At 45.0% G+C, this 278,250-nt stretch overlaps 12 protein-coding genes across 22 annotated transcripts; 4 read left to right on the forward strand and 8 right to left on the reverse strand.

Annotated features, from left to right (window-relative positions):
• The first annotated feature begins 1,123 nt into the window (after positions 1-1,123).
• PEX6 (peroxisomal biogenesis factor 6) lies at positions 1,124-15,061 on the forward strand. Its single transcript, XM_048936696.1, has 17 exons — positions 1,124-2,041; positions 2,115-2,278; positions 2,661-2,744; positions 3,331-3,433; positions 3,618-3,754; positions 3,873-3,984; positions 7,568-7,776; positions 8,133-8,328; positions 8,718-8,794; positions 8,902-9,034; positions 11,339-11,544; positions 11,637-11,698; positions 12,079-12,187; positions 12,807-12,923; positions 13,308-13,385; positions 14,048-14,187; positions 14,495-15,061. The coding sequence occupies exons 1-17, from the start codon at positions 1,133-1,135 to the stop codon at positions 14,629-14,631; spliced, it is 2,973 nt and encodes a 990-aa protein (XP_048792653.1). The 5' UTR covers positions 1,124-1,132; the 3' UTR covers positions 14,632-15,061.
• Positions 15,062-16,033: 972 nt separating this feature from the next.
• Positions 16,034-17,898, reverse strand: GNMT (glycine N-methyltransferase). The gene is made up of 6 exons (XM_048936705.1): positions 17,649-17,898; positions 17,445-17,572; positions 17,213-17,326; positions 16,666-16,808; positions 16,440-16,561; positions 16,034-16,359 (listed from the first exon to the last, which is right to left on the reverse strand). Exons 1-6 carry the CDS (start codon positions 17,852-17,854, stop codon positions 16,188-16,190), a joined length of 885 nt encoding a protein of 294 aa, XP_048792662.1. The 5' UTR covers positions 17,855-17,898; the 3' UTR covers positions 16,034-16,187.
• A 73-nt stretch (positions 17,899-17,971) lies between these two features.
• On the reverse strand, positions 17,972-20,826 carry CNPY3 (canopy FGF signaling regulator 3; the record flags this gene model as incomplete). The annotated part of the gene is made up of 6 exons (XM_048935733.1): positions 17,972-18,421; positions 18,533-18,650; positions 18,770-18,892; positions 19,161-19,257; positions 19,387-19,510; positions 20,424-20,826. Coding segments are annotated over 6 exons (1,062 nt in total), but the record flags the coding sequence as incomplete, so codon positions are not given.
• On the reverse strand, positions 20,717-22,025 carry PTCRA (pre T cell antigen receptor alpha). Of its 2 annotated transcripts, XM_048936709.1 has the most exons (4): positions 21,598-22,025; positions 21,181-21,498; positions 21,016-21,057; positions 20,717-20,937 (listed from the first exon to the last, which is right to left on the reverse strand). In XM_048936709.1, the coding sequence occupies exons 1-4, from the start codon at positions 21,641-21,643 to the stop codon at positions 20,828-20,830; spliced, it is 516 nt and encodes a 171-aa protein (XP_048792666.1). In that variant the 5' UTR covers positions 21,644-22,025; the 3' UTR covers positions 20,717-20,827. The 2 variants fall into 2 exon arrangements, with proteins under 2 accessions (XP_048792666.1, XP_048792665.1); XM_048936708.1 differs by having other exon boundaries at positions 20,717-21,057.
• A 623-nt stretch (positions 22,026-22,648) lies between these two features.
• POLR1B (RNA polymerase I subunit B) lies at positions 22,649-38,214 on the reverse strand. Its single transcript, XM_048936695.1, has 15 exons — positions 38,044-38,214; positions 37,794-37,961; positions 36,272-36,418; positions 35,354-35,486; positions 34,192-34,328; positions 32,480-32,703; positions 30,989-31,160; positions 29,828-29,999; positions 29,244-29,525; positions 28,789-28,922; positions 28,179-28,349; positions 27,425-27,581; positions 26,158-26,354; positions 25,502-25,755; positions 22,649-23,764 (listed from the first exon to the last, which is right to left on the reverse strand). The coding sequence occupies exons 1-15, from the start codon at positions 38,194-38,196 to the stop codon at positions 22,882-22,884; spliced, it is 3,384 nt and encodes a 1,127-aa protein (XP_048792652.1). The 5' UTR covers positions 38,197-38,214; the 3' UTR covers positions 22,649-22,881.
• A 3,378-nt stretch (positions 38,215-41,592) lies between these two features.
• TTL (tubulin tyrosine ligase) lies at positions 41,593-55,215 on the reverse strand. 2 transcript variants are annotated; one of them, XM_048936704.1, is made up of 7 exons: positions 54,913-55,215; positions 51,516-51,594; positions 49,546-49,778; positions 46,756-46,891; positions 46,394-46,663; positions 45,444-45,587; positions 41,593-43,538 (listed from the first exon to the last, which is right to left on the reverse strand). In XM_048936704.1, the coding sequence occupies exons 1-7, from the start codon at positions 55,067-55,069 to the stop codon at positions 43,421-43,423; spliced, it is 1,137 nt and encodes a 378-aa protein (XP_048792661.1). In that variant the 5' UTR covers positions 55,070-55,215; the 3' UTR covers positions 41,593-43,420. The 2 variants fall into 2 exon arrangements, with proteins under 2 accessions (XP_048792661.1, XP_048792660.1); XM_048936703.1 differs by lacking the exon at positions 41,593-43,538 and adding an exon at positions 43,556-45,106.
• Positions 55,216-56,441: 1,226 nt separating this feature from the next.
• On the reverse strand, positions 56,442-70,726 carry SLC22A7 (solute carrier family 22 member 7). Of its 2 annotated transcripts, none has more exons than XM_048936700.1 (10): positions 70,203-70,726; positions 68,294-68,397; positions 64,091-64,245; positions 62,592-62,760; positions 60,256-60,373; positions 59,513-59,622; positions 59,212-59,426; positions 58,633-58,741; positions 57,513-57,719; positions 56,442-57,110 (listed from the first exon to the last, which is right to left on the reverse strand). In XM_048936700.1, the coding sequence occupies exons 1-10, from the start codon at positions 70,578-70,580 to the stop codon at positions 57,047-57,049; spliced, it is 1,629 nt and encodes a 542-aa protein (XP_048792657.1). In that variant the 5' UTR covers positions 70,581-70,726; the 3' UTR covers positions 56,442-57,046. The 2 variants fall into 2 exon arrangements, with proteins under 2 accessions (XP_048792657.1, XP_048792656.1); XM_048936699.1 differs by having other exon boundaries at positions 56,445-57,110; positions 60,256-60,376.
• An 8,320-nt stretch (positions 70,727-79,046) lies between these two features.
• TTBK1 (tau tubulin kinase 1) lies at positions 79,047-173,774 on the reverse strand. 8 transcript variants are annotated; one of them, XM_048936689.1, is made up of 16 exons: positions 173,241-173,302; positions 161,342-161,444; positions 156,934-157,092; positions 149,387-149,534; positions 139,745-139,818; positions 137,040-137,180; positions 136,168-136,272; positions 123,425-123,490; positions 120,855-120,947; positions 120,074-120,199; positions 112,398-112,552; positions 111,360-111,579; positions 108,395-108,570; positions 104,937-105,495; positions 81,797-83,379; positions 79,047-80,883 (listed from the first exon to the last, which is right to left on the reverse strand). In XM_048936689.1, exons 2-16 carry the CDS (start codon positions 161,342-161,344, stop codon positions 80,457-80,459), a joined length of 4,035 nt encoding a protein of 1,344 aa, XP_048792646.1. In that variant the 5' UTR covers positions 161,345-161,444; positions 173,241-173,302; the 3' UTR covers positions 79,047-80,456. The 8 variants fall into 8 exon arrangements, with proteins under 8 accessions (XP_048792646.1, XP_048792644.1, XP_048792647.1 ...); XM_048936687.1 differs by lacking the exon at positions 173,241-173,302 and adding an exon at positions 173,149-173,220; XM_048936690.1 differs by lacking the exons at positions 161,342-161,444; positions 173,241-173,302 and adding an exon at positions 173,652-173,774.
• A 2,772-nt stretch (positions 173,775-176,546) lies between these two features.
• ACSS1 (acyl-CoA synthetase short chain family member 1) lies at positions 176,547-212,256 on the forward strand. The gene is made up of 14 exons (XM_048936698.1): positions 176,547-176,876; positions 180,179-180,275; positions 191,240-191,439; positions 192,903-193,078; positions 196,129-196,281; positions 198,012-198,159; positions 198,450-198,587; positions 199,144-199,236; positions 203,048-203,160; positions 204,022-204,148; positions 205,676-205,803; positions 207,381-207,444; positions 207,998-208,116; positions 209,007-212,256. The coding sequence occupies exons 1-14, from the start codon at positions 176,612-176,614 to the stop codon at positions 209,181-209,183; spliced, it is 1,998 nt and encodes a 665-aa protein (XP_048792655.1). The 5' UTR covers positions 176,547-176,611; the 3' UTR covers positions 209,184-212,256.
• Positions 212,257-212,587: 331 nt separating this feature from the next.
• On the forward strand, positions 212,588-225,581 carry LOC125689494 (adipocyte plasma membrane associated protein). Its single transcript, XM_048936701.1, has 9 exons — positions 212,588-212,750; positions 215,467-215,583; positions 218,676-218,791; positions 219,286-219,378; positions 221,113-221,229; positions 222,467-222,641; positions 223,098-223,232; positions 223,550-223,742; positions 224,743-225,581. Exons 1-9 carry the CDS (start codon positions 212,659-212,661, stop codon positions 224,950-224,952), a joined length of 1,248 nt encoding a protein of 415 aa, XP_048792658.1. The 5' UTR covers positions 212,588-212,658; the 3' UTR covers positions 224,953-225,581.
• Positions 225,582-230,388: 4,807 nt separating this feature from the next.
• Positions 230,389-237,124, reverse strand: CST7 (cystatin F). The gene is made up of 4 exons (XM_048936710.1): positions 235,468-237,124; positions 232,248-232,420; positions 231,833-231,949; positions 230,389-231,409 (listed from the first exon to the last, which is right to left on the reverse strand). Exons 1-4 carry the CDS (start codon positions 235,541-235,543, stop codon positions 231,332-231,334), a joined length of 444 nt encoding a protein of 147 aa, XP_048792667.1. The 5' UTR covers positions 235,544-237,124; the 3' UTR covers positions 230,389-231,331.
• A 14,578-nt stretch (positions 237,125-251,702) lies between these two features.
• On the forward strand, positions 251,703-267,606 carry LOC125689007 (uncharacterized). Its single transcript, XM_048935734.1, has 6 exons — positions 251,703-251,887; positions 252,709-252,856; positions 256,524-256,668; positions 260,027-260,149; positions 263,973-264,085; positions 267,396-267,606. Exons 2-6 carry the CDS (start codon positions 252,762-252,764, stop codon positions 267,604-267,606), a joined length of 687 nt encoding a protein of 228 aa, XP_048791691.1. The 5' UTR covers positions 251,703-251,887; positions 252,709-252,761.
• Positions 267,607-278,250: the final 10,644 nt, after the last annotated feature.

Genomic DNA, 278,250 nt, shown 5'->3' on the forward strand with positions numbered 1-278,250 from the left:
GGGCCAAGGGTACATGGGTACATGGGGGAACGGCTGGCTGGGAAGAGCAGAGAAATAATGGTCTTTAAGGTCCTTTCCAACTCAAGCCATGATTCTAATAGAAATGGCATCTGCAGATTTCCTGTTTTTCCCTCCCTCCACTCGGTCAGGTCCTGCTGAGGGGTGGGAGGGAACATATGCATGGCAAATACAAGCTTTGCAGAAAAACAAAACAAAACAAACAAAAAAAAACCCCACACATATGATGGAGTGGGGGAGATCAGTTCATGAAAGGACCAGCAGCAGGGCTTATTGCAGCAGCAATTAGGCTCTGCGAGAGCCGAGACTTAGCACATTGGAGGCCTAATCCTGCCTGAGCAGCATCTGCAAACCCTTTATTTGGGCCGTGCCACGCTGGCACTAGATGCTTGCGATGCTTTTTTTTTCCTGCCTTGCCTGCGTGCAGATGGCCTGGCTCTCTGCCTCACACTGGACACAGTGCTGTGAGCCGTGAGCAACCCACTACTGCAATGGGGAAACACCATGGCCCTGTCCCCCTGTGGGATGCAGAGCCCTGCTGGAAGGGCTCCCAGTTCTCTGTGCTGTGAGGGGTGGTTCATAGGGAGGGGTGCTGGCCCGAGGCACATTTCATAGAGGCACACAATGGTTTGGGCTGGAAGGGACCTCAAAGCCCATCCAGTTCCAACCCCAGCCGTGGGCTGGGCTGCCCCCCCCAGCTCAGGCTGCACAGGGCTCCATGTAACCTGAAGGAACACCTCCAGGGATGGGGCACCCACAGCTTCTACGGGCAGCTGTGCCAGAGCCTCACTGCCTCACGTGGAGGAATTTCTTCCTTATATCTAACTTAAATCTCTTCTTTTTTAGTCTAAAACCACTCCCATTGTCCTGTCACTATCAGACCACATAGAAAGTCAGTCCCTCTCCTGTTTATAAGCGCTCCTGAAGTACTGCAAGGTTTCAATGAGGTCTCCTTGCGCGGCTGCCCGGGACGAGCGACTCCCGACCACGGGACCTCCAGGCCGCAAGGCGGCGTGGCGGCCTCTCTCCGTTACCCAGCGGCGCTAGTCTACGGCCCGCGAGGGAGCCCTCCGCGCCTGCGCGCCGCCCTCTCGATGGTGTCGGGGCGGCCTCCATGGCGGTGGCGGTGCTGCGGCCGCTGGACGCGCCGCCGGCGGAGCTGGTGCCGGTGACGGCGCTGCTGCTGGCTCCGCCGCCGCTCTGCGCGGCTCTGAGGGGCCGCGGCGGCGGGCTGGTGCTGGCGGTGCGGCCGGCGGGGCGCGTCGGGGCGCAGGCCGTGCTGCTAAGCGCCGTGGCGCTGGAGGCGGGCGGGCGGAGGGGCGCCGAGCTGTGGCTGCGCGGGGCGCTGCTGCGCCGCCTGGGGCTGGCGGCGGGCCGCCGGGTGGCCGTGTGGCCGGTGCGCCGCCCGCCGCCGCTGGCCTGGGTGCTGCTGGGGGCGGCGGCGGCGGTGGGGCGGGCGGGGAGGCCGGCGGGCAGCGCGGTGCTGGCGCGGCGCGGCGAGGCCTTGCCGGGGCCGGGCCCGGGCCCGGGCCCTCTGGTGCTGGAAGCGCGGCCGGCGCTGCAGGGGTTGCTAGGCAACGGTACGCGCGTCGCGCTCGCCGCCCCGCCGCCGCGCGAGGCCGAGGCCGGGCCCGCTCCCGCTCCTGCTCCCGGAGGCGGCGCCCCCTGCCGGCGCCCCGCCGCGCCGCCCGTCGTCTCTCGTTTCGCCGCCGGGCGCGGGCGGGCGGAGGGGCCGCGGCTTCGGGCGGCGCCCCCTTGCGGCGGGGCGGGAAGCGGAGTGGCCGAGGTGTGGGTTAGCCGGCGCGGGCTGCTGGCGCTGGGGCTCTTCCAGGGAGAGTGGGTGCGGGTGAGCGCCGAGGGGGCGGCCCGGCCGCACCTGGCCGCGGTGTTCGCCCGCCCGCTCGCCTGGGACTACCCGCGGGCCGCCCGCCGCAGGCCCCCGGACGGCGCCGCCCTGCTGGCGCCCGCCCTCGCCTTCAACCTGGGCTGCGAGCCCGGCGGCGGGACGCACGTCTGCCTACAGGTGAGCTCCGGCCAGGGGTGTGGGGCGATGGGCGTGGGACAGGCGGCTCACGGCATGCTTCGTCCCCCCGCAGAGGTACGACGGGGTGCCCGGGGCTGCGGAAGGGAAGGGTAGCCGCTCCTTGCTCCCCGTGCCGCCCTTCGCCGCGGAGCTGCACGTCGAGATGATCTGCTCGCCTGCCTACTGCGCCCGAGCCGTGTACGACCGCCTTCTCTACCGGCACTTCCAGACGCCCCGGTGAGCCGCGGCTGGACGGTTTGTAGATGTCTGCTCACGCCATCGTGGGTGGTGCGGTGTGGAGACGGGAGTCGGACGCTGTGGTCGTCGTGGGGCCCTTCCGTCGGGATGTTCCCTGATGCCGTGATTCATCTCCCCATAAGTTCACACGGGCCTCGCTTCCACACAGCACTCTCCATCGCACGCCTCCCTCTGGTTGCGTCTGCTTTCATCCCGTGCATCCCATCCTTAAGTATTCCCGGTGTCAGAATACAGAAAGGACTGAGTTGGTGTTAACCGCTATATTCGTTTCTGTAGAAGCGTGTGGTATGGAGTGGATGCACGAGAAGAATTTACCATTTCTCACTAGTGAAGCTCTTGGTTGTTTTATTGTCTTTTGTAGGCTGGTCCAGGAGGGAGATGTCCTCTGTGTTCCAACATTTGGATGTGCCGAGTTTTTAGATGGAAATGCAGACAAACTCCTTAGGTAAGTGCCAATAAACTGGTTCTTCTGTATGGACACAAAAAGAGAAAAGGTGCTTTTCTCCTTGAAACAAGACAATGGGTTCTGTTCTCTTCGTTGTTGGAGTCCATAGAGTCATAGAGTGGCTTGAATTGGAAGGGGCCTTAAAGATCGTTGAGTTTGAACCCCCTGCCACAGACGGGGTTGCCAGCTGGGAGTTTATCTGCCTGTTATTTTACAAGGAGAGGGAAACATTGTTGGATAGGGGATGGTTGCAGCTCAGAGCACAGCTTAGCACAGTTAGCTTGCTTATGGAAGAGTTGAGAGAGTGTCCAGGAGGGAAGAGTTGAGAGGGTGTCCAGAAGGAAAAGAACAGAGGGGAGGAAAGGGTGGAAAATGGAACTGTTCATGCAGGATTTGCAAGATGTGTTGAACAATGTTCAGCTCCATGATATATTTTAAAACTTAGGAATATAACCCTACGATGGATATTTGAGGCTTTTTTTTTTGGGAGGGAGGCAGAACCACAAGAGGCACAAGCCTTCCATTTGTGTACTTAGATGTTCCTGCCTTCAAGGTGTTGACCCAACAGTTTTTGGTTTTCCTTTAGGTGGCCGGAGCTTTACTTCAAAGTGAGGAAGGTATTAGGCTCGGTGGAAGGCATGCAGTCCGAGGGTTACCTGGCAGACACCCAAAACACCTCTCTGTATCTGGTAAGATGTCAGAGAGCAGGGTGGTTGGCCAGAAGATCTGAGCCTGAGGTTGCTCAGTCCATGACAAATGTGCCTGCAGAGGCTTGCATCTCCTGCTCTTGAGAAATGGCATTTCAGGACAGACTGTCAGTTGGTCATTGTCTTTTCTCAACAGATGTTCTACAAAGTGCTGATTTTCTCATAGGTGGGTTCAACAAACAGTGCTGTCCCATCTGCCCCAGCGTATACCAGCCATGAGTTCTGGAGCAGTTTGTCTCCTGCTGGACTTTCTGATGTTGTGAAGGAGCTCTGCGATGCTCTTCGGCCTTACCTGACCAGTCAGTGAGTTAAAATTCCTTCTAGCAAACCTCAGGAGAGCTGGGACCTTGGGTCTCAGGTTCTAGCAAGATGGGCAAGACACACATCTGATGATAGCTCTGGTTTTGAATTTGTGTTACAGGGCAGCAGCATTGAACGGGGCTGGCAGCGTTCTCCTCTCAGGTCCGAGTGGCAGTGGGAAAGCAATGGCCGTCAGAGCTGTGTGCAGCTGCCTCAACCTCCACCTCTTCAAGGTACTTCATCCTGCGAGCGGCTGATAAGTGGGTTTACCACAATGGAAGAATATCAGAAATGTTCTTTGAGATAGCAGTACCAAAAGGTGGCAGCTGTGACATGAGCCTATTCAGAAGCTGCTCCCATGCACACATGCAGATAAAAGGAGTCAAAGTTTGCTGAGCTTAGTAGCTCACTCTGGCACAGGTTAGGACTGTCGATGGGCATAACTACAGACATTTGGATGATCCCAGTGGTCTACCTGTTCTGTGGTCTGTGTCTGAGAATGGCCAGAAACAGATGATTAGGAAGAATATATAGAAACAGACCAAGCACCAGGAGTTGTTTTCCCTGGTGTAAGGTACCTGTAAGAGGTACCTTCCAGTGCTCAGGAATCAGTAATTTTGAGGTCTTGTGTTGCAGAGGTTGCCTTTATACCTTTCTTTAATATACTGACCAAAATAGCAGTTAACTTACTTTACAGCTGTGATGTTATACAGTTGTGTTATAGTAGATTTCATTTCATTGGATAGGTTATTGAATTGATACGGCGTAGGCCATTCTGAAAGCAACATATCCTATTTATTTCCATGGAAATTGAAACAAAGAGCACAATAACACCATTTGGTTGAGCAGATCCTCAGCTACAAACACTATGTTTCAGCATAGTCACCATGATTGGCATTGTATGCATTTTCAGCAGTGATGAACAACAGTTTGCATGCCACACTTGTGAAAATTTGTACCAGCAGACGTGGCCTGTTTCACAGCTACTATGTGAGCATCATTGCTAGGAACACGTTCCCCACAGTTTATCTTTCATTGGCCCGAACAGATGGAAATCTGAAGGTGCCAAATCTGGACTATGCAGTGGTTGCAATAGGACAATCCAGCCAAGATGAGTAGTGTGCTCCGTGTTCTTCAAACTAGAATGGGGCCTGGCACTATTGTGGTGGAAGAGAAAGGTTGTCTTCTGTGGCCTGGCTGTGAAGTTTGAGCCTTCAGCTTAGTCAGTGTCGCTATGTGGTGGTCAGAGTCAATGGTTCATCCAGCTTCCAGGAAACTCAGGAGGATCATCACTTTCCTATCACAAAATACACTGCACATGGCCTTAGCTGCTGGGGCTGTCTTGAACTTTTTCTTCAATGAGGAGTTCACGTGTTGCCACTCTGTGGACTGCTGTTTTGACTCTGGTTCATAGTGGTGACACCGTGTTTCACCACGCTAATGATGTGATTCAGGAAACTGTAATCTTCAGCCTTGTTTCAATAGGTGCTGACAAACATATACACAGTGTTGTTTCTGTTCCTGTGTGAGCGTTCATTGTGCCTCCCTGGTGCAAACTTCTGTGATATTCCTATGTTGCCACCATCATTTCTAGTACACTGAAGCTGACGTTCAGCTCCATGTGCAGTTCCCTGGTTGTAGTCTATCAGTTCATGTGGATGAGCTGATGAAGATGCTCTTCATTTGCTGTGTGACAGCTGTGCACTGCTGTCCAGAATTTGGCTTTGTCTGTCACATCACTGTCACCACTGCTGGCATGCACCACCTGCCATTTCACTATGCTCCCATCCACTGTTTGGTCTCCATGAACGTTCAGTGAGAGTCAGTGAATGTCAGTGGGAGCCATTTTTTCCACATTGAGGAATTCAGTTCCACACCTTTGCTCCATACACACTTCCATGTCAGACACCATTGTGTCAGACTGCCCCTCTGCTGCCACCTGTCACGTCATGGCAACAGAATGTAACGGGATATTGTCCTGAATCTGCTTCAAAATGGCACTGCCTTGAAAAGAGCTGCAATGTAACTGTGTTCCCATTCACTATTCTTCCTCCTAAGAGCAAAAAGCCCCAGAATCTTCCATTAGTCTGCTTGGATTTGGGAAGGGGAACATCAGAATCATGTATCTTTAGAACAAGAGAACTATGGAGAATAACAAAGTTCTTACATCTGCTATGAAAGTGAATGAGAGACACTAACATAAAATGAGGCTACTGCAGAGATCCTATAGGGATGGCCTTGAAAAAAGTAATCTGAAGACAGAACAGGGAAGCAGGGATATGACTGTCACTGGAAAACAGGAGGCATCCTTCAAAGGACAGTAAGCTGTAGCAGGTTAGAGTGGAGGATGGAGTTGTCAAAAAGGAGCATGACTGAGGAACTGTTGAAGTTTCCATATAGTTACTGCAAGTTCCTGTCCTGTGAACCTTCACAGTTTCTTCAAGGTGTTACACCAAGCATGTGGTGAAGGTAATTTGATTGATACAGTCTACTTAAATTTTGAAGAGGCTCTTGGGGATACTGAGTGGTAGTGAGAAGATCCTGATATTGATTGACAGTGCAGTTAAAGGTTTGGGACAGGATGGGGGTAGCTGGTGAGTCTTCACAGTCAGCAATGCACCTCTGCAGCTGTCTGGACTGGGAGCACATTCAAAAATGACCTTGGAAAAGAATGTGAACTGTGACATGATGGTTTGTTCACAACCAAGTTATTAAGTAGAAGGACAGGCTCCTTGGCCTAGAGAAGAGCTTTAGTGAGGCAAGATGACTCAGTAGCAAAACAGCAGATAAAAATCACTGTAGGTACCTGAACATGAAAAACAATGAATTTCTGACTCCTATGTAGCAGAAATGCTAAGTCATGGCCTGAACCAGTGATTGAGCACCTGGTGGGAAGGCAGGGCCAACGCAGAGGAGCTCAGGTGTATGCAATGCTCCTGACCTCATTTAATGGTTGGCAGTGGAGGCAAGCGTATCTCGCTGGAGATCCCTGCCTACTGGAGGTCTTCCACAGGTAAGCAGCTTTTTTTCCTTCATTTCTGCATCTGTGGCTGCTGCATTTGGGCTTGTCCTCATTTGCTGCAGTAAAGACTTTGCTGCCCTGCTATTGTCGCTCTACTTTCCATCTCATTATAGCATTACACTCCCACAGTCAGGATTGAGATTTTGGTTCTTTTTTATCAGTGGCTCCCTGAAGGCTTTGGCTTCAGATCATACTTTAGGAAGCAAACAGGAGAGTAGATGCTGCTTCTGTGGAAATCTGTTGCTATGAATCAAATATCATCCGCCGTTGTAGTCTCTGCATATCAAGAATATAAAGCTGAACTGGAAAAATCCAGAGCAGGTCACTGAGGAGGATCAGTCTAGAGCAGTTTCTGTGTAGTGAAAAGCTGCAGAGACTCTGGCTGGAGTAACTTTTTTTTTCCCCTCTTACCTTCTACCTTCCTCTTGCACTTAGAGTTTGTGTGGCACTGGGTTGAGTAGTTTCCTGAGCTTTCCCCTCTGCTCTTTGTTCTGAATCACCTTACTTGGCCTTTTTGACAGCTTAGATTGCCTGAGCCCTGACACCTATGTATTTTGTTGTTTTTTCCAGTCCGTTGGCCTCAGCTCTTTCAGACAAGAGCGTTTTCCTTTGCAGAAAAGCACAATGCTGCTGTTTTTCTATGCCAGATGATCCTAATGTTCAATAAGCAGGAAGAGTCCTCTTAGATCCCCTTTCATCTGTCAGTTGCGGATGGAACATTTTGCAGCAGTGAGCATCTTCCTCTGTCCCTCTGTCTTGCTGCCCCTGCAGGCTGTGTGTTGTGTGTCTTGCAGGTTGATTGTGTCAGTTTGTGCGGTGACACCAGTGCAGCTACAGAGGAGAAAATACAGATGGCCTTTGCCCAGGCCCAGCAGTATCGTCCCTGTGTGCTTCTACTGAAAGACATAGAGGTGCTTGGCAGAGATCGGGACAGGCTAGGAGAGGATGCCAGGGTCATCGCTACTCTGAGGCAGCTGCTTCTGGACAGAGATCCAGCACTGAGGTAAGGACCTTATGCTCTGGCCACCAAGGATGATTCGTTACTTCTGCTGTTCCTAGGTCAGCAGTCACTGTTGCATAAAGGATTTTTTTGTTGCTACCACATTCAGTTTTGATTTTAATCCAGTGGAGACTCTCCTAGACTTGGTTTGTTCACTTCAGTGAGGGCTTGTTCTTCCAGCTCATTGGTGTCAGTGGCTGGAGGAGCCAGGAGGCCTGATTATCTGAAGCTGGGCTGGTTTCTGCCTTTGTTCAGATAAGAAAAGCTGGCATGTTTGTTGTGACCATTGGAGAGTGATTTGATGTGGGTGATGGCAATGTGGGGAGAGAGTTTTCCACAGAGCTGTTCCCCTTTCTCAGCAGCCACCCTGTCCTAGTGATAGGCACAACCTGCAAGCCCCAGGATGTTCCTACAGATGTGCAGACTGCTTTCCTTCACGAGGTGAAAATTGAGGCCCTTTCGGAAGACCAGAGGAGGGCGATACTGAGCACGCTGACTGCCAGTCTTCCTCTGGGCAAAGAAGTGAACCTAGCCAAGCTGGCCCGCAGGACTGCAGTGAGTGAAACCACAATGGTGTGTGGAGCAGGGTGGGCTTGTGGTGTGACAGGTCAGGAGTGCTGGGCCAACCTCTTGTGTCTGGCCGTGTAGAAAAGGGGCAATTCCCACAGCACAGTCACTGTCTTCAGTGGGAAACCCTGTTCCTCACACCTCAGCTCTAACGTAATTTCTAGTGCCTAAGGATGCTACGCTTTTTGCAGATGTGCTAGCTCTGCTAGAAGACAGTGAAAAGAAAAACACAACACACAACATCAAAACAAACTAGAGACTTGAAACAGAGCACAGAAACTCGGAGAACAGCTCTGCGAGGAATCTTGCCCTTTTTATAGCCTGGCTGGAGCTGTGTTCAGGGATTGAACTGATGCTGTTTGTTTCCACGTTCACAGGGTTTTGTGCTGGGAGATTTCTGTGCCTTGCTGTCCCACAGCAGCCGGGCTGCTTGTACCCGCATCCAGGCCTTGAGGTAGCACAGGCAGTTTGGCAGGAGGCAGGGAGGGTGGGGATGCAGTGAGCCTGACGGCTCTGGGAGTGGGGCAATGCCTGAACTCTCCCCTTCTCTTTCCTTGCCAGTTTTCCAGGTGGACTGAGTGAGGAAGTGGAGAGAGATTTTTGCACTGCTGGCTTCCCAGTCCTCGAGGAGGATTTCAGTGTTGCACTGGACCAGCTACATGATGCCCATTCACAGGCAGTGGGAGCCCCAAAGGTAGGATCCTGGAAGTGGGATTGTTTTTTCTAAAGCCCTGTGGCTCAAGATGCCTCTCACAGACCTCAGCAGGCTGGCACGTGCCCAACCATGTTGCTTCCTGCTCTCTTATTCCACATATTTCCCCAGCCATGGAAAAAAGTGCAGCTGTGTTTTTTGACCTTGTTGGTTTTGAATTTGGCCAGGGAAGCTCTTGCAGATGTAATTGGAGACTGCTTCATCAACTAATATAGTAGGGATGCCAGGCTGTGTAGCTCAGCCTTTCAAGAGGTAAAGGTAAGCAGTGGGCTGGCTGCCTTGTTGAGGCTGAAGCTACCTGCCATTATAGGAATGGAGAGGGCATGAACACAAGCTGGAGATGGAGCTTCCCTACGTGTTCAAGAAATTTTAAACTTGGTCTTCTGACCTTGGCCACAGCTCAAGCTGGATTTTCTGACAGCTGGGCAGTTTGAAGGTGGGGGATTCTTCAGGAAAAGGGACATGAAGTGTGAAAGAGAACCAGTTGAGTTAGCTTCTCAGGGGGAGCGTGGTCTGCTTCTGGCTCAGGATCAAGGAAACAGCATTTGAGTTGACCATTTCTGCTGGGCAGCGTGGTATTGGGACCAAGAAAAATGATCAGAGCCTCATCTGCACGCTGTCAAGTTCAAATCACTGGACTCAGCACAGGACTCGAAATGCTGCCTCAGAGCAGTTATTCAGGCGCCTTCCCCAGCTGCCCGTTTGCACCCCTGCCCAAGCAGGGTATCACCTTGCTGGTGTCGTCATCTGGAAGCTACTCCAGGACTGTTCAGTACCTAATAAACGAATGAATTAAAAGAGCTCAGCTTTGAGGAGTGTTTGCCAAGTTCACTATAAGACAGATAATTACCTTAGACTGTGCTCAGCAGTGTGAATAGGAGCTAATTTTGTTTGCATTTTACAGTCTCTTTAACAATTTCTTAGTAGTTGGCCAAGGTTCAAAAAGCCCATTAGCAGATTTCAACATGCATAATTTTCAATTCCATGCTTACTTTTACTGGTTATTTGCACATTTGTTTGCAGTTGAAGGAATGTCAACTCAAGCCTCCAAGAAAAAAAAACAGATTTCAAACTTCAGTTGCTAGCAGCATCTGCAGCATGTCCTAGAGTTCTGATGTATTTTTTTGAAAACAACCTTGCTGCAATTTTCCAGCACTTGGATCTGTGGAGTTTTTCTAAGGAAGCAGCATAAGCAAGAGTGTAGGAGAGAAGACAACTGTTCTACTCATCTGCAGTGGGGAAAGAGGGCCTGTGACCTTTTGCTTTCAAGATTTTCTTCTAGAAATCCTTATCTTGCCTGTTCTGATTCTTTTGGTGGAGTTGCTGGGCAGCTGGAATAGTAGCATGATAATGTCATCTCAAGTAGCAGAAGAAGGAAGGGGCAAAGAATTTTGCCTTGGCTATTTTTAACCCTGCTGTTCGTGCTGGCACCTGTTCAGCACCCAGCCAGCAGCTGGGGGGAAGTGTTCTGGGGCTTTGCTTTCTCTGCATGTTCCCAGGAGAGCTTCTCTGACTCTGGAGATCTGTCCCACAGGCTGTGGCATTCTGGCTATTTCTAAAGCTTTTGAGCAGCATTCTCCTCCAAGATTGCATTACTCAGCATAAAATAACAGAAGTGACATGTGTCACCCATCTCAGGTTTGCTGTCTTTCCTCTTGTGTGCTTGCAAGGGATCACCACATCCCTTGCATCCTTGTCTATTACTTGTAAGCATCCGTGGAGCTTGTTCCTGTATTTCCCCCTTCAAAAGCATGTAGTTTTCTGCACAGTGTCCTCCAGGATGATTTTACTTCATACCATCCTTTACATGACAGAGGTTCTAGTCTAGTAGCTGAGGTTTTGTCACTCTAGTGAAGCCCTTGCCCAGTCTGACCATCCTTGGGGGAAAAGGTGCCCTGGACACAAGTAGCACACAGCTGCTAGGTTCAGGTTTCCTTTTTAATGAATTAATTATTTTTTACCTCCCTTGTGTCCCTAATGCTGTGTCTGCAGTAGAGTTCTCCCCTCAAGGTTGCAGGCAGACACTGCTACTGTTTTTTATTTTGCTCGTGGGCGATAGGAGGTGCAGTGGAGAATCAGAAAAGGCTGCAGGTTGCTTGTGGAGATGTGCAGCTTGGTTTCACTGTTGCAACACTCAAGAGAGGATGGGGATCTCACGTAAGGGGTAGCTGGGCAGTGTGGTGTGCGGCTGTTTTGCTGCGTGGCCAAATGATGACTAATAGCCCATTGGAGCTAAAGAAGCAAGCTCAGGAAGAAGTGCTGACAGGGACTCTGACTCTTGTGCAGATCCCCTCCGTGTCCTGGCAGGACGTTGGTGGGCTCCATGAGGTGAAGAAGGAGATCCTGGACACTATCCAGTTGCCCCTGGAGCACCCGGAACTGCTGTCACTGGGTCTGTGCCGCTCTGGTCTGCTGCTGTACGGACCTCCTGGGACAGGGAAGACCTTGCTGGCAAAAGCTGTGGCGACCACATGCACCATGACATTCCTTAGGTGAACAGTAGGGGTCTTGCAATAGGACTTTCTCCTGGCAGTGTATGGGATGCTCTAACCTGTTTCCTTTTCTCCTTTTCTCCTTCTCACAGTGTGAAAGGGCCAGAGCTCATCAACATGTATGTTGGACAAAGCGAGGAGAACGTGCGTAATGGTGAGCAGAAGCATCCCAGTCCTGCATGTGGCAAGAGGATCTGTTCTGTGGTGCTGGAGGGGAGGAGGGAGTGCTTGAATTGTTTCTCCAGGCTCCCATTCACAGCTGCCAGCAAGGGCATAAATCCATTGTCTGCTATGCCATGTCAGTTCTCTGCCTCACTGCAGCTGCCCCTCTTACACGCTCTGCTCCTTCCAGTCTGTCTTTGGTGTTCCTGATGGGGCAGCAGCCCCTCAGAGACACAGCTGAGCTTTGGGACCCCTTAGGCAGGAGCAAAGGCGGAGGTGTGGCAGTGGGCAGCTGACTTCCATCCGCAGCTCTTTGCTGGTGACAGCTTCTCTGAGTCTTTCTCACCTTGTGTATTCTCTCTGTCCTCCCAGTGTTTGCCAGAGCCAGGGCAGCTGCTCCCTGCATTATCTTCTTTGATGAACTGGATTCTCTGGCCCCAAATCGTGGGCGGAGTGGAGATTCAGGAGGTGTCATGGACAGGTGAGTGAGCACAGGCTGTCCTTGGGAAAGCAGGCATGCCCTGACTGCCTGGGGTAACATAGGATGGCCCAGCAAGGCAGAGGTCATCCCCACTCTTTATCTCATTGTTTTTTCCATCCTTGCTCCCTTCAACTCTGCATGGCCTTTCTCTGGCCATTGCTGTTTGCATTGCAGCAGATTCCTGATTGCCCAAGCTCATTGTGCAAACACTGGTTAAAACCGTGCCTCCTCCAACTGCTTCCATGGCTGCCAACTGTTCCCTTTGGCCTCTCCAAGGTTGTCCTTCACACCCCTGCTTTGCTGTCTTATTAGTTGCTATTTTCCTGAGGTGGGAAACATTTCAGCTGCCTTGAGGATAGCATGGCAGTATCAGGGCCTGCCAGGGTGTCCCCAGCACTGATTGTCGGGTCAGTCTTGCAGCTGGATTTGCTGGGCAGAACAGCATAGCAGGGACAGTTAGGATTAGCAGGTACATCTGAGTGCAGAACCTTATCTAGAGCCATGCATGCCTGCTTATGTTTGGCCTATGTTGTCTGTATCTGACAGCAAGTTACAAGCACATGCAGCGGTAATGGTGATGACTTGCCTAGTTCTGGGTGTCCTATCTCGCTCTTTGCAGAGTTGTCTCACAGCTCCTGGCTGAACTGGATGGCCTCCATTCCAGCAGAGAGGTGTTTGTCATTGGAGCAACCAACAGGCCTGACCTCCTGGATTCAGCTCTGCTCCGGCCAGGCAGGTGTGTCACATTGTACCCTGCCTTGCTCTGGGGTAGATCTCTCGAGCACCTTGGCCTTTGGTGAGCTGGACTGTGTCCCCACCAGGGCCTTATCTGGAGAGCTCCCTCCCAGCCTGTCCTCATGGCTGTGATTTGCCTGTCCTGGGGCAGGACTTTGTACCATCCACCCTTGTTGGACCCTATGTGGTTCCCATCATTCCATTTCTCTGCCTTTCCAAGGTCCCTCTGAAGAGCAGCCTTGACCTCCAGTGTATCATCTGCACCCCTCATCCCCAGAAAGTTTTCCATTTTCCGAGGACTTGACATCCAAAGCAGCTGCCCCAGGGCCCTATTTTAGTTGCCAGCAGTGGCCTGTTCTTGATGGTCTCTTTTCTCTGCTGACAGATTTGACAAGCTGGTCTATGTGGGCGTAAATGAAGACCGGGAGTCACAGCTGCAGGTGTTGAGTGCCGTCACCAGGAAGTGAGTGACCCTGGCCTCTTCCAGCACCCTTCCACTGCTTTCTGATGGGTAGCAGCCTTCCTGGGGCTGATGTGCTCCAACTTGGCCTCGTGTCTGAGTGCTGCGGAGCGGGATAGCTGTGATCACTGCTGCTTTCAAGGATGGGCTGGAAGGAGAGGTGACAGCGTAGGCTGGCTGTACGCACATTCCATACCATGTGGCTTGGCAGCCATGCCCTCCAGCACTGGGCTGTAGGAGGCTCCCTGTCTGCAGCATGACTGTGATGGGGTGGTTTGGTGTCTCAGTGGTTAGCACTGTCTGTAATTAAATGTTGTTATTCAGCCCTTGCTGTAGGCTGTTCACAGGTGTGTAGAGCACTTAATTTCACTGAGTGAGAACTCAAGTTGCCTTTGATCCTACTTGGCAGTAGAAAGGACACTGCTGTGGGGTTGTTGCAAAGAAATGACTGGTTTAAAAAAGAAAACAAAACAAAAAAGACACAGCAAAACATAGAATCAACCAACCAAGCAGAACGCTTTGATTTTTCTGAAGCACGAAGAGCAGAGTCCAGAAGTTGCTAAACATGGGCTGTGACTCTGTGGCCTGTGATCCCTCCTGCCCAGCTGCTCTGGCTGCTGCCTGTCTCCCAGACTCTCATCACCTGCAGCTTTATTTCTTGGCAGGTTTAAACTGGATCCTTCTGTGAACCTCAGCAGCATCCTAGAAGAATGCCCGGCTCAGCTGACAGGAGCTGATATCTACTCACTGTGCTCAGATGCCATGATGTGTGCTGTCAAACGCAAGGTGGAATGGATCGAGGAGGGTATGAGCCCAGCCCCTCCTCACCCCATGTGCTGGAGTTCCCCAGCACAAAGACAGAGGGCAGTTAGCACTGCTACAGCAGTAGTTGGGCTTGGAGGGAAGAGCCCCAATGGCTCTGGGCCATCTCTTAAGTGCAAGGCTGTGGGTTGCTAGCAGGTGCTTTTGCCATGTGTGATTGCACCTTGGGTGGCCTCAGTGGGGAGGGGAGAGGCAGTTTTCTTTCCCCTTCTCTATCTGGAAAAAGGACTGGAGGCTATGCTATGCTCCCTGGCTTTACTCTCAGTTTGTTCTCATTCTTTTTTACACAGGGTTGGATACAGAGAGCTCTGCTCTCACACTCACCATGGAAGACTTCCTGCAGGCTGCTGCGAGGTTGCAGCCATCAGTCTCTGAGCAGGAGCTCCTCAGGTACAAACTCATCCAGCAAAAGTTTGCTGCCTGCTAATAAGGCTCAGGAGAGCTGGAACTGGAGGAGCAAAGGGATGATGGAGCTAAGGGGCGTGAGAGATCTGGGGCAGAGACACCCACCTGCTACCTTCCTATTGCTCCTGCTTCTCCTTTTTCAATCTTGGCAGAAAAAATGGCCATGCAGTTTTGTCAGGCAAAGCCTTGTGTGGGTGTTGACCTGGTGGGGGACTCTTTAACAGCCCCTCTAGTGTAGGGGGAGCAGCACCTGGCCGCCAGGAGCGTGCTGAGGGGACTGAGCACTGACAGGGAAGCAAGGATGGCTCTACTGGTTGGCAGTAGTCTCCTGTTGGGGTGGCATCCCACTGTGGGGAGCTGGCTGGAGTACAGGGCCACTGTGGGGCAGTACTGCTGCCATGGGCCTTGCCCTGGACTCTACAAATAAATATGGGTTTCTGTTTCAGCTTTCAGCACTTGTGCTCTCTTGCTGGGGGCTTGGGATGGGCTGTGCCAGCCCAGGGGGCGGCTGTGTATCACAGAGAAACTAGTGGCTGGGGTTGCAGGGCTGCGTCCGCTCCTGTACATCCAGCACAGGGGGCCAGGACAAAATGCAGTGGGGACAAGTCCAGCAAAGGAAACTCCCATTAACTGGTAGGCAAAACCTGTCCTAGCGAAGAGGGGGTCAGTGCTCACCCCACCTCCTGGCTGGAGCAGCCATGAGCTGCTCCATCTGAGCCAAGCACACGCTCCTGCCTCGCCTCTCGCTGCAGCCTCTTGGCAGCTGCTGGCCCTGCCACACGTGCACTGCTTCCTGCCCTCCACCACAGATCCCAAATAAATCCCACACTGGGGCCATGTGTCAGCCAGCTGGCAGCTGCCTTCATGTCCGCCTTGTGGCTGCCAGCTCCCAGCAGCTGCTCCTGCAGCTCACGGGCAGAGCCTCAGCCCTCTGTGTTAGTGGCACCAAAGCTGCTGCCAGTAGTGTTGTAGAGCCACGTGTGGCTGGCAAGGAGCTTGCCCCCACCGTGCTTTTCCCCAGAGGGCCACTCCTCCACCAGCTGCAGGCCCTTCATGTATGGTGGCCTGGCTAATGAGTGCCTCCAGCGTGGAGCATGTTCAGGCAGAGCAGGCCATGACCGCGACACTCAACTGGATCTGATCCCAAGCTCTGCAGGGTGGGTAAGAAGTGAACTGTAGCTGCACCAAGCATTTCAGCTGGGTGTCTGTAACCTCCCCACCTACATGGACCTCCAGATGGTGCTCCATGGGGCTCAGTGCCCTCTTGGAGGCTGTGGGGCTGTGCCACCACTCAGGAAGCAGCCCTGCACTTCACCCTTGGCACTGCGGCATGGGCTGGGAATAGAGGGCTGGGATGAGGCCATGCCCACCAGGCCCTGCGCCCTCCAGGCCCCCCCCAGCTGACGGCGGCTCACCCCACAGATGGACACACGAACCATGGGCTCCGGTTGCTCTCATAGATGCTCTTAATTAACAGCAGTTGGCTGCTGGGTGGGTCTCTGCGAAGTCCCCAGCCGCCTGTTTGTCCCCAGAGCAACTCGGAGTGCTCTGCCACCACAGTCCTGTCACCGCAGCCCCTTAGGCAGTCTTCTTGACGACGTGGATGAAGTAACAGGGAATGTGGGCCTGACCCGGCGTGTAGGCCTGGAAGTCACCCAGGACGCTGTGCTGGCACTTCCCCTGGAAGGCACCTTTCAGCAGTGCCGTGAAGGCCTCCAGCCGGTGCGGGTAGTACGAGAGGCGGAACTTGCTGCAGGGAGGCAATGGCCATGAGGCTGGGCAGGCACCGAGGCCCGGCCTCAGCTGGGACCCCCATGCAGCCCCTCTCACCTCAGCTCTGGGGAGGCCCCCGCCTCCGTCGGGGGGACCTGCACGGTGTAGTCCAGGGTCACCATGTGGGCCTTGTTGTTCACCAGCAGCACTGAGGTGGTGATGTCCTTGGTCAGGTCGCTCTGGGGACAGCGGAATGTTGGTGTTCCGCTGTCCCTGGCCCCAGCCTGGGGAACGGGGTTGTGGCAGAGGGCAGCGGGATGGGGCAGGGATGGCAGCCGCCCACCTTGTAGTAGATGTTCTTTCCAGGCGGCGCGCAGCCGGTGGCCAGGATGTGGTCGTAGTTGCGGTGGTCGATGACCAGGACGCCGCCGGGCCGTACCATGCTGGCGATGTTCTTCAGAGCCAGTTTGTGGTCACTCTGGTCCCCTGGGGAGAACAGCCCAGCGTCCCCAGGCACGAACTGTGCCCCCACATCCACACAAACCCACACGGTTTCCCCAGCCTGTGGCTCGGGGCACCCGCAGCTCCACCCCTGTGATGAGCTCAGGCACGCTCTCAGCCTCCCCAGGGAAGTGTGGGGAACCCACAGCCCCACACATGGTACAGGTCTGGGTGTGCCTTTGGCCCAGCCAAAAGTGACACAGACACGCACAGCTCTACCACCGCCACAGTGGCTCCATGGAGCCCCAAAGCAGCGCCTGTTCTCAGACATGCTGCCACCTAGCGCAATCTACCTGTGCCATGAGTTAGGGCACATCCTCAGCCTCCCTCCAGACAGGTGTGCGGCAGCCCCCAATCCCTCCAGCCGCAGCACCACCTTTGAGCCTCACCTTTGAAGTCAGGCAGGTGCGCGAAGGAGTTCCCTAGGCAGATGACAGCATCAAAGCCGTCCCCAGGCTTCTCCAGGTCCTGCTCCAGCGTCAGCCAGTTGGCCTCCTCGATGACTGTGGCACGCGGGGAGGATGAAGGCAGGGTCCCTCCGCAAGGACCCTCCGCTCCCCTCCTCCTCCCCCTCTCGCCGCCCCCCCCGCCGCAGCCCCACGCACCCCCCCGGGCCCGCACCCCATCGGTCGAAGGGTTCCTCCTTGCGCCGCTCCCAGCGCTCCTTCAGCGCGTACTTGAGCATCTTGTCGCTGGCGTCCACGCTGGTTACCTGGAAGCCCTCCTCCAGCAGCATGATGGAGTCCACCCTGGGGACAGCGCCGTCAGCGGGACGGAAGAGGGAAGGGAGAGGGAAGGGAGGGACGCGGAGACGAGGGGCCTTACCCGGTGCCGCAGGCCACGTCGAGGACGGAACGGCAGCGGTGCTGGCGGAGGAGCGCCAGGAGCCAGCTGCGGTACTCGGCCGTGCGGCTCCGCGTGTCCCCGATGTACAACTGCCAGACCTTCGCCGCCCGCCCGTCCGCATACTGATCCGGCAGCCCCTCCGCCGCCACCCCCAGCGAGCGCGTCCGGTACACGCTGTCCACCATCCCGCCGCCGCCGCCCCGCTTCGCCGCGGCCCCGCCGCCGCTCCGCCGCTCCCCCGCCCCGCCCCGCCCCCCAGGGCCGCCAATCGCCGCCGCCGACACTCCCCTTCGCCCCGCCCCCCCGCGGGGAGGAGCCTCCGGGAGCCGACCCGGCAGCGCGGGGCAAGCAGCGCAGCGGCGCTCCGCGAAAAAGGTCTTTATTCGCAGCCCCGGCGCCGCAGGGTCCCGGGCTGCTGAGCTGCGGGCGCTGGGAGGACGCGGCCCCGGCCCTGCGCGCCGTGGGGGGAATGAGTCCGTACCGTGGTGGGCCGGAAGCCGCGGCTGTGGCACGGGGGAGAGCCTTTCTCCCCGCTCAGTCCTTGCGAGCCGCTGCCTATAGCTCGTCGGTGGGGCTGTGGGGGAGCGGGGTGGCTTCCTGCACTCCGCTCTCCTCTGGGGAGAAGCTCTCGGCACCCTCGCTTTGTCCCTTCTCCGCTTTCTTCTTCTTTTTCCCGCTCTTCTTCTTGCTCGACTTCTCCCCCGTGCTTGCCAAGTCCCCCTTCTTGCCGGTCCACTTCTCTGCTAAGCAGCCTGGGCAGGGGGAGAGAGGGGCCTGAGGAACACGTAGGGCTCCCCGTGCCCTTGCTGGATTCCCTGTGCTCTCACAGGCATGCACTGCCCCAGGCAGCCCCAAGGACTTACTGGCATCCTTCCCTTTCAGCACGCGGTCTGCACAGAGGAATTGGGAGAGATCTTCTGTCTGGTGGTGCCGGTACCAGTCCTCGATCACGTCTTCATACTCCTCCACCAGCACATCACACTGACAGGGAGAGGACAGCCTGGCACCAGCACGTGGCAGAGCCCTGATCCCATCCCCACACCTGCTGAGCCCTTTCCAGCCCGCATGGCCGCAGCACACTGACCCCAGCAAGAAGGTACCTGCTTCTTGAGATCCGCCACCTCAGCAGAGGTCTCATTCCACAGCTCATAGGGAATGTCCATCACCACCTTGACACCTTTGTGCACCAGGTTGTGCAGGGTCTCAAATGTCTCTGACATGCCCTGGGGAGAACAGAGCCATGCAGTGAGGCTGTGCGCGGGGGCACAGAGAGACCTGAGGCAGCCGACACTGAGGTGTTACGTGCCCACCAGTCCTTCTCTGCGCTGAGCACATCCTAAACACAGTAGGAAGGCCTATGTGGGATGGCACCTGGCTCCCTTCTGGCCCACCTCCCCATGACGACAGCACCCCAGAGCAGCACAGCCTTGCCTGCTGTCAGCTGGCACCTGGAAGAACCGACCATATTTCAGCACCAGGAAGGAAACCCACCTTTGCAAATCTGTTGCTGCCGCTCCTTTCCTTGTGCAGGTTGTAGTCCAACAGCCTCTTGCAAATGTTCTCTGTCACCTCGATGAGCCGGATGTCCCTGCACAGAGAGGAAAAATGGGAACGGCTTGGAAGTACACCCCAGAACAGCCTCCAAGATCAGGAGGAAGCAACCTGGCACATTTCCATGCTCCAGAGGAGGGACTCAGCCTCTTCTGTTTTTACTTACGACTGTGTGTACTTGACAGCAGCGCCCTTCCCATCCAAGAAGCCATACTTAGTGTCGATGACCTCCTTGGTCTTGCCGGTCTCTTCAAAGGCAGATTTCAGCTCCAATGCCACGTATTTGCACACTGCAAGAGGGAAAGCATAGCAGGTCAGTAGGTCCTGAGGAGGAACTTGGTGCTGGGAGAAGAGCTCACAGGGCACAGTCACCATTGTTGTTTACAGAAACGAAGAGCAGCATCCTGACTGATGATCTCCTGGAGTAGGAGGCCCTGAATAGTGCTTCAGTATTAGTGCAGCCACACTGCTACAGCCAGGAGAGCAGAGGGCAGCCACTCCAGTGTCTGCTTCACCTGCTCATCCCTTCCCATGGGGACAGGGCGCCGCGAGTCACCCCTTCCCTGTGCCTCCCACACAGGAAGGCAGCCAGGCACATGGGTGCAGAGCTGCAGGGGCTGCATCACTACTGCAGGGCACTGCACTGCCGGCGGTGCTCTGCCACGCTTTTAGAAACGATAAATGAATGAAAGAGGGGAGGGGGGAAACAAAATTTTATTTCAGCTGTAACGGACAGTCCAACAGAGAGACAGGAACGGTGAGCAGGAAGAAATGGGGGTTTGCAGGCATGGAGGGACGGAGGCTGGGCTCGGCACGGCCCTTCCTGCCCCGGAGCTCCGCAAGGCTCCGTGCCGTTCTGCAGTGCCCTCCGCCGGGAGCGAGCCCGGCCCTGCGCTGCCACGGCTCACAGCGGTCCCGGGCCAGGCGGGCAGCGGCCGTGCGGTCACACGGCACCTCCGGAGCGTCTTCCCGGGCGGGGGAGCCGCACAAAGAGCTCCGCCACAGCTTCTCCTTCTTTCCTCCTCGCCGCGGAGCCCCGCACGTCCCTGCACGGCACAGACAGAGCGAGGCGAGGCCCGGCCCCGGCGGAGCCTCGACTCCCTTCACTTCCGGGTGCCGCGGGAAGGCCCGGCTGCCGCGACCGGGCCTCCTCAGCCCCGGCCCGCTCCCGGCCCCGCTCCCCTCGCCCCCAGCCGCGCTCACCCTCGCACTTGCTGGGCAGCCGCACCCAGTCCGCGTCGTCGCCGCCCGCTACCGCCAGGAGCAGCAGCAGCAGCAGCGCGGCGGGACCCTCCGCCGCCATGGCTCCGCTTCCGGGCGTTTGCCCCGCCCCCGTCACCACGGCAACGCACCGCCACTGCCAACCCCAGCGGCCCGCGTGGCACGCCCGGCCAATCGCCGCCCGGCCCGCCGAGTAAGCCCCGCCCTCTCCGCTGGCTTGCCGCGGGCCCACGCCGGAGGGTCCTTGTCCGTCCCATCGCACGCCGTGCCCCGACGTTGTTTCGGGCCCCCGTTCCGCGGGCTCCGCTCCGCTCCGCTCCCACACCTTCACCCATACTGGGTCTGCCCCTCGTTCCGGGGGACTCCTCCCTGCCCGGCCTGGTCCCTCAGCGCCGGGTCAGGAGCAGGGCGGTGAGCAGGGTGTCGAGGAGCGCGGCCTTCAGCAGCACCACCCGCGCGGCCATCAGCAGGGCTACGGCAGCACAGGCGCGGGGCTCTGAAACAGAGGGGACAGCAGCGTGGCTGCAGGCCCTATGGCATCCCCCGAAAGGCACGTCGTCCCTGTCGCACTCACCCGCGGGGGTTCTGGGACACAGCTCTGCCTCCTCATTGCTGCCTGCGGGATGAGGAACAGCGAGGAGGGGGTTGCCACAAACCCCTGGGTAACATTCACCCGCAGGGCCTCATGCCTGCTGCCTGCTGGCACAGCCCTGGTCCCAGGCAGGGCCACTGTCCGTACCTGCAAGTGGGATGAGGTTGGAGCTATGGGCTGGAGCGCTGCTGTTGGGCCCAACGTGGCACGCCAGGAGCTCCTGCTCCTGCTCCATGGGACTGTCAGGGAGGATGGAAACTGCACAGACGGTGCCACCCTCCTCCTGCGAAGCCCCGTAGGCAAAGGACTGCAAAGCGCTGCTGTTTCCACTGGAGATCCAGACGGCATGGCCGGAGCTTGCGGGCAGCTCGCTCACCACACACACCACCAGCCGCCGCTGCTGCCCTGACACCACCATGGTCAGTGGCGGGGAAAGGATGGGCAGGGGGTTGGCGGCCCTGCAGGCTGCAAGGATGCAGGTTAAGGCTTTGCGCTGGGCCCGGCCCTCGGTGGCCGCCAGCCCACTCCATTCCCACCACCTCAACCCGCCTGCTGGCTACTTACAGGGCAGGAGCAGAGCAGAGGCCAGCAGCAACCAGGGCACCTCCATGGAAGCAGCAGCAGCAGCAGCAGCAGCACAGTGGTCGCTCAGCCCCCAACCGTTACTGTCACCTGCTCCCAGCTGCTCTGAGCTGCACCTGGGGCAAGGCAGTGAGAGGGAGGCGGGCACAGGCCAGAGACAGCCCCTGGCACGAGTGCCATCGCCTCACTACTTTCCCATCCCAGAGCTGCCAGCCTCCCCCTCCCGCACACGTGGTAGCGCCCTTCCTCCCCCCCTGCTGCAGTGGTATGGTCACAGACAGCGCCATGATGGAGCCGAGCAGCGCCGTGACGGAGCAGATGAAGGACACGGCCCCCCCAGCCACCGTAGCCCCAGCCCCCCCTCCTTCATTTGCTGAGCTGCTGCAGATGGTGCAGAGGGGCCAGGCCCCAGCTGGTGTGCGGTGCCCCAACGCCTCACCCACAAACGACATCCCCACAGCCTCCCGCCTCCCGCGGCCTCCCAAGCCCTGGGAGAACCGCCCAGGCCAGCCCTGAGCTTCTCCGGCAGCCAGGAGGCCCCGCTGCCCCCCCTGGATGCCCTTGGATCTCCCAGGAGGATGGAGCAAGGCTGGCTGCAGACACAGCTTTAAATGCTTTTTTTTTTTTTTTTTTTTTTTTTTTTTTTTTAAAGAAACATATAAAGAACTCTTAACAAGAAGTATAAAAATCTCCTTGGTGCCAACCAGACGAGGCTCATACAGAAGGAGAGGCCACAGCTACCGCTGGGGCTTGGGAACATAGTCTGCCCCAGGCCTGTACTACTGCCCGAGGGCTGAGAACCTGCCTGTGACTGTGCATCTCTATGACCTGAGGAGCGCTGGAGCCAAGGTAAGAGCTGTGCTGGAAAGCTATCTGCTTTCTTCTTTGGATCAAAATATTGAAAAAATAAAATAATGACAAAAAAGTGCAATGCACTGTCACTTCCAGCATTCACTTCATGCTGTTTGTGACCTATTCATCTTTGCAGCTGCTGCCAGCTCTTAGCGAACAAAAAACTCTCACCGCCGTCAAGCCCATAAGAACAGTGATCCTGCTTGATTTCCACACACGTTGCAATAGCAATTTTTTACAACGTGCAAACAAACACCAATGGGACCGCATTTCTGCACGATGCGGCTTCACCCCATCACAACGCAAACATGAAGTTAACCTTGTAACTGTTTGACAAACCTGAGAACTTAACCCTTGAAACCCAGAGGGGGCAAAGGCAGAACTAAGGCGTGCTTCCTTCCTCTCACTGCAGGATTACTGCTCCAGCGTGAGCCTTAGCTTGATGTTCATGGCTGCCAGCTCTGCCAAGAAGTACCGGAAGACGTGGGGCACGGGGATGACCTGGATGGTGTCCATCCTGCCACAGAGCATGCAGGAATACCTCCTGTTGCTTGCTACAGAGGAAGGTGGTGGGCGCTGGAGCAGAGGAGATAACATGCTGCCGCAGCTCGTGCAAACATAGGCTTCCGAGCCATCAGAGCAGCTGAACAGGCGGTCGTGCAGCAGGAAGGAGGTGCCATGAGCCAACAGCGCATCACGCTCCATCTCACCAAAGCGAATCCCCCCTTCCACGTTCCTCCCCTTGACGGGCTGGTTGGTGACGGAATCCCGGGGTCCTGTAGTCCTCACCTGGAACTTGTCTGAGACCATGTGGCGCAGGCGCTGGTAGTACACGACTCCCACAAAGATGTCTGCCTCCAGCTCCACGCCGCTGATTCCGCTGTACATCTTTTCTGTCCCAAAGAAGTTATAGCCCGCGCTCACCAAAGTCTCACCAAAGTACTTCAAGGCGGAGTTTTTCTCCGTGAAGGTGAAAGGAGTGGCATCGTAGTAGGCGCCGTGCAGTGCTGCTGACTTCCCCGCCATGCTCTCAATTAACATCCCGATGGTCATACGGGAGGGGAACCCATGGGGGTTGAAGAGGATGTCTGGAACCATCCCATTCTCCGTGAACGGCATGTCTTCAACAGGCCAGAGCTGGCTCAGGATGCCCTTCTGCCCGTGGCGGCTGGCAAATTTGTCTCCAACAGTTGGGTTTCGAGGAACTCTCACAGTGATGCAAGCCTTCTTGAATTTCCCAGTGCCACGGTCATTACTGCACAGCTTGATGTTGTCCACAATGCCGACTTCTTTATTCCTGCATAGGTGGAAAAACATTCACAGCAAAGGTATCAGATATGCTCATGACTTTGAAGTGAAGCAAAGAAACCAACCCACTTTTAAATCCAATAAAGAGCTGGGGATCACCACGTTTTTTGAAGAATGTCATTCAGGGAAATCAGACTGCACAAGAATTAGAGCACAGCAGCCAAACAAAGGTATCACCCAAGTGCCATTTGTTTGCTGTTTCTAATGCTAGCAGCACAACTGCAACTTCCATGTGATGAGGTAATGTGTCACCTATGATAATAAAGTCAAAATTATTCAAACCTGGTTCATCAGTACTACAGCCGATCAGACGTGCCAATTGTCTTCTTTCAAGGCAGCATTTTCCTACACAATAAGTTAACACTGCATTGGTGGGATGCTAGCATAAATGAACAGGTTTAGGGCGAAGTTGAGAGGAAAGCTCAGGAGCAGATAGCAGAGGCAGCTGAGTGGGCCTTTGCCAACAGGTGTTCAGGGCTATGTTGCTGTTTCAAGCGAACCCTCAGCAGATGTTTCACATGCTGGATGTCTGTTGCACACTTAACTCCTGTCACAGAGCTTGCAGCCCAAACTCTTAAGAAATGAATAAATTTCGACCACATTACAACAGGATTAGTTTTTTCTTTGTCCTCTGAAGTCCCTTTGCTGCTTGCAGAAGGCCTGCCCTTATGATTAGCTTCTGTTTTACAGCTATTCTTCTACTGTGCCAAAATGCAACCACAGTATAGGCCATCCCCAAACAACAACAAAAACACTCAAAAATTGCTTCATAAGCCTCTTCCCAGCTTCATGAAAGTCCTGAGTCAAAGCCTCTGCTCTCCACCCCTTCCAAGCCAAGTTTTAAGATCCAAACAGTGTGTGTAGGACAGTAGGGAGAACTGTCCCTTCAGGTTGCAGGGTCTCTGGGAAAACTTGGGACATGAGCCAACAGTGAGAGCAGGGAACCTCCCCATAGGAACCTAAACTGTTACCTCATCTAGAACTGTAATGAACAAATGCTGCAGAGTACACAGGTAAAATGGCTCTCTGGGTAAGGAACCTGAACTAAGGTGAGGCTGGCACAAAAGAGCTGGCAAACAGGAATATGGAGTAGGGAGCCAAAACAGGATTCACAAGTGGAAGGAGCATAAGGCTGAGCTGACAGCATCAAGTTCTGGCAATCCTCACTGCCACGTACTGAATCTCTCTGCTCTGCTCTACAACCAGCAATCTCTGCAATGCAGTTTCAATGCACTCATTGTGTATTATTAACAGATAGCTTTCCCAGTAAGACTGGTTATTCTGCTCTCCAATTAGCTTATCCAATTAGCTAATTTGCTTTCTAATCATGAATAACTAAATAGTATGATCTTCACTGTATAAATGGTGCAGGTAGGGCATGAAGTTGTATTGACAAGAGACTGGCAAGTCTTTGGGGACCAAGAACTCAATTCAGTTAACACAATACTGCAGAAAACGACAGAGATGGACAAAGGAACAATATGGGGGGACAGCAAAAAATTTCTGCAAATTCTCTCTTTTTACCATTCCTAGCCTTATATCCTAGATGCTGCAGCTCTTCAGCATACCCTGACTCCAAGCCATAAAACATGCATCAATTTCATGCTCCATGAACACATGGATACCTTAAGTGCTGTGTGAGGAGAAAAGGCAATGCCTAAAAGAGCAGCTGATCAGGGTCCACTACTCCGTAGGTTTGGAGACAGGAGGAACAAGCTGAACTTACTGGTAGTACACAGTGAAGGTCTCCCCTGTGTTAAGGTTCATGTAGCTGTAGAACGGGTCCCCGGGCTGCAGGATGGAGCCAACAAAAGGCAGTCCATCAGCATCCAACTTCTCCTTAATGTTTGGGTCCCCAGGCCTGATACCAAACACTAAATTATCACCTCCCCTGCTAGCTTTAAGGGAAAGGTCAATGCTCTCCATCTTGATAACACTTCCATAAGCAAACCCTCTCTCCCAAGAAGATTTGTTCACAATCTAAGAGAAAGAAAAAAAGGATGTTAAAAACTTGTTAGTATCTTCAAAAAAAGAATTTCCATTCTGATCTGATGCACACCTTCCTACATTAAAAAAACACAAACACCTCCCAGCCAATCATCACTCCAACAGGCTCAGGTCTCCTCCAATCCCATTTTTTTTTCCTCTTTTTTTTTTTTTTTAAATCAATGCTGGAAGTCCACAGCCTTGCACAAGGGAGCTCTGCTTTACTCTGACTACCCTGAACATTACTGCAGAAGGTGCTTAACAGCTGAGTTCCTGTATCAATTCTAATGGAACTAGCAAAAGCAGAAAAAAGGCTCTTCTCAACTGCATACCACCCTTCTTTACAATTGCCCATGCTAAATTCCTTTGCAGGACAATGTAATTCCTCACACTTACCATTGCATCTTCCATGTCATAGCCACTATAGGAGATAACAGCCACAACTGAATTGGTACCGACTGGGTAGCTGTCCATACCATAATAGTCATACATTCTGGGCCTCACCAGAGGGCTCTGAGGGGTGTGGAGGAGGTACAACTTGTTATCTGAGCGGTCCCTGTAGTTATACACTGGAAACCCCATGGTTTGCTTTCCTACAAAGAAAGTTGTATTTACACAAGATCAATTCAAAGCTAAATAGTGTTGTCCTCCAGAATTATTATTTAATAATTGCCTTAAAGTCCAGCTAAAAAAGTTTCTATGAACCATACACAACAACTAAATTCCCTTCACATCACTACGTAAAGGATTCTTCTAATTGTGTCTTTTCTGCAATTTCAAGCCTCCAATAAAGTGTTGGCTTTTTTTTTCCCACTGACAGTACAAACACATGGCAGTAAAAAAAGTTTTTGAACACAGTCACATCAGTACTTTCAGATAAATATGAAAAAGCAGTAGCATATTAAGGGCACCTTTCTGGTAAGCTTGTTAGAAATGCAATATGCTGTGGTGCTGATGAGAGCAGCACTCTCATAGTTTCTACCTCTTAGCCTGGCTTTTTTTGCTTTAAATAAGTTTCTTGCAAATCACTTGTTGACTAATTGAAACTCCATCTACATACCATATCCCAATTGCCTGCACACAACCAAGTTAATCAAATAACTGGCAGGAAAAAAGAAAAAGAAAAGAACTGCTGCCATGGTGCCATTTTAATATCCTGCAACAAATGTCCAGTAACTGCTCTTTCAAAAGCTGCAGTCAGTGACAGTGCAGTCACTGAAAACAGGTGCAAAGAAACCCCCACCACTTCAAAGCATTTACCCTTGCTGCTTGTGAGAAGCAGGTCAACCTCTGCCAGCTGGGGGATGAGAGGACTCCTGCCAGCACAGTTGTTAATACTGACACTCCCAAGCAGCTGGTGCAGTGCCCCACGCTAATCTTTATGATCAACAACCTCAAATTTAAAAAGAAAAAGCCTACAAAAAAAAAAACCCAAAGACTTAAGGCACTGTGAGCACTACAATTTAAAACTGCCCACTGGAAGGCTGCATGGATGATAAACTTGACTTCTTTAACAGTCACTTATTTCATAGTGATCAACTTTAGAGCTGTAAGAACTGCTGGGAAGAGTTGCTATGTGGAAATATGGGGATACATATGCCAGAGATTTTCCCCCCCTCTTCCTTGCTTGGAGACTTGCAGCTGTAGGTACTACAGGACTTACCCATCTGGCACTGGTACATGTTTCGAGGACTTTGGTTGTGGTCAGAGAAGGGGATGAGGTTGGCCACCACACTCAGAATGCTGTGAGGGAAGAGCTCCTGGTGGGTGGTGACTCCAGGCACAATGTCTGACTCCATGGTGGCCACATTCATGAAGACCTGCAAGAATCACATTGGACAGGTTGGACAGAAAGCAAGACAAAGCTGCTAGCAACAAAGCCTAGTGACTTTTCATTTCAGTTTCAGCTGTGGTTGCTGACTGTACCTTAGCCCAGGCAAGAGAAACACCAGACAACTACTGAACTACTTTACCACAATGCCAGACAACTGCAAGGAAAGCAAGTCTGGAAGTATGAAACTGCGATACGCATCGCACTTCCACTCTCTCATCTTAATTGTTCCAAGTTATCAAGTTCCCAGGCAAGCCACTACTTGGCTGCTCACTGGCAATTTGCAGAACGTGACATAAAAAAATGATGAGACAGCGATCATTCACCTAAGGAAACTTTCACTACGTTCATACTGAAAGCAGACTTCAGTACTTGAAAAAGACTTCTCCATTCTACCTCTAAGGAAAGTACCAAAAACTCATTAGCTAGAAATGAGAAAACTCTTCTGCCACCTATTCCAGCTCTTCAGCACTTTACCTATGTCCCATTCTCAGCTCCTTTGACAAACACTTCACAAAATACTGCTTCTGATGCAGGATACTGCTGTAACAGTCAGCATTTAGTAACTGAAATATGCAAAACCTACCTGTTCCAGAGTACCAATCCATTCCTTCCTTCCATACAGCAGGTTTTTGACAGGCCGCACCATTCGACAAGGGGTAGTGAAGATGAACAAGCCAGGATACAGACTGGGTTTTCCTGTCATTGGGATAAGGACCACTTCTGCCCGTGCAGGAAATCTCTTCTCTTGTGTTATCTGGTTGTGTAAAGGAGTATTAATTTAGGAATACAAAACAATATTGTTTTAGTTAAGCTGCACCCTACAGGCTAGGTTACCACCCACAATGGAAACACAAACCACAGATCCACAGATGTAGCTATTAATATGAAATAGTGAAATGCAAATCTAGAGGGTATTTCTAGCAATATCTCCACCAAGAATACTTCTGCCATGCTAAAAAAAAAAAATTCTCATAACAATGGCAACGTGACAAACCAAGATAAACTTAGAACAAATACCAGAAAAACCAAAAAGCCTAACACTAACATACAGACAAAGATAAATAAAGATAAATGATTAGGTCAGACTTAAAAGACAGAAGTTAGGCTTCTTCAGAACTCTGGAGGCTTTTGGTTTATTTGTGACCACTGCATATGGAGCACGTTTAGGTAAGTCACATTTTAAAGAAGACAACCTTGAATCGCCGGAGGGCTTCTGCAACCTGAGGAGCCAGGTCCCACTCGACCCAGCCCACCACTGCACCGTCCAGCACCACGCGGTAGCACTCAGCGTACGGCTTGCTTGGGGTCGCATCAATGGGGACAACACCTGTGAGAGATTGGGGCAGGAGAGGGAACAGCCAAAAAAGCACACAAATGTATGTTATTTCTGCAGGAAGCCTCAATCCACATAAAACAGCTTTATGAGCCATGAGAAAAATTCAGAACATCTGGACAGGGCAAAGCCGTTCTCCAGAAGGTTTACATGCCTGAATAAGCAAATCCTGCATTAAGCAGAAGCAGAGTAAGAACAGGTTTACCTTGATTTACAGTAATGGTATCTGGAGAACATTCTCCACATATGGGTTCGTAGGGCAGAAAGGTAAAAAGGAAGACTGCTTCATTAGACAATTTAGCCAGTAAACTGTACCTAGAGCACATAACAGAGGTGGCAGGTCTGTCACAGGAACCATCTCTGTCACTATTTCACACACAGCTGTCATGTGGTTCATCAGACCGCAGGGCTCTCCATCGGGGGTGTCCACTGGGCACAGGAACCCCCAGGACTCTGGCAGCAGTTTGCGTACCGTGGTAGTTCTCATCTGGGCAAACGCCGACCCTCTGTGTATGCAGCGGAAATGCGAAAGGTAGCGAACAAAATTCAGCTTGTCCCCCACCACACACAGCCCGCTGTCCTGCAGCATGCCCAGGCCTGAGGAACAAGATGGAGACTTACATCAGGATGTCACTCAGATGGCTGTTTCCTATTTTCCACTAACAAGATTTAAGTACTTCAGCAACTCAGAGAACTGTAGGAGGTCCCGAGACTATAAATTCACTGCTTGAGCACACATCTCCTCTTTCTCTCAATCAGCCTTTTCCTATTCCACTGTCTTTGTTAATTCAGTATACAATGTCTGCACTCAAGTTGCTTTGAGTTAAAAGTTTGGTTTTAAGTTGTTTCTCACAAAGTTTAGCAGGTAAAAAAAGGGCTTCTTAGACCTTATGACTTACCGGTCTTAGATCGCAGGTTACCAGTTGCAAGAAGGTACTCAAATGACTTGGTAACATCTGTGGTCAGGCTGAATGCCTTCATCAGGCTGTCTGTATTGACGTTGATGTCGGCCTTTTCTGTTCTCTTCTCCAAAATGAATTTAACAGATTGCAACCAGTTCTCAAGCCTCTCCTGCGGTTTAAGAATGTGACACTTGAATTTGAAACAGGAACACAGACACTCTAATGACTGCATCAGCAGTTATCTACACAACAGAAACCTAGTCTGTTTAGAATCTTTGCCTTTACAGAAGAGATTGCTCACTCACCTGTTTATCTGACAGGGCCAGGCAAGACAGCAAGCTGTTCTGGTTCCTGCTGCCAGTTTCAGAAAGGACTACAATGCTTCACATAATTCACTTTTGATTCTCTTTCTACAGCCATTGAAACCAATCAAGTAGCAGAGAAATTTTAGAATTGTTTCAACAAAACGATGCTAAAGAAGATTTTGGCTAAAATGGCAAAGAAAGACTAAGAGTTATCTACTAACTCAGGGAATTATTATTACTTGGGGCTGACAAATCTCACTTCTGAGCAATATTTTCCTTCTGGCATTCTACAATGAGGAAATGCCAGAAATAACTTGAATCCACAATGAACTGGAATAGTTTAGGAAGCTGCACTTTTACATCACCAGTAATAAATTAACTGTGTAAACTGGACTGACTTCTTGATCTGCAAAAGAATTCAAAGATGGGTAGAAAAAACAATAACATAAATCACTGATTTTCAGAGAAAGAGGATGGGGCAGTTATCTACTTGCACATTTGCTGTGCAACACAGAGGGAGCACCACAAAGAGGCAGATCTTCACTACTACTGTATCAACTGACACAACAGCAATACGCTGTTTCAAAACCCTCCTGGGCTGGTGTTTCTCCTTCCCCAGACTCAACCCTGAACTTTCATTTGCTCTTGAAGGCCCTGAAGCTTTTCACTCCAGGTTTGACACGGGCTGCTCTTTAGTGTATGCCGTCCTACACTAGATCCAGCATACCCTCAAGTCTTTGTAGTATACCTAGGCTCCCTGCTCTTCAGTTTGGCTCTGCATTTCTCCCATCTTCTTGGCCACTGTAGGTCCTGGACTCGATGACCACTCCATACACAGGCCTTATGACCTTACCTTTAGGAACATAAGGAAAAGCTGTCCTGCAGTAAGCACTTCTTGATTCATCAGACTGTCTGGATTATCCTCCATGCACTCCCCTTTGGCAAAAGCATACAGCTTCCGGGTCATCATACAAAGCAGGTAGAATTTTTCAGTTCTGTCTGTCAAGTGTATGCAGATACACTTGCTGGAGGGAGAGAAAGAAGGACAATTAACACCACCCCATCATGCCAGCTGTTCTTCACATTATTGCTAAATATTCTCAAAATCTTCATCAGACGAAGGTGAGCCTTGTGAAGAATTTATTTTACATATTACTGTATGTCCTTACAAGTGCACAGTTTACAGGCCCACTTAAGAGATGAGATTTGTACATTATTTTGCAGCAGGTATGACACTAAACACCTCTGTATAACCACATGTGCATGCTCATCTCCACCCCAAAATCCAAGCCATGGACTAGTAACAGATCACAGAACGCTGCAGTCAGATCTTTGTGTGGAAACGTGTGCTGAATGACATTTTGATGCAAGCTATAAAGCTGCTAAACTGCCTTCCAAGACAACAGAGGTAACTTGCTTTCCAAGACGTAAGCACAACAACCTTCCAGCATGTGAGCAAGCACGTAGATGTGGCCACTCTGTACCTCTGCTCCATACTGCCCTCTTCTGAAGCCTCTACAACTTCACCATAAAAACATTCCAAGAAAGCTGTGGCCAGGTAGAAGTTACAATACAAAGTACGCCCCAAATATTGCTTTCCACAATTGCTCTCATCTCCACAGCGCAGACAGCGCTGACAAACAGTGTGTACAGAACATACCATGGGGGGAAAAAACACAACCAAAAAGCACCACAGCATTCAGAATAAAGAAAATAACAGTATAACTTTCTTGAAATTATTCACTCGTGTTTCTCAGTCCGAAGAGCTGTTCTTCCTACACTCCTAAGAAAAACTGCCTTCATGCTTCTAGACATCTGATGATTACTCCTTATTTACAGGTACTCAAGGACTTGGGCATCCCAAATTATACCTTTCAAGTGCTAAAAAACTTGGTCAAGGAACTAAAATCTGTATTACCTGAAAATCAGTTGAATGGTTGTCACATTGGCAATCTCAAAACACTCTCTTCCATTGCTTCCTAACTTACTCCATTGAAGAAGCAAGACTTTAAAACATCCAATTCCTATCACTTAGAAGTGTAATTCTCATAATAGTTGCTAATGACTGTGTGAAACAGCAGAGAAAATGCCACAAATTACCCTAATGCTGTTCAACAAGTTGAACCTAAAGCAGTCCACACATGTAGTTGCAACCTTCCCTTCTCTAAACTCAAAAAGAACAGATTATCACAATATCCTGAAATTCCACCAGGAATTGGACACTGGCTGGGTACAAAAACCGTAACAATGATAGTGTGAAATAATATGGCAGAGTATTCTTAAAGTTAGTTGTAATTTCAATGCAGTGACACAAGCATGTATTCCTAAGCACACACAGACATACTTGAAAATGAAATCTGCAGCCTGTTCATTGCTGTACCACTCAGGAAGGTTGAGTTTTACTCTGAAGCTCTTTCCAAGGTATTCGAGGACGTTTTGCTGTGTGTAACAACCTGCTTCAGCTACTGCTCTTAGCATCTCAGTAACGCAGTTCACATAAAAGGTGTCGTTTTTCTTGTCTTTGACCAGCTCTTCAAAAATCTGGTAGTCTGTGAAATTAACTAATGCCTGAAAGACAGATGTGCATCAGATCAGAAATACAGTTATGGCAATGTCTGGCCATAAAACAGCAGAAGTTGAGTACCCCAACGATTTAGATTTTCAGACCTCTGGAAATGGAAAAACACTGGGGGATTAAGGTACTTCAAGAGTAGCACAGCATATGAATAAGGTGATGATCACAGGTAGTTCCAGCCTAATGAAACCCTTGGAAGAAAAAAACAAACTTGCATCCTCTAACTTAACAGGCTTTTTTTTGTCTCAAGTTACTCCTTATCTCCACAGAAATCAAGACAGCTTAGCCCATTACAATCCACTTCACCTTCAGCAATTCATTTTCTACAGCTCAAACTTAAATCCTATGTTCTTAGCTCTTGGCATTATAATGTTTCCTAGTTGTTTAAGTCAGGTTTAAGCAACCATACTGCTCACAAGTAACTTTGGCTGACAAACCTCCCCCATCTTTAAGCAAAGCGTCTCTTCACCACATTTAAAAAGCCTTCAAGAAACTCATGAAAAAACAGGAGCTGCATGACATGCACACAGGTTTCTTTATTAAATGGCTGATGCAGGGGGTGTGCGAGCCCATGGCGTGATATGCATGGAAGAATTCAAACTTCAGACCACACAGCATGCTTAGCTTATGACACCTTGTAAGCTAACACAACATAATGTCCTTGCTTATTAAAACACAAGGTAATCATCTGTTTCTGGTAAGTAATCAGCAGAGTGATGACAAAGAGAAATGAGTCGCACAACAGCAACATGAAGACAGCAGGCTGAAAGAACATGGAAATTCCCTGAACTGAAGACAAGCTGTGGTGCCATAGGCCACAATTTGCTCCAACACCTCTGCTGTATAACAAACAGTTGAAGCACCCAGGCTTTGCTATTTTTAAAGGAGAAATTTGAAAGGCTTGACTAACATCAAATTCCTGTCTGCTACTCAAAGAGCAGTTTAACTGCACCCAATGCGCTCAAACTGACACTACTGGTTTTGTCTTCCAATTCTTAAATGCTTTCAGTTCCAAACAAAAACAGTATTTTAATTTTCTCCTTTAAACAAAGAAGAGAGACAGTTTACTGTCTTGGTTTCTTTTTATATGAAAACTTGACTTTAATGATTAGCACTATTATAGCTGATGCTGGCCCAAGTGTTTCTTAAACGGTCAATCAGTTTTAAAAACACTCATGGGATCTTTCCTGTTAGGTTGCAAGCCCTTGCATCCTCCATGAGCTATTAACCCACAACATTTATTAGCAGGAAGCCTTAACACCTTGGCATAAGCCTGCATTCACTTCCTCTGCCCCAACTGCACACTGCACCACACGTGCTGGCTCAGTTTGCTCTAAAGTTTTCAACCAGTGTCAGAAGTACGACTGAAAATACTTAATACAGAATCAGCTGCCTCTCATTACTCGAGAAAATAGAAATGCTTAGTGAAACTTCTGCATTTATTTAACACAGAAAGCACGTAATGTGCATTATTTGTTTACCTTTAGAGCAAATCCCAAGGGAAGGAAGAACAGTTCTTTCTGAAAAATGAAGTTCACCATTACGCAGCCGTTTTCCAGGTAGTGAAGGTTCATGTTTATTGCACTGTGCTCATCTTTAACACAGTGCAGCACTACCCCTGCAGAAATTAATAGAAGCAAAAGCCAGTATGAGCTACGCAAGAAGCACAGACCACACTTCTGTGAGATGTCCAAGCAGGTGTGAGATGATTCAGTAGATAACCTTTTGTACTTCATGGCTGAGAACATGAGGCAGGTAGATCTGACCACTGATCAGATTCCACAGATTCCCATAAATACATGCAGCTAAGTTCAGTTTTAATGAACAAACATCTTTGGACAGCCATTACACTTGCTCAGGAGATGCCAATACAGATTTTACGAAATGGAAACTCCATCTGTCCTGTCTCTAAATGTAGGTCCTGAGATACTGTAACACACAAACACTCCTCCCTGTTGCACTGTGGAACAAGTTTTCCCATCCCTGTAGTAAGGCAGTACATCTGAAGCACTGTTTCCTGCTTCTGTTCTGTGCTGTTCACTGCAGGACAAATCAAAATAAAACCAATGGGAACTGATTAAACTAGCACTGCCTCAAAATTGATTCATGGGGAATTACTGTGTTCTGAAACACCGTGGTTCAGGCCAATCAGCAGCTGGTAACATCCGAGAGCAAAACTCAGGTTTCATTCAATCTGGTTTAATTAAAACTCAATTTTACCAGTATATACACCCAAAGTTATGAAACAGGCAAGAATCCAGTTAATCTGTTCCATGTAAATTACATTTATCATATTGAGGTATGGAAAACCAAATTCAGTGCCACAACCTCACTAATTTACACTGACTTCTTCAGCATGCAGGGTTCCAATTACTCCTATCACAGAACAACAGCTCCATGTACTGCACAGCCTGGAATGCCATCTCCTTCAGCACAGGCAGCTCAGAAACCACCTGAAAGGCAAGCACTTGCCTCATACTTCTATCACTATGCCGTTATGAACCCTTTGGTTTCCTACGTAGTAAAATTTACCTGCAAATATAAACATTATGTAACAACAACAAAATATCAGCCCCAATTGGTCATTCCTGTTTGTTCATGAGCAGCTTCTGGAGGGATGTGGCAGGAAGTCCTTTAGCTTACCGTACTCTGTGAAACCAGGACCTCTGTTTTTCCACTTGTGTCTTGTCATCGCAAGAGGGAAATTGCGCCTGGGCATAATCAGCATTCTAATTACTTTCTCTAAGCCATTAATTATGAAGTAGCCCCCCATTTCCTGCCAGAAAGAGAAGAATGCTTTTAATGTGCTTAGAATTGTATAAAGTATCATCCTAAGTAAAATAAGAAAATGCTTGTAATATATTATAAAAACAAACATTTAAAATCTCAACTATGAAACACACAAGACATCCCAGCATTGCATCTGGAAAGGCTGCACTCTTTGTCAGTGCACTTTAAGTGTCTAAATCTAGCACTATGTACAAGGAAGGGGATTCATGTACGTGCATAATACCAATAAATGTACAGCTTCCCAAGTGTTGTGCCATTAGGAAAAAAAGCATTCCAGTAGCAAAGAATACTGTAAGTAAGAGTACTGGTAGAGCTGTAGGGGGCCAGCAGCAACACATCACTGCAGATTTTCTTTCTGTTTGCTCACTCTTTCGGGAGCACAAAACATATAATTCTGTATTTACAGAACATTTATAATATTTCTGTATTGGATGACATGGTACTGGGGAGATGAAAACAGCTGTGGAAGACAACTAACAATAATAAAAAGAACCTCCTTCAATGCCTGTTCTCCTAATCTGCCTCCAAAGAGCCATCAATGCTGGTTAGCAACAGTAAAGTCACCTGTGGGAAGCACAGGTATTAGCACAAAACAGGCCCCTGCATCCAAAGACAGCTGAGACTCACTGGAACTTGCCATTCTTCAAGATGGTGTACAGAATCACCAGAACTAGTGTACATTCAGAGAATGTAAGTAAAATGTAAAATACAAACGCTCAAGTCCTGGCCTAATATACTGCACATTTTCCTGAGCCACAAAATCCTCATTACCTCCTCCTCCTCATGGTGCTGGATGAGCTCTTGGGGAGAAAGATTATAGAGGTTACACAATTTGGACTTCACCATGATTGGAATATACCCTACAGGCTGTTTAATAGTCCCTTGTGGAATGCCATTCAGTGACCAGCTGATGTCAACCTAAAATGATACAACACAAACAGTGAGCAAACTGAGCTGACCTTTTTCATTCCTGTTACAATAATTGTACATTTAACATGACCACCAATCTGTTCAACTAACTGCCATCACCATAAAGTGGTAATAGTCGCAATAAAAAGCGTAACTAGTAGATATCTGGGCAACATGTTCTGGAAAACAGTCAGCACATGTCTACAGTTCCAGACTTGTATGATTTCTTTCTTAGTAATGAAGCTGACAGCAAGATGTACAAAGTTGACAGTGTAAAACACATAGCAAACAGTCTCAATTTCATAGGCAGAACGGTAAGCCTTAGAAGAGCCACAGTCAGGAAAAAAGTCTTGTCATTAGTGCTGGATTAACACCTGGCAACATCCTAGGAATTAAGGAAGTTTAGGAATTAGAACAGAAACATCTGCTGAACCCCTCTAAATCCATGACACAGCTGTACACTGAAACCTCTGCATAATTCTGTCTTCAGCTTGAATGATGACCAATGCTATAAAATGGCTCCTGTGCAACACGCCACTCACCAGACAACACACTCACCTTGGAGAACTGAGAACCTCAGAGATAACTTGATTGTGCTTTTAAAAGACTTTCACACATCAGGCACAATAAAATGCTTTGTTCCAAGCGTCAAATGTTGAGAAACAATTAAAACAAAAATACAGTTAGGGAGGGAAGGAGGGAAGGGAGCAACACAGATAAGAGAAATGAAAGAACGAATGCACCTCTGGTTCAGGAAAATCCAAGAGCCACTGGGAAAATGGTGTGCAACCCGCAACTGGCCAACTTTTATGTCTGGACGTTTTGCTTGCAGTCGGATTCATTGCTGCAAGTTATATAAAGCTGGAACTGCAAGCAGGAGTCCTTGTACAGGATGCATGCAGCATGGATGTGGCTACGTGGTGAGAGTAGGAAGCGGCTGTGCAAAGGAGAATGCCTGCCAAGGATGCTTCATTAGTGGAATTTCAGAACAACGCATAGGACTAGTGAGCAGACAATGTGAATAGAAGGAACTTATGGCTTTGGTTTCAGAGCCACGCTGCCTTTGGACCTAGATTTCTGCGGGAACAAGAAGAGACCTGAATCCTAATGGTCTGTGGGATGAAGGAGGCTTCCCTGCAGACCTCCTGCAAAGGCTGACTGGGTTCAACACCCACCTGAGAGCATAAGGAACACAACTATGTCTCGTGGGGGGGGGGGGGGGGGGGAATGGAAATAAGAACAGAAGAGACACTGTCAGCTCGTCCTGCAGAACACCCTAGGCAGGACACAGCTCTCAGAAATACTTCCCAAGCAGGCGAAGCTCGGAAGGCTGAAGAAGCCGCGGCCGAGGTAAGACAACAAACCCGCCAGCGGAGGAGCTCACCGTGAGCCGGCCGCGGTAGGTGCTGCGCAGCCCGCGGCACTCGGCCGGGAACACCTTCACCTCCTGGCACAGCGTCCCCTTGGGCACCACGGGCGGCGAGATGGCGATCCCCACCACGGTGAGCGCCACGCGGTCGTCCTTCAGCGCCAGCTCCACCGGCGGAATGTCCTGCGAGAGACGGGCGCCCACGCGTGAGGGCAGGCTCCGGAGCGCGATCCCCGGAGGCCGCTCCCCGCCCGCCCCCCGGCACCTGCAGGGCGCGGTACACCCCCTCGCTGATGGCGTAGTTGAAGGACTCGATGTGGGCGGCGGGCAGGTCGCGCCGTACCCCGCCGCGGGGCCGCTGCCGCCGTCGCAAGCGGTGCGACTCCCGAGACGTGCTCTCCCCCATGGCCGCCGCCATGCTGCCCTCCGTGCGCCTGCTCCGCCCCGCCCCGTCCCGCCGCGTTGTCCGCCGGGACGCTGAGGGGCGTGGCGGCCGCGTGCTGGGTCCGCGTGCTTCCCGCTCGCGGCTGCCTCAGGCATGGTTTCGCTCAGCGCCCACGTCCCGCAGTACGGCCGCTCTCTGTGCCGTGTACCTCGGTGCTCGTGTCTCCCTGCAGCCGTGCCCCTCGGTGCCGGTGTCTCACAGCAGAACATCCCCCTGCACCACCCAGGAACCGTCTGTGCCGCGTTCCTCAGCACCCGTGCCTTTCAGTGCCTACGTCCCCTTGGGCCACGTCCTTCACTGCCGGCATCCCTCAGCGCCCAACTCCTCTGCCAGTGTGCCAGAAGCCTGCGCTCCCTCACAGTCCCATGTTGGAGGCATGCACACAGATAAGCTTATCTCTAAGGAGCAGGCCTGCAGCCGGCAGCCTGCATCAACACCACTATCAGGCCTCCAAATCACCCCCCAAAATCACCCCAAGTATTTGGCACTTGAACCTCTCGGGTTGCTTTTATCTCGCCCTTGTGACAAACCACTGCCATGGGGCTTGATGTGCTACTTGGGCTGCACCGGTGGCCCATCAGGGGATCTGCCACCCCACCGTCCCAAAGAAATGCCACAGCCAGGGAGATTTGCACATTTTAATGATGCTTGAGGACAGACATGGACACAGCGGCTGGAAAAGCACGAGCTGGGAGCCCCGCCGGCTGTACACGTGCATGCTGACGTGCAGGAGACCAGCAGGGAGACCCAGAGCCGTAGCAGGAGCGTCCCACGCACCCCCGGCATTGGCTGCTCTCTGAGCCACGGCTCTCTGCAGTAGCTGACACTGGGAATGAGACACCACCGTTAACGCATGTATGGCGCTGCGCAGCTCCTCAGGGAAAGCTGCGTGCAGAGAACACTAAATGCTAGGATGGGGGACATGCAAGCAGTCCTAAAGGGCACTGATGACAACAGGGCACAGCAGCCAGGTGAAGCAGCATATAAGACCTCCACAGACTTCTCTGGTGTTTTTCATGGCCTTCGGTAGGAGCACAGGAGCTGTTGCTGCCACACGGGAGTTTGCAGATACCCAGGGTCCAGCTGGATCAGACCCTGCTGGTCAACAGCCAGAGCACCTGGGTCCTACATCTTTCATGGCTGACACCGAACAAAGATTAGAGACATCCTGCCATACAGAGGGTATCTTCTTGAAACCCAGCACCATCCTTTGCAAAAGCTTAGGAAAGAAACTAAGACCTATTCTATTGACCTTTTAGCTGAAATGAGCTAGAAAACATTTGTTTTTGCATTTTTATAAAAAAACAAACAACCCAAAGTCTCCAAAGGGTTTGTGAGCATTACTTGCAAGGCGCACCCACAGCTGCAGTGCTCATGCCTCAGCCACATGCATGTCCTCTCCTGCTTGGTTAATATACTGGACAAGAGCTGAGGCACTATGCTGTCTGTCCTCTATCATTTTCCCCCGTACTTTACCTCATAAGCATGTTGAAGGCAGTTGGTAAAGAGTCACAGGCAGTACCTGCTGTTTTCCTCCAGCAGCTGTTGCTTATTTTTAAGAATTCAGTACAGATAGCAATGATCAAAGTGTCCCTGAATCACCAGCTCCCCGAAACCCAGCTGAAATACAGATAATAAGCACCTGCACCACCTGTAGTCATGGCTTTACCACTGAACAGAAGCCCTACTTTTAAGGGTGCAGCAGAAACAGCCAGGTGGTAACGTACCACAGTGCAACCCCAGATGAAAACAGGGGAAGAAAAGGCCTTAAGAGTTGGGCAGATGTTCCTGAGACTCCTGGCTGTCCGCTGCTCCCTTGAAGGACACTGCATCTTCCTATGCCCTGGCTGCTTTCCTGGCATATGTCACTCCACCAGCATGGATCTGTACACTAAGAAAGGGAGCAATTCAATTTTCACATTTCCCTTTTGAGAAGAAAATAAAGATGGCTGGAGTGTTTTTCATTTCTTCAGCACAGGGAACGTTTTATTTTCTCACTCTGCACACTGAGTAGCTTGAGACCACTCAGTGTCCCCTGTCACCTCACATACATCCTGGACGAGGGTGACTGCTATCAGGTCCTGTCTTTGCTGGGGAATAAGTTGTATTGTTAAGCTCACATTAGTTTAAGCTAGTTTTAAGCTAACAAGAAAATGCCAACGGAGACATGGTGAACATGGTGCTTACAGGAAGAGTAGGGTTGGTCTCTTCTCACTGGTGACGGGACAAGGGGAAATGGCTTCAAGTCGCACCAGGGTAAGCTTAGGTTGGGTGTCAGGAAAAACTTCTTTACAGAAAGGGTTGTTAAGCGCTGGAATAGGCTCCCCAGAGTGGTGGTTGATTCACCATCCCTGGATATGTTTAAAAACTGATGCTCAGGGACATGATTTAGCAGAGGGTTGTAGAGTTAGTATAGTATGGTTAGGTTGTGGTTGGACTCCATGATCTTTAAGGTCTTTTCTAACCTGAGCAATTCTATGACCCTATGATTCTATGAACAGGTAGCTTTGCCAGTTAACCATTACAGCCTAACTGTTTACCATGGAATGCTACCACCATGCTTTGCCTGGTTTGCATGGAAATTTTGACACCTCATATGCTACCATAAGATTAAAAAAAACCAACCAGTTCTTTTCCCACATCTCCTCTCTCCCAGTCTATGACTCACTACTTCCCCACTGCCTCCTGACCCATGAGCCAAAGAGCTCAGGGTGATCCTTCAGCATACACACAAGTTCCAAAGCCGGAGACCAGACCTGGCACTTGGGAGTCCTGCTCAGAAACAAAGCCACCTCACAGCACTTGCAGCCCAGGCTCCTTTGCACACAGCACAGAGGAACACAGCAAAGCCGCTCTCTTGTAGCTACTGCTCCTGGTCGCTTCTCAGTGTAGATCAGCTCACCTTGTGCCTGCCACACACTGGGCAGATGCTGATGCATGCAGCACTCAGAGCATTTACAACTTCAGAGGTGTTCATGTGGCCTTCTGGAATGCTTCCTTTCTGCAGTGCTTTTGCTGGGTCTTGCCAAGTGCTCTGTTCTCTTCTGGATTTAAGCATCCTGGTGTGAAATGGCACCATGCGTGGATCCACAGCATTTTGCAATGGACGTCTGTGCCGTTGCAGTACAATCAAAATGCCTTACTCCAAGGAGGCCAGTACACTTCAGTTCTGCCTACAGAAAGGTGGCAGGACTGTCTGTTTGCAGAGCCTTTAGCTGGCACAAAGACCTTTGACATTTCAGTCATGAGCAGAGACAAATACATCACAACACCAGGATCTTGTGAGAGGCAGAAATCCCTCTCCTTGATTTGCATCCCATTACACACAGGCAGCCAGAAGACTGTAACCTCCATGATCTCCTCATTTTGGGTAACAGGAACCAGTTTATTTCTGTGCCAACTATCTCTCCCTGCCAGAGGCAGCAGAACACAGTCCTGACCTCAGCAGCACACTCTGCTCTCCCGCTGCAATCAATTCAAACCCCCAGAGCTGCGGTTTTCCATGACGGTTTCCTATGCAGTGTGTGGGGATGTCAATCAGATCATCCATGTCCTTCCCTCCTCACTGGGAATCAGTTCTGCGCTGCTTGAGCAGGCACTTGTTTGCAATCTGCCCTGAAGCATGTTTTCAAACATGTAACCTCAGAGCTAACATACATCCACGCATCGTGTGCAACATGGAAAGAAACTCCTAACCCAGGACCACCAGCGTGCAGCACCCTGTGAGCACTCAGTTCTTCGCAGACACTGCTACAGTCTCTTGAACAGTGAGATCTAATTGTTGAATTTTGACTCTTCATATGAAAATCTGGGGTACAGCACAGACAGATACCACTCACACAGCCAGCTGCTGTTAGAAACGCAGCTGTGCTCCACACAGAACATTAAGCTCAGGAAGGGTTTGCTGGGCCTATGCTAAAAATTCAGATAAACTTCACAGAATGGGTAATATGCCAAGGACTTAGGGTATACTCAGAGTAGATGTTAGCTCTGAAATTTAGGGTCCTCAAGGAATTTAACTTCCCCACAAGAATATCACCCTGTCCCAGCTGTGTGGCAAACCTATACACAAAATATATCCTGGTCTGCAGTATCTCATCCATCTTCCCCTTAGCTGGGACTGAGCAGTGGATTGTGGTATTAAGTTGTCAAATAGAAGAGAATCAATTTGATTGGATCAAAAAGAATAAAAATCATTCGAGTTGAGAGGTTTCAGATTCCAGCCTCAAGGGCATAAAGTTGAAAGCTGAGAGAAGAGCCTAAATTCACATCAGAGTCTCAGAAGAAGCTGAGAAGATTGGCTTCCAGCTATGTGAAACACTCTTAGCACAGAAGTGATGCTAGAAATCCAATGGCCTGCAGGTGAGCCCCAAGGGAAAGTCTCTCCACCTGTTTTAAACAGAGTCCAACTGCATCAGACTTGGATGGAAACTGATCAAATCTCATTAGGAAAAGGGATAACTATAATAAACAAACTGCCTTCCCTGCTTCGGTTAATTCACTGCCTGCAGTTCAGCACCCTTTCCAACAGCATCCTTGCCAGTCATTGCTTGGGTGTTCAGCCAACCAGCTTTGAAAATACCCAAGGAAACTGAATTCTTGGTGTTCCTAGTGTTATGCATCCTGTGATGCAAGACAGCTTGTTCCTTTCTACAGGATAGAGCAGGAACAAAGGAAAGGAGTAACCTATTTGGAGCTGAGCTAAGGCACTAATGATGCAGTAGGTGAGGAAAGAAGAAACATAGTGGGAGGAGTAAAACTTTCCAACCATGACATCCCAGAAGATCACTGCAGTCTTCACTCAACTGCCTTAAAAAAAAAAACAAAAAAAAAAACAACCACCCATGTTATCTCTATAGAAAAGAAGGAGCTAATACAGTATTATAGTATCTCTGTTGGGGTTTCATCTTAAGGTTATTTTGCTATACTCCCAGAGATTTGTTTCAGGTATCAAAGTCACATGAGCTGTTTTCTAAAGTAGATTTTGGTGAATGCAGGCAGAGTTGTCTCAGCAGCTCTGGCTCATTGCAGCTTTATGTAGATGCCTGTTTTGTTGTTTTTCCTCCATGACCTTCCAGAAAAAAAGAGAAGCCTGTCCCTATCACTTTTTGGCATAATACTGAGATAGGCCATTAAACAGTGCTGACCCAATGGGTGCAGTCTCTCCTTGTGCACAGCAGATGCATTCCTGTAATCATCACAGTTTGATAAAGATCGATGTTGGCTGGCTTGCCTTCTGTCCAGTGTCAGCAAGGGGGAAAACACTAGAGATGGCTACATCCACAATTCCTTGGCAGAGTTCCGCATATAGCTTCCTAAGAGATGAGAGAGAGACAGAGTAAGATGCCCAAGCAGAGCAAACCAGCAGGTCTCCCAACTTCTTTTCATATAGGCATGCATTTTCCCAAAGGGAGCTACAAGATCCTGCTGCTGTTACAGTGGCTCCAGGGAGGCTAGTGGTGGATCAGGCATTTCTTGATATCCTCCCCTCCTATTTCAGCAACTGTCTTCTTTTTTAACGATGCTCCCATTCACAACATTGCTCTCTACAGCTTGGGACCACAAAACCTGTTATCTGAGTTTACTGTCAGAACAACAGACATTGTAGTTGCTCAGCAGTGTCTCCCACCTTCAGGACTCTCACCACTAGATGCATGGGGAAGACAACTGCTGAGAACACCCCATAGCAGTTTCTCAACTCAGGGAGTCATGATCATCATGACCCTGTACAAGTGGAGGTGTGGAGCTGTGCCCCAGAGAGACTTCTCCGATGTACATGTGATTTGATTAAATTCTGCAATGATGTGCAGTTGTGCACAGTAACTTGTAAGCTAGGCACAGATTTCACAACACCACTCCTTGGAAGAGTTTCATAATGGTAAGGCTCATACAGAGCAGGATTAGGAAGAAGAGAGACACTGTGTTTGAGGAATTGAGTTAACAGCAGCTTTGTTTTCTGCTGAAGGTAACACCTGTGTAACCTCACAGAACACGCTGGAGTATGGCATACAGAGCACTACAGCTGTCTTTACTAGAATTAACAATGTCACTCTAGCTGGAGCTTCATGACAGTAAGACACTTTTTCAGCTTCTGGGCATGTTGCTGCTTCCAGTGCTATAAATTAGAATAGCCCTGAAGTGAAAAAGCCACCAATAGCCAAAACTTAGCTCATCTGCTTCTCAAGGCTTCCAAGTGCCATGCATAGGTACAAAGCAACCAGAGCATTGTTGAAACCCAAACCTATGCAGCAGAAGCCAAATTCTACCCACACATCAAAAAGGAGGTGCCAGGCAGAATTGCATCATGGTACACATGATGAACAGGACATTCTGGACAACAAACCCCCCCCCCAAGGTCTAGCTCTGAAAAGGCTTCTGTGTGGGCTGCCTGGTAGGATGATCCCTTATTTCCTTCTCTAGTATTAGCAATGATTTGCTCTAATTTATATCTAATATAGATTGATGCACATAATATAACATATATAATTATGTTATCATACTATTTACAGCATATATGATAGTCATATGTATATACAAATAATTTTGAAAATATAATAATGCAGACAGTGTGGAACAGCCTGCTATGCTGGGTCTGTATATGGTATAGATGCCTATTTAGGCATCCTATTCCTAGTTTTCCACAGTTGTCTCAATCCCATGAAACAGCACTTCTCACTGTGCAGAGATGCTCATGGCCATGGCTTTGTGGCTGTGGTTGTCACAGCTCTCAGCTGCAGCTAGTAGAGCATTTGATCTCACGTCTGAGGCATCCACAGAGTGCTCTGGAATCCTGATGCCTGCAAATTCAGTCACCTGCTTCCAGCTATTACCTTTAAAGCTATGCATTATTCTGTGCTCACGTGAAGAGCAGCCACCACTGTCTCTACAAGAGAATGAGAAACCACCTGAGGTCAAAGGCATTAATTCTGCAACATACCCCATGGTGTCAGTAAAAACAACCCAAGTTATATTCAGATCCAGTTGTTCAGAAAATGAGATTTAAGAAGGAAAGACGCTGGGGGAGGCCAAGCACAGAGGCAGCAGCAATTAATTTAAATTGACTGGCAGTTAGAGCAATATCTGGTATGGATTTGCCTGGGAAAGGCCCCTACCATTCACTTTCTTCCACCTTTTTTGTTTGGAGCTGGTATGCAGCCATGTTTTAAGCAAGTTATGTGAACAGTGGCATCACAAATGTATTACAGAAGCTGGCTACTTACTGGGCACAAGCTGGAGCCCCATTGACTTCTATGAGCCAGACTTTCAACTCCTCATCAACCATAAAGTCAAAGCCAAAGAGCTGGAAGCTCTGGTAGTGAAGATGCTTTGTGCTGATTGCAGGCTCTATACACATAAGGCAGCTTCTGTGATGGGAAAAGCACAAACACAAGGTTAAAAGCCCTGCAGACACAGTCTGCGCTGCAGTTTCTGAGGGCGAGTGTACAGTACAGTGAAGTGGATGGGTCACTTGCTGCTGCAGAAGGCAGAGCCACAAAGGATTGTACCCAGGTCCTCAGGGAACTGACACTTGGAGCTCATTTGCCACTGAAACCCTCAAAGTTATGTCTCTTTGGCTTAAGTAATAGCAATGGAGTATTTGCAAAGGAAATTCTGCCATGGAGGACCACTTTTTCAAGACCCAGCTTCTCCCCAGCACCATTATCTCTCCAGACAATTTCCTCAGTGCCCAGAAAGCAGCTGACAAAGCTAGCTTAGCTCTGCTTGGAATTAATAAGACAAAATGCCTTGCAGCAAGGCGTGCCGCTTGCTGACAGCAGGGGAGCACTGAGATCCTGCAGATTTGAGTCCTGCTTCATTTCCACTCATATGCCCTATGTCTTTTTTCACTTCAACCTTTCCTATATCTATCATTTGACCTACCCTCTTCCCCCACCAAGTCATCTCACTCCCTTATGAAGCTACAGCCAGCAAAATGCACACATATTGGCACACCGCTTTTAGAGAACAGCACCTATATAGTCCCTTATCTGCTTTACCATTGAGCAATGACATTGGGGTCCTGGCTTTATCTTCAGTGCATCTCTGAGCCACAACTCCTGATCCAAGCAAATGAAACTCCTCCCTTATCTGCCTGCCTTCCCAGCTGTGTTCACACACACACTCTGTCACTCAGGGTTTATCTATCCCTGTACAATAGGTAGCTGGTTACCTTATTATGTGTTTGATTTGCAGTAAGATGCTATTCTCCAGCGTTGTGTTCAGGGCATCCATCAGATACTGGTTGAACTCTTCAAAGAACATTTCATTCCCTTCCTCATACCGCCCATAATTTTTGGAATATTCCTTCTGAATGCAGTGATTGGTCAGGTGGCAGGTTTTGTCCTGGAAATTAGCACTGTTATATGGTTCGGAAGAGGTCCGCAGGACACCCTCTCTGTAGAGGTAGATATTATATAGATGATCTACGAGAACCCAGCTCCTAGGGGAAAGGAGAACAAACTCACGTCCCACTGGCTGAACAAGAAACAGCACAAACCAGTATTACAGTAGCCAAAAAAGCAACCAAGTTACCTGATATCAAATTTGCGATGCCCTGGCTCCAAAAGAAGAGGCTTCTCCAGGTATTTCTGAATCACGTGCACTTGTCCCTGCTCATCAATGAAATCCAGGAGCTCTGAAGCCTCTGAAGAAATCAGGATCCCTTCCCCTGGCACAGAAAAGAAAAGAAAAAAAATTGGTAAAGATCATTGCTGGAGCTCTTTCCAGGCCCAAGTGGGTCATAGCTTGTTTCCATGACAAAACAAGCAATATACAAGAACCAACAACTTCAGAGCTGATTGCTGCCTGAGCAATTGTCACATTTGCATGAAGTCAGGTAGCAGACTGGCAGAGCTATATCTCTCTTCCCTCAGCACAGGGAATTTGGTTTCTTCACAGCTGGAGCATAGCTGGGAACCACAGGTTCCAGAGATAACATGGGGCTTTTTGGCAGGTAGGCGGCTATTTTAGATGCAAGTGGATGCACAGCAAAGAGAGACCTTGGCAAGAAGTGTGGCAGCTGCTTTGTATGGGGGATTTTGTTTCCCTTTCTGGCAAGTTTTTTTCCATCTGGTCTTGGAAGGGAGGAACATTTAGCAAGCATTTTTTAATTCTGTTTTGCTTTTCTCTGTTTTTCAGCAATTTGGAAAGCAGGGTTTTGGCAGTTTGTGAGGTTTTTATTTATTTTGTTTCTTTGGGAAGGGAGGTTTGTTTTTCTCCTAGACTCAGACTTTCTTCCCCTGCTCAGCTTTTCTCTTTGCCAGAGGCAGTCACACATGCATGCATGTGCAAACTGTGTTCCTCTGCTCACTGAGTCCATTTAAATTACTGCTGAAACCACTGCTGAATTAGGAAAAGAACTGTTTCAAAATGCTCATTCACGTAATCAGCGTTTTCCCCTGCATGGAAACTATTCATTAAAGAATTTAGACACATCTTTTAAATACTATCAGACTTTGGCTGAAGCTGTCACTGTTCATTTCTTGCAAGTCTAGCAACAAATCCACTCAAACAAGCTCAAACAAAATTATCTAACAATTCTCAGCTGGAAATGCTTCATTAAAATACTTCTTTTTTTTTCCTTTTTCTTTTTTTCTAGTGGGTGGGGGAGAGGGGGGTGCAGGGGGGGGACAAGAAGGAAGTTTTTTAGTTCCCTGATTACAGCAGAGCCAAGCAGACACTTACAATGGTACAGTCACAGGGCTAAGCACGGGGGGAAAGGAGGAAAACAGCATCTCTTTAAGCCCCTGCAGCAGGAAAATCAGCAAGTATCTGTCTGTGCTGGACAGATGGTGAACTGAGGGAGTGGTTAGCTTAACTGTGCACCTAGTCAGCAGCCCAGTGAGACAGAAAAGCAGCTTATGTGAGGGCCACTGTCTCTGTTCTCAAAGACAACACAAAAATCTCTCAGCTATTAAGTCAGAGCATCCTAAACCTTTAGTCTTCCTATTACTGATGGACAATCAAGTCTCTTCTAGAACTCCTCAGAGTCAGGAGCTGTGCCTTAACTGAGTCTGGCTGGGCAATTAATACTGACAAGCTTTCCACTTCATCAGAAGTAATCCCAAGACATTTAGACCTGCTCTCTAGAAGATTAACATCAGGTTTGCTCACCACATGAATTCCCATCTTGAATCTTGCAGCACACCAATGAATACAAAAAGTTACTTTAATGTAGAAAAGAAGGTGAGATTACATTTGAATAAAATATGTGGGGAGTTTAAATCTCTTCATGCTGCAGCAAACAACAGCCACTTTTTTCAGTTTTCCAGATTGTTTCTTTGCCAGTGACACTAAACAGACACACTTCCTATCAGCAGTATGATAAAAGGACCCATTTCCCCTTCCTCCCCCATTGAAAAATACAGTCTTCTGATGCTTTGCAGTAACACAGCCATGAAAGCAGAACACCGAGGAAAGCCTGCATGAAGGAAAGTTATATCCTGCAGCCACTCACCTCTGGCTTTCACACTGCCTGATGATTTTTGTAAAGCTGCATCAGAAAAGACTCTGCAAATGTGCCTGTGGCCTTGCTACCTTTGAATGGACCGAGTTCTTCACAAGCAGCAAAGCAAGTTTCCATAAAGCAATTCTACCAGCATGCCAGTGATACTGCTATGACGCTAGATAGGATAATTACCAAAGCATTACATTCATAGCTGTGTCCAGCTATCTCATCTTAATAGCTCATAATTTTTGGAAGGAGGGATACGTTATCATTTAAGAATCTGTATGTTATCTATTATGTATCTTATTCAAATTAAGGGAGTACAGATATTGCATTGCTTGCTTTTGCTCTGCTCCCTGCCCACATTTTGGATATAATTTGGATACACTGAGCTCATTGACTCTCACTCTCAAGTGTGACCACGAGCTGGCCACTGGCACCAGGTATTTGAGTTGGTTGGAAGACAAACATTGGTATTTCTGCTCAGCTGAAATCAGGTTTAGATGCAGCATGATAATGTTTCCTGCTGTCATGGACGACTACTGACCTGTTTGATGCCCTCCTTCTTATACCTCATTCTGCTCCCTCATCTCCTTTAGCCCACATTCTCTTGGCCTGCTTCTCCCTGCTGCTTTCCCCCTGCAGCAAACCTTCTTATATTTTGAGGTGTATGAGTAGAAAAAAGGGGGTCCTTTCACTGCCATCCATGTCTGCCTACCATATGCACATTACAGATTGCATATCCTTCACATAAGGAGCTCCATGTCACTAAGCAGTAGCCAAAGCCTTTCACGGACAGGCTTGGGCTCAACCAAACCCCATAACTCATCTAGAAGGAATACTTAGAAGGTGGCTCATTTTGCTGGAGAACGAACCTTTGGCACCAGCTGATGACTTGGCAATCCACACATTGCCTTCTCTGCCTTCCTGACGCCTGTTGTAAGCTGCCAAGAAGACCTCCCTCTCATCTGTCCTCGTGTTGTTTATAAGATGGTGAATTCCATTCTGCGCCGGAGCCACGGGGGTCTTCAAGTTAGTTGGGTAAATCACATATGACTCGGGAAACCACGTGCAAGACTCTGATAGCTCAGGGCTTGTCTTGATTAGCCTAGATGAAAAGATACAGGCTGATAATTTCCAAATTGTTAATCTCCAGAGTGACCTGTGAGGACATCATTTAATAAGTACAAATCTCTACTAACTGGGCTCTTTGCTTGGTGATGAATAGTATCTTACAGATAATCTGGATTCAGTTATTGTGTTCTCTTTCTGTCTTTGAAATCAGGGTCTTCCTATACAGATTAAGGCAACTCAAAATTGCAGCTCTTTGAACCAGATCTACACACTTCTGTTAAATATCTTCTAGATACTATGGATGTCATGAAACAACCAGCAGAGGAGAAACCACTCTAGTTAGAGCTTGCAGTGACCCCTCTGCACCATCTCTGCACAAGGCCACTGAGGAGGCATGATTGCTAAATACACAACAGGGCAAGAAGGAAGCTGTGATAACAGCAAAGGAGAGCCAAAGCAGTAATGCTGGGCTTTTGATCACATTCCCACTGAGATCAGATCAGACACCTTAACTGTGATGGAAGGCTGCTGGGAATGCACTGAAGGCAAGGATACGGCTACATGTTTCATTTTCTGAGGTGCCCAGGATACCCTCTGCATGCAGCCTCTGTTCCCTCTAGCAGATACTTTCTCCTATCAGTTATATCAAGAGATGCCACCAAACTCCTGCCAGTGGCGCTCAGGTTTGTTATCCTTCAGAGTCCAGGAAGCTGCCTGCCTCTTTGAACATTTGCTGTGTTTTGCTGAAGGCCAATAGCAGAGCTAATTACGTGCTGACTCTCTCCATATATTTGTGCCTGTCTGTTGAAATAGCAGTCAGGCAGTGACACCCTCAGATCCCACTGTCAGAGGAATGTCATTTCTGGTCCCTTGGGTTCATAAGTGTCTTGATGCGTGACTGACTCTAGAGCTCAAAAGGTCATCCAAGCTTCAGGAGAGAAAAAAAAGCAGAAGCACTTTTGATCCTTGTCCAGATCCTTGGTGGCACAGAAATCCAGCTGGGGAGTGCATCAAATGCTTAAGATATACTCTTAGTGCCTGACACTATTACCATTGCACAGAAAGCTTCTGGGACTAGGTTCTTTGCAGAGGAAGGAGAGGCCTCAGAGCAGCATGCAGCCTGCAGAACTGCATCAGCAAGAGGCAGGACGGACACTAACATGGAATGAGATTCTTGGTGGAGGCCAAGAGTTCTGACATGAAGAGGTCCTAATGGTTTGCAGGGGGACTAGGGTTATCTGCAATGAAAGCTCACTGTTGTTTCCCCAGGAGACTGTGGCATGGCTGGTCGTGCAGAAATAACTCCCAGAGCCAGCTCTTCCTGGAGATGTCTCCAGACATTTGCTTGACCAACAAATATGATTAGCTAAAGGCATATTAGTGCCTCCCCTCTGTATGAATCAGAATAAAAGGAGTAGGTTTTAATCAAGTAGCTACAAGGAGAAAGAGCAGATATGGTTTGTTTTTTCTTTGTTTGTTTGTTTTTCCTTTGATTTGGCTCTAATCTGCAGCTCCCTGTCTGCCTGATTCAATATACTCTATTTTTCCAGCAGATGTAATTCAGTGGAAATGCCATTTCCCCTGAAGTTACAGAGAGGTCATTGTGCACAGATATCTGCGTAGATCAAAGCAGGGATCTGAAGACAGCACATGCTAGGACATTCCCAGGGCAACTGTTCAGTGAAATACCCTAAGAACAGCTTGAGCTGTTGACAACAGATAGCAGAAATATTTCTACCAACCCCATGCAAGTATTCAGTAAATTTCTTACTTCACCAGGGATGCTTTGCGGCACAGCTTGTCTGCTCCCCTGTAATAATTCACCAACTGCACAAGTCCAGGTTCGTGGCCTACAAGGAAAAATAGAAGGGTCAGACAAACTTAAATTACTGAAGGAAAAAATACCTGCTTGGTGCAAGGGACCCATGCAGCAGGGAAGAAAACCAGTCTGTCTCCTCGCCCCATGTCAAAGAAATAGGAACTGAGCTGATACCAGCTCTGCTGTTTTCTTTCCTTCAGGGAAGAAGGCCTATGCACTTACTCAAGTCTGCTTTGAAATTGCCATTGCCATTTTCCAATGGAAAATAACCATTTCCTAATTTATACTGGGAACTGGCAGAGCCACCCAAAAACATTCTCCATTTGCTGGTGGCAGTTTTTAAGAGCCAAGATTTCACTCAAGTGCAGTAGGAAGATGAAGTACATCACAGCACAAAGATCACAGCTTAGAAAACAGCCATAGGGATTTTGCTTTTCTTTTGTCATTTTTAGCAGGATTCCCTTTGGGCCCAGTTAAAACACTGAAAAATGTTGAAAGATTTAGCCTCACTGCTCATACTGGGCTTCACACCACAGCCTGCCTGTCCTCACCCTTAAACACAGTGCAGACACCCGTGCTCCATTAAGAGCTCTCTGCTGCAACAGGCCGGAGGGTAATGCAGATCTGGGCAGCAACACAGCCATCAACGTGCAACAGGTGAACAATGCCTGAAGCAACACCTGGGGCCCTGTGACAACAACCAACAGGAACACGAATAGGGAAAATCTGACAGGAAACCACTCTGGTCTGAAACACGACCTTGAGGGAAACTCCCAGGCATGACATTATTTGCATTTTTGCCTTCTCATTCCAAACAAATGCCTTTGGGAGTGATTTAAGCCCTGAACAGCATGCAGAGTTTTAGTTACCCTCCTTGGAGTTTGCCTGAAGAAAAAAAAAAAAAAAAAAAAAAAAAAAAAGTCCAGAGAAAAGATTAACTGAAAGACCAGGCACCTGCAAGATCACAGATAGTCAACATCTACTTCAATTAAAAAAAGAAAACAAAAAAAAACTATGGGTCACTATTTTATTCACAGATCCTTAAATGTGAGAAAGCTGAAACCCATCTTTTGGCAAAAGATCTGCAATTTCAGGTACTTCAACATGTCACACACTGTCACACACCGATTTACTGAAAGAAATTAGCAAAAACTCTCAAGACTTCCTTCTGTTTCCAGTTTATTTATTTTGCTTGCTTCTTATAGGAACTGAGGTCCAAAGATGACCTCACTATTCCAAGTGGACTCACTGCTTAAGGGCATGGTTAGCCCAAGAAGTAGGAAATCAGTGAGTACAACTGGAGTGCTTGCAGCCAGCCAGAGGCTCCAGCTGAGTTCCCACCTCCATCTCTCTCCCAGGATGCACAGCCTTACAGCTTTCTGAAATGACGTCTGTTTCAAGCCTCCAGAAAAACCAAGTCAGCCTGCATGCAACAGCTGCTCAGAGGGACAGCTGGAGGAAGATATACCAGAGATAGTTCTACAGCTTTTTGGAATGCATACCAAACCCATGGTTTTTGTCTGAATCTACTGATTTCAGGCAACCAGCTCCTGCTATAGAAGGATGGGTTGAAGAAGCCAGTACCAAAGTTTAGTCCCCCTCTAACAGTTGATGCTGCATCTTGGCTGCATGAAGGGTTTAAATTTTCAGGCTTTCCACTGCAACACATGCTGAAGAGCTTGCTGAAGCCCTTCCATCATCCCTGGGCTCTTCTCCACTATGGAAAGATTTGTTAAAGAGATTGAAATGCACAGCTGGACATGCTGTGCAGGTCACATCAGAGGACCGTGCTGGGTCTGTGACAAAGTCTGATGATCAAAGTCACATCTTCATGCCCGGCACATTAGGGTACAGCTTTGCTTGCTGTGGCTGGCTGCAGCACCTGTGAGCATCCTCACTGCTTTAGCTTCCCCTCTGCTTGCTGCAAACAGCTTTGTGCTGGGAAGTGACCAGACGGCATTTGCCATAGGATGTGGGAACTTTCCAGTTGCGAATTCACGTGGAAACAAGGGCAGAGGTGCTGGAACTGATGAACTGCAGATCTGAAAGAGCAGTGCTGATTGAATGGTGCTTGGTTTGAATTACATGAAAGGGGCTGGAAAAGCAGTCTTGCCCTCAAGTTGATGGGGTGAGGAGATTTCTCTTTATCCAGTGCCTCTGCAGCCTGAAGCAGTGCTGCAAAATCACTGGAAACCGTGGTGAATGAGATGGAAGGAGGCCAGGAGGGTCCTGCCAGACTTCTGATGCAGAAATAGGGGATCACAGAAGGGAAACACTGCTGTGCTTAGCAGCATGCTGATCCTAAACTGGCTTCAGCACTCCTGGGGACAGGAGCCAGCATGGGGCCAAAACAGCAGCTGGCACTCTGCACGGACAGCTGCCAGCCCTGCAGCTCCAGCCAGCTTGCCACCAGCCACAGGCAATGACACTGCATCTCTGCTTCCCACCCCACCCCACACTGCTGCCAGTGCCTCGCATGGCTCTTCCTGCTTTTGGGCTGAGCATGGCCCTTTCTCTCCCTGCTTTCAGGCTTTTCCCTGTCCAGCACTGGACAAGCACTGTGCAGGGCAGGCAAGAGACAAATCTGTACAGGGGAGCCCTCAGGTCTTGTTCAGCCATGGCCACTCATGCCGGCAGGGGAGACAAGGAGGGTGGAAGGCTTATTACAGACACACAGCCTTTCACCCTGCCCCAAGCAAGAACCAGATGTGTTCACAGTCTGAACAGAAAAAGGCCTCAAGAGCATTGCTGCAGGATGAGGCAGGCTCAGAGGGGATCCTGAAACCAGTGCCCCCAACATGCAAGAGCCAAATAAAGGGAATGCCCTGCTATGGGGTGAGTGCCCTGTGTGCCAGCGTCTTAGCCCCTCCACCCTGCAGCCCCAGGCCGGGCATTCTGGGGGGACTGCAGAGACACCATCCTGAAAGCACTTGGGGAAGGTGATACTTCGAGTTCAGCAGAGGGGCGGCGGTCCCCAGCCAGGACTGCCCAACCTCAGGCTGTGAGGTTGCTGGAGAAACCCCCTCCCAGGGCTGGGAAGCGCCGCACGGACCCACCGGCCTCAGCCCTTTGTTCTGAGCGACGCCGGTTGCGGGGGTCCTGCGACAAGGAGCCCGGCAGACGTATGGGGATCAGCATGACTGGTAAGGGGTGGGGAGCGGCAGGCCCCAGGGGGCCCGCAGGACGAGAGGCCGTGACAAGCCGGGGGGCTGCGCCCTGACGCGGGGTCCCCCTCCCTGAACCGGGGCCCGCTCGGGCCGAGGGGAGCGGCACCACGCCTAGCCGGGTCCCCGCGGGAAGAACCGAGAGACGCCCGGCGACGAAGGAGGCTGCCACGGCTCTCCCTTACCCAGCCTGCCGAAGGGGAGCCGGTTCCTCTCGCCCAGCATCAGGTTGAAGCGGGGGTTGTCCTTCCTCAGGCGCTTCCACTGCCCGGTGGCCAAGAGGAGCCGGGAGACCTCCGCGTAGACGCTGCTGTTCTCGTCCCGCACCACGAAGGTGTACATGGCGGCGGGGCAAGCCTACCCCCGGGGGCCCGACGGGTGCCCCAGGCCCATGGGGCCCCGCCGCAGCCTAGGCAGGGCCCTCCGCCGCCGCCGCCCTCGCCGCCTCCCGGCCGAGCTCCGCATGGCCGGGGCCGCCCGCCCCTGCGCGCCGCCCGCCCCGCACCGCGCCACGCCGCAGGGCTGAGCTCATCGCGGGGAGGGACCGCGAGGCGCCGGCGGCTGCGGGGCGGGGAGGCCCCGGCACGGGCCTACCCCGGGGTGGGGGGAGGGTGGGCCCGCCCCGGCGCGGCACGCCCCCGCCCCGGCGCGGCACGCCCCCGCCCCGCCTTCCTCGGAGCGACCCGGAAGCGGAGCCGTGCAAGATGGCGTCAGGGAGTGACGTAATGCGCCCCCGATTCCGGGCGACGCCGCGGGAAGCGCCCCTTCGGCACCGGGTCCCGCGCTCCGGACTGAGGGAGGAGGCGGGAAGAGCGTGGGGAGGTCGAAGGGAAAGGGCGAAAGCTTAACGAGTGTCTTTGTTTTTTGCCTCCTGCACGCTCTGCAGTCGACCGCAGTCATCTGATTGCACCGGTCCGGGGCTCGGGCAGTTTGCGTCTTTTAGCAAAGCTGGCAGGAAGGAGAGCAGCTCCCGGTTTGGTTAGCGCCCTGTTTTTCCTTGCGTACGCAGCAGGAAAAAACGCCATCGGTATGGCGTGCTCATGTTGGTTGCTGGAAATCACAACGCCTTTCCAGCAAATCGAGAGCATTTTCCTGCAGATAGTTCGAAGTCGACCAGTAAACGCGCACTTCTGTCAAACTGCACTTCCCCTGGCCGTGAAAGCACCCCAGCGTCTCTTCTGTTTGCTGTGTCCTGAAGAGGTCCCAAAAAAGCGGCTGAGGCCGCTGGGTTTGCTCAGCGCAGAGCAGAGGAGCTGAGGGAAGCCTCTTGGCGGCTGCAGCTCCTCACAGAGAACCGCTCTTTTTGCAGTCTCGGTCTCGGGCTGATTCCGAGCAGCTCGCTTTCCTCTTGTTACCTGAAAGCAGGAATGTGGTAAAGGAAATTTTGCTATGCAGCGTATTTCTGCCAGGAGGCGCTCTTGGACCTGGGATCTGATGGGCTCCTCATCTGCTTCCAGAGCCGTGTTTGTGCGCGCTGATAGACCTGCGCATGGCTTACCTTAAAACGCGGCGTCTGGGACTCAAATGCTGAAGCCACGCTCCCTCTTAGTTTAGAGTATTACTCTTCGCCAGGATTCCAGGTTTATTGATAGGCTGGTGCCTCTCTGTGATCTGCAGAAGTGCAAGATGCCAAGGCAATCCCAAAATCTTAGAGTGATGTGCTGGACTGGTAAGCAGAATGAAGTCCAGTACTGAATTTGTCAACATTACATTCACGAGTTCCTTTAACTATATGCACTAGATATCTATTATCTACAATATATATATATATCTTTTTGTATTTGGGGCAAATGCTTACAGTTATCCCATTCTCAGCAAAATCACTGCATTTGCTTTTCACAAGCTTTGTCTCAGTGTGGAAAATCTCCAGACCACTTCCACATTCAAGAAATATTTGTAGCTACAGTTTATGGTTCACCCATCCAGCTAGATTTATTTAAGATTTGTTTTTGTACAATTCACACTCAGTGGCTTTTATTGCTCTTTTACATTTCTTGTGGTTTGTCAACCTATATAGCTATAGCTTCTGGAAGGCTGTGCAGTGATCTGAAAGGTGCTGCTGGTCCAACAAGACTGGAAGAGCCAAACTTAGAGTCCTTTTATTTCCAGATCCTGTTAGACCTGAGCACTTTTGATCTTGACCACACTACAGAGCAGGGTTGGCTCCCTCCAGCTGGTTTTATGATCCACCTCCTTCCATGTACATCCTCAGCCCCACTTCCCTGCAGAGAGGGACCAGGAGGAGAGTCCATTGGTAGGCCAGATTACGGCTCAGTTTTGCAGTCCTTCACATTGTCTATGGCTTTTCCATGGGGTCCTTCACTTCAGAAGAGACTGTAATGGCAAACCCTCAGGAGCACTGGTTTGTAGCGGTCCTTTCACTCTGGAAGGAAAGAATCTATCATGGAGTCATAGAATCAAGGTTGGAAAAGACCTTTAAGATCATCATGTTCAACCACCATCTCACCTCCATCATTCCCATTAACTATGCCCCTCAATGCCTCATCTCACCACTCAGCTCCTAATGATACAAGCTAGGATACTGTTGGTCTTCTTGGCCACCTGGGCACACTGCTGACTCATGTTCAGCCAGCTGCCAGCTGACACCCCCAGATGCTTTTTGGGCTGGTGGATAGAAGAGCAAAGGGCCTAGCAGTCCCAATCCCTGCTGGAGTGTCACTTGATCTGCTGCTGCCCATGGATGTGTAATTACAGATGGTAGACGGGACACTTCTCTGCCTCTTTTGGCAGACTCTTTGTGCAGGACAGGATGGAGCTTACTCACTGTGTCTTCTCGATGTCCTCAATGCGCTCAGGCAGGCGCACATTGAGTGTCTCTGGGAGCAAGAAGGCCACCGAGCCACAGAACACCGCTACACCACAGTACGTCACCTCAGGCAGAGACTTCCACACATCATCCAGCAGGAACACAAGTGGGGCCAAAGACCCACCGAAGCGTGCTGTGAAGGAGGTGTATCCCATTCCATTCTGCCTGAAAAGGTAGGAGACCGTGATAGTGTAGAATACCTCAAGAAAGACATGGGTACTTCTTTCATATCAGACCTTGCAAAAAATAAATAAAAAATGGAGTCCCTCTTCCCTCTCCTATTTTTTTGGGAGATCTAGAGATTTCTCATCACTAGCTGAGAAAATCTTGGGATTTCTCACCCCTATATTTTTCCTCTACCAGGCTTTTTCTTTTTTTTTTTTTCTTCTCTGCATCTTCATATAATGACAATAGTTGCCAAATATCTGCTCGAAAGATGTTTTCTCTTTGAAAGTCTAAAACTGAGTGCATTTTCTACACATCCCTTTAGTATGTCCTCTTTTCTGCTGAGATTAATTTAAGTCCCTGCTCTCCCAGGTAGTTCTAGGCATATGCCAAGCACCAGAGATTTCTGTAAGCACCTTTGGTCCTTCTATAGTTAGGAAAGTCAGGAGATGTGGCCAAAAATAGGACCTGGAACCTATTCCACTTAATAATTTTCAGGGGGTGAATGGCATTTCATGCATAAAACAGGGATCCCAGGACCTGTCTGTGATTTTACGTCATTATTAACTACATATTTCAAATGAACTGTCTTTTTTCTCCTAAAAGGCTACTTAATCCCTGCTTTATCATCTGATGTCCAGAGGGCTATCGATCTTGTGTGGTAGTGTGTGTCCCACAGAATACTCCTCACCATTCAACACATTCCCCTACCCACATACCCCAGGTCAGCAAATAACAGCTTTCTGCCCATTTCTTGTGGGTGGAGGTAATCCTCAAAACCTGCTACTTTTAGAGGCAAGGGATCAGTCCTGCAGTCTAGCCAACAGCACCTCCTGCTGTGTCAGTGGCCAAGACCAGATGGTGACATCCCACTAAGGATCTGGCGGTGCCCTCAAGCAGTAGTGACTCTTACCTCAGGACGGTGGGGTAGAGCTCAGAGGTGTACAAGTAGACAGTGGTGAATGCAGCTTCTGCGAAACCTTTGCCCATAATGGCTATCACAGAGCGTAGAGAAGTGAGAGCTGGGAGGAAAGAAAAGACATTTATGACAATAGTCAAAGAAAAATGTGAAGAAGTTTCTTGTGGTTACAGGTGCCAGAAGGCTCCAAGAGACAGAACTGGAAGCTTCAGAGCCCTGTAGGTGCTGCATCCAAGAGCTGAATCAGTCTGAATCAGTTTGAAAATTTGGTGACTGCTATTTTGAGTGGAAGCTGAACGGATGGAAGGCTAAGTCCCAATATTTCCCATTGGAAAATATCTATAATAGGATGGGCACTTCCCTTGTTATCACTAGCCTTATAGTGCTTCACAGTGACTAGAGAACATCTGCTGCCTCCAGATAGTAGGGCTGGCCCACATTAGCAGCCTTGTCCCACTAATGTCCTTGCAGGTGGAAGATGTCTCTATATAGGGCAAGATCTATGTTTTTCCTTCTCTAGCACAGCACAGAATGGATACCTCCCCTTCAGCATACAGCAGAAGAGCATCTCACATTTAGGAATGATGATATTGGCTCCTATGCACAGTCCGGTCAGGATGAGTGACCACGCCTGGCAGTGCCGCCGTCCAATTCGATTCACCAGCACGTACATGAGTATCTTGGCTGGAATCTCAATGATGCCAAAGACAAACTGGGAGAGATACATGCTGAGCCCAAAGCCAGTTAGGTTCATACTCATGCCGTAATAAGAGAAGGCAACACCAAACCTGCAAGGAACGTATGGAGATTGAAATGGGGGAAAATCAGCTGGGCAATGCAGGATGAATCCCTTGTGCGAAGTAACACTGCTTACCACACTGTGCCAGAGCACACAGAGATCTTCCGCAGGACTGGTGTCCTGAACAAGCTGATGTAGGAGAAACTCTCACTTGGCTTTTTCTCAGTAGTCATTCCTCTAAGAGCCTGGGAGATGTGAGAAGAAGGAAAGAGCTCAGCTGCTGTACATTTAGCATCCAGACATGAGATCCTAGACAGACTGGGGTCTGTTGCCTTTCCTAATTTTATCAACCCATTCAGTTTCCCATATATTCCTATTGCAGAACAATTTGCTGGGCATTTGTTACCAGAGGCTTGTCTTCCTACATCATTTAAGAGATTATCTAACATTTTGGAGCTCTTTTTTCATCCATGGCCCCTTTGCCTCTCTTACTCACATATCCCACGTGGCAGAAAGAGCACTAGCAAAGTCAGCATTGGCCTGTGCCAACTCCTTATTTTTCCAAGCTGTACTTTGTTCACTGCATACTCAGTCCAGTGTCCAGTGCAATGAGGTGTCTTGCCATGACAGTGATGAATGGAAAGACTCCCCACCTACTGAAGTTGGATTCTGATCTTACATGAACCGAGTGTGAGTTTTCTCTTTAGCAGTGAATGTAAATGCTTTCTAGAGCAAAATGGCCTAAGGCATCCTGTGGACTATGGTGTCCCACAGATCACACTGCAGGCTGAGCATCACTTCAGATATAAACTAGAAGTAAAACAGAGAGAAAGAGAAAACATGGGCGGAAGAATGTGTCTGGATCTTCAGTTTCTCACCTCCAGTGAGACAGTGAAGTCTTTCCTTCCATTCATTCTTGCACATCTAAGCAGATGCTTGTGGGCTTGTTTCACTTTGCCGTTGGCTATGAGCCACCGGGCAGACTCTGGGACCCACCTGCTGCGAGGAGAGAAGACAGCTTGCCTATTGGCACCCCATGTTTTCCACCCCACATACATGGCCCTGGCCAAAAAGAGGAGATCTTCTCTATGAGACTTTAACCTGTACTGAGAATAACAACTGTGGTGCACGAGATTAAGACAAGTAGGACACCCTCTTTACACATACATGCTATTCTACCCTTAAAGAACTTGTCTCTTAGTTGAAATATGTCTAGCCAAAATTTTTATAATGTGATTTTTGATCAAAGCTTGAATTTGCTGAGCTGGTTGAAGTTTCAAGTTCTTAACAAATAAAATTGGCCCCAGAAAGTTTATATTTAGACACTAGATATAGATTTATTCAGATGTATAGATTCATTTAGATTTATATTCATGATTTTTGAGATTCTTTAAATGCTGATATTTTAGAATATTAAAAATTACTATGTAGAAGGGATTTAGTGGGCCCACTGAGATTATACCTCTTACTTTCTTTCTTAATTGCTAAATTATTTGTTGTTCACAACAACCAAAGCCTTCTGCAAAAGATAATCCACTGGAGTCTAAATCATTGTGACTGCGGCCCCCAGTGAAGAAGCCATGCTAGTGAGTGAGTGACAAGGGATGCTCTAATGCTGCACAGCTAATTAGCAACTTGGAGAGGTTTACTTAGCAGATGTGCCTTGAGTGGGGGTCCTGTAACTCCTGTTTTTCCTCTCTGTCCTAGCAAAAGATCCACCACTAGTCATAAACTGGCATCTGTAACTCCTTGTTCCTCTCTGTGATCTTTCATCTGGTTGCAATTCATGTGAGCTACATGGCACTATCAGCCCTGGATCTCCCCACACCCCAGTGCAGCCCTGCTGGCCTGAACATGTGTGGGGCTGCATAGTGGTCAGTGTCCAGGAGACACTGGAAATGCCTCACAATCAGATCCAATCCAACTATATGCAAAAATTCCAATATAGCCCAACTGAAGTACAGTTAGAAGCTTGAAGGAATATTTGGGTAAGAGATCAACTGAGCTCATGAGTTTGTCAAAGTCTCTCACTGAGGTCTCTCACCGGGTTTCTCCCACTGTATTCCCTAAAAGCTGTTGGCGATTTGTGTGCCCTAAGTCAGGTTGCTGTAAAATCAATGAACTATTCAATCTATTCAATCTGGAGCTGAAAAGGACGTGTAGAGCAAAATCATTTGCAGAACTGGACTATGGAAAGTTTTCAGCTCCCTCCCAGAAGTTGTTAATACTTTGGCAAATATAAAGAATTAAAGGTGGCATTTTGCACTCCTTGCCACCATCTCCAGAGTATGTTATGTCTTTTGACTGTCTAATGTCTAGTGTCAACAATATATAATGAATATGTTAAATTAAGTTTTGATTCTGTTCTTCAGGGACTTAATTATCCAACAATCACTGACCTCTTGGTCGCTTGAATTTTGATCAGACAGCATAATTTTTTTGAGAACTCATTTCCATAAAAGGCACTAACAAACTAGAAAGAAATATAGCTATTTTTCAAAGGGTGGATCCAAATATATCTATGAATTTCAACATTTCCCAGGATTCAATTTCTACAACTAGGTGTCCTAGAAAAAGAGCAAAACCTCAAACCTGAAAGGCAGCAGAACATAAAATTGTCTTGAATTTGATCAGCATCAGATGTTGCTCTCTGCCAGAAACCATTCATCACTGTTGAAAGGACACGTCTATTTCTGAGCCATTGTTTAACAACAGCATCAGTATGCATCCCATTTTTCACAGATATGATTTGAGATTTTGTTGGTAGCTATTTGGTTGGTGCAGCTTTTTCATCTGCTGCTTCATGCTGATGGACAGACATAGTAAGCAAGTAAACCATCACCTGTAGATGCCTCTCTAGGCAGCTGAAAGTCACATTGGCATTTTTATACCTTTTCTGCTTATCAGTTATGCATGCCATTTTGGGGTCTGCATGTATATCAGTCATATTATTTCGTGTGGCTTCCAGCTATAGCTCCCCATTACCCTGCGAGATTTTTGCAATGTGGGTCCAGATCCACACTGATGTCCAAGATGAACCAAACAACAACCCTGAGGTTGAGGAAGGCCAGGCCACCATTTCTGAAGGTTTTCAGGGTTGCCAGATCCAATTCCAGGATGCATACTGCAATATTTGCCATACACACAGGGCAGAAAGATGAACGGCATCCTGCTCCTGTTCCAGCAGCAGCAGGCCAAAGGTTGCTGCACTCACCACAGGCAGATGATGCTCAGAAGACAAGGTCCCGTCACGGCAACCAAGAGCCAGTGCCATTCCCTCACCAGGTATGCTGTCATGCCCAGCAGCATGTTCCCTACGCTCCAGGAGATGCTGGTCAGGACCGCAGAGAAGGTGCGGTGCTCTGTGTCCACCCACTCCATCCCTGTAAGAGGGAGGCAGCATTCAGCTGGGTCACACAGGGCTTCTCCAGGAGAGGGTCTGCAGGTCTTTGTGGGAAGGGCAAAGTGAAGCAACATCCCTGCTCTTTTCTTCCAGCAGAGTTCCACTGATAATTGCCCTTTTTAAATGTTCATCCACGAGTTAACTCCTGACAAAGCTGAAAACAACTAAAATGAAGCTTTAAAGGAAGAAATTCTGGACATATACTAAAACACCCCGGATGATATGTTTTTATCTTGTTCAATAGCATCCAATGGTCATCTTCATCAAACTAATCTTTAATCTAATTCTCCAGTTGTATCTTGCCTTTCCAATTTCTCTGCCTATGCATTATTCCAGATTCAAGAAGTATATCATTAATACAGTATACATAAATTAAGCTGAACTGGCCTTAGTGGAACAGACATTAATGCACGTGTAAATCCAGAACAAAGGGTGATCCCCTTGCTTCTGTTTGAGAACTAAGTCAATTTGCCTCCAGAGATCTTGACATCATGCTACAGCATCTAGCAATCAGAAATGTCCTTCCCAATCTCTAATTTGTATTGTAGGCATCACCTTTACAATAAGAATGTGCCATTGCAGGCCTTGGGACATGTAATACCTTGTGTGTATTTGTCCTTTCCTGATTTTTAGCTTGTTTTTGGGTGTATCTGCAAAATTTCTGGAGCACATGTAATATGCTCTAAGGTATTGTGACTCTTGCCCAGGGCATTCTAAACATACCTATAAAATCATCTGATGCTATGTTGGGTAGCTTGGAGTTTGGAGCTTGTTTTAATTATGTCATTACTTAAATTTCTTAGCTTCAAGTTTGCCTCACAGAGATTTTATTTTCGTGTTCTTTCCTTTTCCAGCCTTTCTAAGAATAAGACAAGGAATGTGATGGAAAAAATTGCTGCAAAGTTAAGACTGGAGAGGAAGAAGCATGCTATGAATGACCCAACATCCTGCTCCTGCTCAACTGGTGAATTTCTTTAATTGCATGTGAAAAATGAGAACCCAGTATCAGAGGAAAAGGGCAGATACTTCATCTACATATTTTAAAGCATTAAGAATGGTGATTAACAGGAACTGATGGCCGGAATCATAGAATCATAAAGGTTGGAAAAGACCTCTAAGATCATCATGTCCAACTGTCACTGCCCATTCCCACCATGCCCATTGATCACATCCATCAGTGCCATATCTCTGTGGTTCTTGAACACCTCGAGGGATGGTGACTCCACCACCTCCCTGGCAGCCTGTGCCAGTGCCCGACTGCTCTTTTGAAGAAGTGGGCACCTGTACTCCCACAGCCCCACCATACTTACCCAGAGGCAAGACGATCAGGGACACACCACTCAGGGCCACCCCAGTGAGGGTTCTTGTGACAGCCAGCATGCTGTAGGAGACGGAGCAGGCACTCAGCATCCCAAATGTGACAGATAACATAAATGACAGCATGAGGATAGATTTCCGGCCGAACCTATCAAAGCACAGACGGGGTTACTTACAGGCTGGAAATGTGTCCCAGGAGTAGGGATTGAAATGAGGCAAAGCAGAGACTTAAGGAGGTTGATGCATAGTCTGCACTGCAAAGATTATGTGGTACCCCAGAGTGGAGGGATTTGCTGGATATTGCCAGTGCTGCAGCGATGTGATCCCATTAAAAGGGTCAGGAAGCCCCATGAGCACTGGGCATGAGTCTCTCCAATGGAAAGAGAAGCATTGATAAAAAAGAATGATATACTGGGCACCCCATTCAATGCCACTATGATAATAAGTGATGTCAGCTTGAATATGCATGCTGAGGTCACTCCTCAAGGACTTTGGAAATTGTATGACCTGACCCTGTGCAGAGTCCTGTAGGGAGAACGCAGAGAAATACAGGAAGTCAAATACATGCAGATGTGCTTCAGCATTCACTCTCACGCCAACAATGTCCGTATGTGTTTCTACACAAGCAGTGGAAATGTAAAATTCAACATGGGATTTCAAATGAAAATTCTGACAAACTATCCAGAAGCAGAGAGGACCTTCCAGCAAATATCAGCCCTGCATGTGATGGTTTGAAACTGGCCTAGTAATTAAATCTGTCAACAGGTCGCATTCAGTCTGGAGGGACTGTTTCTGGCATTCTCCCAGCTGCCACCTGATAGGGATGGTGGCAAGGACCTTTACACCAGGGAGTGAAATTATGTGTTGGGACACACTGCCACCATCACATTCTTAAGAGCAGTCACAGGTAACTTCATGCAGCAGCTAGTTAACATGCCTGCTGGAGAAGAATCAACTCGTGGTGATAGCCCAGGCAGTTTTCTGGATCTGCTGTGAAATTTAAACAGACCCAGGCTGCGGAAGTGATGCACCTGGGTCAGTGCAGCAAGCATCCAGAAACCCACCAGTGCTGGATCCCATTTCCAAGAGTGTAAGTGCTAACAAAAATACATTTTTGAAATTAAGATATGGCTCAAAAATACAGAAGGAGCATATCAAAATACAAAATTCCCTGCAGAGCACAAGGCTGCTATTTATGGACCCATTACTAGACTCTCGCAGCAAATGCACACCACCTGCTAACGGAACCAGAGGGAAGCTGACAGGATCGAACAGCTACAAGGAGGCTGCCAGAAGAAATGCGGTTAAAATTGCCTCCAAAGAGAGAGAGAGAAATGGAAAAGCCCAACCTCTGAACGTTTGTATGTGGAAAATATAATAAAAAGAGCAAACTGTGCAAGGATAAAAATGAATAGAAAAGCAATTCTCATAAATATCCCAATCTGGGAGTCTGCCAGAGCGTGATACAGCCAATGAGGTACGATAACAAGGTACAAAAGGAGAATCTGGACAAGAACAGGTAATAACAGGTTTTTTTTCCAGATTTTGGTTTTTTTTTCCAGATTTCTATTCTTTTGCATAGGTATGTTCTCAGTAAAGGGCTGGAGGGTTTGGTGGGGTAAGATTTGTCAGCAGAAGTGTTCTCAAGTGCAGGAGTCTGTGGAAGCTTGGATCAGAATGAACCTGAGCTGTAGCAAAATGGCAGGACCAGATGTCTCTCAGCCTGAAGCACTAGAGGTGCAGCACTTCACAATTTGCGCAGGAGAGTGGGACCTCTTCTCTATTAGAGAAGAGAAAGGTTGCTTTTACAGTGTCCTGAGGGAGATGTGGGGGCATGAATCTGAGGTTTAACAGATCTAGTATTGATACTGATTAAGTGGGTAACGATAATGTTAAAAATTAGAATTTGTTGACACAGGTAAGCAAATGCTGCAGGTATCAGCATGGCTTTTGTAAAGAAAATGCTCACTATCGGTTGAAGTTCACTGCAGGAGAAGTCAAATGTAATGAGAATGTTCTGATTGATTCAGAATGCTTGGATTTCCCAGAGCTGCCAAAACCACCCTTCCAGCAGAGGTTCTTATAGAAACTAAGCTGTTACAGGAGAGGAGGGGAGGCCTTCGCATGGGTAAACGATACATTAATAACCAGATGGCAGGAGGAAATGGTCACTTCTTGAGCTGAAAAAACCCCCTAAGCATTTCTGGCTCTCCACTTTAAATGGGTACAGCTGGAGAAGGCTGAGATGAGAATGAAGCCAAAGAAATGTCATCTTGCAGATGAGGAAACCATGATGGCAATGGGACTGAATATGCACTACAAAGTTCTAAGCACCCCCAGGAAGATGGAAGACCTATTGCCATATCTGGAATTTTGTAGGCAACCAACACCAAGCTGCTTGATCCGTTTGCTGTGGCTTACAGCATGGCCCAGAATGGCAGTGCAGTCAGGCTGCTGACAAAGGCACAGCTGGCTGCCAAACCCTCTTTATCTGCCTCTTTAGCACACTGAAGGTCCTGGTTTGTCTACTCAGCAGTCAACCCTTAACTTACTCTTTTTTGTCATCACATTTTTTTCCCTTCTACTATAACCCTGAGGAGTTTATAGTAGGTATAAGTGGGGAAGAGATTGAAGAGAAAACAAAACTGCACACGGTATTCCAGATGTGGGGCCATCACATATATGCACGCTTCTGCATGGTTATGTTCACTTTAGTTTTATATTCATGCATTGCATTTATATATGCATTTGCTTCCCCAGCTGCTACTCATCACTGAGAAGATAGAACTGGAGGGCTTCAAGTTGTGCCAGGAGACGTTCAAGTTGGATATTAGGAAAAATTTCTTCTCTGAAAGAGTGGTCAGGCACTGGCACAGGCTGCCAGGGGAGGTGGTGCAGTCACTGTCCCTGGAGGCATTCTAGAATCATTTAGATGTTACCGCTTACCCCTCCCTGCTCCTTCCCCGCTTTTGATCAATTATTTAGCCATGCAGGGATATCCTTTTTCTTTTGAAGCCTTTTGTAAGGAAACCTCTTACAGATGATATCTCCTCTGTTCACACACCTGTGAACATCTTCAAAGAAATCCAGTCTGCTTGTAGGGTATAAACCTTACGCAAAAGAGGAATAGAAGTCCTATGGACACTGGCTCAGCCCTTCAGAATTGTTTCTACCAATTCACTCATTAGAGCTGGATGCCGGCTGCCTGGCTGGCAGTTCCCAAGGTCTTCCTTGGGGACCTGTATAAAAACTGATTTGAAACAGATAGAAGAAAAGATACGGAAGTGACTGGCAGGTTTGTATGGTGCACGTAGTTTCCCTTCTGCTGTGAAGTGATTTTGCAGCCTGCCTCACCCTAATGTTCCTTTGGTCCCAGAGAAAGGAAATCAGGAGGGAATCAAATAGTTTCCTGCACAGGAAACACAGCCATTAAATATTGAATAGTGTAAAGAGAACAGCACATCCTGATTGCATGCTTGCTCTGCATATTCAGTGGAAGGTTCTGCTATTTGCAGAAATATTTGATTTCTTAATTGATGCCCATTCTAGGTTATTACTCAGGCTTTTTTTCCCCTTTACATTATCACATTCTAACATTTAACCAGGGAGAAAAGATTTGCTCCTGTTTTCCTTATCAGGCCATGGTCTTAACTCTTCCTTGAAGAGTTTACCCTGCTTTACCCTGCTTCTCTAGTAATGACAATTTTTGCTTTCTTGAGATCTTTTTCAGACTTGACATGTATTTGCTTTAAGCCCCTCACTTGTATATCCTTAGATAATTTCCAGATAGCTTGTCAGGATTTAACTCTCGGCTGCTTGTTTCAGCTTTGTTTTAATAATCTTTCTCCTTTTTAAGCAGTTATCTTTCCTGAAATGTCTCGCAGACAGTGGATGCAGCAATTCTGTGCTACTGTCATTGTTGCAATGCACCTTATCCTCACCATGGCCAGAGCAGCTTCTCACGTGGGCTCTTAACTGGCTGCCCCATGAAGCAATCCACAACTCTAACTCAGCATTTAGCCCTTGCATTACTTCTCAGTATGACTTTAATCTAGTTTGGATGTAGAAGACTGAGCTCTCTGTTTACGACTGTGTTTTCTCCTTTTTCTCCCCTCTCATTGCTTTTGTAAGTCACATGTGTGTGAAGGCCTTGCCAGGAAACTGCAGCCTTGGTGGACAGCCTGAGAGGGTCAAACCTGTCCGAAAGGTATCCAAACACCACAGCCCCGATCGTGACTCCAACGAAGAAGAAGGTCGCAGTCGCCTGGTTCAGCCCACGCTGCTCACACACGAGGTCCCACTGAAACACAAGGCCAAAGTGACACTGAGTGCCCAGTCCAGCCTCTGTCTCCCTTCAAATCCCTTCCCAAGTTGAACCAGATGCAGTTTAGTTGGGATACCAGGAAAAATTTCTTCTCAGAGAGGGTGGTCAGGCATTGGAATGGACTGCCCAGGGCAGCAATGGGGTTAATCAACAGACACATGGATGTGGCATAGAGGGACGTGATTTTAGTGTGGGGACTGGGTAGGTCAGGATGATGTTTGGGCTTAGTGATCTTCAGGTTCTTTTCCAACCTAAACAATTCTCTGATTCTTTGTGTTACAATGTACTTTATAGAATGCCATCCAGTTAGTGATGCCCTGATCAATTTCCTCCAAGTAGTCTGTGAAGGAACAAAGGAAGACAGAGGGGAGTCAGACTCACTCCTGGTGCTTATAACTTACTTATTTCTATGGAGAGAGTGGTCTAGGCACTCTTTTTAATTGAGTTAATTAGCATCATTTTTCTTCCTTGGAGGTGCAAATGTTGCTGATCATTACAGAATGCTCTGACCAAGCTGCAGAGTTAATTTTTCATATGTGTGTAACTTGACAAAACTTAACTTAATAATCAACCCAACCTTGCAGCCTCTCTGACAAGGCCAGCCAGACCTTGAACAACCTTTTTGGATGCAAGACAGAAAGACTCCACAGTAAGTCCATGGCCTCTTGAATTCAGCCTGAGTGCAGCGTCATAAGGCTCTGAGTCCAGTGCCTCTGAAGCAGAGCATTTATTCTGCCTTTTTCTCCAAGGGTGCTTTACATCTTTCTCCCTGAAACAGCATGGAAATCAGGTGCAGACCTGGTGCACTCCCAGCATCCATCTCTATGCTTGCCAAAACCAGAGGTTGAGTGGTGGGTAGGAGGCATTGGCTCAAGGATAAGACTTGTCTTAGTGAAAGCATGGCCAGCTGATGTTGTTTCTGAACCAACCATTTCCCTTTTGTCTGACTAAAGTGTTCCCTTCCCTAAGACCTACTGTGCTGTACTGGGCTGCCTTTCCAGGAAGAAAAGTACAGCTTGCAGGTAAAGCTTTAATACCCAGAGGTATCACTCTAAGCGCTAACGAAGCATTTCAGAAGGCTGGTGGTTAATGTTTGATGGGCAGGGACCTTGGGCAGACTCAAGGTTATGGCTGACCAGAGTGCTACACCTCACCAGGAGCCCTCCGAGAGCACATTTCATCAGCACTCTGGTGACAACTGGACTGATGGACTCTCTAAATCTGAAAATTGTCTTCCAGAAGGATAAAGTCGCTGTGAGTCAACGGCTTTGCTGAGGTCTGCTTCCCATCAGGTCACGCAGTCAACAAATGTAAAACACCAAAGATATATTAAAGGGCAGGAATAGAACAAGCAGGGAAATTGAGAAAGGCTGCTTGATCTTGGGGAGAAGCAAGGGAGCAGGAGACCAGAGAGGAGAGGCAGACAAGGGAAGTAACAAAGTGCTTGGAAAATCAAGAAAGCCACAGAGTCAGATGACATCCTTACAGGGTGTGATCCTGTGCCAATGCCACATGGCCCAAGCAAAGAAAATCCCATAGCAGACTCTCCTCCCCACACCCCCAGTCTCTCGATCACCTGGAGGTGCTCATTATGAGAAACGTTGGTATCTACCTGTGAGCTCAAGAGAACTTTTCCCCATCCCAAGCCATCTTCTCTAAACAAGTACTTTCCACTGGTTAAAATGCAAAGATTCCCCTTCGTGCACCTTGTGAACACCTCTTCATCTCCTCAAAACACTGAGCTAATTTCATTTTCAGCTAGATCACAAGCCAGGAGTTACCTCAGTGGAGATGGTGGAGGTGAACTGCGAGTGGTCATAGACCCACCCATACTGGCAGTCCTGGGTGACGGAGTTGTTGTCTGCTTGCAGAGAGGAATTGAGAAGTAGGTGAAACTGAGGCTGTGAGAACATCTCACAAGACCTGAAGGTGCCATCGGGCTCCCGGGGGATGCTGATGAGCAGAATTTCCTCCGTGGTGAGGTTCACAAATTCTTCCTGATGCGGAATTGCACAATGGTGAGAGGGAGTAGCAGCAAGAAAGTTGTGTAATAGGAAATGCATGGGAAGGTTGATTCTTGGGAGGCAGAGGATTAACAAAATCAAAATCTGAAATCTGCCAAAGCCACCAATTTCCAGTAAGAGATCTTCAAATTTCATCTTTCCTATAGAGTTTGCTCATTCAGAGCAGCTATGTATCAAGAAGCAGCAACATAAGCTTGAAAAGTTGTCTCTGTCCTTGGAGCTCAGCTTCCCATGGCTTTTCATACAGCCACTTCCTTGGACTTTGATATCTCACAGCAAGGCTTTCAGAAGTCACAGTGAAACACTCAATTTGGGGTAGAGCCAAAGAAATCATTCCAAGTCATTCCGTGTGCATACACATCTATTTCAAGCAGATGCAGCACAAAGCACCTTTTTTTTTTTTGTTTTCATTTTTTTTTAATAAAGAAAAGAGTCCTTTCCTCCTGTGGTGGTTTTTTGGGGGGAGAGCCACATTGGTAAAGGGCTGTGGGGAAAAAAAACAGCACCATTGTTTCTGGTGCAGGGACATCACACTCTGCTTTCTCTCAGGCACAGAAACATTGCTGTGTGAGCTGATCACCAGCCTGCACAGCTGGACAGAAAACGGGCCCCCAGGAGTGCAGTGGTGCCCCCCAGCATGGAGGATGCCTGTGAGCACCAAAGCCTGATTGCTGTGCATCAGCTGTGTGCTTAGTATGGCTTGTCTCAAGTCATGACCTGGGAGCAAGAGATATGCAGAGGACAGAGCACCCAGAAGAGATGAGAAATGTGTCTCTGAATGGAGACCAATTGGTTGGGGATCAATACAACAACCCAATGAGGGACCTACAGCCCTCAGCAGGGCCAGAGGTACTGCTGCCACTGGAGTTTCACACCACGGCTCTTCCAGCACCACCAGAAAGAGCTCCTAGAAGAGACAGGTCTTCAATTTGCATTTCTATTCTTTGTGTGCTCTTAGCCAACACCATGGGCTCTTTATTCAGCCAAAGCCACTGCAGAACAAGAACAAACCATGCATCTGAGCAGCTGAAAGTTAGTTGGAGAAACCTGTCATCAAAGGTCAAAGTTGACAAAGGATATGTACCACATGTAACTTTGAGTTCCATATTGCACAGTTGCTGGGCAAAAGCCTTGATGCAGCAAATGGGGAGGTGCAGCAACAGAGCTGGTGCAGCTTGGGTCACACAAACAGCGTGGTTCAAAGGACAATCTCTACTCCATGAGACAGGGACAAAGAAGTCTAGCAGCTCTAGGTACTTCAAGTCAGTCAGGAGCTGCCCACCCTTCTCCCTGTCCAGTAGAGACCCAGCTGGAGGATCACTAGCACTTAGCACAAAGGGCTCTGCCCCACAAACAAGCAAGCTCAGAAAGAAGCAATATCAAGGCTGGTTAAACTGGGAGTTGGGAGGGTAGCGAGTTCTACCTTGTTTCCCTACGTCTTCCCTCCTACAGCAGTCCTGTGGTCTTGAGTGTTCAGGGGTGCTGATGCAGGCAGGCACCTGCCCTGAGGCTGTACTGGGCCAGAGACCAAAGGGCTGCAGAGCAGCAGGTGGAGATAAGAAGGGCTGAAGCAGTTCTTAGGGCCTTTCTGGCTGTGGCTGAATGCTCAGGTTCAGGCTTATAAGACAAAGGATGGCATGCTGTGGCCTTAAGAGACCTTTGCTTGTCTCAGCAGCATTCCTGGTCATCCATGTTTAACTAACATGCTGCCCCAGTCTGCACTACTGAGTGTATCAGTGCTCATCTTTGGATGGGAGCAGGGAAATTAGGTGAGAGTGGAGCAGGGTCACCCGACAGCACCATCCTTCCAGGGTTACAGTTTAAACTCAAGTCGAACTAAAGGGCAAATCGTTTTTCTTCCCCACTGGTTTTCTAAAAGCAAGGAACAGGGATTCTCATTGATATGCTGTTGCATATTTTAACTGCAGAGCAAATCCAGCCTCCCCTTCAGAAATGAGGTTACAGTCCATTGCTCTGCAACCCCTGGAGCCCTTCTCTTCGTACTGCAATTGCTAAGAACATGTTGCTTGACTGCTGCATTTCTCTAACCCAAACATGTTTTCGTAGTGGGTCACTACATGTAGTTAATGGACTGCACGTACAACTGCTGTGACTCTGCCCTACCACTTGACTCTAGACCCTGGACCTGTCTCGTGGCTTGGACCTGCCTCGTAGCAGTGAGATCACGCTGACTGCTCACATATGAAAACAGAAGCTTCATATCCATATCATTTTCCTCAGCAGTCTTTCTTCTCTGTTTCAGAAGGCCACTGGTGGAGAGAAAATATCCTTCAGTGGCCAACAACAGCACAGCCAGAGGCGCTGTTGGAGCCAGGTCCATCAGCAACCCCAGACACAGCCAGGGGATGAGCTGGGACATGGGCCCAACTGGAGAGCCCAGTCTGGAGCAGAAGGGGTTGGAGACAGGGGACCCAGGCATTTAGTGGGCTCCTGGACCACTAAAGGGGCAGGTGAGGCTGCGCAGGGCAGTGAAGACACTTTAGTGTCCCTAATATACTGCAACTGAAATTAACAGCAGGGTTTTACCTCAGTCACGTAATGCTGTTGAGGAAGCTTAGGGCAGGATTTAGTTTTGGTTAGAAAGTTATTTCTGGAAACCCTGTGCAGACAGTAAAGGTGTGGGTGTGAAAGTACATAGCCACACACTTTCTTCCACTGAAGCAGGAGCTGGGCTGAGTGGCTGCCAAGAGTGATTTGTATGTGATGACAGAGCAAGCAAAGCGAGGTCCGACACCCAACCTGGGGAGTTTCCCTTCCCATGTGGCTCACTGCATCCCAATAACTCCACAGCTCTGCTCAGCCTTCCCTTCCTTTCCCTTCCTAGGCCATTCCCAGCTGGTCCTTACCTCAAAGCCTTCTCAGCCATTCATTTCAACTTCTTCAGACCTAGTCTTCTCAGACAGTCTTTGCAACTTTGCACCGTGTTGGTCTGCCCATCCATCTGTTCTGCCTGTGGCCTTCAGAGTACATCAGGGAACGTGGCTGTTAGAATGCTGCTCTTTAAACCTGCCTCCTACCCCTTTCTCCATCAGTCAGAACCATGCAGATGACAATCACTTCAGCATTTCTCTGGAGACTGCTCAGATTTCATCTGCCTGTTCACTGATGCGGGCTTTGTAGAGCCCAGTGCTTCTTTCTGTGGATTTAGATTCTGCACTGAAGCCAACTAACTGTGCTTTCTGGGCTATGGGAGAAGGATTAAAACCTGTCATCGTAAGATCATCTTTCCAAAGGAGCACTTTTCTTCTTTTCCATGCTCTGATTTTTCACAGTTCTTTATAAAGCTGAGAAGAGCTGCAGGTGTTCTCCTGTCAGAAAAGTCAGCCTATTCAAAGGAGGCCAAGCTGCTGCTCCTCACTGCTCTTTAATTGGGTTATGAAGGGCTGCTTTATCCCAGCTGTGTGCTGGGGCCCTGCTGGGGCTGGTAGCTCCTATCTGTGAGAGGTGCAGCTCAGTGTAAAGAATCAGAGGGGAAAGAGGGTGTTGAGGATATTTAGTCAAATGACATGTAAGATTAGACAGGTAATATATAAAAGAAAGTGCCACCTCATTTGCCTAACAATGTTCAGTTCCATAAAGTCACAGTGACTGATACAAATTATATTCTTATCCTTTAGTTTTTTTTGTCATCTGAAGCCTCCAAGCAAACACTCAGTGCATTAGACCATGATTACACCAGCTGGGAAATGTTACCACGTGCTCACATGTTTCAATGAGGTATTTCAGTACTAGTCACAAAGAGGGGAGGTGTAGGTCAGATGTGAGGAGGACATTCTGTGCTCAGAGGGCAGTGAGACCCTGGCATAGCTGCCCAGAGAAGTTGTGGTGCCCCATCCCTGGTGGTGCTCCAGGCCAGGCTGGCTGGGGCCCTGGGCAGCCTGAGCTGAGGGGGGGCAAAAATTCAGGTGAGATTTTTCTGCTTCTTTCTGCAACACCAATAAATAGGAGAAGACACCAGTGAAAAGGTAGACAGGCTTTTAATGGCATGATCAAGAATCCCCCCGTTAATAATAAATCTAATGACAACTGTGTCTGGTATGAACAAGAAATGGCATCGTCGTATATTCTTTTTAAGACGTGATCTGAAGGTATGAGCAATGCCAGGTGGATCTGTACACAGACGGGGCCTCTGTGATGCATGCCTGATTCGATGGCCAAGAAATTTGCCATGCAGTTGAACCGGATTGTGGTTCCTGGTCGGAGTTGTACATTCTGTTTGCAGTGTGTAAACATTCTCGAGCTGCTTTCCTAAAGAATGCAAAGGAGATATGTAGAGATTCAGCCTTGGGACCCAGTCACATTCCCAGACAGTACCAAGGAGCAAGAGTCCTGTCTCCGGGCCAAAAGGCTTTGTCGGACTGTGTTGGAGGTGAAGGAAATCAACGTCGGTGTGCCAGCTGTGATGTCTGAGTGTAGAGTCCCATGCTAATGTGTTAAAAGGAGATTTACAAAATTATCTGCATTTTCAGCTCCAATTCCTGTCCGGAGAAGCAGCAGCCCAGGTTGCACAGGACAGCAGCGTCCCTCACACCGGTTCTCATGCATGGGCTGGTTTAAAATGCGGACTCCTTGCCTAACCCCATGGCCTGCAGAGCTCTTCACACCACCAACAGATGCCAGTCTGGGAGCCTCTGCCTTTGCAGCCATGTCCCCGAGTGCCACCAGCCCCTGCCTCCTCCTTGCAGCTGGGGTAGAGGTGAGGCAAGCTGAAATCTCAGGCCTTCTGCTCTTTCTGGTTCAGGAGTTACAGGGAGGATGTGCTCACACCACGGTCCCTGCCAGGAACCCAGTGGAACTGCCGTGGTAGCTCCCTTCCTCCTTTTAGCACAGAAGGCATCAATGTCTGCCTTAAGCCTCCTCTGCAGACATTTGCAGCTCCAGAAATAGAAGGGGAAATGCTCCTCATATCCCAGAGCAGCAGCCTGCAAAGGGGCCAGGTGTTCCTTGAGTTGTGCAGACATCCAGGACAGCTACGAAGACCCAGACGGGGAGGGACTGATCTGCAGGGGTCAAAGAGTGACTGCAGACCAGGTTTACTGGAGGAGGGAAGCTACAAATGAGGGGATGGGAGAGCTGTAGTGTGCAAATTGCTGCCATTTCGTAGTGTCCTGGCTGTGCCTGAGACCATGGATCAGCGCAGCCTGGAACCAGGGCTGTTTTCTAGCATCACAAAGATGCAAGACCCAAAGCTCATGCAGATGCTGTCAACTTATCTGAATGTCAGCTGGCTCTGCTTTCCTGCTAGCACAGTCCCAGCCCTTCAGTGGTCAGCAAGAGGCTGAGGGAGAGCAAAAAGCCATTCGGGGTTCTGCAGAGGACCCTGGAGCCAGCAAGCAGGGAGCACGTGGGCACCCACCCTGCTGTTGGTGACACAGCACACAGAAGAGGAAAGGACCTGAGCAGAAACCCAAGCTCTCCTCTTGTGTGCAGCTGCTGGGAAACAGACGTGATCACAGGTGCCCAGGTGGTCTCCACATGCTTTGTGAATGCAGCAGATCAAGCATGGGAACATTGCAGTTAAGCCAGAAGAAGCTCGTTGGAAACCAAACTCATCAGATCCACAACGGGACTTTTATTGTGTTTGCAAGATTCATTTGACTGCAGTTTGTGGATGCGTGGAGCAAGGCCTCCGGTGGACATCCGTGTCCTTGCACGTGGGATAGTGGTGGGATCATGCCATGAGACAGTAAACTGTACAGGAAGAAAGAAGTGTGCTAAGGGGCCACTGAGCTACTGCTGGAGCTGTTCAGGCTGTAAGCAGATGTGGAACCATCTTATTACAGAGATTTACACTGAGAAAATAGCTCTGTGTTGGAAAGGAGTAACACCAAAGACACTGTTACCCCAAGTAAACCACGCTTCTGTTAATGAAGGGCTACCACTCAGTCTCCAGACCCAGATCAACGCCACACAAAGATGGTTGTGACAGCTCGGATGGCCACCCACACCACTGTGTGTTGGCCCCTGGTGAGCAGAGCCTCACAGCTCCCATGTGCTTCAGTGGTGGTACCCTGCTCCTCCATCTGCACCCACAGCACAGGGACAGCCCTGGACACAGCAGGGACACACAGTGCCTCTCTGAAGGCTGCAGGATCCTTTTCAACCTTTAGCCACAATATATAATGGGCACTACTTATATTGTATTCTTATAATTTATATATATATATATATATAGTAATACTCTCTACTTAGAAAGGACAAGCCAAGTGTCCTGCCTCTTGCAAACCCCAAGCACGACCCAGAATTGTCTGTCACTGAAACACCTTTTGCACCAAGACAAGCCAGTGTCCGTGCCGCCAACCAAAGCCAGCTTAGTGTCTCCAGCCACGCGTCTGTGCCCTTCCGTGACACTCTCTTGACCGTCCCTAGTGCTCTTTTTGCTCACACAATCCACTGTCATATTAGCTTGGCACTGAGAACTATCCTTCAGACCCACCCCTTGCCACATCATCTTGTATCAGCCATCTGCCCTAACAGAACAACCCCTCAAACATGATCTGCTGCATTTGACCCGACTATGACAGATGCACTGCTGGCTTGTGGGGCAGAGAACAGGATGAGAGACCCACAGTTCCCAGCCCCTTTTGTAGGACTCTTTTCACAGGAAATATCATTGCTGGTACATCCGCTCACCAGCAAACCCTCCTCTCCAGAGAACCAAGCAGCCCCAAGTGACAGCAGTCCCTGGGGTCTTGCTCACCTCTGAAGGGCAGAACTTTGAAAATCAGAGTGAACAGACCCAGAGCAGCTTTTGTATGGCAGAGGCTTTCCTGAGTGTCCTTGCCAACACCTGGAACAGAAAGCAAGTGTCCTGATTTGGGCTGGGGTACAGTTAGCTCCCTCTGTAGTGGCTGGTGTGGTGTCGTGTTTTGGATTTGGTTGAGAATAATGTGGATAACATACTGCCATTTAGTGGCTGCTGAGCAGTGCTTGCATGAAGCCTGACTCTTTGCACTGCCAAATTTAGCAAATGAGCAAATTATTTTAATCACTTGACTGAATGAACTCAGCACTGAAGCTCCTGTAAAAAATAATCTCAGTAAAAAATAGTACAGTGAAGGACAGTAAGAGGCAATGTGAAGCATTTTACCTGTAACATCACAGCATCATTTGCCACTGGGAAAGGGGACAGGTCTGGAGCTCCAAGCCTGTGGGACACACGGGGACAGCCAGGCCATGCAGGAACAACCTTGGGAGCCTGTCAGTGGCAGCAGCCAGCAGCTCCTGCTCTGGCTTTCAACCCTGCTGCAGCCAGACAGCTCTCAATGCCAATGGACCTGATGACTCAGGATAGACAGTGCATGACAGTACTACAGATCCAGCTGCAGCATCAGCCCAGCCCTATCACACAACATGGAGACAGGCTGCTGTCTCCCATGCTGGAAATCATTTACTGGCATTCTTCTTTCAGCTTCCTTCTTGACATGGTACAGCTGGGCCATGGACAATTCTAATTTAACTTTTCTCTTGAACAAATACAATAATTGTGCTTCACTGGCCTCCCATGACAAAATGGGTTTGCTAATCCTGCAAATAGCCCTATAGCACTCGTTTCCTGCTCCTTCAATGCCTTTTTGGCATGTGCATGTAAGACCTGGATAGAGTATCTGGTAATGGCTTCACTGTCAAAATCTTATTATCTAAGCACTCTAAAATAATGAACAGTCTGCTGACAAATTAATAGGAGTGCCATTACCATTTATATTTCTAGAAAGAATCTGTGTATTTGGCTTTATTTTGTTTTCTAGTTTCAAAACTCTCAGGACATGTTTAGGCTGCAGTTGGACCAGACTCCAAACTCACATGAAGTCATTGTGCCCGCAGAAGAAGTGGTAGAATTTACTATCTACTCTTTCCTCCTCTTTTGGCAGAAGCATTTGTGTGATCAATTGCTGAACCTGATGGATGAACAGATGAAAACTAACCCAGCAAACCAGAGCACCTGTTGTCACACTGGATCCCTATCTCCAGCCACCTCACTGAACAGCTGCCCTAGGATAAGGGAGGGGATTGCAAGTTGGAGGGACCACTGCCATCATTGGTTAAGTCATCTCAGTCCCTCAAGCCACAACCTGAGCGTGGAATTCTCAGTGCCCCTCTGCAAATATGAGAGCTGGGATTTGTTCTCGGATGAGAAGCTCTGCTTACTCTACAAGGGTGAATGACTTTTAAGGAAAACACCAAATGTTTTGAACTATATGAAATAAGTTCCTAGCATTGTCAACACTGGAACTGTTGTGTAGAGAGGTAAGTCCCATCACTTGTTTCCAGACATTTCCCTGTTCTGATGTCCCAGGAGTATCCTGTTCTCCCTGCCACTCCGTCACAGCTCTCATGATCCATGCACATTCCTGTAGAACCACTCTGAAACAGAACGTTGGGATTCCTTGGACTGGATGACCATGAATGTGACTGTAAATACATTTGAATGAGTCAGTTACTACCATAGGATTCTTCCATCAAGCTTTTTTGTCTGCAAATCTTTTCTGAAGCTGCTAGTTGCAGCTGCAGGAGTTGGGTGGGCAGAGCAGCCATTGTTTTGTTCTGCCTTATGCAAAACTTCTTTTAGGTGTGACAGTGGCATGAAGCCCCAAGGATTTGGGTCTATATTGTTTCCCCCTATGCAATGCAGGGAAGAATTTGTGACCATTTCAAGATCTTATCAGGCTCTGGCAATTACCAGTCCTCCTGGCTTGAATTTTCAAACCACCCTAATTAGCTGGATAGCTAAAAAGTTGGCGTACTCAGTGAGAGCTAAGCTTATGTTTTGGTAATATTATTTAAGAGCACAGCCCTTGCTTTTGTGTTCACATTGTTGGTTGTTAGGCAATGCGTGGAAGAGCTGAGCATGAGAAGGACACAGACCCGATATCCCGATGAGAAATGCACAGGATACCCACAGCATACCGGCAAAACTCTCCTTGCAAAGCAGCAGCTTTAGAGTATACTACAGGATAATTACTTCCCTCCCGCTGTGTAAGGGAACCTTCAACGACAGTGCCAAAATTCACAAACACCAAGAACGTGACAATAAAGCACAAGGAATTTAGGTGCAGGGGGCACCCGAGCTGAAGGCATCCAGTGACTATTCACATCTTCAGGATGGAACTGTGTTTGGGTGGCCTACAGAACCGTGGCACCAACCACACTCAGGCTGAGAAGAACCACCCATGTCAGAAGATGGGGTTGCCACAGGTCACAGTTCGGTATCTGAGACAGAAGTGGCTGCAGAGTGCTCCCTTCCACAGCACATGCTAGCGCTCTGGATTTCCCAGCAAGCTGCCCATACATCCCTACTTTCAACTCAATACCTGCCCCACAAGCAGCTGCTGAAACAGCTCTGCAGGACACCCTGGAGCAGGCAGGAGCATCTACAAGGGCAGCCTTTGCCCCACTCCTGCCTGCAGAGGCCCTTGTGGAAAAAGGAGAGCAAAGCTCCTCCAGCCCTCTCCTGCCCTTTTCTCAGCGCACGACAACACACCCATCTGAGCTGGGCTGGTGACAAGCCCTCACTAACACAGGTTGCAGGAGAGGAGCCAACACTCAGCTGTTGGCAGCCAGGGCTGGTGTTTTCCCAGCAAAGAGAGAGCAAGGGCTGCCTGCAGGACAGGAGCCTTCCTCCCCAGCAGGCTCTCATCACTTCCACTCCTCTTTCCAAAGCCAGGGTCAGTATTGGCGACAGGTATTGCCAACAGAGAGAGGGGATTGCCTGGGGAGTAGGGGGTCAGGCACTAGGCAGGCTGCCAGGGTCGCTGTGCATTAGCAAGCGTGAGCTGCGGACTGGATGTTTCCCTCGAAGAAGGCTCTGTGGCTCAGAGGCTCTCAGGCCTGTGGGAGCTGATCACAACTGTGTGGGGTGAGAGTGAGTGAAGCATTGAAGTACAGCTACTGCTATACACTCGTGGTTCCGGCATGGAAGGCTGTGCTGCAGCATCTCAAGTGTATACTATATGCAGAAGTTACCCAGTCTGTTGGGTTGGCAGAAGATCATTATCTGGCAGCTGCCTTACTTTCCAGGGACACCTGCTTTCCTTTGGTTGCTGGACTCTGAGTCTGGGTTTTTCCTCTTTGCCGTTTTTTGGCCGTGCCGGGAGAGGGCAGGGAGTCTCCTGTTGGTCCCAGGGCCTGAGCCTGGGGCTGAGGTCGGGGGGAAGGTGGAACTCGCTGGAGAGCAGTCCCTGGCTTATGCTGCCTGCAGGGAGAAGGGCTTTCCCTCCGAGGCAACAACTGGCTTCTTGGGGAAGCAGTGGGGGTTTTGGAAGGAAGGACAGGGCTCCGAGGGGATGAGTAGCTGGACCTCTGCGTGCTGCTCCGTGGAGGAAGAGACGTGGAACTTGGTGAAGGAGGAAGCCGGCTTTGTATCTGCATTGCTCGGTAGTCGTTTGGGACACTTCCAGCTGCTCTCTGTGCCTGGAGCCTACAGGGAAAGAAAAGAGGGCGTATGAATAGGAATTACTGCAGGAGACTCTGGGCTCCTGGCAGCTCTGGCATCAGTGCTGCTGGGACAATTACAAGGAATCTCTAGCATCATGGTGACAGGAGTTATATTATGAATAAGCTGGGGTAGTGGCCTCAGCATCATCCCATAACAATGCTGTTAAGCAGTAAGTGTGTTCCCTGATTCACCAGTACCCTCTGGGACAACATTCAGGCATGGTTTAGCAAGGCACACTCCTTTGGAATCTTCTTAACATGCATCGTGAATGCAGCAACCTCTTTTAAGGTAGGCAACACAGTCCGAGTACGAGAGCATCATTTAGGCTCTGAATAACTTCGCTGGAAGATAAACCAGCTCACAGGGATCACGGCCCTTCACCTGAATCTGAAAAAGCACAGGGATATGTGAGGAATTTAGACTGTGTGGAAGTGGCTCAAACTCCTCCAGGTCACTGACACTGCCTGTATATATGTGCATCCCTCTCTCCAATTCTTCTGCTGATGCAGTCACAACTTGTGATGCTTCAGCCCTTGCAAGCCTAATTGCAATTGCTAGGCTCTTTAGAGTCAAGGACTTGGTGAACATGCTGCTGAATTGAGAGCCCAGGGATCTGCAATTAGCGGCATCAGACCAAATGAAAGAGTTCATAGAAGGGAAGAAGCTCTCAATGCCAGGACACATGAAAAAGGAGTTGGCCTTTTGACCAGATTGAGCCAAAGAGCACAAAAGAAGTGGGAATTTTATACACAAGTGATCTGAAGTGAATATAAGAAAGGGGAATGGACCGCACATTCAAGTCAAGCAAAGAGTAAAGGAGCGCGAGGTGAGCACAGCCCCCACTGCGATTCCTTCACAGGTCCAAACTTTGCACTGCTCAGCGTTTTGGGCTTACCTGTAGGCAACAGCTGCATCCTGCGGGGAAAGCACTGCCATCACAACGGCTGTGGAGCTCTCAGACTTCATTGTCTCCAGCGGTGTTTTCACAGGTGTGATGGGCCGAGGAATTCTGCTCCTTGTGCTTAGGAGTTTCTCTTCTCTCCCCAGGAGGGCAGCTTTCTTCCCCGCCTTTCTTGGGATGGAGTCATCAGAGTCATGGGTGTCCTCCTCAGAACCAGTGGCTGACAGGGTTTCTGAGGCCCGCCGCCTCTCGTCACTGGAGGATGCTGAGGAGGAGGCCCCCGAAGCCAGCCTAAGGAGGCAGTTTTGTCTCTTCTCCATCACTAAACGAGCCAGATCAGGTTGCTTTGCCCTCTTATAAAGCCTCTCTTTGGCTGAGAGTGAAGTTGAAAGATCTGAGCCTGTGTCCTCCTCAGAGAATAAAATGGGGATCCGACTTCTATACCTGGAGCCCAGAGGTCTCCTGGGGCCCTGCTGTGGAGCATCAGGGAGGGTCTCTGCTGGCTTCAGGTGTTCCGCTACCGATGCTGGCTTCTCAAGGTCAGGCTCTCTCGTGACCACCTTGGCAGACTCTTCCAAATCCAGCGAGAGTGCCACATTGTCAGAGGACTCTGCCTTATCTTCAGGAGGCTTTGCTACATTGGGGACTGACAGCTGCTCCCCCACTGTTTCTGAGGTGGTTTCAATGGGATTAGCAGAAAGTGCACAGCTCTCTGTCTCTGCCCCTTCTAATCCCGAATGGATGCTTCCGTTCTCTACCAACGCCAGATTGTCTTCCAGCTCCTCTTCAATAATGACCTCTTCAAACTGTCCCGGAGGGCAGTATTCCTCATGCCTCATCAGCTGGCCGCTGGAAGACATGACATTTAGGTGGGTCTTTTCTGCTATATGAACAAATGTGCGCTCGACTTTGGTAAATGGGGAGGAAGCTGTAGCCACTGCCACGGGAGGCTTTGGTTCAGATTTAAGGACTGAGGACAGGGTCCCTGGCTCAGACACGTCTAGTTGGCTACCCATTGGCTGCGGCCGTTCGCTCTGAGGTGTCAGTGCAGCAAGTGTCCCCAGATCAACTTCTGGAGGCAAGTCTGTGGTCACTGGAGATTTTTTCAGATCACCTGGTGAAAACAGCACCAGTGTTTTTGAGCCCTCCTCCAGTTCCAAGTCCCCATCAGCCATGGAAGCTCGACCCTTGGATCCCTTCTGGTCATCAGCCAGGAGAGTGGATGGTGCGCACTCCTGGCTGCGCTCTGTGCTTTTTTGACTCAGATCACTGCTGGAACCACTGTGCATGTCAATTTCATCCCCTTCCTCCTCCACATCCTCTTCATCTTCTTCCTCATCTTCATCTTCTTCTTCATCCTCTTCCTCCTCCTCTTTGCCATTCATTTCCAGGTAAGGCTCCAGGGGTTTGCAAGGAGCAGTCAAGACAACATTTGAGAAATCAACTCTCTTTATCCGCTGGGATAACTTAGCCTTTTCCCAGTACTCTAACATGTCTTTTCTGAAGTCCTGATAAGGCAAACTTAAAGGCACCGCCTTGGGCAGACCATTCATTTCAAACGACTTCAGTGTATATGCCTGCCAGAAGACAAATGAGACAAAAGGAAAAGGTTAGTATTCAGACGTAGCGCTGACACAAAAGTCATTGGCATCAACGGCAATGGGAAACATCAGTGGAAAAAATCTAAACCATCATGATTCCAAAATACACACTAGAGTGGTGATCACTCAACCATTAGATTAGTACCAACCTTAGAAAAGAGAGAATCATAGACGCATATCAACAAAGGCAAAAATCTTGATGAAGGAGTTGCTTTGTTAGCATTTATTTACCTGAATTGAAAGAATCCCTTTTAGCAAGCAGTTGTTGAGGATTTTTTTCATGTCTCCCAGTCTTCTTCAGTATCACCTATTTATGTCAGTACCTGTATGTTTATATTTTCATACCTTCCTTACTAGAACCATTCAGCAACTCTCTTTTATGCCCAGGCCACAGAGCACTTATAGGCCCCTTCTGAGGTAGACAATTTCCTAATCACTTCAGAGTACCATCCAACTTTGTCCCACAGCAAAAGCCTTTCTAGATCTTCAGTGCCCCTTGCTGTATTATTCACCACTCTTTTCTGCTTTGGTTTTATTTCCAGCAACTTCTAGTTCTGTTTTCTACAGTCTTCTGCTTCCACTGGAATGATCAGCAAGTAAGTCATGAATACTGATTTACACAGTATTGCTATTAGACTTTGGTGTATCCAATCATTAAAAGCAGGGGGAGGATGGAACTGTTGGTTGAGACAGCGTTTCTCAAGCTGTAGTCTGTTGAGGTCAGGCTGTCCATAAGGCTACAAGGAGCAGTCTGTGAAATGACTGAAAATAAAGCCAGCAGAAAAGCAGTGCTTCACACACATACACACACTTGACTGAACAGCAAGAAGAGGCAAAATAAATAGGAAATGCCTATCAAGGTTTAGTTCTATCAGCAATTGGTTGTAAGTGAAAACCACAGCAGTAACACTCTGCAGAATGGATCTTTTATAAGATACTTGTGTCACCATTCAGGTAAGAGGGCTGGGAAACTGAAGCCACTCCGTGAACTCAAGCAGACAATAACACAACACATTACATTTGGGAAGTCCTCACCACAAACAGGAAGGCTGCAAACATCTGCTTTTTCAAGTGGCGTTTGAGAGAATCAGAGGATGTTCAGGCTGTGCAACTGAACAAGCACCCATTTAACTGCGTGGGATACACAGCTGCCAGTGGCTAGGTGTGTGAAAGATATAAGATCCTTATGCTCACATGGAACAGGGACATTTCAAATGGAACCGTGGGTAGCTCTGAGCAATTACACATGGTGATAGGTTGTTTTCCAGAGATGAAGATGGCACTCATTCTTCAGTGCTGCTGGGTTCAATTGAGTTTTGGTTGTTTGGTCCCAGTGAAACTTACTCCTCATTTCTCCTTTCTTATTGACAAAGTCTGCCTGCTACTGTCTTCATATTTCTTTCTGTCTATAAATTAAAACACAGGCTGGCTCCGACAATGCCTTTGGCGTCCAAAGTTTATTCTCATCTCTTCCTAAAGCAGGAGCCTGGCCCTGAGGATAGCCTTGTAAGAACCAGACTTGGGCTTTCACTGTGGAGTGCTGTCTCTTGTATCAGGCTGACAGATGCAAAGCTTTGACTATTTGGATGGACCTACTACCTTTTTCAAAGGAAATTACTCGGCTTCCTCCCTCTTTTCCTCTGTAAAACTTTCTGGAAAACAGTCCTGCTGGCTGGATTTGGTCTTCACAAGAAAAACATACATAGTAGAAATCTCCTCATTCCTGGAATCCTGATCAAGCAGGCATACTTCCCCAGCCTTGGGACTGGCTCTTAACATAGCAGCTCTGCTCAATGTCTTGCCTTGCACAGGTCACTCACTGCTCTATCTCACCCTGCTGTGGTTGATGGTACAGTTAATTACAGGATCACTGGTTTCTCTTTGCATATGTAAAACTTCAAATGTCCTCTCTTGGGAGCTTCTGACATCTCCTCTGCTTTCTGGTCAAGGGGAACTGAATCCAGTCCTGCAGTGCACATCCTCTATAGGCCAGAGATGCTCTGCAGTCCATTCTGCCACCAAGCTCCTCTGTTGGCCAGAACGGTCAGGCATGAGACCTTTTGCTACTGGTGCAGCCTGGCATCTTGTCTGGTGACCCAGTGATCTCTGTGGCTCATCACACACCTCTGTCCCCTTCTGGCTGTCATTTCTTACCAATAAGATGTCCTGTACTCCACTGCCACTTTTTCAATCTCGAGTCATCCTAAGAGCTTTCGAGATTCATCTCATCCTTTGCTTGTAGCTATTATCTCAGCAGCTCTGCAGGAACATTAGCATATCCAATGCAGTTGGTGTACTGTTTTATGAAATGCTTCTTTCTTCAACTGTTCTTTCTTTTGCAAGACAGCAGGGTTGGGTTTTTTTGAGATGATTGTTTTAGGCATATATGTACATATGGTATATACAGGTTTTTGTTTCACTGCTAAGCAGTAAGGTATAACAGTGACATTGCTATAATATAAATTACAGTTCTCTCTTCTGCTCTGGTTATTTTTTGCTACTGGTGAGTCATGCTGCAGATACTAACCTCCACCTCTGCCTGGGGAAATTTCTTGTGGTATTCAGCATGTGGACTGTCTTTCTGCCATTTCAGTTTCTGTGTATTTCTATTTCCCTGCCCAGATATTGCCATGATGCAGCAGTGATTGTTTGGCTTCTACCTACCTCTGGGAGACTTGGGCTATTCAACCTATGGCATACCCTACCCCAACACTGGCAGAACTCATTCCTGAAAGAAGCCTGAGACTGTGGTCATTTTGCCACTGCGAGCTCATCGTGGAGCAAATCCAAAGAGTGTAAATATGCCAAAAATGACAGACAAAAGTTATGCACAAATGTAAGTAAAAGAAATTTTGCTGAGATGAGCCTTAGGTCAAATACATATTTTCTTACCTTAACTACTATCATCACTTGAAGCTATTAAGAAGGAAGACAGTCCTAAGGCATCACTCTGAGATTGTCTTCACTGTTGAACTGATGTGATCAGCAGCCATCTACCAATGGCCATGCTGTTGAACATGCTGCTCCTACTCTGAAGCCCTCAAAGTGTCCTCTGTTACATACCACGTGTCTTTTGTACTACAGCAGGCTCACTTTCTCTAGCACTGTTCTTGAGAGGCTGGAGAAGAACTTCTCTGCTCTGTTGTACCAATGGAAAGAATATGTGGGAAGACAGTGGAAGATCAGGAGTAGAGAGTCTTACTCATACTGCATACCGCACACTGCATATGCACTGCTAGCTGGAGGGAAATGCCCAGTGTTAAAGCTGAGAGCCATGTACAAAACGCTTTCTGCTGGCTTTGTAGATGTTAAATTGTACACGCTTAAGCCTTGCCAGTTCAGATGCTGGTTAATGTCAAGCCAGAGCTCTAAACACATCAAAATGGGGCCAGATGCAACCTGTTCTGTGATATGACCAGATGTAAAACAGTGAAATTGGTTCTAGCCTAAACCTACATAAACACAACTCACCATGTGGCCTTCCCAAGGTTCATGAAAACTATCCTCAACAGTCACAAGACCTTGGTTTTTTCCCCAGATCCAACCTCACTGCAAGTTTTCAGTGATCACATTAGCAAATGACGGTAAGTTCTACCATTGCTCCTCTACCTCCCAGCCCTGTGCTCCCACACACCTACCCAAGGCTGAGCAGGGGACACCCTCCCATAGCTGGGAAGCACAGGGAGTAGAAAAACAAAGCAAGAAAGCAAACAAAAAACCCAGCCGTCACCAAGGTGCTGCCTTTGATTCTTTAATAAGGTTTTGGTAGTATACAAGCTCTTTTTTTCCGATTGTCTGGATTAACATACATGGATTTAAAAAAGGCACAAAATCCATTGCACAGCTTTCTGTTTTGTTTGTTTTTTGATTTCATTGCCTGTTTGTCGTGGTTTCAAGTGTAGGATTTTACAGTACTCTGCAGCATTTACAGCATGGTCTACATACAAGTAATCAATGCATGCTTTTATACAGGAGACAGAATTCAAATTCTCTCTCAGTATGTCTATATACACAATAATACAGTGCTTTTCTTCTGAAAAAAGCTTTAAGTTGGTCTTGCATGCTTGGTGTGCCAGAAGAATTAGTGCAAGCATATATTACAGTGTTATTGCAGTACAAAAAAGGGTTGACATTAGGCTCCAGAGGGATTAAATACAGAAAGAATAAAAAGACTCAGGGAAAACAAGCTTTGGATCCCTTCAGTCAACTACATCCTTCACTTGATCTCTACTCAGTACCACCTTTAAAGCTACAGCAGCTGCTTCCTCTCCATCTCCCTGCTGCCCTCCCCCTGAGATGAGCTTCCACAGCTTCTTCACACCTTCTCCCTAGCAGTTGGTGAGGGCTTCTGGCAGCTCGAGGAAGCCCTTTCTGCAGGGCTCCTGATGCTGGAGTCCAGCACAAAGAGGACTTTCCTGAGATCCACTGCTTCGAGCAAACTCAAGTCCCAGCAGATGAAGTTTCTCAAACAAAGCAGGAAGTACAAGAGGTTACCTACAGATTTTGCCTACTCTCAAGAGAAATGACTACAGAAACCCACACTCACCTCCTAACTGAAAATCAACGGTTAAATGTGGTTTGGACTCTCTCCTGCTTAGCAGCAACAGAAGTCTAACAGGTGACACAAGGTAATGCAAAGGAAGGATATGCTGGTCCCTGAGATTCTTCATGCGAGCTGAGAAGTCCAAGAAGCAGAAATCAAATTCCCAACATGATATCAACTGTTCCGTTGGGATTGGGAAGAGACCTCAGTCCTGAGAGATGCAAATGGCACACAGACAGCAACAGCTATAGTCCAATCTTCCCCTTAACAGCTTTGATTTGGATTCTATCAGGAACGTAGCATATCCTGGAAGTGACATTATCCTCTGCCAATACAGTCTAAACTTGTTTGGGACTGAGAGACCTGATGGGATATATGATGATGAGTGGAAAAACTAGAATCTGAGTTTCTGAAGCAGCTTTTTCTTCCAACCAGCAACACATGAGGTAAAAGTAGCAGGGGTCTCAGAGCTGCCATGCTTGCTTGCAGGATGTCTGCGTTCCAAGAATCAGCACCATAATCGTCAGAGAGAGATTCTTCCCAGCATCTTACCATCAAATGCTCCACAGCCACTTCTTTTATCTTAACAAAGTGAATAGGACAGTGCAGTCCTATGCTGGTAAGTGCTCTGCTCCTCCCTGTTTGCGCTTTCAGATGTTGTGTTAGGTTTGTGTCAGTCTTCCTAGCATTGTGGAGGGAAGCAATAGCTCTATAAAGGTTGTATGCCTGCCACTTAGCTTGACCAGTGCCTCCAGCAAGGGTTGGTGCAGAGCTCCCTGTCTGAGCAGACATGTGGACCACCTCATTTGTACCACTCAGAAGAGACTCAGGAAATGGTGAGCAAAGTGGAAGGAAATGCTAATCCAAACATTTTTCTAGTCCCTAATTATAAAGGCAACTTAATAGCAGCAAGAAAGAAAAAGAAGGAAATTCTGAGAGCTAAACATCTTTCTTAGTCATAAAAATAACCGTAAGTCAGCAGTGCTGAAAAAGAACCTGGTCTGGCTCTTTTCAGCTGAGGGGTAAAGAGTCCCACAGAAATCCTCCTCATTTGACTTGTAGCTCAGAGGAAATTTGCCGTTACTGTGTTTCACATTGCCAGATTGATTAATTGCACTCATAATCAAACTGAGAAACTTGGAGTTGGAGGAAGCCCTGGGGATTCTTCTGAGGCAAGTGCACTAGATGAGGTAACCAACCTGAAACACTTCTTGCATATGAAAAAATAAGACCTCCAAACATAAAGCAATTTTCTTTTTCAACACTGAAACACATGCAAGTGAATGTAAAATGGGGATCGTTTCCAGCCCCCAGGTTACACGGTTAGCAGCTTATTAAAAATGTACATTCATTGTAATATTATTTCTTCCGCACTGTGTGTAATACAAACGAGTTGCAATACATCAAATAATACTTAGAAACATTTCCCATAGATGATTCTTTGTGATGTCCCATGAAACAGCCGTTGTGATCTGTATGTTACAGTGACCCAAACACAAAACACATGGTATAAAAGTGCAACAGAACGGAAGGCAGTGCTGCAATGATCGGCCTTCACACGTTTTATTTCATGTTTTAACATTACCCCAAATGAGTGTTTGCATACTAATACGTTATGGCCCAAGTGGCAGCACCGTTCCTATCACCCGAACGTTGCTGCCAGCTGATGGTGAAAAGAGGGATACGAATGCCACAAGACACTGAATGAGCAAAACTGGGCTGAGCCATGTTGCTGAAAGCATTTGCTCACATCTGCAACACGCAAAGGAGACCAGTTGCGCCATTTGAACCAGACACCATGAAGACACTTCCTTTAACTGACGGAGATTCTTTCTTTGCAGCAGTCTTTTGAGCACTTGGTTGTGTGCAAAGTGATCCATTACCAGCACAGAAACACTTCTGTAAGGCATGACCACGCATGGCCATTCACGCTCCACAGGTGGGTCATGAACACACACAGAACATACATACAATCAGAAGTGGAAGCTCCAGCAAAAAGCATCCCAACACCACTCTGGGGACAGGAGTGAAATCAGGAAGCACATCTGGCTTGCTTTGGTCAGCCTGTCATCTCTTCATCTCATCATCTGTCATCTCTTCCAGTCCCTCTGGGGAGGGCTGGCAACAACCGGTCAAGAAAAAAGATGCCCCATATTCTCAAGCTGAGAAATAGCTAGGGCAATTTATTTACTATAAACAGCAACAGGAGTTGAGGGGTTTGCAAATCATTCGTGATTTTAAAGGCTTCAGACCTTGTCTGCTAGGAAACCCCATTTTATTTTCTTCAGCTAGTCCCTTGTAGCTCATCAACCACTGCAGAGGAGAGCTAGATAAATGCATTATAGCTATCTCCCAGCAGTCCTTTCCCATTTGTCATCAAAGGAAAAAGGGAAAACACAAATATCAGGCTCTGCCTTGAAGACATTTGCATAAAAGAACCCTTTCTTATTTAATGTGAGAGCATCAAAATGACCTCAGCTCCAGGTAAAGTTCTGAGAGTGGTATCACTATATCTCCACTGCCATCCACTAATAAAAATATCTCATCCATCTAATCCAGCAATTTATTTATAATAAAAATAAATTAGGCTATTGATGCAGCATTATGTGGCTGTGACTGGACACAAAGGAGGCTCTCTAACCTAAAGGAAGAGATGCTAGACCCACTGGACAGCGTGGTGTCTATCTTTCACCAGTCTCTCCAAGTGAGCAGTATAAAATCTCCTCATGTTTTCAAAAACAATCTCGTGCCACTACCAAGCACTTGCATCCCACACTGAAATATGATGCAAGATTATCTGATGGAGGTGTGGGAAGGAAGTACATTAGAAAACAAGAAAAAAAACAATATCTTTCCATGCTTTCTGATCTTCAGAATCACATTGCATTCTACTGTTGAGCTATCTGGCAATACAAACCCAAACTACCAATGGTTGTATTTTAATTTCTTAGTTTTATTTACTTAGAATCACAGCACCAGACTGAAGTAGTGCATTTTAACTCTGGAGAACAACTGAAGTTCCTGGTGATGTGCAATCAATCAAAGAAATGCCTCAACTGTACTGGTTATATATAGGGCCCCAGTGTCCTGACCATTTCCAGATTGTGAAATAATATTCTGTCTCCTGAAATTCTCCCTGTGAAATCAAACCCTCACGTCTGACTTCATCCTGACATGTTCCATAAAGGCTTTATGTGCTGCACGCTTCCTCCAGCTTGTCAAGCAGCGGAGAAGTGGCTTGCAGCGATAATAAAGCACTTGGGCATCTTTGGGGTTAGGAGGCCATAGGAAGGTGTGAGTACTGCAGCTAAAGTGAGGTGTTTGTCCTGGCTTCGTACCTGATTGTAGAATGCATCCACTGCAAAATAAATAAGTATAGAGTAAGAAGCTGTGCACTTTGGGCAGTGTAGTTAGTGACAAAGTGATACCAAGGCCTGGCGATGTTGTGAAACAAAAGACAAATGAGGTAGTTCAACACTCCAAAGCAACTCTTTGGAAGAAAGGCTTGAAGCACAGGGCAGAGAAATTTCCCAAATAGCATTTGTTTCATTTTTCATTTCAAGCTGCTCAAAACCCAGAGAAGCTATAGAAGAAAGAGTATGCTAGTTGGCTTTAGAGTCCTCTTTGGAAATGAAATGCCATCTAGCCCCTGAAGAGCCACTCAAACAGGTTGGGGAAGCTGCTGAGAGCTTCTGACAATCTGTTTGAAAGAGTATGCCTCCTTCCAGGAGTCCTATATGCAAAAAATACACCTAAAACAAAGGGTTTTCACCTCAGAAAAGAAAAAAGGTTGATGACTGGCTCATGGAAGCCTTGTCATCTAGCCCTCAGTCTGGCTGCTACAGAAGCTATCAGAGAGAGTGAGATGCCAAACAGGATCACAGAATCAACCTGGAACTTGTTTGCAGCAACAAGATGCTTAGATGCCTAACACCAGTGGCACAGTCCAGGTAAGGGAAGAAATGTCACTATGTGTACCAAACTGAGCAACACTGATTCCTATGGAAAAAATCTGCCACTGTGTGGTGCTTTCAGATGAGACAGGCAATGAGGAGAAACACCAGCGAGTTCACATCTAGAACTGATGAACCACATCAGCACCTACATTTTCCCTGTCCTGGCTGTTTGAAATATCCTAATTACTTCTACTTGTATTTGGATTGCTGCTTCAGTTTCAGGGCAGAGAATGGGAGCAGCCTTTTTTTGCCAGCTCAGAAAACATTCAGTTGCAAGAGTTTGCAATTTAGTGAATTTAGTTTGCACTGTAGTGAATTTGCAATTGGAATTGAGACATTTTCTCACACACCTGGCACACCTTTAAATAAAACCTAGAGACTAACAACAATAAAATTGGTTCTTCATCATCTGTTTATATGATTTGCAATCACAGATGGCAGCTGACTTTGGGGAAGGAGCTTTCTGAATTTAGCTGCTACTCCTGTACACAGTGATTTGGGGGTGTTTGCTAAATCCTAAGAATTTCAAAATTTGAAACTCGTGAAATTCCATCCTGCAAATGAAAGGTGTCTATCATTACTATCTCTGAAATCAGGCTGCCTTCTGCTAACATGATGGGTGTTCCTCCAGGTACAGCTGCAACAGCTCCAACTGCCAAAATGTGCCATTTTTCCCTGCTTCATCCAAGGAAATCAGAGAGGGAATACAAGAGGCTGACTGACTATTAAAGCATGATCCAGCATGAAATCAGTAGGAAACTGGTACAGCAGGCAAGAAAAATTCCTGCTTTCCAGCTCTTATGAAGAGAAAAGGTAGAAAATAGTGGAGAGACCCAGAGATGTAATGAAAGAATGAGGGATAAAATACCAGGAATGGCAATGAAGGGAGGTGATGAGCACGTGAGCAAGTGTGACATGCACTTGAGACTGGAAGGTAAAAACAGCTTTGCCACGTGAAGAAGAAATAGGATAAGCAATGGAAAACAAAGAGGCAGTTGAATCTAAGAGTTTCTCATAGCCTGTCACTATGCATGAAGTCCACTGGCAGCTCCTTTTCTGCTGAATGCTACTTTTCTGCATCCAGATTCACCGTTGAACAGAAGCTAATTTGTTGGCAGGCCAGCAGCAGCAATGGACAAGAAAAGGAGTCAGCACACCAAGTAAAAGGAAAAGGACTGAAGGAAAGATCTTCCCTTGGAGTCTACACCTGTGATGCAGAAAGGAAAGGAGCAGTCCTAGCTGGGAGGCCCCAGGGACTGCAACAGAGCCCAACAAAGACAACTTTTGGGCCAGTTTGTCCTTTGCAGATGCTCAGCACTGGCAAGAAAGCATGGGAATGGCTAAGTCAATGTGGGTATATGAAAAGGATACTCCTAAATGCAGACACAGCAGCAAAACTGCCCCTTTGTCAGTATGGTTTATTTTCAACCAAGATGCTTCCACCAAAACATTTTCCATTGGATGTGAATTTGTGGTGGCAGAACTAAATTGATTCCAAGTCAGGAATCACAGCTCTTCACTCCAATGACTGCCATAACTTCTGGCGAAGCAATCCTGCAGCATTACAGAAAGCTTGCTTTTTTACCATTTTAAGCTCAGCCATTGGCATTCAATCAATCCCTTGTCACATAAGTGCCACCAAAGATAAATCTCCCAAACACATTAGTCCCCAGCCTTCTGCCTGCTCTGCCTGGCTGTGAGCTGCAGGACACAGCATGCTTTTTCCAGCAGCTCTTCACCTGCACGTTTGCTGTGCCAGGAGGAACGCAGAGAAGTGACTCAACAACTCAGGGACCAAGCAAGGAAGGAATGAGATTGTTGCAGGTACCACCCAGGAGCCAATTCCTCCGAGCTTAACACAAGCATTCACAGTATTTGCACAAGGATCACATCTCATTAGCTCCTCCCTGTGGGAAGCAGGCTGAGAAGAACGATAAATTGGAAACATGTCCCATTCTGCATAGGAAGTGAAAGGAGTCGAGGGACCAAGATATAAAAAGATGGCTTTTGAAGGTACACGAGACTGATGTGCATTTGCTCACTGACGTAGAGCAGGAGATCCTAGCAACCTGTCCTGATGCCAGTGAACTCCTGTATGGCAAATGCTCACTTCAGTCCTCATTTTGGATTCTGAGGAGAACAAGTACTACATACAAGTGGAAGCAAAACCAAGAACATTTCTTTCAGAAAGGAAGCCCTATTTTTAAGCATGAACAAAAGGAAAAGGAAAATAACTATGTAACAAACTTTTCAGCCCGTAGTCCCATAATCACATTTATCTCTGCTGCCCTTGGCTTGCCACTACTACAAGCTGCTCAAATATACAGGGAGCCAGAACAGCAATGAACTTAGCTAAAAAAAAAACACCCAAAATTAACCCAAAACCTTTCTTTCTCAGCATGTGGGTTCGTGCACCAGATGGGGGAAAGGTCTGAAAGGGATGGAGTGGGGGTAGGAGGGTCCCTCTTAGAGAACTGGCACCTCTCTTCCCTTAACTTGACCACAGAAGCAAAGACTTAACGGAAAATGGTTGCTTGCCACTTCCATTGCACTACCCACTTGTTGGTCTTGTGTGGTTTTCCTTTTGGCAACTGATTTTTGGATATATTTACATTTATAACTGCAACCATTATAAATGTAATACAACAAACAAATGCGATAGAAATGTAATCTGAAGAGGGTGTTTAGAATTGCACTGTAACGTTCTTTAGTATTCCAGTATTAATTTATTACAGTTCCATAAATATAAAAAGAGAGCTATTTTCACATTTCTTTAATTTGCCAACTGTTCCTCGATAATATGTGGATTCCACAGTAATTATTACAGCATTAGATGAAGATGTTAAAAAAATAAGCAAATGGACTATTTTAAATATTCTTTTCATACTACTGTAACATCAGGATCTCACTCATTAGCACCAATTAATTTATTTAGAATTAAATTTTAATGCCATATGGAGCACTGAGCATGAAATAAAGCTTCCCATAACACCCAGGCCACAACAACTCATCCAACAGTTCTACCCCAGCGATGGTTGTACAGGATTGGTTTAGACATAAACAGCCCACCTTAGAGAATTCGAACAGGGGGAATTCAGTTTGCCTTTTCATAATATGCACCAATGATTTGTCACCAATGGACTCTGTTTTCAAATGAGCATCTTGCTTCTATTTTGATTATTCTTACTTCATCTTCCAGCAATCAGGTCCATGCCTTTGCCTGGCAGCTTAAAAACCCATCTTGCTCTGTTCAGGTACTCCTGACAGTGAGCATGCCATGTTTTAGTTTGGTCTTCAATGGCAGACTGCATGTCTTCAAACTCATTCTACCAGGCAGGTTTTACAGAACCAAGTAATTCTTGTATTACTTCTCCCTTCTCAGGCTTTGAAAATCTTATTAAAACTATTCCATACAAGACTTGGGTTCCATGCCTGCCGTTGATCTCTGCTCACATCTGCCTTTTCCTGCTGAATCAACAAAGAAGTGCTTCACTGCTGCCACCCCCATAACAGCATTCTGAGAACTCACACGCAGAACTCACAGCCAAATCCCTCATCATTTTGGGAGACAGCACCTCTGAAGGCACAGCTTCCCCTGCTCTGTGCACGTGACCTATATTCTTCACACTCTGAAGCACAACCCTGGCTGCATGCAATCACCAGTCCAAACGCAATCAAATTATGAGGCAGTCCTGATCCTACTGCAGAACTGGCCTGCCAGTATTGTTTTACCAAGCCATCCATTTTCCTGCCACTGCAAACCTTCTGTCCAGTGATTTTGCTTTTTCCTCTTGCTAGCCACTTGAAGGCACGGAGGTGCTGAGCTAAGGTCAGAACCCCAGAAGTGCTAATGAGAAACATCCTTGCTTGTAAGAGATACCAATATAGAAACATCTTTCTTTTGGTTAATTGGCTTAAAATTTATTCATAATTTTAAGTAGAAAAGTTTTATTGAAGTCTGTATAAATAAGCTATTTTTTTCAATCAGATTTCGGAGCTTAACAGTTCTGTAGCCATGATGAGTAACATTAGATAGATTACTGCCTGCTAAATTTTAGGTACAGAGCCATTAAATGGCTAGCCACTATTTTGACCGAAACTGGTAGGTCTGAGTTCATGAAATCCCAGCTATTCTGTTTGCTCTCCCTTTTCACTGGTAAAAGTAAAATGTGTTCAGTTTCTAGTTTTGTTCCTATAATTGGACCCTAAGAGTGAACACCAGCTTTTTGGAAACTATAAACTAAAAATTATTAAGAGCTACAGAGCTGCTCTTTCATAAGTTCTGTTTTCTCTGAAACCTGCTGCTCTGGTAAAGTCATCTTTACTGAACACGGAAAAAAATAAAATCAGAGCAGAGTCTGCTTCAGGAAATCATCACCTCTCATGTCACTTTGAGAAAAGCGAAGCCTTGCTCTCTGTGGTTTCTGTGCTTCGCAAGAAAAGAACAGCCAGATAGGATTAGGCTACAGCATAATCCAGCCTAAGCATTTCTGGGAATGGCTAGTGCCTTTTTTTTGCTTTTTTTTTTAATAATAAAACTGATTGGCAAATTGCAGATAACAAATCTGGCGGGGCAGTAAAGCATCCTGCTCACTCACATTCATGGTGCAAACCAAAATAAATTGTTGCCACTGACTCACAAATGACTGTGGGAAGAGATTGGTTATGCCAACAAGCAGGGAGCGCTGCCTCCTCCATCTCCATCCCCCAGCATGGGGATGCTGTACCGGCAGGCAGGAGGCACTGAATGCCCAGCTTGCCTTTAGCAGGTCCTGAGCCATGCTGAGCCGTGGGGCCAGCTCAGAAAGTACCATTCCACGCTGTCTGAGGTTACACTGTCAAACTGGTTTACAGAGGGATGAATCTGCTGTTAAAGGAACCTCAGGCAGGGCAGATATATGCACGAAAAATGGTATTTGGAAGGAAGTGTTCACTGTAACTCAACTGGAAACAGCCTACCTACATGGGTATATGTTCGTGTCACAAATCATCAGCTTACTTTCAACAGCCATATCCATCTCACACCATTTTCACAGTTGAAATTTCCCAGTGTTTTCTTGTCTGCATCCTGGGCTTACGTATTTTGTGCAGAGCATTTTCTTTTGGACTCACGTTTTTCCTAAAGTCCTGAGCACCACCAACAATCCCCCTCCTTAATATTCACATCCATACTGCCTCTTCTCCCAGGATACCAGACCAAATGCTCGGCTCAGTGGCAAACAGTTACAACATTGACTTCATTACAGAAGGTCTTCATACAGCCTGGTGTTTCACACTGCAACTATACTGAGAAGGACACAATATCCCCACAAAAAACTTGGGAAATAAAGACTTAGAACAATTCTAATCTTCCTTTGCCTTTGAGATTCAAGTTTAGGCAAGGGCTGCATGGGCTCTGAGTACCAATGCTGAGGGCCAGTTGGTTTCTAAAGTGAGATCTGTTACCATAGGCATTTCCAAGCATGGCCAAGGAGCAAGGCTGCTCTGCCACTGAAAAGCTGCAGGTGCCTAAAGTTTCTGAAATTTAGAAATAGCATAATATACAGCTGGATCAGTAAGAATAGCCCTGCCATCCAGCTCTTGACAGTCAGTGCCTCTGGGGGAAGGCAGGTGGATTTGGAGCAGCTTAGGAGTGGAGAGCAGACACACAAATCTGCTAACACATAACAGAGGCAAAGCCAGAGAGACAGAAAAATGCAGTCTCTGTATGGAAACAAAATCACAAGAAAAGCATGGGGATTTCCAAAGGCAAAGCAACGAAGAGATACATGATCCTAACTCCACAAGAGGGACAAATCCCGAGGTCCTGCCTCAGGTGAGCTTCCAGTGGGAGTCTACCTACGCCTAGATGGAGTAAAACTGCCTACAGATGAGGCCCGGTGTAAGATACCAACAAAGATGCTCGAACAGATGAGGAAGGCAACGCTTGCTGATACCTCCACGATCTCTTCGCTCCCGTCATAATTGGACAATGTTTGTGGCTTGATTGCGTGTGTTCAGTGAGGCAGCCCTGCACTTCCTACCCCGCTGCAGGACGCACAAGTGAGTCTCTGAGATGAGCCCTGGCATCCACTTCTTTAGCACAACATGCATTCACCATGTGCGTTCTCATCTTCAGCCGTGCTGCAGCCCCTTGCCCAGGTTGCTGGGAGGTTTAGAAAGGCGGATGTTTTCAGTCTCTGTGGGGTCTGGTTGCGGGGGCTTTGGAAGTTACAGTACCTTAGGCCAGTGTTGTCTGGGATTCAATATTGCATTAAGTGGTGACACATTGTGGGCAGGTGGGATCTATTATTGCATTATGGAGGCTGCTGCTTCCCTGAACGGGCTATGTTTTGTGTGTGAAGCGGGCCCACACCTGCTGGAGCTGGGACCTGGAAATGCGGAGGACGGAAGGCATGAGTCTGTGGTTTCCTGCCGTGGGGGGCATGTGCCTGCGGTGGGGCATGCGCACGGGGCTGCTCTCCGCTGAACGGCTGCGCTGTATGAAAGTGCCACCAACGTGAGGGTAGTGTTCTGTCTCCAGGGTTGAGGAGGAGAAAACGGAGGACGCCAGTCTTCTCAGGGGGCTGTACCTCGGGAGGGAGTGCTGAGAAGGCCTGTCCTCCTCCAACTGAAAAAGACCAAGAAGAGTGGAGGAAAAGGTGTCAGGCAAAGACTTGACTCGCCCCTGGTTTGTGATGCGCATGCTGCAGATATCTTCGCTGGCGGACGAAAAATGCTTTTGCTCTAAATTGGGCTAACTTACTGCTCTGTGCCTACAAATTCTTAGGGATCCCATGGGCACCATGGGAGTCTGCAATTATGGGGGCCTGGCATGCTCTCCCCAGCCACATGCGACCGCGAGCGACACCAGCAGTATCAGGCTTGCTGTATGTGTCCCCTCCTCTGGCTACTGGAAACGTCTCTTCAGGCCACACGCCTCACCACTCTGGCATCACTTATTTGATACGTCATTAGACTAGTCATACATCCTGCACATAGACAACAGGCAAACTCTGAACACGCTTGGAAACCATGTGTATGAAAGAAAAGGTGAAACACTCAGTGCTCAAATAATTATAGGTATTTAATAGTGAGAGTTTCCCAAGGACTCCTTCAGTGCATCTTATTAACACCCACTCCAGGGATTTGCAAAGGCCGCTCTGAAGGCTGTTAGTAGAGTTCCCTTTCCTCACGCTGACATTCCTGCCTTCTACTCAGTACCTGCAGGGGGAGCATTAGTGCTTCCAGTTTTGGTAAGCAGAGGCAGCAGCTGGAAAGGCAAGGCAGTGTGTAATTATCATTCAGTAAGAAACTGAAAACATGGAGCCACAGGAGAGGAAGAGAAGATGTACTCTTAGGTCCCTTTTCTGCTTCTGTAATCCAGGGATGGCCAGGGAAGGAAGGAAAGTGTACTCACAGAGGGCAGTGTGTGTGCGTCACGATGAGATCGCAGTCCCTACCTTCCCTCTAAGCACTGAATGGGAGACAGAGGCAGTACGGGAGTGATTTCAGACTCTTCACCCTGAAAAAGCTAAGCTCTTTCTCTCCTCTCTATCTGTGCAGCAAAACCAGTGCTTTCACGGCGGTTTCCAAACCTGCATTTCCAAAACAGACCATTTTTCTTGGAATTACATGTTTCCTTTCAAATTAATTCCCTTCCTCATACTTCATTTATTTTCAAGAAATCTCTGCAGGTTTCAAAGTACAACCAGGAAATGTGAAAAGGCAATATTTTATTTTCATAAGCCAATACTATTCTCCTTAGCTGAATAGAGATGTTGCCCTTGCAAATTATACGAGGAGAAGAACTGAACCTCATCCAGTCTCATATCTTTTCTATCACCTTCAATATCTTTGCAGCGTTTTGAGGCTGATACCTTATCTTCATAAGAATATGAAAACTACTCAGCTTGTGGTGGGCATTAAATGTGAAAAGCAATTATTCACAGTCCTAAATGTACTGTACATCACTGCGCAGATCAGACTCTCAGATAATAATAATGTATAATGCTGTCACTCAGTATCTGAGACAAATTCTAGACAGCAACTCTAATTTCGGAAAAGGACAATCATCTCTTCTTTGTGTAGATGGCATACAAATTCAGTCCTGGGTATACTGTTTGTAGGCTGCACAAATACGTATACAGAATTCTTATAATTATTACCTGCTCCATGCTAAGCATATAGTATGATTTTCACTCTATGTATCATACCAACACGGTGAAGCCTTCTCAGCTAAAAAAAGGATCCAACTATCTCGATGGACTTCCTTTACAGCACAGAACCAAGGACCTTGCCCAGGCCACAAAGGGGTAAATTTCAACCCCTCGCCACCAAGTAAAATCAGACATTGCTGCCTCCTGGCAGAAGCTGAGATTACAAACATGCCACTTACATTAATGGATGTCCTAATGCTTGAATTACACAGTCAAAGCTGAAGGTGCTGCCCCTCTTCATTTCTTTGCCCTTGGCAGTCAGGCTGGACCACCCTCCATCAGCCCTATCCTGTTCTGTTTGGACAGGAGCAGTGTGACATCTCTTAGTCCCGGAGAAGCATGGTGTTGACAGAGCTCAACAGACTTAAGAATAAGACATTAAACGTAATTACCAATTTTCTGCAAATGCCCGTTGCTCACTACTGAGAAACGGTCCCACAGATGTTGCTGTAGAATGAAAAGGAAAGCAAGACACACAGCACCTATTCATACCTCACTTCCTTGCTGCTTTCTTCCCTTGCCCTACCTCATCTGCTCAGAGTTGTGAATCTGACATTGTCAGATTGTTTGTCATCTCCTTCTGCTGCCTCCTGTACTCTGGGAGTGCTAAGGATTTCCCTCATCACTGCTCCAGGGTCTGTGGTCAAAGAGCTCAAAATGCAATCCAGAAAATGTCCTGCTCAGCTTTCAGTCCCCAGTGCAAATCAAACGAAACTTCAGGTAACAGATCCAGGGGCAACCTAGGACACTACAACACATGATTCATGACCAACACATGATCCTTGTTTTGTGAGACAGTCCTCTCCTATGTCTCTGCCTCTTTCTGAAAAACAATTGCCACAACCTCAGATCAGTGAAGGAAAGCAGCAGCACACAGGGGTCACCAGCAAGGACAGGGTCTTCCATGGATACCAGGCAATATCACAACTACTGCATCCCTCAAACAAGGTGATGATGAGGTTCAAGAGCACGAGGGCACTGGACTCAACACCAGAACAGAGAATTTTCTTGGCTCAGTGAGGGTTTCAATGCAGATTTTTACAGAATAAAGTCAGTGACAACAGACAACTCCCAGGTGAAGACAGGCCAATGTGTTCTAACTGCCTCCTGTCTTACTCATATTGTACCAACATAAGTCTTCATGTTCAGCACACTTGTGAGATCTCTCAGCAAAGATGCCAAGGGTGGGATACGATTGAAAGAGTTTCTAAATTTCACAACCACTGATTTCTTAGGGTCAAGACACAGGCAACTTTAAGAAAGTCCATACATGGTATTCTCCTGGCTGTGGGAGGTTGGCTGCAAGAGGAAAGAGACCTAACATTTATAAAATCCTGTCCAAGCAGGATTTTATAAAGAATAATTCTAACAACATGGCTAAGCTTGTGAGGAAATATATCAGTGGATCTTATATTGAGATCTTAACTAAAGGATAAACTCCTGGCTCCAGAAGATGGGACTGCAAGACACAGTGTAAGCAAAGTACCCTGTGAGCTCCGCAGAATATATCCAAGAATAGGTAAGGAAAAAATTCAATCTCCCAGTGTTGCTTCACACTTTTGTACTTCTCCAATAGAACATCACTTAGGCAGGAATGTTTTAGGTGAAGAGCCTCAAAACATTTTCTACAACACCAGTTGGTCAAGCAGCAAAGGAGATTCAGAGTAAAGAAATACTCGTGTGTGCAGACCTATAGACAGAAGCAATGGATAAAACTTTTAAATGCATGAATGTTCATATTTCTTCCCAATGCAGAAGGCAGAGGTAACTTGCCATCTTTATCAAGTATCTGTGAATTTAGTCAGCATATTGAAGAACTTGACAAATTTTTAAATGATATTGCTAAGTGTGGACAAAAACACTTCTAAAAAATAACAGAAATCTCGCACCAGAATTCATGTGTAAACATAAGTGCGAGTTCAAGATCTTTCTACGCATTAGCTATTTCTACAGCTTCATCTGCATGTTAGCCTGCAGACATAAGGTCTGTTACATAGTTATTACAATTCATATATTAACAAGCCTAAATGCTCTGTTAAGTAGCTTGTTGTATGCTCAGTGCTTCAATGAGTGGCACACAGACAGAAGGCCTTGAACTAGCTACGGTTTCATGACAATGCTGTTCTGCTTCTGTATCAGCACTTCCCTTGAGACTATGCTCTGTTGTAGCTGTCTCATCATTTGAAAATAGAAGATACCTAATATATGAGAATAGAGAATTACAGAATCATCTAGGTTGGAAAACACTTTCAATATCAAGTCTGATCATTAATCTGACCTAGTGAGTCCCACCACTACACCATGTCCCTAATGCCACATCCACACATCTCTTCCATACCTTCTCAGCCAGAAATTCTCCCAGGCTATTAAAAGCCTTTTCTATACTTCATTTTGCCCACAGCACCATTCATTCATATTGTGCTCCCTCACACACCACAGTTTCTTAAGGACACCACTTTCCCTCACACTTGCAGTATTTCTTGCAACAGATTCAAACGTTTGAACAAACATCTGAGCTGTAGATGATGACAACTTGGGAAACTGCGCTCTGGTCAGCTTGGAAAGGCCGTGGAGCAAATCTTGCTGGAAGCTATTTCCACATACATTAAGAAAAAGGTAACTGGGAGCCATCAGCACAGGTATATGAAGGCTGAATCCTTCCTCATGAACCTGATAGATTTCTGTGATGAGATCACTGGCTCACTGGGTGAGGAAACAAGGGAAAGGTTGCTTATCTCAACTTCAGCAAGATTTTTCACGTTGTCTCCAAAACATCCTCAGAGACAAAATGATGAAATATAGGCGAGATAAATGGATACTGAGCTGGACTGAAAACTGCCTGAACTTCCAGTCATTGGTGATGCAGCCCAGGGGATGATATTAGGGACACTTCATTAGTGATTAAACGATTGGACAGACTGCATCCTCAGTTGATAGCAGTTTGGTACAGAAGTACCTGGGGATCCTGATGGACACCAAATTGAACATGAGCCATCAGTGTGCTCTTGCTGCAGAAAAGGCTAACTGCTTCCTAAGCTGCATTAGGAATGCTCTGTTCAGGTGGAGGGTGATGGCCTCTTCTCAGTGCTGGTGGGGCCACACCTAGAGCACTGGGTCCAATTCTCAGCTTGGAAGCTATTAAAGATAGTCCAATGAATGATGAAGGGGCTGGAGAATCCTTCACTGGAACAAAAAAATTGAGAGAGCTGAGGCTGAAGAAAATGAGGCTCAGTAGTAACCAGGGAGTATTTCAGAACTGAACAACAAAGAAAGGCACAGACTGGTGGAGAACCAAGCGTGTCTGATACATTAAGTGACCACCCACAACCACATTATCTATCTTTAATGAAAGGAAGTGAATTTTCTTTTTTTGCCTGCTAGGGTGACCTTTTTTAAAGCATCATTATGCTGTGCTAAGCAGCCTTCCTGCTGCATCATACCCAACTCCCTCAGTCATTTCACACAGCACTTACTATCCTTGCTCCAGCCTTTTTTAGCTATGTAAAATATGCCAGTGAAGCGTCCCTGCTGGTTCTTACCAGCTGGTTTGTGCCACACTCACTGCATTATGAGCATCTTGCACTGATCAGTTTAATAAGAGTACAGAACAAATTCACACAGAAGCTCTTTCAACTTGCTGGTCCTGCCTATGCAATTCCAGACATCTAGGCCATGCCAAATATTGGCTTTTTACAGTGAACACCTCCGCCTTTATTTTTTTATTTTTTAATTACTCTCTGGGATCCAGAGAAGAACAGAATCTGGGCAGGGCTTGTGCAGAAGGATCCAATCCTGTGAACACTTTCTGAGAGACCAAGGCCAAGAAGGAATGGAAAATGGAGCTACCATCTTCCAGAGGTGAACAAGATTGCAAAGGCACTTACCATGAGAGCGTATTTCTGCAACATGGTCTGAGACTCGCCTGCTGTTTCCTTCACTTATGGACTGCATGTGCATGATAGATCTTCACTAGCATACAAACTCCAGCTCTCAGGAGAGCCATTTTATAGGTTGCTTTTTTTTTTTTTTTTGCTATTAACACTCTACAGCCTTCCTCTGAATGTCTGAGAAATGAAGACTAGATATGACACAGGTAACCTGAGCTAACAGTATATCATGTTTCTCCAGGTAATCTAATGAAAGATATTACCTCTTACTAAAAACTGAACTTCTTTATGTCTTCAGAGGACCATAGGGAAAAAAAAAGCCACAAATGAACAAAGCCCTCTATAACTGTCAGGAAAAAAACACAGTAGCTGATGACATTTCTGTGAGTTAAAAGTCTGACAACAATGCTGATCACTGAAGTAAGATTGAGGTGTATATGTACTGGTTACTCTGAGATTTTATTAGGTATTCCAAAGAAAGTTTAATTTTAGGGAGTTACTTTATGCTATGCATTGCTGCAGGCCTACCCATGATGTATGATTACATTAGGCAGCATTATCTTGTAACGTACTGCTGCTGCTGCTGTTGAGAAACTGTGAGGAGACGTGCTAGTAACACCTCCACACAACTAAGCAGTTATTAACAAATCACTGAGGGATAATAATAAGAGGGCTTATTAAAGATACCCACAACCAGAAATGTGCTCACCTCTTGTTCTGTGCAAAAATGCTAAAGTATCTTGACAACAATGTGCCCTTAGAAGTGGGCAACACTACCAGCTACAGGGAGCACCTCGAAGGTGTTCACAACATTTGCAAGTATTGTCAGAAAGTTTCACAACAGCATCCGTGTCTGGAACCTCAGATTTCTCCAGCAAAGCTGAGGCTTCCCAAGACGATGATTTGGCTATGCTAGGCAATGAGATACAGACCAGAGTAAGGATCTTACCTGTCTCTGAGGACCAGTAGGTTCAGATTCTCGTCTCCTTTGTCGGATAGCTGGTGCTGAGTGTAGGGGGGAGTGGGCTGGACTTCCTGTCTGCTGTTCATGTTTACTGTCAGATACTGTTTGAGAAGGTCCTTCATGTCTGTGGGAACTGTCCTCCTCAGTCACAGGCTGCATACCCCGACTTCGCCCATCGTGAGTCTTCGGCCTGACTGCAGCATCTGCGCCCAAGCGCCTTCTCTCCTCACCGTCTTCAATAGGTCTTAGCTCCTCAGGCTCCTCATCTGTGGTACCAGAGGTGCTTGGCTCAGCACCTGGATGAAAGTCCTTCAGCTCTGTCTCCTTATCAATGATAACCCACTCCTTGCTATCAAAGTCCTCCTCCTCCGCAAGCGGCACTGAGCGGAAAGCATTGCTGAGGGCTTCATGTTCCACTGAAGCAGACACATCCATCCGACCGCTTGCCTGCCGGTCAGCCTGGCCAGTGTCAATGGACAGCATCTGGGCTGGCTGGGAGGAGCACACAAGCCGTGATGGAGAGCCAGGCAAATCCATTCGTGATCTAAAGACAGAACACGAAGCCATTAAAAATAAGTCATGTTTGTGGTTAAAGTTAGAGAGCATATGAGCTGAGAAAAAAAACCCTACAGCTCTCACTCCTTTCTTAGTGTACTTTAGAAAGATGGGCTTAGGCAAAAACATCTATTTAGAACCTACAGTAGCAGACACTCCTCCTAAAGTAATTCTGTATGATAGCCACCAATTTCATCAACTCTCTTCCTTATAGCTGACAAGATTCCAACCAGTTTTCCTCCACAACACCAAAATACTCCTTCCCCATTAGGAATTCCTACTGGTTTGTGAAAAAAACAAAAAACAAAAAACCAAAACAACTTAAATCTACTGTCTGACTTAATGTCATTGCTGGGCTCCTATACCCCTTCAGTTGCACTGTGCTCTCTAAGGTGGCCATTGAGGTCTCTGCGGTGGCTACGTGAGCTCTTTGAAGACAGCAGGAAAATCTCACTGAAAACGTTACAAGGCATAGGTGACCTCAAAATAATTTGGAGGAGCAGGAAGGAAACATGTCACATATGCACTGACAAAGGGCAGTATAATGTTCAGTGACTCACAATCTAAATAGCATCAATGCAGCTACGCAGCCATGCAGAAATACCTTTCAAACAAGCCCTGGAAGCTCCCTGTGCCCCGACAGCCTTGGCATCATCTCAGCTGGAAAAACCAAAGGCACTTCTGTCTTTCTGTTCCACAGTGTTATGGTCCATGCTTGTCATTTGGCCTGCACCTGCTGCTCCCTTTCCCTCCCTGTTCAGCTCTGAGTACTGCAGAGGCTGGCAGCTTGTTGCACAGCCACAATGTCTGATGCCCAGAAAAAGACACTTGCAGTGTTTTTTTACAAAGCGATTTCAACAAGGACCATACAGAGGTCTTGTGTGCTCTTCTGGGGAAAAATCTTCAAGGGAAAACACAAAGATGACTGACCACAGGGTGAGGGTTACTAAGCAGAGCTGGGTGTCTTTGGCACAATGGAAGGTCAGAGATGAGACAAGAAGGAATTACAAATCAAAATGAGCAATTTTTGATGAAGAAACAGGAATCAGGGAAGGTGGTGAATCAAGGGCTGATACAGAGAACAAAGTATGGGAAAACAAAGACCTCAGCATAAACCACCTGATGGATCTGAAAGAAGCAAGGGTGCTTTTGTTAAATACTTACAAACAAAGTATATTACTGTGAACGGGGAAGGCTTAGACAAGGTAAGACTGAACAGTAGCCCTCTCACACTGCATGTGCGTCAAAAATTGCATATTAATGAGCTCTTACTAAAAAAAAGGAAAGAAAAAAAGAAGCTGATGGGATTTAATCAATGTGCCTCTCCTTCCCCCAGCAGAGGAGAGACACCTGGAGTGAAAGAATTTACTCCAGGAATCCAGAGGAAGTGCTGCGAGTCATGTCTCTACTGTGAAAAGGAGAGAGAAGAATAAATAGAAGGCTGTGGCAGAGGGGGACAATACCTGTACCATGCTGAGGGAGGCTACTTGGAAGATGACAAACAGATTTTTGTTTTAAAAATATGGGCTGAGGAAAGAGGACAGCTGAAAGAAATGCCTCCTGGGTATTACACATTTCCTACATTAAGACAGCATGATGCTGAAAAGATAGGGAAGAACAGGAGAAATAGAGGAAGGAGTTAAAACCTTTCAGTGAATGTACAAGAGTAGTGCTGCTGACTACTATAAATGGCTTTTTTCCCTTCTTATTTTAAAGAGGACAAGAAAAGAAAGAAGTTAACCAGAACCAAGATTTGCTTTTCAATCTCCAAATTACTAATACACACATTCATTTCTGAAATACAGACAAGTATTACAGCTTCCTCCATCCGCGCAGAATAAACCAGTACCTAACAAACTGGAGGTAATACTAGGGGCTCATCCTCTCTCTAGTTCTCTTATGCCCTTCCTCATTTCCAGCTTGTGCCTCCCTGTGACTCTCCTTTCTAGCTGAACTCTGCTAGGTTTTCTCTGACAGAGAAGAAGCTTGTCTCTTCCCTACCTGTTTTACAGGGGTCATTTTGTCAGTAAGATCTGTAACCACAGTCCATGTTCTGACTTTCAATTGCAAGAGGAAGAGGGATTAATGAAGAGTATGAAGAGGGTTATCAGCATCAGAGGTCTATATCTCATAACTTGCATTTCTCAGCCACAACTTAAAACTGCTTATTTTAATTATTTTTATTATTCTGTGCTTCTTGGACATTTCTTCACTGTGGATCTGAGATAAGTACACCTACAAGCCTCAAAATCAGGCTCTGCGTTCTGGATGCAATGCTTTACAAAAGTAAACAAATGCAACGTTATATGCTGAAGATGATGAGGATGATGACTATTATTATTGAAAAATAGTGCTCATAGAACCGTTAGAGTTGGAAGGGATCCCTGAAGGCCATCTAGTCCAGCTCCCCTGCAATGAACAGGGACACCTCTGGCTCCATCAGGTGCTCAGAGCCCCATCCAGCCTGACCTCAGATGTCTCCAGGGATGGGGCTTCCACCACAACTCTGGACAAATGAAATAATGAAACTCTCCAGATGAGAATCCGTCAGCTAGCTCTTAAAATACATGCATCTCCGTATGTATCCTAACTAGATCCATTCTTCCCTCCCACCTAAGGTCAGCAAAAAGCTTTAGGACTATGAACTTCATTTCTGATCTAACACTTTGCTTTTTCTCCACCAAACGTCCCACTCTTTACTTTATTCCCACCCAGAACCCTTCCCACTAACAGGCCTTATTAACAGACAAGAACATCTCATCATAAAGGCTGCAAAGCCCACAGGCACCGACTCCTTTCAGTGCCCATTTATCTAACGATCAGGTTGGCCTCAACAGTCAACTGAGGCATTGCTACATGTAGCAGGAGGTTACAGAGGGTAAGCAAACCTTCTTTCATGTAGATCTGCTTTGCCATCGGCTGTAGAGAGGCGTTCTGACTCAGGGCTGTTCACACGGCGATATCGCAGGGAGCGCGCTTGTGCGGTAGGGGACTCTGGAGGCACTCGGACAGGGGAGCTGGGACAGACCCCATTTCTCTGATCTTCTTCCACCATGCACTGAGTCTGCAGGGAATAAACACAAAGAACGCTGAAAACCAATCACAGACTTTGATTCCTCATCCTTCACTGTTACTCTGTGCATTCTTCCAGGACACAGTTTTAGCTACAGAAACAACCTATGAAGTAACACAAGGCCCCACACGGCCCGGCAATTATCCAGTATTAAAACAAGGAATGGATTTTACATCAATTCAAATATTTAAACACCTCTACAAGAGGGCCTTTGCCTTTCAATTACCCTGGAATTATCATGGACTAAAGTACTGCAAACACAAATTCTGTTAATCTATGGTGTCCAAGAGCAAAGCAAACATGTACAAAATCTACATTTTTGCTTCTATCATGCATTATATTGAATGTATATACTACTACTGTGGATGGACGTGATACGACTAAGTCAATTTGGTGACAAATATCTTTGGGAAGAGGGCAACAAAATACTGATATTGTACTTGTAGGAAAACAAGCAACTTGGTAAGATCCAAGAGCAGAGAACTGGGAGGAAGTGTAAGAGAGAAAGAAAAAACTTCTGAAAAAAAAAACCCACAAACAACAAAGAATGAGAACTTTGATCCAAAGTGAAAGAAGAACCTTTCTCTGTGACAACGAGCAAGAAAACCCTCAGCGGAGAAATGAGAGAAATGGGACAGAACAAGATTTGAACCATGTGAACAGAGATTCTCCTTAGTACATCCTGAGAAAGTACCGGGAAGAACAAAAGACAGTAAGATTTATTCATTGCCTAAAAACAAAGAGCCGGACAGGGACAGTGACAGTGAGAGCTAATTCTAGTTCCACAAAGCTGGAAAACAAAGATGTTGAAGCTGGGAATAGAAAGGTGTTTTAGCAACCAGCTGCCTATGTTATTCTGAAAGACACACAGTATGCCTGAGATTGCAAGGAGAGGTGAAGCTTCATCCCTACAGATCAAATCTGCAGCCTCTTATTTCTCCTTGTGGTGGTTGTGACTTCAATGAAAACTGACTCCTTATCAGAGAACAATCAAAGCAAAGAGAACAGCCCTAGCAGAGAGAAAGGACAGGCAAGAGTCAGACTAAAGATAACCCTTGCTGACAGAAAGGCCAGACTTCTGCTTTGGAAAGCATAATGTCCTCAGCTCTGTTTTACTCACTGCTGTGTATCCACTGAGCTTGTCAGAACTGAAGCACTCACTGCCATGCTGACTCCTCTGAACTGCTCTGCCAGTAAACTGATAAGAAATAGCACAGCCCTTAGCAGGAGAGTCACCTGGTCGTGCTGTGGATCTTGTAAAATCCTCTTCTGCCTCTAGTTGCTGTTGTGACAGCCCTGTGAATGATAGCACTGAGTACCTAGACAACATACAACTAGCATGAGGAAAGGACAGTCAGGACCCCCTCTGACTGAAGAGCATCAAGGCACCTGGTGGCTCAAAGGAACAAAAGAACAGACAGGAACTACCAGGATTTCTGTGAAATAATTTTTTTGTTTTTGTAACTTGTGGAAAAAGAAAGGCCTTGCTCTATCAAGCTTTTCTTATTCCATGTGCCTTCAGATGAGAACTTCTGCAAACACACACACACAATTTACCAGAGACAGATGAAGAAGTGATTTGAACTTCATTTATAATTCTCAGTATTGAGGAACTCTTCAGGTAACGTTTCGTACCAATAACACGTTGATCCAAATTGGACACATGGAGAACATAAAGTAAGTTAGATGAGAGGCTTTCTGGTCTTAAAATAATCTTTCCTAATAAGATTCAGGACAGCACAGATATCTGTGGGAAGGGCTGAAGAAAGGACTAACTTTCTGTCTGTGTACAGACTGAAGTAAATTCTGGTCAGACCCAGCAGGCTGGTAGCTTTACCCTATAATTAATGCTACTCTGCCAATATCTGTCTGCTGACAGTTTGCCTGCCAATGCAGGTTTCTCTGGTGACAGATTTTGTTTGTATTTGGTATCATTCCATGTGATATTCTGGTTCTGAAATAAGGATTGAGATCAACACAACAAACGCTAGTTTACTTACAGTATGTACATTGATCTAATAAATAAATGAACTGGTAAACCCTCAAGTAACACAATGAATTCATCATCCAGTCACTTCTACAAGAAAGAACTAGCTTAAGGATTCTTCTACAAGAAGAATCTTCTACAAGAAAGAACAAGAAAAAATAGCTTAAGGATTATAAGGAAAACCAACTGCAGTGTACATGTAATGAAGGCTACAAAGCCTAATATGACCTTGGAAGGCAAAAATGCAAAAATATTAAGTAATGAGTCTGCTTTCTCTTAACAAGCACGAACCAATATGCCATTCATAGACTGTGCTACCCCATAGAAAGGACAGTTAAACAACTGGAAGACAAATTCAATCAGTGATTAATTAAGATCCAGGACAATAGGGCACCTCAGATCGAATTTATTTGCCCAAGAGACTGGGATGCAGTAAAATTTTGGCTTATAATTTCCAAAACTGGGATATTTCTGATACTGTATCAGCTACTGAAGGACTAGACCACCACTGCTTGAAGTACCAAGATGCTACATCACAACGTAGCGGTTACATGAATGATTCACTCTAGCATTATTGGGTTCACAACGTATTTTTGCATAAAGATCCAAATTAATCCCAATGGCTTTCACTCTGAAAAAAACTGTTATTGCCCACTTCCACAGAGAAATTCCTGGTGCTGTTTGTTCTGTACTACGTAGGATGTTACAGCAGTGGATCCAGGTTGCTTACAGCAGTCTGTGAATTCACTGCCCTCAGACCAGAAGCCACAAGAAATAAACATATGCTCTTTACTTTGCTGATGCTGATCCTGAGTTTGTTGCGATTCACATCTGTCTCTTCCCAAACTTCAGCCTCATTGAAAGCAGTGTTTGGTGTCTGACCAAGACCTTCTGCTGGCCGGCCTGACAGGATGGGAGGAGCATTCTCTTGATCACTCAGATGTTCACCCTGTAGGACATCCTCGGTGTTCTCACGAAGCAAATCTCCTGGTACTGGAGTGACATTAACCACCCTATGGAAAAAAAACAAGAAAGGTAATAGTAATTAAAGAATGTGGCCTATCACACTGCTCCACAGAAATTCCTTAGTAGTTTTTAATGTATTTCTGGTTGAAAAAACAAACCAAACACAGATATTATGATATGAAACAGAACATTCCACCTAGTATACAGTCACAAAGATGGAATGGATGTGTGAAAGCATTTGGGGACATTCAATTCCCAGGCTGCAAACTTCTTCAGAAGTTCAGGAGTGCACATTACAAAGTACTTAGCTTAAAAACCACCCATCTGCCCATGAGACAATGAGGCTTGATAGGCTTTACAGTTTCTATCCTCAGTAATATTATTATGGATCATTACTCCTTCAAAAGCACAGAACAGACCACAGCTCACCATCCGGACTGACTTCCAACTCTGAGCAACAAGTTTCTCGTACTGCTGCACCAGCAAATGAAAAACCCTGTGAGGGCTGGGGAGCCACGAAGTAGGCACAGGCAGCATGCATCTGATGAGTTCAGCTCTACACCAGAAACCCATTCCATAGCAGAACAACTGTGTTTCTGTAAGCACTTTTAGAGAAGCGCCAGCTGTGTGTGTCATACAGTATGGCATACAGGTTCCATTAATCCCAGTCAAAGGTATTCCTTAATGTAACTTAAACCAACAGACTCATCCAAAGTAGAAAATGTGTTTTCTACTAATATGCCTGAAGTCAAACCATGCCACGTAGGTTCCTACCTTTCAGGATCACAACAGCCTTTGAATCTTTCAGTGATTAACTTGTTAGTGAGCACGCCCATGGTCTGACTGGCATGACTGCAGTACTCACCCAAACATGGCTGCTGTTTGCCTGGTGTTTTGCTGTGGTGGAGTAGAAGTGCTAGTGGACAACAAGACATCTGTACCAGCCTTCTCCCAGTCAAAAGCTTCATTTTCAGTGATGCCTCTTTCTTTCATACTGTTCTCAAACACGGACATGATTAGCTGGAATAAATTTACAAGAACAATTTATTCTAAGAATAAGTTGGCTGAGAGAAGCTTTCATACAAAAAAAGATAATGAGCCATGATGATGAGGTTCAAGAGCATCTTGCCTGTAGAAGGTACCAAGGAATGAAAAGCAAATGTCACAGAATCACACTAGCTGATTCCTAGGCTGTTTTTAGCTTGGTAACTGAAATTTCTTTAAATCTACCACAGTGACACGTGTAATCTAAACACTGATCTGGCTAAATGTTGTAGTTGGTTGGTTACTCTAAATATAAAGCCTGAATTTCAGCTTGGTGTTCCTGTAGACCAGACATAGGAAAAATGGTACTTGTGTTACACAGAGTTCAAGGCCCACCAGAAGACATGGACACAACAGCAAAGCTCCAGCTCCAGAATGCAGACTTGCTGCAACATCTGGCTTAAATACAGCTTAGGCAGGAGATATGCTTATGCACAGTGGCAACAAACAGCCACACTGGGCTGCAGAAAACAAACAAACTGTGAAAGTGACTAAATTATTTTCTTTAAAAGACTGCAGGTACAAATGCACATGTTCACATGGTTTACGCTTGTCCACTTCTGAGAACCAATTTCTTCAGGAGAAAAATGAAGCTACAGGCAAAGTGTTCTGTGCAGCAAAGCATTACCCAGGGAAATGCAATGTCAACGCCAGGACACGAATAAACATTACCATAGAGTAAATGCCTATTTCTTCACTTCAATTCCAGTTGTTTTTAGCAGCATGATCAGAAAACATTCTGCATGAAGGCAATGAGAATTTGCCATTTCCTACTACCTCTGGCTCACTGCAAAAAAAAACAACCAAAACACCCTATCTGCAGCTTCCAGTTAAGTCATCTTTTTCCTTTGTGGCCCAGAAGCAAACGATCACTGTGGCTCTACTCCTGCAGTGGCACTGCATTTTGAGAGAGAATTCTCAGAGCTGTCAGACCAGGGGACAGGTAACACCTCTCTGGAGAGAAGAGACAGACAGGATGTGACATGGCAGATGTAGCAACTCCTTTGCTCAGAAAGGGATGTTAATGTTGTGACAGTTCAATATGATAGGATTGCATTTCTGTTAGCCTCATCTCATGATACTTCCTTTCACCCTTGATAGAAACAGGACTTGTGCTGCTACTGTTGACATGGAACTTGCTCAAAACTGAATGTAAGCAAATAAAGAGTAATTCTTGCTATTTAGTAAATGCATTTCTGGTATTTAGTAACCTTGGACATCTTCTCATGAATCTGCTCTGTTACTTATTGAATACATAAGCTTCTGAACTACACATATCTCATGGCAAAGAATTCACCAGTGACATGAACTATTTGTTTTGTTCATTTAAATTTGCCATCTGCTAACTTCATATGGCAGTTTCTCGTTTTCATGTTAGAAAAAGCAGAAAACAATTTTTTGCAGTTCTACTTTTGATTTTAAAGATGTCATGTACACGTCAGTCCTCTCATTTGCAGAATGTGCTGTCCTAGTCTACTTCATCTTTCTGTATCTAGAAGTCAATGTATCTGTAGTTCCTTGTTACCCCCTCCCCACTACACTTCCCCTGATTTAAATTTATCCTTGTTATGATTCAGGTACGGAAGTATAAACAGTACTTAAGAAATATGCATCGTACAGATTCACATGTTTATCTTCTAATAGTACTTGGAATTGTCCTTATGGTTTTGTTTGCTTTCTGAGTGTTACTGAGCACTGAGTATAAGCTCTCCCAGAACAATCTCTTCTAATGCCAAGACGAAGCCCAGCACAGAGGTTAGATTCACATTCCTTTTCTACATACACAATATGAGACATTTACCTACATTGAATTTCATCTGCTATTTTCTTACCCATTCATTTCCATTAAGTCAACAGTCTTTCTTTGTTATTTAGGACAACTGGTATGTGTGACACTCATCACTTTGGTATTTACTCTCTTTTCCAAACGATTTTCTGAACAATTGGAAGAACCTGGTTCAAACCCAGGGCTCTGTTAATTACACCAGTAACCTCCTTTTAAATGGCTTTTCACTTCTCACTTGTTAACTATCTGTTTATTCATCTGAGAAGCTTCCCTGCTATTCCTAGTGAGCTTAGTTTGACTAGGAACCTAGCAAGGTCTGCCTGATGTCTCTTAGAAATTACCATTAAAGCATGATTTATAGAGCCTTTGCCCACAGGCTCACAAACTCCTCCCAAGAACTCTACACATCAGCAGGCAGACTGCCCTTATAAAAGCCATACTAACTAGAATTACATTACTCTCACTCATCTGTCCTCTAACCCTGGGGTCTTTACTATATTCCTGATTATTTGTGATGTACATGTCGGTGCCAGGGACCGGCATTTTTTGAAGCCACTTAAGAACCAGTACCACTTTCCTTACCTTCCACTGCTTTGATACTGAAGCAGTCTGAAGTAAGATATCAAATGCTAAAAGCAGAAGTGAATTCTTATCATTTTCTCACACCTTCAAGGCCCCAACTGAGCCAAAACAATTTTTGTTAGTTTCTGCTATAGCCTCTTCTACTAAAAGTTGCAAATGACTTTGCAGGCTATTTGGGATTTTACAGGCATCTACTGCACTCCCAATAGTTCTTTTTGATGTTTTTCTTTTTTTCCCCCAATACTGGTGTCCTTAGCTGTCACTGTTCTAAAGCTATTCCATGGTCGTGCTGATCACTCTCAGCCTTTGTAAACCTTTTCTATTCCTGAAGAAAGTTCAAAGCTTTATAAGCAGGAAAGTGGAGGGCACAGCACAGTTTCAACACCAACCTCTAAAGGGATGATTCTCTAACTATTTAGGATTGGTTTGGCTTCACCTTAAATACTGTGTGCAGTTCTGGGCTCCACAATATGAAAAGGCTGTTAAGTTCCTTGAAAGAGCTCAGAGGAGGGCAAGAAAGCTGCTAAAAGAATGGGAAGGCATACCCTATAAAGAGAGACTGAGGACATTCGGGTTGCCCAGTCTGGGGAAGAGGAGGTGAAGAGGTGACCTCACTGCTCCCTGCAGCACCCTGAGGAGGGGAAGCAGAGGGAAATGCCAGGCTCTGCTCCTGGAAACCAATGGCAGAAAAGGAACAGCACAGAGCTGCATCAGGGCAAGGTCAGACTGGGCAATAGGAAACATTTCTGTATCATGAGAGTGGTCAGCCACTGTGTCAGCCTCAATGGTTGATGCCCCAGTCAGTGATCAAGAACCTTATGGATAATGCTCTTACTAGTACATTAACTTTTGGATAGCTCTGAAACTATCCAAAGCAGCTGGACTTTATGATCTGTGTAGGTTCTTTCCAATGAAACCATTCTTTTCTAACCACTGCTTCCAGAAGTCATGCAAAGAGTTACTATATCTAGGGTTCCTCTGTCCGCGTGCAAGATACCACCAGGAATCAGAGTAGCTCCACAGTCACTGCAGGCCTCCCACACTGAGTTTCTTTCTGCTAAGAAGGAAGATGACAAGTGATCCCTCAATTATGCTGGATTTCAGCAAAGGGGTGCAGCAAGAGCCTCAAGCAGGAGATGTTACATATACAGAAGGCTGAAATTCAATAGCTTCGATTAGCAAGGGATTTCAGACAGTCCAATCTGTATTCAAAGCATTGCTAACCTTGAAATCAGATCCAGTTTCAAAGTCAGATCAGAGAGAAGTCAACAAAGAAAGTTGCTTTTCCTGACTACCTCCACCTTTGTTATCACTTTCACCCCATCCTGGATGTTCTTATTGAGGCAACTGCAAATGTAATTGTACCTTTCTCCAATGTTTAGAGAAATATTTCCCTTTTGAACAGATATACATCAGCCTGCAATCTGTATTTATCATACAGACACAACAGACTGTATATAATGTAAGGACAGAAGGAGAGAACAGCAGTCTCCATCCGAGACCGGTCCTCTCCATGACCACACAAGTTGTTTCCTACCTGAGGGCCTCTGCAGATACTGTCCTTAGAGGCAGAGTCCATTTTGAGAAACACGGACAGTGGGAGAGGGCTCTCTCATGCTCTTTGCATACCTCAGTGCTCTCTACCCTGAGGCTCCATCTTCAGCCAGGCCCAGCTAAAGGAGGGCAGAACTTCCCCAGAAAAACTCAGATGACAACATTGCTCTTCAAGGTGAGAAAGATTCCCTGGCTAGGTGCTAAAATAGGAAGTGGTAAGGACTGTAGTAATGCTGCATAAAAAGAGGATTTCAATCTTTGTGTGGGAGCAGTTGCCTAAGTGCATGGTCAGGAGGTGCAGAAAGCACTCAGAGCTTGTAGGGGAAAGACAGAAGTGTGGTTAAGGCAAAGGGAGACAAATGTTGGCTAACACACAGAGAAAAAAAAAATCACATAGGGACAAAGGTACAGGGAGAAAAATTACAGAACTGGAAGAATTCACACAGACAAAAAGCCACAATTTAGATTAAGGGGGAGTTGGAGGGAGAGAAGTACAGCTGAAAGGTAAGTAGTGTAAGTTTCTCTTTTTTTTTTTTTTAACCCAATAAAAACCCAACAATAGGGAGAAGGGATGGTATGGGGAAAAACAGGCAAGGATGACTGATTTGAAGTATCCACACAGCCTTCTACCCCTAAAACATTGTTCCTGTAATGTTGACAAAAATCATGCATAAATAGCAGATGCAGTTGCTTTTTCTTTCATGTGTGCTGCAAGATGGTGGTGAGGGCTACAGGTGTTTTATCACTCTACAGATTTTTTACCACTCTCCCCTTCCTGCTGGCATTTGCCTACGTAGACAATTCCAGATGCTGAGAGCAGCTAAGCTGAAGATAAAGACTGTAGACTTCATCGAATGGACAACTGAGAGCAAGGAGCACACAGCAGCAGTCAAGCCCCATGCATCTCTCTTCAGTTACAGAGGATCAAGAAGAGAGGGACTGACCCAGTATGGCTCTTCTTACACCCATGTTTTGCTTGGCCTCTTAATAAAGCCAAAAGCATCCTAGGATATGCAGCATTCTGTAAAGCCAGAGACATACATCAGGAGAAGACAGAGAGACAATACATCAGCTTCCAGACAGTGAAGAAGAAAGGAGCAGACAGAATGATCTGGTAATTGGAGGCTCACATGCAGAGTTTGAGTTTATGCATCATTCCCCACTTCATAATGATGGAGGTGAGAGGAAGGATTCTACCAGAACTTCATGCTACTGGATCAAAGGTGTGGGAAGATTTCCTTCTGTGCAACTAAATAGTTTTGAATTGCAAAGCTACACCATGGAGGTCTACAACACCTGGGAGAGGAGGTAGGGACCCAGTGCTCACAGTTCTGTCCACGATGTAAAGTCTCTTAAGAAAGGCACTTGCAACTAGCAGGTGGCAAGTTTAGAATAAGCAGAAAGATGTGGCCCTTCAAGCAGTAAGCACTTAAGCCATGGATCATTTCTGTCACACAACATGGTGGATGCTAAAGGGTTACATAAGTCCAGGATGAGACAGGACAAGTTGAAGAAACTTCATTGAGGACTACAAGAAGCAGACATATTTGGATGGGGTGACTCTTAAGCCTCAAAGTCCCTGATTTTCAAGCTTGGAGAGTTTTCTGGAAAAAACATCACTGAATGATTGTTGTTTTATTATCTTCCAACACCCAGTACTGTTGGAGACATGCTACAAGGCCAGAAAAACACCATCTCCAATCAAAGCAGTTGGACTTTCACAGAAATTTCTCTCAGAGACTAACCTGGAGACTGACCAGAACTGAACAGCTACAAAACCAAGCCTGTCCAGCTGTTGGACAGCCTTCAGAATCCTGATCCTTACCAGGTGATTAGTATGTATACATTAAATTGAAATATATTCAAAAGTTAAGGAGAGAAACAGTAACATTAAATTATATTTATACATATTTTATTCTGTTTCCTTATTTCTGATCATTCCACATTGTAAATAAACCACGACTTCATATCTGAATAGACACCTTTGCCCAGTTCCTTAACTTCTTTGAGAGCCTGCTACTGGCATCAAACTCAGATGCCATCTGATATGCTTTTACATTTTTCTCAGTAATAAAACCAGATAAAAGAATGCAAAGGACATCTCTGAAGCTGAGATGTTTGGAGAATTTGCTGGCTGGATTATGCCTCCAGTCAAGCTAGAAGAATCACTGTTCGGTGCTGAGCTGCAGGTGCCAGATTTTTGTGGAGAGTTCTTTTTGTAGGCTTCCTTCCAGAGCTGCACCTGCAAGAAGCTGAGGGCAAAGAGGCAATTCACAGCTTCAAGACAAATCCCCAACTGAGAAAAAGCTGTTCATGATTTGGAGTGCACTAAAATGGTCCGGAAAAATCCCCTTTCACTTCTATCTCAAGGATGGCTTTTCAATACAGTACGGTTATTTTACACTGGAATAGAACGATAGGAGGATATAGATTCAAAAGGAGCTTTGAAGATCACTAATCCAGCCATCTGCTCAAACCAGGGCTAATTACAAAGTCAGATCTGGTGCCTCAGGGTCTTGGTTTGATTGACTTCTGGAAATCTCTAAGGATGGAGACTAAGTATCTGATCCACACATAACAACCCTCATTCTGATTTTTCCCCTAGAACTAACCCCAATATCCCTAGATGTGACTTCCGCTTGCTGCCTCTCACTGTATGCCTCTGAGAAAAATCTGCCTCTCTGCCTCTCTTCTCCCTACAGCCCTTGACAATAGTGAAAAACAGCGATTAGATCTCCTCTTGCCCTTTCTAAAGATCTAAAGAAACCCAGCCCCCTCAGCCTCTTCTCAGTGCACCATCACTGCTTTCCAGCTCCCCACTTCGGTTGCAAATGTTACACTTCCACTGTACTATCCAGAAGGTGTCTGGCTTTTATTCCCAAATAAACTAAGAGAAAAGAGTTGTGGTTGCTATGCTGAACAAGTCCATAGCTAACATACAAAAGCACATCTTCCCACTCATCAGCAGGAGCAGTCACTCACATAAGACTATACAGGTTTGCTAATAAAATAATGTTTTCATTGCTTTGGCTTTAATGTGGAAAGCACTGTGACAAAAAAGGGAAACAGAGTCAAGCTGCTTCAGTTACATTGTGTTAGTTAACTACTGTAATTGATCACATACAAGCTAATAGCAAACGCTGCATGGGAGAAAAAATGTTACGATGAATATTAAAGAAAGATCCTCAAGAGTTAAGGCTCACATGGATCTGCAAGAAACTAAAAGGGTTGGTGTGCACCATTTAGCTGGTGGCAGAGGCTCTTTGCAGTTTGACAAGCTGCACTAAAATTTTGCCATGCTTGGACTATTTCACAACCTTTGTGTTTTAATGCAAACTGCTACTTTGGGAAAAGCTTTCTGTTCTGGAGTAAAGGGATTATTTTGGCTGAGCAGGCAAGAAGGAGAAGACATTTTCGAGATGCTGAAGGATGGTACAGAATGTAAGGATCCTTTCCTCCTGGTTCTAGGAAGGTGTTCATCAGTCAGATATAAACATATGTCTGGAAAAATTGGAAAAAGCAAATACCAATCCATTGTGTTATGCATTAGTGTGGCAACAAGGACAGGCTCCTACCTGATAGTCTGGCTTGGTGAAGTAGTCTAAGCTTGCAATATGATCCAGAAAAAGGTGGAACTCCGAAGGCATGTGTTTTAACAGCATTCGATGTTCATACTTTTCTTTTATCATGCCAACTTGCTCCTGGAAAACATAAAACATCTCAGATCCAAGAATCACGGCATCACATTCAGACTTCCTCTGTCTTACAATTCCTGAAACACTGTCCAGTCTTGTCATTCCCAAAACACAGCTGATTCGTAGAAGCAGCATTTTAGCTAGACACTTTGTTTTGATATCCCTACCACAGGAAGGTAGATCACTGCAGAAAAAGGCCAAAGGACAATCCTAAGTCAGAAACACTCTTCAGAAGCTGTCCCTTTAGCAGAATCTACTGCACAGGTAACATATTTCTTCCCAGGGACTTCGTTCTCAAGCATGAATTATTTTCATTGTAACATGAACAGTTACTCAATTTTCCAGTTGCAATTCCCATTTGGCTTGCATTCCATGCCAGTGTTATCCTTACTCCTTTCTAAAGGCTCTGTTTTTTTTGTAAAAAGGACAGCTCATATTCAGCCTTTCCACTTTTGTTATTTGCTTTGTAAGATCAAAATTGCTTGATCCAATATGATTAACAACGTGCATCCCAAATAAGGCAAACTCCACACTGGCATGTGACAGAACACAAAAGCAGATCAGCATCCAGCAGCAAGATCTGATGAAAAACAGGAATAGTACGAGTGCTATTAACAAAAAGGGAGCACCCTGTCTCAAGTATAGATGCTAAGTTTCTTACCTTATCTTTGATCTTTCTCCATGGAAGCTGACCAACTGCAAACTCCACCAACATGTAGAAGAGGGACCACAGATCATCATGCCTACCCATCTCCTGGAGAAAAGAGAGACGAAGACTGAGGAGCAAAGTTCCATGCTGCTCAGTGGTCCAGATGTGCTCTCCAGATGAGCTACCTCATTTTAAAAAGCAGGGAGAGAAGTCATACTTCCCATTACATGATTAAAGAAGCCAGATTAAAGATTTATGATGCAAAATCAAGCATTTACTAAACTGGGCAATGTCAACACAGTCGCCTGAATAACTTCATTTGTTTTACTTTTGAATACATTGCAGAACAGTTTTCCACAGGATTCTCCTTCACTTAGCATACAGAATATTTATTAAGAGGATATAGAACAAACTAGATAAAGAAAAAAAACCAAACAGTGTAGAGAAAGTCTTCTTTATCGTTGTTTTTAAGTAAAGTACCATTCCGACTCTTTTCAAAAGACAGCATTTATTCAAGGGCTTTTTTTAAAACTCTCATAATCAAGCATCACAACAATTTCCAGATTCTCCCCATACCATCCTCCTCCTGGCCTAGCAAATGGGAAATTGAGACATAAAGCACATGAATTTGTTTTTGGTGCTCAACATACAATATCCAGACTACGATCTCTCAGAACAGCATGCATTAAGCAGCAATGTCTGTGTCTAAATAGAACTTCAGCTGATGTCAGCTACAGCTGAAAATTCCCAAAATCATACTTCAGTTTTATCAGTATCCATCAGAAAACATTATGGCATTCAGCTGCCCACCATGTATCCCTCTTTCCACCTTTGGCAATGAAGGACGTCTTACAGCCAGTAACCTCCCCTCGTAAAACAACCTGAATCTTCCTCATAAGTCTTATTTTTAATGAGATATCCTACAGATTTATTTTTAATAAAGCCACATTCAGACAACTGCTAAGGGACAGAAGAAAGCATAATTAACACTCATCTGAATTAATACAACTCAGACCTTTGTTCCTCACCAGAAGGATGGTGTTTCAAAGTAACGTATTTTGAATTTTTAAGTCCTGCCCTCAGAAAAAAACAACTGTTTTTCCTAAAGCTTTCCTGAAAGTTCAGCTGCTGGCAGATTCCTCCTCCTCATTTTCAAACTTAAGGAATTTACAGGTAGCTACAAAGAGACTCTAAGAACAGTGAGCTCTGGGCCACGCTAATTACAGAAGTACTTTGTAAGTAGGAATAGAATTCTCTGACATATCAAAGGAATCTGAAGAACCACGTCCCCCAGAAGCACAGAGTAAACTATTTGGAAAAAGCTTTATCTTTATTTATTTCCTAATTATGGGGGGCTTTGTTTTCACTATGGCCCTCTATCACAAATACTTTCCAGCACATACTAGAAAAATGAGAATCAGGAAAGATTATATATCACAAAGACAATACATCTTAGTTTGCACCAGCTCAGGCACTTGTAGGACCCCTTTGCAAGCAGAAAACTAAAGCAGATGGTTGGATTTTTCTCCTCCAACCCCTATGTTTTTATATATACCTGTGTGTTGGCACATATATATGTAAAACACACACACACATATGTACGTATGTACGCTGTGTATAGCAAATACTCTTTCAGATGAAAGTTCAAGTGCCAGGATCACTATGGGAAAAGGTATGGGAATATGGTGCTTACGACAAGGGCAGAGGATGAGGTGAATAAAAACATTCTTTAGGTAACAGCATCCTGCTAGACCTATTTATTATAGGTCTGCAAATGGCTGAGCCACTGACTCAGTCTGTTATAACAAGACTGCAAGCAAAAACTCCAAGATGACTTCCGCCACGTATAGAATACTGCAATGATTAGAACCATCAATATTATGAATATTAATGTATTCAATACCAATTTACATTTACAAACACATTGTCTGAAAAAGCCACAGCAGTTAGGATGCTGGAAAGCTGGAGGAGGGCTGATAATTCTCATCTGGCAAGCACTTTGCAGCAGGACCAGAGGACTTATAGTTCACTTCTACATAGGAAGCATTACTGACATAGGACAAGAATGTTTTGAGAAAAATGGTGGATGAGATTTCTGGAAGTGTTCAGAATGGAACATGTCAGATCCTCTGGAAATAATGGTTATCTTCAGGAAAAAAAAAGTAAACTTGAGTTCCACTAAGTAACTTTTCACCTGAGGGCATGCTGCTAAAATCCAAAATTCCAGGGGGAAAATGGATGTGAGGACCTGGCACTCGTCTCACAGTCAAGTAGTGCTGGAAATTAATGAGCAGGCTGTAAGGTAACACTGGTAACTGCATCAGTGGGAGTTTTTTCCTCTTAATCAGTGTCCAATAACGCAATAATGAAAATCATGAAGTTTACCAACTTGAGAGGATTCAATAACTGAATCATAATTTTGATTTTACAGAAAACACTCTTGACATCCTAATGGAATTCAGATGATTTACTTACATAGGCTACAAAGCAGAACTCACAGCTTTTAAGCCTGTGCTCCCGAGAACAATTTCCTGGGGAGAAATAAACTCGTGTTTAACCCTTCATAGCCCAGAAATACTCACTCGGTTTTTATGTGCATTCACTGAAGCGTAACGGACCGTTCCTCGAAAACCAGCAACGTTGCGAGGCTGAAGGGAGACAACAGAAACATTTCAGAAGGAGCATATTACTAAATCCTACATGCAGCTACCTGCTGAGAACTTCTATATTCACCTTACAGACCCAAGGGATACAAAGCTCTCATCTGCTCTAGCGGCCACCTGTGTAGCATTCTGAGATTCTGCATTTCCATAAAAGCTTATTTTACACAGAAGGAAAAGTTACAACAGGGATAGATTAGAACAGCAGTAGTAGAAAGAGATAAGAATATTTTCTGGGATTATAACTTCCCTTTTAAACCCCAGGTCAAGGAAAAAGCTAGTACAGAAATGCTAGTGCAAAACTCAGTCAGAATAACAACAGCAAAGCAAAGTTTGAGGGCAGCCTGCTCAGGACAAGAACGAGAATCCCCTGACATGTGGACAACTTTGCTGACACTGTTTGTCAACATGATTTTTTTTATTTTATTTTTTTTTTACTCCTCACCAGTTTTTCCCCAGTATGTTTAGTTTTTCTTGCTCTGATTCTCTTGATTTTCACGTCCCCTGGGAGGTGAAGGCTTGATAAAGGTACTCTGGGAAAAAGGCAGCCCTCCTCTGACTTTTATTCGGAGCTGGAGGGGCTGAGCAACACCCCCAACTCTTTCCAATGCCGTCTCTACAAGGACATTACTTTTCACAGTGTGACTTCCTTTATTCTGAAAAAACTGCATTTAAATAATGACATCTGGCAAATTCTTTCAGCTTAGCTAGAAGGCCCAGAGTTAGCAGCAGAGCTTTCAAAATTCATGTGGCAAAATCAGGTTCAGGCACCTTAAAGCTAAGCCTAGGCAAAGCACTAAGTGTTGAAAATGATGCTAAGTGAGATGCTATTCTTGCAGAAATCTGAGCACACCAATACCCATTCTGTTGGGATGAGCTGTCCCACTTAGGTCAGTTGATTTCTGTTTGTTTTTCACCTGTGCCTATGCTTTCAGAGTGAAGCCTAAAACTGTGCTTTTATTTAGGACACTTATGTCAGTTTAAGTGCATACAAGTCAATTATTTCCTTCTGGATACAGGAAAGCTCTACATTTCAAAACTCTCACAAAGAGTAAAAATTGGAGCATGTTTTAAACAAGATCATCAACACCATGCTGCTAATATGCGCCTGAATAGCATGCATAATGCAGCTCTGCAGTTACAGTGACTCCAAACAAAAAGTCACATTTCACAAGCAGAACCCATACACACCTGCCACACACTTAACACAGCATATAATCTTGCAGTTCAACAGCTTGAACTGTAAAGTACTTATTTAGCACTGGTAATATTCAAGATATGATTTTCATGACCATATATCTGTTCCTCCCAGAGCATACATTTAGGATGCCTACTGACAAATTACTGCAAAATACCTTTCAGTATGCACTGAATTCACCAATACAGGTTTCTGAAAAGCAGAATGCTTGTCACTGAACAATATGTTGGAATCACTCTTTACCATAGTTCTGACCTCTACATAGCTGACCTCTATAGGACAGCTGTGCTGAAGAAGACATTCATTCCTCTTTGCCATTGCGAGTGGAAATTCTTCATGAGCTATAAAATAACAGTATACTAGGAATTGTTCATAATAGTCACAATTCCAGTGTATAATCTATAATGCTTTCAGAACAAATATCGTTCAATTTCTGTAGCACAGGGAAGATTGTCTTTTATGTTCTATTCCTACTTAGATGTCCTCAGATATCAAATGTAGATCTATATGCTTGGAGCCAAGTATCACGTGCTGATTTCAGTATGGCTGGCAATATCTCTGAAAATATTACTTAGATCAATACGTACTGTTAGTAACAGAGTACTCTCTTTAATTATATCTATTCCAAAACCAGCTCCCAGGCAGTTTGCAGGTTTGTTCTTTTCTTTCAGAATGGAAACAAATGCTCACCCATCATTTAACCAAGCTTCTGCCCAGCAACTGCTATGTAACAGTTCACAAGCCAGACCTGCAGCTGAATCCAATAAGCTCTTTCCCCAGTCCTCTCTGATTTGCTGCCTGCAGGAGATCACTGCAAGACTTCGCAATTGTTTTGACAGGATGTTCAGAACTTTAAACAAAATAGATAAACGTTATGTATGTTAACAATTTTTTCCTCCTAAAGGCTTTCCTTCCACATTTAACCCTGCCAGTCATGAGACAATTAGTTTTGTTTTTCAACTGGGTCACTAAATACTGCAATCAAATGTTCCCATGACTGGGGAAAGCAGGAGATAACTTATTTTCCATCCAAACAGTAAGTGCTCCTGCCTGCCCAACTGCTGACTTATCTTCTGAATTCATCAATATTAGTTCTTCTGATCTCTTTGCATACCTCACTTCTTCCTGTTTAAAAAAAAAAAGAAACACATCTCACCACCACATTGCCCAGCAGTGAAGAATGGCCTGGATAAAGCATCCCAGCTGTTCAGAGCTCTCCACACCAGACACAGAACTGAAATTCTGCAAGTTCTGACAGACTGTGGAATCGTGTATAGCATAACTGACAAAAATCCTCCAACTAACAGGAAAATAAGAAGCTAACAAGCTGATGACTTTTTAAATTTTTTCCCATATCAGTATTACTATGAAAAATGTTATTCATGATAAAGCATGTCTCCTGAATTCAGATTGTGTGCAAAAGTAATTCATTACACAGAGCTGTCAGGAAGATGACAGAGATATGAAGTACATTGCAGTGTCTCAGAAGTTAGGTTTAAAATGAGTTTTAGCTTAGGATAATATATTAGACTGGTTCCACAAGGAAAAAAATTACACTGTGTCCCTTTCAATATATGGGCAATGTACTACAACATAGACAACTGACAGCATCATGTATGAAGGCTGCTCCAAAAGTAATGGCTCCTATTTTATTACATTGTCCCATGACACCAGAGGTAAATGTTGCTGGTATGGCAGTAGAGGTTGAACATTCCCACCAATGTCCCACTGCATTTTGTCGCCACGGGACAGATTGTGTCTGACATGGAAGTGTGTATGAAGCAGGGGTGGAACTGAATCCCCCCACGTGGGAAAAATGGCACCCACATTCAGTTGCTGCTTGCTTCACATTTAAAGAGACCAAACAGCAGATGTGAGCACAGTCTGGTGTGTTTAAGCAGCGACAACAGTGATTTGAAAAATAAACCATTTTTTGGATGGCCATGCACAGCTGCCACACAACAAAATGAAGGTCTTGATCAGTTCATCCATGTGAACTGATAGATTACAACCAGGGAACTGCACATGGAGCTGAATATCGGCTTTAATGTACTAGAAATGATGGTGACAACATAGGAATATCAGAGAACTTTGCACCAGGTAGGCACAATGAACGCTCACACAGGAACAGAAACAACACTGTGTATATGTTTGTCAGCACCTATTGAAACAAGGCTGAAGATTACAGTTTTCTGAATCACATCATTAGCGTGGTGAAACACGGTGTCACCACTATGAACCAGAGTCAAAACAGCAGTCCACAGAGTGGCAACATGTGAACTCCTCATTGAGGAAAAAGTTCAAGACACAGCCCCAGCAGCTAAGGTCATGTACAGTGTATTTTGTGATAGGAAAGCGATGATCCTCCTGAGTTTCCTGGAACCTTGACAAACTATCAAGTTGTAATGCTGATTATGCTGATTAAGCTGAAGGTTTGAACTTCCAGGATCAGGCGAGAAAAGAAGACAACCTTTCTCTTCCAACACAATAATGCCAGGCCCCATACCAATCTGAAGACGATGGAGAACAGCTTGGCTGGACTATCCTACCACAGCCACCCACAGTACAGTCTGGATTTGGTGCCTTCTGACTTCCATCTGTTCAGTTCAATTAAAGATGAACAACATGGACAACATTTTCCTAGCAATGACATTGTCATAACAGCTGTGAAACAGTGGTGCAGATTTTTATGAGCATGAATTGCAGGCTCTTGGTCACTTGCAAAGGTACGTAGGTGGTGACCTTGTTGAAAAAAACAATGCTTTGCAGCTGAGAGTTCTGTGTTATATTTTCCTTTGTGTGTGTTGTAGTTTCCATTAGGAAATAAATAGGAGACATTACTTTCAGAGTAACCCATGTATAAAGTGGGTACATTTTCCCAAATTGTGTCCTGCTTTGCACCCGTGAACATTTCCTCATTCTGCATTTTAAAGACTTCTGACCACCTGTATTAAAAGGGCAAATACTGTCTCCCTTTTGATTCAAATTAAATTTACCTTTCTCATAAATGCTCCCTTTAATTCAGGAACATTCCTATTTCATCATGAACCAGAATCTTTGCTTCTTACACCACCTTTCTTCCTACACATTAAAACTTTTTCTCTCATCTCATTGTTCTGTAGATTGCTAACTTTGAAGGCCCTGATCTCCATCTCCATTCCTAATAACTTACATTTGGATGCCAGTGCTTTCCTCCTGCTGTTTCTTACTCCTGCGGTATTCTAATAGAACATGACTACTGGTTCCTCCCCAACCTGTGCAAACATCTCATGAGACCCACCACCTTCGCCTCTGGCAGGACTGTTGTCATCTAGGATCAGTTAATCAGTCATGGAAATAGGAAAGGGATTTCCAACAGTAAGAAAATGAAAGAAAGCTAGCGCAGACCAGAGAGAAGAGGCTAAGGGGAGGAAGGAAGTGTCACAGATCACAGGAAGCACTTGGAGATGTATCTTGGACTGAAATAACTTGCTGGAAAAGTTGGAGTAAAAAGAAAAAAAAAAAGGAAACCTTAAATAAACAAAAAGCCAGCATCCTGGTAAGTACAAGGGATTTTCTGCTTCCATTGGTTAGGCCTAAAAGGAGACACAGTGATTTGAACCTCCACATCTACTGTGGAGTCAAATTCTGCATCTTTCGCATACATTTTGAGATACTAATTTAAACAGTACTACACTGCAGAATTATTAATGACAGCAGCATAGTTTGTCCAACAGGGAGTTAGAAATGAATAAACAGAAAAATCTGGAGTCAAATGTCAGATGAGAGAACTCCCCTCCCTTTGCCTCTGAAGACACAAGAGTGACAAAACCACAGTCTCTGGTACCACCCATCTGCCAACCCCTTAAGCAAAACCCCAAGTGCTCTAGGTTTCTGCAGCACATTTAGATAGCTGTCATGATCCTGCTGAAAAGCAAACATATCATGAGGGGAAAAAAATAAAACCAGGTGTAATCAGACTTCCATATACAACAAAAGAGCAAAACAAAATGAAAACCCAGAAGCATGATGATGGCTCACTCACAACTCATAGCAGAGATGGTTACGAGCAGCGGATGGGAAGCCAACGCATCAAACACAGCCTCAAAAGAAGAGCTCAAAAGAACTGTAAAACAGAGAGAAACCCAAAGAAAAACATGATAAAAAAAACAACAAAATGAGGAAAAAAACAAATTAAAAAACAATTCAATATTGCATCCATTCAGAAACCAGGGCATTTTGCTTAGCTGTTGTCATCCCCCATCATCCTCTCATGGCTGCTGCCTCCATGGCGTATGTGGTTCCAATCAGACACAGAACTTTCAGTGCGGTTTAAGAGAGCTCTGTAAGTAGTGAGAGGGGTCCCTCTAGAGAGGGACTTCTCCCTGATTATTCCTGATCATAAGTATAAAATACAAATTCAAGAGCAGAGATGCTTACAGCCTAACCACAGACCAGTCAGACGGCCCTACAGTGATTTTCCTTCCTAAAATTATCTGATACCTAAACCTCCTCTCCTCCCACAATCCAACTGGCATAGTAACCAGCATGCAGGTTTGCCCTTAATGCATCTCCTATCCTCTCCACCCAGTGCAAATTCTAATATTAGTGTCTTATTTTCTATAAATGAAGAAAAATCCCCTTGCCTGATTATTTATGAGTTTCCACCCAAATTTTCTAGTTATTTCTACAGCCACCACCTTACTTTTTTTTCCTTCCCTCACCAGCGTTCTTACTATCACTACTTTGCCAACATCACAGGTTTTAAAGCTGTCAACTTGAGGCAACTTCCCTTTTCCCAGGCTTGCTGCAGCACCCCATCTAGAAAGCTAGATCTCTGCTGGCTGTGGTGAGAAGCACAGAGGTGGTTTGTAAGAGGGCAGAATGAATGTCAGTATTGCTTTTAGGCCATGTGAGCAGACACTTTATCTTAAGGTCTGATTTGCATAGTATAAAAATGCAAAGACCACTCTGATCAGAGGCAAGAGCTAATAGTATACTGAAACACAACTCAGTAAAGTGAAAAAAAAACCTTGGCTGAGAGTTGTATATTCCAACAGAAAACAATTAATCAAAAGCCAACAACCCAACAGAGTTTCTTGTAGTATTATTTCCAAACCAAAACATACGAAGAGGTGTGTTAGAAAGACAACATTCTTTCATTCTTCATTCTTGGTAAACTTGAAAATTTCAGTGGATTTTAACATAAAAAAAGAGCAAAGGATCACTTTGTCTTTTCAAGCAATGTGGCAACAGGCTAAGCATATAAAATTCCCGTGCTAGAATTTGTGCAGGAGATGAGAACGACAATGCCTCTCCTCGCATTAGAAAGCGGGGTAAGAGTGACCAACTTTTATTTATTTTTTTAATCAAAAGCTTTCTCCAGCCGTAATCTTATTTATCACTTGATTCTTGAACAGGACAACTTTAGCCTCCAAACATTTAATTGCCACACTCGTTTCTTACGCAGGAGAACAGAGTTCAACCCCCCCCCCACCTCCATACAACGTGAAAACCTCCCTCCTTCCAGAGCACACTCGTACGCCTAAGCTACAGTGTGCTTAAGATGCAAGACTAACAACATCTACGTTGGAAAAGATCCATTTTGCACAGACTAATTTAATATTTCAATCACAGAGGGAGTGTTTGACAGACACTTCTACCTGGCAGCAAATGCACTTACCTGACGTAGAAAAGACTTGACCTGTAAATCCAACTCAGCATTCACTTGCCCCCTGTTCCCTGACCACTGAACATAGTAATAGCTTCCCATTCCTCTTTCTGTAGACCAGTGGAAAGAATGCTCAGAACTTCAGATGGCACAGCACCAATCAGAAGGAATGGCACATTCAGAGGTACCACAACTCCCCTGCAGCTTAGCAGTACAGGCACTCAGAAATGGAAAATGGGATCATAACTCCCTTCAGGCATATATGAGATTTGAGCCTGAGTTGCATTTCCTTCCCCCCAGCCCTGTACCACAAGAGTTCTAACTAGAGAGCTGCTACATGAGGGAAAAAAAATCATAGCAACCTGATACAGGTAGTCCAAGGTTATACTTCCTACACCAGGGCTTCCCGGTGAAGAAAGCAAAGAAACAGCCAGTTACAATGGACAAAGTGCAAGAGTATCTGCGTGCTAATCACCTGGAAAATCTATCAGCTGGTCTGCTCCTGATACTTTTAAACCACACTGATTTTCTTTAGATGTGATGATTTAAAACAACACAATCTCCCTTCTGAACTCTAAGTTTGGTACTCCAACAAGAGTAACAAGAACCTTTACATAATTATCTGAAACATTCTTTAGTTCTAAAGATCAATAATGCTCTGTAACTAACCCATTCCCACAGAAATTGCATTTTATAATACATTAAATGTGCAGTATTTTTTAGACATAGGTCCACTCTTCTCCTTCCTCTCATCCCTATATGAATTAATGTGACAGTGCTGGGCTGTTAGCCTTTTCTGCAATTATCTTTTTTACAATACAAAGTTGAAGAGAAATTTTCTCTCTTCCTAGGCTAATGCAGTGCTCTGAGTACTACAGCTCCAGAAATCTGTTTTATTCTACTGCAAAAATGCTAATCTTACCAGTAACGTTACATCTTACATGTTTCAAGAAAAATTAAGTATGAAATCTACTGGGCTTTTATGTTTGAATATTTGGGGTCTTAGGATGTAGGAGTTAATCTCCTTTGTGTTATAAAATAACTCATTTTCTAGAAACCCCTCATTAGAAAAAAAAGTGTCATATTCTCATCTTCTAAAACCTTGTTCACTGCAGTGAAGTTCATTTTTAACACTGCACAGACATTTGGAAATATTCTTAATTAGTGGACACGTTTCTGCAGCCTTCATCATGCTCCTATGGACAGGCTCCGCGTTGTCCTGCCTACCATCTCTTCTCTCTGCCCACTGAATCACACAGCCACCCTCACACACATGGTATTTTCGGCAAGGCACTGCAAACTGCTGCAGTGCAGTCTGAGCCATGAGGAGAAAGATCTAATCAATGGGCTGCAGCTGACTAAGCTAAAAAAATCTGCTTGCTGAGCATAACAACCCAGTGTCAGATCCTGCAAACAGGAGAGAGGCTCCTAGAGAAAAACAGCATCTCCTCTCCTGTATTTTCAAATAAATAATGAAGTTGCAAAAACCTCCATCGCTTTCAATTAACGTCTGTGGCACCATAGGTTATATGTTTCTGAAGGCAAGGTGTCACACATAAGAGGAAAATTATAATACTGTCTGTACAGCACTTAGTGACAAACCAAACAGACCTGAACAATGAGCAGTAACGATCAAGAAGTTACTGTCCACAAACTGACCTACATTAGCACAGAAGTCCCTCGTGACTCTGCACACCTCCACTATACGAGCATATACTGTTCATCACATCATCTGCATAACAGCATTCATGTTTATAACCCTCCAGGTTAATACTCAGCCCTATTACTCTATATCAGATCCATTCTGCTATAAAAATGAAGGCAAGATTAATTCTTTTTTTTTCTTTTTTTTTTTTTCTTTTTTTCCCCCTTGTACTCTTTTGGCTGAAGCATGAGGAAAAGCAACCTTTCAATCCACTCTCTAGCTGCTTAGCTTGGTTGTCCTAAGCTATGCATCAGCACTAAGTGCTTACAGTTCACTGCTTCATGGCAAAGGTCAGTTGTACAAATGGGACACTGCAGTAAATAAGACTGCTCTTGTGTCTGTCTCAACCATGGCAGAAGGCTGTATTTAGAGGAAACAATGGTTAGACTCATATAAAAGGTCTCGGTATCCTGTAATGTCAAATTTGTTACGGATACCCTTGGGATTCATCCCAAAATGCACATCTTCATGGGAGAGTGAAAAAAAAAAAAAAATCACAATGATGAAACAAATCCAGTTTTTCCTAAGAATATCCTCTGTATCTGAAAGCAGTTATTAACTGGAGCTGACGTAACAGATTCCTTCCATAAACTATCTATTTTTAAGCAGACTTCTAAGCCTTTCACAACTGAGAAACAAACAGGTTCTGCCCAATTCAAACCACTCCACCCCATCTGGTCAGGAACCTTCATGCTGGTAACAAACCTACAATCCTGTGGAAAAACTAGATACTGAGGGAGGCTAAAGAGTATGAGTTTGAAAAGCAAGGGCAGTGGTCTTGAATGGGGTAACAGCATTGCTTTAAATATTAAGGGAAGAAAAATGTACTTTATGTATCAGCAGTCTGGATTAAGTTCTGACTGGCTTAAGATGACACTGTCCTCAGTTACTTACATTTCCCAATTTTCCTTTCCTAGTAGGCAAACATGGGGTGCAGAGATTTTATAGGAATACTGTTCAGTACAGAAGGCAGCAACGTTTCTGCTTTTTTTTTTTTTTTAATTTCTATTTCTCAAATGTTTAAATGTTTTTTACATGTTTAGATTTTAATCAGCATTTGTCACCTTTCGTACAGCAGAGAATGGCTGTTAGGGCTGGAACAGAAAAGAAGTCGGGATCTTCTCAAGCAGATTTGTCAGCTGTCCCTCTTATCCTTCATTCTTCCATCCTCACAATCATTTGAAAAACAAAACCCTCCACAAGATTTTATTTTTTTGCACTGGCAGCCTGTCCTGCTTATCATAATAGCCAGAGTCCCTCCTGCTAACCAGGCTGATGACTGTGATACAGATGCCAGAAATGCTGATGGCAGCCAAAGAAACAGCCTCCAGATAGGCCCTAAGTAGTTCTCAGCACACAGTGGATAACAAATGGCTGATGCACATCTGCTCTACCTGTCCAAAGCAGTAACCATCAAGCAATGACTTCTACAAGCCTTAGAGAAATATTAAGCAATGTGGCTGCTGAGAATAGAATTAGAATTCCTCTAATTGCTAGCAGGGAAAGAAAAATGTTGCTGATGCTTCCTTACACACCTCCTGGCTCCAACCTTTTGTTGTCTATAATATAATGCAAGTTCTTACAGACTTTGTACTGTAGATTTTGAAGATCTGGCAAGAGACAACTGATAGAGATATGAGACCGTTCCCATGAAAGCAAATCCATGCAACGAATAGAGATTGTGCTAAAACCAGTATTCCACATAAGGGTCTAAAAAGCTAGAGGATGGAGGAACTAACACTCACTGAAGATTATGGAGAACACAAATGATCCTACATCAAAATTTCAACTAATCTACCAAAAATCAGAACCAGACATTTTAGGCAAACAGCCTATCTTATCCGTCTACTGTGGGGCTCCCTGCCTTTTGATGCTAAAAAAAAAAAACCAAAAAAAAGCCATAGCACTTGGCAAGCAGTGAATTGCACATACATAATTAAAAACAACAACAACAACAAACAGTGCCAGTACAACTTTCCAGTGGATTTTGCTCCTTGGAATTGCTGGCTTCTCCCTTCCCGAAAGTCAAGTGTGTTTTTAAAATAGGAAACTGACCAAAAATAGTAAGGCCAAAGATATAAAAACAAAAAACTAAACCAAAACACAACAAAATCAAAACCACAATGTCCTAACAGCCAAGTCCATCATTTATATTACTAGCAAGACATTCAGAGTCTTCCTGAATGGCTAACAAGCAAGACTGATGTTATGAATTTCAGAGGATGTAAAAACAGCAAACAAGGTACTAAAAAAAAAATAATAATAATAACAATAATAATTCTTGAAACTTTGGGGAACAGCATGAAACCTACCTGAGCAGGAAAAAAAACAACAACAATTAATAAAGATTTTGAAGGCCTCCAGGGATGGTGCACCCACCATCTCTCTGGGCAACCTGTGCCAGTGCCTCAACCATCTTTATTGTAAAACAAAACAAGAACTACTGCTTTATGCAATCTAAATCTCCCCTCTTCTTGTCTGAAAAAATTTCTCCTTGTCCTATCACAGCAGCCCCTGCTGAAGCCCCTTTCTCCTTATAGCCCCCATTTAGATACTGAAAGGCTGCTCAGGTCTCCCTGGAGCCTTCTCCTCTCCAGGCTGAACAACCCCAGCTCTCTCAGCCTGTCCTCATAGGACACGTATTCCATCCCTTGGATCATTTCTGTGGTCCTTTTCTGGACATGCTCCAGCAGGTCCATGTCTCTCCTGTACTGATGACTCCACATCTGGATGCAGTATTCCAGGTGAGGTGTCAGCAACACAGAGCATAGAGACCAGATCACCTCCCTTGACCTGCTGGCCATATTTCTTTTCAAGCAGCCCAGGATATGGTTGGCTTCGTGAGCTGCAAGGGCGTATTGCTGGCTCACATCTAGCTTGCCATACATCAGTAATCCCAAGTCATTCCCCAGTTTGTACTGATAACGAGACCTTGCACCTCAATTTGTTGAACCTCATGAAGTTCACCAGGGCCCACTGCTGGAACCTGTCTAGGTCTCTCTGCATGGCATCCCATCCCTTGGTCTCAGCTAAAGCATGCAGCATGGTACCATCTGAAAACTCACTTAGTGTGCATTCAATCCCACTGTCAGTATCATTCATAGAGATGCTAAAGAGCACAAGTTCCAGTACTGACCCCTGATGGATGCCGCTAGCTACTGATCTCCAACCAGACACAGCCACTGACCACCGCTCTGGCTATAATCTGTCTTTCCTTTCTTCACACTCCCCAGCCCTATCCTGCATTACAGACTCTCCAAATTTAACTCTCACACTGCTAACAGTTTCCAGAACAACTAATACATATGGAAAAAACAAGGAGACCAAGAAGTATTGGCCTATGATAATAAACAGGGAGATTGTCTGAACTCTCCAAGCTTGTACTATTGTGTTTCAAAATAAGTCTAGGAATGCTCTGATTGCTACTTGTTGGGGAAACCAGAGCATCTGAAGCTTACTGCACGCTTGTGAGTGAGCCCAGATATTACAGTGCTTTTAAAGGATCAGAGGTAATACGCACACTAGGTAGTGCAAGTTATGTTCTCTGCTGTTACCTCCTCTTCAGTCAGGCATGCTGAAATATTGCTGCTGAGAAATCTAGACAAAGGGCAATAGACACAAAACCAGAGCCAGACAAGTATGCCATCAGCATATAGGAAGCTCAGCCTCAGAGATCACACCAGCCCTTTTTTTCCCCTCAGTAAAAAGCTTTATGAATCCACCAACCTGGCTCCCCATATCACATCCCTAGAGACCTAAAGCAGGCCAGACCTCTGATGCTACAGAAGTTACGTGGCCAACATTGGGCTCACCCTCTTTGCTTGGTCAGTAAGTATTCTTAGCCTGTGGAATACACACTGAACCTGAAGGAAAAAAATAAAAAAATAAAAAAAAACAAAAAACCATGCATCTTGTGAGACAATAGCAAACACCCCTTCTTCAACTGCTAACTCATTTGAAGTTGCATTCTGCTTCTCACCTTGTAGGAAATGAAGTCCAATATGTTCAGTATAACATTCAAGTATACTAACAACAAAACCAACAGACCAACAAAAGTTTTTCCTTGCCTAAGCAATAGCAGAAAAGGAAAAAATTGCTTGAAATGTACTTACTGGCCTGACTTCACCAGTGGTGTTGGTATACTGACGGGCCAGGCCGAAGTCTAACATGTAGCATTTCCTGTATGTTGAAGGTAACCGGCCCATGGCAAAATTGGACTAGACAAAAAGAAAGTTTAAAAAACAAGATCACTTTAGTAACAGTAACTTGGCTAAAAGTGGCCATTTGTTGACAAAATTTTGTCACATAGCCCCAAACACTTTAGATGAAACCAGAAGAGATGAATTTTAAAATACATCTCATGATACATCTTAAATATGACTGGAGAACCACTGCCATTTAGTAAGTTCACTTTGCAGCTAAGTGACTATGGAATCTCAAAATAACTAAAAATCTCATTAGCTTAGCAAAATTACAGCTGTTGTGAAAAAAGAGCTAGATTTAGCACCTATAGCTCTGCAGTGAGAGCTCCATCACTTGCATAACAGGCTAGAGCTATCGTAGAGAAATGCTTAACTTGTCTTCATAGCACAGGTGCTAATGTGCATTCTCCTGCTCCAACTACAAAACTCCCTATCCACTTTATCACGTATTTAAATTCATCTGAATATTCAGACATTTGAGAAACACTAGGTTTGGCTCTTAGTAAACAAACTGACTGGAGAAAGTAAGATCGACAGCTACTAATCCACCATGGATTGGCCTTTGCCAATAAAAAACTAGTTTGCTATGCACTTAAAAGAATAATATAATTGTCATTTTGTACTTATGGAAAATAGCCTGCGTGTTAGACAGTGGCAGTGTGCAAGGAGATCCAATTGCCTCCACTGAAATACGACCATGTTCAGTCCATTAGGCTGCCTTTATCGACTCAAGCATAACAGGCAGACTTATCAGCAGAAGCCAAATTTTCAAAATAACGTACAGGTTTGATGTCACGATGCAGGAATCCCACAGAGTGAATGGCTTCTATCGACTCCAGAATCTGTTTGCCTAATCGTAGCGTTGTGCTCAATGTAAAGGTCCCTCGAGGCTGACTTCTTCTGAGATCTGCAAGATTTCGGCCCTGAAACAATCAATACAACATTTACTGTTTAAACTATCACAATAAAACATAGCATTGCACAGCTGCAAGATCTAACATGCATGTCCAAAAAGCAGAAATGCTAGCCAGAAATGCTCACCTCATGCCTCCTTTATTTTTTCAATGTGGTCTTCATGTACCTCATTTTAACTTAAGTGATGTATTTGCTGACAAGAAGATACCAAATCAGTATCTGGGAAGTCAGCTGATCCATTATTTCAGAAATACAGGGCAGGGACAGCACTGCCTCAGACTGTATAAGCCCAGCATCCCCTTACTGTTACGAGCAGGCTACAGGGAAGCTGAATTAAGAACAATCTTGGACTTTTTTTCTGAGTCAGATAGAGATGAAAGCAGTACGAGTACGATAAACAAGTCATGAAGCTATCTGTAACAACTTGGAGAAGTGGTTTCATCACAAATTCCCCAGCTCAAGTTAAAGTCAGCATCATTGTGGCAACGCCGAAATGGGAAGGGCTGTCTATCAAAATAATTGTGCTTTAAACCAGGGAGGGATCCACTGACTAAAAAAAGTATTTGAAAATTATATGATTTTCGTTCGAATCTTCAATTAATTAAACTTATGGAAAAAAAAATTTTACCAGCACAGCATGAAAATAAAGACAATTTAGAAAAAAATAGGGCAGTCTAAACACCAGAATAACAGGTACTTTGATCCCTGCCACATCAGTTTTGATTATACTTCTGGTTTACAAAAAGAAAGAAGGTTTTAAAATGAGTATCTTTTATGACAGAATAGCCCTGTAATCCACAGAGCTAATACAGGTATCAACAGTTCAAAGCCACTGAGAATAAACATCTGCTATTTTGGAAAGCATGTATCAAGAATAAGTTATAAGGACACACTCAATATCACTGTACTATAGAACTAGTTGATTCCATTCCTGCAAAGACATACATGCTTACATTGTTAGTCCAGATGTATTCTAACAAAATCCACAACAGAACATAAGACAACAAACATCTGATGAGAAAGCAGATTGCACTCCAAACCAGTGGAATGACATCTATTCATCCACCCATCTGCAATTCCCAAGTAAATAAACTCAAGAGACATAAAGGAGTCAACTGCAACTGGCTCTTCATCTTAAGATTTAGTCTTTCAAATTGGTTTAATCCATCTTGTTTCCAAGTGTCCAGTCCCATGACCAGTCACTCTCAACAAAGACCAGCTAATATATATACAGCCGAGCAATTGGTCCATGTTTGCTCCTTAGTGTGAATGACAAAAAAAGAAATCACTAAAGTAGCAGCCCAGCCTTTTTTTTTGTTCCTGTTGTATAATTTCTGTAGTAGTTCATTAGAGGCAGCACAGATTTGTCATCATTATCCTGAAAGGTTGGAGTTTCTGAACTGACATCAGGTCTTTCTTTTCTTTGTCACATTTCTTAGACACTAACTAAAAACAACCTTCCAGGTTATGCAGCAACTTACTTTGTGTTACTAATTCACCTTTCTCATTTCAGCATGCACCATCACCCAAATAATACATAAAGAAACACAGCAGGTTCTGAAAGCTCTTCAAGTGACAGGTGGGCTTTATGGTATAACCATGTAGTGCTTTGTATAGCAAAAGCCTGAACATACAAACTACAAGAGAGTTCGAACAAGTTCCCTGCCAAATCTTATGTCAGGTGCTGAAATCAGATAGTTTCCAAGGTAACTGTGTCAAAAAAAAAAAAGGGAGCTTTAGTTTGAAAGCATTCCCTTTGAACCAGGGACAATCTCTCTCCCTTGAAAGACCTTTCTCATGTGTTTTTGATTCAGATGTTATCTCCCTACTCATTCCCCTCTTTCTCCCGTGACTGTACACTGAAAAAGAAAGCTGCCTTTGTGACAGTACCATCATATTTTGGCTGTGAAGATGTGTATGTTTATTTAGTAAATTTTCCTGTACAAGCCATGGAGGAATTCCTTCAGCTCCTGCTTTTATTACGGCTTCGTTAGACAGACCCGTGTAAACTGTAGCTGGCCGCCTCCAAAAGAAGTAACTGGCTGTCTAGCAGCATGGTGATAATATTTACCACACAGGTTGACTCAGTATGAATGTTGCTCAAACAGGAGAAAATACTTCCACAGCAGAAGCCAAGCTACCACCAATGTTGGTAGAAGTGGGAGAGATATCACTATTTCAATGAGAAGATTGAGCTACTGGTATGAGACCACACTTGAGCTCCAATACAAAACATAGTTTGCATTTTCTATCACAGCTCAGCAGGAGATATTTCAAACAGCTGCTACTGTTGCAAGATTCTGCAGGTAGCTCCAGCAACATTTTAAATTGAGTGCTTTCCTCAGAAAATTGTCACAAAGCCATGTTAGACAGAGAAGCGGACCTATGAAATATCTCAGCGCATCTTGACAACCTGGAGATCTCTCAAGAGATATCACAGCAATACACCCTTTCACACAGTCTTCTGCTCCATGCGTTTTCTACCAGTGCTTGGCTTTATCCTTTCACTGTAAATCCTTCCCTGTGATGCCACGTCTGTGGGACAGAAAGAGAGAAGAAGCACAGAACTCACCTGAAGTTGCATGACTACATAATTAAATTTTTCATTTCTTCCACAGCCGATAAATCTGCAAACATGATCCTTCCCTGCAAAGAAACAGAAACATACAGAGTAGAACATGAGACAATAACCAGCTTCAGGCAAATGGTTTCTAACAAGCATGGTAACCTGAAGCGGCATCAGGCAGGGAGTTCTGCAGAACAGATTAATTTTGTTTTTACTTCCCAGTCCCATATTTCAGGAAAGTACTGACACTGCACAGGTAAACTGCAACAAGTGGAAACCAGTGCCACGGATCCCTGAATCCTCAAACGTGCTGCAGGGTACAGCTGGGAGTGTGCCTAACTGCAGTTCATACCAACACCATACGCATGTAACACAGCCTCTGAACCAAAACCTAAGTAGTACATACAACTGTGTGCTTCACAGGTTCACTGGCAGTGCTTAAGCTTGTTATGCCAACTTCACTCAGTAAATACTGACTTACACACAACTGTTACCATACTTGCCCTATTAGATTGCTTCCCATGGAACAGCTAAACTAATGCTACTTCAGTGCATAAACAAACCCTAACTTTATTTGTCAGAAACTCTGGAAAAAGAAAAATGTATGTGAAAAACTATTAAAAGATAGAAGTTGTTAAAGGCAATTTTATAATAAAAAAAAGGGAAGAAATACATGTCATATTCTGGCATACAGTTAAATAATATGGTTTACATACAATTACACAATACTAGTTAGACCTCTGAAGTTCATTGCCCTGTGGCACAGAAGTGCTGCTGCAGCATTTACATTTATCAAGTGACACCAGACAAGACCCATATTCAAAAAACAACAGTGTGTTCCCAACAGAGTGGAAGTTGTGGTTTCAGATCATGTACCATAACGGATTTGAGATGACATGCTTTCTGTATTAGCAGAAGGGAAGTATGATCATATAATGGCTTGAGTTAGAAGAGATACAAAGGTCATCCAGTTCCAACCCTGCGCCATAAGCAGGGCTGCCCCTACCAGCTCAGGCTGCCCACAGCCCCATCCAACCCAACCTGAATCACCTTGAGGGACAGAGCACCCACAACTTGTCCAGGCAGCCATACCAGAGCCTCACCACCCCCTGAATATAAAAAAAAAAAATTCTCCTCACATCTAATCTAGATCTCCCCTCTTATTTTGAAGCCATTGCCTCTTGTTCTGACAGAAGAAAGACCATGTAAAAAGTCAGTCCCTCTCTTTCTTATAAAGCTCCCTTCAAATACTGGAAGGATGCAACGATGTCTCCCCTTCTCCAGGCTGACCAAGCCCAACTCCCTCACCCTGTCTTCACAGAAGCGATGTTCCAGCCCTCCAAGCACCTTTGTGGCCCTTCTCTGGATCCAACAGCTCCACATCTTTCTTGTGCTGTGGGGCATGGACCTGGACTCAGTACATCAGATTGGGCTTCACAAGAGCAGAGGGGGACAACTCCCTCCCTCTCCCTGCTGCCATCCCTCTTTTAATGCAGCCCATGGCACTGTTGGCCTTTTGGGCTGCAAGCACACATTGCTGGCTCATGCTCTGCTTTTCATCCACCAGAACCACAAGACCTTCTCTGCAGGACTGCTCTTGATGAGTTCTCCATATCTGGGATTGCACTGTCCCAAGTGCAGCACAATGCACCTGGTCTTGTTGAATCACGCTAGGTTCAGGCAACGTATATGTAATGATGTATATATATTCTTTTAAAAGCTGACTACTAATAAACAGAACTAAGGAAGATGCACAATACAATGATGAACACTCCTAGCACAAACTTCCACTCACCCCAGCACTGACTCCCCAGCCCAGACTAGCACAATTCAGCCTCATACATTTACACGCTGCAAGTCATACTTTGCTTTGGTTTGCCTTTTAGAGCACAATAAGATGGATATTGAAGTAAGAACCAAAACAAGGACTATTTTGCTGGCAATGAGAGCTACTGTGTGGTAGAGAGAGTAAATGACTATAATTTTTACTTGTTTTTATTGTTTTAAATGATCGTGTAGCACTCCCAGCAAGTGCACTAGGTACTTTTTATTGCTTTAAAACTACAGACAAGGACATTAAAAAACAATCCTCCAACAGTGAGAACTTAGCCACTCTGATCAGTTATTTCAGAGGAACAGAAAGTTACTGTTTGATACACTTGACTGTGACTTAAGATACATCTCCGCTAACTCCGTATGGCTGCTTCAGATTTCAGTTATATTCCTGAGTATCTCTCTTTCTTATAAATCAGTTTGCTTCATAATATTATTATTTTCTGGATCACAAAATTCTACAGAATACATATTTGCATTTGTAATTGTTTATCATTGAGAACTATATGCATATCTATGCTGATAACACATTTCTGTGCCAATTCCTGCATGAAACAAAAGGAACATAAGAATGTAGAGAAAGCAGGCCATATTTAGAGGCAGCATATATACAGCCAGCTGGTCACATAGATGGGATAAATGCTTACAGCATAAACCCCTTTGGGTTTCGGATGCCTTTATTCATTTTCCAGCTGGAGAAGACACTAGGATACAACTGTTTGCTCTCTCAGAGGAGTCCATGCCATGCTGAAGTAGCAGATGGAAGATGAGAGTCAGCTATAACTTTGGGATTCCTGCAGATCAGTCCAACAGTTGATCAAAATTATGCAGCACACAAAGCCAATCATGTTAAAACCCTACTGAGCAATCAAGATGATGGAGCTGTTATATTTTCCTTTAAGGCAAAGGGAAACAGCCTTCTTCCCTCACACATGCACTCCACAAGCATGAAGATTATAGCACAGAGAACAGCGAAGCACACTTTCACTCAGAAAAGACAAAAAAAAAAAAGTATAAGCTCCATTTAGTACAAGTATCCTTGCATTCATTTTACTGCACTATCTGCCAGATAAAAACATGCATTCATTTCCTCTAAGCATTTAGTTAATGAAGTGCTTTAATGTTCATCCATAAAGAAATGTTTGGCTTTTTCCCTGCTATTACTTTTAAATTAAAGTGAACATACACTTGAACATTATGGGGTAAGAAATACAAATATTTCATACACTGAAGTGGCCTTCACCACCCCTGTTCTGAAGGAACTCAAACATTATACTCAATAACCATGTCCTAATGTATAAAAATAATGACAAGAGGAAAGCCCTTCCACTATAGGATATATATATGTATATAACATTGTAGATACACAAAATAAGAAACAAGTTAATATTGAAACTTTTCAATTTTCCTGATCTGAATGTGTATGTTTGGTGGCCCTGCTAGGCAGGGGGGTTGGAACTACATGATCCTTGGGGTCCCTTCCAACCCGGGTGATTCTGTGATTCTGTGATTCTGTAATTTCATGATAAACATTCATTACACAGCAGTTAAACATTAAATGATCATCTTTTTTGAGCATATGCATGGAAAAATATGAGTTTCAGGATACTAGAAAACAGTTTTTGAATCTACTAATTTAAATATTCAAATATTCCTAGTGTGTTTTCAAGACAGCAATTAAACTAATCAAATAAATAGTAAGAAAAAGAGTAAAAACATACAACATTACAGTTACAATTTGAAGGGGTTTTTTTTTGTGTGTGTGTGTATTAACAGTCACGCTATTCTCCATATTTTCAACTGCAGGTTGAGGGAGGCGATTCTGCCCCTCTGCTCTGCTCTTGTGAGACCCCACCTGGAGTACTGTGTCCAGTTCTGGGGCCCCAACACAAGAAAGACGTGCAGTTGTTGGAGTGGGTCCAGAGGAGACAGGAAGATGATCAAAGGGCTGGAGCACCTCCCCTATGAGGACAGGCTGAGAGAGCTGGGGCTCTTCTGTCTGGAGAATGAAGGCTGCAGGGATACCTTATAGCGGCCTTCCAATACCTGAAGGGGCCTACAGGAAAGCCTGGGAAGGACTTTTCATAAGGGCAGGTAGTGAGAACATGAAGGGAAATGATTTTAAACTGGAAGAAGGTAGGTTTAAACTAGATACTAGGAAGAAATCCTTTACTGTGAGGGTGGTAATTCCCTGGCACAGGTTGCCAAGAGGCTGTGGATGCTCCTCCCTGGAGGCATTTAAGGCCAGGCTGGATGGGTCTGTGAGCAGCCTGGTCAGAGGGAGGCGTCCCTGTCTATAGCACTCCCCACTCCTGTGATGCCAAGAGAAACATGACATCCAAATGCCAGTTCAAACACCCATAGGACTTCCTCACTTGGCAAAATGTGCTTGGCAGAGGCACTAGAGATACTTGAGGTATATGAATCTGTCTCCCCGGGTTAGGTTAACACCTTCCAAGGGTACTTAGCCTTGCTTTCCTGCCTTTACAGATAGTATGGTTATATCGGCCTAGCAAAATGCTCTAGAAACATGAAAAGTGACTATAAAAGTAACAAACTGAATTGCAGAGAGTTAAGACACTGTTTTAACAAGAGCAAGTCACACACAGAAAAAGAAGGGATTGGGACTGGCAGACAAGAAAAAAAAGTGAGGTCCCTTTTGTTCCTTTTTTTTCATTATTATTACTGAATTCTTACCTGTCCAATCCCTGGCAGTGAATTGGGAACAAGCAACACAAAACTGCTTCATTGTCTTCTGTAATAAGAAAATCAAGCACTCAAAAACTACAATGCCTGTGACCAGGCTGCATCTTGCACAGCTATTCAATATGCAGAAGATCTCTGCACTGCAGAATAAAATTAATCAGAGTCCTACGCAATGAGATTGGTTACACTGAGAAGAAGGGTTTTACAAAGAACATGTCACACTGAGCAGAGCTTAGAAATATCTGGCTGACAAGTGAGGTCAAAGGAAAGCACACAGAGCTCTCACACCAGGAAAAAAAAAAATCCTGTGCTGAGTGAACAGAAATAGTGCTCAGGAAAGCCAGACTGACAGTGAGATAGCCTGGGCCCAGAACCCCAAAAGCTGTGCTAGAGCTCTTTTAACACAGCCATTACACTCTGATTAACTCCAAAGAGTCAGCAGTATTTCAAAGGTGCCCCTTTACTAGTTTAATGTTGCTCCACAACAAAGCTCCAATGTGGGGAAAAATATCATAGAGAGAGCAGACCAGTTTCTGTCTATCAAAGAATGGTTTGGGTTGGAAGGGACCTTAAAGCCTTCCCAGCCAAACCCCCAGCCATGGACAGGACTGACTGCCACCCGCTCAGGCTGCCCAGGGCCCCATCCAACCTGGCCTGGAGCACCTCCAGGGATGGGGCATCACAGCCTCTATGGAGAGCTGTGCCAGGGTCTCACTATTCTCTGAGTAAGTAATTCTTCCCTAACATCTCCCACTTCTAATTTAAAATCATTTACTCTTGTCCTTACACTATCAGGCCATGAAAAACACACAAAAACACACAAAAATCACCTCCCTCCTACTTACAAGCTCCTTTAAAATACTGGAAGGCTGCAACGAGGTCTTCCCAAAGGCTTCTCTTTCCAGGCTGAACAAGCCCAGCTCCCACAGCCTTTCTTCATAGCAGAGGTGCTCCAGTCCTCTGATCTCCTTCATGACCCTTTGCCTACACCCCAAAGGGTTAAAAAATTCGGAAGATATGGAAAAAATTTCTCTTCTGGAAGGAGGAGTTCTGTCACTTGTAAGTGCTAAGTAACAAAGCAATCTCATTTTTTCCTCCTTTATGATTCCAAAGAACAAGAGTCTCAGAATCCTGGTTTGTACCAGTAAGGGTTTTTTAAAGCAAACTCCCATAAGGCCTCAAATCACTGCAACTGCCATGCATCAGATCACAGAGTGGGTGCAGGTCATGTAAACTTATTTTTGAACGAAAATATCTAGAAGCTCCATTCCAGATCCATACCAAGTAGTTCCCAAATCATGAAGGAAACAGAGTCCACATCAACAACTGGTGCCTCAGATAGCATCAAATTGTCTCACTATGGGGGGGATGAAAAGAACTTTTCATACCAAGGGACTGGTTGAAGTTAGACCAAAGCAAAGTTCCCAGACCACACTCTATTTATGTCTAAAAGTCCTCAAGTCATATACAGTGAAGATGCATAGGCTCTCAGCAACTGCTGTAACTTACTGATCTGCTCATATTATACTGCTTGCTAATGTAGACACAGACAACCCTATAGAAGCCCTTGCTCTCTGGACAAGCAACTTTGAGTTCACTTCGCCATACACACCTTATTTCTATTCCTCTTTAACACACATGATCTAAAGCCTTACCAACACAGCCAAACACTTTCAGATGTATCTAGATCAACAACTTTCTGTACTGGATGCAAGCTCTATCTGCACGAAGTACTTTGACAATACAGTTCAGACTTGGTTTCAAAATACTTGATTGCAAAGTAGACAAAACACTAACTAAGGATAAAGCCATTTGCAAGTGGTACAATTGTATATAATTATCTCACTTGAAAATAATTTAATAGTGACTAAAGTAATAAAAGAAGGGCTTGGCACTAAACTAGTACTCTTCTGATAGAGAAGCTGTATTTGTGCAGAAATTTCTTTTGCAGACGTGCCAAACAGTTCCTGAAACAGCTCCTGAATTTGTCACAGGCAAGATTTTCACCACTAACAGGATAATTCCCTATTAACTGTCTTAAGAAAAATAAGATCTTTTTGTATTTTTTTTAAACTATTACTTTATTATCTCTACACTTACAAACTACATACTATTTTCTTATTGCTTTACACCACAAAAGTCTATTACTGTAAAAAACTTCCATTGCTGATGTGGATCCTAACTATCCATAACGCTAACTAGCTCAGAACTACACAGCAGCTTTCTTCAAAAGTTTTTTGATGCTGTGGATAAGCTTAGTCCTGCTTATTCCTTCAACTATGGAAGGGACAGATCAGCCAGAGATAATTAAGCCCAACAAAAATGACAAGTGACTCCTGCACTCAGGTCTGGTGCAGATTAACAGCAAAGAACTTTACCTACAGCAGACAGAGTGTAAACACGCTGCGAATCCAAGTAACAAGAAGTCCAGTGTTTTAGTTCTGTGGCCACTGATTCTGCTATTAGCTATGATTGCTGGAATATCATCCTGCAGTGAGGATTCAGATAGCTTTTTAATCACGTTTCATTCACAGTCTAAAAGGGTACTGTTGCTGGTACCTCCCAGACAGTACGGAGACTGGGAAAGCGAGGGTGATCCAGGATCCTTGCAAGTAACAACAAAAGCCAGAAAGGATCTTATCTTTGGCAAAGACATTGTACCTAAACAAATAAAAGTCTTACGCAGCCAGAAAAATTGAATCAACTAGGATCAGAACAGAACGACTCTACAGGGCTTTCCCCTTGCTTTTCATCTGGAAAAGCACAAACTGACAAACATCTACGCTAGTATCACCACCTTACTCTCTTCCACCAATTGTTTGCCCAAAGTCAGTGCCTCCTTTTCTGAAAGACTTCACACCTCTCCTCAACAGCTCACTATGAAAACATACACAATGCATTATTCCCAAATCTCTCAACCTTATTTCTTATTTTAACTTGATAATTTATTTCAGTAAAGCATTTGGGGATTAACCTTGAACCAAAAAAAGCTATATTCTTCACAGAGCAGTTCGATTTGTGCAAACATGGCTGAAGTAATTTGTCATTCTTAAATGCCAGATAGCTGATGCACAGTCACTTGTGCTGCTTCTGGTTTTTTTGTTCCTTAATACTTGCTAATTGGTTTCCCAGTGAACTTTCCTAGTTTTCTGTTCCCACCCCTAAATTACCAAGATCACGCTGCATACAATTCTGGCTGCTTTTCAAGCACTTGCTATTTTCAACAACAAACACTGATGGAAAAGTAAATGTGTTAGTCAGTTCCCTGAACATTTCATGATGTTAGCTCTGATTTGGTATTTTCAGGTCATGCTTTTTAAGCATTCCCTGCTCTGGATATAGTATGCATTGACATTAGCCAGCATAATAGCATCCTTTCTCATTATTCCAATAACAAGCCGTTCTACACGGTCACACTGCTCACTCACTCGAGAGCAGTTCCAAGCACACAACCAAATGCAAAAATCTAAATCTCTGCTTTGCAGGTTCTCATTACATTGCTTTCAGCCACCTGCTCTGCTGTTCTCCAAGAGCCTCTGCATATCCAGACCTTTCACATATCACCAGCAATAATGTCTTAATGATCTGGGTTGATTTCTTCTTTACTTTCATCCCCTTTCCCAAGCATAGAAGTATCTATTATAATAAAGCGTATTCCAAAAAGGCTTTTATCAGTCCTCATCCTGTAAAAGCTCGACTATGCAAAACTAATGCAAGTCACTACAGAGTCAGTGTGACACAGACATTAACCCATATTTGATAAGACCTGTAAAAGTTACCCCTGTACAAAATCTCCAGAGTTGATTGGATTAGAGGGTGAAAAGGTACAAGCACTGACATAGGGCCACAATACATCTGAGCACGAGACTTAGTGATAAGTACACTTAGGGTGACGGAGCACTGGAACAGGCTGCCCAGGGAGGTGGTGGAGTCTCCTTCTCTGGAGATGTTTAAGACCTGCCTGGATGCCTACCTGTGCGACCTACTGTAGGGAACCTGCTTTGGCAGGAGGGTTGGACTTGATGATCTCTGGAGGTCCCTTCCAACCCCTACAATTCTGTGATTCTGTGATACACAGCTCTCTGTCTCGTGAGAAGACATTTCTCTGGCTCAAGTGCAAATCCTGCCAAAGAAAACACATCCTTTCATAAAAACTGTATCTGCCAGTAGCTGCCTTTGGCCTCACCAAGAAATCAGTACAACTGCACTTTTGCAGACAGGAGTTCTCAGCTTGTCAAGGGCAGGCTTGGAAATTGTTTCCATCCTCCCCCAGCTCTCAATTTCTAGTAGAAGAGCCCTTGCTATATCCTCAACCAAGAGCAACTGCTGCACTTTTTGCACTTATCTACTACTGAACCACTTTACATGAAGACTCCTTCACGCTCAGTGTTTTAGACACAACCACCATTCCAGTCCTTCAGGAGCAACCATCTAACTTTACTTCTTAGTCAGACATCACTTGCTTTAATAAGTATCACCTAATTAGTATTATCTAATCAATACCACTAAAGAAAACAGACTAGTGTATCAATAACTCAATTTTAGTCTCCCCATTATTATTTTAACTTAGTGAACAAAAGCAGCTCCTATAGTGGGAACCCATTTGAATAGGACGCTTTGCAGAATGCAGTAATTTTCTGAGTTACATTTTTTAACGTAACATTGCAGGTTTGTATGGTACAAGGCAGAGGATATAGCTACCACTGACTAGTTTTCAGGTTACCAAAGAAAGGCATTGGTCATACTCTAGTAGTAAAGGAGGAATAGCTTACCTCTTTCTGAGAATAAGTGCTCATTAGAAAACAACCAAAGGAGGCAATCTCCAAGTAGAGATGCTTCCTTTTTGGTTGCCAGCCCTCAAATGAGGTTAGGGTGGAGTGAACCCAGGGTTCACTCCTTCCATTCACACAGGTGAATTGCTCACACCTGTGCTCCCAGGGATGGCCAAACTCCCTCACCAGATGCTCAGTCACTGGTTCATGCCATGACCTAATGGTTATATAAAGTAGATGAAGAGAAACTTATGAAAAACATTTGCAAGTCTGGATTATAATAGTTAACGTGCACAGTGACCTCTATCTTTGAGTTCAAAGAGCTTTCTTGCCTTACCTTGCAGCTTCTTCAGCACAGCTACTTCCATCTTGAGAACTTGCTTGGGTTGCTGAGCTGATTCCACCTTCAAGGCCACATTCTCCCGGGTAAGCAGATCCATTGCCTCATAAATCTCCCCAAAGCCTCCACCACCGATCTTCTTCAACTAGAAAAGTACAAGGAGATTCGGTACAATGCACAAGAGAGATGGCAACAAATTGTCTCCCACAGAGCCAGGCACTGGCTTCTTTAATGCACAGGCAGGAACAAATTCAGCTCCCAGTCTGTGCTGTGCCTGAATCCCTTCAGTGCACAGTTAGGCAGAAGTCCAGCTGCCCACTTGACTGTGCTATGTATAAATTTTTTGCTGCACAACAAAAAACAAGCTCTGCAAGTGATGACACGTGATACATACAAAAGCAAACGGTAAAGCCTATTATGCCAATAATGTTCTTGCCAAAAATCAAAGGAAAGACCCTTTAAGGAGATAGCAGAATGATTATGTAGAGTGTGAAAGATAAAAACTGTCATTCATCTTCTGCACACTGATCTCTGCAGTAAAACACAACTACAGTGGCTGGAATTAATGTTTGCAAGTAATAAATAAAATTAAGTTTGAACCTCATTCGCAAGATGTTAAATACAGAACTAAATACTACTGGAAGTTTTCAGATGTTTGACCTGCTCTGCTAGTGAGGCTACTTCAGTGTCATGTTTCTGAGAACTGACAACTGCACTAACTCAAAGCAGTCCTGCACAAGCCACAGGAACTTCTCCATTCTGATTCTCAATCTCTAGTCATTATTATTTTTTAAGCTACATCAAATGAAGCTTTTTGTGTCTCTAAGCAAAACTAAGCACTGCATCACAATACTACCATCTCCCTACCTGGAAGCTAAAACAAACTGAAAGCTAAAGATGCCCAGGTTTCAGCACATCTGATCTGCACCCACTTTATGTAAGTTATTTGCTTGTTCCAGAGCAATCATCCACTCAGAGCACAAGCTGAGCTTTTCCTGGAAAGTGATTCCTTGATTTGCCTTCTGCTGAGACTTGAAAGCATATGTACATATAGATATACATATGTATGTAAGACAGACTCCTAAAGTGTTGCAAATGTCAGTGTCTTTGCCAGGACAATTCCTTTACTTTTTAAAAAATTCCTGTTTCTCTTAGATGTTTAAAGCACGCTGTGTTGTACAGGAACAACTTCAGGTTTACAGCATAGCTAGACCAGAGCTCCTTTGATCCACTCAGCACTTATTCTCTGAACCTAACTGCAGCCCATTTCTTCAGCATTCCGCATGCACTGTGTTTGCAGCTGCTCTGGAAGCCCTGAGGACTGCTCATTTCCAAAAGCAACAGTCACATCTGAAGAGAAAAGGCAGCTTAAATCAGCCAGACACTCGAACATGTATCTTACACAATGTTTGATGAGGTTTAAATGATGTTTTTGGATGTTTTCTGCATCACATAGCCTGTCCTGTGCATCTGTCCAGTTTGATAAATAAAAGTTCCAGAGTCTCAAGGGCAAGATTTTCTTCACAAGGTGACCAAAAACATTTGCTTTCCTGCCCCCCAGGTCAAGAAAAACACTTTTACATGGTAGCTGGTACAAGAGACTGTAGTACTTTTAGGATTAATACCCTAAGTATTGTCTCTGAAGTTATTTCTGGGTAACCTTTTGAGAGTTGCTATCCGGAGCCATTCTTCTTCTCTTTTCCCTTGTTATTTTTCCTCACAACATTCTGCTGAGCTGCACAGGCATATTCAAACAATAAACATCCCAATATCTAGGTCAGCACATATTCATAAATTATTATAGTGCAGCTCTACTTCTACTTGGAAATTCATACAAAGTGAGCTGGCTATTTAAAATCTTTCAATCAAATCAATGCTACATTCAGCACAGTAACACGTCAGGTAATATCTCAGTATTCAGTACATGGGATCTTCTGTTCCTTGGCATATTAATGACAAAGAAGATGAAAAAAGGAATAGCAAAAGCTGAAGGTGGCAAAAAGTTTATTTGGGACCTGGGAGGACCTTGAAGGAAGATGGGAGAAGTCTCAGTGGGAAAATGCACATCATCATAAACAAAAGTCGTCGGTAACAAATATAACACAGCAGGATTGAACAGGGGACACAGGCTACCCAAATGTCTTGCCTGGTTGCAAATTCAATAAATTGATCTTACAAGAAATACCTCTGAGCCAGCACACGAAGATCCTTTTCCATTCACTGGCCGCAACATGGACAGTCCCCAATAAAGTTGTCAAAATGCAAAGCTCTTACAGTGTGAATGGAACAGCACAGTTACACAATTAGGATAGCAACACTGTAGGCATCTGTAGGAAGGTCTTGTGTACAATATACATCACTGAGCACTTTGCTGTTAGAAGCTCCTTAAGAGGTAGAAGTAGTTCACTTCAGGACTAAGAGAATAACTGCGAGCCTGGGAAACTAAGGATGGACAAACTAGACAGCCTAGGACTGCTACCTCAGAAGAAACAAAAGAAAATGTGTATCAGAAAAGCAGATTCAGGAGGAAAGGTTCAGGTATTAAGACTGCTCACCTGGAAAAAAAAAATGAATTAGAAGATGCATGTAAGTCTATAGAGCAACAAATGCAAGATGATGTGAGATTAAGATAAGTTTCTTCTGAATCAGAAAGCTGATTTTATACATACATTCTAGTCACTCCTTTATGGAAATTATCCTCTAGCATACTTTTCCCAGCACACCAGATGGTCCTGCTCATCACTACCAGTACTGCCAACCTCTTTGGTCTTTCAGCAACATCCAGAGGCAATCAGCAGCCATTTCCTTTTCTCTGTTAGTGAGCAAGTTGTTATACTGCAACTGAAGGCCTTAGCTGAGGTCAAGGGCTTCCATGCAGGCATCTCCTTGTTGCTTGGATAACCTATGGAAGTCCACTGTCCTAAGGTGAATTCCACACAGCTTTCTGCTGGACACAGATGAGAGATGGACACATACCATTCAAGAAAATAAATAGGGAAACTGTTAAATACAAAATCAAGAAAGAGAAGGGAACGTCTAATGAAAATCACATAATAGGTAATCACGAATCACCCAGCCCATGCTTTTCTTCCCAGGGAATAGTTTAATCTCATCCTTTTTCTACCTTTCATCAGACCAACTACTCTTTAGGCTGAGGTCAGTAGCAGGATTATTTCTACCGAAATGTAAGAGCCTGCATGGAAGCTATGTATCCATGTTTGAGGAGCTGAGTGAACAATTCACCTACCAAATACAGGTATCTATTTTGACTCATACATAGACAGCTAAAGCTAAGTCAGCTGCATTTCAGACATGCTTACAGTCCTTTCAGTATGCCACCAGTGACCACATCACCATTTAGAACATTGCAGCACTTCTTCCATTTTCTAGTCTTCATGACACATCAAGCCCTTTGGTAAACTGTTACCAAAAAGCCATTCTGCTTGGTGTAGCAAGCTCTGATGAGGGGGTTCAAGGAATTCCCCAGACTGGGCTTCTCTCAGGACAACCAACACAAAATTTCTACATCCCAATTAAGCAAGCCAATACCTAAAGCCCCTCTGGACATGTCAGCAGTTACACAAAACACAGACTATTCCCTTTGAAGTATCCTTTATATATCCTTAACATTTTGGATTTATCCAGAAAGATACTTGCAACAAAATCCTTCAGAACCTAGGGAAAAAAAAAAAAAAAAAAAGGCCTTCCCACTAAGCAGAAAAAGTACTCTGGCAGGAAAAAAGTACAGGTCCACTGGGAAAATGGAAAACTGCACTGTTTCACAGAGGGACAGGCCAGAATAACAAGGCAATCCTCCAACTCCACCCCCCCCCCCCCCCCCCCCCCCGAAACCAAAAATAGCCTTTAATTACAAATTTGATCTTTTATTTAGCAAGTGAATAAGACATCACTGTTCTAATCAAAGTCTGCCTTCCAAGGATATTATATACGGATAAGACCTTCCCAGGAAAAGAGAAGTTCAGTCCCAGTGTCAGTGGCAAGGTCAGGAAGCAGAACACGAGCTCTTAAGACAGAGCGAAATACCAAACTGAAGGCCAGCGAACTCAGCCAGGGACAAGGCTGTCATCCATATGCTTCAGATGCTGCCAAGGGCAAACAGTAACTACTGCATCTACCTGTTAGGAGTACTTCTGTGGTCAAGTCTGCAACTCTTACAGCCCATCTCAACAGGCCAGCTCATCCAGAAATGGTAAGCAGGCTTCATCTGACTTAACAAGAAGAAATAATAGACTGATATTCACCAAACTCAGAGTTCACTTACCTAGGAGTTGCACTGATCTCAAGGGGTAACTAACTCAGATAAAACATGCACAAACTGAGAAGCCACCTAGACACTTAGACTTAGTTCTATATACAGGCCATGTTTTAGTTCCCATCCTTGAGTGTAGCAGCATACATCAGAAAGAGCATATTTGGATCAAGTCATCCTGTGGGGCCTCAGCGAGAGTTGCATGGTTCTAGCACCATTCAAGTTTCATCTAGTTAAAACATCTGCAGGTAAAGAATGATGACGCAAAAGACTACTTCTTCAAGTCCCTAAGTTTTGATGAAAGGCACAAGTACTCCCTGTCCATTCCTTTCTCCTAAAATAACAACAACAAATCATTGTCAGAAAGCCAAGTTTTACTCACTTGGAGCAATGGGAAAATGAACTACTGCCAAGCTAACTGCAATGAACTAACATCTTCATTTGTCAGAATTTGTCACCAAGCATATAGGAAGAGAGGACGAAAGGAATTCAAGGAATACATTAAACTGATCTAAAATAAGAACTTGGCTCAATACTGGAAGTGTGCCAGCGCTAAGAAGCACAAGGTTCAAGCAGATGCCCAGCCAGAGATAGTCACAATGGGAGAACAAATTACACAAAAAAACCTTCTGGCATCTCGGCCCCAGTGCCACATAAATATGCCACACACCTGCTTGAGCAGGATCCACTACCCACAGCAAAGCTCTGCCTGTCCAGGTTGCATGCTATGTGTTAAATTCAGAAATGCCTATGACAAAAAAAAAAAAAAAAAGAAAAAAAAAAGCTACCAATAAACTACACTCACTTAAGGAACACCCCCCTTTTTTATGTGTAACTTGCTCCTATGGTACCCAATCCCTTGGGCCAATAGAGGTATATTTCTGCCAGACTACTCTGAGTCCCATGCAGCTCTCTGTTCTGACTGATCACACGCTGACACAAGGCACACCAAGGGGCAAATGCACAAAAGACCTGCCTAATGGGCATGTACTCTTGAGGGGCCCAGCAATGACCATGCAGTGAGGGCTCACAACACAACTGAGTTAACACAAAGCAAAATACCATGGGTGAATCAGGATTTCTCAGTGCTATTTCTGGCCTTAAGCAAATGATGCATTTTCTCAGACACTTCAAGCAGAGTCATGATCTCACTGCAGTATTTAAGAACAGTGTAAGCTAGCACTACAAAACAGGAAGGGTAGTTACTCCACTTAGAGTTAGTTGTTGCTGGCAGTACACCTGCACGTTTCTGTATTTCCTGAGGTAAAGTAGTTGGTAGAGCTTCTAGCTGTCCCCATGCTCACACAATAATAATAAAGCCACTGAATCTTGTGCTTAGTGTCAACAGAAATTCAAAATCAGTTTGAAATGTTTCTCTAGGAGCATAACTGGATATATTTTAGGCTCCTAAAGAGTCCTGCAGCATCCATGAACAAAGTTACTTGGCTTGGACTGTGAAAGAAAAACACACACACACACAAAAATATAATAATTTGCAGAAGACATTTTAGCACTCCCAGCCAAGAAATAGAACCTTGAGGCTTGATGAACTGTAGGAATGGCACAAGCCCAAACTAGCTAGTGTCCAGAGGAAAGGGCAAGAGTATCTGTATCAAGATACTCAAAGCAACAGCTAGCATCAGAACTGCATCTAATGTCAGCTTTGCAAAGAATGTGTATCAATGGATCAAACTGTAAGGTCTGAGGAAATCTCAGTCTGTGAGATAGACTGTTGGCTAAAAGCTGCAAACAGCACTTCCTGAGAAGTCCATAAGCACAGAACAAGTTTCAGATCCCATACGTCAGTTGGCCTCCACATGCACCAGCATTCCAAAACAAATGTACGTGCCCCAGCCAAAAGCTGCAAGAGCACAGCAAGGCTTCCCTGCATTTGCTCCGGAAAGCTTTGGGAAGGGGTGGGGGGTTGTCTCTGTTTTGATATCTAATTGCAAAGAAAATAGAGAATCTCCATCTGCTCTCAGGAAGCATGGAGATTGAGGAGCAGTTTGAATTGCTTAAAAATAAATAGACTGTTAGGGGATAAGCCATGCAGGCCGTGGAGAAACCACAAGCAAAATGCTAGGATAAAGAGAGGTAGGCAATGGGGGAGTAACAGAAACAAAGCAAAGTGTAACTTCTTAAGAGCAACAAAGAGATACAGGCAGGATGTAACACTAACAAAGGATGGTATCTTATCTGCAGTGGGCTGTTGAAAATAACCTATCCTCAACATGGAGCTGAAGCCCAGTTCTGAGTTTCTTTCATCCTCTGCTATCCACAACTCACTGCAAAACGCAGGAGGCAGCTGTGCCGCATCTGGTCAGCACAGAGAAACTCCTTAGTGCTACTACTACAAATCATCTGCAGTTCAAACTAGAGAGTTTTGTGCAGTGATTTTAATGATTCAAACACTGCCAGTAATTCAAGTCAGAAATGGACACAATGGCACAGACGTGATTTTAATTAACATTTAATCTAACGTTATATTCTCCTTTCTTTGTCTGAGGTGATGATATAATGCTACTTCCACCCATTCACTCCTAGGCACCTCACTCCAGCAATAGAGAGAAAGCCTTACATGTAAAAGGAAGTACATCCTCTTACATCACCCAGTAAAACATTCCTGACACAGACACAACAGCAGTAAGGAACACAAAAAGGTGAGTTCAAATGGCAGTCATGCCATTGATATTAAGATCTGCAGCCACACAACGTACACACAAGATGAAATGGCTGCTGAATGGCTACCCCATTCAGCTTGCACACTAGAGAGGACAGCTGACTTACAAAGACCTAGAACTCTTAATATGTGAGGATGTAATTTAAAAAGTGCTAAAATAAATTAACATCAAAGTTTACCAACAAGCTAATTATGGAATTTCTGACTTTTGAAGTAGATTACATTATAACCTCAAGCATTTGCTTCTGAATTATCTTTTTGTAATGTAATTTATTTATAGGCACTTTTCTAGTATTCTTTGCCAGAATAACTCGAAATCCAAATTTCTTATTAAAAGATGACTCAGACAGCTGCAACAGTTCAATCCTAACTAAAAACCCCTGGCAGCTTTAGTCTTCTAAAAATACCAGATAGTCAATATTGCTCTGGTGTTTAGAATATCTTCTTTCAGCATCTTACTAAAGTGTTAAACCATAATACCATTCCACAGTTGCTTGTTGGAGCCCAGGACTAACCAAGCAAGTTTCTGTACTACTACAGGAGGAGGTGGTCTTCTGGGGCCACCAAAGGAAGCACAAAGGCAGAGCTACTCACCACTTTCCAGCGATCTTTGACCACATAATTGGCCGGAAGGATGTCGACCTGCTCCCCTCCTCCACTCATGTTTGGTTCGTCCTTGATGACTGCTGCTAGGCACTGCATTTGCCAGCCAGAGAGTATTTTAGTAGCTCCCAATTTAAATGAGCCATTTATCTGAGGAAAAAAGGGGTGGAGGTAAAGAATGGTAGAATTAATACAGGTTATGGCAGAAGTACATGCTACATTTTCACAGGCTTTGCTTACCTGATATGATGATATAATATTAATTTTATAATATTATTAATTATAATTCAGAACCAGTCTCTTAGGAAAGAAGGCTAACTCACCATACAGATACCCGAGCTCAATCCATGCATACACTTGGCAGATGCAACCATGCTTCAGGTCAGCAGCACAAACTAAAAAGGTGATAGATACCAGCTATACCATGCAGGAGTCCAGTGCTCTTGTGCCTGACAGCCAAAAAGTCAAGGAGAATCTAATGCCAAATGCTGCAAGAGCTGTTACAGTTACCCGGCAAAAGGGTCTTGTTTTAAGAGAGCAGCTGCAACACGGGCAGTTTTTATGGTTTTCATTGGATGGCATCCAACACAAATCAGATGGGTTTGCCAGGAATTGCATTCAATAAGCCTAAAAGCATCTCAATAGGGTTGAAGGGCCTTTAGAGAGCCAGGATTAAAGATATTGTGATGAACAGCCAAGCAAAGAAGATGGGGATGGTTAGAAAGGGCTTCAGCCATCTATAAATTAGTCCTCCTCACAGCATATGCACTGCTAAAAATTATCAAATAAAGATATAGAAAAATATCTTATTGCTATGGTGTTTACATTCTACCTCATGCCTCTTTCCCTGCTTTTACAGGGATCTCCAGATAGCCTACACCGAAATTAATTTTGTTTCATTTTTTTTTTATTACAATTCTTCTATAAAATTGACTTTCAGATACACATTAGCTCTGCCCTAGAAGAAAATTAATTTGAAACAGGACAAATAGATGATCTTCTTAATGCATTTTGTCTTTTTGTCTAAGATTCTTTGCTTGCTTTAGAAGTAGGCCAGGCTGCACAGATCTTTTATTAAGCTTTCTTTGCTGTTCTACCTTTCTTCCCTAAAGATACTCCATATTTCCCTTCCTAACAACGAGAGCTACTGCAGCACTCTGACTGCAAAGTTAAATAAGTTCAACACCATAAATACTGAACGAGAATGAAAGATCACCACACTTCTTCAGGCCAAAAAAAAAATGAAGAAAGTCCCCATTAAATTATGAGCTCAAGTAGAGAAAATTCCCCAGCAATGAAAGGACCAAGAAGGAAGGACAGGAAGCGACCAGCAACGCAGTGTGCACAAGGAAGAGGTAGACAGAAATATGTCACAAGTCTCAAGACACAGAGGATGATCAAACATGAAAATATACGCAACACCTCAAAAGAAGATGCTGTTCTAGAAATAGAACATAACTGTGGAAGAACCAAGCAGCGGAATATAATGCAGTAAGAGGGCTTTTGTGAAGTGTTCATGCAATCCAACATCTGATACGAGTGCAATCAAAATGATGAAAGAGAAATAGGAAGGAAACTGAATTATAAAGAAATTTCAGAAGAAAAGACGCTGTGAAATACTTTGAATTCCCATAGAGTTCTGCGTCTGTATGGGGCAGCAGCTCTTTCAGCCTCCAGCTATTGATGGCAGTAAGAAACTGGAAAAGTCTCCACTGAAAAAAATACACACTGTGTTTGGCAGCAGAACATTTTTTTTTCTTACTCCTAATGAGCAATTCTAATGCCATTCCCAAGCCAGAACAGTGGAAGTGATCCAACCCATGACCCCTATGAGCTCTGCATGTGCTGGGAGGCAAGAGCACAGTACCTCACTGCAGGCTGTACAGGACAGAGAATCTCCCTAAAATCCTTCCTGGGGCTGGCTGTTCTTTATTACTTACATAAAAGACATTTAATTACATGTAATTTAAAAAGTCAAAAGTCTGTCCTAAACCCTTAGTGTTACAAGAATACAAAAATGCATTAACATAGCTGTACAGAGATGCAGGTACACGAAAGTCTCTCGGCATCCCTCAATGAGGGCACGCACAGCACAGTGCAGCTCTGGCATGTAGGCAGTACAGAGTCAGCTGGAGCGCCACAATGGGGGGTTGGCAGTAGCAACAAAGACAGACAGAAAGGAATTTGGGAGTTTTACCCAGTTATGCATTATTTTTCACTTGTTGGAAGCAATATTCCTAAAAACATGGGGCATGATGCATGCACTGATGCCACATGCGCATGAGAAGTTTTTGGTCTAGTAAGCAGTGGCAGGAAGTAATGTGAAAGAATAATTTTAGAAGAGAGACAGTATCCATAGCTAGGCAAGACAGAACTGCTTGCTGTCGTACTGAATATACCATTTTTCTTTATCAATGTTATACTAACTGCACAAAAAAACCCACAACAGTATGTTTGTCATTCAAGGAGTCCCAGAAAGCTTTACTGGCTTTGAAATAGAATAAAATCCTCCTGAGGAACTACCATGAGTAGCAGCCATTTGGTGATAAAGAATTACATAACAAAGTTTAGATACGCTTTGGTACAGCCACAGTGGTGCAGCCAAACAAAAAAGACAATTTAATTATAGCTTGAGACAAATTTCAAACTGTTTTAGATGGCAGAAGCAGCACAAAACGGCGATAACGTAACAAAAATCTGATCCTGAGGCAGCATTAACACTGCAGAAACAAGCTTAGGCATATTGACTGAGGGTTTATCAGAGTAACATGAAGCACTGCCTACAGCCATAACAAAAAATACAACACACGTTGATCAAGATCTCCAGAAGTGTCCCAGAAAGGGCCAAAGAAGGGGCAGAAGTTATGTTTTCTATGCAAAGGTAAGTGTATATGTGGTATGCAGTATTCCACCCCCAAAAAAATTAAATACAGTGTAAATATTGCTTGTCCAGCATCTAAGCCTGTTGCCAGCCCCCTGCTAGGCATGAATTTGCTGGTGTAGCTACGGAAGTGAGGTGGTGAAAGATGGTCAGTGGGCTGTACCCAACAGACAGCACAGAGCACCACCTCTATAAGTTAAATGAGTGGGGACTCACTGAACTTACCGGGACCTGGAGCAGAGATGGAAGGATAATAGTTCTCTTAAGTTCCAGTAAGGATGTTTCTGATTCCAGTGGTAACAAAGTATGTGAGCTCTGAAACATCTTTGTCACGTTCAGATTTAAGATGTAGAGATTACAGAATGCAAAGGCACATAACTTGGAAGACAGTAACTGGGAAGACAAAAACTTTCAGATTGTCTTCTTCCTGTAGGAAATGTACTATTTTCCAGGAAACAGTTGTATCCATATCCCAAGAAGAGAAGGAAGAGCGCTGAGGAAGCCTAAGACACTGTGAAACTGGCTTCCTAGAAATAGCATATGAAGCAGAATGAAAGCAGGTGTGAGAAAGAAACAGTGACAATAACAGAACTGTCTCTTGGCCAACCTCAGCATCCTGAAGTGTGAAATCAGCTCTTGCTTACTGCTGTCTCTTCCAGCCCATACTGGAGAATCTGTAGTGTTTTATAAATTTAGTCCTGGTCCTTGAAAAAAATACATATATCCAAAAAAAAAATCCATGCTTAACAGGCCTCACTAAGTATTCTGACACACTGATCTGCTATATGTTCCTTCTGTTTGGTATCTAGGCAGCTCCAGTGAATAGTATACGTGGTTAAATGGTCTCTTTAATTTTAAGGCAGCTTGCAAGAAAACTGATGTAATATAGCAGCAATTACTGAACTGACATGAACACGTAGACCAACAGAAAAGTGTGACTGTGGCAGGCACCAGTAGTAAAATTAGGAGGAAAGTCTGCATGAGAATTATTTCAATGCAGTGCCCAATGTTGTAACCCATCAGGCAGAGCCTTACATCAAATGCATCTCCCTGGTTCACATCTGTGTTCTTCCCAGAAATCAACTCACATAAGCAAAAGGAACTTCACAGAAGCTGCGAGCTGAAGAACTCTTCACTGTGGATGCTTGCAGAGATTCATAAACTGACTTGACAAATTCATTAAAATAAATAACAATTAGAAATCCATTAAAGAGCTGCATGCAAACATTTCACCTTTAGTTTAAGAAGCCGTCAGTTCACCGATTGCTGAAGGCAGCATAAGCGTTCTGGTAAGACACTTTATATGCTTTCCCTGCTCTTATTCTCAACTCCTGATATCCTCTTGGCTATCTTCCTTGAAGAAAGCTCTACTATTTGTATGACATCTTTCCTATATTAGTTCATTTCAGTCTTGGTATGCTTTGTTAGTAGCGTTCAAAATACAGCCAAGTTGAAAAGTCACCAGACTCGGAGTGGTTATTAAACAGCAGAACAAAGCTCTGGAGGTCTGTCTCTCACCATCTTACTAAAGGTCCTGGGACAGTCTTAAGAGTCTTTATCTCACTGTTGAGGAATCACAACATGCCACTCTATTTCAGGACACATCCTCACCACTGGAAGCCTACAAATTAAAACAATTAGAACAAGTGTAGATTATTTAGACTGCTGTAGCCCAGAACCCTCATCACTTGATCAAAGCGTTGTCACCCATCCTGAAAAGGGATCCACCTTAACTGCAGATCCCAATGATGTCTTAAGAAGTGGATGTGAACTAAGGATTTTTAGGCGAGATCAGACCAGACATCTGAAAACAAGAGCAGCAACCCCAGTAAGGTGCAACCTGGAAGTCAGTTCAATCTCTCTTTCCAATATGTGAATGAGAGGAAGAAAAAAAAAATGTCTTAAGTAGAACTTAAGCATAACTTAACTGTTCCCACCATGAATATTGGTTTGAAAGATCCCACTAAGAGAAAGGTTTACCAGCATTAGGCCAAAATGAAACCAAAGCAGCAGAGAATGAGCATATAAAAGAAGGTTCAGGAGAGCTTAGAAGTAAGAAAGAACAGCAGCAAAGCTTCCAAGTGCAACTGAGCAGCAGAAGTTGGGCTCAGTCAACAGCAGGATTAACAGCAGGCACTCATCCTCTCACTGTTCTACAAACTTTATCTGTTTCCAGCACACAATACCGACCATAAAAATGAAACACCTTGTGTTAAAACAACAAAAATATGTATCCTTAAATCTTTGTATAAATAAGCTGCACCTTGTACCAGCATTCTATTATTAGGATAGAAATGCATGCGACAATATAAGAGAATTGATTAGAAGAAAATACATTGCACTGCACTAACAGTGCTTCAGCCCTGGAACACATCATACCTCCTGCTGAATTTGAAACAGCAATTTGAAACAAGTCATATGTTAGGGTAAGTCTGACAGCAGGAGCTCGAAAGGTTCTGAATTGTTCCTTGCAGACACATCTCCCTTCATTGCCTGCCTCTGCTGTTCTGAATCCTGCTCAGAGAGTGGGCTCAACTCCTAGCAGTTGTGGCTTATTGTCTCCTCTGTGACATGCTCCTCTCATAGGTATGCAAGGACATCAGCCTTAGAAAGTCTGGATTTGCTATTCATAGCATTTCATTTCTGTAAAACTAAATAAATAAAGATCTAAAGGCGAGGTTGCAAGATGCTGGGACTATTTTTCACCTTTGAAAAGCTTCTGTTTTATGACCATAAAAGAGTGACGTAAATATGACTGAAAAACAATCTGAAATGCTGCAATCAAAAGAGGCAGCTCCAGACTCACTGCTAACCCCGGGCTGCACTAAGTAGAGTGTAATAAATGTGACAGCAGACACCCCTTGACAGCACTGTTACTGCTTACCTGCTTACACAGCCAAGTGAAGGTACTGTGGTCTGCACAGTCACTTACAACTATCAGCATATGACCTAAGGAAAGCAAAGCCCCAAACACACAATTTCAGGCACGTCTAACTCATGGCTGCACACCACCAGGGCAGCAGATCTGGCCCAGCAAACAGCCTGCACCCATCACTCCCAACAACCACACAGCGGTGTGCTATCCGCACAGGCTGAAACCAGCACAGAAGGAGGGCACAGTGTGGGGCTGACTCTGTTATGGCAAATGGTGGTGTGCACTGTGACACAGTGCCTGAACACAGGCCCTGTGAGCAGCAATAAGCGTGCAGCTGTGCTTTGCTTTTTGAGAAAGGAATTTGAGAACAGATTTTGAGAGTGCCCTAAAAATTATCAATTTCATTTGTTGATATGCAACTCCATTTCCAGCTGACATAAAAGCAGATGTTGGTGAGGTGGCAGTAGAGGTTGAACCTTCCCACCAATATACTGTTCTGTTTTGTTGCCACACGACAGAATGGCGTCTGACATGGAAGTGCATAGAGCAAAAGTGTGGACTTGAATTCCTCCATGCAAAAACAATGGCAGCCATTGACATTCATTGGTGCTTCCTGAATGTTTGTGGAGTCCAAACAGTGGATGTCACACATTGAAGTGGTGGGTGGTACATTTCAGCAGTGGCAACAGAAACAGTGGGTCACCTCCACTGGTGCAGATTGTTATGAATATGGCATGTAGGCTCTTGTTTATTCCTTGTCCAAATGCATAACTAATGGTGGTAGCTGTGAAGAACAAAAATAGTGTTTTACAGCGGAGAATTCGCTCCATTAAACAGTGTTTTTGTATGGATTGTATTTTCCATGGAAATAATTAAGAGGCATTACTTTCAGAGCAGTCTTCATAGATGTGGCCCAAGACAATTCCTTTTCACTCACTGTGTCCCAAACAAGCCAAAATGTTGGACGTTAGTGCATTAATGCATTCTTTCAGAGACTGAATTAGCATACATTACAAAGCAGTCAAATACAGCAGTTATTTCTGTGCCAAAACCCACATCTAAAGGAGAATTAGTCTGTTACTTTTTTCCAAACTCCTTGAACCAAATTGCTCCAATTTTTGAACCAAGCAGAAAATTAAATAAATGGAAACCAAGAAGCCCCTCCTGCAACATGATCAACTTAACCTCTTTTAACGCAACAAACAAATATCATAGTCTGCTTAAAATGAGCACTAACTGAAGTTTAAGCTCATCTACTACCTGCAGAGCCAGTATTGATTGCTATTTGCAAAGCCTGAGTAGTACGCTGGTAGCCAGAACAAATATATCTGAACAAAAGCAAGAGCTACCAGAGGTTATACTTGTTGGAGACTGGAACCTCTTCAAGGTCCCTTCCAACCAGAGCCAGTCTATGATTCTATGGTTCTAGGGTCAAGCTCAGCCTGCACCTTTAAACATCACACAGAGATTGGAACAGGCTGCGGAGGCTGGTGGTCACTGTTCCTGTAAGTGCTCAAGAACAGTGAGATGTGGCACTGAGGGACACGGTTAGAGGGCACAGTGGGGGTGGGTCAGTGGTTGGACACGATGCTCTTGGAGATCTTTTCTTCACGACTGTGTACGTTCTCAGCAGCTGCTCCTGGATTAGTTTGTTTAATCAACTGTTTTGTACCCTAGAGCATCCCTCTAAGGCAATTCCTCTGCTTTCTCCCTGCAGAGGGCTTTTGTGGGGAGCTTACCACCATCCTCTATGAGACCACCACAAGCCTCTCTTCAGAGCTCTGCCCAGCAGTTACTGGCTGGAGCCACTAGTCTTGGAGAACAACATTTTACCTTGAGCAGCTGGCTCAGCTGTACAGCAAACTGGGAACAAGCTGCTTAATGGTCCCAAATATAACCTAATGCAGAGTGACCTAAAGGCCTACAGCTTGAGACCAACCATTTTCAACCCGCATTCCAGCAAAAATAATACTTATCTTCAAATCATGTCTTAGATGAAGTCGCTGCAAATATCAAGATACTCCTCAAAAAGCTATTCATAGAATCATAGAAGGGTTGAAAAGGACCACAATGATCATCTAGTTTCAACCCCCCCCGCCATGTGCAGGGTTGCCAACCAGCAGACCAGGCTGCCCAGAGCCACATCCAGCCTGGCCTTGAATGCCTCCATGGAATGGGCAAGAGGATTCAGAGGATAAGAGCATACACTAAGTGCCAAGGCAGAGAACACTGTACTTCATATATGGACTCAACTTCTGGAAGACAGAGAAGGATGAAGAAGGGACTGCACCCAGCATTTTCCTAGATGGGATCACCTCAGTTTGTACAAAAAGAATATATCCTAAAGAAGTCAGACTGAGGGATTCCATTGAAGTTACATGCAACTTCAACTTTTGGATGAAACACCACTAATTTTACAAGAACTGTCAAAACTGTATATAAACTAAAACTAGTGAAGTTCAGGGTCCATTTTGAGCACTTGCTGCAGATTGTGAGTGTCCACATGTGACATCTGGATTCTGATGTGTTGGAAAACAAACCTCCATCCCAAGGATCACTGCTCACGGCACTGTGCACGTCAGGAGCCTCTCCTTGGATGCCCTCCTCCAGCTCTGCACCTTGTGTTTGTAACCCTACAAGAAATGTGTCAACGTGGCACTTAGGGATGTGGCTTTAGTCAGCACGGTGGTGATCGTTTGATGGTTGGACTAGATGATCGTATACATGTCTTTTCTAACCCAAATGCTTCTATCTCCCTTTAAAAAACAAACACATATTTACAGACACGACACTAAGACTTTGTGCTGCCAAGAGCCTTCTGAAATCTAACAAAAATTAGAGTGAGGCAAGTGCCACTTGCTGCACTGTTACATCATACCAGACTAAATGAGCCTAAGTGGGACATTTTTCCCTGTTTTTCAAGCTCACTGCTGATCACAGCAGAGACTGTTTGTAATTATACAGAAGAGATTTCCTGAGACTGATGGAAACATTTTATCATGCCAGCTGTTAGTCACTTCAACCATCTCTCTGCAGCCCTCCTGCAACTATTTCTACCATGTTTCAGACAAAAAAATCTCTCCATTGGAGCACGCTCAATGGAGCATGTTTAACCTTCCTCTACCTCATGTTTTAAGCACATCTACAGTAACATTCTCTGAACTGCCGCCTTACGGTTTTTTTAGTTTGCAGACAGCTGGTGAATTGCCCAAAGGTGATGTCCTCATGGCTGACCCACTTTTTTTCCTACCCTTGGGAAATCCCGGTACATTCTCAGCCATATTCAGCAGTTCTCTGAGCATTTTTTTTCCCCTCAAAGACAAAAGTGCTCAGGGGTGTAAAACTCATTTTTACATTGGAAGCTCAGATTTCATTGTTATCTGAACAATCTACAATTCCAGCAGAATCTGTTTCCCATGTAGCTGATCTAAAGATGATATTAACAAAGGAAACAACACCATCAATGCCAGTAGCAGCTGTGGCCCACACTGATTTCACTCTGTGTCTGAACATCCTAGAAAAGTTCATGGCAATTCTTGTAGATGCATGTATGATCTGTTTAACTCCTGCATTGCTGCAACATCCAGTTTCCAAGGAGGAATTGTTTTAGCAAGTTCATGGAAGAGTTCTTGTTACAAGTTTGTCCTGGTTGCCTTTAGGTAAGACGTTTCCACATGTGCCAGCAATGCCATCTAGTCCACAACTGTCACCACGCTCTTCCATTCTCCCAGCCCACGCAAATTATCATTCCTCATCCATAAACCATAAGTTTCCTTATCTGTCAAGTTTAACAGCTCTATGACTTGGGCATGTGTCTTCTCATTCTGCTACAGATCTCTCACAACATTACACCACATCACCGTGCCTGCCAGAAGAATTTCTTGAATGTCATTCTTGAAAAAAAGAAGAAAAACAACACTTCAAAATCTGTTCCTCAGGGCAGATTTGTTGCAATAATCCATACTTATACTTTGATCCTCAATTTGCCAATGCTTTGCCAGCTAACCAGATCCTGAGAATTTCTTATTACAGAACACTTGAGGTTGTAAGTCTTATTTTAATGTAAAAATAATTGAAGTCCCGTTCATAATTGTATTAAAGAAATGACATAAGAAATTTATATTTGAGCTGGCAAAAGCTCACAACAATTTTTCAAACTGATCTCAATCTGAAATGTGTAATTATGCATTCTGTGCTCAATGTGCCAGAGTAAGCTGGCTACCAGAGAAACACTTCTAATAATACTCCACAGCCACAATTACTGCTGCCAGTCCAGCAGGGAAAAAATGAACAACAATTTTACCACAACCAGAAAAACAGACAGCAAGGTTAAAGAAAACCCATTTGGAGGGGAAAAAAAAAACAAACAAAAAACAAAACATACTAAAAAGCCCTACCTTTGAGTTGCTGTCACATTTGGAATAGGTTGCAGACCTAAGTAACCAGCTAGTCTTGAGGCCCAGAACCCAAATGCATTCTGCCATTTCCCTCATACCATCTTGAGAGTGAGAAAATATTTGACTACCTTTCTGCTGAATGTTTTAGCCTTTTCCCTTTTCCTCCTGTTTTTTCACATTTTTCCTTTTTGTTTTTCCTCCTGCTTAATGTGCAAAGTCTCATCAGCCTCACTTTTGCTTGATGAGTAACCACTCCTCATTCTTTCTAGACACAGAGGTGAAAGTGTCAAGAAAAGCAGAAGGAAAGTGCACTTCACATAAAATACTTCATAGCATAACCAAGCTCAGGTTCAGACACTTAGGAATAATGCATATTCCTGTGCCTGCAGAGCACAACAACAACAACAAAAAGGCAATTCTGGCTTTGCCTACAACTGGGAGAGAGACATGAGAGTCACCAATAGGTCAGCATCCACACCTAATGGTCACTAAAAACCGGGAGCTGAAATAAGGCTGCAGGATGCCAATCTGGTCACTTGAAATCTAAACTCTATTAAAATACGTGCATCTTATCCGAAAGGCAACTGGAAGGCAAATTAATTTAGCACAGAAGCATGTTACTACAAAGCAAATTTACAAAACTGAAGGGCTTCCCCTGCCTGGCTCATCTTCTGCTAGAAGCTGAGGTTTTATGACTGAAAGTTACTGTTTTTCATGGGAGTTTTTTTTCTTAAGTTAAGCACCAGCACCTGGAACATGGAAGATGGCAGATTCAGATCTCTTGCTCTTTTCAAACCAAGGCGGGACAGACACCTTTCAAAAAGCATGCTTTAGCTACTGCACATTTTACTAAAGACAAAACATGTTTCTGGGTGCTTAGGCACTATTGAAGGAAATTGAGAATCAATGGAAGCTCTGTGTTGGTTATATTGCAATGCCTACAGTCCCTCCTCCATAATCTACAAACACGCTGAGCCTGGATTCACAATTTCAGGTTCCTGCTTTGCCAGTCTAAAAAACTACCTTCAATGAAGAGAAGCAGCACCTTCACCCCTGTCAACTTTGAACTTCTGCCCACCACAGGCCAGTTCAATGACTTGTATCAGCAGAAAAAACTATTATTCACCTTAATAAAAGAAGGTAAGTATCTTAGAGCTACTTGAAGTGGTTGAATGCAGGCTCAGCTAAATGCAAACCCCAGCACAATGAAGGAAATGTATCTCAGATCCATTTCAGTTTCAGCCAAGCTGCTCTCCATGATTGCTTTGAAAGCAAAAGTTCTCAGCCTTCCATGAAAGCATAGGGCTCAGCCACCTCTGCTTAGAAGTAGCCAAGCAAATCTGCCTGAAGCCAACGTTTTTTTCCCAAGGAAAGCAAGATTTAAAGAAACCACTTAGTTTTAATAACTTTGTTGCACCATCCCTAAGTTAACACATTTTAGAGTCCAAACCATCTAGATTCTGTTTAAATAATTTGAGATGTTATTAAAGCACAAAGCTCTGAACCTCATAACATAACACCACCACCAAGGCAGCTTCTGTCCTCTGACTGAGGTATGTCAAGTCACGATGAGCAACCTTCTCTTAAAATGAAAGAAAAGCACACAATTTAATGGAGCATCCAATCAAAAAGAGCACTGTGCTAATGCCCATATGAAGGGAGAGCAATCCAGTCCCCAGGTTTGAGCAAGAATACATAAAAAGAATGTCTGAAGTTTAGGTTTGTGGGGAGGAAAGAAGGAATTTCAGATACATTCGTACTTTCAGACTACATCCCAACTATCAGTAGTGCCAAGGAGAGAAAAACATCTTGTGGCAATAGGCCTTTATGCTGACTAGCAACGATCTTACTGGTGAAATCTGTTCACTGATAGTATGCCATCAGGAACACCTATTCACAGGAGAGGAAAAGAAAGGCTGCAGAGACAGCTCTGTGCACACAGCTGAGCTAGTGAGGTGAAAGGACAGCATGGTAACCTGCCAGTCATCAAGTGCAAGAGCAGCAAATGACTGAGAGCTGAGGGAGCCCTCCAGGAAAATGGCAGTGCCCACCGGCTGCAGCCTCCAGCTCCTCCCTGGGTGTTCAGCCATAGGCACAATCACAGGGTGAAACTGGGTGCTCTAATCCACTGCAGCCATCCTGCAACATACCAGTAAGAAGCTGGCAAGCATGGTCTCTTTCAGTGTATGAAGGCCAAGAACAGCAACCTGGAGGAACTACCTAATTGTGTAACAGTAAAGGAAAAAAAATAAACTGGGAGGAAGACAGAAACAAAGAGCACTTTCAGTGGTATGTGATATTTAAGTGGGATCTTTTGGGGTGAAACAGATGAAATAGGTCTCAGAAATAAGCTGGAGAATTAGAATGTATGGATTCAAGGAAGAACTTCTAGGAAGCTGCTAAAAGGATGGCATTTTCCAACACCCCAGCATACAAGGTGCTTAGAAAGAAGGCTGGATCATGCATCCTCTTGGCCTTTCCTTAAGTATAATCTCTCAGTCACTGTTAGAGAAAGGATTGGAGCAATACGGGATATTGGCCTGACCAGTCAGGGTTATAATCCTACAATCAAAACCTTTTCACTAGAGATCAGCTTCCCCTTATCTGGTTTGCAGTCTCTTTATATGAGCCGTATGAAATCAAAGCTTTCTGCACACAGCCTCTGGGCTGATGGTGAGCCTTGTAGCATATCCTACCACATGAATAGCAAAGAATTCACTTCCATCTGTCACAGCTGACACTGAAGTTCTCTCTGCAGGCTAAGCTGCCCCCTTTCTCTGGAGAAAAGGAGACTTGTGCCCACAAACACTAATTCTGCTTTCCATAGTGCCTATATGGCTGGAGTCAGCCCATGATCTGCAGTCTGCTTCTTTCATATTGTTCACCAAATTAAAGATGACATGTCTTGACACCAAAAGGAAAGGCTTTCCAACCACATCTCATCTGATTACATCTTCAGTCCATCACACTGTCAACATCTTCATACTCAAAACTACAAAAAGGACCCTTTCCCATGTAAACAGTTCCTGAGTAATGAAGACTTCATGGAAAACAGTGTGGAACCAAGAAAAAAACAAAAGGAATTGTGGGTCTAATGAAAAAGCTACTCTGGTAAGTCACCTTCTCTCCCCCCCCCCCCCCCCCCCCCCCCCCCCCCCCTCCCCCAGTTATGGAAAAGGCTCAGAGCTGGTCCTGCAGGATGTGGAGGGGGTATTGCCAACTCTCAGTTTGTATCTGCTGATGCTCATACAGCTGAGGTAGCCTCAACAGAATCCAGACACAATTGCACAAATCTTAACACTTATTCCAACTGAACAGTGTCTCAAAATGATATTTCAGGGGATTTCTGCATGTCTATGGGGAATACAAACTTCCTGGGTGTTTTTTTTTCGTTTGTTTGTTCTGTGAAGAAGGAAGGGAGGGAAGCACTACTTGTACCCATTCTTTGTCTTCTTCAGCAAAAAAGCAGAACTTAAACATTGACATGTGCTTCCACAATCACACCAGCAAATCTCAGGTATGCCTTTCAACATCCAAAGAAGGAGATCTCAACAAAGCCAACAAGCAGCTGAAAATAAAGGAACAGTTTACAAAGCCCCTAGGGACTCTGTAGAGCATTATGTCTCTACAAGATCCTATTTTCTGTCTTCTGCTCTATTCATTGTTTTTAAAGTGAGCCAATGTTATTGGAAGGTCATCAGAGAGCTCTGGCAAATGAATTTAATCCCAGGCTTTCCCAGAAATGGGAGAAATTCCTGCAGAGTTCATCTGGAAACTGCACACTAAATAAGATCAACACAGAAAACTGACAGGTCTCAACTGAAGAAGTGAACACAGAGCAAGATTCACCAGAGAGCACTGGACTAACAGGCTATAAAGTGATGTGGCAATCTCACTGTAACAAAAGGCAAGGAACAGCACAAAAGGTATCAAAGCACTTAGAGAGGAAAGAGGGAATCAGCTCTCTCAGGATGTCTGATCACTCTTGCTCAGGAAAACATCAAGTACCAACAGCTTCTACTAGAGGAGGGCTTCATTTTGCTTGTTATGGTGTAGAACTACTCTTGGCTTCATCATTTCAGTACCTAACATTGGGGATGGGATGAAGAGGAAGGGGAAGGAAATCAATACATGGGCAAGGGTGGGGACCACTTCACTAGCATGAACCTAACAGGTGTCAAAATAGAATAATAGAATCATTAAGGTTGGAAAAGATTTCTAAGATCATCCAGTCCAACTGTCAACCTATCCCCCCCCATGCCCATGAACCATGTCCCTCAGTGCCACATCTCCACTGTTCTTGAACAGCTCCACAGTTGGTGACTCCACCACATTCCTAGGCAGCCTGTTTCAATAACTCACCACTCTTGCTGACAATTTTTTTTTTCCTAATATCCAACCTGAACACCTCATGGTGTAACTTGAGGCCATTCTCTCTCATCCTATCACCGGTACACGAGAGAAGAGGGTCGACCTCCACCTCACCACAACCTCCCTTCAGGCAGTTGTAGAGAGCAGTGAGGTCTCCCCTGAACCTCCTCTTCTCCGGACTGAACAATCTCAGTTCCCTCAGATGCTCTTCACAAGACTTGTGCTCCAGATCCCTCATCAGCTTCATTGCCCGTCTTTAGATTTTCTACACCAGAGGCACTCCTTTTTGTAAGGCCAAGAACACTGATGGGGATCTGACTTGACTTTTGCTAATTATTTCAAGAAGATAAAAAAAATTAAAAAGAAGTAGGCATCCTTGAGATCAATTCTTACAAAAACCGATCTACAAGGAAATGGTAACTCCAGTGTTTTCCTGCACCAGAGATGAAGCCCTCTTTTGAAGGAATATTATAATAAAGCCTGCAAAAGCACAAAGAACATAGAAGTTGCAGAAGTGGACACCATATACCCAAAGAGAATCTCGAAAGTTTCTGATCTCAAGTGCAACAGCATGAAAATGTTTGTTACGAGTTGGATGATCACATGCACACAAAGAAAAAAAATCCATGCGTAACAGGGGTTGGAACTCAATCTTTAAGGTCCCTCCCAACCTAACTCATTTTACAATTCTACAAATTCCTGAACTGCACTCATTGTACTGAGAAACAGTCTCAAGAGAAGTTAGTGAAGTGAAATGTGGTCATACTACTGACTCAGTACTCAGTACTTCAGTCATGGCACCTATGAGGGCACAGCACCCATCAGCTGGAGTGCTGAGGCACACCCAACAGGGGGTTAAACTCACACAATGAAAATAAACAGCATGCTGAGAAACCTCCGTTGTGATTCATGGAGAAGTTTGTGGCTAAAGGTAGCATTTCCATCGACAGTACCAGAAGCATAAAGGAATTGACAAGCTGCACTAAAACTAGGAAATCCTTCCTTCCACCAAACGACCTCCTCTTCGCAAGCCAAAAGAAATTCGGGAACGCAGAAGTCGTGGCACAGGGTAGGTTGTGGCTGCTGGGGAGCAGCACTGGGCTGCCTCCACCAACACCTCAAGAGTGGCAGCAGTCCCGCCGGGGGCCACGGCTCACAGAGCGCTGCCGGGCGCCCGATGAGCTCAAGGTCACGGTGCTGTCACGCAGCTGCCGGAGGGTCAGAGCCGGGCGGCAGGGCGGCTCTCAGCGCGCAGGGGATGGGGAAGGGTCGCCCGGCAGCGGGCACCGGCACCAACTTGCGAACCGCAAGCAGTAAGGGCATAGAGACTCCGTTCCGAAAGGCTGCAGAAGACCCAAACGCTGAAACCTCTCTGAGAAACTCTCAGCGCCCACCCGAGCACCAAAGAGTTCGAACACAATGAGAACTCTCCCCAACGAAAGACCCCGGCGGAACGGGGCTGCTCGCGCGGCGTTCCGACAGCCGCGAGGAGGGCACCGCGCGGGCCGCCCATCGCTGAGGCGCAGCACCGCGGTTTCAAGCCGCGCTTCCCGCAGCCGGCTCAGGGCCCGGCCCCCCTCCGCCCCCCGCACGACGCCCGCGGCCCCACGGGGCGCCGCAGCCGCCTCCCGCCCTGCCCCTCCCCGGCGGCCCCTCCCGCGCCTCGCCCTAAGCGCAGGCACCTGCTCGCCTGAGACGGGCTCGACCGCCGGGCTCCTGACCCGCGGAGCCTCTTCCGCCGCCGCCACCCCGCGCCCCCTGCCCGGCCCCTCACCTGGGGCCGCCCCGCCTCCCCCTATGAGGAGATGGCCGCGTCCGCCTCTGCACTGCAGCTGTCGGCACGCTGCTCCCCCCCTCCCCCGCCCCTCTCGGCAGATGGTTCGCCCCACCCAATCCCGCCTTCTCATTGGCTGCGTTCCGCCGTCATTCCTCGTCGGGCCCGCCCGCCGCCCGTGGCACGCCGGGAAGCCGAGTTTTCCGCTCGGGCCCGCTCCCCGTCGGCAGGCGGCACCGGGAGGAGGGACGGACTGCAGTTCCCACAACGCCCCGCGCGCAGCTCTGGAGCGGCCCGGCCCGGTGCGACCCGTACCCCGCATCTCCCTCAGCGCCGGAGGAGCGCCCCCTCCCCGCACGACGACCGTGAAGGCCGCCGAGGCCCGGCCCGGCGCGGCTCGGCCCGGCTCACCTGGCCCCGCCGCCTCTTTCTGCGGCCGGCGCGGGCGGCGCATGCCTCGCGTCCTCAGTGCGGCTCTCCGGGCTCGGTGCCGCCGGCGCCGGGCGCTGCGGCTGCGGGGCGGGGGCGGGCCGGCCCAGGGCGCATCCTCCCCCTCGGAGCCGCGGCGGGCGGCGGGATTCGCCCACAATGCACCGCGCGCCGCACCTCCAGCATCAGCCCTGACATCACCCGAGGCCGCCCCCGCCCCGCCTGGCCCGCCCCGCGCCCGCCCAGCGCAGCCGGCAGCGGCGAGCCGGCACCCGGCATCCTGCGGGCCCTGCGCCGGAGCGGCACCGAGCCGAGCCCTCGTGTCCCCAGCTGCGTCCCCGTACCGCGGCCCATTTCCTCTTGTCCGATTGCAGCAGGCCCAACTAAAAAGTCTGTCACCTTCATTCTTACAGCCCCACTTCACATACTGAGGAGGCCATTCTCAGGTCTCTCCAGAGCCCTCTCTTTGAGCAGTCCCAGCTCTCTCGGCCCGTCCTCAAAGGGGAGGTCTTCCACACCTTGGCTCATATTTGTGGCCCTCCTGTGGATGTGCTCCAAAAGGTCCACAACACTGAGGACTCCACATCTGGATGCAGTATTCCAGGTGAGGTCTCACAGCACAGAGCAGAGGGGCAGGATCACCTCCCTCATCCTGCTGGCCACACTTTTGATATGGCTCAGGATACAGCTGGCTTTCTAGGCTGCAAAGTCACGTTACTGACTCATATCCAGTTACCATCCACCAGTACCCCCAGAACATTTTTGGCAGGGCTGTGTTCATTCCTTTCATCCAACCATTACTGCATAGCACTACTGGCTGTGTTCCTTGTTATCACTACAAACCCTCCATATCTGCCAATGGCTGCTTAAACCTTGAGGCTGGGGCAGGAGGTCATCTCAGGGCACTTGTCTGCTCCAGGAAACAAATTCCTATGCAGTGGCGCCTTGAGCCTTTGGGAGCTGCTGAGAAGTGGCATTTGTAGATCACAGTAAATGGAAATCCCCAGAGCTGGTAACACCTGCATCAGTGCTTGTGGAGAATGCAGCGGGAGCTGTTGGTCTCTTCTCCCAGTGTTGAGATGCAAGAAAATGGTCTTACACTGGGCCAGGAGAGGTTTTAATTAGACAAAAAGAATTTCTTCATAGAGAGACATTGGGATGGGCTGCCCATGGCAGTGGTGCAGTCCTCATCCATAGAGGTGTTTAAGAGACTCGAGAATGTGGCACTTCAGGACATTGTTTGGTGATGGGGCTCAGTAAGCTAGACTGATTGTTGGACTTGGTGGTCCTAAAGGTCTTTTCCAACCTGGATAATGCTATGATTCTATGAAAGAAGCACTGCAACATCTGAGATTCACCTCCCTTCTACACAACTTGCTTGGAGGGAAGAAAGGAGACTGGGACTGTTCTTGTCCCACCAAGCAGCCCAGCTGGATTGGGAAATTAGGTGTTCTGCTGGCTGGATTATGTATGAATTGTGTTGATAGCAATCACAGCTTTCTTGGAGGAAAAAGAGCCTGAATTTGTGGATGAATGGTGGTCTACTGAAGCATGAGAAAAATAAAACTTTGTGTTGGAAGGAGAAAATCAGTCTTATATGGAAAATAAGCAGAGAATGGCAGCATTCCCAGATGATTTCAAGGTCTGTAAATTAAACAGCTATGTTTTCAGACCAAATAATTTAATTTCATGCTCTTTCTTTTGGAAAGCACTCCCCTCCACCTCTGTTTGCTTGTTCTATGGAAAGCATTAGTCTGAAAACCTGATTTATTTATTTATCTATTTATTTACTTACTTTTGCAGATAAGTAGTTTTTTATGGAAAACTTTGGTGCAATCCTTAAGCCAACTGAAGGGAGAATAACCGCCCATACTACCATCCGGCACAAGGTGGCACACGCGCTATGAGTTCTGTTACCCAAAAAGAAGCACTGGCATACGAAAGCTGAGGAAATACATAACTGTTTAAACAGTGCGGTAATGCTGACTTTACAAGGAAGTTAAGTGTATCAATTCTTACACATTGCTTATAAAACGCAACTAGAAATGTCAGAAGTGACAGGAATCCAAATCCTAATAAAATTTATATTGTTTAACTAGATAACATCTGATTATATTCTTTGGATAGGAAAAGTCTTGGGAAAACACTGGCTGTCCGTGCCACTGCCAGAACAATTTCAAGCTTAGCATAAAGTATAGATTGAAGTTGCTGCTCCTAAGAATGAAATGTGCTTTGCCCTCCCAAATCCTGGGAATTAGAAAAGCTCAGTAGTTCGGCTCGTCTTCAGAAAGAAGACAAATATTCTTAATACGAGCTTTGCAGTGTTGTGCTGAGAGGCTGGACCAGACTACATAAGAGAATTAGTATCCTGCAAAGTTCATGCCATGCACAGAGCAGGCATGTGTTAGCCCCTACAAGATCTCATTGGAAAAGGTTGCAATTTAACATGGTTCACCATCCAACCTGGCGCTGGGACTGAATAGAACGAAGAAGCACTTTGATGCTAAAGCTGGGAGCTGCATGGTGCGGAGGAGCCGTGATGTGGAGGGAGGTGATTCTCCCCTCTGCTCAGCGCTGGCAGCCCGCACCTGGAGCACTGGGCCCAGCTCTGGGTCGTCAGTACACGGACACGCAGAAAGAGCCCAGCGCAGGGCTGGAGGGGCCGTGGGGACTCCTCCTGGAGGACGTTCACAGCTGCCTGGACGCGGGCCCGCGCGCCCAATTCCGGGCATAGGGGCTGCCGCAGCGAGCCCTAAAGCGCCGTCCCGCTCCGCCGCCCCGCGGTACGCCCGTATAGCCACCCGCTGCCGCGCGGTGCTCCCGGCCCGTCCCCTCCCGGAGGCGGGGGTGTTCCGGGGCCGGGGCGGCGCCGCGCCCGGCGGGGCCGGGAACAGCGGGGCGGGGAGCGGCGGGGCCTCGACGGCGGAGCAGGGCCGTGCCCCATGGCGCTGGCGGCGGTCCGCGCGCGGGTGCTGCGCTGCTTGAGCCGCTCCCCGCTCGCTGTCCGGCGCTGCGGTGGCTCCGCTCATCTCCCCCCCGGCGGCTACGGCGCTTGGCAGGAGCGGGCGGCCCGCGACCCCGCCGCTTTTTGGGCGGATGCGGCGCGGGGGGCTCTGCGTTGGGACAGTCCCTTCCACACGGCCCGCGAGGCCGCCCCGGCCGGCGCCGGAGCCCGCTGGTTCCTGGGCGGCCGCCTCAACGTGTCGGGTAAGGATCCCGCGGCCGCGCATCCATACCCCGGCGCAGCTGGGGCCGCCCTGGCGGCGGCGGCCGTTTTCCGCCCGGTCTGTCCGAGCGCCCTCCGTGACGTTGGGCGCTCGAGCCTTTTTCTGGGGGACAAAACGAGGCGTCTGGGTCAGCGACAGCGTTGATGGCGGGTGGTGTTCAGTGCTGCGTGGAGTGAGTCTTGACGGCGTTGTGAAACAGTCGGAAATGAGAAAGTTGCGTTCCCGGGCGGACGCGGTCACCCAGCGCTGGGCTGAGGGGCTGCAGTGCACCGCCGACGACACGTTTCGTCAGGAGCCTCTCCTGAGAGACCCCGCTGCAGCTCATGCTGTGGTGTGAAGGGAACAGAAGGGGACGGTACGGGTCATGCTGCTGTCACTCTGAAAGAATGCTCCTGAAATACAAGGGACCAAAGCCAGCACCTACAAACAGTTAAATTTTTTCAAGACCTGCTGCTTTTCAACGGTTTCAACGGAAGGCTGAATGTGAAGGGAGCTGGAGGCTGGTCTCTTTTTTTTCCTCGCACCTCGCTTGATGGTGGGGTCTTTCCATAGGGATGTGTATTTGTATATATTTTTTAACTTCGTTCCCTAGGAGAGTGCTTGAGTGATTAGATTGTTGTTCAGTGGTGCAGAAAATTTAACATTGTCAGCCAGCCACCTTGCTGTAGAACAAAAGAGCAAACACTGGGCAGGAGGAGTCCCACAGGGAGGGTTCCTGGCCGTGGATCCCAAAGGAGTGCAGAGCTTGGCACAACCCTGCTCCCAGCACCCAGCGGTGGAAGGGAAGTGAGTTTTTAGCCAGACATCTTTTCAGTGATTCCTGTTGCAAGGAAGTTTTGGCTGAACACTGTGACTTTTGGGGATTTGCTGTTTCCTCTATAGGATGGGATCAGCACCTTATTCTGGATCCCGTGTGAGTTGAGTCTGGTGATCATAAAGACATAGAACTGGTTGGGCTGGAAAAGACCTTAAAGCCCAGCCGGTTCCAACCCTTGTTATGAGCAGGGCTGCCCCTACCATAGCTTCTCTGGGCAGCTGTGCCAGGGCCTCACCACCCTCTGAATGAAAAATTTCCTCCTAATTAAATCTCTCTTCTTTTTACTTTAAAGCCACCTTCCCTTGCTCTATCACCACCCATGTAAAAACTCTGTTCCCCTCCTGTTTATAAACTCCCCTCAAGTACTAAAAGGCCTCAGTGTTGTCCCCCTGGAGGCTTCTCCAGGCTGACCAAGCCCAGCTTCCTCAGCCTGCCTTCACAGGAGAGATGTTCCAGCCCTCTGAGCATCTCTGTGTTGCTCCTCTGGACCTGTTCCAGAAGTTTCCCATCTTTCTTGTGCTGGGGGCCCCAGTCCTGAATGCAGTACTTCAAATGAGGGGCCTCATGATGTCTTGATTTGACTTGAGAAAACACGGCAGCACTGCAGGTTCCAGATTCAGAGCATCCTGCATTCCTGTCTCCAGGCATAGCTGGACTGCAGGTGGATACGTGTTCTTCTGCTTTGTACTTGGGGGACCTTGCAGTGAGAACTGGAGAAGTGTGAGATTCAGGCCTTCTGGGCTGAACTCCTGGCCTTCTGGCCAGGAAAAGACCCCAACAAGCTTTTGGACTCCCAAGCCTTTGTGTTCTCAGAAACACATCTCATCAAAATGAGATGTTTCTGTGTGCTTTTCCACGCATTGTCAAGGGGGTGAGGAAATGTCTGGAGAAACCATGAGAGTGTCGCAGCAGGAGGCAGGTCACAAAATTCTATTTTGCAAAACAAGTGAAAACACTTGTATGGTCAGGAAGGAAATAATAGCATTTGGCCCTGTTTCACCTGCCAGCTCTCACTGAGCAAAGAGCTACAGCTCTCACTGGGCTCAGCTGGGGCTTGCTATAACACAAACACTCACTGAAAGCTCATAGTGCTGCTCACAGGTAGGAAATGCTGCTTGGGAAATGAATCCCTGTGAATGCATTTGACTGTAATGTGGTGCAGTACCTATGGGTATTGCTGCCATGGGAATGGAGGTGGGAATTGCTAAAGGTCTCAGAACAACCTGCAGCAGAGCTGATTTCTTATGAATGCATGACAGAGAAAAGCAGTGTGTAAGTGCTGAAGGCATTCCTGACAAGAGCTTTTGTCCTTCTGTGCTGTAAGTTGACATAAAGAATGATTTTATCTCCTTTGTTTCTTTGGTATTGCTGTAGGAATTTGTATTAAAAAGTAAAAGACTTCAAACAACTGAAGGGCTTCTTCTTTTTCATATTTTTGAGATAAGCAGTTGTTCTTGTAGTGAAATGTGCCGAATTCTGACAGCAGTGTATCTCCCATTCACCTTTGGGGGCTCATTTTCGCAGTGCTGTAGATCAGCTGCGATCTCAGAACAGCAGAAGCAGACTCCTGGGCTGCAGTTTGCCTATACTTTACAAATGTTGACAGAACAATAGGCAGCTTTCATTGCACTTAGTTCATCTGGAAAAATAAAATCCTTTCCCACCAGTATTAATATCTCCAGGAAATATGCTCTGAAATGCTCAGCATTTTCTTCAGGGCTTTCTCTGAGTTGCACAGCAGTGTGCCTGAGTGGTTTTTAATAATTGTCTCTTGAAATATCCTAACTGCCTTCATGAGAATATAATGAAGTACATAATTGTCACTTAAGCTTGGAATTAGTACTTTACAAGTCTAACCTGTAAACAGTGGGCATGTTGCTGCTGAACACACAGGCGAGTTTCCTAAGTGGGTTCTGTAGAAGTTTCCTTATGGTGGGTGCTGTCAGCTCACTCAAACATCTCTCATGCGGTTCAGAAGCCACTCTGCTCTTCATATGGTAGGTGGTGTAGCTCACAGCTTGAGGTTTCCCAAAGGGGTGGTGGTTGCCTCCTTCTTGGAGACTTTCAAGGCAAGGCTGGCTCAGGCCCTGGATCTAGCTAGATCAACCTGATCTAGGTGTACATGTTCCTGTTCACTGCAGGGGAGTTGGACTAGATGACCCTTACAGGTCCCTTCCAACTCTAAGGATTCTATGATTCTTAAATGTGTAGATGTCTGTACTTCATGAGTTTACACCAATTCCTAAAGTTCTAGATACTTTCAGTTAGTGGAAAATCAGCTCTTTCAATTATAAATGTTTTGCCTAGTAGTGGTTTATAGAAAATTCAAACAATGCAGTGCTACAAATGGAAGCTGGGGAAGACAAGTCTGTGAGATTAATGCAGTGAATTGCTGCTCTGAGGAGGAAAACTATCAGAAGAGTTTCTTGTCTTCGTGCTTTGTTTAAACCTCTGTTTTCTTACAGTAAATTGCTTGGACCAACATGTTGAAAAGTCCCCAGACAGAGTGGCTTTGATATGGGAGAGAGATGAGCCTGGAACTGCAGTGCATGTCACATACAGGTACGGCACCTTCTCACGATGCTTTACAGTGCCTGGCAGTGTAATGGGATTGGGAGAAGAGTTGATTCTCTGAAACTGGACCTCTGTGAAACTCTGCATTCTTCCAGTATACTCCAGCATGTGGAACATGCAGCGAGAGCACTGCTGCCAGCTTGCTGTATCATGATGGGTTAGCTTATAAAAAAATGAGGCACATTCCCAGCTAGAAATGATACTCTTCCTTGGTTTCTTTTTGGAAGTGCTCCCTGTTCTTAGTGTCCTACATAGTGAATAAACTTCTGGGAGGCTGAGGGGTACAGAAGATGCACATTAGTGAAAGTTACTGAAAAATTCAGATTCAGATCTGACATCATCTTCTGTTTGTTCTGTTAACCAGATGTAGATTCCCCCTCTCTGAGTGGGAGCTTTTAGAACAGAAGGACTTGTTCTTCTATTCCTTGGCTTTTATCTCATCTTCATGTTTTCTTTTTGCTCAGTAGAGAAGTTCTGTAAGCAGCTTTCAGTTTCAGAACAACAGCAAGTGTGTTGGTGCAAAGAATGTCTTGTGTTGCTGGAGGGGATTTAAATTTCTCTGTATTCCTCTTCCACATCCCCACTGCAGTTTAGAGTAATCTTGAGGCTGCTGTGAGTGGTATCAACTTGTAATTGCTGCTGTAGTTTGTAAAGTTTGCTGGAAAATGTCAGACTTCAAGCATATTTCTCTTCTCCCTGCTGTGTGACCTGAATTAGGGGAAATACCTGCCTGCAAAAATGCCTTTTTCATCATCTGGCTCTACAGTCAGATGTTTTCTAGACTTGTGTGTTGCTCAGTGCCTATTTCAGGCAGCTAGATGTTTGATCTGCTGGATCAGAAAGCAGAAGCAACATACAAAGTCCCAGCATCTGATTCCTCTACAAGATACTCTGCAGTGTGTCAATAGTTGGGATTTGTGGAGCTTTTCAACTATAAATAGCTCCCGTTGTCTGTTTTCCCTTCATAATTTATCCTGAAAACATAATGCATTTAGAGTGAAGAAGTTGGTCAGCAGAGAGAAACAGGTGTGCAAATAACTTACATTAGTGCACCATACAACGTGTTGTAACCAACTGGGTAGCTTTCCTAAACATTTGAGTTTTGTTTTTGGCATTCTGGTTGTATGAAGTGAGATGGAATCTGGTGTTTCTCCTGGAGTGTGGGGTGGTGTATGTAATTCTACAGCTGTCTTCATGTCTCGTGTGCAAACAGTAATATACTGGGTGGGAATTGGGTGTGTTGTGTTGTGATTAACTTGGAAGAGTGGCCCATCAGATAGTAGAGCCTCATTCAAGGCAATTCCATCCTTAGGCTGTGCTGCTCCTTGAAATGTGCCGAGCTGCTCTAGATCTTCAAATGGTCTTTTCAGGATCTCCAGATGAATGAGGAACATTTTCTGAACAGCAACAGAACCATTTTTCTCTTGGCTCATGGCATTCAAAAAATGAATTTGAAGGAAAGCATATTTTCAGCCTGTGGATTTATGACTGCAGTGGCTTAAAGACAAGCATCCCACTTTTTGCAGTAACATTTTGGTTTCAGTAGAAGTTTTTTGAGGGAAAGCATGTCAGAAAATGAGTTGCCACTGTGGTGTCAATTCAGTAACCTTGAGTGAGCCTTCTGCGGCAAAGTGAGCTCTATACATTAGCCCCACCATAAAAAGGAAACCAAAGGAATGCTAGATATCAGTAGTTCCCAAGTGCTCACATCTGTAGCAGAGAAATTATAGCCCTTTTGTTAGGATTTGGATGCACTGTTAATGGGAGAACAGCCCTGAAGTCATGCATGGGGAAGGTAAAGACTTTAATTTGGCCTGTCTTATACACTGGCTTTGGGGAAGGTCTCAGAATCTCAGGAGGGAGGTGCCCAGGACTAAGTGTTGCAAAATACAAGGCTCTAGTTTGTTGTCACCTGCTTTGCAAAGCTTGTTGTTATGAGCTTCTCCTCCTTATAGATACACTTGGGGAGGCCTGAGGAAAAGTGCAGCTCCTTGCATGGATGCTCTTCCTTCTCTGTGGATCTTGCAGGGGCAAAAAAACAACTGAGTGTTGGCCCTGTTCCCAGCACAGGCAGTGAAGAAAGCAAGCTGTTGTTCAGGAAAAGGGCATGAACAGGCTTCCTCCTCTGCAGTTAAGGGAAAGGCCTACATGAGCCAGGCTTTCTACATGCATTGGTGAGAAATGCAGCTAGGCTGCAGGGTGCTGTCCGAGATCACTCATTATAAGGAGGAATAAAGCTTTCGTTTCCCTGTACATCCCCACTAACTGCCTTACACTCAATGAGCAAAGAGCTCAAAGACCTGCGGCTGTGCTGTGAGTCACCGTACATCTTTATGCATGGTTGTTGGCAAGGTGGGTTGCTTTTATGCAACTGAGTTTAAGGGCTCTTTGCTACAACTGCAATTCAAACATATCCTTATTGGCAAAGATACACAAAGCCTTGGGTAAAACACTGTAGTTTTATTGAAATGGTGATTGCTATTCCTACAAACTTGGTTGTGATTAATCTGTATCTTCTGTTTAAAGCCTCTGCTATAAAACTGAATGACTCTTTTGGAGTGCCCTTCTGACTCCCTGTCATTTGCCAAACGTATACCAGAGTGGCCCCAGAGGGCAAGGCTGACCTGCTGGAGGGCTCCTGGCTCCCAGAGCAGCTTCAACACCTCTTGGGGCAGCAAGGAGTCTCAGCTAGCAGATTTCACCAACCACCGCCAGTGCTTGACGCATCCCAGATCCCAAATGCTGGAGATGTGATTAAGTGGAATGAGAGTAGCAAGCTGCTTAGGTCACTGGCTCACACCATTATTGTAAATCATCTTTTTCCACTGGTGAGCTTTGCCCTGTCACTCTGGCTGTTGCAACTCATCTTTTTTTTTCCTCTCTGGGTTTCATTTTCTACCCAGTTGGAATCCATATAAGTTTCAGGTTCTGAATGGGAAGGTGGCAGATGTTTTTTACAGCTTCATGCCAGCAGGGCACGTGTTTCTCCTGAGGGTGGTGGCCGCAGTCAGCAAACTGGAGACAAATCATGCCCTTTTTTATCAAGTGGTCTGGCTAACTAACCATAAATGTATCGGTAGGACGCTGCAAAGTAACACTTAACCCACAGCATTGTGCTGCTGTGAGCAGAGAGCTGAACTGATTGGTGAAGGGTCCAACCTAGCTGGGAGTGTTTTGTCCTGCTCTGGGGATGTTGTCAGCACCCAGGAGCTTTGAAACCTTGCAGAGAAGTTCCTGAAGGCACTGCTGAGACTGGGTTTTAAAGTACACTATATTATCAAGTGAATTGTTCAAGCAGGCAGAGTTCACTGCTGGAGCTGCTAGGTCATAGCCCTTGTAAGCTAAGAGCTGGCAATGTTAAAAGACAGCAGCTGAAGCTATCCCAGGCCTCTCCCTCTCTGACATATTTTTATCTCTCCTATCTTTCTTATTTGCCGCACATTGTAGCCACCTGTGAGCAAGTGTTCCCCAGCAGTACAAAATCCTGAATTATAAGCCAGAAAGAGAGAACAAATGAGGTAAATATCCTGCTAATTTGTTAAATACCTATATCAATCAGATCATAAATTATTAAGCTGTTCAAGGCAGTGCAGTGAGTTATAGAGGAACTGTACTGGTGTGCAGAGAGAGGTTTGCAGAGTTGGAGTGAGGGTGCAGTTGTCTGAGCAAGATTTGGCATTATGAGAATGGATATTCCCAAAGGCAGCTATGGAAAGAAGAGGGCAACAAAGAGTTGCAGGCTGGGTCTCAACAGAAGGGTTCTTATTTACAAAAGAGTTCACTCTGGTGCCAAAAATGTTGTAGGCGGAGGAAATGTTCGAAAAAGAATCATAGAATGGGTTGTGTTGGAAAGGATCTTTAACACCACCTCACTCCAACCCCTGCTATAGGCAGGGACACCTCCCTCTAGACCAGGCTGCTCACAGCCCCATCCAGCCTGGCCTTGAATGCCTCCAGGGAGGAGCATCCACAGCCTCTGTGCAACCTGTGCCAGGGAATTACCACCCTCACAGTAAAGGATTTCTTCCTAGTATCTAGTTTAAACCTACCTTCTTCCAGTTTAAAATCATTTCCCTTCATGTTCTCACTACCTGCCCTTATGAAAAGTCCTTCCCAGGCTTTCCTGTAGGCCCCTTCAGGTATTGGAAGGCCGCTATAAGGTATCCCTGCAGCCTTCATTCTCCAGACAGAAGAGCCCCAGCTCTCTCAGCCTGTCTTCATAGGGGAGGTGCTCCAGCCCTTTGATCATCTTCCTGTCTGCTCTGGACCCACTCCAACAACTGCACGTCCTTCTTGTGTTGGGGCCCCAGAACTGGACACAGTACTCCAGGTGGGGTCTCACAAGAGCAGAGCAAAGGGGCAGAATCACCTCCCTTGACCTACTAGTCACACTTCCTTTGATGCATCCCAGGATATGGTTGGCACTGTGGGCTGCTAGTGCACATTGGCAACTCATGTTCAAATATAGAATGTGAAGTAGGGAGAGGAAAGCCAAAGCTGAGGTGCCAGAAATGAGGGTCTCAGGTACTTTTCAACATGTGAGAAGGAGGAATGATTGAATGTCTTCATTAGCTACATTCCAGCTATGCCTTTAATAGGCGCCGATGTGGGGGTCCCTGAATCAGAGATGAAGTGGTTGAAACTGTATTAGAGATTACAGTGAGGATGGTGGTTGGAAGGCATGTGGGTATTACCAGGCAATGTAGTGTGGGAGGTGTTTCTCATTGGCAGCAAACTGTTTCCTTTCTTCCCAGTATTTCTTCGGCTTTCCAAGTTGAGCTTTCAGGTGAACTTTTGGTGAAAAAATAAATATGTGTTTTTCACTGTTTACCAAAAAGTGAGGAATATGGAGCATTAAACCGAGGTGCTGTTCACAGAAATTGAGTGAGCAGTGAGTACATTTGTGTATTATCAAATGTCAGCATCTTTGGCACCGTGATCATGAGGTATAGAGGCAGCTTTGAACTCAGCTGTCCCACAGTAATTCATACAGAGCAATAACAAGGAGGTGAGATGAGACTGTTGGGATGAGAGGTGACCAGATCTCCTTTTAAAACTAAAAGCTGAATCTATTTGGTGCATTTGACCTGAGTTTACTTTAAACTATAGTTCCATGTAATAAATTGGTGACTCAAGAAGTACTCAACCCAGCCTTGGGACTGAGAAGCCAGAGAATGTGGCTTGTGCTAGATCTATTAACTATTAACTTAAAAAGGCATTGTCAAAGCCCATATACAGTATTGGCTATATTAAGAAGATATCTCAAATTATAGAATCACTGAATGGTTTGGGTTGGAACAGACTTTCAAGCCTGCCCATTCCCAATCCCCAGCCATGGGCAGGGCTGCTCCCAACCAGCTCAGTTTGCCCAGGGCCCCATCCAACCTGGCCTTGAATGCCTCCCGGAATGGGGCACCACAGTTTCTCTGGACAACCTGTTCTAGTGACTTACTGCCCTCTGAACAAGCATCTAATATCCTAAACCATCTCACCTAATCTAACCTAAATGTCCTGACATCTAACCTAAATCTTCCTACTTTTAGTTTAAAGCCATTCCCCCCTTGTTCTATCGACCAAGTAAGAAGTCAGTCTCCCTCCTGTTTATAAGCTCCCTGTAAGTACTGGAATGCCACAGTGAGGACTCCTCAGAGCCTTCTCTTCTCCAGGGTAAACCAGCAGGGAGACTGCTTCCCAAAGAAGGTCTTGATGCAATATTTTGGACATGAAAAGAACTAGCTTTCTTTGTTTGGAAAGCCACGGGGCTGTTTTGCTGTACTGAAAGATACTATCAGGTTTCTTGGAAAAATGTTTCTGCCAGGCAGGCATCTCTAAAATGTGCCAGAGGACTGCCATGTGTCTGTAGTGAAGGGTTTCTACTGGAGTCTTTGTTCCAGACATTGAGCAATGGGCTTTGGAAATACAGGCACCACTGCATATGGAGAGGGATGTGTGAGAAATGTAGTGTAGCATTCTCCAAGCAGGGATATCATGAAGATCAGAGAGGAGTGCTGCATGTTAGGTGAAGCAGAGCTTCTGGCCTGAGCAGTGATCTGCTGGTGATGCTGGCCAGTCTTGCGATCACTGTGCTGAGAAGAGATGATGTGACAGCTGAGGAGCAAAATGTGATGAGTCTCTTGAAGACAACAGTGTAAACACTGAAAATCTTGTCTGTGGACGTAAGGAATGCTTATACACAGAGAGCTGAGAATTTGTTCTTAGAATAATTGAAACAGTAAGCCTGATTGTATTAGCCCAGATTTAATTACTTCAGAGAAAGATAAGAGATGCTATGTTTTACCCTGAAACCACTTTTGCTCAGCTCCAGGTCTGTGTTTCTGTTGCTGATCATTGAGTTTGTTCCCAGCACTTCCAGCCTGCGCTCTGGCTTTTGCCACCCCATGCTTATCACATCAAATGTGCCTACTTCTCAAGGTCTTATACCATACCAGCCCTCTATTTCTCTGTGTTAGTGTCATAAAACCATAAAAAGATAACGAAACATAAATAAGTCATAGTTGCTTGGTAAAATAGAAGAGTTGCTCTCAGCTAATCCATGTGAAGCAAGGCTGCCAGAGCAAACCTGGCAAGCTTAATTCCTGAGGTCTTGCAAACTGTGGGTCAGGAGAAGAGCACCTCTGCAACGGCATGATCATTGCTGAGGGAGTTCTGTGCAACCCAGCCTCTTCCTGCTCTCACATCCTGCTGGCACACGCTCTGCAGAACTCTTGTGCGTGTGCTTACAGCCTGCATTGCATCTTTTGCACCTTGAGCATGTGTGTCGCTGAGTTAAGACAGAATTTCCCTCTGTTTTTGACTCATCTCTGTAGAGGCAAAGTAAAACCAGAGTCATTACAGATCCGTTTTACAGTTTACTGTTTTACTGTTGCTTCCCAGTTTTGTATGTCAGTTTTTTGTCTGGCTGCATTTATGCGACATTCATATTCAGCAGCTGTTTACCTTTACACATGCACTACAAGAAATAGGTTAAATTTGTCCACATTTTTAGGTGAAAAATGCATTTTCTTTTTCTGAGAGCAAGTCCAGAATGCCCTCCATTTGTCATTATTTTCACCTTCCCTGCTCATGTTCATTTGATGCATCTTCCATCTCCTGACCTGTTGTCCGTGCTTTGTCTTAAAAGCTCCCTTTCTTGTTACATGTCCTGTGTAAGCAGCTGCCTCAGCTCCTGGCTCCAACTGGTTGCTGATTCCCCTCTCTCAGCTCACACTGATGCTTTATCAACCATAGTGCCTGTATATGGAGAGCCCAGTATATGTAAATCTGCTGCCCTTGCTCTTTATGATCAGCTCATGCAGAGGAGCAGTAGACATTGTGCATTAACTGACTTCACAGTTTCTCAGCTTTCTCTTCTCAGAGAGGCTGAGTACTTCCTTCTGTTGCAGCACATTTCCTTCTTCCAGCTGTTTGCTCTTTTAAGCCGCTCCCTACTGCACCTAGGCCTGTTCAGGCAGCTGGCCCTCTGTGGGGCCCTCTGTTTGCCCAGCTTCTTGGTCAGCTTCCTGCGGCTCTCCTGTCTGCTCTGTGCAGAGAGCTGAAATTCTTCTGAGAGCACTGCTTGGGATGTTGCTGTGCTTGCTTACCTCACACTTTGAAGAAGTAGCACACATCTGTTCCGAGCTTTCTGACTACCTCTGTCCATGCCACTGTCCTGCCACTGGTGGCAAAGGCTGAGCCTTTTTAGAGTCGAAGCTTTCACTCTAGGACTGTGTTTGCTCTATCCTTCATTCATACCACATAAGATCATAGAATTGTTTGGGTTGGAAGGCATCTTCATCTTTGGTCATCTAGTCCAAATCCTCTGCAATGAACAGGGGCATGTAGCAGAAGCTAAGCAAGGATACCCTGTTTTGCACTGCACCATAGTCTCCAAGGTGACAGTTTCTAGCTCTGTTCAGAAGCTGGTGTGTGTTTTGGTTACATGTCCTGTGCTTCCAACAGGGCCATAAAGTTTGAGTGGGAGGCCACTCCTTTCTTGTGTGCAGGCTGGCCATTCTGGATGGCATTGCCACTGCTTCTCTGCCAACGGTGGGGCTGTGCTGGATGTCAGAATTGCTCTTGGCCTTTTATGTGATGGAGTAATGTCAGTGCCAACTTGGGTAGCAGCAGCATGTGAAGAGGATAAAGGCAAAGTTTTTTTCCTGCTCAGTTCAGTTCTCTGGAAAAAGATGGGTGTCTTCCACCCAATTCTGCAGGGCACTGTCCATGCAGGGTGCTTGTTCCATCTTGAAATTTGCCTAGGATGAGTGCTGGAAAAGTGTAACCTGCTCACATTTAGTAATTGCCTGCCCTTGTAGAGGAAAAAGTGCATGAAGCAATGAGGAATTCCAGGATAGGATTCTTGGCACAGCATTTCTGCTAACTCCCATTGTTGAGCTGGAGGTTAAGTCAGGATTGCTGCTGTAGGAGCCAGAAAACACAACTGATGTTCTGGGATTTGCTTCTGTGATGGAGGTCTTGGCTTTGCTGTCTCTCTGCCTTTGTGCCCAATTCCTTCATGTGTTGCACTTCCAGAGGAGCAAAGAAAATCATGACCTTCCTTTGTACCTTTCAGAGCAGAAAGGATGACGCAAAACAGATATATCTGGGGATAAGCACTTGACCTTTATTGTCTATCAACATGTTCATACACTTTCATTACCCAAATGTTACATTTGGGTTAATTATTAAAAAATAAAAAGAGTTTCTGCTGTCGTGATCACCAAGCCCTGAATGAGCAAGTGAACCTCTGACTTGTTCAGAAAGGACGCCCTACCCAGAGCTCTTTGGTGTTTCTGTTCATGAGAAAGAGGCTACAGCTCTGAAAGCACTTCTCCATGTTCCGTTACAGATAAGTGCTTTTTATTTTGCTTTCTCACAATTTCCTGTCTGGGGCTTATTGCACTTCCTGCTCCACACAGCGGAAGTAGATCAGTTCATGAACTTAGTAAAAGAAAGTAAAATAAATGCAGCTTAGCAGGCTGCGTCCTTAGGTAGTTAGTAGAGCTGTGCATGGTCGTGAAGCACTTGGAAAGAGATACTAAATGTGGTACTTCAGAGTTACGTTGATCTCTAGTTGTAAAAGATGAGGATGAGACTTAGGGTAAAGCCACTCCATATCACTTTTCTGTAGGGTTGCAGTCTCTCTGTTGTGGCAGCTGTTGCTAACTGCCAGAGATCAGGTACTGCGAGCTGTGAACCCTAACACTGAACATGCCTGCCACCTCTCTGAGATACTGTGCTTCAGGAGGGATCTATTTATGGAATGCTACAAGAATAGTCTTAAAATAAATAACACAAAGTGCTGTGGCTGGGATTCAAGGCTCATTTTCCTCATCTTCTGAAGTACAATTGTGGGTAGTATCTCTTCAGCTATCACTGTATCTGTCTTTGTACTTCATTTATGGCTGTGCTGCTTCATTGCCCCTACAATGCAAATGGAGTTTTATCCTTAAGTAGTCTCAGCCTTTGTTTTTGTTAATGACACTTCCAAAGTTGATCTCTTGGACTGTGCCCATTTCCTACATGCATTGATTTTAAAAAGGAAACAATTCTTGACTGACCAGAACAATATTTCATTTTATTTCCAGCGTAGCCACCAGCTGAAAACTGTTTGTTTGCTTGCTTGTTTTTCACAGCTATGACCAGTTCTGGAAGATAAGGATACATTGGGAGGTTCATGCTTTGCTGTTTACTTGGGTATGATGACCCCCAAATACATTTACTCGCTACAGTTTTTACAGTCCCTGGTGGAAAATCTTGCAGACCCCCAAGCATCTGCAGGTGACAGGCTGTAGACAGTTGTGTTCAGGAGTAGAAGCTCTTTCTCTCCTCTGAGCCTTAGTGCTCAGTGACTTCCTAGACCCAGAAGACAGCTTTTCCTGGCATGCTCTGGGATTCTTCTTCTTGGAGCTGGTAGCTGGCACCAGGCAGTGCTCCTCACCTAGCACTGCACCTTGCTCCTCCCTGGCTTCTGGGGGTACTGCTGTTAACACACGCAGAGCTGTTCAGTTCATGACAGTGACTGCAGGTAAGCCTGCAATTGTGTTATCCTCCATGCAGACATCAGATGAAATGCACAAGCAATTTCTTGTCCACAAACTGCGTTTTTGTTGCACAGAGGAATGTCTCTGCTGTTAAGTTAGTGGGCCGCAGTGGCAAACACTGAATTGAGCCTTTGTTCCTGTTCTCAGTGTTCTGAGTTTCTTTTTGTGAGAAGCCACCGTGGTTTTACTCTTGAGAGGGCAATATCCAAGCTCTGCTAGGCAGTTCCGCTTGGTAGTATGATGGGGTGAGACAACAAACTGAAGAATTCAAATCACTGACAATACTGCTCTGACGAGTCTTGTGAAATCTACCACATTAAGGCTTATCTCAGGACTTAATTTCACTTTTCTTTTTCTTCCTTAGGTGTGGAAAAGCATTGTTTAACCTTGTGGTTTAAAAGCTATGTGCTATGAAGCAATTTCAGTGAGTTCCTTCACATAAAGTAAACAGTGCTGGGAATCTTTTGACAGCGTTTTCCATTTTGTCTTGCATTTATGTCAGCAGTGCAGTACAAAAATGGTTTTAGGGTGCATCCAAAGGAGGGCTGCAAGGATGGAGAAAGGTCTGTAGACAAGGTGTGTGATGAGCGCAGAAGCCTCTGGGATTGCTCAGCCCAGAGCAGAGGAGCTGAGGGAGGCCTCATGGCGGCTGCAGCAAAGGTTCTGCCCAGAGGGTGGTGGGCACGGCACCACTGCTGGAGTTCCACTGTCTTCTTTCCCTGAGGACTGGAAAAATCTGGCTCCAACCAGACCGCAGGCTACTTCAAGGTGCAGAGGTTGGCATGCCTGGTAGCGCAGAGGTGAAATATCCAGAGGCACAACACCTCTCTTAGCTCAAGATCATCCTTTTTTTGTCTGCCTGTATAAAACAGGTTGTGCAGTCGTGACAACATTGCTTCTGTGCTGCAGGGAACTTCTGGACCTGACGTGCCGTCTTGCCAACACCCTGAAGAAATATGGGATACAGAAAGGGGACAAGGTTGCCATCTATATGTCCGTGTCTCCCCTGTCTGTGGCAGCCATGCTGGCTTGTGCCAGGATTGGTGCTGTTCACACCGTGGTCTTCGCGGGATTCAGTGCAGAGTCCTTAGCTGGAAGGATCATGGACTGTAAGTAGCTGCAGACCAAGGAGAACAAACCCCTTTGGTGCTGACACCCTCCAAAGCGTACTTTTGTCCAAATTTCATGTTTTCTTGGCAGAAAAGAACAGGTTCTTTCTTAGCTAGCTGGACAGTTCGCTTTCCTTTGCAAAGTACTGTGAAGAGCCTTTTCCTTAGTGGCAATGTCATTTGGCTTTACTTTATGATATAATACTTTATAAATTGCTTAACATTCAGTCTGCTCTGGGTTACTTCCAGACAACGGTGAACCTGGTGGGAAAACCAGAGCTTAGGAATGTGCCCTGATTTGTTCTTTTGAAGCGTAGTTGAAGTGCTTCTCTGGTCCCTGTGCAGAGTGCTTGCTCTGCAGTCCAGATTGTGATACTATGATTTATGTACAGCAAAGAAATGTTGGCAGTCTGCTCCCACTCCGCTAGACGTTGTACTGACGCAAAGAGCTGTTCTTAACCCAAAGCAGTTGTAGTGTGATTAAAAGGAATGCTGAAAATACAGCAGAAGGACAAAATTGCAAGTGGTTCATGTTCTAGCAGTTACATTAGCTTATTTATGACTAAACAGCCATTTTCATAGTTTTTTTATTGTTTGTTTGTTTTTTTAATTTATAGCAAATCTACTCAGAGTAAGCATGTTTTGGTTATCCCTCACTTTTGGCCACCTATATGGAGACAATAGACTAAAGAACCACTTTTCTGTACCTTTCTATGGAGCTCTGTAATTAATGTAGTGTGACAGAGTTTGAAGCAGTCTGTCCGGGTGCTGCTGTGTGCTGTGTCTTCTAAGAGGTTTCCCAACAAGATACAGGTGGGTTTCAGAAAGCTACAAGAGGATAACGCCTTTGAGAGGGTGCTGAGTATAGTGCTGTTCAATTTGGAACAGACAGTTATATGCAGCCCTAAAGAGAAGATGGCAAAGGGATAAGGGACATGGCTGCTCACTAAGGCCCACTGGAGTTGTTGGAAGCTTTGCACTGGTTTTAGCCTACAGAAGCTGTGAGCGTTTTTAATATATGTAACTGGGAAGGATGTTGACTCTGACAAGTAGAAACTGATGCATTTAAGTTAGACTGAATGATACTTAGCCAAGTGTTTGGAAGGGCTTTCTCATATTCATAGCAGACATTGGAGCAAACTGTTGGCAAAGTAGTAGAATACCCCACACTGAAGTGTTTTAGGCAGTTTAGACTGTCAGCAGTGTTTTAACAGGAACCAGCCTTGCTTTGGGGTGGACAGGATGGGCTAAATAAGCTCTGGTGATTCCTGCTACACCTACTCTATGTGTGCCAGGTTTTAATGTGCTTTTATCAGTCACTGGTTTTGATTCATGTAAATTCTGAGTACATGTTGAATACATCATCCCCCAAACTAATGATATCTAATTAATGAAAATTAATCTGCTCACCATGTACAGACTGGAAAACAGGTGATGTGTCTGCTGTTTCTCTCTCTTTTTAGCTGAATGCAAAGCAGTTATCACCTACAATCAGGGAGTCAGGGGAGGCCGAATCATAGAGCTGAAGATGACGGTGGATGAAGCTGTAAAGAACTGCCCAAGTGTCAAGCATGTCTTTGTGGCACAGAGGACAGATAACAAAACCCAGATGGGTGACCTTGACGTTCCCCTTGAAGAAGTATGTGGATGCTGGTAAACTTTACCCATTTCCCTGCTGTTTCTTCATGTGATGTTTACTCTCCTGCCTTTATGCTGCCTCTGGAGCAGGTTTTGAGTGTGTGTTGCTCTTCCTGTGCACCTCATTGGCCTAATGGTACAGTATGTTACAGTGACAGCATCTGTATATCCCAGAACCTACCTGTATGCTTGCCCACTGGCACTCTGGTTAACTCCTGTTAGGTCTGGGTGTTGGCTAGATCATCTTTTTCTCCATTTGTGCCTTTTGGATCCGAGTTCTGCAGACATAAAGGAGATGTCCCTTATAGCGTCTAGATCCTCATCCTTGAATAGGATGAAGATTATTCATCCTAAAATTACAGTCTGCAGGGACTGTGAGTTGAAGCAGAACCATTTCAGCATTTTTTAAAATCGTGCTTTAATTTAATTTAATTTAAGGAATGAGTGCTTCCTGAGGGCTGGAGTGTGCTGATACCACTGCTGTTATTGTTATTTTGTGTTTTGTGAGCTCTCATATGTGCTTTCAGACTGTTGAAAGACAGTGCAGAAATAATCAAGTTCCTGGGAGCACTTAGTACAGCCAATGGAGAGTGTTAGGATTACCCCATGATGGAGAGGCAGTCATGGCTTGTGTATATTTACAGCCTGTGCTGTAGAAGAAAGAAAGAAGAAAACAGTGGTCATTTTAATGTGTTCAGCTGCCACACATGAGATTGCACAACCTAATGCAGATATAGTTTTATCAATTCGCCAGCAGCTGTAAGCAAAAAGCACTCATCAGTAATACCTGGAAACCACCCTTCTGAGCCAAGATAATTACTCAGAGGTTGCTGTGCTGGTGAGAGGAGATAGGAGCAACTATTAGGGTAAGTTAAACAATAGGGCAGGTTTTATTCAGAAATTGTCTTACTCTTTACTCAACAAAGCACATTTGAATGTTTTTCCTCAGTCTGCAAACAGCCTGAAGTGATTTTGTGACTTAAGAACTGCATTGTCAGTTGTAGGATTAACTCTGAAACATAGCAAGAATTCAGCTGTTAGTTAATGCTGTTAACTATCATCACTGATCATTACAGCAGTCGTGCTTGCGAGCCGTTGTGTTTATCTTCCCACATCATAGATACTTTCTATTCAGTCCTATCTCACTTCCCTGCTCACCAGTGGAATCCCAGTTGTCCCTCTGTATTGCAATTTCATGTTCTCTCAAACCTCTTAGAAACAGTGAGACTTGAGTGATGGGGATGGAGAGGATTGTAAGATGGGAGAAGACAGTGATGCCATGCTAACAGACTCTAATTTAATTGATTCATGTTATCCACTGTCTTAAGTGAACTACAGCTACTATGCAATAGCTTACTGCACAATTTAAGTTCATGTTTTAATGGAGCTTATGCAAACACCACCGTAGTTTCAGAAATTGGCAAGTCAGCCTAAGTTTAGTGCTGACCGTGAATACCTGGGAAGTACTGAAAGTCAGCAGATAAGAATTACGTCTGACCTTATCAGTTCTTGTTTTATTTAGCTCTACTTGTCAGACACTTGTAAACATTTGGACCCAGATTGGTAGTGTTCACTTGTAAGTAGTTTGTTTGCAGTATGTACTTAAAAAAAGGTAGTGCCTAGAAAGCCCTTCAAAGAGCAACATAATAATCCTTATAGGGGTCATCATTCAGCTAAGACAGCACAGAGCCTGAGAGAAGCAAGCCAGCTCTGCCTTTTTATAGCTACTTGTTGAGCATCTGCAGTGCACAGTCATTACCACAAGTTTGTGAACAGCAGGAAAAATGGTCAACCTCCTCATGAAAAATTTACAGTTTGGGCAAACTGTTCTGTAGACAAATCATGTTTTTCAGAGTGCATTTGTGTGGTTCACTCTGCTCTGGAAGAAAAGCCTTCTCTGGTGTATTTTATACATGAAAGCTTTCTTATGATGGGATTATACTTTCAATTCACAGCTTAATTCTAGCATCATTGATGAAATACGTAAGTGCTATTATTAGTTAAGGACTCCTTGTCTCTTCAGATGGAGAGAGTGAATATAAAGCTCAGAAGCAGCACTGAGCAAACATCCAGAAGGCATTCACATATCCTGCCTAAACTTTTCACTGCTGTTTTGGTGTGAAGATATTTCCCAGAGTTCTGCTTGGTTCTTTTCACAGTACAGTTCTGTGCCAGACCTTAGCAACTTATGTTCTGGTCCTGATACGCTTTCATGCAGTGTCTAAATGCTGATGAGAAGCAACATCTTTTGTAAGTTCTTTGAATGGGGCTTGAGCGTTCTGGCTGCTTACTGTTGAGCTCTGTTTTGGACGTTGGCCATCCACAAGCTGCATTTACCACAAGCTTCTCTTTCAAAGCACAGCATTTCCCCTTCCCCTTCTTCCGTTGGACTGAGCACACCAGCTCATCCAAAAATTTGCTGTGAACTGGTAGAACACTACGACCTTTTCTCTAGTGTTTCTGACACTAGGGGTGAAGAGAGGAACTAGGTTCTTAGCCACCTGACCAGTGGTCTATAAAGAAAACAACAGCAGGAGGGTAAAACACTGTCCTTCTCATGAATAGCAGTAATTTGAATTTCGGGATCAAATTAACAGGACTGCCAGCCTCTCCTGTGGCTGAGGAAGAGAAGTGAACACACAGCTTAACTGCAGTTTTAAAGGGATAAGTTCCTCAACAGTACCCAGCCTTGCTGCAGCTGCTGTGTGGCTCATAGTTACAGTCAAGCTTAGGTTTTTTTTCTACCAGCAAATTACAAAGTCTTGGAATGCAAGCTATTACCTACCTTTTTTTTTCCTTCTTTTCTGCAATGTTGTGTTATCTGGCCAGTTCCTCATGACTTCTGAGCCTGGCAGAGGTATTGGTGGAGAGGCTGGGTGCTATATGTGCACAGGAGCCTTTCCACAAGGTAAGCAACTATAACCTATGATATGAGGGGAAAGCAGCAGAGGTGGTTCTTATCTCCAGATGCTACTGACGTGCTTACGGATGGAGTATGAATTGGTTTCCTATAACCAAAGTTTTTCTCTCATCACCACCTTTTCTTCTTAGGAGATGGCCAAGGCAGCTTCTGTATGCACTCCAGAGAGCATGGACAGTGAAGACATGCTTTTCATGCTGTATACCTCAGGCAGCACAGGGAAACCCAAAGGAATTGTTCACACCCAGGCTGGATATCTGCTGTATGCTGCTCTCACGCATAAGGTAACTCACAGGAATCCTCTAGAGGAGGTTCACTTACCTTCTGATGATATTAATGATAGGGACTTTGACTGGTAGGGATCACTGTGTTCTGTGTGTGCTACCTAATTGACTTATTGAGTGTAACCAAGTTGGAAAGTTCTGAGAATGTGTAAGCAACATTTTGGGATTTGTTGCTGGGGAACATAATACTGTGAGAACTAGAGCCTACACTGTATTAGTGTCTTAAGCCTATACTTAGAGACATTAAAGTGATGCAGTTGAGGAGATTCAGGTAGATACTTCATTGGCACTGGTAATGTGATTACTGCTGTAACATTTTATAGTGGAGTATTGGCCTTTTCCAGAAGAGAGGATCTGGATTCTTAAAAACCTCTTGCATAGCATATATAGTCTGAAGATCAAAAATTGCATTCATGTCCTATGGTTAAGCCTTGGCACTGATTTTTATTGTAATCTAAGCTAAATATTTTTACACTTGAAAGCAAAATCATGAAAAATATCTTTCTTATGAAAAAAAAGACAACCCAAAAAGGAACTGCTTCATGCAGCTTGTGATCTGAGCTCTACGTATGAAAAGTCAACAATAAAATGGAGATGGGATTTGTGTGAAAGTTCTCCATCTGACTTCAGTGATATCACCCTATTTGTAATCACATACAATTCTTTCAAAGCTTTTCTCTCTTTCGTCTGATTTTTGGAAAGATTTGAAAGATTTGAATGTAAAGATCTAAAAATCTAAAGATTTTAGGAAGATTTGAATGTAAAAGTTCTCTGCATTCAGAGTATTTGCAATGCCAGCTTCTGAGTGACTGTGTAATTGCCAAAGCATCTATTTCTACGTTAGTCCAGAAGGTAGATCCTGCACACTGGTGCAGGGAAGCATTGTATGCAGCTGCAGCCTTCTTAGAGCTGCTTTGGAGCCTGATGGGGAAAAATACTTGCAAAGTTAAGGTGAGAATTAGCTCTCCTAAGTAGAGAGATCAGATAATCTGTGCAACATGTGTGCAAAAAGCACAGTGACAGTCATGCTGCACGTTTGTGGTTTTTGTTGTGTGGTTTATTTTTTGAGTTTCTGGTCCTCTTTCTTTGATTTAAACTGTAAAACTGACTCTGCTTTATGAGTCAGGAGCTCTTCACTATGTGGTAGAGGAATTGGATTTCTAGAGAGAAGCATTTTCTGAAGGCAGAACAAAATAACACGTTCTCCTAGGTTTTTATTTGAAGTAGGCGAGCAGGGAGAAGGAAGCATCTGGAAAGCAGTGCACTGATAAAGGTGCTGAGCAGCTAAGAGCGTTTCTCAGGAAATGTTTCATGTATGTGTATCAGTTTCTCCAGCTCTCTTATGGAAAAATGTTCATATTCATGAGGGGTTTAAACTTCTGAGACCTGCAGTCTCCCTGCTGTTTAGGATCAGCTCTCCCATGTGAGCTGTCTGCAGTGAGCAACTGCAGGTATCCAGAGCTCTGGGCTTTAGTTGTAGGTTTCTATTTGGAAACAGTCACATTCCTTGTTCCCTGTGTGTTGGAAACAATCAGGAGGCTGAAGCCCTGGTCCCTCTGGCTTGTTTCCTAACATTGGGCTGGCCTTGTGCTGCTGTGTCTGTATGAGTGGCACGACTCACCCTGCTAGCTCTCTTGCTCCTTCTTGTGTGCATCCCATGCAGCACCTTACTCTTCAGCTCTATGTACCTGCCGACAGGAAATCAGTTGGCCTTACATTTATCTTTGCAGTATGTGTTTGACTACCAGCAAGGCGATGTCTTCGGCTGTGTGGCTGACATCGGCTGGATCACAGGACACAGCTATGTTGTGTATGGACCACTTTGCAATGGAGGCACCACGGTGCTGTTTGAAAGCACACCAGTGTACCCTGACCCAGGTAAGGAAGTGATGGGCAAACAGTTGGCTAGACGTGGCAGTGTGACAAGACAAAAGGAGGTTAGAAACTTGTCAGGTGTAACCTGTCTGCTCAGGGGAGGTAAAAGCTCAATTTCTTTGAAACAGATATGTATAAAGTTCAGGAACATGCAATGTTGAAAAAAATATATGAAATCTTGCCATTGTTTTTGCTCTGTGCTCACAGTAATCTCAGCCTCAGCTTTGACTGTTAAGCTTCATGTTGAGCTGCTGTGGTGGAATGTCAGTGTTGATATGTTTGTGATCTTGCAGGCCGTTACTGGGAAATGGTACAGAGGCTGAAAATAAATCAGTTTTATGGAGCACCTACAGCTATACGCTTGTTGTTGAATTATGGAGACAAGTGGGTGAAGAAATACGACAGATCATCCCTGAAGACCCTGGGATCAGGTAGGGAGCATAAAATTTTCCTGTGATGATGATACAGGGTTCTAGCTGATGAGAGTGAAGATACTAGAAGAATATGGTTATAAATAGCTGATAAAGTGGACTTCCCATCTGCCTTTTCAGTTATTGTCTCAGCAGAAAGGGAAACAAACTGAAGTTGGAGACACTGACCCTACATGATTGTCCCTTTCCTAGCTCATGTTGCAGGATTGTATTCTTTGTATTGTATTCTTTGCAGAAAAGGTTTATCCACTGGTAAATTAACTTTACTGGCTTAGGTGACCCAAGAAATATTTTACTGCTTTTAGGATTTTAGGAGTTCTTATACATGAGTTGCTTTGATTAATTACTTTCTGTGATACTTACTGCTTGCCTTCTGGTCTTTTTGGAAAAAGTCCTTTGTTACGTAAGTGCATTGCTGTCCTTTGCACCTCTCAGCAAAAAAGTTTTGAGCATTCTGCTTAATCGTGTGATCTCCATATTGTGCACCAAAAGGCAGAATGAACAGTCAGCAACTCCTTGAGTCTTAAGACTACTTCCATTCTTATTTTTGATCTAGTGGGAGAGCCTATTAACAACGAGGCTTGGCAGTGGTTCTACCATGTGGTGGGAGAAGGGCGCTGTACCCTCGTGGACACTTGGTGGCAAACAGGTAAAAGGCTTCCTCAGGGGGTGTGCACGGTTGTCATGGCTGATATGAGGCCAACAATGGGAGGTCTTGTTGCTGGTGTTCAGCAGTGATAGAACAAGTGGAAATGGCTTTAAACCAACAGGAGGGGAAATTTAGGTGAGATGTTAGGAAGAAATTCTTTCCTTTGGGAGTAGTGAGGCACTGGCACAGCTCCCCAGAGAACCTGTACTGCCCCATCCCTGGAGGTGTTCAAGACCAGTTTGAATGGGGCCCTTGGCAGCCTGAGCTGGTAGGTGGGGGTGGCAATCAGCCCACAAAAGGGGGTTGGAACTGGGTGGCCTTCCAACCTAAGCCGTTCTATGATTCTGTGATTCTGTATGTGTGGAGGAGAATTTGTACGTTTCTGTTCAACCCACGGAGCCTTATATAAGGAAAGCAACCTCCTGATGTTTTGGTCAGAGTTGGAAAGCCACTGGGCAGCTTCAGCACAAAATAACAGGGCAGCAGCATCTTAAAGCAATAGCAATATGTTGCACCTTTTTCCACTCTAAATGTTCTTTGATATTTTGAAAGCTGAAAAATCTCAATTGGTTCTAGAAACAGAAAGCAGAGATTGAATTTCGGTGCAGTGCTTGGAGTTGGCAGCTTGAATTTGAAACCTGAGTTCCAGTTGTTTATGAAACCATACTAACCTTGATGTGGTCTTAACATGAGAGGATATCATGAAAGAACATTCATAGCAGCATGTAGCCACAAACTGCACTCAGGTGTGTTTCATATTCTTGCCTCAAGAAGGACAGAGGAAGATGAAAAACTAAGCTGTGTAGACAGAGGCATATATTGCTTTTGCTGATTGGAAAGAAATCAGGGGAGGAAGGCTTTCTGGCTGAGTGGCAGGGGGACAACAACTGTTGCCTGATTTGGATCAGTCCCTCCCAGGAGAGAGGTAGCATGCTGCAGTCCTTTGGCATTCTGATACTTTAAAAAACAAGTGTACTACAGTTTTGGCAACATGCTTGGCCTAATTGTGTGCATCAGTGCAGGAGCTGTCTTTTATAGACTATTCGCCATCTCTTGCCTGCTGGACAGAATGGGCTGTCATGTTGGAGCAGGAAAATTGCTCCATCTGTTTCCTGCCTCCTGCTTTTCATGGTGAGCAGCTTGTAGGACTGCACAGTGCAGCCCCCAGCTCTTTGTTCATTTTGGTGTCAGACAGTCCTCTGTTCTGGTCACCAACATTCAACAGCTGCTAAGTGCATTTTGAATGCTCTTTCCCCTAACATTGACAAAAATATGTCCTCAAGTTGCAAGCCTCACAGCTTGCTGTGGAGCTATGCACTTAAAGGACACAGCACAGCTGTGAGCTTCCTGCCTCTGCTGAAGAAAAGCCCTTCCTACTCTTAAATTTCTAGCTGCTGTTGAGCAGATTATCCATTCCCTTTCTAAGCAAACTGCTCATGATTTCACTCTTATTTCTGCTACCAACTTCTCTATTTAGGATAACTATTACCCATCTCAGTGTGGTGAGTTTGCTTCTAGCGCACAATCAAGTTCCATTTAATCTGGATCAGACTCTTTGTTTTTGGATTTGAAATAGAACAGCAGCAATGTTATCTACTCTGTACTTTCTTAATACCTTAAATCGTTTGGGTTCTTACCTTCTTAGCAGGAAAAAGTCTGATGGATTAGGTGCTACACGCTTTCCTCCCTGCTCTGATATAAAACACTGGTGAAAAGCAGTTGATGGCTGTACAGTGGTGGGGATGAGAAAAAACGTTATTTTTGATGATGAAGACAAAAACAATATTTTTGGTTATAGCTTGTCTTCAGTTACTGATGCATGCAGTATGGTAGGTCGGTTCTCCCTTATACAGGGTTAGATCTTGTAAGAAGATGTATTTTTTGTGGGTTTTTAGAGCAAGAACTCTCAGGGGAGAGGTCAAAGAACATTTACTGGACAATCTGTAAGTGCAAAGTGCTTGATTCTGAATTTGAACCAAATGTAGTTTTGCATGCAGTTACCAGCTCCTGGAAGCATAATATAATGATAAATATTCATTAAATTGATTTTGCTAGAAAGTAGAATCAATCTTTCTCCACAGTTGATGCTTCCATTAAAGAGGAAGCCGAATTAATCATGGATGCACTGTATACACAATTATAAATGCAAAGGGAATATGGAAAGAGATCACAGAAACAGTTTGATGGATGCTGGTTGTGATCCTGCAGCGTCACCTCTCACAAACGATTTCATTAGAGCTCAGTAATTGCACAGCTCTGTACACTGTCCTCTATGGTACATTGCTCTCCAAAGCAACAACACGTTGCCAGTTAGTAAAGCCTGGTGGGTGTACAGATCAGCAAATGATGATTTAAGAATCCACTTGAAAGTCTTTGGATGAGTGAATAAGTGAGACAGCAATTACAGGAAGCAATTTTAGTAGCGTTATGCGCAGATGAGAGAGACGAACGTTTCTGTGGCTTTTAGTGTTAAAATATTAGGAATTGCTGGGCTGTGATTGACAGTAATGGAATCAAATCTGTGTTTCAGTTCCAGGTATACTTATTCACAGTGCAGAGGAAACACTTGGTAGTTCCATTTTTGTTTTTCAGTTAAAAAAATACCCACAAAATACAGCTGTTGTATGCAGCTGTGAACAAAAGCTGTTTTTGAGAGACATCTGTAAGTAGGTTCTGGAAGCTTTGGTTGTTCGTTTCTTACACTGCCAGTTTAAGACAGGTCTTTCCCATACAAATAAATTTCGAAGCATCCCTGCTACCATTCATTTCTGAAGCATGCATTTCCTCCAAGGCCCTTCCTTGTACCCACATCAGGGTAACTGATGGATGCAAATTCAGGGACAGATTCAGCCTTTGCAAACCTTGATTTCAGTTTCCACAACCTCAGCAAAGCTGGTGGAGCTCAGCACTCTCTAAGTGGCAGAACATAGCTTAGTTTCTACAGCTATATTTATTAAAGTTTAATGTTCCTATGTTTTTTGTCTCTCATTTGTGTTTTTGAGTTACTTTCATATCTTATTAAGGTTGGAATCTGATTTAATGTTCATCTCAGCAGGCATGAAAAAAGAAAGGTTAAAAAGTTCAATTTTGAATAGAAGACGATCTCAAATTGCTTGTAAGGGGTGGGTTATTCTCATTCTCTGTAATAACAGTAATTCAGACTCCTGAAGTGCTTTTCCTACTAACCTTAGACAGCTGTAAAAACGGCACAGGGAGATAAATCCCCTTTCTCTGTAAAAACACTACTAGGGTAGGAAATGGGGCTGATGAGTATTGTCCCTGCTGCCAAGCAGCCCCATTCATGTGAAAAAAAATCTTGGAAGGCTGTATGTATGCATTAGAGCTCCTTGTATTCATTGCTAGCTGGTAGCTAGAGGAATTGGCTTATCCATGAGCTGATTTAGTGCCAGGCTTTTGGGCAGAGAGCACATGGGCTGACTCAGGACGCCTCCTCGTGCCTGGTTTGCTGTGGATATATCCATAGAAGGGTGCTGAATGCATGCAGTACCTTGACACTGCAGGGTCCGCAGGCCTTCGGTGCACAGCCAGTGCTGCAGCCCCTGCTGTACTCCCTGAGAAAAGCTAGGTGGGACATTAGTGGTCCTGATGCTCAGTGCCGTGGAGAACTGCTCTTCCCTGAGAAGGCTGCATGGTCCCACTCTGTGCCATGCTACTAGATGTTGAATAGTTCCTTCCCAGTGGCTTTTACTTGGAGATGGCTTCTGTATTCTCTTTAACAGAGAAGAGCTAGCATTTGCTTTCATCCAGCATTGGATGAATCTCAAATATTTTATTTTTCATTATTTTCCAGAAACTGGTGGCATCTGCATTGCCCCACGGCCTTCAGAGGAGAAAGCTGATATCATTCCAGCTATGGCTATGAGACCCTTCTTTGGGATTTTCCCTGTTCTGATGGATGAAAATGTGAGTTGAGGCTGTGACAGGTGCCAAGAAGAGAAGCTACTGTGTTTTTCTGCCTTAATCACCTTTCCAATGGGAGAGGAACAGGATCTGGGAGGACGTATATTCCTCCATTAAAACAGTAGAATAAAAGAGCAATTTATATATCTGGGCATATCTCAGATATCCATACAGATTTCCAGCCGGGCATTGCAAGCTATCTCTGGAGAGATTAAAAGCTACTTCTTCCATTTCTGAGTAGTCAGAAGTCATACATGTCTTGGAAACCAGGGAGATAAGCAGCTGGCACAGTGCATACAACAACCAGTGACTTAACAAGACTGGCAAAGCAAGAAATCAAGTCTTTCAGGGGAAATGCAAGGCATGAGGCCCTGCAGCAGTGCGTGTCAGTAAGAGATTGATGCTGATCTCTGAAGCTTTGCTGAGCAATCCCCACCAGCACTCAAGTGCCCAGTAAAGCATGTAATCTCCTCATATACAGTTTAATAAGGGAATGTGGTGATTAATGTAAGTGAAAGGGAAAGGTAGCAGTCCAGGCACCTCCCTCCTAGCCTCACCCCAGGCATCCTCTGGCTGCTTAGCATGCCTTTGTTGTCATCTTTTCCAGCCTTGCCCTCTGCAGAATCACAGGATTCACTGTTCTTTGAGACTTAAAATTGTTTTATCTGCAGTGCTGAAGGCCTTGAGGAGTAAGGAATGCCCAGCACAGATGGTGTGTTCACTAGAGGATTCATCTTCTCCCCATGTGGCCAACCATTGGCAGTCTGCACTGAGCAACAGGGTGATTCTTACTATATCAGTGAGTCAGAGGCACTTATTCTTATTTTGCTCTTCTGATCATCCTTTTTGTGCTTGAACCTGCAGGGAAAGGTTTTAGAGGGCAATGACGTGTCTGGTGCACTCTGCATCACGGAGCCGTGGCCTGGCCTGGCAAGAACAATCTACAGAGATCACCAGCGATTTGTTGATACGTATTTCAAGGCCTATCCAGGTAAGGAGAGTGCCAAGGGAGTGTGGTTTGCACTGCATTATAAGAATGCTCAATATTTTCAGCAGTGCTTTGTGATATTTCTATTCAAGCTAGATCTTGGGGGTTGCTGGAATTTGGTGTGTTGCGTGTTGTAAGCATGCAGTAATGGTTCTAGCTGTCACATGGAAATGCATTTATTTATAAAAATGTAGTGCCTAGAATAAAAATCCAAGGACACTTTCTCTGGGGCCATTTTTGTCTCGTTTGGAAATAAGCATTTAGGATGAGAAAGTACCTCCTGCATCACTGAATCTTGCCTGGGCTGTCACATGCTGTGTTACACCTGCCCCTTTTTAAGCATGGTCACGTTGTACCTGGCAAGTAATTGCAAGTGGCAGAGAAAACATTTTATGGGAAATTGGACAACACCACTGTCTTCAGTCAAGGGAAAGGTCATGGGGAGTCACAAGGTAGAGAAAAATTGGAAAGATGGCCTGGCAAGTTGTGCAAAATTGTGTGGAAAATAAGAATGGGAAATTGATGAAGTTGAATGAGCCCCTATTCTCTTATCTATTCTCTTATTATTCATTTCTATCTGCATCTGCAATCACAGTGATATTTAACATAGGTTGATAGCTCCTATCATTCAATAATTGATTTGAAGGGCAAGAAGCATGACTGAAAATCCATGAACTGGACAGTAATGGATCCTGCCAAAAGCTGCCTTCAGAGCTTGCAGCATTAGCTGCCAGCTGCTGTGCCAAAGTGCCACAGGAACAATTCTCTCCTGGACATGGCTTTGTTTGTTTGCTTTTCACCTAACCCAGTAGCAGAGTTTCTACCATGGTCACATGCTGAAAAGGGATCATTTTCTGGGACCTGAGTCTTCATTAGCCAGGAAAAGAAGTGGCATTTTATCAGACCCAACGTAAGTGATTAAAAAAATTGTCAGTATTCGCACATACAGATGTAGTAGAACTGTTCATTTTCAGCTGAGCATTTGTAATTTTCATTGAGTACTGAGGTGAAGCTAGCAGCAAACCTGAGTTTGACCAGCAGCCTATGGCATGATGGCACATGGCATTTGAACTATTTTGGGGCTGTATGCATTAGTCTGGGTGAGCAGTTGCTGTGCATCTGTAGGAGTGTAAAGCACAGGGAGATCTGAGAACCCTTTTTGTTTTTGTAAATCCAACAGAGCATCACTGTGTTGTGTTTGTGGGCTTGGATTTATCGCAGGTCATCAGCCACTGGTTGCTGCTGATTGCCTACAGTGATTGTAGGCAATTATGCCTACCATTGCCTTGCTGCTGCCCAGATGACATAGCAGCCAATACAGCCTAATGATAGCAGCCAAAGGCTGAGGATAGCAGAGGGAAGTGGAAAATGATGTGTGGCCAATCATGCATCTGTAAGCTTAGTCTGCAAACTGTCTGATCCACCCTGCCTTACTTGTCATCCTAGAGCCACATCTGTTCTGAACCAGAGTCCCCAGGAAATAGGCTGGCACACTTCCTACTAACAACCACCCACATCTCTTTCCATTAGGTTACTATTTCACAGGGGATAGTGCTTACAGGACCAAAGAAGGCTATTACCAGATAACAGGGCGTATGGATGATGTCATTAACATCAGCGGACACAGGCTTGGGACAGCAGAGATAGAAGATGCAATGGTAAGCTGCAAGCAGGCACACATCTCTGGGGCAGGGTAGCCCTTGAAAGAAGCTGTATGAATTTAAACAAGTGCAAAATCTGATTTGTTTGCAGTAGCAGTATTGCCTTTGAACCTCTGCCCCTACTTACATACAGCTGCAATTTTAGATGCTGGTAGAGTCTTCGTAAGGGATTGGCTCTCCCATTCCTTCCTTTCCCTCTACTAACACTTAGCCTTTACTTCCCAAATCAGCAGTTCATGCTCATCTGGACCAGCTGAACATGGCTGAGAATTCAGTAGCACTGAAACAACCTTGATTCACAACAGCTGCAAAGATAGATAGCCTGTCTTTCTGAGAGAAAATAGTATTAGCTTAGAGGATTGAAAACAAAAAGTCCGCAAAGCACTTACCTTCAAAGCTTGACCTGGATATTTATTCCTGTATTATGTGCCTTGCCTGCAAACAGCACTTAAACGTAACATTTGATGAACCTGAATTTATATGGCACACAAGGATTATGTTGTCTCCTCTGTGAGTAAATTTTTTTTGTTTGGATGAATTTATGATCATGGATATAGGATCTGGTTCCTTCCCCACTTTTTATATATGTATATATGTGAATAGGCAAATATATTTTTCTGCTATATTGCTCTGTGATGTTTTTTCATATTTTTAATCTAATTTAAGACATAATCCAGTCTTTGGTTTGAGATTCAGGTACATGAGTTCTCCCAGCCTGTACACCCAAACTGTCTCCTTACTGCCAATGAGTATCAGTTTCACCCAAGAAGTGTGGCAGAATAAATCACTGTTCTGGAGCATAATAAAAACGAGCATTCAGCAGAAAAACCCTTCCATGCTTCTAGGAAGAAGTGAAGGCCAGATTCTTTCTTCCTTCTGGTGTGCTTTGGTTGCTAATAAACACTGATCAGGTGTTGACTGTGATATTGGCATTTGTTCTGCTGGAGACAGATCTCTGAGGCACAGAGCAATGCAGGATTACTTTTGTGTATGATTTGACTATGGCCAGACATCACTTTGGACTGTAGCTTTACACACACAAAGAGAAAGCATCACTGAATCACAGACTGGTTGAAGTGGGAAGGCACCTCTGGGTTTATCTACTCCAGCCCCTGCTCCAGCAGGGACACCCAGAGCTGTTCACCCAGGCCCCTGTCCAGGCAGCTTCTGAAAGTCTCCAAGGAGAGAAACTCCATAACCTCTCTGGGAAACCTGTGCCAGTGCTCCAGCACCTGCACAGCACAGAACTGCTTCCTGATGTTTAAATAAGACTATTGTGACCTATTGCTGCCTCTTGCTGGTGCAAATTCAGCTTGGTGTGCTTTGGGTCCAGCAGTGTATGTGAAAATGCTTCTTAGTGTATTTGAAAGCAGGACCAGTCCAGTGAGTAAATGCTACTTCCAGAAACTGGTGCCTGTGGCCACCAGCTGACTATGGAGTAGGGAGGTGGAATCCAACTTTCCTGTTCTGCATGCAACAAAGAGATGGCAAGATACTGCAGATACTGCAAAAGTAGCTGGCACAGATGCGGAAGGGCTCTACGCTCTGATTATTTTTGTTTTATTTTTGTGAAGGCTGATCACCCTGATGTCCCTGAGACAGCTGTGATTGGGTATCCTCATGAAATCAAAGGAGAAGGTATGTGAAAAACAGCATTCTGACTTGACACATAAATACATTCAGTTTCTAACCTGGCCTCTGTGCTAAGTGGTGTCTAGGGAATAGAAGACTGGTTACTGTTGGTTGACTGGCAATACAGTCCTAAGGTGCAACAGCAACCACGAAAATAACTTCCTAAGCTAAATGCAGGTATTGCTCCCTTGACTGTTTTCATTCGTAGTGTTTATATATATGACAGAGCTTTCATAAGCAGGATTGTGCTCAGAAAAGCCCTTTGAACAGATGGGTTTGTGTTGGTATTGATCCCAATGACTCTGCTAGTCATTGTTGTGCTATCATTGTCACTGAGACCAATCTGGTCTATGGATGCCAAGACAAGACTGGACCTTTATTCTAGGGGCTTGAATCTGACTGCTTTTGTAAACATGACTGATGGTTTTCTTGTCAGTCCCTAGATTGTGACTAAGAATGATTTAAAACCTGCCTTGGCATTCAAATGAGTAGTTCTGCCAGCCAGGACCTAATATGAAGTACTCGTATTTCATTTTCATTTTTCTCATTTTTCTTCTAGGTGCCTTTGCTTTCATAGTGCTAAAAGAGCAGACAGCTCATACAGACCATGTCAAAGAAGAGCTCAAAACTATAGTGGCTACCAAAATAGCAAAGTATGCTGTGCCTGACCACATTCTGGTAAGAGGGAGACTAAGGGGGACTGGGAGCAGGAGCAGTCGCATTTACTAAGCCTTGCCTTTCCCATCTGCTGCGTTGCAGTTGTCTCTCTCTAGCAGGACAAAGGAGCAGGAAAAGAGAACTTGCTGGAGGGATCTGTGGGTGGAGGAGGCAGGTGCAATGGTCTGAACGTACACATCCATGCACAGAGAGTACTGAGAGTACCTTTCCTGGCAAGAATTCTGGCAAACGGGAATTTTAGGCACACCCTGTGCCTTAAGCGGCATTTGTCATCCCTTCTTTGAGATGCAGCAGCATTACTATTTTAAACTAAAAGGGGAGAGACTTAGATTATTATCAGAATTTTTTTTACTCAGAAGGCAGTGAGACTCTGGCACAGCTGCCCATAGAAGCTGTGGTGCCCCGTCCCTGGATGGACTTAAGGCCAGGTTGGATGTGGCCCTGGGCAGCCTGAGCTGTGCGGGATCCATGGCGGGATCCATGTTCCAATCCATGGCAGGGATTGGAACTGGGTGTGCTCTAAGGTCCCTTCCAACCCAAGCCATTCCACTGTTCTATGAGTTTTCAAGTGTTTGTAGTTCAACAGTTAACAGCTTTTCCAAGGCCTCAGTCTTCAAAAAGCTTAATATTCAGCAGCACCCAGCCTGGAGTTACCCAGCAATGAATGAATGAGAAGCAAAGTCTAGTTAGGTAAGAATACATTTTATAGCACAAAATATTGATGCAAGCAGTATTCCTTTGTTTGGACACAAACTACTGTGCTCTATGAGTAGCTCCTAGGAGCTGTAGCCATGAGATAGCGCCAGGCTTAGGACAGTTCAGCTAGATTTCCAGGTTGTTTCCATCAGGATCCAAGTTCTGATTCAGGTGTGTCTTTCTCTTTTCTGCAGGTGGTGAAACGCCTTCCTAAAACCCGATCAGGGAAGATCATGAGGAGGCTGCTGAGGAAAGTAGTCACTGAGCAATCAAGTAACATGGGAGATGTCACCACACTTGACGATCCGAGTGTCGTCGCAGAGATACTGGATGCATACCAGAAATACAAAAAGGAGAAGAGTTCCTCATAGCAGATGCCTTTGGAATATCTCTGCTCTGGAAATGTGGAGGGTCTTGAATGACGAGGCAAACAACATGGTTCTCTCTTCCTGTATTCTGCAAAACTCTGTTCCCTTCTAGAGAAATAGGATTTCTTCTCCACAAAGTGTTTTGAGTTGTTCAGAGCTAGGAGGCATCTGCTGTCTTGCACAGTCAGGGAGCTCCTTTTCACTGCTTCTAGAGCTGATGTAGAAAAGCCATTGGCAGTTTCCATTAGCTGTGGTGAAAATAATACGAGGTAAAACAAGATAAAGATGTTAATATTTCTCATTTCAATGGTTTTATACAAGGAAATGTTTTTATATTATACTTCTGTTTTAAGAGCAGCCTTGGAATATATTCCTTCTATTTTTCCTTCAGCTTGGATATCCAAGTTCAAGTAGTTGTTTTTAACTGCAACTGTGGTGCCTTTTCAGCAATGCAGGGTTTTTAGTAGATATTTCATATGTATTATTAGGGAAATGAGAAGGACATGGCTAATCAGATATTTATCTCATGTTCTGATAATTCCTGTGGCTTTCCTCATAATAACTTGTGCCTTCCACTATATTTCCAGAACTTCCCTGCAACACCTACACAACCCAGCATTAGAACTTCCAGCTACAAAACTGAGCCACAAAGCCTATGTCTGAACTCTGCACATCCTCAGTGCATTGCCAGGGAACTGGTCCCAGGTGTTTTCATTCTCCTTTAAGAGACTGAGATCACCAACTGGGATTTTAGGGCAACTTTCCTCTTCCTCATTAGTGATGATAATTTCTGCAGTTGTCTTTGTTTCTTCAAGTCATTATGGAAAGGAAACCATATTTACTTTGCTAGTGGAGCATGGGGGAATAAAATCCCAGTGTTCAAGAGAGGTTTGAAGCTAAAGAGATGTGCTAGAAGGTTTGTTGTGACTTGCTGAGTTGCATGATTTCTAGTCAATGAATGGTTATTTTAGCCCACTCCCAAGTGATCTGTAATCTGACAGGTAATCAGCAAAGACAGGCACCCAATTTGAAGGTAGGTTGGTTCTTTCATCAGAAGTTGTCTTCATGCTTGTTATTTCAAGATGTCCCCTGCCGTGTCTGTCCCTTCCATATGCTGCTGTGCTGATCTTCCAGCACGTGCCATGCCGGTACACACAGATTGCACAATCCACAAGGAGAAGGAAGTGCCTCTTAGATGCTTTCTGGGAAATGATGGTGGTATTCCAGACTAGCAACCTCAGAATAACAGGAAACAACAGTCTTTGTCTTTCATATGCTTTTCACAGCAAGGAGTGGTGAGTTTTTGGCCAGCAGAGATTCTGGTCCAAATGGGGAAGACAACTGTCAATATGATATGTTCTCAGTCAGGCCTGTTGCCTTTGATCTCAGAGTTCCTTTTGACTATGTTAGGTACGTCTGTTGTTGGATTTTTAAATCTATGTGTCTCCAGGGTCTGGGTAATACAGCAGGGAAGATCATACTTTGTTGCGGTTCCCATCCTTCTGACTGCAATCCATTTTTGCCTAAGGTAAGTATACATCCTGTGGACTTTGTGGGAAGTCGAGGATCAAAAAGTTTGACATAGCTGACAGACTTTAATATTTTGGGAGACAGCCACTACGTACATCCTCTATTGCCACTGCAGAAATAAAACCCCTCTTCCTTAAGTGATTTTCAAGTGGGAAGCTGACAGTAGTTAATGCTTTTGACAGAAAAGTAGACTCTCTTGTTTAGACAGGCTGTCTGCACACGCACAGTCTCCCCCACACAGTCTGAAATATAGGGTGGAGAAAGAGAAGTGGTCTTTGAACAAAATCATACACTTTGATGAAGAAAGCATTTTCTATATTACTGAATTTCCATGTGAAGGTCCAGTATTCACTGACATTTGATCTAATTCATCTGAACTGCTTCACAAGGACTGGCTTTGTGCTTTGGTGCACTGAGACACTGTTATCCAATTCATCTGGTGAGGAAAAAGGGGAGATAAGTGTACTGCTTCATGTGCATCTGTGTATATTCTGAGGCCCCTTTGGATGCTCATAGAGAGCACATGGTACTGTCATAGTACTACTGTTATAGAATCAGAGTCATCACAGTCAGAAGAGATCACTAAGATAATCATGTCCAATTGTCAGCCTATCGCCACCACTAACCATGACCTTCAGTTCCACATCTCCACATCTGTAGAACGTGCATTAAGTTTGCCAGCCTTAGAAGTCCTCCTTTCATCTTTTTTTCTGTAATCTCTAATTGCACTGGTTGCATTACCAGTCCTAGTCTGAGTTGAGCTGAGCATGTTGCTATTTCCTGGATGTGGTGAGCACCAGCAGTGGTGTTTGTCAGCAGTGCTTTCAGCTTCATGTGCAGCTGTTTTGCCACCCGTCCGGACTTTGCTTTGAGGAGGGGCTCAGCCTGCAGAACTGGCACTGAGGTCCTCAGTTCTTGAAATACTAGGAGAAAGATGCCACTAGCAAAAGACTTCAGGCCTGCTGCCTTTTGAGCTGATCCACTGATGCATTCATCAGTGGGGAAAGTATACTTGGAATACTTCATAGTGGGATCATTGGATACTCTTGTGTATGGTTGATTCATTTGGGAAAGCAAAAGTGATGGACCTTTGTGCATCCACGATTAATGTGGGGGTGATGTGCTGGATTGCATTTGTAACCTCATCAGAAGAGTTTCAGAGTTTGTTTTACCTGCTGCAGTCTGACACAAAGGGCAAATGAAAGCACTCAACAAGGGAGACAAGGTCTGCTAGGGAAAGAGCCTCTAGGTCTGCTGCGGCAGCACCTAGTAGTAACATAACCTTGCCATGCCTGTCCATCATGTTCTTACCTCATTTTCCCACTCAGATGTACCCATGGAACCTGATCTTCGTGCCTTTTTTCCCACCCAAGAGACCAGACCACAATTTTCTTAATTTTAGGAAACAAAAAGGCATCTCCTAGAGGCGATGTGTGTTGTACAGATTAACATTTTGCTGTTGTTAATTGTCACTTTACATTTATTGTCATTGACCGAAATCCGTGATCTCCGTATTCAGATTTTCATTAAAAGAAGCACCCACTTCTGCGTGATGTGTTGTGGCTTTGTGCCGTAGGCGTCTGACTCTACACGTGTGGGGTTTCGCTCCCAGCAGCCAGAAAACCAACTTCGCACTCCTCACCGAGCTCTCCCCCGGCCCGTTTCGCGCCAGCCGCGGTGCAGCCCCCTGCCGCCACCTGGTGGATGGAGCCGCTCCTTCCCGGAGCGGCAGCGGGGATGCACCGAGCTCCGCTCCTGAGGACGGGACCGCGGCGGTTCAGCGGCCGTCTGGAGGCCGGACACGGCGGGGCCGAGCAAAACCCCGCTCTGCAGCTTTCAGCGCACCGCCGGAGGCCCGCCGAGAAAGCGCGACGCAGCGCGCAGGCGCGGCCGCAGGGCGGGGCGGGGGGCGGACGGAGGCCGGAGGTCGGGGCCGGAGCTACGGAGGATGAATGAGGCCGAGGGGCTGCGGCAACGCCGGCCGCTCCGCCCGCAGGTCATCACCGAGGACGGCCCGGCGCAGGAGGCCAAGGAGGGCAGGTGGGAGGCCCGTCCGGCGCGGGGCTGCGGGCCGCGTGCCGTAAGGCGTCGCCGTCCACCCGGGGTGCCGCTGGGCGCTCGGTGCTGCTCGGACGGCGCTCGGGCGGCCCCGTGTGTGCCCGGTGGTGGGGTTTGTTGGTCTGTCTCACCATCTATCTGTTTACGTATTGGGGCTGTTTAAACGCAGCTCTTGGAGCAGTGCCGCTTATCCCGTTGTGGCTTGCGCGGATCTGCTGTGGGTGTGACTGGCTGTTGTGTAATGCTGTTAGTTTGTTTGGAGCTGGCAGTGGTTCAGAGAGGTGACCGCACACCTCTGTGTGCCTTATAAACACTTCATTGGTTTGAGGTTTGGTTAAGGACGATCTCCTTTACAACTCCCTGTGTACCGATTCAATTCAAAACTGGCTTCTCTGTAACTGCAGGCGGTAGCAGCAATAAGAAAGCAGCGTTTGCTTTGCCTTCCACCAAAGCTCGATCTTCAAGGTCCCTTCTAACCTAAACCACTCTTGGCTGGCACTGCTTTGGTTCACCATCGCTGATGTCTTTTCCCATTTGAGTGCCCCTCAGATTTTCCTCTCTGCTCCTTTGTGTCTCCAGGGTGCAAGAGGTGCTTATTACTGTACTCATAGCCCCCGTTAACAAGGGAGACTATCGGCACCTTTAAATTGCTCTTTCCAGCATCTACCTCTCTTGCTAATTTTTCTCACATCAGTTGTGTTTCTAGGACTCTGTAAACGATCCAGAATATTCACAGATCCCAGTCTCTCGAGACTGTCCTGCATGAAGCAGTGGAAGTACTTCTGAAGGATGCCCGTGTTCCAGATGGGAGCCGTGCAGAAACTCTTGCTGACGGCTGCCCTCCCTGCTGCCTCTCCTGCCGTTCCTATGCTGAGAGGAGGAGGCAGCCCACACTGCTGGCTGTGCTGACCTCTAGTGTCTTCTTGTCAGCCTCTCTCCAAGAGCTGTGTGACAGCATCTTGTTTTAGTTCTCAGTGACAACTAAATTGGTGTTTTTATAACTAGAAGTTTGGGAATTGTTTGATTTTGTTGATGTGCATTTGCTTTTATTTAATTTCTATTATTTCAGCAGTATCTAAAGTAGGTCTAGCAGTTTGCAGGCTTGGAGCGGGGGTTTGCATGTTGCCTCATTCTTCCTGCCTGCTTCCTTTATTATCAGTACATTGCAAATTTGTTTAAGGCTCAGAAATATGACCTTTACCTAATAATGCTTTCAGGAGCTTTAATTAAGTTGGCTTGGCAGATGAGTTCTCATCCACCTTTATCAGGTTCCTTTTGTGTGAGCTATTCTCATCTGTCACAAAGGTGCTTCTGTGATTGCTGACAGCACTTTCAATTTTTAAAGTATTGAGCCATCGTTTTCTGAAGGACTGTGGAACGGCGAGGCAGGCAGCTGAAGTCTTTGTGTAGACTTAGAGACCACCTCATGTCTCTGTCACTCTCTCCACTCCAAGGGCAAGGGGAAAAAGAGTGGGATGTTGCTTTCTCAAGACATCTGCTGTTCCAGCAGACAGTGCTGAGATCTGGTGGTTCGTCACAAGGGCAGTCTGGCCCCTGGGGATTGCAAAGAGGTCGGTCAATGTAGATGAGCAAGCTTATTTGAAGCAGCTTCGTGATCTGATTACGTCATCTTGGAGATAGGCTTATTGCTGTAACATTGCTGATGAGCCCAAAGGGGAGTGCTGTCTGGAAGGAGCTGTGATGGGCAATGAATATTTTAGCATCAGTTTGTTGTTGGTGCAGGCAGTGACCAGATTCAGGCCTGGCTGTGTCCTTCCTTACCCAGCAGATAATCCCAAAGGTTACCTCGAGGCAGATAGCAGCACTGCGTGTACTTGCTGTTAGCTCCCCAGTTTTGCTGTTTGTGGTTTGGGCAGCAATTCTCTGTCCTGTTGTTTGGATGTCAGGCTGGTGAAGGACAGCACAGTGGAAATGGTCCAGGATTGATGCAGGGCAACCAGGTGCCATTTGCCTCTGTGTAACTGATACTGAGTGGAGTCTGGCTGACTGTGTCAGTGAGCATTTGGGAGTAGCTAAGGGTTGGGAACTGCTTTTCTGCTTCAGGTCTGGGATTTGTTGGACGTGGCTCTGTGCTTTCCTCTGTAAGTGCTTGATTGAGGTTTATCAGCTTGTTGAGAAGAAAATATGTTGTTGTTTGTTCAGGTTTTGCTGTTTGTTGTGTGTTTTGCTGGATTAGTAGGAGGTGCTTAATTGCATCTGCATGCTGGGGCTTAAGTTTCAACCCAGTCTTCACTACGTGAAGAAAGCATTCAATTAATCTCCTCTAATCTTGTATTCGTTGTATTAGTTGCTGGGACTTTTATTAGTACATGCCTGATTTCTGCTTCTTGAAAAATTCTGGAAGGTGGAGGTTTAACTTAGAGCTGGGAAGGAAACTGCTGCCAAAATATTAATTCAATTTAAAAGAACAAAGTGTTGGGTTTTGGTCAACTATAACTTGCATGAAACCTGTACGTGATGCTGCTCATAGCCTCATGTGGTGCCATTGTGCAGAGACTGCATACATACCCCTTTGTTTTATATTAGCCATTAAGAGTATTTGAGAAGGTGATTGAGTAAAAGTATATCTGCGTCCTTTGGTATAGGAAATGGGCTGTTAAGGTTTGTGGATTTCCTTAATTATTACATGCTAAAATAGCATCACATGTTAATCCTATTTCTTGTGTGTTTCTGACAGTGCTTACAGCAGCAAGGTGTTCCGTGTTACCTTCTTGACTTTGGCTGCGTCTCTGGCTGTGCCCCTGCTTGGAGCAACTGTTCTACTGGATTGTCCTATAGACCCCCAGCCTATAAGGTATGTTGTTGCTTTGTTTTAAAGTAGATACATGGAACTGTGACTTTTGCTATGTGTTGTACTACTTTTTGATGAATGAGGCAACTGTGTAAAGCGATTCCCGCTGTATTAGGAAAATGGGGATTGATTGCACTGTAACCCATTGCCAGGGCTTGCTTTGCAAACCCAATCTGAGGTACCTTTGCAGTGTCAGCACTGATCAGTGAAGGAGCTGAATTACTTCCTTTGATCATTAACCTCAAAAATGTCTTTTTTTTTTCTTTTTTCTGCTGTCCAAACTGTCAGTAGAGCTTGTGCTTGCTCACTGAATGCTCCTGCCTTCAGGGAGACATGAACTATATTTTCACCAGGGGACAAGCAGGACAGTTGAACCCAAGCTGTACCCATTTCTGATGAGAGACACTATTCATATGAAGATGTGAACTGAATGGATAACCTGACTGTGTTGATTCAGTGCTTTGTACCAACTGAACCATATGGCCATGTTATATTTAAATGCACATCTTGTGAAGTAAATGCATTTACTTGATTTGTGTCTTGAACTGTCTGAATTAATATCAAATATGGGATGTAACAGTGAGCCAGCTGCACGAGAGCTGCATTGTGTGTGAAACTGTGCTAGTGTAGTCAGGTGATTTGGTGCTTCTGGCATTTTGAAGTAAGTGAAAATGCTAACTCTGCTGAAGATTTAGGTTCAACTTGATAATTCTGCAATGAGAAGGAAGAACAGCGTTGTGAACATCTCTAGGGTTTAAAGAAACTGTTGATGTGGCAGGGTAGTACTTACAAATCTTGCCAAAAAGCTATTAGACCTAAGCCGCTTGCTTGCAAATCTTAATAAAATACTTTCTGCTGTGTTGAGTTTAACAAAGTATTCCCTGAAATACACTGCAACTCAATTCTGGAACCTAGTAGGATTTGTCTGCAGAGCTTTTCCTATTATGTTGTTCTGGTCTGTTTCTCATCCAGAATACTGTTCTGTAACACTATTCTGCATGCTTACATCTCTTACTTTAAGTCCCTTTTGCCAGACTAGGACAACCATTCTTGCCCAGATCAATGACTTGTGTTGCTTTAAATTCTTGAAGAGAAGCTAAAAAGCTAATTAAGGTGTGGTTTAGGCCTGTACAATAGGAAGGATGATAATTCTGTGTGGTGTTTCTGAAGTGTTCTGAAACAGCTGAAGTAGATGGGTGCTTTTTGGAGCAATGACTTCAGTGGAAGAACGTGTAAAATTTGCATTCATATTACTCTGGTAAACCACAGGAAATAAGGAGAGTTAAGAGGGCAGGGCGAAGGCAGGTGACACCTGAAATTTCATGTGAAACATCTGCAGCTGATTTATTCCAAATTCTTTCTCTATGAGTCTGTATTGCAAGATATTGATCCTGGGGAGGATTTTCTACTTGAAAACATAACAGTCCAAAGTTCTTGGCAAGTGAGTGAGTTCCTTATCTGCTGTTATCTTAATCTGAAACTCTCTAGCACTTGGAAAAAAAGGGTGAAAAACTATCTTGTCTTAGCACTGTGAAAGCAGCTCTGCTGTGGACAGGACCTTCAAATTAGAAAGTTTGCTATCTGTAACAAACAGATAAAGTGTGCATCTCTCTCTCCTTACATTATTTGTATTGTGTGCCTGTTCTCTTCAGTTCTCGTAGCTTTTACAGTTTGCAGGTCCAGCTAACTTTTTTTACCCCTAGTTGCTAAATACATAGAAATTTCCACAACTTTCACTGTAGGAACAATGTGGTTGCAATGTTGCTGGTCCTGGGGAAGTCCTAGATCCTGTGTACCGTGGCAAATTTTGGACTCAAACCATGTCTTTAGAGATTCTGTGGATGGAAGGCATTTGCTTGTGGTCATATAAGGAGTTATTTAAATTTAAAAATTCTTCCAGAGCTTTGCCCTGGGAGCTTTAGTGTGCTCCTGTGACTGACCAACTAATGAGCTTACCACCTTGAGCAAGAATGCAGCTTCATTAATGACTTGAAATCATGGAGACTGTAGTGGTTGGTGTTTGTGTTTTTAAGAACTTAAGAGTGTGGCTGGAACATATTTGCATTTATTAGCACAGTTGGGGCTGAATTTGGAGCACAGTGCTCTGGAGTGTGGTATTTGATTTGAAGCTGTGTAGACATCTTACTAGTACCTTTCTCCATATTTCTGTACTTGACTAGAAATCCAGTTGACTTAAATAAGGCTATTATGTGAATAAGGGCTTGCAAAATTGGACCCTATTTTATAGTTTTTAGATTTCAGTGCAATTCCCTTTAGGTGCAACTTAATCCTTTCAGTTGCTCTTTCTCTATGGGAATGCATTCAAATTATGAACAAGAATATATTTTTCATTATGGTATGAAGATATGCATGTTGAATGCTGGAATGTCTTCTGTCACTAGTAGTATGTCAGTTAATAATAAAAAGTTATTTATTTCCCTTATTGAAGATGTCATATGGAGTCAGATCTTAGTGTATTGTTATACAGTGTTGTTATAAGTCTTTTTGTTTTGTAATAAGTATCTGTCTTTCCAGGAAAAATGGTTTGGTAAAAACAGCTACTTCAGCTGAGTAAGAAAAGAGTAATTCTATCACACACTGCAACAGGTTGCCCAAGAAGACTGTGGATGCCCCATCCCTGGATGCATCCAAGGCCAGGCTGGATGCTCTGGGCAGCCTGGTCTGGTGGTTGGTGACCCTGCACATAGCAGGGGGTTGAAATTAGATGAGCATTGTAGTTCTTTTCAATCCAGGCCTATGATTCTGCTGTGTCGTGGTGCTGAATCCTTTGCCTTTCTGTAAGGAAGATGGACATGGAATGTGTTGCTGGGCTTAAAGCTGACTTAGAGATACAATTTAAGAATACATGATCAGTCTCTTTTCAGATGAGCAAAACAAGAAAATTTTGATCTTTGATGAACAAGAGTTACTCTTGCAGCTTGCCAGCTGTGTGTCTCTTTAGAAATACATTATATATGAAGTGTAGGTCAGCTTTCAGAAGTTGGCAAACTAGGAAAAGGTGGATCCAACTTACTGCTCAAGAATGTTTGCACATTTGTGCAAAGGTTCATGAGTTCTGTATTCTGTTTTTGCAGCCTGAAAGAACCACCCCTCCTGACGGGTGTGCTGGAGCCCAATAACAAGTTACAGAAAGCTGAGCGACTATGGGAGAATCAACTGGTTGGGCCAGAATCCATCGTCAGTATTGGAGGTAAGCATTGAGAAAAGGTGTTTAGCAGTTGTATCCTTTATTTTCTTCCTGCTAAATCTTCTCACGGATTATTAGAGTATTAAATATATATATATAAATCCACAGCAACAAAGCATTCTAAATTCCTTCTTCAGATTACAGTTTTGTTGCCTGTCTCTGTTAATGTCATGCTGAAGTGACTTCTTGAAGCCACACTTTTCTGTTACCTATTTTGGTCAGAATCAACAGAAATTCTCTAGGAAATCTTCCCGTTTGTGACAGCTGAGCTATGGGTGAAATGAATGATGTGACCAGGAGGAAGTTTTGTTATGCCCTTTGAAAAGTATAACTAGCAAACGTAGGGTTTCAGATAAATTGAAGATAGAAGAGTCCTACCAATGGGCTCTGCTAGTCCAATCATCATTCATTTGCTGCTTAATGTGCATGTATGGCGAAGTTTGTGTTGTTTATATTCAGCTTTGTGATCAAGTTAATCACACCAGTTACTTTTGCAGATGTGCTATTTACTGGGACAGCTGATGGAAAGATTCTCAAAATTGAAGATGGGGAAGTACAGACAGTAGCCAGAATTGGCCATGGTCCTTGTGGTAAGTGACATCCTTCTGAGCATTTTGTACCCAAAAACAGGAACTTGCATGGATGAACTTGGTGTTCTGTCTGGATTTCACACACGAGTGCATATCTTCCCCTGTGGACATCTGTAACAGAAATATTAGTACGTGTATGAATGACATATGAGTGGAAATAATTCTACAAGCACTGGAAGGAACAGCAGAGCAAAGAGCTAAAAGAGTGGGAATGGGTGCTACTGATAACAAAGGACACTGCTCCTAGCAGTAGAATTTGGGAATTTAGTTTCTTTTATGCCACCATTACAAGGTCTGCATTCTGATAAGTCTTGCAGCATGGATGACCTGTAGAAGATCCTGCATCTTAACCCCGGGAACATGAGGTTGCATGTGTCACAAAGAATGTTCCTTTTCCTGTTGGCCCATCCAGAAATAGCATATACCCAAAAAAAGAAAACAAGAAAAGGTCAGCAACCTGACATGTTTATGTGAAGGTGAAGTCAGCAAGACTGTGGGGTGAAGGGCCACCCTGTAGAAACTGAAGACCTCTAAGCAAGTGTTAGTGGATGAACTCTGAGATAATGTGTGAATAGGTAAAATCAACTTCTTTGGAGATTTTGTAAATAAATGTCTGCTCTATAGAATTTTACCTTGCATTTGTTGTACCAATTTCCCTTCCTCGTTAAGTGCACTAGAGGATTGTGGTAGCAGTTATTTCTTGTTGAATTCCACACATCTTTTCCAGCTGCTCATTTGCTTCACTTAATGAGTTTTCTGGAAGTGAGTGAGTACAGCTGATAGTGCATTGTTTATTAGTATTTACCAGTTATTGATGTCTGCACCCTTATTTTGTCACTGGTTAAGCAGAGATTGTAGGCCGTTGTTACGTAGCTCTCACTAACGTGCTCAGCATTTTAGGCATTTTAAAAGGCTGTTCACAAGACCAGCTCTGATCTGTTTCGGCTGCCTAACAAGTAGAGAAGCCTTGGCACTGACAGCAAACAGTTTGCTGCCAGCTGATACACAGCTGGACTTTGAGCTTTTGTTCAGGCATGAATGTGGGGGAGAGTGGATATGGCAAATCACCTTTTCTGTTGGACTTGCACCGCATGCAACATATTCTTGTGAAAGGTGGCAAAGTTGTGCTTCCTGCTACTTTGGGGCCAAAGAGGTAGAGAGGACCCTAGAGTCATGTTCCTTCTCAGGCTGTGGAGAAATGGTGATAAAAGGGCTGCTTTCCCCAGCAGGCTGTCTTGATAATGTCTCAAATTAGAGATGTTCTAAATGTCACAGTTCCTTAGGATTCAAGTGGACGCAAATGTTTCATGTTTATGGTGTTCTTAATGTACAAGTCTGTAGTCATAAGAAAACTATTCTTTCATCAGGACATTAGCTTTTTCCAATTAGAGATACTTCCAAGGAGTGTGTACCCTTTATTATGAAAATAAACTTACAGTAAGACTGATCCTTCATAGGAAAAAAGTCTTCATTTAAATCCAATTTTCTGACATTCAGCCCTAGTTGGGGCAACTGCTATCAGTTGCCAGGCTATTTACTAGCTAAGTTTATCTCTAGACTGGTCATAACATGGAGCTATCTGTATCACTCCCACTCAGACAAGTAAAAACTGTTTCTTTCATGAATGGCACTGGCACTAATGTCTTGTTAAACTGTAGTTCAATCTCATGCAGCAAGCGTGAATGCCCTGTGTTTATTTGTATTTGGAAAACCATTTAAAACATTTTTCCTAAGGAACTCCTGAAGATGAGCCAACTTGTGGACGACCACTTGGTATCAGAGCGGGACCAAATAACACCCTTTTTGTGGCAGATGCTTACTATGGACTCTATGAAGTTAATCCAGGCACAGGTATGACTTCTCTATTCAGCAGTTCTCTTCTACTGAGAAATCTGCTCTTCATTTGGAGTTTTGCCCGACACTGTAGGCAACGCCTGTCTTTTCTTTAAAGCAGTTTGGAGCTGTCTGGATGAAACATGCCATGCAAGAACTTTTTCTTGTAGCAATCACTTCTTCTCTGTGTCTGTCTAAATCAGTGTTAACAGTTGCTTATCTTCTGGTAAGCTGTGTTTTCAACTGTCAAAATAGATGCCTTGGGACTCATGAGCTCTGTGCAGCTGTTAATTTTCATAAAGGTAGAAAAATTATCTTGCAGTTACATAAGCTTTTTGCTGTGTTTAGTATTCCTTTATTTCTGCCTTAATCTCACAATGTGGTAGTGAAGACCTCTCCTCTGTAACCCCAATCTATAGAAGGGGAAGAAAGGCGTAGCTTGGTGTGGCTGAAGATCAAATGGCTTGTTCCTGCTGAGACAGGCACTGCTGCTTTGTGTCCTTCATTGTATGTCCCTGAGCCAGATCTCAGTTTCAAGAGCTGTGTCATCAGCAATCTATGGTTTGTTTTCTTGAAGGGTTCACTTTCTTTACAGTTTGTTTCCAAATTGGCTGTGGGTAGGGGGAAGGAGGCTTGGACAAATGCCATATTGGAAGGATTTAGACTGTGTGGCTTTGGGAGAGTGTAATCAAAGTCTCCCTTACTGATGGTAGACAGCTGCCACATTAGTTCAGTCATGCCAAAACAAAGAAGAAAAACAAACCCCCGGCCCAAATATGACTACAACAGATTTTCATCAGTTGTGTTAGAGGCTTGGCCATAATAATTTACCTGGTGATGTGCCAACTGTCCCAGAGCAGTTCAGTGAACCTGCCAGTGCTTTCATGTTTAAAAAGTACTCTTCAATCCTACGGATTGACGGGGAAAGAGAGTGGTAATTGGTTTGCTTGAACTCTACAACGCTGGGACCTGCATTCATGCTTGGTTTAATGTGAATTAAACCAATTCAGAATTGAGAAATGTGGCAAGTCTGGTGCCTATCAGAAGGAAACGTCTTCCGTTTCAGCTTTTCTGAAGAGTGTTTTCTCCTTGTCACTTACATTGTGTTGAGTTATTCCATTGCAATCCAAAACCTTCTTACTTAATGGAATGGAAAAAATGTGAAGTGCTTGCTGATTTTCTGTTAGTATTGAACTTGCTGCCCAGGCAGGACATATAAAAGCTGGCCTTATATGTGTGTCTTTTTTCTGACCAGGTGAAACGAAAGTGCTTGTGTCAACCAAAACGCTAATTGAAGGTCAGAAGTTGTCGTTTCTGAATGACCTTACTGTGACCCGAGATGGCAGGAAAATCTACTTCACAGACTCCAGTAGCAAATGGCAAAGAAAAGACTACTTATTCCTGCTTATGGAAGGCACAGATGATGGGCGGCAAGTATCCCTTCCCCAAGGCATTTAGCTTACTTTAAGCTCACCTGTAGGAATGGACTTGGACACTTTCTTGGTCTCCAAGTTTTTGTTGTTATAAGCCATCTGTGCAAGCACTGCACTGCCCACGAGAGGGTGGAAGAAGATGTGGATGATGCTGATGAGACCTGCAGCAAAGTAAATGAGATTGCTTTTTTTTTCTTCTCCTTTGAGAAGACTCAAATGGAATGTGCTTTTTAAAAGAGAGGGTGTTAGCATGATGTTCTAACTAAATCTTTAATGGATAGACCTCTTGAGATTGGCAGTTGTATTTCTCCTGACTTCATAAGCAAGTGCTTCCTTGTTATTTATCCACTTTAACTTAGGTGAAATACATGAGCAAGGAGGTGAAAAGTGAGAAATGAAATCACAGTGGGTGAGTATTTGTCTTTACAAACATGTATAATACTCTCTTTTTAGCCTGCTTGAATATGACACAGTAACAAAAGAAGTGAAAGTCTTAATGGTGGGACTGAGGTTTCCCAATGGTGTTCAGCTCTCTCCTGCAGAAGACTTTGTCCTGGTGTTGGAAACAACCATGGCCAGAATCAGAAGGTGAGTGTGACTTCACTGGAACTATTGACTCCATCCACTTAAAAATTAACTGGCTGAGCTGAATGACAAAAGAAATCCTAGATTAACAACATCAAAGAAGACTTTCCATTGGAGATATCTACGCTGCATAATTTTTCCTACTGTGCTCCTTGGGCACAGTAGGGTAAGCTGACTTTTTCTGACAAAGAAGAATGCCTATGCTTTATTTCCCTATGCCAAGCTAAGGAAAAATTATTTTTAAGTCAATTCCTGTTTATACTTCATTAATTAGACTGCTTGATTTAAGATATTATAATCCTGTTATTTATAACTTTCAGGTATTATGTGTCTGGGCTGATGAAAGGTGGAGCAGATATGTTTGTTGAGAATATGCCTGGTCTTCCAGATAATATCAGATTAAGCAGCTCTGGTGGATATTGGGTAGCTGTGCCAGGTGTCCGTCCCAATCCTGGATTTTCTGCGTTCGATTTTTTGTCTGAAAAACCATGGATTAAAAGGATGATATTTAAGGTAAGAAAAAAAGAATGACCTTTAGTATGGGAATGGAAGTGACTAAAAAGTTGGTTTGTTCTATTTCTTCCTATTCACAGGAAGATTAAAATAAAAAATAGTGCTGTTTAAAACTGTTGTGGTTGTCTTCATGTGGAGCAGTTTGTGTGATTCATGCGTAGAAAAGCAAATGTTAGTTTCAATAAGTAGCAAACAGACATCTCTTTGAATTGCCTTCCATGTTGATCTCAGAAGAAAGAAAGAGGAGTTCTCTCTGCCCTAGCCATGCAGCAATACAGGATCTGTATTTGGATGTATGAAAGAAGACTCCACCTCTATACCTGAAGTGCCTGAAGGACTTATTGCCAAGTGTTTGGAGAGGTTTTAAAAAATTTCCTCTATTCTAGTGGCTTCCCTAGGCATCCTAGGAGATGTGTATGCTTCATATACTGCTGGCTGGCACTTTGTTCTAACTCAGTATGCACTCCCTTTTGATTAAAGAAATAGCAATAATAACATATTTTGTGAAGGATATCTGATACTGAGTAAATGGAATAGTTCTCTTTACACAATATGAAGACTTGAAAATGCTTTCCTAAAAAAAACTAATTAAAATCAACTGGCAGCATTTAGGATAGCAGTGACAGTTCAGCTAAACGAACTCTCATCTGCGCTGTGCTGTCTTTGCTGGTGTAGTGCAGACGCCTTAACAGAGCAGTGCTATGGGTGGCAGAGCATGTCTGCAGCTTAGCATCAGCTGTGCCAGAAGAAGCTGCTGCCTCCTGTGAGGACATTTGTTCAGCCCAGTGTCAGAGTGCATTTCTGATGGCTGATCTTTAAAAAATTTTTTTTGAGCTGTCACATTTTAAGCCTGTGTAATACTGTTTACTCAAAATGTGTGCTTTTGTTCTTAGCTGGTTCAGTTGAGGGGTGTGGAACGTTTTTTGATTGTATATCTGACTTCCAATTGTGTACAACAGAGTCTTTTGATAGTTTTCCTTTTTTTTTTTTTGTCTTCTAGATACTGAGCCAGGAAACTGTGACAAAGCTCGTGCCCAAGCGTAGCCTCGTTGTTGAACTTAGTGAGACAGGATCCTACAGAAGAAGCTTTCATGATCCCACTGGAGTGACAGTACCTTCTGTTAGCGTGGCATATGAGCACAATGGATATCTTTACCTGGGCTCCTTCCAGTCCCCGTTTATTTGCAGACTTAATCTTCAGCATGTTTAACCATCCATCCATGATAAAGTGTCACAGTCCTGAAATACTCTAGAGGTATGAAGGAAGCATGTGATTGAAGCAGTGTGTGACTGAGGAGGGAAAGTGAAGACAGCCTGTTAATAAGTGCACTTAGCACTGCTCTGTTGCCACAGGAAAATGTACAGCTTGCTGTATCTGTCCTTGGTTTCACTGCCCTTGCTTTGGAGTTGGCATGCATAATACTAATGTCTGAGGAATACGGTGAGGCTTCTTTGTGTGATTATTTGCTCAAGCAAAATCCACTGCATTTCCAAACCCAACCCTGGAGTTTTCTTAAACAGGCAACATCTGTCACCCATAACGCAACTGTATGTTTATCTTACCATTGAAGGGTTTACAATGTATGGAATTTAAACATGTATGATCTGGACTGAAGAGGATATCTTGCATGTGTTTATACTTCAAAGCCAACTGTTTAGGAGTGATTACAGTGCATGTTCTCACTTGCATACAATCGTGCTGTGGTATAGGCAGCGACATCTGGAACATGCCTAGAAACCTAATTATTCCACTTGGGTTTTTTCAATTGTAGCCTATGTAATCAACATTGGAAACTACGGTTAACAGCTAATCAACATGCAGATTTGATTTGATCATTATCTATGGATTCTTGTGTGGTTTTTTTTGTTTGTTTGTAGTTGGATGAAAGTTTTTTCTAAGTTACCAAAGACTGGTTCCAGGGGGTTTAAGCTGGATCATTTAGAATGTTACCTCCATGTTCATCAGGTCCTGTAAGTTTCCTGTTCACTGTGTAGGTGGCCATTCCTGAGGGGCATGGGAGGGAAGAAGGCCAGCTGCAGGAATCCTCTTCAGCATGTGTATTATGGCAAACAGGTGAAGGTTTTGGGAAGGGTCTGTGTGTCTGAGGGTGGATGTGGACTGAAAGAGCCCCTGCAGCACCTAGTAATAGTGGATGAAGAAGGCTTTGGTGGAAAATGTTGGAATATGGTAGTTGTTCATGGGCGCTTCCTGCATTGAAAGGTACTCTGGTGAATCCACAAAATGCTTTTCTGCAAACTACTGCAAAGGAAAGTCCATTCTGCTTACATTTTCAATAAGAATTTTTTTCCACCTTGGATAGGATCTTAGGGGAGTTTATTTCAGCAGTGTGATTTAGTGAGATTTAGTAGGGATTCCTGCTCTGGGACTGAAGATTACTGCTTGCTCTCTACTGCCTCTTTCTACCACTGGGTGATAGTCAAACACTGACTTACTCTGTTGCTCAATTTTCTCACCTCTGAAAAGGAAATAACCATGATTTGCTTTATTATATAATGAAAAACACTGGAGAAAGGGAAGATGATGTTGAAAACGCCATCTGCTTTCACTGTCTATCGTTTGCATTTCCCTGCAGTAATAAAGACAAGCACAGAAAGTGTATTTTTACTGTCAGTGCTCTGTCACTGTATACTGCACTACTATCAGACTGCAGCAACCCTGTGGAAGTAGCTGGTGGTTGCTGGATCAGGCTCTGCTGTGCCTGTGCTCACAAGCCTTTTTACTTGTTTCAGTGGTGACTGGATCTGGGAGGAAGATCAGTGAGAGGAGAAAGAAGCCTGGTAGACAACTTGCTGCAGGTTCTGACCTTTGGTCCAGCAGAGCCCTATCTTAATTATTTGTGGGCAGGGACTGAGTGATTCTGTGATAAGTTTCAAAGGCTGAGAAGCTTGACCTTCCTGCCAGACTTGCACTACAGGAACTCTGGAGAAGGGTTGAGAATGGGACGTTCTTGCAACACATTTTGCTGGCAAAAGGGCTGGCTGACTAAGCAGCATCTGGCTAGTATTGCTCCGCCAGCCCTTGTGGCTGTTTTTCATGGGATTTGAAAACAGAACTTGATGTGACAGGGTACAAAAGCAAGTTCTCTGTAGGCCTTGTTTCAACTGGTGTTTCAGTAGCCTTGAATCAAGCACAGCTTTGCCTGTAGTAGTACAGCTACCTCTAGTGTTTCATTTCCAAAAGTATCTTACTGAATAATTGAATGCTGTCTTTCATAGGGAAGTAGACCTCAGATGTTTAGGCATGCCAAATGTAATAGCTTCTGTGTGATTAGTTCTCTTCTGAGGCTGTATTCCTGAAGCTGTTAAGTGGAAAAGAAAATAGGCTGTGCTGCTGATTCTCAAGAGGATTAAGACACAGATTGCCTCACAAGACATTCTTCTTGCATTTATCCTTTCTCTTCTTTCACCTCCACTGCTAAGGATTTAGTACTGTGGTCTCACTAGAAGGTTCTTCAGTCTTTTTAGTTCTCTCTGAACTCTGCAAGTTCAGCAGGCTCATATGAACAGTACATATTTCTTGAACATCCTAAACACAGGATTTGCATAGCAAAACTATTTGCATAGTCCTCCAAAGGAACCCAAAGTCTCTGAAGACCCAAAGGAATGCCTTTCCTGAGCACAAGTAGTACCAGGTCCCGTTCCTGGTGCGGTGCAGTATCTTGGCAGTCCATCCTTGATGAGCAGAAGTAGGGTGATCTGTAGCTGCAGAGCTCAGGTGAAACAGCTTGACTGACACACAGCTTTTTCCTCGCTTCAGCATGAGCGGTGCTTAAAAACAACACTTCCACAGAAGCTCAGATGCTTTTAGTTGCTGGTATTTCCTTAGATGCAACCATCTCAGTGTGATGCAGTAGCAATAAAACGCCTGTGTAACAACAGGCCTAAACTCCCCTTGGTGTTAATAAGAAGGCTGCTTTTACAAGCTCATTTTGCTGTCACGTAAGTGTGAGTTGATGGTGTACTTGATTATATCACTGCAGGAACGTGACACCTTTGCAACACTGAGACTTGCACTTCTCTAGAAGCAAGAGTAGTGTCCAAAGGTCTTGTTAGGACAAGATTTTGGGTGTCAGGAGAAAGTTCTGCACTTTTAAGAAAGCCACAGATCCTATCTCACCCAGGCTGGATGTGGCCTTGGGCAGCCTGGTCTAGAGGTTGGCGACCCTGCCTATGGCAGGGGAGTTGAAACAAGATGATCTTTGAGGTCCATTTTGACCTAGGCCATTCTATGATTCTATATCTGCACAACTCCTGGAGGATCCTGAGGTTGCTACCTGCATTTCACCCAAGTGTCTCCACATTGATGGGATGTGGAATGGGAAAATGGTGCCTAGTCTCCTGAAGGGCTTTAGCATAAAGCTGTACAGTAGAACTGCTTAAGGAAAAGGAGCTTAGCTTAAGTACACCACAGTTGTGCATTTTAAAGATAGGTTTTTGTTGCTTTGTCTGGCATTGCCGATGGATCAGGTGTTTCTGCAGGGTGAGAATGTCAAGAAATTTTGCTGAAACTATTTAAGGTTCTATATCCTGGGTAACTGCCATGTCCCTATTCTGGAGCAAACATCTCCTACAGCAGAACTGCTGGAAGATAATGTGTATGTACCCCTGGCACTTACACATCTCAGTGTGAACAGTTTATAAAATTAATTGCAAAGCCTTGGCCCTCCTTTAATTCTGAGTCTGCTTTGTGGCAGTAACCTTTGCATATGGTGTGGTGATCTCCTGAACCTCTGGGACTGTCTGCTCAATGATCACAGCAGAGATCTTTTGATGCTGATGTATGGACTTTCTCATTTAGTTTGCTTAGAAAAACTAGTGCAGTAAGAGAAAAGTCATGTGGGACTGCAGCTTGTTTTGCTGCTTTGTTTGAGATAGGGACAGAAAAATTTAGCAGTAAGTGATCAAGTGACGTAAACGCAAGCAGCTTCCTCCAGCCAGCAGAAAGCCATCTCTGCTTATAGAGCTGCTGCCAGCTGAACTTTGTCTTGGCTCTGTGCAATTGTATGCGTGACACCCCAGCCACCAACAGACAGGAACAGATTCCTCTGAAGCACTAGCTTTGGCTGTCCTTGGAGCTCTTAATGCTGCTGCTGGGATTGTTCCTTTTTCTCCAGGGGGCGGATTGACAGGCTCTTCCCCTCTCTTCTTAGGGCCTAAGTTTTACTGGCTATATTTATGTTTTCAGTTGCCTTTTGTGGCCTGGAGTAGGTCAGAGTCTCAGCAAGTTCTGCAAAGGTGTGAGCTCCTTGGAGTGAACTGGTGAACAAGTTAACCTTGGTGTGAATCTCAACAATGATGTGTGTTGGGCAGAGACATCAGCCTGACTGCTGTGTGGTATTGTGATTCAGTGGTACTTAGCTGCAGTTCTTTAGGTCAGTGCTAGTAGTGTCCTCTTGACTCAAGGCTGCTTAGTTGCTGAAATCTTTCCCTGGCAAAGTGCTCAAGAATGTACTAAGAGCTCATCTGACTTCTGCTCTGCTCTTTTCATTGGTGCTCAAGGTAACTCTTATTTGTCTGGAGATGATGGATTATCCTACTCCAGCATACCTTGCTTACTGTGATGATACAATTGATACTTTGCTGCAGCTGTAAATTTTAAAGCTGATTTGTCTTTCCCAGAAGCTTTTTGTCTGAGTTGGTTGCAATGAGCTCAGCTTTGTTGCAGAAAATGCTGCCTGTAGTTTTATGTGTAGCTGTACTTTGCTTCCAGATAAGCCTATTTGGATAGAAATGTCTGAAAAATCTTGCTGTGTTTTCCTTAAGACAGCAGCCTGAGCATGCTGGGTTTGTTGACCTGTGTGATGCCAGATGTCTGGCTTAACTCTTACTTTTAACACATGGGCAATTAATTCAGTGGTAATATGAAGATGTGACCTGTTTGCCAGGAGCTTGCAAGATCATTCACGGGAGATCATTCTGTTTTGTGCTTACTGTTTTGTGCTGGCTTGAATATTTACACAGACCTATGCTGATTGTGTGCCACCTGCATGTGGAAAGGCTGATGTTTCTGAGCATCAAGCTGTCCTGTTGGTCGGAGGAAGAAATGTTTGTCTTGCCTGTCTGGAGCTACAGCTTGGCTGGAAACCCTGACCATTGCTGCTATATGGAGCACCCAGCTGAAATGGAAGAACTGAAACCATTGTAACCCCTTTGAGTTTCAGACAGCAACTTCTCTTGGCTCTTCTTTCCTCTAAAAACTTTGCTGTGGCTTGGTTTTTCTTCTGCTTTGTGGACCACGAGGACAAATGTGGTTAGATCTCTTTACTGTCTTTGGCATCAGGCTATCAATGGAGGCTTGTGTGGTGGATTAATGTAGCACCACATCCAACCATGGAACTCCCAGAGGTTTCTTCTGAGCAAGCGGAGACCTCTGCTATGCTGTTAACAGATCCGTCAGATGTAGGGATTTCTGTACCTTGGCCTAGAGCCTGTCAATGGCTGTTCTTGACAAAATGGACATTATATAAGGCTAAAAGAGAGGTGTCATTGCTAATAGGAGCTATAGTAGAGCAGTAGAAAAGCAACAGCTCTCAGAAGGAAGTGTGTTTGTGGGAGAAAAAAGAAGTGTTCCTTATAGCTTAAGTCTGGGCCCTAACCATTTGTAAGGGTATGAATGAAACATGGGTTCAGTGGGCTCAGGCTTTATTGTCATTTCAAGTTAATGGTTACAGCCTTAGTACAGCGTAAGCGATAATCTGCATGAAGAGAGAAGGCTTAAAGAGAGGTAGGCACACATGTAGACAGGACCATCGTTCTGCTAAACTTGAATGTAAGTCAACCAGAAACTGAATATTGAATACTAACCTAAATGAAACTACGTTGTTTAACCTCAGCAAAAATATGCTTTGGGAAATGATTGTGTTTATGTTTCGTAGCATTTGCAGTGCTGCCCTCTTGGAGTAGAGCTTTTGTTTAAAATAGAAACTCTATTTAGACTGTGCTGTTTCTGGGTTGTGGTTGTGTCTTAAGACAGGCTTATCCGCACTCATGTCTTGAGGCAAGAAAAATTCTACCTTATGCATTCCTGGCAAATGTATCTAAGGTTTTATCTGGCACTGCAGCCCCTTAAGACTGTGTTATGTGTGCGTGTGTGTGTATCCCCATGCATACTGTCTCACTGTAAAGCTTTCCACAGTGTTGAAATTGCGTGTGCTGTGGTTTAGGCTTTTTATACTGTAGTTGTACAAAGATTCATCACAGAACAAAGCGGTCTAACAGACCTTCCTGGGCCTGTTTGCACTGCTTGGAAATCTCAGCCAAAAAGATGAATTGCTCTCTGGTGAACAAATGACAACATGTGCTCATATGCTGTTTAGTTTTAGCAAAAGAGATACACAGCTGGATAGCGATACATTCAGTCAAGGCAAGTCTTTTCTTTGTCACTCAGATCTTGAGCATCTTCTTCCTTAGAGGTGTGGGGGGGAACCAGCAAGCTTTGAGAGGGAGGTTTTGTGGTGATTCTGTGCAGGTGTTCCCCACCTCAGTTTTGGCCCCAAAGTCCAGACAAGAAAAATCTCGTGGGTGGTAGATCCTCTGAAAATCATGACAAAATCATGACGAAAGTTGGGTCAGTGACAGAGAGAAACAGGAACATCTGCTTTATGCAACCAAGGTGTCATCCAGACCTCAAAATAGCATTTCAGCATCTGCAGATAGAGAATGGATGATAAAGTTCAGCTGTTGGCTTGGTGTTCCCAGCACTGTGGGCCAAGGTGTGGGAAGAGAGAATGCATCCTTCTGTGCTCTGCCCCAGCCTAGGGAAAACACTGTTTGTCAAGTGCCCACATATTAGTGAGAAAGGCCCTGTAAGGGTTTTCTCCTCCCAGGAAATCTCTATATGTAGCATCTACTCTATATGTAGCACCTGGTTCAGCTCCTTCTAGTCAGGATATTGTATACCTCCTGTATTCAGGAGGTAGAAACCTGCCTCACTGTAGCTGGCTCTGCACAGAGGAGGCTTGTACGTCTATGGGAACATAACAGAGCTGGTTTGAAGGTGACAACACAGCTAGAGACAGCCAAGGATCACCTGTGATTCCTGGGTACCTCCCTGAGGAAGTAGTACATACCTGTTGCAGATTTTTCTTCCTCTGGAAGTGACAGTTGTCCAGGTTGGAGTGCCCTCTCTTCTCACACACTGTGCGGCCGATTTCCACGTGGAGCATGTATTTCAGACCTCTGACGATCTAGAGAAAATGGTTTCCTCCTTTAAAGCAGGCTCAGGGGAAGGGATGCTGAAATGAAATTCTGGCTAGGGAACAAGCACTACATCTGTCAGTTGTGTGTGGTGTTGTAGATGTGTTTTATGGGGATGGGTGGGAGTGCCTCATGTAGAACAGTTAAGTGGGATAGAGGGACTTGTGCTGCTTATGTTAGGGCACTGTAGAGCAGTCCTGAGGAGGATCAAGGCTCCTGTGTCTCAGGTGCTCTGTAGCAAGGGTCGATAGATGGTGGAGGACCACCAGAAATGCGTTCTCTTCTTACCTGTACCATAGCTTTGTTTATTTGCCGTTCTTTAAACAGAAATAGGTCGTTGGAACTGTTGTTGTATTGGTAAACCCCAAAGCGAGCTGCCTTGCGAACGCCAGGATTGTTGGTGTTCATTGGTACTGGGAAGCCAGGATTCACGGTTGAATGAGGTGGTGGTATGTATGTAGCTGGAAAAACACAAAATGCAATCATAGAACATATGCAGTGGCTGAAATAGTGGGTGGTTATTCAGGACTCTGAACCAATCCTAAGCCTTCTTACTTGTCCCATGCACTTCATAGAATCATCACAGAGTGGCTTGGGTCAGAAAGGACCTCAAAGATCATCTAGTTCCAACCTCTGTGCTGCAGGCAAGGTTGCCTACCTCTAGATGTGCTTTGGGAAGACTGGTCATCTCCATTAAAAAGTGATTTTCCTTTAGATGTTTGAAATAGCAAAGCAACCCATGAAATGGTTGCAGAGCTGAGACTGCCTGAAGGAAGCCTGGCTGTTGTAAGCACTTAGGAAGTTTCTGGCCCAACACCTATCTCAAAGCAAGGCTGGGTTTGAATCTATCTATAATCTAGAGCATGTTGCTCAGAGTATACTGTAATTTTGGTAAAATATCAAACACTGACTGGCAGAACTGTACTGCTTTGTTGGCATGCCAAGACATAAGCATACTTCCCCTTCACCTCCCAATAGTTTTGATGTTCTTGTTTTTGTTTTAGGGAAATACAGATTATGATATCTTTCAGTTCCTGAAATACAAGGGGAAGAATCCTCAGCCTGTACAGGTTGTTGTGCTGCTGCCAAGGAAAAGACCTGCCACTCCAGGAGTGGCCCTTGGAGTTGCCTGTGTGTGTAGGCAGCAAGCAATGTGCACGCAAACTTGCACTCAAAGCTTGTACTAATTTTCTGCAAAGCTCAAGCTGTTTGTCACCTCCAGCTTTTTTTCACAGCTAGATGTCAATAACAGCTGTGCCACAGAGCATAACCTGTGCATGTAAGCCAGTTTCTACTGAGAAACATAATTTAACTTTCTCCACAGTAGAACAGAGCCAATCCAGTGACCCCCTCTGCTTGAAAACAAATGAAACAAAAAACCCCACCGCCAGCAACACAGAGCATTGCATGCCACCACCAGTACAGGAGTCATAGAGGCTCATAGACCTTGCAGCCTAGTTCTGGAGATATTTCTCAGGCAGGGCATCTTGTCCTCTGCTCAGCTTGTGGGTAAGATCTTTTCAAAGCATCTGTTTTGTCCCAAATGGAGTTTGCTGTAGGGCTAAGATGGTGGAGCCAACAGGCATTGCCAGGGGGAGCAGCTGTACAGACCTACACAAAGACCAGAAAGAGGCTTGGAGCAGAGCAGGACCTTGATCTGGGCTTTGTCCACATGGCTCTCCTCTTCCTCAGAGATGCAGTGCTCTTTTTTGCACCAGCAATACCTATTAAATAGCTTATTGGATCCTGCTGTTTCTTGAGCCTTCTGAGCTAGCCACTGAGACAAGCTGTCCAGTTGAGAGGAGCTCTCTAGCTTGGGTTCTTCTGGCTACTCTCCAGGACCTTGTTTGAATTTATGTATGAATTTACATATACGTCAGTTGGAAAGGCAGATGTGGCAATGGTGGGGTTGTTGACAACACATGGTATCCCTTGTAGATGGAGGAAATAATATCATTTTTTTTAAGTATTAGCACAATTTCTCTGTGGCTTAATAGCTCTCAGCACTTCTTGAGTCATAGTGACATCCCTGTTAGGTGTGGGATGGCAGGGTGGGGGCAGCTGAAGTCGCACTGCATGTATGGGAAGGAAACACTGAATTGTGTTACTCAAACCAGTGTCCAGACTTGGACCTAGTGTGGTCTAGGCATGTAGCAGGCTGGTAGGACTTGCAGCATGTGTCACAGGCAGATGATAGGCTGCTGTATTTTTGCTCCAGCTTTCACTAAGGGGTACTGAGCATCTTACCTCCTTCACCCAAGGTGATTTTCTATTGAGTATGATTCACACTGGGGTAAAGTGAGTATAAAATTCTGCACACGGTGGTCTGAAATAAGTTTTGCCGTTCAGAATAATTTGCACCAGTTTATTTTTTACAAAATCCTGAAACACTCTGGTGTGAGGCACCTGTAGTTCTCCTTACTACAAACTTTTCTGACAGGAGTCCCAGCCTGGGTGGGGGGAGAGGCACTGTGTGGCTTGGCCATGCTGTAAAGCTCTCTGAGGATGTGGTCTCATAGGGTGGGAAACAACTACTACTGCCCTGTGGGGAGAAGCTTTGGGTCAGAGCACTTGTTTTATAGACCTCATTGTACTTCTGGGTTTGAATGTGGAGAAATCTAGCTTCCCTCCTCCTACTTCTATAGGGTAGACTTTTCTTGCTCTGAGTTAGCAGGCAACTGCCTGTTGTTAAACAAGAGAGGGCTGTTCTTGCAGACGTGAGCCAAGTGTTTTATCAAAGGATCTCTCCTGTGTTTTCCGCATTGAGAAATAACTTGGAGGTCCTGTTCCTGCAGTATGAGAACAATCCTATGGATGTTCCTTCCCAGCCTGCAGGATAGCAAATAGGGAATTTCTTGCAACAGATATTCTTTTCTTTCCCCTCCACAAGGTACTTTCAGAACCTCTTCCCCCATTACTAGGAGCGAGGCTGGGTTTTATCTTTACATGTAAGACGCAGCAGAGTTCCTGCATGCCTCTGCAACCCCCAGAGGAAACCACAGACGAAACAAAAAGCTGCTGGCTAACCAAAGGCCTGAGTGCATTCATAGTTTCTGCATGTAGGAACCGAAGTAATGCTGTAGTAGAGCTAAAACCTTCAGAGAGAAAATGTTCCTGTCTGCTGCTTTCATTCCAAAGATTTAAGGCTAGCTGCCATCAAGAGTGTTTCTTTGCTCAGCAAAGGAAGTGATAGGGAATAATGTGACACTGAAGTCATCTAAATGGTACCATCTCAAATGCCCATCTGTACTTACCAGACAAATTGTTTCCCAGTCTTTAGATTTAGTAACGAAGGTCATGCAGAATTTAAACAGTGACAAATAAGTTAAAACCATAAGTTGACTTTGACACTGTTAGATGATGTTCCTGGATAATGTGGCTTGCTACAGAGAGAGAAGGTCTTTTAAGCAGGTAGAGTTTCAGCTGCAGTTGAAGGGCAGCAGACAGAGAAAAAGCCAAGCTCACAGGACCTGAAGCACAAGGAAAACAAATGATTTCCCACTCTTACCATCACAAGTGCAGGTGAAGCCCCAGAGCACTAAACAGCAAAGAGTGGTGAAGCTGCGGGTGAAGTTTGCTGCCATCTCCACTGCATCAGAAGAGGAGCCTGCCAACGTGAGCAGTGACCGCCCTGCTTCCTGCAGGGGAAGATGTCTCTGTGAGAGCTTTTTATTGGCTGGGAGGGATCCTAAACTCTTTAAAAAAAAAAAAAAAAAAAAAAAAAAAATCACCCTGAATGATCACAGCTCTGAGACTGCCTGTCTCCTGCTAATGACTGCATGTCTCACAGCCCTGCCAAAGGCTCTGCCCTGATGACTGCAAGTCCCACCTCAGATGGGGACTTTTGCTTTGTGATCCTCAAAGGGCTGTGCAGAAATGTGGGCAGATATGTGTGATGTAATACCATTCTGTGCTCTGGGACATGTTGTGGGGTAATAAGAGTAACGGTCATATGCTTTAAGTTTCATGGGGAAATGTAACCCTTATGAAATGGGCAGTGAGCCTTTGCAGTGGGGTTCTTGACTTGTATATGGGTGGCTGCGTGTGGGGAAGAGTGACAGAAGATGGGTCTTGCTTCCTATGATGTGGATGTAGCTAAAATCACCAGCTGCCGCATTCAGGAGAGCAGAAAATGAGCTGTCACCACAAAGGGCAGAATATGGTGGACCTCAGTTTGCCTATGCATGCTTATTTCAGGTGATGAACTGTCCTTCTTTGAGCAAAGCCACCGTATTGCTGAAGTCCTAAAGTAGTGTGGGTGGCATGTAAGAAGACAAAGAAGACTCATTTTAGTATTTCTCAGTTGGAAGAGATTAGGCTGAAATGTCCCTCTGAAAAGGACTGGGGCAAATGTAGTGAGTCACACTTACCATCAGTCCTTCTTGCACAGGGCTTCTGAATCAGACCCAAAAGCCTGTGAAATGTTGAGAGAATGAGAGATATTATATTGGTTGTGGTTTTTGTTGTTTCTTTTTGTTTTGATCTCACATGGTGGCCTGACCTTGGATGCAAGACATCAACACATCTCTGGTGTGTAGCTATAACCTATTTGCCACCCTTCTGCATGATGCACCAGGAAGGAGTTTGAGATTCCCCCATGACTTTCATCCCTTTCCTTCTCTTTTTGCCTTCTGGTGAGTCGTGGCCTTCTAATTTGAGGGGGGCAGGAATGGGTCTGCTCAGGGATTTGGGGGGAATCTTTTAAAGCTTATATTCTTCTTTTGCTTAAAACATGTGCATAGGGAGACCACTGGCAGAGCAGGTTTGGTGTGAGCGGAGTGATGCCTAACAAAGGCGGAGAGGGTGGTTAGAAGCTCACAGCCTGGTGGGGTGGCAGTGGGGGGCCAGAGCTGCCAGGCCAGCTCAGCTGTTGGCACTAGAGGGCACCAGAAGGTAAGACACCGTGCCAGCGGAGTTATTCCACAGTAAACACAGCGTATGCCTTAAGCAAATAGCTAGCCCTGACCCAGGCCACATGGAGCCTGTGGGCTTTCTGCTTTAAGGTGGTTAAATGGATCTGAAAGACTTGTATGGCTGAAGAGCTCTTTTCTTCGCGAGGGATTTTGCAGAGTGTATTCATTCTCGCTATTTAGCTTGATTGTTAGAAACGGTGTGCAACTGCATGTTCTTTTTTGACAAAAATAAAAGCTCACTAATTTTATTCTCCATAAACAGAGATGCAGTTGCCTCCTCCTTTTCTGCTAAAGAAGCAAAAACATGGTATCTGAAGCTTGGTTTTCCTGATGCTTGGTTTTCCTGATGCTTGGTGCATGATTTGGACTTTCTCAGCACTGCTTCTTGCTTCCCTCATTCAAGACAGACCTCTGGCTGCACAGCACAGTCGTGGTTCTCTGGAATAATGCTGTGTGAGGGTCGTGTTGGAATTATGCTCCCATAAACTCAGTCAGCATCTAGCCCTGCAACCCGCAATTTTCCTCTGCAGTCCTGATTCCCTCTTTGCACTTCACGAATCAGTGGGGGACTGGGACAAAAAAAATTCTCTCATTAACTTTGGCAGAGGCTTGGAGGATGACTGGAGTGTGTTTGAGTTGTGCTCTCAAAACTTTTAATTAAGACACGTTTACCAGTGTCAGTAGTCTTCCTTTTTTTTTTTTTCTTTTTTTTTTTTCTTTTTTTTTTCTTTTTTTTTTTTTCTTCTTCTTTTAATCTTTATTACATCTTCCAGGCCTTCATCTGGTCCCCAGGGCAGCTAATTTAGCTGGGTTTGCTTTAATGAAGGATCTGAACAAGAGGATACTTTTTTGGCTCTCAGAAATCACCACATTTCGGCTTTTGGGAGGAAAAATGCCTGTTACTTCGGCGGAGTGGTCAAAACAGATTTCAAACCATAAAGAAGAAAGGTGGATGTGACCTTGTCTTCCACACTGGTGACCTGCACTTTGCAGGTGTTGAAATAGGTTGAGGTACCGAGAAAGGACAGTCCAATGAGGAAGGAGCAGGATAATGAACTTTACCAGCCCATCTTTCGTAAGTGGGAAACCATACAGCTCACATAGCATCAGTTTTTAAGTACAGAATCACCTTGGAAAGCCACAGGATGCTGGTAGCCTTCAGAGCAGGCATAAGGAAGGACAGGTTTGGGCAGACACAAGGGAAGAAAGGAAGTGGTTCAAAGTACAATTCCTTACAGAGGATTAAGTCAGTAGGGAACCCACACGACACAGGTTGGGATTATGAATCTGCCTGCTTGGTATCAGTAGGACATAGAGGAGAAACAGGAAAGTGACACTGGTGGGTTGGTCTCACCTGAGGCATTTTCCTCCCTATGCACCCTTCTGGGAGCTGCTCCTCAGCTCATCAATACCTATCTGAGCCTCTGCTGTGGAGGCAGCTGTGATTTTTTTCAAATGAATCAAGGCTCACATAGTTACATTTGTGTTTCTATCAGCAATAATTTTTGAACAGATTAATTTCAATTAAATACGAGAGCGTGCTGGAAGACTCGAGGATAATTTGGTTACCATATGTTTCTAGAGGAGAAACACCCAAATGAATAGCTGGGATGAGAGGAGTGAGCACAACTTTGCCATCATCCAATCTGTCAACAGCACTGTCAGCTGGTTTACAGAGAATGCCTACAGATTGCACTGTGGGGCATTTATAAGGGATGAATGGATGTAAAGACTTCTCTGTATTTTACCTTGAGGCCATGCTTGTATTAGTCTTGAGATGAACAAGCCTCCCATCCCCTCTTTCTCCCAAATAAGATTTTAAAGTACTGTATCTGAGGACAAGCCTGCTCCTTTCTGTAACCACTGTGATGATAAAGATGTGCATTTTACTGAGATCCTGCTGCTGTTCTCACTGTGGCATCCAAGGATTGCAACTTCAATTTAAAATCAGCTAGATTCTGAATGCCCTTAGTAAGAGCAAATCCTCTAACAGGAACTTGATATACAGATGCCCACACCAAATCCTCTAACCCTTCAATCCTTTAACCCTGAACCTTCTCACAGAGAATGGCTCAAAGGGGAGCCATTCATGTAAGCCACCCTGAACGTATTTTAAATGCAGCTAAGCATCACGTTCACAGTTTTGTTGGAGGATGCTGATCAGGAGGTGATGGTGACTGCAGTGTTCACTTAACCTTTCTATATTTGGCTTGTTTTGCTAATGACCATCTCTGGTCAGGGCTGCTCACTGCACTTAGCACTGGGTAAATCCTACTTTGTGTCAGAGCTTTTTGACAAGACAATAACCTACAGTGAGGAAAGTGCTACTGGTTCAGCTCTTGCTCCTCTGGCACCTTGCTTTCTCAGATGATGGTCCACATGTGGTGGCTTCTCTGTCCACCCTGTCTCTCTTCAACATGTTGCTGAATATAGTTGAGAGATTGCATGCAAGACCCTGCAAGCCTCTGAGCAAATGAATTCAGGCTGAGAGGCACTGGGACAACCAGCCAACTGGGGGCCTGTTTGGAGGAGTGCCCATCTAGACAAGTAGATCTTTTTGTTGTCCAATTTGAAAGAGCTCAGAAGTACATTGTGATTGATGCCATGTGCTAGTGCCAGGACAAGAGGCAGTGGGCAGAAACTGGAACACAGAAGGCCCATCCTGACCATGAGGAAGCAGTTCTGTGCTGTGCAGGACCACTGGCACATGCTGTCCAGGGAATTTGTGAAGCCTTCTTCTTGGAGATCTTCAGATGTCACCTGAGTGTCCCTGCTGAAGCAGATAGACGCATGGTACCTTCCTACCTCAACCAGTCTGTGATTCTGTGAAAACACCAAAGTCTTTCTGTTAGACATCAGCTACCACGATAGGCAGTTAGAAGTAATTAACAATCTCTAGTTCATTAGTGTAAACATTCACAGCTGCTGGTTCCCACTGCTTTGTGGTCACTGTGAAGGAAGTGGGTCAGTGTCCCTCCACAGAGAAGGAAGGGGTTGTCCCAGCAGAGGAGGGGATGTTGGGTTTTATATCTTGGTGCATCTGCATGGGATCCCACACCAACACAACTGTGAATTCATTGTGACCTGTCCCCAAACTTGTGTTGAGGAAGTGGATGAGAAGTTTTTCATTCCCTTTGGGGGTGTGATGCAAAGATGGCATTACCTATTTTAGTGCTTTTTTTTCCTGAATGTCTTGCTAATGAAATCATCAGGTACTCATCTGGTTTGCACTGGACCTGTGGAAATGATGTAGCATGTTTTGGGAGCTCAGTACTGGCCGGTCCTTTGTCCAGACACACTCTTTTCCCATTTGCTGGCATCACTGCTTGCTGTTGTATTTAAGAAGTGTCCTTTGACAGGACAGATGATGTTGGCAAGAGAACAACAGATGTTTTCAGGCTGAAGAACAGGGTGTTGGGAAGTGATGTGGACATGTGTGTCCCTGGGCTCAGCAGCATGCCTGGTTTAAAAACTTGTTTGGTAGAAAGAACTGCTCTTAGGCAAAGAGTGTGGAGGGGATCACCCAAGCCTGGATGTGCTGTGCTCACTCTGCACCATCATCAGAAGATGATTGCTTCTCTTTTGTGGGGAAAATTGACTGACCTCTTGGCTCCAGATGCGTTGAAAGTGTTTGTCACAGCATCCCTTGGGAAAGGACAAAGAGAAGCATCAGAGGGACAGAGCTACTAAAAAGCCATGTAAGTGGCCAAAGTGGGGGTCACGGTGAGGGGCAGTCTCAGGCTGACAACCCTGAGTTGCTTTTCAGAGCAACATTGTGTTTTATCTGTTTAGAATCTGACTTGGCACGATCCAAGCGATGTAAAGGAAGTGCTTGACAGAGCAAGGCATATTGGTGCTGCAATGCAAGCTTGTGTCTGCAATGCAGCACACGCTGCAGGTCTCCCTGTGTGAAGAAAGGCAAACCTATGCTCTCTAGAAGCATTTAAAAATGCCAGCCATAACTTCATGGAGCTTCTCTGTCTAGCAGGCACGCAGGTACTCAGCTGTATACCTGGATCTGACTGCCCCAGTCTGCCATGGCTATGCTGTGTTCCCTTTTACTGCTGCTACCAGCTCTTACCCTTTGCTTCAGATCTATGAGTAGCAACAACAAGCTGACCTGAGGGGAGCTGGACTGCGTTTTTGTATGCAGCTTGCAGCATCACATATGCAGAATGCTCCCAGTGCTAGGGGGGTGGGGATCAGAGATGTTCTCCCAGGGAGAGGGGAAAATTGTGTTCTGAATCTAATATAAATGAAGCAGAGGAATGTCCATTACCCTGATAATGCAGGTAGAGTAGTAACTTTGCAGTGACATATTCTTGCCACTCTGTGGGTATCCAGATCCTGTATAACAAATGAAGCCCCCTCCCTTCTCTGCAGTCTGGGCAGAAGCCCGTCTTCAGATGCAGAATCCAGCACTGTTCCTGTTAAACTTCATGCAGTGGTCATTGCCCAGCTTTCTGATTTGTCTAGATCTCTCTGTGAGGCTTCTCCATCCTTCTGAAATTCAACAGGTCCTCCCAGTTTAGTGTCATCTGCAAACTTGCTTAGTTTGCAGGACTTCTAGTCCTACATCCAAGTCATTTACGAAAACATCAAAGTGAACTGACCCTAAAATGGAGCCCCACAGAACCTCATCAGTGACCACTTGCTATCCTGATGTAGCTTCATCTAATATGGGCCCTTTGGGCCTGACCCATCAGCCAATTGCTCACCTATCCATTATGTTCCTGTCTACCAATATGCTGAACATTTTGTCCAGGTTACTGTAAGAACTGTAAGAAATGCTATTGAAAGCTTTGCTGAAATCCAAAAGGATTACATCGACTGGCTTCCCTTGGTCAGCTGGTGAGTAATCTCATCATAAAAGATTAAGTTCATTAAACAGGACATTCCCTTCATGAAAGACCAACATGGTGGGAACATGTCGGTAGTAGGAATGTTGTTCTCTGGTCCTTCAACTGGGCTGTGTCTGAAGGTGAAAGATGCTAAGAGGTGAGGATCCGGCTCTGGCAGTGGGAGCAAAGCTGCAGGAGGGGACCAGGCCTCCCTGGAGCTCACCTTCTCCAGCTCCGAGCACACAGCTCACACTTAGGAGAAAGACCTCTGAGCTGAAAGTCTGGAGAGAGGAGAGGATTTCTTCATTGTTCTCAGACTGTGAAGGTGAGAGGCAACGGAGGTGATAAGGGACCTGCTACTGGCAGGGCAGCAAGGGGCTCTTGCCATAGGACAAGGGGAACTGGTTTCACACTAAAGAAGAGAAGATTTAGATTGAATATATGGAATAAGTGTTTTACAATAACAGTGGTGAGGCACTGGCACGGGTTGCCCAGAGAAGTGGTGGATGATGGGCTGGAGACATCACTGGAGACATTCAAGGTCAGGCTGAACAAGACTTTGAGCACCTTGATCTAGCTGTAGACATCGCTGTTCTTTGTAAAAGGGTTGCGATAAATGGTCTTTAAGGGTCCTTTCCAAGCCTTTTAACTCAAACAATTCTGTGATTCTATGATAATTTATCCAATAGCATTTGTGGGGGTTAAGAGGTTGTGGAACTTGGAGAAGATTGGCAGGGTCAGTTTACGAGCTCTAAGGAGACTTCAACGAGTAACTTTGGCATGTAGAAATATAAACGTCTTTTGCAGATGTACCCTCATCCTGCAGGATCTGTATGTCTTTCTGTAATGAGGCCTTGCCAATTAACCTGAACACACGCTCTCTTTTCAAGGGTCACTTGCTTGTAGGAAGATATTATTCAGAAAACCAAGGAACGGTGTCATTTTCATGAAAACTCAGCAAAGCAGTTATGTCATGGAAGGGCTGGAGGAATTTATCTTGTTTTCCCATGTGTGAATATAATTTTTCTTGGTAATACATCAGGTAAGAAGGAAAAGGTACAGTAGAGCTGAGCTCATGCAACTATGAAGCAGATTCTTGCTCCAGCTGGGGCTAGGAGTCCGGAAATCCATATGCTCTGGGTGGCACTATGGGCAGGATTCCCTCTTGGGGTTGATAAAAGACAACATATGTTGATACTGGAGCATGCTGAAGTGTTGGCTGCGATTCAATCAGAAGCAAAGGAGTTTGTTTCTTTCCCTCTTGTTTCCCAGGTATGGTAAGGGAGCAGCACTTTTCATGAAAGAGCTTAATGCACATCTGAATGTCAGCCCCCTCTCCTCCTGGCACAAACGCGGTTTCCATCCTAGAGCTTCCTTGAGATCCAATTAGCATCAAATGGTAAATCATCTCCAATAGCTTGGTGTGTCTGCCTGACCTCAGCACTGGGACCATGCTGCTAAATTCTGCAGATCTGCAAGAAAGCCGGAGTCAATAACTAAGAGGGCTTTCTCTTGATTAACAGCCTGTGACCTGTAAGTCAACACCTATTTAATTTTATTTTATTATGTCTTCTGTGGCTCTGTTTAAACAAGAGAAGCAGCTGAGTACTGACAGCCGATTCATGACAGGCTCTTGTGTATGTGTGTGAATAGGAAAGCTTTTGGCTTTATGTTGGATATATTTCATTTTCTTCTTCAGAAATGCACCTGTTAATGAGGAGCTTTTGGGAATTGAACAGCCAGCTGTCAAGCTGCTGGGATGTCTTACATATCAGACCTGTCACACAAAAAACCTGTACAATGAGCTGAGCTCTGCTATTAGCAGTTGTAGAGAGTGTGGACACGTTGACAACTGCTGATTGCAGTGACACTGGATTAGGCTTGAAAATCTTCTCCCAGGCAATATCCAGCCAGTATAGAAATGCCCAGGGGCACTGGGGCCAGCCTGACCCTGGGACAAGCAGAAGAGCTGTTCCACTGCAGTGGAGCTGAGGAGCAGGGATTTGAAAAAATCTCCATGAGGCTGTGAATAAGAATAGAGGAGAACTCTGAATGCTGATCTAAGGCAGAAATCAGAGATTAGGTGCAAAAAGCAGAGGGGAGGTCTTGGGAGATGGACCTGGGTGGAACACCTTGGGGTAGCTGGGGAGCAGAGGGGGAAAGGTTGCAGAGATGCTGTGTGTGTTCAGTGTGTATGTTGGGCATGTTCCATGCTCAGGCACTGTGGGGGAGCACCCAGGTTGGTAAGGGCATGCTTGTCTTGTTGTCATGCCGGGGTCCTGGATCTCAAGGAGCAGCTCAGTCTCACTGGAGGGAAAGTAGTGGAGGACACAAGCACCACTGCATCACTGTCGGATACGTCCACGTGGTAACACAGTTGTCTTCTTGGAAACTGTGGTTCCACTTCCCTTCTCCATCAGCTAAACAGACCCATATACACATGACATGTAAGCATCTCTTCCTCCTGCAAAACAAAACACAAAAAATCCAGGATCTTCCTGAGAATGGTAATGGGGAACCTTCATGCCATCTCACTGTTTTTCCATTGCAGCAGTGGGTGTTGTTCCTTTATGGATGATTTCTATGCATCCCACAATAACAGTGTAAGAATGAGTGTTCTTTAGGGAAGTAATGGGCTGATAACAAAGCATATTTTTGAGGCTCATTTGTAGTTCATGTGGCCTTTTGTGTCCTAGTACTTGCCAAATGGGAGCTACATAATTTCTCTGAGCTAGAGCATTTTGTTCTGGACAAAATGAAGAGTTCTCTTGAATCCACTGAGCAGTGAGGATAAGCTGTCTCCTACTCAGCTCTCCCAGTTGAAAGCCTGAGCCAGATTCATTGGAAGTCATCATCCAGTGAACGGTTTATGAGCAGAGTGGGTGGAGGTCACTCAATGTCCCAGAGTAGTCAAGGGGAAGATATAAGACCATTTGTGCAGCCTTTCTTTGGTTTGGGGTAATGTTTAATTTTTCAAGCACATGTGCATACTGGAACCTCTTTCAAAGCACCTTTTGCAAGTTGTTGCACTGCTACTGCTACCCAGCTAACCGTTCTCATTTTAAACCAGTATTCTTTCTTCTCCAGTAGTTGCATGAGGTTTTCAGAGTGTACAAATTCAAAGGTAACTTGTGGGAAACGTAATTCAAAATTCCCCAGCTTTTTAGATATTTAACTATATATATATTTATACTGTATTTTAGCAATGTTATGTTAAAAGAATCCATGCAGAGTATGCAGCTGGAGTTATCAGTCTGGAAATAGTCCAGGACAGCCTGGGCTGTGCTGTGTGAGTGCATACCTCTGCTTGATTGGCTACATTGGTCACAGTGCAGTGCCCACAGGTAGAAATGCAGTAATAAGATGTGAGAGTGCTTTTACACCAGGACAACTGATTTTGGTTGAGTGACCCATATACACCTGGGTGTACTTTTAGGCTTGCTAACCTCGTCTGCTCTTCATGGGCTGTTTCACATGAATTACACTCCATGGGCAAAGCAGGGAGCTCAGAACTGCAGCAAGGCTTCCAGCCAAAGCCTCGGTGCATCAGCGGGAAGAACATTGGTGGATTTGGGATGAAGCCTGATGGCTGTAGAACTTAATGGCAGGCAGTTCTCCAACAAGATCTTCCCCAGCCTGGTGTCCTCATTTAGTGTGTGGTCATCTCTGATCTATTTGCATTGCTGAGCTGCTCTGTTACTGTGCCTGAGCTCTGTTCCCTTCACTTATGGCTTCACATTTCTGTTGCTATTTGAGCTTGGCAAGTTCCTGCCTCCATCATTAAAAAGAAAGAGAAGTTTCTTTTCCTGCTTCTTAAACTTCTGTACTACTGCATTTTATGCTGTGCACATACAAATGGTAATAAATTCAGTCATTTTTGGTTTAAATGTAATTCCTTAGTAATTGCCATCTACTTTTTTTTTATGGGTAGCAATACCTTAGCTTTACAAATGCAAGAGCTGGAGTTTTCTGGCAGTGTCCTAGGGAAGCTTTACTTAATGAAAGTAAAAATTCATTGGGAAGGCTTAAATTAGATGACTGCAAAGAACTCTCTCTTTTTCACAGATCATGGCAGAATCTATTCCCCAAGAAACCCACGAGAATCCTCACAGGGATGCAGGGGCTGTAGGGCAGAGGAATCTCTTCTCCCTCTGGAGGTCTATGGGGTGGACTCCTTGAAAAGTACAGCTGGAATGAGGCTCAGGTCCCAAAGAGCCAAGCCCAGTGGCTATTTCAGCTTTATCAACAAGCAGTGGCTCTGCTTGAACCCATGACCTTCCCCTTCCATTCCAGAGCTGGGGGAGCTCTGCAGAGCTGCCAATGGCCTTGGGAGTGGGCTGGTACTGATTTACACACTCCTGGTTCACGCTCGCCGTGGCACTGTGAACAGCAGTTATTAATGTCATCTTTCTTTCCTCTGGCAGTTTTCTTTTTCATCTTTTCATCTATCCACGCTGAGAATAATAACACCCCCCAAATCTCTCTGACACACGCACGTACAAAGCACAGAGCAGCTTTTTGATAGTCACATTGAGCGAACTTCCAAGAGAGACTCCGGGTAATTTCCATCTTCATTTCCCCATCAGATCATTAAAACGAGGCAAGTAAAACATCTCAGAATAAAAGTGGCAGGCACGAAAGAAGGCTTTTAAATATTAGTAGCTTTAAAATTAACGTTTGATATAATTTCATGCTGACTTTTGATTACCAACACCTTTTACAAAGATCAGCTATAAGATCTGAATTTTTTATTGTGCATTCCCAGGGAAGTAAAACTCAGCTATTACCACTGCAGTTTGACCTCTGTACCCTTAGCAAAGTGCTGTTCCTTAGTTGCCATATGCTACCAAAAGGGCTATGATTTTAATTACCAGTCAATAAACCACCTTCACGTTTTTCATGGTAATAGACTTTAAAGGAGTTATTTTTCCTCACTAGTTATATAGCAGCTCTTAAAATGCTATTTGTTGGGTATAGACTGAGGTCACCAAAAGTCAAAGAGGTGTCATTTGCAACCTCATTCCCATTGCCTGGGGTTTTCTGGGACTGTCACTTTTTCCATGCCAAAGCACAGAGACAGCACTATCAGTTTAGCATTCCAACCTTATGTGTCTGTGCATGCACGATATTGCAGGTATGGTCTCTTCTGATGGCAGGAGGGCTTCCTGTGGGGTCCCTGCTTTTATTGCTGCCTCTGGCTGTGTCCAGAAAGCCATAAAGTGTAGGAGAATGTGGGAAATGGGGAAGTTAAATGCAGGAAGATTCAGCACTGAGGACATGCTGTTTCACAGAGAGGGACAAATCCTTTTGTCTTCACAAGTTACCTTGCAGGAGATGGGGGGCTGGCACACCTGAAAACTTGTGCAAGCCTAGACTCAGCTTTTTCCTGCAAGAGCAGATTGCAGGGATTCCTACAGACGTGGGCAAGTCGATTGCTGCTGGAGGTGCAGAAGTGAGTATCATTCCATGCTCACGGCAGGCTGCGGGGAAACGAAATGGCCATGAATAAAAACATCAGCATCTGGCCCAGGAGACTCCCTTGCAGCTAGAAGGCTGACAGCAGGGAAGCCCAGGGGGATGGCAGTTGTTAGTTTGACTCATCGATCGTGGCACACAGCTGATCTAAATTCAGCTACGGTGTAAAGCCCTGGGCAAAGGAAGTGTGAGGGCCAGGAATGTTTTCTAGAAAAGCAAGCACCATCACTCACCATTCAGTTAGCACTGAGAAAGTGCACGGGATGTATGTGGGCTGTTGGTGCTGAGAGAGCTTTGCCAGAACAGGGAGGATATGCAGCACCCTGGTCCTCAAACAGTGGCACAAATGGTGACAATCTGGGCTGCCTCCTCCAACTGATTCATCTGTGTGAGGTCCTGGTCCTGCTGCAGGCTCTGATCTGGGTCAGCACACTGTACATATGAGGCCACCTAGAGGACAGGAGCTCTATCCTGAATTTAACACTAATGCTGGTGAGCAGCTGTGATGTGGTCCCTCCTGACAAACCTTGCACCCCATGAACTTGCAATAAGACTCCCACTGTGCTGCTTTTGTAGAGTTATTAAAGCAGAGCACAGGGAGGGGAAAAATGTTTGAACCCTCCAGGTGCTGACAGCTGCCCCAAGCACCTCTCTGGGGTTCTTGTTGTCCATGGCCTGTGCTGAGGTTAAGGTAGCTTTGCTAGAAGGGCATGCTTGCTAACCCACAGCCAGCCAGGGGTTGTGAGGCTGGCTTGCTTCTAGTTGTCTTGAAGTGGTTGTTACCCTTGGGAACGAGGGCAGGAGGGAGAAAAAGACTGTTCTCTGCTCATCACCTTGTGTCTGTGTAACAGAGGCAGCCGGTGCCCAGCAGGTTGAGAGCCAGCACTTCTGCCTTTGCTCAGCCTCTTGGATCCCAGATTGTACAACATCTTGCACCAGCCTCCAGGAAAGGGGACTCCAGCCAAAATCATGCTATGAGACACATATATTGTGCTACAGGGAAAAAGTGGAGCATCCTGGGAATAAGCTGCTGCATCATATTGTCTCATTGACTGTGGGACTGTGAACTCTATTTCTGGTGGCCGATGGCACCAAAACATGCTTTGGCTTTCTGCAGGGATAAGCTGGTAGCCTTCCATGCTGTGTGTATCCCAGTTGGCTCAGAGGTAACATCCCAGGCACAAAGACCATGTAGAAAGAGCAAGAAGTGAGATGGCGCAAGTGTATGTGCTCAGGCACTCTCTAGTACTATTTGATTTCTAATGTCTCCAATATGGTTTTTGACCAAGATCAACCTAGCAGTTTTCTCAGTCATGGCTTTGTGGTTATCACGGATCTCTGATAATTCCCAACAAGAGACTGGGATAAACGTTTGAAGGCACGTAGTAGCAAATAGCAAGTATCAAGTAGTAAGCAGTGCTACTGGGACTATTGGATATCAGAGAATGAGTCTGGCCTCCTCAGCCCGTTGTAGGTATAGATGCAACCCGGATTACCCAGAAATGTGATATATAATGATATGTGGCTACCTCAGCTTTTAGGGATATAGAGTAATGGGCATGGTGGTGATGGGTCAATGATTGGACATGATGATACTAGTGGTCTTTTCTAACCTTAATGACTCTATGGTTCTATGACAGCCTAGAAGTGGCCCAGATATGTTCTTTCCTGTAATGTAATTGTAAATGGATTTTGCTTCTAAAACACCATGACATTGATTTCCTACAAAGTGACAGTCTTGTCTCATTATCTTGATTCATTTGTTATCTGTTGGATTTTAATAGCAAAGATCTGAAATCTGATGATTAACCCCCACCCCCAAAAGAAAAAAGTTCAGAGCCATGTTACATCTTAACAGGAGCTTCAAAAAGAAGCGTGACAGCTGTGTTTGGGAAGAAATTCACACTATTGGAAGTCTGATGGCAGGGAGTCTCAAAACAAAAGGAAGACATTGAAGGATGAGAGACAGAAATCTTGGATAGTAGAGGCAAACAGGCAGATACAGTCCCCCTGACAGGAAAAATCATACAAACTCTATGCATCCAAATACATTTGACACGCAGAATCCTATAATTGTTTAAGTTGGAAGGGACCCTTAAAGGTTGTCTAGTCCAACTCCCCTGCAGTGAACAGGGACACCTACAGCTGCTGCTTCTGAATTTCTGGGTTGGAGCACAAGTGCCTACTGCTAAATCCAGAAGAAGGAAGGAGTGAGTACAGAATGTGCACAGAAAATATCAGGTGTAGGAAAAAGATCTTTGAAATGGGCAGGGAATCTGGGGTAAGGCTTGTCTGTTGTGTTATGAGATTTGTAATGCAGACTTATTACCTGGGTCCTTTGGGCTCCCTGCAATGTGGCAGGTAAAAAATGACATGCTTGCTATGAGTCCCTCAGGATGCCAGCTGAGCTGCTTCATCAGAGTGACGCTGCTGGTTGAACAAGCCACATTAGCTCAAGATTGACTGGCCCATTTGCAGCATGAAAGATCAGCACCATTAGCAACAGTGGAGGTCTATGCTCCCTGGGGTTACTGCTGGAGTGGGGGTGTCAGGCAGCTGCCTGTGTGGCTGTGGTGGTGAGGAGCCCACTCTCCTGCAGCTGGACATTATGCTGTCTCCTGATCAGTCTAAACTTCTTTGTCACAGCATTTCCCTCATTGGCTCCGTGTCTGGGTGCACATAAGGATTGTTCATTTTGGAATCATTTGCTGGCAGCAGTACAGTCCTGGTCCAGAGTGGATGTTGCTTGCATGGAGCAGCAGTGAGCTGGGAGCAGAGCTGCCCAGAATTTCCTTGGGAGCAGTGAGTCTCCATCATGGTTGCCTCAATGCAGTGCTGGCACTGTGCTCAGTGTTAGGACCCAAAGGGTAACCAGGACAAGGAGGTTATGGGTCTGATCAGTGATAGGCGCAATCACAGCTTCCCTGTACATCGCATTGCCCACAGGGCTGGGGCTTGAACCCTTGGGAAGTGACTTCTCTTGGCTGGTGGATGGTGAGACAGCACTGGCCTGATGTCACCTCTTTCATAATGTGTAAATATCAGGCAGACCCTTCAGGCTGTGGTGGTGGCGAGGCTCAAGCTGACAAAAGTCTAACTTTGCTGAGGAGGAGGTCCAGGCAGTGAGCCAAAAACTGTGCCCTGCTATGGGGTTGGGCTCTCTGGGAAGAGCTCTTGGTTCGAAGCACCAGAGTTGACAAGCCTAGCAGAACAGTCCCAGAGGCTGAATGTGTCTCACGAGAAGCTTCTGGGCTCATGCCAAATGCGCTTGAATTGTTTTTACTAACTTGGTCCTGGAATAGGAAAGGTTATGTGCAGGAGAACCAATGTGCACAAGTGCAGGGAGAATTTATAACTAAATGAAAAGCCTGTGTTTGGAGTTGTGCTTAATTGGTTTTTGAGACCCAGAAAGCCACACAGTGTCCTTAGGCTGTGCTTGCTTTTATTTAAGTGGGAAAGTTTTCGGAATCCCTGGGAGAGAGAGAGCTCATGTGACAGCAGATGAAAAATGGGAGGCCTGAAGCAGTGGCCTTATGTTAACTTCAAGCTGGAAGAGACTCAAATTCGGTGCAAAGGCTTCTTTGAGGAATGATGGAGACAGCCTTGCTACCATGCACTAAGAGAGGCATCTGGGTTTTTCAGGTCAGAAGAAAATCTGTTTGGTACTCTGCTAGTAATGACAACAGTCATATTTGCTGGGCTGTGTTGTGTTTTACTGCTGGGGACTGCAGATGGATTGAAAGAATGGACAACGGAAGATGTGGTTTCTCTTTTTCAGCATTCCGGGCAATTTTGAGATGAATGAATGATGTTCCTAACTGATCTTCAGTCTTTTAAGAGCCACATCTGACCATCTGTCTCCAATTAGTTCCCCCAGCCCTGCAGTCTTCTCTCTTTGAAGTTAACACACTTTTCTTTTTGGTACAATAATAATAAAGGATATACTTCAAATACTTCAAAGTATCACCAAAGTTCCATTCTGCCTGTTAAAAGCATTGTAATTCCACCCCTCTGGGAAGAGATGGGGCAAGATAAGTGAGGTGAAATTTTCTTGGGGTTTCATTCACTGAAGAACCATTATTTTTATTTCTGAACTATTTGACTGTGGCGGCAGTGATAGGATGAGAGGGAACAGCCTCAAGTTGTGCCGGGGGAAGTTCAGGTTGGATATTAGGAAACATTTCTTCTCAGGCAGAGTGGTGAGGCACTGGGCTGCTGCCCAGGGAGATGGTGGAGGCACTGTCTCTGGAGGTGTTCAAGAACCGCAGAGATGTGGCACTGAGGGTTAGTAGGCATGGTGGGGGGGGGGGGGGGGGGGGGTGATGGTTGGACATGATGATCTTACAGGCCTCTTCCTACCTTAATGGTTCTGTGATTCTATGATTCTAGGCAAGGCACGCAGATTAGGATTCAAGAGAATTGGGTTCACTTTCATCTCTGTAGAGCAACTCCTACCTTGTGAGTGCATGTACTTCATATGGTTTCTTTCTCTTGTTCCTAGTCAGGTCCTGAGCCACAAACGGACTATGCAAACTCTGTACTCCCTCCTGGCAGCTTGGTCACCTGTTCTTAAGGCCAGCTCCAATACAGTGCAGCTGAGGACTGGAAGAAAGCAGATGTCACTGCTGTTTTCGAGAAGAGCACAAAGAAAGATCAGAGGAACTACAGGTTCATCAGCCTCATCTTGATGTCTAGAAAGGTGATGAAACGATTAATCCTGGAAACCACTTATAGACACATGGTGGACATGAAGATTATCAGGAGTAGCCAGGAATTTACTTGAATACATTGTTGTTTTTATCTGAAATCCTCTGGAAAGTTAGAGTTACTATAACATGCTTTATGCACAATGGGAAGTATGCATAAGGCCAAGGGACAAAATAACAAAGAGCAACCTTTGAATAAGACTTTTGACCCTGTAGACTCGTATTAACATCTGCTAGGCAAGGAATACACTCTCAGAAATATCACAGAAAACACCACCAAAAGTGACTTCCAAAAACTTATGTAGAACTGTAGGTGTTTAATTTCTGTAGCTAATAGACAATATTGTTTGCACATGGCATAGTTATTAAAAATAAGGTATTCAGGCCTCACCTTTGTATTGTGTAACAACATTTTTAGATAGATCAAATTAATTGAACATGTACATCATTTGCAGAACACCATGTGATGTGCCTAGGTCTGCTTAGTTAATGTGTCCCCCAGAGTCTTCTTTTTCAGCAGGTGCAGTTTTGTTTAATTTTTCTCCCTTTCTGAGCAGAGAGAAGTTGAAGAGAAGAAAAAGCCTATGAATAAGGGAAGAAAATATTTACATGTGTACATGCTATATATCTGGGGAGAAGCTAAGAATGGTTTTCTGTGTACAGCCTTTCAGTTAGGCAAATAGCCAGAAATTAGTGCTGATGGCTCACAGAAACACAGAAGGTACCTCTGAAGACCATCTAGGTCAATCCCCCAAACAGGGTCAGGTAGAGCAATCACAGCTTCATGTATTAATGCTTATTTCTCATATAAAAGGCAACTCCTCACCTTTGCTGTCCCAACCAATTCCACATGAAAAGCCTACATCCATGCACTGCAGCCCTCCAGCGTGGGAGCTACAAGCATACACCTCCTGGAGGCAAGAAGATCATCTCTCTTGTTCCAGCTTCCACAAGAGGCCCAGGTCTGTAGCTCTGAATCCTTCCTTGGGAGCACTTGCAGTGGTTGGTGTTGGGCTGTGCCCTTCTATGTGTCACCACCATTGCCGAGTACACATTTCTTGGCTTTTTTCTGTGTACCATTCTGTGCAAGCTTGTGCATGTCTGCAGCTTCTGCTGCAGCAAGAAGACCAATTTTTAGTGTGCTATGTGCAAACACCACTTGGTGGAGGTGAAAAACCTTTCTTATTCCTAACCGCAGGAGCAAGGAACTCACTTATGGAGGAAGACTACAAAACACACATTATTTCTCCTCCAACCTCCTGCTGATTATATCCATCTCTCCGTATTGTGCTTCACCATCTTTTTGTCACTTGCTTTTAAATGTAGCTGATAATGGCCCAAGACTAAAATGTTAGCTGGCATGCAAGGCCTTGGCCATAACTCATCAGGCCAAATGCTGCATGGCCCTAGCTCTATCACTTGTGATGTTCTGACTGTAGAGGGGCAGAGGCCGGGATAGACTTCCTTCTCTCAGAATATTTGGCTTCCACAAGTGTTGCACGCTTGCAGACACCTGTGCAAAAATGCGGATGACTGCTAAATCTGACCTGAACTTTGATGATGAAAAAAGTGGTTCCATTTGAGCCGTCTTCAGAAAGGAGGGGGCATTCTGGCTATAAATAGGGTCATTCTTGGCTGTGGGGGTGTTGAAGTAACTCAACTGTTTGTTTGAGAGGTGTGCAAGTAAGAGCATATTTCATCTGTGTGTGAACATAGATCCTGATGGGTCTTGTGGTTATTTCTCAGGTATTGTAACTTAAACAGTAAAAAAGTTGCTCTTTGGAGGGTTGGACTAGATGATCTTCAGATATCCCTTCTAACTTCTGTGAAGTTCTTTACTGTGCAGTGCTGGTGGAATGAGTGAAAGCCCCTATGCAAAGGCTAGGTTGGATGGAGGTGTGGGAGTGGAGGGCTCTGAAAATCACACCAGGCTCTGTTGTCTGCTGGGGTGATTGGGGAGAGAGGCAGAAGGCTGCCAGGGAAAGAACTTGGCTGGGGGGAGATGATAGGTGGGGTAGGAAGAATCTTTCTGAAAGTAATGAGAGGAGGAAACCAACAGCACTGTGAATGGATGGAAAAACAGATTTGGAATTCACAAACAAACAGGTTTTGGTTTTTTTTTTTTTCTCTGATTTGTGCTTCTAAGAAATAAGATGTTGAGAGATGCTCTGCGTAAATAGATTAACATCCAAGGAAATCTGGCTTATGAGTTTGCTTGTTCCTGCTAACATAACAGCCTGAAAGACTCCAAAGATCTCTCTGCTAAGAAAGTCAATAATATCATGCTGGGAATAGCTTCTAGTCAGCCGGGGCTTAATGTAACATGGCATGTGTAAGATTTCAGAGCTTGATGCCATCTGCTCACAGAGATCATCAGATTGCTGGAAAGATGTCAACAAACAGGCTTGAGAAGCTAGTGCAAATGAGGAGGGAAACAGCAAGCTCCAAGGTGTAGGAAAATGATGATTTTTTAGTGTGACTGTTGCGTTCATGAGATTGGTTAGTCTGTTTTTTAATCTGCTTCCCACTGCCTCCAGAGAAGTGCCTGCTAAAGGAGAGACGTGAGTCTCTGAGCTAAACTGAGAGAATATGGCAATAAGAATAGCAGATGAATCAGAAGAAGGAAAAAAAAAACACAAAAAAATCAACAAATGTTTCACATAGTATTTGGAGACCTCTCCTGGGGAGCCTCAGAGAATTAGTGTTAGTGAGGGGGAAGGAAGCTAACAGGCATTGTAACCAGTAGCTATGAGGTCTCTTTAATGTCGTTTCCCATATAATTTATGAGGTACCAAGGTTTTTTCTCTTTAAAAAATAAAAAAATAAAAAAAATGGAACCCCAGATGGTAACCCAGAATAGGAGCCTTCTTTGATCCCAGAGTCAAAATAATTGTACTTTGAAAAATGTTTTGAGTATAACATTAATTCTGGCCTTCCCGTGAAGCGTGACATGAACACGTTTAAAATAGATATTTATGCCAAAAACGATTTCCATTATCAACTGAAAAGATTTGGGTGTTATGTTACGGTTAAGATGTTTAAAATTTACAATCTCTCCTATGGTGCTGTTCTCATGTGATAAAGGATGTGCTTCCTACAGGCTGAACAGATTTCTTTTCTTTCCTTTGTATAGGAAATAAAACTTTGCTCTTTTGCAATAACTGAGCTTGAATACTTATAAAATGCTTACTGTATATTCATAAGTGTTTAGGTACCTTAAATTGTTGCTCACTAAAGAGCATTTTTCCATAAATCTCTGTCCTACTTCTACTTGTAACAAGTGAATAGTGGAATATTCATGACAATAGGGCTTGCTAACATTAATCAGCTTGCGGATGTCAGCTTATTGCCCCTACCAACTATCTGAAGGGTAATTCTATGGATGATGGAGAAAAATTGTTCAGTCCATGCCAAACAACACAAAAATGTGCAGTGGTCGCAGACAACAGTGGCTGCAGATTGAGGTGTGGGAGATCTAGAGCTGATGTCTTTCCTGGGAGAGAAGTGCTGCTCTAGGGCAGGTCACTGTGGGCATGTGTATGGTTCTCTATGTCCATAATTCCTCAGATGCATTATCTCTACCTTGTGACACTGGAGAGTGTTATTTGCAATGATGCAAACATATACCAAGCCTAGACTTACCTTTCCTCATCTGCTCCTTGGTGAGTCCTACAGGGAGAATTTATGCCCAGTGTTCTCTAGCAGTCAGAGACAGAAGAGTTTTGCATGAGTCTTAAAGCTGGGTCTCCAGATAAGTCCCACTGATTTCTACTGTTTTAGCTCCCAGGAAAGCATCACAGAAAAACACACCTGTCTATCATCTCCTTATAGCTCATTATGTCTTCCTCCATCATAACTTTGGCAAGTTTCTCTAATGTGTGGCTGTCCTTGGTGGCCAACAAGTGGAACAAAAACAGATGAACATGAGATTATAGTGGGGGTTTTGCTTGATACTAACGGGCTCCAGATCATTGTAACAGTAATGTCACTTGGCAGTTCACCAAAGGCAGGTCTTGCTTGTTGTAGTTGCCCTCTGTTTCACTCCAAAGGCCTTTTTTTTTTTTTTCCTCCAGTACTCAAGATGATGTGTCCTAAGAGAAATTCATAAGGTTACTTTAAGGATTAGCCATCAGATCCAGCTGTTTCAGAGTACAGGCCTGGAAGTGGAAAAAACCTGATTTATGCTCTCAGTGCCTGAGAGTAGCTTGGTTATTTCTGAACTGTGAAGAGAACTTTTCCTTGGGAATCCAAAGAAATATATGTTTTTGTGAGAGGAACAAATGTACTATATTCTCCGCTGACTCTTAGAATCACAGAATCATTCGAGTTGGAAGGGACCATTAAAGATCACCTAGTCCAATTCTAATTCCAATCCAATTCCTAGTCCCTGCCGTGTACAGGAACACCTACAACTCCATCAGGTGCTCAGAGCCCTGTCCAGCCTGACCTTGAGTGTCTCCAGGGACTTGATTTATTTTGATGAAGTACTCTTGTTATGTGCACACACTGCTGAATGGCTGAGTTTTACCTGAGGTTCATTAGTGTATCCTACCGCTAATGTCCTTGGGATGGTGTGAGAGAGAACTTTTGTGAAGGTGTTAACTGTTACTCTGTTATTCTCTTCTGCAGCTCAGTATCTGGTCACACATTGTATTATCAAAGCTATAATTACTCAAAAATCCCCTTACACTGCTCTTTTCCACTTACCACGAATTTGCTAAGAAGACCACAGCGCAGAAGTGGAAAGAACCTGAAATGTGCCATGGGGTGTGGAGTAAGGAAAAATTACCTATTTATTTATTCATTTAATTAATTAATTAATTAATTAATGTGGCTACAAAAGGCAGTCTAACCTTGCTTTGCTGTGTTGGTACTGCACATTAACTGGCACCTTTCTGCTGGCAAATGCTTTGCTCTGAGGTCTTCTTCACCGATCTCCCTTTGAAGGACTAGGCCTGTTCAGAGCCTGTTGCAGTTGACTTTCCACCGTAGCTAATTGGATTTTTCACATTACACAATAGCATTTTAATTCCGGAGCTCAGAGATATGGTAGTGCAGATTCCGATTCTGACAAGAGAAATTGTCTCTGAGCATGTGCTGAAAGCCTTTCTCCTGTTATGTGTCATCCTTTCTACATAATCCCATTAAGTGAGGCAAGCAGGCACTCTTCCCAGTGAGTGAGTGAAGCAACATGCTTTGGAGCAAGCCAAGAAGAGTCACCTTCCCACGTTAGCTTTGTGTTTGGGACAGCCTTTGCTTTTGTGAAGTGAGGTGAGGAGACATTTCTAGAACTGTTATGTCCTGGGCTGGATTGCAGACTGAACCCTTTGGGCAAACGGGGAAGGGAAAGACTTGAAGACCGCCTCTGAGCCTTCTTCAAGCGGACTGCAAAATAAAGAACCAGATCAATGGGCACTTTGGTAAACATTATGTAGGGTTGGCATTTGGCTGCTCTGAGCCTTGAGCAGCCAAACAAGGAGACATGGCAGTGCTCTGGAGGTTCTGCCTTGGGCTGCATGCTGGGCTTGTGTCCCCCAGAAAGGACGAAAACAGACACAGACCTCCACAATACCTGGGCAGTGTACCAGAGGGATTTCCTTACTGGGGCAATCCCTCAAACGGTCTTTATGACAGGGGTTAACTTAACAAGGATTATTAGCTTTCTACCTTGATATGGGGGAACGATAACTCTTCTGAAGTCAGAACAGAAGTGGGCATTGGGAAAAGCTGACATTTAACTTTCCAAAAAAGCTCACTTCAAGGAGTAATTCACTGTAGTGCTCCTCAGATTAATTTAAAGCAAGTAACCCAAGAAGCCTGAGGAGAGTGGGATTTCAGCAGGCTGGAGACAAGAACAGTAGGGGACTGCAAATCTGGGGAGGTGGCTGGGGCTGCTGAACTGCAGAGGGGATGGCTCAGAGGAGCTGGTTTGCTTCTGGTACACAGGCTGATTTACGTGGGAGGGAGACAAATGTGCTGCAGATTTTTAGAGCAGAAAAGGTTTTTCTGCCTTCTTAATGTCCCAGGCTCCATAAATACACAATATCTGCAGAGAAATTTTTTTCTTCATTTCTTTTCTTTCTTTCTTTCCTTTTTTTTTTTTTTTTTTTTTTTTTTTTTTCCTTCTTCTTCACTAAAAGCCTGAATGGAACAAATGGTTCATTTCTGAACACTTTGCAGAGATAGCAGCTCTGTAGTCCTGGATCCATTTCTCTGCTGGGGGCTTGTTGAGTATTACAGACCAAAACTGCTCTGAATTATTTGAAGAGTTGATGTGCCTCACTTCTTACTGCCTTGGAGGATCTGGGGTCAGTTATTGCTATCTCCAGGTCCCTGAGCTGTGATACTGTGTTTCAGGACATCGTAGCATGCACAATGTGCTGCACTGAGTTATCTAGGAAAAAGGGCCTCTGCTCACATTGCACAGGGAAATCTCCGTGCAGGAGTGGCTGAAGCAGCAGGAGCAGAAGAAAGGAATGGCACTTTTGCAAAGTGAGTAACGAACATCCTCTGGACCAGGCTCTTGGCAGCACACCACTGAGCACAGAAATGCTTCTTGATGATGAAAGAAAGCCTCCCGTGTTTCAGCTTGTGCCATTTGCATCTTGACTTGGCAGTGGGCACCATTGGAAAGAGCCCAGTTCTGGCTTCTTTATGTGCTCTCTGTACCTGAAGACCTCCAATATCCATCTGGACAAAGCCATAAGCCTGATTGGACCCACTTTGAGCCAGAAGTCTTTCAAAACCTTCATTTTGGTGTGGTTTATGATGAATCCTAAGGATTGTGTCTTGAGGATACCTCTTCAGGGCCAGTGAGGAGACCAAGCTATCAATCATCTGACAGCTGCAGCACTGAGGGGAAGAATACAATTATGGGCAATTTTGCTCAGGTTCCTCTTTAGTCAGAGAATACTTCTTTTTACAAGAAGTCTTTAACATTGATTACTGCAAACACTCCAGTCAAAGGCACTCAGCAGGTAGCTATGGCAACCCTTGAGATAAGTGGTCTAAAATATACCAGGTAAAATAACAAGGGGATAATAATATGGTTTTAGTTCAAATAAACTATTAAGTGTGACTAATGGTTTTACATTTAAAAAATATTCATACACTGTATTTCTGGGCTATAAATTAGTAATGGTTCGAGGCCCATTGTTCATCCCATTGCTGTAGGTGGTCCCCAAAGAATACCATTAATATATGCCTCCTGCATTTGTTAACCCAGCACTCAACAGGAGGAAAAAAAGTCTTGTATCTTCACAAAATAAAACTGGTAAAGAGAGAAGATGGGGGAAGGACTCAGAGATGCAAGATTACCTATGCAGAGCTCTTAGAGCCCATTCATAGAGTCTGACCTAACTGATTTAACATGACCATCTTCTCAAACTTATTTTTCTAAATCATCTCTACTGGACATAAATCAAAACTAGCAGTTAGCAGCTGGGTGCTAAGTGCTGTGCATAGTCAGGCTTGAACTGTCATTATCCAAGGAAAGCTTACGATTTAAAGAAATAATTCGACTTATTTTTCTAACCTACATTGAGAAAACATGGAGCTGGGATTCTCATCCTGAAGAGCTGGTATGTCCTGCATATTTTTCCCCCAGCAAGACAAGTAGCCAACAGGGTGGGAGATCTTAAGAAAGCAGAGCTGAAGTTTGCTTAAGCTACTCGTGCTGTTTCTAGTGGGTAGTAAGCATTTAGACATCTTGATTTTCAGAATGAATCCACAACCAAAACAAGATAATATCTTCCCTCTTGCTCCCCTTTTCTCCCTATAGGTTTCCTGTCTTCATTCTGCCCTTAGCAAAGCCTGTTTCATCTGTGGTTTCCTCTGCTTCTTGACTGTGGGTCACACTAATGCAAATTGACCTGTCCTAACATGAGGGGTAAATTCTTTTTTTTTTTTTTTTTTTTTTTTTTTTTTTTTTTAAAGTAGTTGTTCTTGTCAGTAAGAGAGAATATATCTGCATGTATTTCAGGTCAATGGCCAAGAACACATGAGGCCCATGGGGTTGCTTTTAAAATGAACTTTGTCATTGATTTTTTTTTTTTTTTCTTCAGATGTTATTCTTGTCTACTTGAAATTCCTTCTCCAGGAGAACTAAGTGTTTGTATACTTGCTTTTGCCAGATGTTACCTCTGGAAGAAGCTAGCTTTGTAGTACAGGAGCAGTATCCTAGATCACGCAGTGTTCAGTTGGCCATTGCCCTCCATTATGAAGAAGGAGCAGAGATGGCAGTCATTCTTCAAGAAGTGAGTCCAAGCAAATGTGTCCTGTACCCTTCCAACCTTCTGCACAACCTGGTGGTGTTTCCCTCCTTCCTTCTGTCTTTTTCTGACTGCTGGATTTCCCCAATAATTCTGTACCACTGAGCCAATGGCTTTGGTTCCGATGTCTTTGGCTCCATTACTGGCCAAGAAAGCTCTGAACCATCCTCCTTTCTCTTATTGCTGCTCTCTGCTGTCTCTAAGACATTTTGTGAGAAGGGATAACTTCTTCAGAAAGATGCTCCAGGCAGCAGAGTGCTTTCCCAGTCTTGGCATGAATGTGGAACAGGGCTGTGGCCAGTAGGGTGTGGGAGGAGATGGTCACATCTTTTCTGCCCTCATGAGGCTAATACTGCATCCAGGCCTGGGGTCTCGAGCTCAGGAAAGATGTGGAGCTGTTAGATGGGTCCAGAGGAGGGCCACAAAGATACTCAGAGGGCTGAAGCACCACTCCTATGCAGAATGGCTGAGGGAAAGAAAGCTCTGGGGAGAACTTATTGTGGCCTTCCAGTATTTGAAGGAAGCGTACAATCAGGAGAGGAACTGACTATTTACACAGACTGATAGTGATAGGACAAGGAGGAATAGTTTAAAACGAAAAGGAGGGAGATAAGATTTTAAGAGGAAATTTTTCAGTGAGAGGGTGGAGAGGCACTGGCACGGGCTGCTCAGAGAAGCTGTGTATGTCCCACCCCTGAAGGCATTCAAGGCCAGGTTGGCTGCCCTTGCTGGCAACTCTGCCCTCTGCAGGCTTTTGGAACTAGATGATCTTTAATGTTCCTTCCAACCTGAGCCTTTTTGTGACTGTGTGATTCTGTTTCTCTTTGCTTACCAAGCCTTTCTCCTCTGGACTAGACACAGCATAGTCTGGATGTTGGGTCAGGGGATGCCCAGGACCACCAGCAGTTTCTTTCCAGTCTGTGTGCTCCTTGATCATTACTGTTTTTCTCTGATTTTTCTATTTCTTCCTGCTTCCATCCACACCTTGGACTTCAGTGAGGCTTTCTCAGTTTCTTTTGTGGGCTGTTGAAAGGCTGTTTGTATATTGAAAAAGCTCGGATCTCGTCTTGAATTTTAATTCTCTTGTTGGCTGGTGGCAGGACATTAGCCTGTGAAAGTCAATGGATGCTGACACTTCTCTGCCAGCCAAGTGGTAAACTGAGCATTGTCAGCTTTAGCAAGGACAGCCAAGCCATGCACTTCTGTTCCCTGGATCTCATCCTGCTCCATCCCTGTTGGTCAGTTTTGGGGCCAAAGCTGGCTGTGTGTCCCTGCTGCTGGGTGCAGAAATGAAGGCACTGTGCAAACACCACACAGTGTGGTGGTTGCTGAGAAATTCTTGTGCATCTTTGCTCTCTCCTGTAGTTGGCAGGTTCTAAGGAACAGCCTCTCTTAATGGGAGAACAGAGAAAAAGCCATGTTCTAAGTCCTGGGTTACAAAAGCATGAATCAATGTGTGAACAGCACCGAGTACTACTTTTATCAGCAATGTCCCTGTTCTTATCATCCCCTGTTCTTGTTTCAGAGAAGGATGTAATCTCGTCAAAATCCAGCTTCCTATTAACCTGTGTTAGTAAACTCAGTACTTCCATGCTTCTGATGAAGACAGGGAAGCGTTATGTTCTCCCAGGACATAATTGTGCCCAACAAAATTAGCAGTCATGGCAAAATGGAGACTTGTGAGAGTGCTGCTTTGCAAAGGGCAATTTTTTTCAGCTCCACAATGGCATGTCATGATGCCCATCTGGTCTCAGTCAAGTTCTACTGATTAAAACAGACAAATTCCAAAGCACAGAGAAAAGGGAGGAAAAATCTCCTCCAACTCCAAAAGAGAAACAAGAAAGAACTGTGCTGATGATTTCTGAGGCAGGTGAGGAAGTAGAGGGAGGATGAACAGCTTGGTGGCAGCTTGTGCTGGTGAACAGATGTGAAGGTGCATGCGTCTGAGGGCCAGAGGGGAGCAGCACTGCACAGATGTTGGGAGACAGCTTAAATTTTCTGATCTGTGGAGTAAATAGTGCGCTGAGAACATGTCATTACAACTCTAATGTGACACTGTGAGAGAGACCAATGCTAGAGCTGCTTTGAATGTAGACATTGAACATTGAACTCTGCATGGGACTCTAGTCCGTGTTTTATAAAGCAGGGAGCTGAAAGAGAAGGCATCTTGCATGCTTTGTGATCCCTTGCTCTTAGAGCATAGCTTATGCGAGTTTGCTGCAGTATGCCCTGCAGATGTTAATAAAATTGAACCATTTATTATACGCAGTCAGGTGTATACATGAGCACTGCAGAAGGGGAAGTGCTCTTCGCTCCACCTCAGAGCTATCTGGCGACTCCCCATCATCCTGAATTGGGGCAGGGATTGCTCAGTGTGCCTGAGGAAAGTTGATAACATTCAATATTTATTCTGAGCTACTGCTTCTAGAAAACCAAACCTCTGTTTTGATGTAGGAAATAATGAGAAAACATTCTAAGGATTCTGAAAATTTCCGAAGTATCTCTATGCTGGTGACAATGTGAAATGTGGAGGATCTTTGCAACTGTTTTCAAGGTCCTTGCAACTGAATCTCCCCAAATCAAGTAGCTAAGGAATTGCTCATTGACCTTAATTAAAAAATAGACTTTTTTGGATTTCAAAACAACCCCAAATCAGAGAAGGATGGAAGGGGAGGAGAAATGAGGATGGCGTATGGCAGTTGTGTTGTCAAAACTGCCTTTTCCCCAAGAATGTTTTTGCTGTGTGATAAGCTCATTTTTTGGCAGAAAGAGCATCAAAATGATTTGATACCTGGCCATTGTTGCTGGTTCTGTGCAGAAAGAATGGGGAGAGGGAGACAGGCAATGTACCTTATGGACACTCACTTGAAAAGTGGGTTACAGGGCTGTACCCCAACAAAAGATTTATCTTGCCCTTCACTGCTGCTGTTTTCTTTGTTGCTGATGCTATCCTTTGTTTACTTTTACTTTGCTATGCCCTGTGATCGCCTCATGCCTGCTCCCCACACCTGTAGCTACCAATGCCATCAGTGGTAACAATGAGTGGTTGCAACTGGTGGAGTCTCTGCATGGCCTTCAGCTACTTATGTGTTTCCCTGCCTGCTGTGCCACAGCTGGAGCTCTACAGATCAGTCAGTGGAACCAACAGCATCTGCTGTTCTTTAATCTATCCTCCTCCAAGGAACTGTTCCCTATCTCCCAGCAAGTTTTACATAGAACAAAGGGAATGCTTTATTCAAGTGGAAGATCCCAAAGAGATCACTTCTCAATCTTCCCTTAAGGTGCCAATAAATACTCTCAAAAATATGTTCTGAGTTCCCTGGTAAGTGCTTTAATTTTGAGAGGAAGACACATATAAGAATGAGATTGATTCTCTGCTTCCAGTGCAAATTCTTTTGTGATTGAGCTGCTATTAGCAACTCCAGGGGCACTGCACTGTGTGCTTTTATGGGCCAATAATAGAGGTCTGGGGTGTGGAGGCAATCAGCTTTCAGCCTAGAACCTACCAAAGCCCAGAATTTGTAAAATAATAGGCCACTGAAGTTTTTCCTGCTGAGACTTGTAAACCCCCATGTGCCAAGAAAGCAGGCCAGCTGCTAGCTAATGGGTAACAGGCAAAACACCTGTGGCCAAGTTGTTGTGTGGGCCACTGCAATCTGTATTGGAAAGGTACTCATGGGGTTAATTAAACCAAATAGAGTGGTATGAGACAAGTGAGTCAGTGGGGCCAGGGGGCTGGCAGTCACAGGGAAACTTCTTGCTGTGCAACAAGTTTTTATGGTTTCAAAATGGTTTGGTTTTGCTGCAGGAGGCGTGCTCTGTCACAGCGATAAAGATCATGTGCCTTACTGGGACTCTACAGAAATGCATTTCCCAATCTATGTTCTGGAGCTGGATGTTACCACCGGCCCTGCAGTGGAGGTAAGACTGTATGTGATTACGCTCAGTTTTACAGAGAAGCTGGTGGGTTCTGTAGCCCATCAGTGCAAGTGGGCACTATGTGCAGTATGTGGGGCAAGCAGGACCCATGCTGCTGCCCTAATGCTTCCTAAAAGGAATGGACAGGTTCTGTTCTCCAGCAGGTGGTGAGCCTTTTGATTTTGAGCACTATCAAAGTGGAGAAGTGATGGATGCTAAAATAAAAAAGATTTGGTTGATGAAGGGAGCAGAACAGGGAGGTGTTCAGGGCTTCTCAAGTGAGAAATTACTAGGGAAAATGGAAGCAAATTGCACTTGAAAATAGTTGCTGACATGTTTAAAGCGATAAGAGAAATGGAGATGAAAGCATTCTCCATTTTGGAAATACAATGAAGACAGATTTCTAACATTTTAATCTTTACAGGAGCCAACAGGAGCCTGTTAACTACAGCCCATGCTCACCCAGGGTGGGGTGGATAACTTTGCCATTTTCCCCTGAATTGATAATGCACGGTTTTGCAGGAGACGTGCAGCACTACTCTATTCTTTACCCGGCAGTGCTCTGCTTCAGCCAGCAAAGGGCTTGTGTCACTGCTCATCGATGTTTTCTTTTGTATTTCAAGCTGATATTATATGAATGCCCAATTCGGGAACAGATCACTGCTCTCCAGTTTCCCCCCAATGCCCCCAAAACGTCATTTTCTGATGCATTTCTGCAAAGCCCAGTGTTGTAATTAGCAGAGGAGTGGAAAGCAAGTGGCAAAATTTAAGAGGAGGATATAGAGGGAATCAGAAGAGAAGTTGCTGTGTGTGCTCTCTTCCCTGAGGATGCTCAAAGGCTGGTGTAGACAAGAACTGGATTTGGCCACTTATGTTCTGACTCCCCACACTTTCCCCACCTGAAATCCTATGTGTTTATTGGGGCCTTTATGGGGAGGGTTTCAGCTGAGCCTCAGGGGATATCAGATCAAGCAGGGGTTCATGGAGGAAGACGTCCATGAAACCCTACCTGGATCAGTCCTGGGTTTCTCTTGTATTTAGAAGTGCTGGAACTTCTGAATGGAGAAAAAAATAACTTCTATGGTTTTATGATTAAAGAGATAACTAACGTGCTACTAAGTCTGCTTATTTAACATGGCTTCCAGATCAGATCTTTAGAGCATTAACATGTAGCGTGGTGGTGATTAAGAGTTTTTCTTTTTTGGCTCTTTTCTTGCAAAAGCATTTGTTCAGTATAGGAACACATTTATTTATTTTTTCCTGTGGCATAGTCTGTAGTTAGTGAAGTCAGTGTTTGGTTTGAACAGGCTTGTTGCTCATTTTGTTCTGCTGCTACCTGTGTGGCTAGGTAGGTTTTGGTTTGCTGGGGGAGGCAATGGGTTGGAAGGAAGCAAAGAAGTGCCTTTCAGTTGAAGAGCAGGAAAGGAACAAAATGAAACCCGTGCTGGTCCCTTTAAGCCATAAAAATAGATGAAAGCATAAATCTGAGCCCATTATGGATCTGGAATAAATGTGGTGTTAAATCAGAGGCAGCTGATAATGTAACGGTAATGCATGTTTGCAATACAATCACCACATGATATTAAAAGATAAGTGTCCATTTAGGAAGAAATGATGAAGCGGTGCTGGAGGCCGGGAAGGTCACCTTGCAGAACTCCCAGGTGATGGGAAAAGGTCCCCGTGTTGGATCTGAAGGAGGTAACAGAGATGCTGTGAGGTGTGAAGGAATGTGGACTGGCTTTGCTTGCCCTGAGGGACAAGGAATCAATGCCAGTTTCCTCAGCTCACAGCTCCACTCCTGGTTTCAAGATGATGTGTTCAGAGATCCTTCCAAATAAGAAGAACGAAGGTTTGCTTGTAGTGCAACCGGGTTGAAACTCTGCCCAAAAAGCACTGTGAAGCCCTCGTAAAGCATCTAGTAAATATAAACATCAGTTGTGATAAGCTGAAATGAAAGCAGTAACTAACAGCCAGGATTAACAACCCAAAATTTCGTGTTGCTCTATAAACCTTGGGCTAGGCAGTGAAGCAATGAGCAGGGCTGCGTAATTACAGCCATAAAAGCGCAAGTGTTCTCAGTACACTCAGAGCAGAGGAGTCAGATGAATACTGCTGAGCTTGGGAAGCTGTTAATTTGTTTCATTTCTGTAAATTTCCATCCTGTAAGCTGTCTCCTCAGCTGATACCCTCACTTACTTAATTTCCACTCAGCGTACACCGCAGAGTGCTGGGATATTGCAGGCAAGGCAATGGCTCCTGCAAAATGAAAGCAGGGGTAACAGTAATATTCATAGATCTTGAGGCTGAAAGGGGTCGTTATGAATCTGTATCCTGCCCTTCCACAGCAACTCAAGCCTTGAAACCTCACCCAGCAATTTCTCTATCAGCCCCATAGCTTCTGATATAGGTAGGATGTATTCTTTATCGAGACGTCTGTAGACTTTGATTGATGAGGATGCTGCTGTGTCCCAAGAGAAGCTGTTCAGCGATCGCTTCTCTTCCCTATTACATACATTCAGCTTTCAGCATTGAGAGTATATTTTGCAGGGTTTTTTGTGTGTTTCTTTTTCGGGGGTGGGTGGGGTGTTTTTTTTTTGGAGGGGGGAAGTGTTGGTTTGTTTAGTTTGGTTTGGTGTTTTTTTTTTGTTGTTTTGGTTTTTTTTTGTTTTTATTTTTGAGATGAAAAAGCTCCTATGTATGATTTGTCTGTGTTTCTATTGAAACAACTTCTTAGCCCTTCCTTGTATCAGAAGCTTGGTCTACCTTTTTCATACAACAGGTATCTTTTTCCAGAATGCCAAAGGGCATTTTTTTTCTCTTTTGTGAAACATTCTTTCCTCTTTAACTTCCTTCTGGAAACATAGACTGTAACAGATCTTGCATCTAGAAGTACAGTTTCTATCTGATATTCCCTAGGACTGGGCTAGAAAGTTTTGCCTGCAGTTTCAGTAGCAACAAATTGCGGAGATGGTGTTTTGTGGGTATTTTTTGTTTGCTTGTTGGTATTTTTCTTTTTAGTTTGAATTTATTTCTCCTGTAGTCAAAAAGTCATCTGAAGGAGGATGCATTTTTTGCTGAAAATTTTAAGTCTATGAAGAGTGATTTTTTTTTTTTTTTTTTTTTTCTATAAGTTCTTTATTCTCCTCCCTCCCCTTTCTGTTTCTGTCATGGCTTGGAAGATGTTTGTCAATTGGAGAAGTGAAATAATCATTGTTTTCCCTGCCTTGGTTCAGTCATGCTGCTGTCTGTCTCTGAGGTGGGCTTCATTAACAAGAGTGACAAAACTGGCTAATGACCTTTGGTTCTTCTGAAGCAGGTGGAGTTTGAATTGCTGCATGTGCTCACAGCACTGGTTGGTCCTATCTCACATCTTCCTGCTCTTGGACCCCACGGCATGGTTGACAGCACTCAAGAGAGATGCCCTGATCCAATCAAATGTTCACATCTGGGTTTACTTCTCCCTTGCTTCTCTGATCACTAAGAAGTCTTGGTCCCATCTTGGGTGTCATGTCATGATTTGGTGATGGCACAGGAAAGGTATGGAACTGGAAATCATCTCCAGTGTTGTATTCAATCCTCTGGCAGTGCAGGTGATTATGTTCCTTCTCCACCTCCCTGGACATGTTGAGCTTCTATCCTACATTCACCAGTCATCTTGGAAGGCTGGTCCAGAACATCTTGATATTAAGACAATACATAAAAGCAATGGGAAGATCCTGTGTTTAAGTTTCCAGCTCTGATCTGCTAGGTGAACTCTGACAAACTATTTCTCTCAAATTTCCCCAGCTTCATCTTATAAACAGCAGTGATAGTATCTTTCTTTCTCTTGCCAACACACTTAGAAAATAGAGGGTGGGAAATGCTGTAGAAAATCTGGAATCTAATGCAGATTCACAAGAATTTGACAAGCATCACTGGATCTGATTAGACCAGTTTTGAGCAGGGAAATGTGCTGGATGACCTCTGGCGTTCCCTTCCAGCCAAAAACATTCTAAAACTCAGTGAGTATGAGTCAGTTGAGGTTATGTTGCTATTTTAACACATTTGCATAATTTTATGTGGGAGCTTTTGGTTGTATTTGTTGGATTCGCTCAACTAACTGCCTTGTAATTTTATTAGTTTCAATTTACTTTTTTCCACGAGTCTTAGCAAAACAATGAAGAAGCAATTTAAAAAATAATCAGATTAATTAAATGATGGAGCCCTGCCCCATGGCAGCAGATAAAATGACCAAAGTGTGCTCCATTTCTGTTACCTGAACAAATGGTATCTCAGACACTGAAGTGGAGATCTAGGCTGTTTTCCTTTCTCTTCAACCCATATCACTCGAATTCAGAGATACTCTCTCTTATATGTGTTCTGGTTCTCCAGCCCTTGGTCTTCCTTGATCCTTCTCCTGAGAAGTGCCTTTTGGGAGCCATTTGTCCTCTCTCCGTGGGCTGCAGGGCATGCTGACCAAGCCTCTAGTTCCCTCCATCCTTCTTCTTGCTCTTCTTGAAAATAGGAGTGGCATTTACTTTCCTCCAGTCTTCCACATCATGCTTTTGAATCACCTGTTCTCCATGGCAGCTGGGTACTTAGGTAGAATAGAAAGTAGGTATCCTGCTGTTGGTGGGTTACAACAACTAGGACTTAAAAATAAGCAAATAATAGTAGTGAAGGAGCAGCAATGTCTTAGTCGTGAGAATTTTGTGGAGAGTCATTTTTGCTTTGATGGACTAAATCCAAGCTTATCTGAACTTACCCTGGTCTTGAAGAGGGCTGAGCCAGTATTGATCAGCTCAGGATGTAGACGTCTTCAGCCTTCCTTTAACCCCCTCTACAAAGCCAGAGAAGCAGGTGAGCTGCTTGATGACCCATCCTCACTGCTGTCTGGGTTTATCTGGATTTCAGTTTCTATGTAACACTACAACTTATTGGTTGGGGATAGAGTACAGCAGGAGAGGTGTGTGTTCTCCACAACTGGATTTTCCACTTTGCTCTTTATTGCTGGTTGTTTTTCTGGGGGAGCTTACTTAGAAGAAAGTGGCTCAATAATTTAAATGTGGATGATGTTATCTCCTTCTGGCAGGTCTGATCTCCCCTGCCTTCTTCTTTTTAAGTTTTCAGGGTATTCTATAGTTGAGATTGTCCAGGGAATTTTTGCCTTAGCTTCATAAAGAAAACTTACTCATCACACAAAGGAGGCTGTGTAGATAACTTCTCAGATCTGGCAATCCAGCCACATGCCTTCTAGCATTCTTCTCTTAGAACCTAATTTGTCCCACTTTCTCTGCAGGGTCTGCAGACATGCACAGAGCCATGCCACTGCCTCCCACCTCTCTTCAGTAGTTCCAAGTGCAGCGTTCGCACTGAGCTCAGAGTTTGTGTGCTCCCTTTCATCACTATCTTCATCATGATCAAAAGAGCCCTTATGGTGCACAACACGACACCTCTGCATTGTTAATAACAATTCAGACCTGCAGAGATCCCGTTAGTTTCTGGCAGGGGAAATCTATCTGCAGTGGCTCAGGAGCAATTGCAGCCCTTTGTGCTTGCAGATGAGCATCACTCAGTTTTACACACGCCACAGTTTTACAGCCTCTGTCACCTCAGCGAGCAACAGCAACACAAAAGGCAGAAATACGTTTTTCAGCTTGGCTGAATCCAGAGCCTTCAGCTGTTCATGGGCCATTGCAGGAAAAAGTCTGCAGTGCAGTCGCGTTGAGTTGTACCTGGCGTTCAGATTGAAGGCACTTAATTAGCACTCCGCTTCCTTTAGCTTCTACAAGCATCATATAAATCACTCTCAAATGGGAAATTTGGGCTGACTCTCGAGCTGATCGACCAGCAAACATCTGAGGAAGATTTGTGGTGTCTTTTCACAAGTAATCATGCTCCATCTCAATAACCAAAGCATGGAGGTTGTTTGAAATGTGAACTTTGTTCGTGTTTCATGAGTACAATCTGCTTGCAGAAGAAATGTGAGTTAAAAAGATCCTGTAAATCAGAGGTATTTATCATGGCTTCAAGTTCTTTTTCCTTCAGATGCTTTAAAAACATCCCAGGCTGCAGGAGATCGTACTGATGCTGCCTACTGAGCGTGCTAAGCCACACTGTGCCTTGAGGTTTTCGTGCCTCCTGGGTTGTAGAGGTGGAGATGGCAGAAAAAAACAATCATTTTCCTCTTGTGCTTGTTTTGTTGTTGTTTTTTCCTGTTAAAATGTTATATGTTTACTTCTAAGCTGCTTCTGAAGAATGTTTCTAATGTGGGTGTGTTTGGCTGGATTTAAAGCTGAGCAAGAAATGAGCAAAATAAGTAGAGACTCCAGTTGCAGTGATGGTTATGTTCAACATTTTCACTGTAAACATTCTCATAATTTTTTTTAATTGGAATTTTGGAACTGGAAGGAATCATCCCAATGTAGTGAGCACGCTGCAGGTTTCTGAGGGAAGATCTGTAAGGCGATTTTGTTCTCATGAGAAGTATGACAGAAGTGATGCTTCATGTCACAGGCATATGGGCATGGCTTACTGCACTATACTGTACTACTGCTTTTTCAATCCTGTGGACATAGGAGCATTTATGTATATCTCTGCATGCAGTGGGAGAAATCCCATGGAGAGCTCTTTCACACCATGTGATTTAGGATTTAATTTCTGGCAGCTTCCACCCAGAAACCTCCTGCAGGAAAGCCCTGTTTTCCACCCAGATTTGATAAAATATCCCCCTGAGACTTCAGGAATTTGGGGACTCTGAGCTGTTCAGTTTCAAGTGGAGTACAATCTCCTACAGGAGAGGGGGAGAGCCCAGCTTTGGTCCCAGGCTAGCATATAGAGTTTGGGTATGCAGAGCTGGACGATATGCCTGCCACAGCACTGGGTGCTGGTGCAAGCTTCATTCTCTTTAGCTGCATGAAGTATGACCCAGTTGTATCCTAGTCTGCAAGGCACGTGGACAGGGGTAATGCAACTTTCTAGAGCTTTTAATGACACCTTGTCCTTGGTGTCCAGTGTGATGAGTTCCTTGTTCACCAACAATGAAAGCCTGATTATAATGAAGATGCAGTCCTCGACACTTATTGCAGGGCAGTGAGCACGTTTGTTTCTGCACATCCTGCTGCAATTTAGCCTTGCTTGAGACAGCAACTATTTGGTGTCTGCTGCAATACACTGCCTGCATGAGTAATGCTGATTGCAGAGAGGGTACTGAAGGGAGAAACAAGAAAGATAAGGATGACAGATAAGGATTAAAAGGACAACTTTGTCCCAAATAAATCACATGCTGCTAAGAAGAGCTCCCAAAATTGGGCATAGTCCTCTTGGTGGTGAAGTTCCTCTGCTCTTTCACCTTTTCTGTTGTCCAGCTCAATGACAAGGAAGTTAAATCCCAAATATTTGCAAAACAAAAATCACTTGGCTATGCAGTGCCCATTTTTCTTTTTGCAGGCCCTGGTTTTATTTCAGTCTCTTTAGGGCCACCCCAAGTCATTTTGATTATTGGGCCAGATATTGCTTGTGAAGCTGGAGATAGCATTCAGCTTTGCTTGCTGTGTCCGTGTTGCAGCTGTTGGGCCCCAAAGGAGAGGGATTATAGGATTATTGCCACAGTGACAGGACAAGGGTCCAGGAACAGTGAGGTTTGCCTGATGGAGGGGAAGATCTGCCATGCATGTAGAGGCCCAAAGACTTACCTTCTGTAGCAAACGGAAAAGAAAAGAAGGCTGCTCCTCTGCTAGGGCCATTGATGTGGGAAAATAGAAAAACTCACAGCTGTGTTTCTGTGCAGTAGACAGAAACAAAACCATTCCAAAAAAACAAAGCAGGCTGGTTTATGTGTTGGAAGGTGACCCCAGCTCACATCACTCTGCCTGCCTTACAGCCTGTTCTGCCTCATGCATCAAGAAGATCGTGTTTCTACTCTCCTCATGACCTGATGGGTGCATGGATTTGAAGACAGCATTGGAGAAGTGAAGCTGAAAAGCTGAACTGCAGGATGGAGTGGTAGGAGGGTCACCTCGTAATTTGCTGGGGCTAAGCTTGTGATGCTGGCATGCATGCTGCAGAAAGCTGCCTAGGTTTTGGCAAAGAGCTGCAGCTCTTACTGAAGGGCTATAGGATGCTATTTTTCTCCTCTTTCTGTACTGTCTTTCTTATTTTATTGTAGTTTTTTTTTTCTTTTTTTCTTTTCTTCCCCCCCAAAAAGAGCAACAAAAGCAAAGGAGCAACAAAAATCTTCAAAGCAATTCTGTCTGGCAGTTCCAAGATATGGTGAAACTCACCTTGGCAAGCTCCATTGGATTAAAAAGATGCATTTGGCAGCTTCTTGCTGCTTTCCTTAAGGAAAGTCTGCCCTTTTTGGTTTGTTAAGCACCTAAAATGGCTGGATGAGATTACTTTGCTTTCTTTTAATGATCCCAGTAGAGGTTGATGCCACTTTTGCAAGGCTTATACTACCTGTCTCGTAATTGGTAGCAGACAATTGACAAGCAAGTGTCTCATTTGGGGAAAATTGCAAATTAGAACAGTTACGATGCTGCAAATTAGAGAGATGTAGCATAGCCCATTATTTCTGGCCCTACTGATGTGACACAGGGCACTGCTGAGGCTTGAATATCCCTGAGACATTCTGAGTGACATCTATATGTGTCCCATAGCAGCAGCTGGAAGCGATGTGTGAAGGGCTGAGCCTGGTTTAGAGACTCCATGTGCCACTGGCCTGTGCCAGCCCAGAGGAGCTGGTCTGTGGGTAGACACGTCCTCTGCTTGCCATCAGCTTCATCCTCATCACCCTTTGCCTAGCTGCTGGTGTCTGCACCACCTGCCATCAACCTTCAGAGCGTGGCTGAAAGCAGCAACTCTGGGTATGTTCTTGCTCCCCATACCACCCTGCTAGAGCCATTCCTGTTTACTGCTAGTTTCCCCTAGCTGGTTGCTGCTTGGTATCTGTCAGGTAGGCAGTTCTTAATCTGTTTAGGGCTTTATTGATGCTATATAGTACTATTTTTTTTAATGAAATGTCATTTGATACTAAGTCAAAAGCCCTCCAAAGATCTAAGCCTATTACTTCTGGACAGTTCCGTTCATCAACCAAATTTGTAATCTCATCACAGAGTAAAATCAGGTTTGTTTGACAAGGCCTATTTTCCATAAAGCAGATGAATTGGCCTTGTTGTATTCCCATCTCTAATTCTTCAGTGAATGAGCCCTGTATGGAGGTTTCCACAATTTTGACCTGAATTGATGTTATATATCCATTTTACCTTGCCTGTCTTTTTATAGCACTGGCAATGCTTTACTACCCTCTGAGGATGATGGGTGGGCTATGCTGCTCTGAGATGCCCAAAGGAATCATTTGTCGAAAGCCAGACTCCCAGCTGTGCATCAGAACAGTGAAGGAAGAGATCCTAATTGGAGGTAATCTGAAGGGCACAAGAGCTTAGAATAGGTGATGGGGCTGCAAGGATCTTCACACCTTACTCCAGTCAGCCTTCATGTCCGAAATCTGTGTGCCACTACCAGAGACACAGATTTCTTATTGAAGGAGACTTGCACCAGCCAAGCTGTGCTTTCTCTTGATAGCTACATCTATAAATATACCTAGATTTCTACAATATTTGTATCCACCACCATGTGTGAGCAGATTTGGTGACTGTCCTTGCTTGGGAACATTCCTGTGTAGATGAGTTTCATTCCCCCGCACAGATCTGTTCTTCACTGTGTTCATGCACAGCAACTGTTCAACCGCTGTGAAAGCCTGGAAGGACTCCAGCTAGCCTGTGTTATCTGACATATTCCCACTACTTTGCCTCGTGCCTGAGCCAGCTTCATTTGGCCCCTGTCTTCTCACAAGATTTCTTGGCTAGACATCTTTGTCATGCAGGTAAAATTGCTCTCACAGGTCTCACTGGAGATGGAAAATTGATATAAATTTCCTCTAAATGAGGCTTAGCTAATTTGCAGTTGTCTCTTGGCATCAGAAAGGTGTGGATTAACCCAAAAAGCTGCAGTTCTGCTTGTTCCCCTGGCAGCAAAGATGAGAACCAGGTAGTGGAGGCAGTCTTGGATTGATTTTGCATGATCAGATCTTTGTGACCTTCCAGCAGAGTCAAAGAAAGTTGAAGGGATATGAGTGTTCTCATGATTTATTTCATCGCTTTTAAAAGGAGAAAGGAAGTTTTTGCAATGTGTTTGTCTGTTGTATTCAAGTGGTAGAACAAAGGATGGAATCTTTAGGGTAGTATCTTCCAGTGGAGTCTAAGTGACTTGGTGTCTCTGTTTTCCAGGATCCTGAGACTGAGAACTAGAGACTCAGGGGTGTTTGAGTGTCAAAGGAAGGAACTAGGCACACAGGTGACTTGTTGAAATGCCCACAAGAACCTTTGATGCCCAAATGTGCACCTCATCCAAGTAGACTTTGAGCTCTTGAAGGACTTAGTATCTATGGGGGGGGGGGGGGGGGGGGGTTGCTGTAAGAAAGAAGGGGACAGAGTCTTTAGCAGAGTCTGTTGTGATAGGGGACAAGGGGAAGTGGTTTCAAACTAAAGGAGGGGAGATTTGGACTGGATAGTAGGAAGAAGTGTTTTACAATAACTGTGCTGAGGCACTGACACAGATTGCCCAGAGATGGTGGAATCCCCATCCCTGGAGACACTCAAACCCAGACTGGATGGGTTTCTGAGAAACTTGATCTTGCTGTAGGGGTCCCTGTTTATTGCAGGTGAGTTGTACTAGATGGTCTGTAAGGGTTCCTTCCAACTTTGATTATGACTATAACATGTTCAGGAAATGCTAAATGTACTGTTGGGAATGGGGCAGCACCTGTAAGTCCCCACAGCTGTCAGAAAGCTGTCTGCTCTTCAATGCAGGAACCAAGACAGAGGTGTCACTGGGTGTCAGGGTGTCATTTTTGAAATAACCTTCTATTGGAGACAAGGCTTTGGATTCAAACTTACATATTTCAGAAGTATGTATGTCTGCTACTGGTGCCTCCAAGTCTAGTCTATAGTTCTGGGTATTATGAATCCTGAGATTGACCACTATTTTCCTAGGAAAGATGGTCACTACTTAACTCATGTATGGTCCCATGCATTCAGATCTTTGTGGACATTTCTGTTGGCGCTCTCACCTTTACTGTTCTGTTACCAAAGGCTTTGCAAACTTTCATGCAGTTTGAATATTTGCAGTGAAAGCTTGGTGAACTGTGTTAATTCAAGTACCTACACATTGAAGATTTATGTTATACTGAGAGCAGCACTTGGCAGCTCCAAGGGCAGAGAAATAATGGTAGAAATTTGGGAGATAGGATATTTTGGCAGGCTTTTGAGAAGTATAACTTTTGCGCACAATGGAGCGACATGTAGGTGACAGACAAGCAGATAAGGATGCAAAAACATCAATTTATTCCTTTAAAGGAACTGTAGAAGGAAATTTTGACAGTTCCTTTCCCAAAATGCACTTATTTTGTTCAGTATTTACTGTTTGCTAACCTTCACTCCAAATTTTATCCTCAACAACTTCATTTCCCTGTGTCTTTTTGTTTTTCTTTAAGAAGCAAAACACAAAGAATCAAAATAAAACATTTCCCTCCTTTTTCCTGTTTTAGGAGCTTTTACAACTATTAGTTTTGGAAAACTTGACTCATTAGTACTCTTTTACTGTTTTAAAATAAAATTAAGTAACCCTACAAGAGTATCCCACTTATAGCTTGAAATTAAATTAGAAAATTAAATGCTACTTTTGGGGGGAAGGTTTTCAGTTAGCTTAAACTGCTCCATCACAGTCAAAATGAGCAAATTAGCAAGACCTGGAAAGCTCTGTCTCTGCATGTAACCATATAGCACCATTATGCTGGATTTTTAAACTACTGTCAGTTTCTGTTCCATTAGTTAAAAAATACGTACATATATACACACATACATATACACAGAAAGAGAGACGACTGCAAGAGAATAAATTAATTTCTCTCCAGCTTTATCATTGTTGAGCAAGAACTATGTATCCTAGGAGATAAGAAGATTGTCTCAGATGACTGGAGTTTTACATAACAGTGTTGAGATGAGTAGCCATTATCTTAGAGTAAAAACACTTTGCGGAAGTGCATGGAAATAAAACTGAGTATTTCAAAGTCCTCTGCAAATGTGGTCTATTTTAGCTTTGGAATTTGCAGCATTCAGCTCCTTCACAGTCATTAGTATGTTTGTCCTTGAACAGCCCTGGGAGTTAAGGAGACTGGCTGGTGTGTGAGTGGGCTGTGGGGCATGGGGAAACAAAACCTATGAATTTTGGATGTAAGTGTTCACCTCCCAGCCTCCTATGTCTTGGAGAATAGGGCCTTCTTTTGTGATATAACTTGTACAAGGGAGAGCTGATCTCCATTGAGACTCCATAGTGCTACAACTGATGGAGAAGCACAAACTGGTCGTAGTTTTTGAGTGTAGCAAGTGGTGCCCTGAAGTATGTACCATGTGTGTCTGACACAGGACCCTGGGCTGCAGTGAGAAATTAGTATGAAATGAATACATTTCCTCTTCCAAATGGCACTAAACTGCAAATACAAATAACTCTCAATTTTTCTGTGTGTTTTGTAGCTCTTTTTCCTTTTCCCACTTCTTTATCCCAGCACTCTGTGAACATAAATTTGTGTTTCCACATCCAGGCCTGTTCTTTTAAGGATGTAAAGATGGTCAGAAGGACCATGCACTTTTCTCCAAGGAGCTGAGAAACTAAGTGTAAGACAGCTCTGATAGTAGGACGTTTATTCCAAATTCCATGATCCTCACTATTACACGACCATCTTGGGGCTTACTTTTCTTTTTTTTTAATGGTGACTTGGTGTTCTGTAGAGTCACAGGTGCTCAGGTCAGATATTAGGAAATACTTATTCTCTGAAAGAACGGTGATGCATTGGAATAGGCTGCCTGGGGAGGTGAGGTCACCATCCCTGGAGGTGTTCAAGAAAAGGGCAGAGGAGGCACTGAGGGGCATAACTGAGGTTAGTGGGCATGGTGAGGATGGGTTGGAGTTGGACTAGATCATAGAACTGTTAATGTTGGAAAACACCTTTAAGACCATCATGTCCAATGGTCTACCTACTACCACTACTGATGATGTTGGAGGTCTTTGCCAACATTATTGATCTTATGGCTCCATGAAAACCCAATGGCAAAGCAGTGTTCTTATTTCTCTTAGACTGTCTTGTGTTGCTCATAGGTGAGCGTGCAACAAAGCACCCATCCTAAGGGTTTGGGGTTGGCAAATCTTTCTGGAGAGATGATATGGCAAGTGAAGACAAGGTCATTCTCCTTCCTGGGGTCAGTGAGGGTACCAGGCAGAAACAGCCATAAATAGATTCCTTTCTATCCTGCTGTGCTTGAGTGGCCTGTGTTACCCAAGAACCGCAGGAAAGACACAAGCCATTAGCTCTCTGGCTGAGGAGGATGTGCCCATCTAAATGGTTCTCAGTGGCAAATAGCCTTCCAGCTAAGCAGAAGCTGCTTAACATCATCAGAGAGGAGCACTATTTCTTGTCTGAAGGAAAAGAAACTACAAAGAAAATAAACTGTGAGGAAAAGTGTTATTTAAAGAAAACACTGAAAACCAAAGAAAACAAATTGTCATGGATGATACGCACACAGAGCCAAATACTTCTTGCCTGGTACTTGTATTCTACAGGTGATATGATTTGAGTGTTTTGCTGTCAGAGCTCCATGCCAGGGCTTTCAAAACTTTTTTGCTGATGCAGCTCACATCAGCAACAATGGAGGAAGCCAACAGACACAAAGGAAGAAAGAAAAAATTGAATTTTGAAGAAAGAAAAAGGTGTAGAAAGAGGTAGGAGATGCTGATGTTTCAGGTCCTGCTTGTGTTTGAGCTTTTTGAAATTCATAAGGATTCAAGTGACACTCTGCAGACAAAAGTACCATTCCCTTCACTCAATTTTTAAATTCTCCAGAGGTAAGAGTTGCTGCAAACAGACAGTTCTTGGTATTAGTTCTATTGTACACGGTGAATGCATGTGCACTCCCACGCTTGTGCGGAAAAATTGAACAGTCAAAGCAGAATCTAGTTATACATTCCAGATATATCTGGCTCACAGTTCAATATATTCATTACCTGGTATTGTTCCACCACTGCTTTCATCAATGCGCTCGAACAGCGCAATATATAATAAAAGTAAAACGGCATTC

Source organism: Lagopus muta, chromosome 2, assembly GCF_023343835.1.
Source record: "Lagopus muta isolate bLagMut1 chromosome 2, bLagMut1 primary, whole genome shotgun sequence".
NCBI classification, from domain to species: Eukaryota; Metazoa; Chordata; class Aves; order Galliformes; family Phasianidae; genus Lagopus; species Lagopus muta.

Bases quoted from the DNA above. Each gene is read 5' to 3' on its own strand.
- ACSS1 (XM_048936698.1), top strand. From the start codon at position 176,612: ATGGCGCTGGCGGCGGTCCGCGCGCGGGTGCTGCGCTGCTTGAGCCGC. The intron at 198,160-198,449 runs GTAAGGAAGTGA...GTGATCTTGCAG, and splicing joins ACCAGTGTACCCTGACCCAG to GCCGTTACTGGGAAATGGTA. The intron at 205,804-207,380 runs GTAAGCTGCAAG...ATTTTTGTGAAG, and splicing joins CAGAGATAGAAGATGCAATG to GCTGATCACCCTGATGTCCC.
- LOC125689007 (XM_048935734.1), top strand. From the start codon at position 252,762: ATGCACTGCAGCCCTCCAGCGTGGGAGCTACAAGCATACACCTCCTGG. The intron at 252,857-256,523 runs GTCTGTAGCTCT...TCTCTTCTGCAG, and splicing joins AGCTTCCACAAGAGGCCCAG to CTCAGTATCTGGTCACACAT. The intron at 260,150-263,972 runs GTGAGTCCAAGC...GTTTTGCTGCAG, and splicing joins TGGCAGTCATTCTTCAAGAA to GAGGCGTGCTCTGTCACAGC.
- GNMT (XM_048936705.1), bottom strand. From the start codon at position 17,854: ATGGTGGACAGCGTGTACCGGACGCGCTCGCTGGGGGTGGCGGCGGAG. The intron at 17,573-17,648 runs GTAAGGCCCCTC...CGCTGTCCCCAG, and splicing joins GACGTGGCCTGCGGCACCGG to GGTGGACTCCATCATGCTGC. The intron at 16,360-16,439 runs GTGAGAGGGGCT...GCCTCCCTGCAG, and splicing joins GGGGCCTCCCCAGAGCTGAG to CAAGTTCCGCCTCTCGTACT.
- SLC22A7 (XM_048936699.1), bottom strand. From the start codon at position 70,580: ATGAAATTTGAAGATCTCTTACTGGAAATTGGTGGCTTTGGCAGATTT. The intron at 59,623-60,255 runs GTGAGAAACTGA...CACATCTCCCAG, and splicing joins ACTTCACTGTCTCACTGGAG to GCTCTTAGAGGAATGACTAC. The intron at 57,720-58,632 runs GTAAGAGTCACT...CTACCTTTTCAG, and splicing joins CTCTACCCCACCGTCCTGAG to GCAGAATGGAATGGGATACA.
- PEX6 (XM_048936696.1), top strand. From the start codon at position 1,133: ATGGCGGTGGCGGTGCTGCGGCCGCTGGACGCGCCGCCGGCGGAGCTG. The intron at 3,755-3,872 runs GTGAGTTAAAAT...TTTGTGTTACAG, and splicing joins CGGCCTTACCTGACCAGTCA to GGCAGCAGCATTGAACGGGG. The intron at 11,545-11,636 runs GTGAACAGTAGG...TCCTTCTCACAG, and splicing joins TGCACCATGACATTCCTTAG to TGTGAAAGGGCCAGAGCTCA.
- PTCRA (XM_048936708.1), bottom strand. From the start codon at position 21,643: ATGGAGGTGCCCTGGTTGCTGCTGGCCTCTGCTCTGCTCCTGCCCT. The intron at 21,499-21,597 runs GTAAGTAGCCAG...GCATCCTTGCAG, and splicing joins CTCTGCTCTGCTCCTGCCCT to CCTGCAGGGCCGCCAACCCC. The intron at 21,058-21,180 runs GTACGGACAGTG...CTCATCCCGCAG, and splicing joins CAACCTCATCCCACTTGCAG to GCAGCAATGAGGAGGCAGAG.
- CST7 (XM_048936710.1), bottom strand. From the start codon at position 235,543: ATGGCAGCAAACTTCACCCGCAGCTTCACCACTCTTTGCTGTTTAGTG. The intron at 231,950-232,247 runs GTAAGAAGAGAA...CATTTTCTCTAG, and splicing joins TAAACAAAGCTATGGTACAG to ATCGTCAGAGGTCTGAAATA. The intron at 231,410-231,832 runs GTATGTACTACT...CTCTATCTGCAG, and splicing joins GGAAGAAAAATCTGCAACAG to ATGCTGAAATGCTATTTTGA.
- LOC125689494 (XM_048936701.1), top strand. From the start codon at position 212,659: ATGAATGAGGCCGAGGGGCTGCGGCAACGCCGGCCGCTCCGCCCGCAG. The intron at 215,584-218,675 runs GTATGTTGTTGC...CTGTTTTTGCAG, and splicing joins ATAGACCCCCAGCCTATAAG to CCTGAAAGAACCACCCCTCC. The intron at 219,379-221,112 runs GTAAGTGACATC...ATTTTTCCTAAG, and splicing joins AATTGGCCATGGTCCTTGTG to GAACTCCTGAAGATGAGCCA.
- POLR1B (XM_048936695.1), bottom strand. From the start codon at position 38,196: ATGGCGGCGGCCATGGGGGAGAGCACGTCTCGGGAGTCGCACCGCTTG. The intron at 30,000-30,988 runs GTAAGGTCATAA...CTTAAACCGCAG, and splicing joins TTTTCCTTATGTTCCTAAAG to GAGAGGCTTGAGAACTGGTT. The intron at 25,756-26,157 runs GTAAGTGTGAGG...TCTTTCTCTTAG, and splicing joins ATGACATGGAAGATGCAATG to ATTGTGAACAAATCTTCTTG.
- TTBK1 (XM_048936686.1), bottom strand. From the start codon at position 173,373: ATGAGAAGGCGGGATTGGGTGGGGCGAACCATCTGCCGAGAGGGGCGG. The intron at 139,819-149,386 runs GTAAGGCAAGAA...GTTTCTTTGCAG, and splicing joins TGTGCTGAAGAAGCTGCAAG to GGAAGGATCATGTTTGCAGA. The intron at 105,496-108,394 runs GTTTGCTTACCC...TTCTGTCTTTAG, and splicing joins GCAGATCTACATGAAAGAAG to ATCACGAATGGATTTGCCTG.
- TTL (XM_048936703.1), bottom strand. From the start codon at position 55,069: ATGTACACCTTCGTGGTGCGGGACGAGAACAGCAGCGTCTACGCGGAG. The intron at 49,779-51,515 runs GTAAGAAATTTA...CTTTTCATCTAG, and splicing joins CGCAAAGCATCCCTGGTGAA to GCTAATCAAGACAAGCCCTG. The intron at 46,664-46,755 runs GTAACTTGGTTG...CCTTTCCCCTAG, and splicing joins CATCGCAAATTTGATATCAG to GAGCTGGGTTCTCGTAGATC.